Raw genomic sequence first — 288,358 nt, forward strand, 5'->3', positions numbered from 1 at the left:
TGTTTGAGTATACTATTGTCATTCGCTGAATGTCTAAGAACAGGGAATCTATCAAAAATAGTTGGGATCCTATCAAAAGAACACAGGCACTAATTTGAAGTGGCATGCATTGGTTAAAGATGTGGTAACATGAGCATTAAAAAGGTAATAATAATGATAGCAATACACTGATGCACACCAAATATATAAAAATCCATGAGTTCATAAAGATGTTCCAAAAAAGAAAGTCATTAACTACCTCTGGAGTGTGCTAGATCAATTAATTTATTCTGAAAATTATTACAGAAAAAGTGAAATATTAAACTTCATTCTTTGAAGATATTTTTAATACGTATTTGCAGCCTCTGTGTTACCAAAGTGGATTTGGCCATATTTATAAAAGGCTTCGACAGATGTGAGCTTTGCCTACTGATTCTGAAACTAACTTTGCCCAATTTTGCTTTTTCTATAATTTCCTATGAATGAGGTCATTCATTGTAATCTTTTGTAGTTGACATCTTTCATGCAGAGTTTTGTTTCTGATATTCATCCATGTAGGAAAATATATTCCTTTTTATTGCTGAGTAGTATTCCACTCTATGTGTTCATCACAATTAGCTTACCTGTTCAAGTAGCACTTTTCCTGCATGTGCTAAAATGATTGTTTCCCGCTTTATTCTATTAATTCTGCAAATTATATTGATTGATTCTCAGATATTAAAAAAGGAACTTTGCATTCCCAAGATAAGCCCCACAGGTCATGATGTATTGTCCCTTTAAATGTTGTTGAGTTTCATTTACTAAAATTTTGTTCGTGACTCTTGTGTCTGTTTTATGAGACATATTGGTCTGTGACTCTCTTTTCTTTTGAAGTCTTTGACTGGTTTTGATAGCAGAGTAAATCTGGTCTCATAAAATGAATTCAGAAGTATTTTTGCAACGCTCATTTTATGCCTTGCAGAACGTTAAGAAACATGCATAAGGTGGAACATGACAGGTGTGATTCAAATATGTTTCAAATATAAAATAATCAGTTTTTACCTTGTTCTTTCTTTTCCTAATTTACATAATAAACATGTCCTATTCCTGTTCACATCTAGTTTGAAGTTGGCTGAATTAGTGAGTGATTTATAATCACAGATTTTAGAAAATTAGAGCTAAGTTATTTTAGGGACTGTTGTCACTGCATATCTAGAGGAGGAAACGGAGACGTTTAGAGGTTGCCACGCTCTTCCAGAACAGAGTACCTTCCCACTCTTTACAGGTCCCCATCATGTAACACTCATTAAAAGTCTTTATGGGTAGGAAATGTATAAAGTACCTGCTGTGTATATACTTACATTATAAAGTTTACGTGTTCATTGTTACTCTTTTTCCTTCCTATGAAGGAACACACTGTTCTTACTCTTACAATCTCCAAGAGAGAGCAGTGAAACAATGAAACTTCAGGATTGTGTGGCCTGGGGGCTACTAGTTGAACTGGGCATGCTCAGTCGCCAGGCAGATTTTTCGGTGAAGTGGAAACTACAACAGCGCGTACCGCGCGCGGAGGTGGGCGTGCCCTCGTGGAATTTAGAACGTTGCCTCGGCCAATGGGGCCTCGCGGCCGGCTGGCGGGGCTCCTCATTGGAGCAGCAGGGAGGCGAGCAGAGGGCCCCCGGAGGGAGCCGCGGAGGTGCAGGTCGAAGAGGCCGGGCTACGCGGTGCCCTGCGTGTGAGCAGCTGCAGCAGCACAGGCAGCATCCAGCGGCGGCGCCAGCAGTTCCAGCCGGTTGCTTTACTTTTTGCTTCACCAACATAGTCATTATGCCGAAGAGAAAGGTAAGTCTTACCAAAAAAGATTTAAAAGGCCTTAAAATTGTGCTTACAGTGAATCCTGGCATTGCAATGGCTCGCGCAGAACGCGCGCGGTAGTAACCTGGGAATGGGGAATCTCTGCTCCTCCACACTTGTTTTTAGATGCCTGTTGCAGACATTCCTCTCTCCCTCTCCCCCTCCCTCTGTCCTCGTCGATCTCTGAATGTTACTTTCTCTCCAGCGACACGGTTTCCCCTCTTTTTGAACTCATTCTTGCTGGAATGGTTTCCCCCGACAACAAGAAGCAAAAGCGGCTTTCCATGCCGAAGGGGAGTTTCCTTTTTGCAAACTGCCAGGTTGCGAATTAGTGTGAAGGAAAAACAGAGCAGGGAGAGAAACACGTCCAAACATAGGGAGAGGGAAGAAAATAAATCGGGCAGATGTTGGGATTATTCCCCTGCGGCTGCGCCCGCGGCTGGCTGCGGCCGCCGTGGTGGCTCCGAGGCTAAGGGAGACAGAAAGCCATGTTTAAAATAGCGCTCACCCTCCTGCTCGCCTCCGCGCAGACCCGTATGTACCAACTCCAGTGTCAATCAGGGCTGGGGGCCGGCGAGGCGGGGCCTGGCGGCCTGGACCTACCCGCGCTTCACGGCGAGAGCGGCGGAGTTGGCGGCGTGGAAGGCGGGACAGCGCCAGGGTATCCAATATGGCTCGTCCAAGGTCAGGGGGCCAACAGGTCCTCCCCAGTGCCTGGAACCCACACTCAGTTGGGGAAGGCGGGGTCCGTGCGCCGTCCGCCCCTCTGCGTGTAAAGCGAACTGGAGTCATTTGTGTCCCATCTTCCACCCCTTGCGGACCGTCCCCTTCTGCGCAGGCCCCGGACGCCGAGTACCACGTTCGGAGACACAAATCTGCCTCGGGGTGGGGCTGCGACTTTCCCAGGGAAAGAAGGGAAGGCTTTCCTCCTCCCTGAGAAACCAGGGTGTGATGGCTGGTTCCTGAGCAAGTGCCTTGCATCCTCCCACCGCCAGCCTCAGTGTTTCCAACGGTGTCAACGAGTGTGGGTATTCAGTTTGAAGCAAAATTATACCTAATATCCTGTTTTATCAAAGACCGTGGACTAATTTGTGTGTGAGAGTGACTGCATTACTTTAAAATGCTGAAGTTTAAAAAACTCAGAAGCTTTTCCCTTATATGTTATTACTGAGAATTGGGTGGAAACTTGCTTCCTACTCCATTTTTTAAAAATAATAGTAATTGAAAGTGTTTAAAACTCTTAGTTTGTTGTGCACATACTGTGTGCCTCAGGCTATGCAGAATTTGACTTGCATTATCTCATTTAATTCTCAAAACACCTTGAGCAATGTTATCCCCATTCAACTGAGACTTAAAGAAATAAATTGTCCTGCATCTCACCAACCAATAACTACTAGTGAAGATTTGATCAGATACTGTAGATGCCAAAGTCTTATTCTCACCCATTATATACTCATTTAGGAAAAGGTGAGTCAAGAGGAGTTTAGGAAATCCAAAGGTACTCCCAGTGTAAGAAGACAGATGGCATATTAAGAAGAAATACTTGAGATTTATTATTTAAACTTACATTTTATGAAAGTATTTCCTAGCCCTGTTTTACTAGAATTAGAATATTAAATGATGTCACCGTTGTCGTTATTTTGACTGAAGGTTAATGATGGGTTGGGAATGCTAGTAGAGGCATTCCCATAAAGGAACTAATCAAGATACGGGTTACAGAGTAAGTGAGCAGGGGGCAATCTTTTTTTCCTGTGAATTATTGACAAATGTTTACATAAACAGTAGGTTAGGTGTGCACAGTTTATGTATAATGGACCCTGATGATGGAACCCTTCATAGCTGTTTATTCAAGGGCTGGAGTTGCTGAAACCATTATTATTACGGGGGAACTGTCTACCTCTCTCAAGGGGACGGAGGGAAGAAGAAAAGAACAGTAAAATAACAATTATGGTTTTATTTATTTGGAAGGCAGGGAAACCTCATGCATAAGCTAGCCAATAGTCCTGACACTAGGGGCTAAAATCTGTACAGGCACCTATGTGTCATCCTTCAGGACATCAGAGTGTTTTCCAGTGATGGAAAACTTCTCCTTGATTAATAGGAAGGCTTTCTGTTTATGCCTGAAGATCTCAGTTGACACCTGAGCAAGAACAACCTCAGATTAAACACAGTGATCATTGCCAGCCCATCTATCAGTTAAATATTAGAGCAGCCTCATGGAATCCTGAATTTCAGCGGAACTTATGCGAGAAACCACTGTCATTAGGTAAAGCCTGCTTAGATACAAAAAAGAATTGGAGGCAATCCATGCCATAGCTCTTCAACATCTTTAAAGCTGGGGTAATTGCCAAAGCATTTACATGCTACACAGTATTTTTCTTGGCTAAAGAACTGTCTGCTCTACGATATAAGAAACTTTTAAAATGTCCCCATAGTTTTTTTTTTTTTTTTTTTTTTTTTTTGCCTTTGTAGCCCGCTGGATCAACTTTTCCTAGAAATCAAGAAATGTTATTTAATGAGCATTTAAGTAAGTTGTTCTGCAGAGCAAGAAGTGGGACAGATAAAGTCAATGAAAACATCTGGAATCCTAGCCCTGTTTTAATGCTATAGGAACATAACTGGTTTTGCCTTCTTGGAGCTTGTAACAGTTGAATAACATAAGACTGTGCATATGTTCCAGAATGTGTAGTTATAGATTCCACAAGCAGTAGGAAAGATAAGGAAAGAAAGTTAACTTTAGGCTGGCCTTAAAAGTGTGGGTATAACTCAAACATACAAAGAAGAAGTCAGAGTCATTTTTGGTTACCAGGTATTCAGATGTCTCCCCTGATTGTATCTTAACATGACCAGCCCTCAGTTATGCAACTGCAGGGCTGTAATACCATCTGTATTAATATTAAAATGTTCTCATGACATTTCTTTGTAAGTTTTATGTGTGTCTTTGTGTGTGATAATCATAGCTACATTAAGTCAAATGGTTTCTTATAAATACTATAGTATTTTGTGAAGTAATACAGCACTTAGTGAAGAGTTCTTCAGTGCATATTAATCTCTTAAGTTTGTGAGATGTAAATAAAGGTGAGTTTCCTGTATCAGGTAACGGGTGGTGGGTGAGTGGAATTACAAAGGAAATGATAACATTCATGGACTCAGGTGGTAGTGAAACAATGAGTGACTGAGTTCTAGACTGTTCTGGTCACACATCCACAAATGCCCACAGTGATCATGTTGTTATGTGATGATTTGATGTTGTACAAAGACATCAGACAGTGAGGCCTAGAATCACAATCCTGGCATGATTAGCCACAGGAAATACATTTTTACATCTTTCTTTTAATTGGTAGTTTCCAGTTCCTTATCACTAGAACTATTTTAAATGCCTAATGTATCACATCAGAAACTCTTAACGAGGCAATTTTCCATGAATTTGGCATGTAAACAGTCATGTCTCTTGACACTTAAAGGTTTAAGGAAGGAAAGCCCATCTGCCTCTAGCTTTGAAATTCGAAATTAGGTTTTTATCTGTTTACTTGAAATGGAAGGCCCAGTAGCAGTGGCATTGGACTTATTAGCACAGGAGATGCTTAACTAATGGTGATCAAGGTTTGTGATAGTTAATTTTAAAAAGAATATTACTTGTCATAACACCAAAAACAGAAACTGTAAATGAAAACACAGATAAATTTGGCTACATGAAAATGAATATTTCAAGATGGCAAAAAAAAACTGTTAACAAAAATTTTAAATTTATGAAAAACTGGGAAAAAATGTTTGTACCACATATACTGAAAAAGGTTTGCTATTTTAAAAAGATAGCATCCCACATTTCCTTATGGAAAAGATGTATATCTTTATAGGAAAGTAACGAAGACCAAGTAGACACAAATGTTTAGTTTTACTAGAAATAAAAAAAATATACATTATTAAGAGTAATGAGATGTAATTTTTTAAAATAACCAATCTGGTTTAAAAAAAGATTAAAAGTAGGTACTGGCCAGTGCTGAGGGATATAGCCATTCAGCACACTAAATTACAATAAGTAAATAATACTTCAATAAATGTTTTAAAGTCCATTCATCTATTCAATTTATACAATTCAGGGATTTTTAGTAAAGTATAAAGTTGTGCAACCATTATCATAATCCAGTTCTGAAACATGTCCATCATTCCACAAAGGTCCCTCATGGAGTTTATAGCCAATCCCCACTCCCAGCCTAGCCCCAGGCACTAATCTACTTTTGCTGTCTCTAGATTAAACATTTCTGGAAATTTTATATAAAAGAAATGATAAAATGTGTAGTCTTTTATGACTGATTTTTTTTACTCAGCATAATGTCTTTGAGATCAATCACTATGTGTTGTAGCATGTATCATTACATCATTCTTTTTTTATAGTCCAGTAGTATTCCATTGTATGGATATACTACTTTTTGTTTATCCTTTCACAAGTTAATGGACATTTGGATTGTTCCAGGTTAGAATTATTATAAATAATGCTGCCGTGAATATTTGTACGTAAGTTATTGCATGAACGTGTATTTTCATTTCTCCTGAGAAGATTTCTAAGAGTAGAACTGGTGGGTGGTATGAAAGTCAATGTTTAACATTTTAAGGAACCTCCAAACTGTTTTCCAGAGTGCATGAGTTCTGGTTCCAACATACTTGTTCATACTTGGTATTGTTCATTTTTTGCTTATAGATGTCCTAATGAATTTTCATTTATAGTTCTATAATAACTACTAACAATAAACATCTTTTCATGTGTTTACTAGCGTAATGTATATCATATGTGAAATGTCTATTCAGATATTTTGCCCGTTTTTAGTTGGGTTGTCTTATTATTGATTTGTAAGTTTTTCATATGTCTGAGATAGAAGTCCCTTATTGTAAATATGATTGGTAGTTATATTCTCCCAGTTTGTGACTTAAAAATTTTTTTTTCTTAATGGTGTCTTTTGAAGAACAAGTTTTAAATTTTGATGAAATCCATTTAGTGTTACATTTAATAAATCTTTGCCTAATTCAAGGTTATGGATATTTTCTCCTAGAGGTTTTATACTTTTAACTCTTATATTTTGGTATGTGATCCATTTTGAGTTAATTTTTTGTATGGTATGAGATTAGGGTTTAAATTTATTTTTTTACTGTAGAAATCCAATTATCTCAGCACCATTTGTTGAAAAGACCATCCTTTCTCCACTGAATTGCCTAGGCACCTTTGTTGAAACTCTGTCATAAATGTAAACTTTTATTTCTGGACACTCAATTATGTTCTATGATCTGTGTATCTATTCTTATACCAGTACTGCATTACCTTGGGTAGTCACAGTGGCTCACACCTGTAATCCCAACATTTTGAGAGGCTGAGACAGGAGGATCACTTGAGGACAGGAGTTTGAGATCAGCTTGGGCAAAATAGCAAGACCTCATCTCTACAAAAAATGTAAAAATTAGCTGGGCGTGATGGGGTGCACCTGTAGTGGCAGCTGCTCAGGAAGCTGAGGCTGGAGGATCTCTTTAGCCCTGGAGGTTGAAGCCGCTGTGAGCCGAGATTGCGCCACTATACTCCAGCCTGGGCAACAGAGTGAGACCCTGTCTCAAAAGGACGGAAAAACTACACTATCTTGATATCTTGATTACTATGGTTTTATATTAAGATTTAAAAATCTGTTAATGTCAATTTTTCACTTTTTGTTACTTTTTTCTCAAAATTTTTTCTGGCTATTTGGTCTTTTATGTTTTTGTGTAAATTTTAGAATCACCTTATATATTTCTACCAAAAAAAAAAAGCCTGCCATTATTTTGATAGAGATTGAATTGAATCTAAAAATCAGTTTGGAAAGAATTGCTTTCTTAGCAATATTGAGTTTCTCTGTCTGAATATGAAAGGGCCTGACATCCGTAAATACTTGCTGCATTTAATTGAGTTAAATATTGATATGGAATCTATATTTGAGTAAAGGCTCCAAAATGGTAGGGCTGTACATTTAATTATTCATTCACTCCATGTTAAACATTCTTTGGGCATCATCTTTATGCAAGATATCATCACCTTGGGAAATTAAATGAAAAATTACTGTTTTTTTCAACTCAAATGAGTAAGTGCCCTTGTTTTTAAGAATTTTTCAGTCTAATGGGATAGGTAGAACACATACACAAGTATTTATAATTCATAGAAGAAAGTGATAATGAGCCACAAGAGAAGCTATGAGCAGTGAACGTTCAAATGATTTAGCCAGGCTGAATGTCCAAAGAAGAAACACTGTGAAAGAGTGTTGTTTGGTTAAAAGGGTCAGGGGTTATAGCTTTTAACCCCCCTGTTGTGTTTCAGAAGTTGTCTGGCACCATGTTTCTATATCAGCACAAGTTACTTGATTGATTGCCCATTTTTAAATTAATTTTGTTTTGTAATCCTAATTTAACTTTACCGTGAACTCATTCATGGCTCTGATCTTCCTTTCATGCCCCATAGCACCTAGCACAGGTAGTATAAATATTTGTAGAACAAATGGATGAATAAATTGTTTTCAGAGGAAGGAATTAATAAGTTTAATCATTTCATTGTAAGTAGGTTTAATTATTTCATATAGTGGGGACAACTCCAGTATGGTTCTGGTATTTGCTGTTTATTAGCTATATGATCTATGGTAGCTTCCTTAACCTCTCCCTAAGTTGCTAAGTTCCTAAATTCTCTAAGAGTCAGTTTTCTCATCTGTAAAATGGGAGTAATGATATGCTGTATTTCATTGCAGTGTTATGAGAAGTAATTGAGATGGTGAATGCAAAGAACTTAGCCCAGGGCCTGGTGTGTGTAAAACAATCGATGGATAGTCGATGTGATGATGAGCTTTTTAATTATTATGAGAACCACAGTGAAACAACAGACTTCTAACAGCACCAGGCCTCCACTTTGTGGGATGACAAGTGGTGTACACAATGAGTAGTAGAGGGAGCAAGTAGATCCTACCCTGATGTCGAATTCACTGCAATTATAGGAATACATGTTTAACTACCAAATAACAAATGGAGTGTTTTTGAAAGAGTGTGAGCTTTAATCTTGTGCATTTCTACATGGTTGATTTTTCTCACAGAAAAAAATATGTTTAAAAATATCTTCATATGACATTAAAATTCCCTTGGAAGATCAGTTACCAAGTGGTCCTCTTTTCCGACATTTTTCTCCTAAAATGTTGCTTTTGTTTACACCAGAGTTAAATATATTCCAATTTCCTGCAGGGCACAATTTGGAAATGGTGACTGAAATAAACATCATTTAAGCTGTCTGCTTTCACAGTACCTAGAGTTTTGAAATATGATGTTAGTCTCCTGAGTAATTTAAAAATCACTGTCAAAGTTAACAAACAAAATCAAAATGTTGAATTCCTTTTCACTGGTTACTTATTTATTGTACATTTCATTGTCTTTTTAGAAGAATTCAGTCAAGTCATGTAGCAGTTCTTGGTCAAGGTATTTATTGAATCCAGTATTATTCTACCTTGTGGGCATGTCCAGAAACAGGGCCATTTAGATATGCCCAAGGCAAATACATATTCAGTCACACATAAAGTAAATTACATACACATTCAGAAGTAGGAAGATGGAAAAGTGGTTTTAAATTTCAAAATTGGCTCCAAACTGTAATATTTTAAGAGAAATGTATGTCAGTAATAACACAAATATATTTACTACTATTAAAATTGAATTAATTTAAAAATTGAGCTATTTATTGAATGCCTGGATGTACCAGACCTAAGTGTTTTATATTCATAATGTACCTTAGTTCAAATAAAATTATGTGAAATTACTAGGTACAAATGTATGGGAAGTATTATAGTATAATTTCATTTTATTCTCACAACAGTTCAGTGAGGCAATTTCATCTCACAGCTAAGAGAGAGGTCTTTTTCTATGAGTCAGGCTGTTCTTAGCACTTTACATTAATAATGTTAATTCTTCCAACCACCCAGTAACTTGTGTCCTCTTCCCATTCTCATTTTACATATGAGAAAATTGAAGTGCCAACTGGTTAACAGACTTTCTCAAAGCACCTGTGATAAGGAATGGCTGAGTTGGGATTTCACTTCTGAAGTCTGGCTCTAGAGCCTGTGATCTTAATCAGTGAGCCCTGCAGCTTTCTCAAACACAGGGGAAAATATTGGGATTTAGTGAGATTAAGAAATTTCCTGTGGGTCACACAGCTAGGAAGTGATAGAACTAGCATTCTGACAAAGCTGTTTTACTCAGAAATTTTGCTGTTAACCATCACACCATAATATTTCATGTATATGTTTATTTCTGATAATTGCATGTATTTTTAACTGCAATACCTAATGAATGAAACGAGAGGAATCAAGAGTTATGTAAACATGAGTATTCACTTGTTTAAAATGTCTTTATTACAATATAGGCTGGTGCCATGGTTTCTAGGTGCCGGTCATAGAAAGTTACCCAACAAGGCATTATTATTTGTGATCCTGCCCTAAGGCTGGCCTCAGGGTCCAGTCCTGTTCTCGGTAAGAGAGGAGCATTATTACCATGAAGTCTTCTAGGTATTTCAGTAACTTTATTTTGTTCTTTACTTTCCTGCGTTTTATTGGTAAATGTGCTTTATTCCACCGAAGTTTATAGATCTTATTTCTGTTTTTAAAATTTTTAAATAACTTTAAATTTATTTTAACAAATTCTAAAATTACTCTCTATCTGTATCATCCTCTAGAACAAAATCAGGACCATAGTATCCTTTAACTTCTTATCTACTGACCCCACTTCAATCTTTCATGGTTGTTATTGTCTAAAGCTCTGCTGTGCAGTATGGTAGCCATTAGCTGCATGAATTTATTAAGTACTTAAGAAGAATGAGGAGCTGAATTTTTAATTTTATTTAAAAACTGATATTAGAATCTGCTTTTGGAAAATTGTAAATGTTTGGAACATCCTGGGCGAAACTACTATAAAGTTTATGAATTTTAAATGCATATTTAGGATGTTCCTGATAAAATTTAGCATTTGAGTAAAAATGTGCTCTAAGTATAAAATGAACACTGGATTTTAAAGATTTAGTATAAAAAAAGTCTGTGAAATATCTCATTAATCATTTTTTTGGCATTAGTTACCAAGTGAAATAATGAAGTTTTAGATACATTCAGTTAAATAAAATATTAAAATAAATTTCATCTGTTTTTATGCTTTTTTAATGTGGCAATTAGAAAATCTAAAATTATATGTTATATTTCTGTAGGATAGAACTTCTCTAGAATTACTATTGAAACTTAAAAACACACACAATAGATAGTTATTTACAGTTAGTAATTAGATTTATTAGTATATTTTAAACATTTTTTTCTTATATACTTTTCGTTCCTTCTAGATTCATTTTTCTTATTGCTAAATTTGATCCTTTAGTAATAGATTCTTGTTGAAAGAAAGGCTTTTTTGGAAGTGAACTCACTTTATATTTGTATTCTGAAATGGCTTTATTTTGCCATCAGTCTTGAATGATAGCTAGGTATAGAATTCTACGTTGACAGTTTTCCTCAATTCCTTGGATAGTACTCTATATTTTCATACATTTGTATTTGTTACTGGAGAAGTAATTCTTTATAGGTAATCTGCCTTAACTCTGATAACTTTAAGGATTTTTCTCATTTTCCTTTATGTTTTGTAATTTTATTGCAATATGCCTTATATTATTTTGTTTTGTTTTGTTTTCTGTTTGCTCCTTGGTGTGTATGTTCAATGTGGAGAGTCAAGATTTTACTTTGGGAAAATACTCAGTCATTATATCTTTTCCTTCCTATTGGTACCTCTTCTGCTTCTGAAATGCCTATTAAATAGTTGTGGAGCTTCTCAGTTAACCGCATCTCCTAACTCTTGTTCAGCTTTTTGTTGTTCTTTGTTGCATTATGGGTTAGTTCCTCAGCAGTCTGTGGCAATTCCTACTGTGAGTTTATCTGTGTTTTGAGTTTTTTTTATTTCAATGAGCCTGCTTTTTTTTCAGAACTTCTATTTTCTATGAATGAAAGACATTTTAATATAAAACATACAGACAGAATGTAGTATCTACATATACATGATTTACATAATAATAAAATAAACTACCATCTAGCTTAAGAAATGTAACTCTTACCATTGACTTTGTCTTTCCCAAATTACCCTCCGTTTCCTCAGCAAAGGGTAACCTCTGTCATGACTTCATGGCTATCATTTGTTATGCTCTTCTTTGTAGATTTTCCACTTATTTGCATTTTAAAACTTTATTTAGAATCATGCTATGACTTCCCTTTTTTGCCCAATGTTACGTTTGTGAGATTCATCCTATGTTGGATGTGCATACTCACGGTTCATTTGTGTTTGCTGCTACTTAATATTTTATTATATACCACCGTGTATATATCCTCGTGATGACACATTTATAGGTTGTTTCTACTTTTTAATTAAGTTTAGCTAAGTATATATTTTTTCACCATCCTTTTAATTTCATGCTTTCTATATCCTTGAGTTTTTGGTATCTCTTTTAAGTATCATATTGTTGTATAAGTGTTAGTTACCTATATTGTTTATTATTTTTAAGTCTTAAAATCTGATTGAGCAAGCATTCCTTCCCACCCAACTCCTCATTGTTTTCCTTTTTGGGATGTGCCAGAGGGGATAGGAAACAAAGCCTAGGGCTGGTACAGGGGGAGAAAGCATGCAGCAGTATCCTCAAGTTTGCAGCTTCCTTAAAAGGCATGAGGAACTAACAACAAAAAGTTAAAATATCTCTTGCAGAGAACGGGTTAAGGGATCTTGCCCATGTCAGCCTTAACACTGGGTGTGATGAAAAAAGACTCTTCCTGTTTTGACCCTGATGTGGGTTCACACTCCATACCATTTATGGGTCCCTCAAAACTGTAAGTCTGGCTTCTAATAATGAAGGAAAAAGTTGTCCTGATACGTCTTGACACATCAGCCATCAAGGATACCCCAATATTTCAGCTAAGTGAGAAAACTCTCCCATTTAGTTGAAGACACTAGACTCTACTATGACAATTATTCTTTAGACTGCTTAGGGCCTAGAACAAATCAGATAAGCCTCCATCTGAAATGGACACAAATTCTTCCAGAGTATATCAATCTACTTTGCTCTAGTACCCATTAGATTCAAGGTTAGCATTCTGCCAACACTCCAGAGACAGCACCCAAAGCCCTGGTTTATATTTGATGATTGGTTTCTGTGTTTTCAACTTATCCTCTAGAGGGTGACAGCTATTCAGCTCCATTCACACAGTATGTAGCTGCCCAAAGTTACCGCCCTTTTGAGATTACTCTGGATCAGCCTCATTCACTTAGAATATTATCATTCTGTGCTAACATTCAGGTTCTCCTGGCTGATTATCTGTCCTGACCTAGTCATCAGGTCTCAGTCATCTACCTGCCTGCTGACTTGCCCTTAGATCAGCTCTCACTGGTGCCCAGACTCCCCACTGTGGCCTCCATCTGGCCACCATGCCGTGTATCCCCCACCTCCTTGCTGGCTCTCAACTCAGTATGCAGGCCACTTGGGAACTGAAGGAACTTTGGATATGTGCATTAGATCTTTTTATTTAACCATGGTTTGGGTCTTCTTGACTATTCTTGGTTCAGACCGTATTAGTAGAAGCCTACCGTGTCCTAGGGAGTGGGGCAAGAGCCCCCTTTGCCTTGGCAGTCCCTGAATCCCATCTTACTCTCCTCATCTTTCATATCCACCTGCTGGGCAGTTCATATCCACCTGCTAGACAGTAGACAGTTGAAGTACATCTGAGATTCCCCTGTATACACCCCCAACCCTTTGTTTCCCCCTTTTCTTTGTTTTTATTCCTCACAATCCCTTGGTGCAAAAAGCTTTGGGTTTCTGTTTTAATCCCTTAAAACCATACTGTCTTCCTTCCTGTCCCCGGCCTGTGGCTTAGAGTTAATTGATGGAGAGGGTTATGTGATAAGACAGCTTATAATTGTAGGTCTTTCCAAAATAGTCTACCTGTTACTCTGTGCAGCAAAAACAGATAACCAGTTTTCTGGGAATCTGAATGTAAGGAAATGTGCTTAACTTTAAGATTCTGCTGAATATAGTTTCATACTGTATAATTCAGAAGTCATCTTAAGATCTTTATTATCGCATAACGTTGGTATATCAATTTACAGTTTATGAAATGTTTTCTGCAGTATCTCACTTGATCATAAGCTTGACCCTTTGAGTTAGCTGTCATTATAATCTATCATTCATGGATGAGGAGACTGAGCCACTGTGATCAAGTCACTGTCCCAGATCATACAGCTTCTAGGTCGAGAGCCGAGATTCAAGCCAGATGTCTTCAGCTCACATCCTGCATTCATACCATTGTATCACACTGATCCATGATAAAGATTGATTGTTCCTGACTGTAGATGTATTAAATGCTTGTTAATAGAAAGCCGTTGTGGGAGATTGCCAGAGAAACCAGCTTTGCTAGCCCTTCACATCCAGAGCCTTATGTTCATTCACCTGAAGGCATTCACATTTTTTGTGTACCTGCTTTTTTTTTATGCAGTGCCTTTACAAGTTCCTCTTTTTGAATAATTTGCATCCCATATAAACATTATTAGGTCAATGTTTAGAGATTGAACTATCATATTCCATGTCACTAACCCACTGCATAGAAAAATATGAAAATAATCTCATTAACATTAGTTTTTCTTTTAATAGCTATGTGCTGCTGCTTTAACTGCCTATCAGTTATAGGTAGAGAGTACCCTAGAATGAAATGTGCTGAGTGACCTGACAGGTCTAAATAAAAGCCCAGCACTCCTAGACAACCAAGGGTCTGTTGTGTGGCCAGAGGGTTGAGTTTGTAGCCATGGAAGTGTGCAAAACCCAATGGCCCACCTAGGAATTATATTCATATACTCAGACTAAGATTTTACCATCTCTACCACAACTGACTGACACAAGATCTATGAACCAAATATTCCTGTGCAGGAGAGTAGGGAACAAAAAAGAGAAAGCTGTTTCTTCATGATAGAGAAGTTTCCATGGACGAGGGGAGATGGTTGATTTGGAAACGAGAGAAATCCATGACATGGGGAGTTCTGGAAAGAGGACATGGGATAGGCTACGGGTAATAGGCAGCTCCAGGGAATAGACAAAGGTCACTGGATCCTTTGCCTTGAAGAAAAGCTTTTTTCTTTCCTAAAGACTTTTATATATACTTAGGACTTCTGTTTTGCATACTTTTTTATGACCTAAGTTTTTTAATTGAGCATTCTTTTATGTGGACTTTTTATGTATTCAGATTGCCTAACTTTTTAATTCTGTTCATTCATATTTACATAAATATGTAAACAATAGTTTATTTAAACATTTCTCTATTATTTACTGATACATGAGTTGCTTCCACTTATTCCATGTTAGAAATAGTACAAATCCCATTATTTACAAAGAGTTTCTTTTTCTGAGTCCAGGTTCCAAAATTGAAATTACTGGGTCATATTAGTCCTCTGTGTCTTTTTCATATTGCCAAGTTGTTCTTTGAAATTATTATATTTCGAGTGCCACCAGCCTCAAGCACTGGGTTTTATGATCTCTTGAATTTTGTTCTCCTTTTATCAGATGAGGCATTACCACATAGCTGTTTTATTTTGCTGAGCCAAACATTGTGTCAAATGTCAGTTTGCTATTTGTATTTTTTTCTAATGAGAGTTCTATTCAGATCAGCAGCTATTTGTGCCGTAGAGACTGAGTACTCACTTTCCAACCATAAAATAGTTTAAAAATATGTCAGATAGTCTAGTTTTCTAATTAGTTTGTTTAAATATTATTTATTAACTCTTAGCCAATAAAAAATACTGGGACATGTGGAGTATCCAATAAATCCAAAGTATATTTTATTTTAAAATATAAAGTATGTTTTCCCCATAGCATACACATCCTATAAAGGAGTCAGGTGTCAGCTGTCACAAGAGGAGGCAGGTGCCGCCCCAGGGGATGAATCAAAACCTGGAAATAAATCGAGGGTGGCATGTAGCCTGGCTGTCATGCCAAGGCTGGGAGTTTAGTAGAGATGCTGGAATTGATAATGGAAAAATAGTAATCTATGATAAATTTGTCAGGTCATATCGAGAAATGGGCTAGAAATCAAGGCTAGGCAAGGATGGGATGAAAATGTGCTTTCGTGGTTGGCCTGGGCTTTACCAGCAGCCTACCCTGATCTTAAAGGAACAGAGTAACTAGAAAATCAATTGGAACAAGAGGGTGGCTCTCAGGCATTCCTGCCACTGACTCCTGGCCACTGTTCTTTAACTGGAATCATCAAAGATAAATGAAAGTCACTTAGGTTGCATGCACATTGAGAACAAGGGATAGCATCCTTCTTTCACCATTTCTGTTTTAAAAGTAGAGCAGTTATGCAGCTATCTACTCTGTGTGCATGCTTGCACGTAAGTGTGTAAAAGACATACCCTGTTATAACTTATTTTTTCTCTGCAAAAAAAAAATCTGTTAGCTTATTTGCTTCTGGGAATGAAATAACTTTTTAAAAACATTTTTCTAATGTGTGTTTTCCAATTTAAATACAATTCACTGAAATATTATCTTTCTAGTCTCCAGAGAATGCGGAGGGCAAAGATGGATCCAAAGTAACTAAACAGGAGGTAAGTATATCTTTAACATTTTATATCTAATTATTTACATTGAAATGTTTAATATTGTTAAGGTTGTCTGCATCTGAATGAAATGCAGACAGTCTTATGAACAAGATTGAATATGAATGAACAAGGTTGTTAAGACTACATAAAACAGAGATAAGTGTCTGTATGTAGTCTCTCTTGGCCTAGGTATGCTTCAGTTGGGTATATTTATGAGGCATTTTTCCACTTACTGTGTTGTTCATGTTTCTACTTGTCGGTCCTGCTTTGTGGTAAAGCAAATACTGAGAATTCCTTCTGGGCAAAGAGTAAGATAATAGGCAAATTCATCAAGGAGAACAAAGTCTGCCTTTCACACCAAGAAAACGAAAGACTTGATATCATAAATTCTGTGCTCCAATGAGTGTATTATAAATCACTTTTTAGGTGCTGAATATTTTGCCTGAGAAGGATCATCTTTAAAGTCAAAAACTGTAGAAGGATACACAATGTGTCAAAATAGTAAAGCTTTTTTTAAAAATTGGGAGCAATCAGGATATTGGGATAACTCATTAGGCAATGACTCAATGATGTTTTGTATTAAAATTCAGAAACCTCCAAAAGTCTAGAAACTTGGAAGAGTTTCTGAGATTTGACCCTCCACATTTATTATTATGAACCTCTTAAAAAAGATGGGCTAAACAGTAGGAAATGAGATGTAATTTTGAAAACAGCCATTCTCTTTTCACAGAGCTTTAGAGTAGGTAGAAAACTGCAGCTGTTACCCTTGAACTTACCAACTAAAAGGGTCATGAGTGAGACAGAAACAATGTCTAGTTACAGATTCTTTGATCGAGTGATTCATATTGTGGTTAATAATTCAGAGGAGTTTATCATAATACCAAAACCCCTATACAAGATTTGTGCAAGGAAATTCATTCTGCCAAGTGGAAAATCTTAGACAGAATCTATAAAGAATAACATAAAAGCAAAACAAACAAAACAGTTTGTTTCCGCCATCTATGTAGTTAGCATTCATGGTTTGACAGAGTTTGGAATAATCATGATTTTTTAAAATCCAAAGCAGAGTCACCATACAAATGTGAGAACCGACCAAAAAATGATAAGAACCAACCAAAAAGTGACAAATGCTTGAATTTTCTTGGAAAATGGCAAAATGTGAACTTTTTTTTTTTTTTTTGAGATGGGGTCTTGCTCTGTTGCCCAGGCTAGAGTGCAGTGGCAAGATCTTGGCTCATTGCAACCTCCACCTCCTGGGTTCAAGCGATTGTCCTGTTGCAGCCTCGTGAATAGCTGGGACTACAAGCACGTCCACCATGTCCGGCTAATTTTTTGTATTTTTAGTAGAGTCGGGGTTTCACCATGTTAACCAGGATGATCTCAGTCTCCTGACCTTGTGATCCATCCACCTCGACCTCCCAAAGTGCTGGAATTACAGACGTGAGCCAATGCGCCCAGCCATGATTTTTAGAACAGTTGGCTAACCTTATTGTTTTTAAGATTTGAACACTAAAACAAAAGCATCTGGGTTTTTCTTTAGGGACTGGCATTTAAATTGATTTATCAGTCAGGAAAACTAGGAACACCATGGCACACAGTAAGCTTTGATAGTCTTTCCAGTTCTACTATACTAAAAGCAAATCAAGCTGGTGAGAATATATATAAATGATACGTGTGTGGTTTTGCTTGTACAGCTGTCTTACACATATTATTTTATTTTATTTTATTTTTGAGACATCTCACTCTGTCATCCAGGATGGTGTGGGTGAGGTGGCGAGATCATAACTCACTTCAGCCTCCATCTCCTTGGCTCAAGTGATTCTCCCACCTCAGCCTCCAAGTAAGAAGCTGGGACTCTAGGTGCATGCTACCATACCCGGCTAATTTTTTTGTTATGTTTTTATTTGTTATTTTTATAGTTTATTTTATTTTCTACATATTTTACGAAATTTTGTTGTTGTTACTAAAAGTATTTTCTAGGAAAGACTATCTGTCATTTAACAGTTACTTAAAAAATGAAAAGGTCACTTAGTCTACTGGTGGTTTCAGGTAAAAACTGTCAGTGCATTAGTTGATTTTTTTTTTTCTTTCCCACTGAATTGACTGAATTTCCCAGATATGGCATTGAGTATGGCATTATCTTAACGGTAGTGAATGGATAACAGCTACTAAGGGGGATTCTATTTGAAAATCCTCTTCCACTGTCGTATTAGAATGCATTATACAAAGGATAGTACTTCAGGGGAGTTGGATGGTAAATAACCAAAATAATATATTCGTTACAGTCAACAGTTACAAACCCTTTTACATCCATTATTTTGTCCGGTCTATATACTGTGAAAGGAAGGCAGATTATTCCTTAGCAAAAATGTATGAGCACCTATAATGTGCCAAGCACTGTTCTAGGCTCTCCAGATCCCACATTGAACAAAAGAAGCAAAAATTCCTGCTTTCATGGAGCTTCCTGTTAGTGGGAGAGAGAGTAAATAAAATGATTGAATATTAGCTATGAAGAAAAACAAAGCAAGGAAGGGGAATAGTTAATGTCAGAGAAGTGCTATTTTTGAGAACATATTGGCAGATGTTATCCCTATTTTAACTAGAGCAAAGTTCTTAGACAAACATGATTTTCCCTGGGTGTTAAAACTTGTCGACAGCAGAACCAGGAAACAGATCTGAATCTCCTGCTCCAAAATCCTCTATCCCTATGGCCCTTTTGTGGCAGTGCTAAAAATCTGGTCATCCAGTATCCATTTTTCTGTCTTGTCTATTCCCAGCCAAGGATCTGAGGTACAAACTTTCGTACTTCCCAGTTTTGAAAGGAAGACAATTTCTTTTTAAGCCTTTTTTTTTTTAAAGAATTAAAAACAACTTCACTTTTGGGTTTTGCTTGGAGATACGTGGTCAGGCTCAGGAGTAAAAAAATCTCAAAAATAAAAATACTCCCATATTTCCAATTCAGCAAAGTCCAGTGATTCCATGGAATCTAGCTATCACTGTCTAATTTGTCATTGGGAGATTAGACTTCTGCATTGCTTCTGCAACCAGGACATTAAAGTAGATTTCATGTCTTTCAGAATAGGCTGCACCAGAACTTTTCCAACCTAAAGGATGATCAGTTAATAAATGCAGATGGAATAATTCCATTGTGACCATCACCTGAATACCATAGTGACAAACCATCACATTTGTCCTATCTGTTTGTCATATTTATCAATATGGATGGCTTTTCATTCTAAAAGCCCCCCTTCCCTCCCTCTAAGAGCTAGTAAAATAATTGGATATTGGCAATGAAGAAAAAGCAAGGAAGGGTAATAGGGAATGTCAAAGAAGTGCTAACAAGTAGTCTCTGGACCACTTTTCCCGAGGATTCACAATTTTAAAAAAATCAAGAGAAATTCTTAGTATCTTTTTTTTTTCTTTAGAAGTAGTTCCACGCAGCAATCTGAGTCTCAAATGAATACTTCAGATGTTAGTGTTTTAAAAAGGAAAAAAATAGCAGTCTAATCTATTTCATATCCAATAAATGTAGTCTAATAGTTTATAGATTTTTAAGGCTGTGAAAGCTGATGGAACTTTCCAGGAAGGTGACCTTACTTGCATGCATAATCAGTACTGCTGAGTGAAAGGTTTTTCTCAGCCTCCCTTGTCTGCAGTGAAAAAGAAAAATGGTGGCTACTGGAAAAGAAAATGTAAGAAAGGTCTTTTTTCAATGGCATAGAAAGAAGAGCTGGTAAATTTTAGGTAGAAAGTCACAAAATGATTTTATAATAGAAGATAGGATTTTTAGGGACTTGCTGGTTTAGATAGCTTAGGCAATTTTTTTTTAGCATTAATTTCGTAGGCTTTTTATTTTGGAATTCCTGTACTGGACCTGAATTTTTAAAAGGTATTCAGTCCTTTGGATCAGAACAGCTGTTAGGCCCTGCAAAGCATTGCTTAGATAGGAATGTCTCTGGAAATCCCAAAGAGCTCTCTGACTTCACTTGGTCTATTCAGTATGTTCAGGTGTTTACATGGAGAGGAACAACAATGTCACAGTCGAGGAACTTTTCACATGATTTTGCCTCACTTCTTGGAGATTTTATTGAAGACTTCTAGAAGGCAGATAGGGAGGCAGTTTTGAGTAATGGCTAACATGTTTGTCCCCCTTCCAGGCCTCAAACTAAAGAGTAACTGAGTAGTGGCTCCAGGACCTCTTCCCCTCCCAAAAGCTCACTGTTGCTTTGTTTCTGATGGTTACCCCTGCTGTTCATCTCAACACCTATTGAGGGTCCCTGTTGCATATTGGAGCCATAGAAATGTGAGAGAAAGTGGTCCTGTGCAAGAGGGGATGGAGACCTGAGTAGGATAAAGTGAATATGAGGCAAGACCAACATGATGCACGTGAGTTGACATCAAGTCATGAGGGAGTCAGATAAGGTTCATTCACCTCTCTTTAGCATGGAGAATGCCACTTTCATCTTGGAAGGTATTGTTCTGCCTGCTGCAGTTTGTGAGATGTGAGTAGTTCTTGAGGCCACACTGAAGCTTCAAAGCTGAGCTCTGTTGGGTAATTGGCAGGTGCTCTTTTCTCCTCTCTGCTTAGAAGGCACATTAAAAAAACACATGATACCCTTTTATTGCCCAGTTTACTTGATAATGTTGCCTTTTCTTCAGTATACTCAATTAATACAGTTAACCATCCTGTAAAAAGTATTGTGAAAGTTGGATTCTGGTTCCCAGGGACTCAAGGATGCACTGGCAGCAATGCACCCTTGATAACCATAGCAGGCACCGTGGTTCCTGTGGAGAATCTGACATGCACTTCTCCTGTACTGATTCACAGGACTATGCGCTGAGCTGTACGTGCTTTTGCTCTGTGCAGTGAGTGTATCCCACCTAACCACTTAACCTGCACAGTCTCCCATTCTCAGCACATTCTTCTCACTGGCCTTAAGTCCAGCTCTGATCTTTCCTCAAGACCCCAGGGTTAAAAGTATTCATGGAGGCTGTGGCCCTTCATTTCCTTCTGTAGTTTAAAGAAAGATGAGTTTAGCTTCTCTGGCTATTTTCAGCAAGAAAGTTCTTAGATGTGGAGATGGCAAGAAATATTTCTTCCAGTTTGGCCTGACTGGCTGACCTTGACTGACCTTAGCCCCACTTCAAGAATTCCATGATTCCTCATAATTACAGCATGGATTCCTACTGACCATTTTTGCTGTCCCCCTTAGGAAAAATTATTTGAAACATTCAGGCTATTATAATGAGACAAAAGTCTGCATGTGGCAGTGAGAATTAGGAAAAGGATTGGATTCATTTATTCAGCAAATATTCTGAGTTTGAACTGTATGTTGGGCAGTACACTACCGTACTGGAAATAGAGCAGTGAATTAAGCAGATAAAAAGTATGGGGTATTTATTTCTGGAGCACTTTTTTAAAAAGGCAGTTATACTTTTAGAATGTGAAAGCCTTTGGGGAGCCGCGTTAGGCTGGATGGTAAGTAGAATATCAATTTTGTGTGTTATTGCTGAAGTGCCTAGGACAGTTTGCAGTGCCATTTGCTGTAAACTTGTAATATCCTTGAAGAAGAGAAGATTTTCCCCAAAAGATCAATCTCTACATAGTTTCTCTGTAAATTTTCTAAACGTTGAAGTTAAAAGAAAAAAATGTATACACTTTTAATTCTAGTTAAATCTTTGAACATATAGACAAATGTGTTTGTTTTGTTATAGGTCAAAAGAAGCCGTTCTTGTTTACTGCCAAGATTTGTAGTCATTTTAGTTTCTAACATAACAGCCTGGGGAACATGGGGAACTCCTGCTATTTTAGTTTCTACCCAATTGCATAAGTCTCTTCTTGTATTAACTTAAAAGCTTTAGTTCCACTTTTAAGGAGCTGGAGTCAGACTGAAGACTAGCTCTTAAGTAGCACCTCAATGTTCTTGCTGTTGATTTTGTCATAAAAGTAGAGGTTTTAATTAGGGATAAAGCCTAAATTCATCTTCATTTCCTTTGCTTACTCACCACACCCTTGGTTGGGAGTGGCCGTTTATTTGAACAGAGTACCTACCACTTTTTAGAAACACTTCCTCTTGAGTATCATGATGCCTAGGAGACTTGGAATATGTTTCACTGTGCTTACCTGGAGAAGGTGATGGGACTCATACATTATAGTCATTCAACAAAGTAAGGTATATTAAGAATAGATTTTTAAAAATCAACTTTGCTTTTTATAATCACCAAAAAATATGTATATTTTTCCATTCCCTTTGTAGCCCACAAGACGGTCTGCCAGATTGTCAGCGGTAAGTACCTTGGAACCAATTCGGTGTTAGTTCATGTGAGTACATGATCCCTTTGTCCAAAGTGAAGCAGCAAAAGGAAGATTAAGATGGTTTCCCATGAGTTTATTTTCTTTTTGAAAACTACCTAGGGTCCTCATGTCTAGCAAATTTGACCAGTGTTGCCAAGCAATTCATTTGCTCAAATGTGTCAAAAAAACGGTGGGTAGACCCATTACAAAGAATATAAAACAGGATGTTATTTGACATTGCTAGATCTCTGAAACAAAAGTAGTACATTAAGCAAAGTTCCAGTCTTCAGATTCTACCTATGATGTACTGAAGTGGAGAGAATTCTGATTCTCTGTTCACAACTCATACTTTAGAATGTTTGTATGAGAATGTTGTGAAAGTTGTCTGAGTCCATATACTGTAGCCTCATTTCAGACCTAAAGAATCTTTGTAACAGTAATAATTCTACTTTGCTATTTGAAGTCTCCTTCTGTGGGCCAGGAGATTCTTGGGGGGTTAGGATACAAGCTGAGATGGGCAGATATGGCTGAGCCTCTGAGGTGGACATCCTACAGCTGTTCCGTACCAGTATGTGCTCCTTACTAGCTCTTATGCTTTTCCCTTTTGCTGCCCTCCTAAGAGATTAGCTGGACTCTAGTGGAGGATTTTGCTTAAAGTTCCTGCAGCCCAGGCTTCCCACTGAGAAGGTAAAGGGAAAGGCATTGACATTTTGGCTGACACTATATTAATATATCCCCATGCTAGTTATTACAAAAGCTTCATAATTCTTTGGCCTTCAGGAAAGCATGGATTTCAGTCTCAACCCAAACCTGTGCCTGATACAATGTAGGGAATCAGAGCAAAAATGGATATTCTGAACTTCTCACAAGTTTGGAAGTACAGCTGTTTGGTTCGGCTGAGCCGGTGTTTCACAAGTCTCATAAGGCAGTTTATTAGTTCATTTTCACACTGCTGATAAATACATAACCAAGACTGGGCAATTTACAAAAGAAAGAAATTTAATTGGACTTAAAGTTCCGTGTGGAACTTAAAGTTCCACTGTCAGTGGATCTACCATTTTAGGGTCTGGAAGACAGTGGCCTTATTCTTACTGTACCTCTAGTAGGCAGTTTCCCAGCAGGGACTCTGTGTGAGGGCTCCAACCCCACATTTCCCTTCTGCACTTCTGATAATGATAATGTCTAATGATAATGTCTTCGGACATCAACACAATTATTTAAAAGTGAAAAGGTCAGTTCGTTTGCTGGTGGTTTCAGGTAAAAACTGTCACACACTGTATTAATTGATTTTTTTCTTTTCCACTTTAACTGAGTTTCTCCATGTGGGCCCCGCCCCTACAACATCTGCCTGGGCAACCAGCCGATTCCATACATCTTCTGAAATCTAGGTAGAGGTTCCCAAACCTCAGTTCTTAACTTCTGTGCTCCTATAGGCTCAACACCACACAGAAGCTCCCAAGGCTTGGGGCTTCCATCCACTGAATGATAGCCTGAGCTGTACCATAGCCACTTTTAGTGGCTGGGACACAGGGCATCAAGTCCCTAGACTGCACACAGCAGAGGGACCCAGGGTCTGGCCCACAAAACCATTTTTTCCTTCTAATCTTCTAGGCCTATGATGGGAGGGGCTACTGCAAAGGTCTCTCATATGCCCTGGAGACATTTTTCCCATTGTCTTGATGATTAACATTTGGCTCCTCATTACTTACGCAAATTTCTGCAGCCAGCTTGACTTTCTTCTCAGAAAATGGGATTTTCTTTTCTATCTCATTGTCAGGCTGCAAATTTTCCAAACGTTTATGATCTGTTTTCCAATTAAAACTGAATGCCTTTAACAGCACCCAAGTCACATCCTGAATGCGTTGCTGCTTTGAAATTTCTTCCACCAGAGACCCTAAACCATCTCTCTCAAGTTCAAAGTTCCACAAATCTGTAAAACAAAGGCAAAATGTTGCCAGTCTCTTGGCTAAAACATACCTTTACTCCACTTCCCAACAAATTCCTCGTCTCCATCTGAGACCACTTCTGCCTGGATTTCATTGTCTGTATCATTATAAGCATTTTGGTCAAAGCCGTTCAATAAGTCTCTAGGGAGTTTCAAACTTTCCCACATTTTCCACTCTTCTTCTGAGCCCTCCAAACTGTTCCAACCCAGTTCTAAAGTCACTTCCACATTTTCAGTTATCTTTCAGCAGTGACCTGCTCTTCTGGTATTAGTTTACTGTATTAGTCCATTTTCATGCTGCTGATAAAGACATAACTAAAACTGGACAATTTACAAAAGAAGTTTAATTGGACTCACAGTTCCATGTGACTGGGGAAGGCTCATAATCATGGAGAAAGGTAAAAAGGAGCAAATTATGTCCTTTTTTTTTTTTTTTGAGACGGAGTTTCGCTCTTGTTACCCAGGCTGGAGTGCAATGACACGATCTCGGCTCACCACAACCTCCGCCTCCTGGGTTCAGGCAATTCTCATGCCTCAGCCTCCTGAGCAGCTGGGATTATAGGCACACACCACCATGCCCAGCTAATTTTTTGTATTTTTAGTAGAGACGGAATTTCACCATGTTGACCAGGATGGTCTCGATCTCTCGACCTCGTGATCCACCCGCCTCGGCCTCCCAAAGTGCTGGGATTACAGGCTTGAGCCACCGCGCCCGGCGCAAGTTATGTCTTAACGTGAATGCTGGCAGACAGAGAGAGAACTTGTTTGGGGAAACTCCTGTTATTAAATTCATCAGATCTCGTGAGACTCATTCACTATCACGAGAAAAGCACAAGTAAGACCCACCCCCATAATTCAATCACTTCCCACTAGGTTCCTTGCACGGCACATCGGAATTGTAGGAGTTACAACTCAAGATGAGATTTGAGTGGGAACACAGCCAAACCACTGTCTTCCTGATATCAGGAAGAGATATCAGTCACTAGGAGGACTTAAGAGCTAGGGGTGCTGTTGTGAATCTCTAGGCAGGTAAAGGAATAGACCTTGTAAGTCAAATGAAAACCAAAATCTAAAACAAAGCTTTTCCTGAGCATCAGAAACTGGCAACATAAGCACCTTCCACTGAGATCATTCCTTGTGCTACTGAAACAGCCTCCTTAGAGGCCAGCAAGATTACAGACTACAAAACCTCATTTCCTGGTCCTATCAAAACACTTGAATGCTGGGTCAGAGGGAAAGGTCTGTCCTATAGAAAATAATATAAAAGTAAATTGTTTACTGTAAATGGAGAAAACATGTATATTAATACAATATATCAAAGGTTAGGGTGACAAAATTTTTTAAATTCTGAAAATGTAAGAGCCATGAAAGCTGCTGTATTTGGGCTACAGATTTAGGGTGATAAGAAGATTAATAAAAACATTCCTTACTTTTCAAGCTCAATTTTCTTTTTTTATTTGAAAGGTCATTTCTAACAGCCAGTCTCCTGGAATGGAACTGTCTATAATTTCACTTTATGCCCTTGATGAAAAGGGCCAGATTCTGTGCAAACCTGAATTATCTAGAGGCACTAGGGAGGAACATGTATTTTTCTCCATAGGGGGAGACCCTGGCCAGTATTTTGTATTTTAAAACCATTCTTTTATTGCCAGGAGATATGTACACTCTAGTTCTGTGAGAGAAATATTTGCCCTAAAATATCTACAGAAAACTCCTGGTTTGAACTGGTTATCTTTCCCCAGTGTCCCCATGTGCCACCTGGTTTCAGGCCCCTGGAAGCTGGCCAGGGCTGAAGCATTGTGTGGGGGAGGGACCATGGTCACACGCTGTGCACGTGCTGCTCATGGGGAGTGCAGGACCACATGAGGCAGGAGAAAAATAGTTTCCTAGGGCACTCTTTGGCTAATAATATCTGTGAAAATTTTTAAACTTTGGGAGCTAACAGTAGACATTTTAACATTATAATTATGTTCTCAATAAAAACATTTAGAGACAAATGATCCCAGCATCTGGTTAGGCAAGAGATTCTCACCTTGAGCTGGCAATGGAGAGAAAAGTAGGAAGAAGCTTGGCAACAGAACTCGAAATCTGCATCAGAAGTGGAAGGATTTGAAAGTGATTTTGAAATACTTCACAGGCAGCAGGCTTCATTACCAGTTGGACTTTGCTAGTGATTGTGCTATGATTTCTAGACCGTTAGGAAGGCCAGTGCAACTGAATTCATTGAGTCCTTTGGCCATGGGCCTGAGTCATTCCTCTTGCTGCTGCGCTGCGATAAGGGAAGAACAGACACATTGGAGATAGAAGCTTAGACCTGTCCCCAGAGAGCTCTTCTGGACTGGGGAATGAGTTGGCTTTTCGGTCTCACCTGCGGTTCCCTTGTGAACCCAGGGTGAAAATAGTTACGAAGTGCAGAGATCTTTATAAGCTGTTACCTGCTGCTGAAAATAGGAGGAAATACTGTTTAATGACCAAAGCCATGTGAAAATGGAGAGTTGTCTTTGTTGGTTTCTTTGCTTTTCTTTTGATGCTGATAGTTGTCTTTTTTAGCATTTGTGTAATTTATATTATCTTTGCAGAAACCTGCTCCACCAAAACCTGAACCCAAACCAAGAAAAACATCTGCTAAGGTAAGAAATGCTGTTTCCCACTCTTGGCTTTTTAAACAATAAATAAATTATAATTCCCTACCTCAGAATCATTCAAGGAAAGGCCATATTTAATGATCCAAGCTAAAATGTACTGACCAGAAAACCGTTATCGCTGTTACGGGCTTTCTTAAAAGGCATAAAGCAGTTTCTGTGTTAATAGGAGTATGTTTTTCATTTGGGCAGTGAGGCACAGGAAGTCAGAGATGATGCTCTGAGAAGCCTCACGTCTGAAGGGGGTTTGGCAGCAGCCTCGTGAACATGCAGTTCACATGGCATGCAGTGGGGGTGAGTTTCAGCCCTGGCAGCACTGCCCCACTGTGGGAGGAGTTCGGGAAGGGGCTTCTGACTTCATCTAACTGGATTTCGCAGGCCAGTCTGAAGTCTAATAATAATAATAAAATAATGCCAGCAAGTCATACAAGCATTTCTAAGGCCTTTATACTATGGCAGATATGGTTGATTGCTTTACTCATAGGACCTTCACATCAGCTTTATTGAAGTAGTTACAAATATCCTGTTTCGCTGATGAGGAAACTGAAGTACAGATTTATTAGGGAACTTACCCAAAATGGCTTTTCTGCACTCTGCCCTTTGGTATTGTCTCATGCGAATTGTTTAAAAGTTATTGTGTAGTGGCGTGAATAGGTGATTCCAGAAACAGAACTTATTTTTGTTGTTAGGTCTTAAAATTAGGAACTTTTCTTCATCTGGGCTTCATTTCCTGACACTTTCCCAGCTTTCTAGTCATGCAAGCCATATGAGGGGTTTCCTTGGAAAGCAGCAGCAGAGCCACCCCTTGGCTGGGTTCTTCCCACCTCTGCCTCTTCTTTCCCCAAGTCCTGCTGCCCTTCTCTCTATGGCAGAACCACTTCTCCCCTTACTGGAGGGAGATCCGAAGCTAGGAGAGGAATCACAGATTGTGTTTTCCACAGAAGAGAAAGCACAGTGGACTTTCTGTGCAACCTGTTACTACATTTTCACAGAGATTCATATCTGTGCTGTGTAACTTAGTTGAAACCCAGCAAAATTGGGTTCCCATGTCTCCATAAAGGCCACCACAGTGGTGACGGTTGTGCTTCACCATGTGTTTGGACAGAGGCTGATTGATTTTAGCCAGCATCACACTGTTTCTAACATTCTCTTTCCCTGTGTTTTGATCCTCTGTTAGAAAGAACCTGGAGCAAAGATTAGCAGAAGTGCTAAAGGGAAGAAGGAGGAAAAGCAGGAAGCTGGAAAGGAAGGTACTGCACCATCTGAAAATGGTGAAACTAAAGCTGAAGAGGTACTTTCCATAAATACCTCCCACTGATTGAATCAGTGTCTTTAAAGAAATTTCTCAATCCTTCAGCCGGTGATAGCACGTTCTTAATGTCTCTTTTTATTGCCTATAATGTTATTGCAGATCCACATCTCTCGCTCAACTGTTAATGTCTCAACCTCCAGAGGTACCCCACCCAGCACACTGTCAGTAAAGGGGCAGATTGAAACAGTGAGAGTTAAGGGTACAGTAGAAAATTCTGCATGTTTGCAGTGACTAGAATCAGATAGTAGTGATGTGGTCTTTTTTTTCCTTAATTATTATGATGAAGAGTGGGAGCTTACAGGTAAGGCTTCTGTGGTTGTTTGAAAAGCAGAAAGCAATAAATGCAATGAAGTGTTTGTGTAATATGTTCCTGCCTTGCCTCTTTTTCACCCAGAGTTGAAATAGGTTTTGCAGTAAAGCTGGGGGAAAAAAAAAGAAAACAAATTTTCAAAAGTGTATGTGTTGGTGGGTGGAATTTCCTTTTCTTGTAGTAGTTTCAGTAGTAACTATATATTTTTTTTCCTTTCTTTTTCACAGGCACAGAAAACTGAATCTGTAGATAACGAGGGAGAATGAATTGTCATGAAAAATTGGGGTTGATTTTATGTATCTCTTGGGACAACTTTTAAAAGCTATTTTTACCAAGTATTTTGTAAATGCTAATTTTTTAGGACTCTACTAGTTGGCATACAAAAATATATAAGGATGGACATTTTACCCTCTCATAGTCATGCTTTTTGGAAATTTACATCATCCTCAAGTAAAATAAATACCAGTTTAATATTGGAAGCTGTGTTTAAGATTGATTCAGCATTCCATGCACTTGCTTTAAAGTTTAGTCCTGTGCATACTGTGGTGTTTTTACTGTGCATATTTGAAATTTTCATGCAGTTTTTCTAGAGCAATAATCAGTGGTGCTTTTGTACCTAGGTTTTATGTGAGTTTAATGAAACATGGATAGTTGTGGCCACTGCTGACTATTTGTGGTTTAAAATAAAAGGTTTTCTTGTCTGCAAAATATCTGACTCTTAGTATCTTTACTGCATTTTGGGAGTGTTTCATTTTACTGTTGCAGAAGATAAAAAGAATTTTGATAGACCTAGCCATAGCGATATCTCCAATAAGTCAAATAAGATTGTTTCTTAATTTTCTGGCCTTTAACATTGTTGCTATTTTAATAAAATCATCTGTGAATGCTAATGTAGAAGAATTGCATCTAATTCACTTTATACCAGAAGTGGCTAGCAATGATTACTGTGTAATAAAACTTCATAAAGCATTAATTTTTATAAGCCCTTATAAACAGGATATAGTTCTGCTAAATCAAAGCTAGTAAAACAAACAAACAAACAAAAAAACATAAACCAGGGCTCTGCTTTGAGAATCTCCCATTTTCAAAATAATAAATATGAAGTCACATTTGTACAAAATACTTTCCCATTCAGTTGAGGACTTCACAGCTTTGAAACTGTTTTACCCAACAGGAGCATGTTTCAGCCTTGCATCAGTTTGAGAATGGAGTCGGCACAGGTATTATTAGAGCTCCTTTCTAGGATAAGAAATAAGGATGTGGAGTGTCTTTGACTTATTGGAAGGAGAAAATCCAGGCTGGAGTCTTTTGAATTTTAAATAGTGTCTTTATGTCTATGAAAGGACATAGCAGCACCAGGAACAGAGGAGTTATTTTATACATGTAATTTTTTGTTGTTTGCCACCTGAGAAGGTGGTAACTGCATGAGCACCCCAGGAAAGCTGAATTCTGGGCATTTGGCTTAAATGAAGACTTTGATCTTTTAAAATGGCGAGTAGCGCCTGTGCTGCTCAGGGACTCCTGAAAAGAAGCTGTTGTCCCTTTGGGCCATAGATGCTTTTATGCTGTGCTTATCAACAAAGACAAAGTTCCTCCTCCAGATTATATTTTGGGGCTAAGAACTTAAACTTGTCTCGTTGTCCCAAGTCTGTCATTAGTTGACTGCATATATCTACTATATAATATACAGAATAATCTTATTCATAGTTTACTTGGCTTCTGAGCATGAAACGTACCTTAATTCATGAGTTTTAGACATGCTAAAAACTATTTTACCTCAAAGAAAAGTATCTAGTATCCAGCGAATACTTTACACAAATATTTTCAGTATACAGTTAGTACTCAGTTAAAGTATATTGCTGACTGGTTTGCAGTCCAGAAGTAAACCATAAATTCAGTAGGTTTGCTTTTTAAAAAATTATGTAAGTGATACCAGTAAATTTTTTATTTTAAAAAAGACCAGATACTACAACAATACATAAAGCAAAAAGTCAAAATCTTTTTTCCTCCCATTTCTACATCCCAGAGGTAATCCCTACACACAGTTTTATCTTTCTCGTGTCTCTCTCTCTCTGTGTGTGTGTGTGTGTGTGTGTGTGTGTGTATGTGTGTGTGTCTGTGTGTGTGTATGTGTGTTATTGTTGGGATTATGTATACACCTATACATATGTATATATAATTTTTAGAAGAAGGAATCACTGTCCTACTTTGAAGTTATTCAGTAATCTGTAGTTGGAGAAATACATCATTTCTAATATTACAGTGCTGCCAATGATATTGCAATAAACATGCTTGTGTACAAAGCTTTGCCTACATATGTATTGCTTCTGTTCAACCAAATAATTTCCCAGAGGCAGAATGTCTGAGTCAAAGAGAATTTGACATTTTGACTGCCGCCCAAAAAGATACACCAATTTCCAATTCCATCAACACTATATGAATACCATCTCTTCTTACCTTGGCCAGCACTCATTTTGGTCAGTCTAATAAATGAAAATGTGCCTCACTTTTAATTTTAAATTTGTTTTATTGCTAGTAAAATTGAACTTTTTCTGTTTAATGGTCATTTGAATTTCTTCTGTGAATTCTGATTTTGTCTGTTTTGCTAATGGGGAGTCAGAGTGGTTTTTTTTGTTTGTTTGTTTTTATTGTACTTTAGGTTCTGGGGTCCATGTGCAGATCTTGCAGGATTGTTGCGTAGGTACACACATGGCAATGTGGTTTAGTGCCTCCCTTACTCTGTCACCCACATCTGGCATTTCTCCCCATGTTATCCCTCCCTGACCTCCCACCCTCCTACTATCATTCCCTTGGCCCCCTGAAACAGACTCCAGTGTGTGATGCTCCTTTCCCTGTGTCCATGTGTTCTCATTGTTCAGCACTCACCTATGAGTGAGAACACGCGGTGTTTGATTTTCTGTTCTTGTGTCAGTTTGCTGAGAGTGATGGCTTCCAGATTCATCCATGTCCCTACAAAGAACACGAACTCATCATTTTTTATGGCTGCATAGTATTTCGTGATGTATATGTGCCACATTTTCCTTGTCCAGTTTATCGTCAATGGGCATTTGGGTTGGTTCCAGGTCTTAGCTATTGTAAACAGTGCTGCTGTGAACATACATGTGGTTGTGTCTTTATGATAGAATGATTTATAATTCTTTGGGTATATAACCAGTAATAGGATTGCTGGGTCAAATGGGGTTTTTATTTCTAGGCCCTTAAGGAAGTACCACATTGTCTTCCACAATGGTTGAACTAGTTTACCCTCCCACAAACAGTGTAAAAGTGTTCCTGCCAGCATGGTGGCTCATGCCTGTAATCCCAGCACTTTGGGAGGTCAAGGTGGGTGGATCACGAGGTCAAGAGATCGAGACCGTCCCGGTCAACATGGTGACCGTCTCTACTAAAAATACAAAAATTAGCTGGGCATGGTGGCGCCTGTAGTCCCAGCTACTACTCGGGAGGCTGAGGCAGGAGAATTGCTTGAACCAGGAGGCGGAGGTTGCGGTGAGCCGAGATCGCGCCATTGCACTCCAGCCTGGGTAACAAGAGCGAAACTCTGTCTCAAAAAAAAAAAAAAAAAAAAGTGTTCCTATTTCTCCATATCCTCTCCAGCATCTGTTGTCTCCAGATTTTTTAATGATTGCCATTCTAACTGATGTGAAGTGGTATCTCAATGTGGTTTTGATTTGCATTTCTCTAATCAGCGTTGATGAGCATTTTTTCATATGTTTGTTGGCCTCTTATATGTCTTCTTTTCAAAAGTGTTGATATCCTTCACGTGCCTTTGGATGGGTTTGTTTTTTTTCTTGTAAATCTGTTTTAGTTCTTTGTATATTCTGGATATAAGCCCTTTGTCAGATGGGAAGATTGAAAAAATTTTTTACCATTCTGTTGGTTGCTGGTTCACTCTAATGATGGTTTCTTTTGTTGCACAGAAGTTCTGGAGTTTAATTAGGTCCCATTTGTCTATTTTGGCTTTTGTTGCCAATGCTTTTGGTGTTTTAGTCATGAAGTCCTTGCCTATGCCTATGTCCTGAATGGTTTTTAGGTTTTCTTCCAGTGTTTTTATGGTGTTAGGTCTTATGTTTAAGTCTTTAATCCATCTGGAGTGAATTTTAGTGTAAGGTGTCAGGAAGGGGTCCAGTTTCTGCTTTCTGCCCACTAGTTTTCCCAACACCATTTATTAAACAGGGAATCCTTTCCTCATTGCTTGTTTTTGTCAGGTTTGTCAAAAATTAGATGGTTGTAGATGTGTGGCATTGCCTCCAAAACCTCTGTTCTATTCTATTGGTCTGTATCTCTGTTTTGGTACCAGTACCATACTGTTTTGATTACTATAGCTTTGTAGTATAGTTTGAAATCAGGTACCGTGATGCCTCTGGTTTTGTTCTTTTTGCTTAGGATTGTCATGGCTATGTGGGCTTAATTTTGGTTCCATATGAAGTTTAAGGTGGTTTTTTTCCAGTTCTGTGAAGAAGGTCATTGATAGCTTGATGGGGATAGCATTGAATCTATAAATTACTTTGGACAGTATGGCCTTTTCATGATATTGATTCTTCCTAGCCATGAGCATGGAATGTTTCTCCATCTGTTTGTGTCCTCTCTTATTTTGTTGAGCAGTAGTTTGTAGTTCTCCTTGAAGAGGTCCTTTACATTCTTTGTTCGTTGTATTCCTAGATATTTTATTCTCTTTGTAGCAATTGTGAATGAGAGTTTGCTCATGATTTGGCTCTCTGTTAGTCTGTTATTGATGTATAGAAATGCCTGTGATTTCTGCACATTGATTTTGTATCCTGAGATTTTGCTGAAGTTGCTTATCAGTTTAAGAAGATTTTGGGTTGAGATCATAGGGTCTTCTAAATATACAATCATGTCATCTGCAAATAGAGACAATTTGACTTCCTCTTTTCCTAATTGAATGCCCTTTGTTTTGTTTTGTTTTGTTTTTTCCTTGCCTGAATGCTCTGGCTAGAACTTCCAATACTATATTAAATAGGAGTGGTGAGAGAGGGCATCCTTGCTAGTGGCAGATTTCAAAGGGAATGCTTCCAGTTTTTGCGCATTCAGTATAATATTGGTCGTAGTTTTGTTGTAAACAGCTTACGTTATTTTGAGATATGTTCCTTTGATACCTAGTTTATTGAGAATTTTTAGCATAAAGGGCTGCTGAATTTTGTCAAAGACCTTCTCTGCGTCTATTGAGATAATCATGTGGTTTTTGTCTTTGGTTCTGTTTATGTGGTGGATTATGTTTATAGACTTGTGTATGTTGAATCAGCCTTGCATGACCAGAATGAAGCCTACTTGATCATGATGGATAAGCTTTTTGATGTGCTATTGTAATCAGTTTGCCAGTATTTTATTGAAGATTTTTGCATCTATGTTCATCATGGATATTGGCCTGAAGTTTTCTCTTTTTATTGAGTCTCTGCCGGGTTTTGGTATCAGGATGATGTTGGTCTCATAAAATGATTTGGAAAGTATTCCCTTTTTTTGGATTGTTTGGAATACTTTGAAAAGGAATGGTACCAGCTCCTCTTTGTACATCTGATAGAATTCAGCGGTGAACCCATCTGGATCTGGGCTTTTTTTGGTTGGTAGGCTATTAATTGCTGCCTTAACTTCAGCCCTTGTTATTGGTCTGTTCAAGGTTTCAGTTTCTTCCTGGTTTAGGCTTGGAAAAGTGCAAGTGCCTAGGAATTTATCCATTTCTTCCAGGCTTACTGGTTTATGTGCATAGCATTGTTTGTAGTAATCTCTGATGGTAGTTTGTATTTCTGTGGACTCTGTGGTGATATCCCCTTTTTCATTTTTTATTGCATCTATTTGATTCTTCTCCCTTTTCTTTTTTATTAATCTGGCTCGCGGTCTGTCTAGTTTGGTGATCTTTTCAGAAAACCAGCTCCTGGATGTATTGATTTTTTTGAAGGGCTTTTTTGTGTCTCTGTCTTCTTCAGTTCTGCTCTAATCTTCGTTATTTCTTGTCTTCTGCTGGCTTTTGAGGTTTTTTTTTTTTTATCTTTCTCCTCTAGCTCTTTCAATGAGTGTTGATTTTAGATCTTTCTTTTCTTCTCATGTGGACATTTATTGCTATAAATTTCCCTCTAGACACTGCTTTAAATGTGTCCTAGGGATTCTGGTACATGTGTCTTTGTTCTCATTGCTTTCAAAGAACATTTTTATTTCTGCTTTCATTTCATTGTTTATCCAGTCGACTTTCAAGAGCCAGTTGTTCAGTTTCCATGAAGTTGTGCGATTCTGAGTTAGTTTCTGAAATCTGAGTTCTAATTTGATTGCCTTGTGGTCTGAGAGACTGTTATGATTTCGGTTCTTTTGCATTTGCTAAGGAGTGATTTACTTCCAATTATGTGGTCAATTTTAGAGTAGGTGCAATGCGGTGCTGAGAAGAATGTATATTCTGTGGATTTGGGGTGGAGTTTTTGTAGATACATATTAGGTCTGCTTGGTCCAGATCTGAGTTCAAGTCCTGGATATCCTTGTCAATTTTTTATCTCATTGATCTGTCTAATATTGACAGTGGAGTGTTAAGGTCTCTCACGATTATTGTGTGGGAGTCTAAGTCTCTTTGTAGATCATTAAGTACTTGCTTTATGTACCTGGGTATTCCTCTATTGGGTGCATGTATATTTAGGATCCTTAGTTCTTCCTGATGCATTAATACTTTTACCATTATGTAATGCCCTTCTTTGTCTCTTTTGATCTTTGTTGGTTTAAAGTCCATTTTATCAGAAAGTAGGATTGCAACTCCTACTCTTTTTGCTCTCCATTTGCTTGATAAATCTTTTTCCATCCCTTTATTTTAGCCTATGTGTATCCTTGCACGTGAGATGGGTTTCCTGAATACAGCACCCTGATGGGTCTTGACTTGTTATCCAATTTGCCAGTCTGTGTCTTTTGATTGGGGCATTTAGTCCATTTTTACATTTAAAGTTAGTACAGTTATGTGTGAATTTGATCCTGCCATTTTGATGCTATCTGGATGTTTTACCTGTTAGATGACACATTTTCTTTATTGTGTTGATGGTCTTTACCATTTGGTACATTTTTGGAGTGGCTGGTACTGGTTGTTCCTTTCCTTGTTTAGTGCTTCTTTCAGGAGCTCTTGTAAGGCAGGCCTGGTGGTGATAAAATCTCACAGAAATTGAGTGTTTGTAAAGGATTTTATTTCTCCTTCACTTAAGAAGCTTATTTTGGCTGGATATGAAATTCTAGGTTGAAAGTTCTTTTCTTTAAGGATGTTGAAAATCAGCCCCCACTCTCTTCTGGCTTGTAGGGTTTCTGCCGGGAGATCCGCTGTGAGTCTGATAGGCTTCCCTTTGTGGGTAACCTGATCTTTCTCTCTGGCTGCCCTTAGCATTTTTCCCTTCATTTTCACCCTGGCGAATCTGAAAATTATGTGCCTTGGGGTTGTTCTTCTTAAGGAATATCTTTTGTGGTGTTCTCTGTATTTCCTGGACTTGTATGGTAGTCTGCCTTGCTAGTTGGAGAAGTTCTGGATAATATCCTGCTGAGTCTTTTCCAGCTTGGATTCATTCTCTCCGTCACATTCAGGTACACCTATCAAACGTAGATGAGTTCTTTTCACATAATCCCATATTTCTTGGAGGCTTTGTTCATTTCTTTTCACTCTTTTTCTTTCTATTCTTGCCTTCTCATTTTATTTCATTGAGTTGGTCTTCAATCTCTGATATCCTTTCTTCTACTTGATTGATTCAGCTATTGAAACTTTTGTATGCTTCCTGAAGTTCTCATGCTGTGTTTTTCAGCTCCATTAAGTCCTTTATATTCTTCTCTAAGCTGTTTATTCTAGTTAGCAACTCATCTAACCTTTTTTCTAGTTTCTTAGTTTATTTGCATTGGGTTAGCACATGTTCTTTTAGCTCTGAGAAGTTTGTTATTACCCACCTTCTGAAGTCTGTTTCTGTGAATTCATCAGCTTCATTCTCCATCCATCTTTGTTCCCTTGCTGGTAAGGAGTTCTGATCCCTTGGAGGAGGAGAGGCGTTCTGGTTTTTGGTGTTTTCATCCTTTTTGCAGTGGTTTCTTCCCATCTTAGTGGCTTTATCTGCCTGTGGTCTTTGTTGGTGACTTTCGGATGGGGTCTCTGAGTGGACATCCTTTTTGTTGATGTTGAAGCTATTTCTTTTTGTTTCTTAGTTTTCCTTCTTACAGGCAGGCCCCTCTTCTGCAGGACCACTAGAGGTCCACTCCAGACCCTGGGCGCCTGGGGATCACCCATGGGGGCTGCAGAACGGCAAGGATTGCTGCCAGTTTTCTTCCTCTGCTATCCTCATCCCAGAAGGGTACCCATCAGATGTCAGTCTGAGCTCCCCTTTTTGAGGTGTCTCTTTGTGTATATGGTGGTCAGGGAGCTGCTTGAGGAGATAGTCTGTCCCTTATAGGAGCTCAAGTGCTGTGCTGGGAGCTCTGTTGCTCTGTGCCTAGCTGCTGGGCAGGTACCTTTAAGTCTGCTGCAGTTGAACTCATAACTGCCTCTTTACCCAGGTGCTATGACCTAGGAGGGTCGACTTTATAAGTTCCTGTCATGCTGCTGCCTTTTTTCATAGATGCCCTGTCCCGCACAGAGTAGTCTAGTCACAGTCTGCCAGTAGAGGTGTTGCTGAGCTGCCTAGGCTCTCCCCAGCTGCTATGTAAACTGCCTCGGTAGTGGCGGACTGCCTCATTATTCAGGGACGCCCTTCCCCCAGCTAAGCTGGACCATCCTGGGTCCAGCTGCGCTTGCTGCGAAACTCTCAATCCAGAGCATTTCAGATTGCTCGTTTCATGGGGGTGGTACCCGCCAAGCCAGATCTCCTGGCTCCCTGTCTCAGCCCCCTCCCCTTCAGTTGAATGGGTGGCTCTGTCTCCCAGGCGTTCCAGGTGCCTGTCTAAAACGGCCACCCAGGCTTGTGTGAGTTTCTGTTTGCCTACCCAGCACCAGCTGAAACTACCGTGCTGAAAACCTGTGGCACTTTTCAGCCCAGGAATCTCCTGGTCTGTGGCCAGTGAAAACTTGTTTGGAAATGTGGTGAGCACTCACCCTCTGTGCTGTTCTCACTGGGAACTGTGCTCTGGAGCTGTTCCTGTTCGGCCATCTTGGGTCCTCCCCGATGAAGCTCGAGTCAGTGTGTTTTAAATCATTGTTACTCATAATGATAATTGATGCTATTACTATTACTATTAGTAATAGCATCAAAAACACAAAGATCAGGGGTTCTGTAGACTATTGCTGTCTACTTAAGCACAATATATGGATAGTACCATTGCCACAGTGACAAAATAAAGGGATACCATAGAGCCCACAGCTACCCAAAATAACCCAGAATCCCCAAATTGGTCCCCCAGAACTTGAAGACTTGATGAATATACTGCCAAAGATAAGAATACACTCCCTTCAACTACATGGAAGTTGTGGGAATCTCTATGCCATGCCCCACTGCTACCCCTTTGGTGAATTTATAGAAAATTAGAAAAAGGTTCTCCTTCTCCAACACACTCGTCTGCTAACTTGCTGGAGAATCATAAAAGCCCTGTGAATCTACAGTCGCTTTGAGTCAAATGGTGCCCCATGTAATTGAGTTGCACTATTTGTACACTTAAAATTTACTGCACACTTAAAACTTTCTGGAGGCTACCCCATGAATTCTGGTGCAGTAAGTGTGGGCATATGGCCACTGAAGGGCATGTGGACCTAGAATATCCAATTACAAGTTCTGTAAAAAGTTAATCTGAACCAAAAGTCATGATACAATAGTCTAACAAAAGGTGAACCATCCCATAAAATCTTAAATGTATGTTTACATAATTAACAAGTTTGAAACAGGTATGAAATGAATGTTTCTATCCCGATATTTTAGGGGCATAACTGTTGGTTAGAGGTACAAATCCTTTCCCTTAGGTTGCCAAAAATAGCAGGCTGTCTCAAATCAGCTATCATGTGCTGTTAACATGTCTCTTCTTTGAATGCTTTTCCCTTAGTCATGAGTGCCAAACTTTTATTATTTCCTGTTTACATTTTATCCAGAGCATTGATTTAAAATATTTAGGATGGTTATAGTGATTAGGATAATAATAGCCTGAGTGTGTTTAACGTCCTATAATAAGCACTTTACATAAATAATTTTAATTTGGGAGAAAATTATTTAATTAATTGTAATGTTCCTATCCCCTAGTAAAAATAAGCCCAATTTTACAACACCAGATACAGACTTAGGCTCACTTAAAGCCATAAAGGGAACTTTGTGATTATGCATCTCTTCCCTCATGGCAGAAGGGAAAGTTTTTGAACTTTCTCAGTTTTAAAATGATATTTATGTGTATATTTTCATGACTTTAAATTATGCAATGCTTTCTTAGGTATGATATCAAAAGCACAAGAAGCCAAATTAAAAATAAGTAATTTAGGGGGCCGGGCGCGGTGGCTCACGCCTGTAATCCCAGCATTTTGGGAGGCCGAGGCGGGTGGATCACAAGGTCAAGAGATCGAGACCATCCTGCTCAACATGGTGAAACCCCGTCTCTATTAAAAATACAAAAAAATTAGCTGGGCATGGTGGCGCGTGCCTGTAATCCCAGCTACTCAGGAGGCTGAGGCAGGAGAATTGCCTGAACCCAGGAGGCAGAGGTTGCGGTGAACCGAGATCGTGCCATTGCACTCCAGCCTGGGTAACAAGAGTGAAACTCCGTCTCAAAGAAAAAATAGATAAATAAGTAAGTAAGTTAGGCTAGGCACAGTGGCTTACACCTGTAATCCCAGCACTGTGGGAGGCCAAGGGCAGATCACCTGAGGTCAGGAGTTTGAGATCACCCTGACCCACATAGTGAAAATCTGACTTTACTGAAAATACAAAATTAACCAGGCGTGGTAGCACATGACTGTCATTTCAGCTACTGGGAGGCTGAGTCAGGAGAATCACTTGAGCCAAGGAAGTGGACGTTGCAGTAATCTGAGATCAGGCCATTGCACTCCAGCCTTGGTGACAGGAACAAAACTCCATCTTGAAGGAAAAAAAGGCAAAATATTTCAATAGCCATCACTCCAAAATTGGTTATAAATGGCCAATAAGCACATGAAATATGAGAGGATAGTCAACATCAGTAGTAGGGAAATGGAACTGAAAATCATAATGAGGAATCACTTTATAACCACTGGGATGGCTATTATAATAATTTTAGAGGACAAATAGTACTGGAGAAGATATAGAGAGATTTGAGCCTTTGTTCACTGCTGGTGGGACCGTAAAATGGGAAGCCTCTTTAGAATACAGTTTGGCAGCTCCTCAAAAGTTAGACAGTTACCATATGATCCAGCAATTCCACTCCTAGGTAAATACCCAAGAGAACTGAAAGCATATGTTCACATAAAAACTTGCACATGAATGTTCATAGTAGCATTCATAATAACAAAAAAAGGGAACCAGTCCAGATGTTCATCAGCTGATGAGTACATAAACAAATATAGTATGTCTATGAAGTGGAATAGCCAAAAACAGGAATGAAATATTGATACATGTTGCCACACAGATAAACCTTGGAAACAAAATGCTAAGTATAAGAAGCCAGACATTAAAGGCCACATATATGAAATGTCCAGAATAGGCAAATCCATAGAGACACAAACTGGATTAGTGGTTGCCAGGGGATGGGAGAGGGAAGAAAGGAAAGTAGTTGCTAAAGTGTGCAGGGTGTCTTTTGTAATGTCCTGGAATTAAATAGTGGTGATGCTTGCACAACTTTGTAAATATACTAACAACTACTGACTTATATTAATTAAAAAAATAACTTTATAATAACTTTTAGAATCAGGAGGCCTGAGCTTAAATCCCAGCACTATTTCTCAATAATTGTGTGAACCCAGACAGGTCATTTAAGTTCTATCTCTGTTTTCGCCTTAAAATAAAGATAGTATCTGTTTGACAAAGCTATTAGGATTGAATGAGATAGTCACTGTGAAATCAGGTGCTGCAGTCTCTAAAATACAGTAGGTTTTTCCACAAATATCAGTTGAACAAGAATTGGATGAATACGGACAGGCTACGTAGCCATCCTCTGATGAGTATATAACATGTACGTTTGTCAGAGGCAGTGAGTATCCCTTGAACAATGCCAAAGTATTGTCCTTCTCTTAGAAGGCAATATATTATCATGGTTAAGCTTGTGAACCCTGAAGCCAGAATCGGTTCAATCTTGTCTTGGCTACTCACCAGCTGTATGACCACAAGAGTTTAGTCTGTTTTTTATATTTTAGAATTTTTATATATAAATGGGATTTAAAACAGCTGTTATTTTATAAGGCATTTAGAAGTGTTAAATGGCACAAATTAAGTATTCAGGAGTCATATGATTTGGCTGTGGCCCCAATCAAATCTCACCTTGAATTGTAGTTCCTGTCATTCCCAAGTGTCATGGAGGGACCAGGGGGAGATAATTGAATCATGGGGGCACTTCCTCCATTCTGTTCTCATGATGGTGAGTTAGTTCTCATGAGATCTGATGGTTTTGTAAGGGGCTTTCCCCCTCTTCACTTCTGGCTTCTCTTGCCTGACACCATGTAAAATGTGACTTTGCTCCTCTTTTGGCTTCCACTGTGATTGTGAGGCCTTCCCAGCCTTGTGAAACTGTGAGACCTTTAAACCTCTTTTATTTGTAAATTACCTAGCCTCATGCATGTCTTTATTAGCAGTGTGAGAATGGACTAATTCAGGGAGTATTAATATTTCTAGCAAAAACATGAAGCACATTAGTTCCTTGAGGAGTGATTGCATTGCCTCATACTCCCTTGTGCCTCTAGAACATAACAAGTTAAATAGACTCAGCAAATACTTGTTGAACTGAATTTGGTCTTTTATGGACAGGAAAGGACCAAGCTCAGGGTTATTACCACTGCTATTTTCATTTCTAACTGAAGCTAATTGGAAGCTATGTGTTTGGTGTAGCCCAAACATATAAACCATGATTCTGGAAAGTATTCTTTGGAATTAATACAAAAATTAAACAATCTTTATCTAATTTAAGTAATTCTTGGAATTAATGCAAAAATTAAACAATCTTTAATTTAGTTTGGATTTAAAGCCTCTTTGAAACACTAATACCATAAATTTAAGAAAATCTTTCTCTTGGTTGTGGTGCTATTCTTGTGATAATACTTGTTCAGCTTGTGTACTCACATTTATTTTTAATCTAGACTCAAGTCCAATTTTTGTAGAAAAATTATACCATGATCTGTAATCCCTTTCTTTTTAGATCATAAAATACTTAACAATTGAATACAGAATATCCCTTTAGAGATAAATACACCTGGACCTACATTAATGGGTCTTACTGGGTTGCTTGAAGCCAAGTCATAAACTCTGAAGCTGAGAAGAGCCCCTGAGGTCATCTAGTCTCTCCCTGATGTGGCTTAGATTTCTCTTTACAATAGAATCAAACAAAAAGTTACCCAGGCTGATTAAATACATCCGGTTTGAAGAAGTGTCACAGCTCTGAAAGAAAGTTCATCCTTATTGCTGAGTTAAGAACTGTCTCCTTGTAGCTTTCAAATATTTATTCCAGTTAAACTAGGATCAGGCACATAGAAACTAATTTGATCCTTCCCCCAACAATTGTTCAAATGTCTAAAGATGTCTCTCATATCCCATCTAAAATAACTCTCTCACCCTTCCAGATTATGGTCATAGGACATAGATGTCTTTTACCAGTGTGGTGCATTTAAATGAGTCTTATAAATTCAGATGACTGAGAAATGGGAACAGAAATATTCAAAACTATCATGTTAGGTTGAACCAAAAGAAATGCTCGTCTTCTCCTCTCATTTGGACCTGCAAAAAACAGCATTTTCCTATGGCTCAAACTGCACTTTCGCTAGCTGCTCTCCTCTCTGGGAATTTGATGTGTTTCTTCTGTGAGTTCTTCCTGATCTCTAACAAGCAAGTTTTACTGGGCAAAGAGTAATCTAGGCAGGATTGCGCCAAAGCCTGTCTTCCAAATTCATCAATTTATCAAAAATATATTGGACACCTAGATATCAGACATTTTGTAAGGCACTGGGGAAACAGTAGTGAAAAGGTTAGTTTCCCTATTCTTACGGTGCTTAGAGTCTAGTGGGTGGGAAAGCCAACATTAAGTACGTAGTAACACAAATACACATTTATAAGAGTCATTATGGAATCCTAACCTCTTCATGGTACACCTTTAATGTAGTTTCTCTAATGGATTTCATTTTGAGAACTATATCTCCGTGACTTTAACAGATGTTAGCCATAAACAAACCCACAAGAAATTAAATAAGTTAACTTAATGAATAACATCTTAAGAGTATTATTCATCTGGTTGCCACAGAGTGCCTGCCAAAAATGACAATTTGGGTTTGGCGTAATTAATGTTTAGTTGTACTTCCAGGAAATAATTTGTCCTGAGTATTTCTTGTGGCTCTTCCACTAATATATTTTTGTACTAGAAAACCCTATAATGTCACATAAATGACCCATGGAATTTGAATTTGAGGTTAAAATAGACTTTTGGGAGAATAAATGATATGAGGAAGGTAGCGTCAGAGTTGGGAATCGTAGACCTGGGCTTGACCTTAATAATTATCTGATGTAGTTTTATTCTTGGAGCTGAGTCTTCTTTGAATTCCGTAAGAATTGCTTTTTTCCTGAGAAATTTTTGAAATCTGAAGGTAGGATTGAATCAGAATAAGGTGATCTCAAAAATATGCTTTTGCTCTTTAATGGAATTCAGTGTGAGAAATTCATAATGAATGGTACTCCTAAAAACTGGTTTACTCAGTATGTACAAAGCACCACAAGCTGCTTTTAATAAGCAACTGTTAAGCAGTTAGTGTGTTCTGAGCCCTGTGCTGCAAGAGGAATCACAACCCCAAAATGATTTAATGTTGAACAAAGCCAAAAAGATTTAATTTTTGGCTTTGTTCTCAGAAGGCAAAACAGGCCTTTGGCCATATGCACTTCTTAACAAAGTTCAATACTAATTTGTCAAAACTAAGATGGAGTAAAACCCCTCTGTTAAGCAACAGCACTTGTCTACAGGGTACCCCATGATGGATAGAAACAAATGGAAATTTTATTGATTGTTTCTGTTACAATGAGTTGTATTTCCTCTTACATTTTCACAGCACCTTTCTTGACCTATATTTTGTACTTAACTTCATTCACAGTGTAGAACATTATTTCCTTGCCTCTTTTCACAAGTAGAATTTGAGCCTCTGGAAGCAGGGAGTTACTCATCCTTATGTTCTTCAAAGCATCTCAACTAGTGCCTGGTGCACAGTAATTATTTGCTGAATGTTTATTGAAATGTTTTGGTGGACTAAAATGTCCAAGTTGTTCTGAGACCAAAGTACCATTGACCTTGAAGGGAGACAAAACTAAAACACACACAAAAAAGAAAAAATATTTTCCAGAATGCAAAATTAAATGTTAAATGTATGCAGTTCAGACTAAAAATGCTTTACAAGATCAGAGAAAGATACCACCTTGGGCAGCTGTGGGGAGATTTGATGGTAAAGAAAGGGTAGATATTGCCAGTCCTTTAAGGAGGTAAGAGTGGATCTGAGAGGAGTTTCAGTGGCTGTTCAGACAAGGCGACAACCTTTCCAAAGGCTGAAGGGAAGCACCAGTAGTCAAATATATCTGCAGTAGGTTCTTCTCCCCAAACCCAAGTTTTGGATATCTGAGCAAATTGATTCACTATTCTTCTGTATAATGATTTGGTTGAATTAGATTAGTGGCTTGTAAAATCATTTTTTTAAGTAGTAGAATACTAAGAATTCTTTCTCAGTGGTAGCAGGGAAGCTATAGGGACTCTATGACCCACCCTCTTGTCCATTACCTCAACCTCAAGGTCACTTCTGGGGCTCATCAACTGAATCCATGGGACACAATTTGAAGATTACTAAACCAGGGGACTCTGAAGGCTGAGAAGACAGAATAACGCCTATCTATGATCACTGTGCACAGTTTTTGCAGAAAGATAGGGAGACGCCATGTCTGAGCAGAGAGGGTTGACGGTGTGAGGCAGTAGGAACTGAGACTGTGAACACCAAGTAATCAGCACCATGTCTGGAACACAGTAGGCACTCAGGAAATGTTAAGTAAATGTATGTGGGAACAGAGGCAATACACAAAAAGACCTACAAGATCATAGAAACTTTGAAAGGCAGATACCAATGTTTGGACTTGATCAGCAAGAAACATGAAGCCTAGATTCTTCTACAGGGAAGATACAAGATGAGCATGGTGTCTGGGGAAAAGGAAAAGGGAGTATGTCAACTAATTGGATCCCCCAATCAACTCATATTTTATCTTTAATTAAAATATAGTCTGGATTAGGAAACTATTGTTAGTTTTCTAAGTTATAATAGTGGTATTGTAGTTTTTCATAGGAAATACGTGCTGAAGTTTTGAGGGATAAATGGTTGTGATAGCTGCAACTTATTTTCAAATGATTTTGCAAAAATATTACCCATACATAACATGCCTATTATATATACACACATATGTATATACATATTCATCTAGATAGATAAATATGGAAAAATATTAATTGTAGGATCTAATGGTGGTTATATGGGTGTTTCTTACAATCTTCTTCATGTATATTTATACATTTTTGTAATAAAAAGAGAAGTGAAATGTTTTTCCTTGATCTTCTTAGAAAGAGGGCAATTACTATGATAATCACAAACATCAGGAGAATGCTTACTCTGCATAATAAAGAAATTGGCCCGACCCAAAGAGAGGTCTGGTCATTGTCCCTGGCTTCTGGGTGGCAACCTCTAAATTCTTGGAATTTTCCAAGTGAAAGAAACATGTTTTTTATTCATGGTGAGCTAGACAATTCCTGATAATTTATGCTAACAAGGTTATGCATGGTGGGACCCTTGAGCCATGTGGTGATAGGTTGACACTGGAGAGTGAGGGGAGAAACTAGAGTCTGAGTTTAACTACATAGGCAAACAATCAATCATGCCTACATAATGAAGCTCTAATAAATACTCTGGACACTGAAGCTCAGTTGAGCATCCCAGGCTGGCAATAATCCATGTGTATTGTTGGACATTGATACCAGGAGAGTAGAACATCCTGTGGATAATGGCAGCTTTGTGCTTGGAGCCCTCCTAGATTTGGCCCTTTGTGTCTCTTCCTGTGGCTGGTTCTAATGTGTATCCTGTAATAAACTGTAACAGTTATCAGTGTAATGGCTTTCTGTAAGTTCTGTTAGCTCTTTCAGTGAATTATCAAAACAAGGGGTGGTTTTAGAGAACCCTGCCCCCAGGCTTTCAGTTAGTGTAAGAGTGAGGACAGTCTTGGAGACTATCCCATTAGACTTTGCAGTTTGCCTAATTTCAGACACAGACATTCTCCTTAGTGCTTTAGTATGAATATTTAATACTCATAACATGAGTAGTAATGGGTTGTTGTTGTTGTTGTTGTAGGTGCTACTATTTTGCCTATTTTACGATGAGGAAACTCAGCAACAGAGAATCAACTTGCTCAACGTCATGCAATGAGTAAATGATAGAACTAGAATTTAAACCCTGGCAACCTGCTCCAGAACCTATGCATCTTGTTGATTAAAAAAAAAAAAAAACAGAAAACAAGTGAAAAGAATTCCAAAGTAGGTAAGTCCAAGAAGCAATGAAGGTTGAGTTCTGTCCCCTCTGTTCTCTTAAGTTCTGTAGAGCAATAATGAACCTTCTGAATGAGGACCCTGAGGCGTAACAATACCTTGTTCTCTAAAAGAAAGAATCAGTGATGTTTAGTACTATATACTTTGTTTTCTAAGGCCATTAGGTGGGCTAATTAGTTTTACAGAGGAGACTAAGAGTTCTAACAGAATGGGCTTTCTCATTAACTCCTTCCTTATCCAAGTAGCCAGACATCCGCATTCTCTGACCATTCCAGTTAATAGCAAGCTTCCTGTAAAATTTCAGTGGCATGGAAAAATGCTTTAAAGGGGAGGGTAGTCCCACCTCTTCCTACTAATTGATAGTTGAAAATAATCCAAATCTAAATGGCATGTGCTTCAGAATTCCAAAATAGGGGTGGTAAGAATTTCAATACCCTAAAGAATTGATAATATGGAAGATTTATCTAATAAGTGAAGCTGCCATATACTTTTCTTTTACAAAATCCAAAATGCTCCAGTAGGACAGTTTTAATTTTAACAGACCAAACGTCTCAAGACTTTGCTAACACTGTGATAGTTTTTAAAACCAACTAGCTGAATATGCGTTAAATCAAATTGTCACAAAAGCTTGCGGATAAGTGGTACTATATAGGTGCAAGCAAAAAGTGTGAATGGCTGTGGTTGGACATTTACTCTTTCAACATGTGCATTGGTGTGTGAACAATAGCCTTACTCAGGTTATAAGGATGCTATTCTTCTCTTGCCACCTCCCAAAAGCCTAGATGTTCACTAGTTGGGGAAAAATTAGGCAATGCCAAGAGCACATAAAAACATGAGAAATTCAAGAGGTAAAAACCTCTGGTGCTTGCTGTTTTATTCTGCTAAATTAGGTCTAATGGTCAAATGAATCTCTAAAAGGATTTAGTTTATGCCCTTCCATGGAATTCCTTAAGTAGCTCATATTTCACTAGAACAAAAACCTCACAACTCTAACCATCGTGTTTTGAGATTATGCTTTGCTCTAGTCATTTTAGGACTTTTTCAATCATGAAAAAAAAATTCCACAAGATAATTATGCATTGTCTTAAACCTTATGTAAAAAAAAAAAAAATACGAAAGAAGAAAATCTACCAGCAAAGGAAAATAGACAATGTGTGCATGCTTCCTAATGTGTAAAATAAGAATAATAAAAGTGCCTATTTCATAGGGTTGTGACGAGGATTACATGAATTAACATTTTTAAAGTGCTTAGGACAGTGCCTAGCAGGTACTAAGCTACATAGCTTTTTTCAATAAAACTGGTGCAACTGGAATAAAGTAAGTGAACATTAGAAAACCTGCTCTGTCCTTCTTGCCAGTAATTAAGTACCATGAAGTCTTTCTGGAGGCAGAGAGAATTAAGGTACAGTGGGAGAAATGTGTTTCTAGCAAGTCTTAGCTAAGTGTGTTATCCCTTGGTTTATTTTCATTATATGAGTTTTTGATTCCTGCATACTTTGAAGTTTGCCTCAAGGGAAAAAGTTGAATTGGGACTCTTTGTGACTAGAATATTTGGCCTGGAAGGTTGGCGCCTTCAGCTATTTCTCATGCCAAGCCTTTGAGATTCTGTTCCCGTTCCAAAAGCTGACAGGAGCTTCCTTGCAAGTTCCTCTGAAAGAAATGAATGAAACTGAACTCCAACAGATTTCTGCCTTTACAGACCCTTAACCAGCCTAATTAGCTTGGTGAATTAGCAGTGGGAATGGCAGAATGTAGAGTGTAGCAGGCCCTAGCTCTGGGGTAGAGACACATGGGGCCCCACAGATCACGAAACAGGACCAGTTCTAAAACCAGTCCTGGAAGCTCCAGAGAGGCTGCAGTGAAAGACTGCAGAAAAGCTCCTGTTATCCTGCAGCTGATTCCACACACACACACACACACACACACACACACAAAAGTGTGGATTTTGAACTGTGAACTATGTAAAATTATGTTTATAACGAGATAAGTCTTTGCTATGCCAAACCTGGTGGACAATATTACATCATTGACACCTCTGGACTTAAAAAGAGAAAGAAAAATTTAAGGTGGTTCTGAGTAGCTCTTTTCCAACTCCAAAGGGAGGAAGAAGGTGACTGAAAATTGAAAACGGCCCTAAACAGTCAGAGTAGGGATCCAGGTCAAATACGAAAAAGAACTTCCAGGTCTTCCTTAAATAACTGTATTCAAGCCCTATCAGATTCACTGCCTTATGTGATAAATAATTGTTAAAAACTCTTTTACTATCTTGAAATAAAGTTCATAGATAATATGACCTCTCTACAGGAATAATTTCAAAATCAACACATACTACTCTAGTTGTCAAATAAATACGAATTTTTAAGTAATTAATAATCAACTGTATTTTAATATGTAGGTGTTTAGGCATGACTTTACAAGAAGACATAATGGAAGAGATAGATGCATAATATAAGACAAATAAAACCTTTGCAGTGGATTATCAATATACTTCTTTTATATGTGAAACTTTGAAATAGAGAATAAATATATTTCTCTATATGCTTGAATTCACTGTGATGCAACAGCTACAGTTGCACTGGAGTCTCAAAATCTACAAATGATGTTGCTATTGGTGATGTGATTTTCTGAAATGGCACATGCAATATTTGTTAAAGTTCTAAACTAAACATGTTTAAGACGGCAAGAAAAAAATTTCAGAAAATTCAATGTGAATATATTAGAACACAGTTAAATTCTAGGCTTAGATACTTGTAAATAGGATGCGTTTTTTTTTTTTTTTTTGACTACATGGATGTACAGTGGGATATGTGAAAGTCACATGAGAGGCAGGACAATCCTGAACTGTGTGGACCCGTTCACATCTTGCAAGATATCTAGCATCCCTGGTTCCTGCCCAGGAGATGCCTGTGACCCACTCCAAACTTCCCTTCACCCAGCTCATCATCCCTTGTCACTATGACAATTAATAATGACCCCTCGCTCCTCCCACCAGGAGATCAAAACTTTCCCTGACGACACAGTACATCCCCCATTAGGAGCTACTGCTCTTGAACTTCAGTAATCTTCCATCCTGAACTCAGAGTGAGTCTGGGTATGAGGCCAGGCTTCAAGGGGCAGGATCTGTGCTCTTCTTTGGGGGTAGACAGAACAGGGGATTCCAGGTCACAAACTTCCTTCTGTATGGCTCGCCACTCTTTTTGGTTTACTTTTACTTTTTAAAAAACCAAGTATTTTAAAAGTCAAGTAATATGTAAACACCTGCCTACTACACACTTGCCCTCCAAAGCTTACTCCCCAAAGGCAAACACTTTCAGGTATTTCACTGGTGTTTTGCTTCCAATATTCTAAATAATATGCTTTTCTCTTCTGTTATTGATTTTTAATCATAATTTTAAATAATTTTATATGTGTTTATATTATAAAAATAACTTTTAACCATAAACACTGTCCATTGGCTTCCCAATAGGGAATATAAACTTTCATACCATATGTACAACATATATTGAAATTAAGCTATTTTCATATAATGTTTTAGAAGTGAGGATTCACAAGTGAATTTGCACATGTATAATTTTGTGTGACCCTCACAAAATTGCTGATACACATGTTGTCGTATCATTCCCATTTAAAATATAAGGAAATCAGAACACAGATAAATGTTGTGGCCAAGACCACGTGACTAGAAAATAGCAAAGATGGAACTATAGACCAAAATGTGTGCTCTTAATATACTGGGTTTTTTTTTTTTTGTTTTCCAATTTTACTTCAACAGCTAAAGTGTCTATGGAACCATTTTGCTTAGATTCTCTTCTACTAAAAACTCTGTCAAGGCCCTGTTCCAGTGGCACCTTCTTCCTGAAATTTTCACCCTGGGCAAGTCTTTTCTCTATTTTCACAGTCATTTGTCTCTGTCATAGCCTTATCATGATGAATAATAAGTTGCTCTTTTCACAGTGCTCAAAGTTAGAGGGTGAGCTCATCAAAGCCCTGGACAGTTTCTAATTCCTCTTTCTGTCCCCAGAGCAGCAGGGCATCAGGCACCTCCTGAAGATGCTCAGCCATCAGGGAACATGAAGAGGCATCTTTACGCAGAGTCCTGTGCTAAGTGCTGGGGGTACACAGATGACTAAAACAGCACATTTCCTGACTTCCAAACCCCCAGCTTGGTAAGTGTGTGGATGTATGAATGCTACTCTCTGAAATGGGTAGAGGAGTTACATTTCAAAAGGATAGCTGCAGAGACTAAAGTCCTCAAAGTGAGAAGATTAGCCAAGATGACAGAAAGTGGTATACATAGAGGACAAACAAGATCCACAATGTGATGGAAATCCTAAGGGGGAATGCAGTTAACAACAACAACAAAAAAAGGAGTCTGATAAAGACATGTTCTTACAAGAACAAAGATGGAAAATAATTTTTGGCAAATAAAAGTGGTTTATAAGTAAGCCAACAGTAGAAGTTTACATTAATCAAGATGAGGAATGGTAAATGTGTAGACTGATATTTTATCTAGAAGAATATTAAATAGCTTTAACAATGGAGAAAATATCTTTGGCGTTTCAAGTGGTCAAGGAGAGAAAGGGAGAACAATTTAAAAAGTTAAGCTTTTTGTGGCAATATGATAAGAGCGGAGTGGAATTTAGCAGTAAATGGATCAGGGAAATGAAGTTGAAGGGAGTTTATAAAGATATCAAAATTAAGTGCTATTGACAAATTGTGGAGAAAAAAAGGAAAATAAAGGAGACAATTTTTTTTGCAAGGAGTAATTCTTTCATTGTTCAGTTGAGTAAGAAGCAGCAGCAATGAACACCTAGTAAAAATTACAGTACATAATGTATAGGTTGCATCCATAAATACCATCAAAAAGCATTTGAATTACCAGTATTGCATTTCTTTTCTTTTTCAACCTAAGAAGGAAAACACTCTCATTAACTGTGCTAAGTAATCACAGTTATAAATATACAAAAACATGTAAGTATATGTAATTATAACCACAGTTATAAGTAAACAACTCCAAAGAAGGGTCCTGTTCCTGAAATCAAGGGATAGGTTCCTGATTCTTGCCAGCCTTGCCAGATAGACACCCTACAAGTGCTGTATGCCCAAGACCAGCGTCTCCTCCCAGTATCTCCTTCTCATAAAGTGACTAGATTTGATATCTATTAAAAATTAGGGGAGAAATAAAACTGTCTTTATTCACAGACAACAGGAATTTGTATATAGAAGATCCTAAGGAATACACACAAGAAAAAAAAAACTATAGAACTACGGTACTTTTGAATAGTCTGGCAAAATTGCAGTACACAAGATCAATATACAAAAATCAATTGTATTTCTTTTTGTCTTTTTGGTTTTTTTTGAGTCATAGTCTCGCTCTGTCCCCAGTGTGGAGTGCAATGGTGCGATCTTCTGCTCACATCAATGTCCACCTCCCGGGTTCAAGCAATTCTCCTGCCTCAGCCTCCTGAGTAGCTGGGATTATGTATGGGCACCCGCCACCAAGCCCAGCTAATTTTTGTATTTTTAGTAGAGCTGGGGTTTCATCATATTGGCCTGGCTGGTTTCTTGACCAGGCTGATCTTGAACTCCTGACCCTATGATCCACCCGCCTTGGCCTCTCAAAGTGCTGGGATTACAGGTATAAGCCACAGTGCCCAGTCAATTGTATTTCAGTATACTAGCAGTGAACAATCCAAAATGTTCTAAAACTGAATTTTGGTGATAGTGGCAAATCCGGGTAAATTTACAAAAAGTAATTGAATTGTATACTTAAAATGAGTATATTTAATGGTATGTAAACTATACTTCCATAAAATATTTTTAAAATTTGGAGATGGCTTAGGCTGTAATCCTAGCACTTTGGGAGACAGAGGCAGGAAGATCACTTGAGTCCAGGTGTTCCAGATCAGCCTGGGCAACATAATGAGACCCTATCTCTATAAAAAATAAAATTAGCTGGGCATTGTGACACATGCCTATAGTCCTAGCTTTGGGAGGCTAAGGTGTGAGGATCACTTAAGCCCAGGAGTTTGAGGCTGCAGTGAGCTACGATGGTACATGTCACTGTACTCCAAACTGGGTGACAGAACAAAACCCTGTTTCTAAAAATTTTCACAAATTAGGAGGTGTCAAAAAAGGATTAACCACAATATTTTTTTACAAAAGGAGGATTTTACTCATTATCTACACCTAAATTTTATGTTGTAATATTTGGTGTCAAATACTCTGATTTTGAGGGACAGAGCCCCAAATGTGGTATTTCCATGTCATTTTCAGGGTAGGAGTCAGATGTACCATTGTCATAAACGTCAGTGCTAACACCAGCAGGTGGAACTTTGACAATCACAATTGATCGCTATTTATCTGACAGAGCACAAAGGAGTCTGGTTACAGAACAACAGGCTAAGGTAAGTCAGATGGCCAGAGATGGTTATGGGAAATCAGGATCCTTCTTCCCTGGGTTTGTGTGGATCATGCCTTAGAGGGACAAGAGGCATTGGGTACTTAAAGGGAAACTCCCTCCTCAACTTTCAAAACTCAGTCAGTTCCTTGGACCAAGGCAGGGGTCCTGGCTTTGGTAACTCAAAACTAGTAGAAGACTCAGAACTCTCAACAACTCTCAGCATCTTTGCACATGCAGATGAAAACACACCCCTGGGGATCTACAAATGATCATTGTAGAAAATGTCAGTGGCATGATTCCCACCAATAGCCCTCTGCCTTTAGCTTTTTAAAGCCCTACATGCTTAAAATTGAAGTCACATTTGTAAACATAACGCATTTCCAATAATGACTATAAGAACATTTCATACTTTATGAACAGTGTGTATTTCCTGTCTAGAAATATCCTAAAAACCATCTGTAGAGTAAGTTTAGATTCTGAGCTCAGAAGCGAAGTTTTCAGATATATCCTCCCGTGCTCTGGTGATTGAAATAAACAGGTGCTCAATTGGAAAAAAATTTCTTTTTTTTTTCCCATGCAATAATAGAATTCATGAACTGATTCTATGGCATTTAGGCCTGTAGGCATTTATATTCAAGCTTTGTTTTATTATTTTTTAACATGTGATTTTTTAGAACTATGGAGTGACTTATGAAAAATACAGTAACCTGTTGTTATCTGTCATATTTTAGGAGTTCTCTGTTAACGAAATATTCTGGTTCAAAGAGAGTTCACTAATTGTAAAGAATAGTAATAATACTCAGAATAATACTTAAAAGCATTTACTAGGTCTTGAAACAAACTTACCTTAATATTCTGCAAAGAAATTTGAGAAAACTAAAGCAACTTGCTTGTAATAAAAAGTAGCTCTGCAGATTTCCAATGTGCCAAGCATTCTCTTAAGTATTTTATGTACATGTTTACCTTAGTAATCATAAAAAAAATCCAAGTAAAAACTATGATTATTATTGTTTTACAAATGAGATTTGGCAATAATTTTTGTCAAAAATTGCTATTAAAAGTTGTAGTCAGAGTCTTATCAGAGTCTACCATGTTCTAAAGTGTACTCTCACCTGTCTTCTTTGTGGCATTCAGCAATCCTTCTTTGATGGTAGAAGATACTTATCAAGTCATACAAGGATGTAAATAGGAAAATGAAATATTTCCCAAAAAAAGCTGAACAGTCTCTCTTTTGTCAAAAATATCATCATCATCATTGATAACAAACATCTGCCATCCCCAAAAACAGCCACCCAAATTACATCAATGATACTGAGTTGTTGAAAATTCCTCATGCCTGGCAAGTAATGGTCACTTTGGATTCAAAATATCAGCTCAATAGAAGGAACCACAAAAGGAAACAATTCTGTGGCTTTGATACAAAGCATGCATTGAAAAGGTAATTTATAAGAAAGGCAGACTGAATGGATTTCAGGATGAAATAATTAATGTTAAATTAGGCTTTTAAAATCTTGAATAAAGGAAGTTTCATAGTGACCAAATATAATTTTGTTTAAAATTTTCTTCTTTCATATTAGCATTTTTAAAGAATAGCCAGTTATCCATCTTTAGCTGGCTTCTGAAATTAAATGAATTGATTTTTAAAAAGAGTGTTTTAATAAAGTATTTCTTGGTGAGTTTTCATCTTCATCTACAGTGTCCTCATAGAGTCCAAGAGCTAAAGAGTAATTTCAGGTTGTGTCCTTTTAGGACCAGGTGAAATGGCAGTTATCAATGTAATGGGGTCAGCAGAGGGACAAACAGCTTTTCCTTAATTAGTCTGTAAAAGAAAATGTGGGCAAATTAACCATGTGTAACTAATCTCCACTTAATTTGCTGCTGGGTAGTCATATTGCTAGAGCTAGATTTATCTTTTAAAATGGAACTCTGGACAATCCTGTAACAGTTCATTTCACATTCTTGGTCATATGTGTACATAATAATAAAACTCACATGTATTTAATACTTACTACATGCCAGGTTTTAGTGTTTAACATATACTACTCCATTCTCACAATAACACTATGAGATACTGATTTTGTCAGGATGCATTATAGAAAAAATGAAACCACTTCATGCAAGCTGGGATTCAATACAAAAAATTAGATGTTTACAAAGTTGTTGGAAAGACTGAAGCAACAGGTTCTAGATTGGGCCTCCAGAAGTAATTCTCAGAAATACAGAACTCTTCCACTAGGAAAGCTACTACTTTCAAGGTCACTGAGAGCTAGTAAATTCAAGAATGCATCCCAGAGCAGGAATCCAGATTTGAGAAGCTGCTGCAGATCCCACCACTACCCCTGACGTCGACACCAAAGAAGCTAGAAAAAGGACGCTGGACTCCTGTCGCCGATGTAGCCTCACACCTCCAAGATCTAGCTTGCCAGCAGAAAATTGGCCAAGTGAGGTGAGTGAATGGCCTCCTCACGTGTGCCTTCCAAATTTCAAACAAGTCAATCTAAATGACAAGACTGACCTAACTTCCAAATCCCAACCGGCAAAGGAGTTTGAGAAATGCAGATTTTAGTTTTTCAACCTCATAGGAGAGGAAGGACCCCTGGAAGGAGGTGGAATGTAGGATAAGCAAGGCAATCCACTTTATTCCAGGTAAGTACTATTATTATCATCCTTAGGCCTCACTCTTCAGTTTGATAGATAGGGAAACAGAGGTGCAGAGGATTAAGTAAATGGCTCAGCCAGGCATGGTGGCTCATGTCTCTAATTCCAGCACTTTGGGAGGCTAAGGCGGGAGGATCACTTGAGGTCAGGAGTTCAAGACCAGCCTTGGCAATATGGTAAAGCACCATCTCTACAAAAAATACGTAACTTGGCATACCTGTAAATCCCAGCTACTCCAGAGCTGAGGCATGAGAATCACTTGAACCCAGGAGGAGAAGGTTGCCGTGAGCTAAGATCACGCCACTGCTCTCCAGCCCGAACAACACAGCAACACTCTGTCTCAAACAAACAAACAAACAAACAGATAAACAAAAAAGTAAATGACTTGAGGTCACATTAAAGCAGTCTTCAAAGAACCCACGCTCTTAACCACTGGGCATCTCTCCTAAGAATCAGGTTGTGGTCCTGTGCACACATAGGTTAAATGAAAATTCCAGTAGCTTTTTTTTTTTTTTTTTTTTTTTTTTTTTTTGCTGGAGGTGAAATCTTTTTCAGTGATAAAAAGACAAGAATGTAAATCAGGAAAGAGCCATAGCTCTAGTACACGACTGCACTCTTACTGACCTTTGCATCCCCAAATAAAATCTGCTTAGGATTCAACAAAGCTCTTGAATTTCACTTTTTCGGAATCTCCAACTGTTGATTCTGATACTATTAATTGCTATTTGAGATGTTTTGAAATGGGGAATCAGGAATATTCAACAATTCAACTCCAAGTGAACCCCTACTATTCACTATATTGAAAGGCTAATCTCAGAATTTACTATAAAATGTGACAATGAGTCCCTTCCAGAGACACCAGAATCAGGTCTTCAGAGAAGAACAGAAATATCTCTTAACCCCTAGCCCAGAGCTAGTGTGGCAGACACTGCCAAGTGTTTACCAAGCCCATTGACTTTCTTCCTGGGTCCTTTGCAGTTAGGCTAAAGCTATGGGAGTTCTGACTAATGGAAGACGGGGGGCAGTACATGACTTGCAGGCATGGCCGCTCACTCTGTGACAACTAGGATATGTGTTGACAGTGGTGGTGTCAAAAGAGAAGAAACCTGAACTCTTCCTGCATGACTGCCAACCACATTGGACTGTGATGTGAGGAAGCAATATATTTTTAACAAATTAAGCCACTGAGATCTGGGACTGTTTGTTACCAGAGTTAGCTGACCTGGACCTTCTGCTACAGATCTTCTTAGCAAATGCAAAGCTGGGTCCAGGAAGCCTAGCCCTTTGCGCAGGGGCAGACCAAGTTGGATTTGTAGAGGAGCATGCAAAAGAGTGTTACTCCCTGGATAGCCTTAATCTTATGGCATTTTACCTATCTTTTCCTCATCAACATCATCTCTTTTTTTCAAAATTAATCGAAGTCTTGCCATTTCCTTTGCTTTGCTTCTGCTTCTCAAGTCAGAGCAATAAATCTGTACACTGTTGGAGAAGAAAAAAAAGAACTAAGTTGGATCTTCCTTTAATTGCTAAATGTGTACATGCTTTAGAAGAGTTCCACCCTGGAAAAAGTAATCCCTTCCATATGCTGAAACCACACCATCAGGATCAGCTCTCTTCTACCTGAGATGGGTGCAACCTGGGTAAGAAAACACCAAGGAGAAAGAGGACTTATGCTTGCTGTTTGGTGGACCACTGGGAACCACTGGGACAGAACGCAATGCAGGTTTCTCTTTCTGTGTAGCCAAACATAGAAACAGGCTAAACCAGATTTCTCTTCCTACGAAAAAAACTCTAAAGCTCTTTAAAAGTACCATTTATGTACAATAGCAAATATGTTCCTTGTAGATCACTTTTAGCTGTTCATTAAACCAAATCCCCCAGGGACATTTTATGCCAATGCTTTGGAAATTGGTCCTTGTTACTTTATGTAATTGAAACAATAAAGCTAAGTGCCTGTCATACTCTTCTGTAATTTGAAACAGGGACTTCCAACCTCAGGTCCTATCTCCAGGCCCTTCATTGGCTTCAGAGGTAATGATGGGAAACTGTGTGTTATATTCATTGTATCAGAAAACCTTGCAGAAATGGGACATTTAACTTGAAGCTATATGAGCGCACTAAAATGCCAAGTCTCTGTTTTTTGACTGAGATGACATCAGTTTAGTACAATAATTGATTATCTAAAAAATAATGATTGATGATTGATTATCTCATGCTATCTGGGAACTTTAATAGTCATTTAATGTCTTAGGTTAATGTAAATGGGATAAATTAATCACTCAATAAGACTTTCAAAAAGAAGGATCTTTAAGAAATAGGCTTCCTGTAGAAAAAATTATTAACAGTTTAAAAATCTAGCCAAAAAGTGGAAATAGCCCAAATGTCTGCCTTTTGATGAATGGAAATATGAAATGTGGTATATCCATTGTCTTAGTCTGTTTTCCACTGCTATAACAGAGTACCACAGAGTGGGTAATTTATGAAGAAAAGAAATGGTTCATGGTTCTGGAAGCTAAGAAATCCAACGCTATGGTCCAGCAACTGGTGAGGGCAATCCTTTAGCAGAAGTCAAAAGCAAAATGCAAGACAGAGAGAGGAAATGAAGCCAAATTCATCCTTTTAATCAGTAATCCACTCCTGAGATAACTAACCTACTCCCTCCACAGCAGCATTAATCCCCTCATGAGGGTGGAACTCTCATGACCTAATCCCTTCTTAAAGTTCCCACTTCTTAATACTGTTACTATGGGCATGAAGTTTCAACATGGGTTTTGGTGGGAACGTTAAACCATAGCATCCACACAATGGAATATCATTCCATTATAAGGGATGAAGACTTGATACATATTATAACATGAATGAACCTCAAAAAAAATTATGCTTATTGAAAGAAACAAATTACAAAACACTATATATTAGGATTCCATTTATATAAAAAGTCCATCCCATGTAAATCTGTAGAAACAGAAAGTAGATTAGTAATTATCTAAAGCTGGGATGCAAGAGAATACGGAATGACTTTTTTTTTTTTTTTAATTGTACTCTAGGTTCTGCGGTACATGTGCAGATCATGCAGGACTGCTGCATAGGTACACACATGGCAATGTGTTTGCTGCCTCCATCCCCCTGTCACCCACATCTGGCATTTCTCCCAATGTTATCCACCCCTGACCTCCCCAACTCCCACTCTCCCTCCCTTGGCCCCCTCCAGCGGACCCCAGTGTGTGATGCTCTCCTCCCTGTGTCCATGTGTTCTCATTGTTCAACACCCACCTATGAGTGAGAACATGTGGCGTTTGATTTTCTGTTCTTGTGTCAGTTTGCTAAGAATGATGGTTTCAAGATTCATCCATGTCCCTACAAAGGACACAAACTCATCATTTTTTATGGCTGCGTAGTATTCCATGGTGTATATGTGCCATATTGTCCTTGTCCAGTCTATGGTCAGTGGGCATTTGCTATTGTAAACGGTGCCACTATGAACATACGTGTGCATGTGTCTTTATAGTAGACAGATTTATAATCCTTTGGGTATATACCCAGTAATGGGATTGCTGGGTCAAATGGAATTTCTATTTCTAGGTCCTTGAAGAAGCGCCACACTGTCTTCCACAATGCTTGAACAAGTTTACACTCCCACCAACAGTGTAAAAGTGTTCCTATTTCTCCACATCCTCTCCAGCATCTGTTGTCTCCAGATTTTTTAATGATTGCCATTCTAACTGGCGTGAGGTGGTATCTCAATGTGGTTTTGATTTGCATATCTCTAATAATCAGTGATGATGAGCATTTTTTCATATGTTTGTTGGCCTCATATATCTTCTTTTGAAAAGTGTCTGTTCATATCCTTTATCCACTTTTGGATGGGTTTGTTTGTTTTTTTCTTGTAAATCTCTTTTAGTTCTTTGTAGATTCTGGATATTAGCCCTTTGTCAGATTGGTAGATTGCAAAAATTTTTTCCCATTCTGTTGGTTGCCGGTTCACTCTAATGATGGTTTGTTTTTTGTTTTGTTTTGTTTTGTTTTGTTTGTTTTTGTTTTGTTTTGTTTTGTTTTGTTTTGCTGTACAGAAGCTCTGGAGTTTAATTAGGTCCCATTTGTCTATTTTGACTTTTCTTGCTAATGCTTTTGGTGTTTTAGTCATGACGTCCTTGCCTATGCCTATGTCCTGAATGGTTTTGCCTAGGTTTTCTTCTAATGTTTCTATGCTGTTAGGTCTTATGTTTAAATCTTTAATCCATCTGGAGTGAATTTTAGTATAAGGTGTCAGGAAGGAGTCCAGTTTCTGCTTTCTGCACAGTGCTAGCCAGTTTTCCCAACACCATTTATTAAAGAGGGAATCCTTTCCCCATTGCTTCTGTGAGGTTAGTCAAAGACCAGATAGTTGAAGATGTGTAGTGTTGCCTCCAACGCCTCTGTTCTGTTCCATTTGGTCTATGTCTCTGTTTTGGTACCAGTACCATGCTGTTTTGATTACTGTAGGCTTGTAGTACAGTTCGAACTCAAGTAGCATGATGCCTCCAGCTTTGTTCTTTTTGCTTAGGATTGTCTTGGCTATGCAGGCTCTCTTTTGGTTCCACATGAAGTTTAAGGTAGTTTTTTTCAGTTCTCTGAAGAGGGTCATAGGTAGCTTGATGGGGATAGTGTTGAATCTATAAATTACTTTGGGCAGTATGGCCATTTTCATGATAGTGATTCTTCCTAACCATGAGCATGAAATGTTTCTCCATCTGTTTGCGTCTTCTCTTATTTTGTTGAACAGCAGTTTGTAGTTCTCCTTGAAGAGGTCCTTCACATCCTTTGTTAGTTGTATTCCTAGGTATTTTTTTCTCTTTGTAGCAATTGTGAATGGGAGTTTGCTCATGATTTGGCTCTCTGTTAGTCTGTTACTGAGGTATAGAAATGCTTGTGATTTCTGCACGTTGATTTTGTATCCTGAGATTTTGCTGAAGTTGCTTATCAGTTTAAGGAGATTTTGGGTTGAGATGATGGGGTCTTCTAAATATACAATCATGTCATCTGCAAATAGAGACAATTTGACTTCCTCCTTTCCTAATTGAATACCATTTTTTTCTTGCCTAATTGCTCCATCTAGAACTTCCAATATTATATTGAATAGGAGGGGTAAGAAAGGGCATCCTTGTCTAGTGCCAGATTTCAAAGGGAATGCTTCCAGTTTTTGCCTATTCAGTTTGATATTGGCCGTAGGTTTGTTGCAAATAGCTTTTATTATTTTGAGATATGTTCCTTCAATACCTAGTTTATTGAGAGTTTTTAGCATAAAGGGCTGTTGAATTTTGTCAAAGGCCTTCTCTGCATCTATTGAGATAATCATGTGGTTTTTGTCTTTGGTTTTGTTTATGTGCTGAATTACATTTATAGACTTGTGTATGTTGAACCCATCTTGCATCCCCGGATGAAGCCTACTTGATTGTGATGGATAAGCTTTTTGATGTGCTGTTGCAATCTGTTTGCCAGTATTTTATTGAAGATTTTTGCATTTATGTTCATCATGGATGTTGGCCTGAAGTTTTCTCTTTTTTTGAGTCTCTGTTGGATTTTGGTATCAGGATGATGTTGGTCTCATAAAATGATTTGGGAAGGATTACCTCTTTTTGGATTGTTTAGAATACTTTCAGAAGGAATGGTACTAGCTTCTCTTTGTACATCTGGTAGAATTCAGCTGTCAACCCATCAGGACCTGGGCTTTTTTTGGTTGGTAGGCTATTAATTGTTGCCTCAGCTTCAGCCCTTGTTATTCGTCTGTTCAAGGTTTCAGCTTCTTCCTTGTTTATGCTTGGGAGGGTGCAAGTGTCCAGGAATTTATCCATTTCTTCCAGGTTTACTGGTTTATGTGCATAGCGTTGTTTGTAGTAATCTCTGATGGTAGTTTGTATTTCTGTGGAGTCAGTGGTGATATCCCCTTTTTCATTTTTTATTGCATCTGTTTGATTCTTCTCTCCTTTCTTTTTTGTTAATCTGGCTAGCAGTCTGTCTATTTTGTTAATGTTTTCAAGAAATCCAGCTTCTGGATTTATTGATTTTTTGAAGGGTTTTTTTTGTGTCTCTGTCTCCTTCAGTTCTTCTCTGATCTTAGTAATTTCTTGTCTTCTGCTAGTTTTTGAGTTTTTCTGATCTTGCTTCTCTAGCTCTTTCAATTCTGACGATAGGGTGTTGATTTTGGATCTTTCCTTGCTTCTCATGTGAGCATTTATTGATATAAATTTCCCTCCAGACACCGCTTTAAATGCGTCCCAGAGATTCTGGTATGTTGTGTCTTCGTTCTTGTTGGTTTTAAAGAACATGTTTATTTCTGCTTTCATTTCATTGTTTATCCAGTGGATATTCAGGAGCCAGTTGTTCAATTTCCATGAAGTGGTGAGGTTCTGAGTTAGTTTCTTAATTCTGAGTTCTAGTTTGATTGCACTGTGGTCTGAGAGACTGGTTATGATTTTCATTCTTTTGCATTTGCTGAGGAGTGATTTACTTCCAATTATGTGGTCAGTTTTAGCGTAGGTGCAATGCGGTGCTGAGAAGAATGTATATTCTGTGGATTTAGGGTCGAGATTTCTATAGATGTCTATTAGGTCCTCTTGGTCCAGATCTGAGTTCAAGTTCTGGATATCCCTGTTAATTTTCTGTCTCATTGATCTGTCTAATATTGACAGTGGAGTGTTAAAGTCTCCCACTATAATTGTGTGGGAGTCTAAGTTTCTTTGTAGGTCATTAAGAACTTGCTTTATGTACCTGGGTGCTCCTGTATTGGGTGCATGTATATTTAGGATTGTTAGTTCTTCTTGATGCACTGATCTTTTTACCACTATGTGATGCCCTTCTTTGTCTCTTTTGATCATTGTTGGTTTAAAGTCCATTTTATCAGAGACTGGGATTGCAACTCCTGCTTTTTTTTGCTCTCCGTTTGCTTGATGAATCTTCCTCCATCCCTTTATTTTAGCCTATGTGTGTCCTTGCATGTGAGATGGGTTTCCTGAATACAGCACCCTGATGGCTCTTGACTTGTTATCCAGTTTGCCAGTCTTTGTCTTTTGATTGGGGCATTTAGCCCATTTACATTTAAGGTTAATATTGTTATGTGTGAATCTGATCCTGCCATTTTGATGGTAGCTGGATGTTTTCCGTGTTAGTTGATGCATTTCCTTCATTATGTCAATGGTCCTTACCATTTGGTACATTTTTGGAGTGGCTGGCACTGGTTGTTCCTATCTTTGTTTAGTGCTTCTTCCAGGAGCTCTGGTAAGACAGGCCTGGTGGTGACGAAATCTCTCAGAAATTGAGTGTTTGTAAAGAATTTTATTTCTCCTTCACTTAAGAAGCTTATTTTGGCTGGATATGAAATTCTAGGTTGAAAGTTCTTTTCTTTAAGGATGTTGAAAATCAGCCCCCACTCTCTTCTGGCTTGTAGGGTTTCTGCCGGGAGATCCGCTGTGAGTCTGATAGGCTTCCCTTTGTGGGTAACCTGATCTTTCTCTCTGGCTGCCCTTAGCATTTTTCCCTTCATTTTCACCCTGGCGAATCTGAAAATTATGTGCCTTGGGGTTGTTCTTCTTAAGGAATATCTTTTGTGGTGTTCTCTGTATTTCCTGGACTTGTATGGTAGTCTGCCTTGCTAGTTGGAGAAGTTCTGGATAATATCCTGCTGAGTCTTTTCCAGCTTGGATTCATTCTCTCCGTCACATTCAGGTACACCTATCAAACGTAGATGAGTTCTTTTCACATAATCCCATATTTCTTGGAGGCTTTGTTCATATCTTTTCACTCTTTTTCTTTCTATTCTTGCCTTCTCATTTTATTTCATTGAGTTGGTCTTCAATCTCTGATATCCTTTCTTCTACTTGATTGATTCAGCTATTGAAACTTTTGTATGCTTCCTGAAGTTCTCGTGCTGTGTTTTTCAGCTCCATTAAGTCCTTCATATTCTTCTCTAAGCTGTTTATTCTAGTTAGCATCTCATCTAACCTTTTCTCTAGGTTCTTAGTTTCTTTGCATTGGGTTAGCACATGTTCTTTTAGCTCTGAGAAGTTTGTTATTACCCACTTTCTGAAGTCTGTTTCTGTCAACTCATCAGATTCATTCTCTATCCATCTTTAATCCCTTGCTGTTGAGGAGCTGTGATCCCTTGGAGGAGGATAGGCGTTCTAGTTTTTGGTGTTTTCATCCTTTTTGCAATGGTTTCTTCCCATCTTAGTGGCTTTATCTACCTCTGGTCTTTGTAGTTGTTGACTTTCAGATGGGGACTCTGACTGGACATCCTTTTTGTTGATGTTGAAGCTATTTTTTACTGTTTCTTAGTTTTCCTTCTAACAGTCAGTCCCCTCTTCTGCAGGACCACTGGAGGTCCACTCCAGACCCTGCTTGCCTGGGATCACCCACAGGGCCTGCAGAACAGTAAGGGTCACTGCTGGTTTCTTCTTCTGTTATCATCATCCCAGAAGGGTACTCGCCAAATGTCAGCCCGAGGTCTCTTTTATAAGGTGTCTCTTTGTGTATATGGTGGTCAGGGAGCTGCTTGAGGAGACAGTCTGTCCCTTATAGGAGCTCAAGTGCTGTGCTGTGAGCTCCGTTGCTCTGTGCCTAGCTGCTGGGCAGGTACCTTTAAGTCTGCTGCAGCAGAACTCGTAACTGCCTCTTTTCCCAGGTGCTATGACCTAGGAAGGTTGGCTTTATTTATAAGCTTCCTGTCATGCTGCTGCCTTTTTTCATAGATGCCCTGTCCCGCATGCAGTAGTCTAGTCACAATCTGCCAGCAGAGGTGTTGCTGAGTTGCCTCAGGCTCTGCCCAGCTGCTGTGTGAACTGCCTTGGTAGTGGCAGACGTCCTTCCCCCAACTGAACTGGACCCTCCAGGTCCAGCTGCACTTGCTGTAAAACTCTCAGTCCAGAGTGTTTCAGATTGCTTGTTTTGTAGGGGTGGTACCCGCCGAGCCAGATCTCCTGGTTCCCTGTCTCAGCCCCATCCCTTTCAGTTGAGTGAGTGAATCTGTCTCCCAGGCATTCAGTTGAAATGCCCAGCCAGATTTGTGTGAGTTTCTGTGTGCCAACCTGCGGCATCATCCCTGCTGAAAACTCGTGGCGCTTTTCAGCCTGGGAATCTCCTGGTCTGTGGCCAGTGAAAACTTGTTTGGAAATGCAGTGAGCACTCAACCTTTGCATCGTTCTTGCTGGGAACTGCACTCTGGAACTGTTCCTATTTGGCCATCTTGGATCATCTGGGAATGACTTTTAATAGGTATGAGACTTCTCTTCTGGATGATGAAAATTAGATTGTGATTATTTATATATATACACAACTCTGCAAATATATAAAAAAAAGAGTGGAATTGTACACTTAAACAGGTAAATTTCATGGTATAGGCATACCTCAGAGATATTGCATATGTAGTTCCAGACTCTACAATAAAGCAAATATTGCATTAAAGGCAGTCACACAAATTTTGGTTCCCAGTACATATAAAAGTTATGTTTATACTATATTCTAGCTTATTAAGTGGGCAGCAGCGTTTTGTCTAAAAACAACAATTAAATGCTTTAATTGAAAACTACTTTATTACTTAAAAATGCTAACAGTCATCTGAGCCTTCAGCAAGTCTTAATCTTTTTGCTAGTGCAGGGTCTTGCCTCAGTGTTGAGGGCTATTGGCTAATCATTCAGTACACTGCAATTTACTTCCAGAATTTTGTTAAATTCTCCAGCAATCTTGTGATGGAGACATTATCCTCTCTGTTTACAGGTGAAGAAATGAAAATTTGAAAAGAAGTACTTGGCCGAAGCCTCCTGTGCCTGGTTGGTCATATGCCACTGTTCCCACCAAGACAAAGTCAGCTTCAGCCTCACAGGTGACCTTGTGCACTCCACTAGCCTCGACCTAAAAGAAGTAAAAGTCTTATTTGCTAAAGAGGCATTCAGTCTAATATAAGAAATAATATAGTCCAGCAATTAAATGAGTTCTCTTTACAGTTAAATCCAAATAAAAAGCAACCTAACCTAAATTTAGATATCCATGCAATGTTCCAAAGTGTCTTTTTCCATTTTCTTATCCCCTGGAAAAAAAAAAAGCATATTTCTTAGCTTGGTCCAGTGTATTGTCTCAACATACGCTGATTAGCTACTACAATTTATAGTATGATAGCACTTGAAAGCCTTCTTCCCCTGTTTTGGACATTTTTATCTTACTGTCAGGATAAATTTGAACTCACATAAAAAAGAGGCAAAAACATATTCTGGCATTCTCCACATCCTGGATTATTTTTAAACCTAATTTATTTAATATTAACTTGTTGTTTTGCTCTCTTTCTTTGCTTAAATTTAAGTTGTTTTAAATAGCATTAAGCTTTTATATAACTGCAATCGGTTACTTCTAAAAAACTTTTTAAAATAAAGCTTTCTTTACAATTCAGATGTAGGAATATTTGAAACAGAACCAGGGGATGCACATTCAGTCAGACTCATCAAAGTCATTGTAAAATAAGAGAATATCTTGCTGTTTTTCAAGGATAGCTTGTCTTACCAAGAATGGGGTTTTCTACATATGTGTTATGATGTCTCAAGGGTAATACATCTATTACAGTCAGAAGGGTTCATAGGTTTTTGTTTTTGTTTTTTGTTTTTCTTTGAGACAGAGTTTTGCTCTTGTTGCCCAGGCTGGAGTGCAATGGAGCAATCTTGGTTCACTGTAACCTCTGCCTCCTGGGTTCAAGCCATTCTCCTGCCTCAGCCTCCCCAGTAGCTGGGACTACAGGCATGTGCCACTACGCCTGGCTAATTTTTTGCATTTTTAGTAGAAATGGGGGTTTCACCATGTTGGCCAGGCTGGCCTTTTAACTCCTAACCTCAGGTAAGTCATCCGCCTGGCCTCCCAAAGTGCTGGGATTGCAGGTGTGAGCCACGTGCCTGGCCATAAGTTGATAGTTGAGAATCACAGCACCTTTCAGGGAAGGGATAGATTTTTTGATAATCTTGTGTGTTTAAGGAAATAATATATTTAATAAACTCACATGCAAAAATAACATCTGTTATCACTGATTGGGGAAATTTAGAAGAGATGCAAAAATTGAAATGACATTAATTTGGCCACATTGGAGAGGCTCAGCAGAAGAGACTCATGTTTAGATACTTTTAAATGTAAATAGTGCTCATCAGGGGACATAGCCTCACTTCACATAACATGTTTTCAGATAAATAAGTGGGGGAAATTTCCACTAATTCTATAGGGGCATAATTAAAAATAATTAGGCAGAAAAAAATCCCCTCACTTATTTTATTTTAAAACTTCCAGAAAAAGACAGAGAGATTTTGCATTTTCAGAAAATGGTGATTGTGTAGTACAGGCTTGAGATCGAAAGTCCCCAGTGACGTAAGCTTCCTTCTTCATGTATACCTGCCAATTTACTTTTAAAAAAAATGCTTACAATGGACTGTCTCCAGGGAAGAGAAGGGTATGCGCTTAATGACTCAGTCCTTGGCAACCATTAGTAAGTATGCTAGTTAGAGGCAATCAAAGAGCATAATATGCATACTGCAAACCCAGGAAAATACTAGTTTGGATAGATAAATAATAGACAGAGAGATAGACATCTTATGGTGAAATGAAAAAGTAAGCAGAATGGCAATCACCCTGGCTTTTGCTGCAGTAACAAATAATAACCAAATCTTAGTGCAAACACATGTATTTATCGCTCACAGTATAGAAGGGCAGTAGGTTGTTTGGGTTTCTGCCAACTGTGGCTAGGCTCTATGTCTTCTTAATCTGGGAACCAGGTTAAAGCAGCAGCCACTATTTGGAGCATGTAATACTAAGAAGGGCAGAGGACTGAGGGGGCAGAGCCACTCCCCACAAGGGCATTGCAGTTTTCTGCTGGGACATAGCATACTTCTCATCCACTCACATTCCATTGGCAAAGAAATTCCAAAGTCAGTTGGCGAGAAAATTGATTGCACCACAGGAAAACGTGACAAAGGTAGAGAGGAATAAAGAACTATGAACAACTACATTTATCACGCCTGAGAGATAGAAACCATTAAAATAATATGACCAATTGTACATTTTTAAAGAAAATATTGATTGTTAAACATGTAATTCAGACAGAAAACTCCTTCCACTAGTGGTAGGTGGACCCAATTTTACAGAGCCTGAAACCTATGCAATCTTTATGATCATCTTTAGAAAAATATGGTCAAATACTGCTAATAAAAATTAGGGGGTTTGAAGCTTAAATTTAATTAGCTTCAAGGTAAATTTGATTTTGCTTTCACTTTAAGTAATGTAAGAACACCCTTACCTTATTCATTAATAAAATGTTGGTAGAATATATATACTTCACTTCAAAATGAATTAGTACTATTCTTTTAAAATAAGATGCTGTATTTTTTAAAATAAATAGAGAATCAGTTATTTGTTTGGACCTAAGAACATGATAAGATAATATTCTGGCCTCTTGAGGTCACCTAGTTCACTTAAAAACTACAAGGGAGGTAGGAATCACTGGATGTCCTTCTCTCAAGAAACTTATTTATTCAAATTTTATTTATCTAAAGAATCCAAATTGGCTGCTACTGTTAAATATATGATGACCTGCTTTGTGATAGTATTGTAATGAGTATGTTTAATTTTGGAAAAAATATTTGCCACCCACCCTTGGCTCCAGAAAATGGCTGATGTGTAGATGCAAGATTTTTCCTAAGAATTAATGCTTATTTTTTCAGCTAACATTAAAAAATAACTTATTTCACGTATTTTCCAGATTTCTAGATATTATTGTTGAGAATAATGGAGTAAATTATGGGTGATGTGGTTTTTAAAGCCAGGTGAGCTGACAGTAAACAGTAAGAGCGTTAAAATGTGGTGAGGCTCATTCCTGATAGGTCCAGATCCAGTCAGTAGGATAAGACATGAGGAAACATTGAAAGATGGAGGCCAGAAAGAGCCTGCACCCCAAGTCTGTATCATTCTCCTCTTTACTTGGTGTGGTAGGCAGGATAATGGTTCACAAAGAAATCCACACCCTAATCCCCAGAACCTGTGACTATGTTCTTTACATGGCAAAGCTACTCTCTAAATGTGATTCGGGTTATGGACTTTGAGATGGGGAAATTATCCTGCAATATCCAGGTGGGTTCAATCTAATAATGCAAATCCCTGAAAGCAGAGTCCCTATCCTGGTTGTGGCCAGAGAAAGAGATGACAGAAGAGTCAGTGAGATTGGACCTGCTGAGCTGGGCTCCAGAAAAAACAGAGCCCTGCCGACACATTGATTTTTGTCTCGTAAGATTCTTGCTGAACTTCTGACCTACAGAACTGTAAGTTAATAAATCTGTGTTGCTTCAAGCTACTACATCTATGGTAATACACTTGGTGAAGCAGGGCAATGAATCACCCACTCTGCCGTGGTCCAACAGACATTCTTTTTTCAACCCAGTTTATCTCTTTCCGTTTCCTCAACTTGTGCTTGTGAAGTGACATTTTAGGTTCTCTTAGTCTGATTATTCTGCATGAGGTAAAGTGGCACAATACTCTTTGACAACCCTATGAGTCACATTCTCCAGTATGATCAAACTGTTTGCAGCAGATCAGGGAAATTATTTTGGAAGTACATTTATTTTCTGTTAATGCAGTTTGACAATTTGGTTTGTTCATGTTGCTGAAACTGAGCATATAATGTTAAGTTCTTCTATGGTCTTTGAAATGTGGACGCATTTGAACTGTTAAACTGCATTCTGATTAAATCCACTTAAACTTTGTTATAATGCATGCCCATGTTTTTACTATTGGCTGGACAGACTGCTGTGCAAAACGAGTATCTGTCTAGCTCCAAAGGGGATACTCAGGAAGAAAACCGTAAGAGGAGCCTTTAATTAAAAACAAAGGCAAGTCATTTGGGGGAAGTTAGAAAAAGATATAGTCTCTGCAAAAGCAAGTGATGGACTGATTCCAAAACATTGTTTAAAATACTTTAGAAATAGTTATTAATGAGGTGAGAAAAACAGTCACTTAAACAATTATGAATGGGCTTTTTTGCACATAAAATAGGCTGGAAATGGATTCAAGCAGGAGTGAAAGTGTGATAAATAAATAGACTAAATCTACTGAGGAGGAACAGAAGTCCTCCTGGAGAAAGACACTGTGGAAGAATAAGGCCATTTGCCAAATAATGGACCAGAATGATGAACTTCATATTAATTGGCATTGTAAAGTTATTATGCAATATTTAGTATAATGCATATTCATTTTTTCAACATCAAAGGATTTAATAATGTTGAGAAGAATATTTAGCATTCTCACAGAGCTTAATTTCTGGATCTCAGCTGTTCATCACTGAACAAAGAGGATGTGATACTAATGGAGCATTACCTTGCCCAGAATATTGACTATTAATAATATACAGTCATTGAGAGGAAGCACCAGTTTATGGAAACGATTTAAACACTAGAGATTGGCAAAAGAGAAGGTTGTGTTCCTAAAGATGTTTATTCATGTCAACCTTCTTTCCACTTAACCCAAGTAGAAGCAGTAAGAATATATTATGAATTTCCTCCTCAGAGATAGCTAAGTGCAATGGACTTGATGCCAGAACACCTGGGTTTCAGTCTCCATTCCTAGGCTTCTGGCAATGGGAACACTAAGAGGCCTCCCAGAGCCTGGTTTCTACCTGATAAACACAGATTATATTACCTATTTTTGTCTGATTTCCAAAATGAGGTAACATGATATACTGTAACATGAAAGTGCTTTGTAACTTTTAGAGAGTTGTATACATTAAGGTCCTTATGTTAGGCTTTAAAAAATAGTATGTAAATAATTGAAATACCGCTTCAACACAGATCTATATTGTTATAACTTTTGATAGAATTTTATCAAAACTTAATCCAATTATAGTTTCATGCTTTGGTGCTTATCATCAACTTAGGTTATGTGTGTTTACAGTGATTGATGTTCATTGCACGTAAATATTTGGAAAACAAATGTTGCCTTCACAGTTTTACCTAGAGCTGGCCCTGTGACTTTTACTTTGTTTCTGAGTTCTCTTGTAGTTTTTGTTGACAGTCAAATCATGTCTTCGTTAAGGTGCCAGACAAATATTAAATTCAGTAATCTATTGACCAGCAAATATTAATCATTTATTATGTAAATGTTACCATACAAAGTACTATTCAGTAAACTCAGCAAAATGAACAGTTTGAGTCTTTTTCCCCTCTTCTAAATTGACTAGATCTTTGTCTGAATTAATCAAATCAACCAGTAGATTTTTGTCTTCCTATACATGCAGCTTAAATGTCACTTTCTATCTTCAAACTGCTATTCTGAAAATTGGTGGTGTGCAGGTAGAAAACACTTTACTATTTACAGGTAGAGTACTATACAGTAAGGTTTATTAGGTCATTATTTTCACTCTGTAGGTTTATCTTATTTAATTTTTTATTATGGAAAATTTTAAACCTGTGAATAGGCATATGGAGTAGTATCATGAATCCCCATACACCTAAACCACTTTCAACGATTAGCAACTCATAGCCAGTCTTGCTTCACCTGTGCCCCCACCCATCCCTCTTCTACCCCCTGTTATTTTGGAACAAACATCTGATATCTGTAACTTAATTCTTAAATATTTCAATATGTAGCTTTAAAAAGATAGGATTCTTCAAAAATTAGTCACAATAGCATCATCACACCCCAAATAAAATTAACAATAATTGCTTAATATCATTAAGTATTCCGTGTGTATCCAGATTTCCATCTGTTTTGTAATTTTATCATTTTTTTGCAGTTTGTTTCAATCAGCAACCAAATAAGGACCAATCAGTAACCAAACTGTGATCAGTTAACATGCCCCTTCATTCTCTTTTAATCTTCAACTTTTTCTTTTTTCCCTCTTGCAATTTATTTGTTGAAGAAAGTGAGTCATTGTCCTGTGGCCTTTTCTACAGCCTAGATTTTACTGAGTGTATCACATGGTGTAGTATAATATGTTTTCAGTCCTATATGTTTCCTGAATAGTAGTAGTTGGATCTAGAAATGTGCTATGCAATATCATATCCAAATATAATTTCTTTTTAAAAAAATGAACTTAGTATTTTAGAATAGTTTTAGATTTACAGAAAAATATGTGAAGATCATAAAGAGAATTTACATCTAGTTTTCCTTATTATTAATACCTTAAAGTAGTATGGAACATTTGTTAAAATTAACACACAAATATTGATATGTTATTATGAACTAAAATCCATGCTTTATTCAGATGTCTTTAGTTCTTACCTAATGTATTTTTTCTGGTCCAGGATCCCATCTAGGATATTCAGTTGCATTTGTAGTCGTGTCTCCTTATGCTCCTCTTTGCTGTGACAGTTTTTCAGACTTTTCTTACTTTTGATGACTTGACAGTTTTGAGGAATACTGGTGAGGTCCACTGTAGAATGGGTTATGAGTTTTAGGGAAGGAGACCACCGAAGTCAAGTGCTGTTTTCATGACGTCATATCAAAAGTACATTTTGTATACATTAATTGTCACTGTTGACGTAACCCTGATCACCAGGCTGAGGTAGTGTTTGTCAGTCTTCATTATAAAACTACTCTTTTTCCCCCTGTTTCTACACAGTGCCCTTTGGAAGGGGAGCACTACCCAAAGCCCACACTTAAGGAGTGGAGAGCTATGCTTCATCACTTTTGGGTGGAATATATTTATAATTTATTTTTGAGACAGTCTCATTCTGTTACCTGGAATGAAGTGTAGTGGTGCTATCATGGCTCACTGCAGCCTCCACTTGCTGGGCTGAGATGATTCTCCCACCTCAGCCTCCCAAGTAGCTGGGACTACAGGTGTGCACCACCATGCTCTGCTAATTTTTGTATTTTAAGTAGAGACAGGTTTTTGCCATGTTGGCCAGGCTAGTCTCAAACTCCAGGCCTCAAGTGATAAGCCATCTGGGCCTCCCAAAGTACTGGGATTACAGGCGTGAGCCACTGCACCCTGCCTATTTTCATAAATTATTTGGAATTCTTCTGTACAACAGATGTTTTTCTTCTCCTCCAATTAGTTATTTATTTATTCAATCATTTAGTCACTATGGACTCATAGATATTTATTTTACATTTGGGTTACAATTCTATACTACTTTACTTTATTGTTCAAATTGTTCCAGCTTTGGCCATTAGCTCTTTCATTTGGCTCCTATGTTCCTTTGTCATACCCTTACCATTATGAGCATGCGTGGTTTTAAGGACTTTCTTAGCTTCTGCACTACAAGATGCTTTAGGCTCATCATGTACATTCCTTGACCCAGTCCTAGAATCAGCCATTTCTTCAAGGACTCTTGGTTCCTTTAATTTGAGAATGGTATTAGAAATAAAGATCTAAGACCAGGTCCAGTGGCTCATGCCTGTAATTCCAGCATTTTGGGAGGTTAAAGTGGGCAATCACTTGAGGTCAAAAGTTCAAGACTAGCCTGGCAACATGACAAAACCCCGTCTCTACTAAAAATACAAAAATTAGCTGGGCATGGTGGCATCTGCCTGTAATCGCAGCTACTGCAGAGGCTGAGGCAGGAGAATCTCTTGAGCCCAGGAGATGGAGGTTGCAGTGAGCCAAGATTGTGTCACTGCACACCAACCTGGACGACAGAGTGAGACTCTGTCAAAAGAGAAAAAAAATCTAAGGACTAGATTTAATAAAGTTTTTTAAAGTCTCTCTTTTATTGCCATTTTATCTAGTTCAAAAATTTGAAATAACTTGTTATAGGTGGTTATTTTTAAATTTTGATTTTTCTAGTTTCAGTTTTCAAAAGTTACCTGTAATCTAAGATGTCTGCTTGTATTGAATAGTATGCCTTTTATTCCAAAGCAAGTCATTTACACACATATTTTGTTTCTAAATATCTTATTATTAAATACAGTGTCTGAAAACTCATATTTTTCTATATTTTGTCAGTCCAGTCAGTTTAGGAGGCTGTATGGTTAAGTGAAGCTGAGTGACCTTTGACTGTTTTTCTTCTAAATTTCTAGCAAATTGACTAAATATTTTGACACCTTGTAATTAAAAAGTACATAGAGAAAGTAGATTAAATGACAAATATAATAAGGAAAGATTGTATTTATTTCTGTGTAAATCATAGAGTAAAATGCATTAACGCAAATCCTTATAGGGTAAACTTCCTGAATAACTAGATAAACCAGTGGCTAAACTTTTCATTATAAAATTTATGAAGTGTTATTTTGAAAAATAAGCAATGGCAAATTTTTATATAATACTAGGTGAACAAGAAAATATCAAGAAAGATCATTTCTACATAAAATGTACTAATTATATTATCTTCATTTATTGGTTAATTATCTTCTTTTCATAGAATTTATTTTTTTAAAAGATGAATTTTATGAAAGTTATACATGGGGTCTTAGGCAAACCTAGCAAAACAACTTACCAACTTCTTGATACTGGGCAAGTTGTTAATCTTTCAGTGTTGTTTACTCTTCTGTAAAATAGGTTGTAAAGATAAATTGGCTTGTATATGTAAAGATCTTAACATATACATGTAATATAGGTGTAACATGTATGTATATCAACATATACACATAAAATATAGCAATCTACAAGACACTTAGAGCCCAGCCCTTCCAAATGCCCAATAACAGTTGTCCCTTTCTCGTCTTTTTTTTTTTAATTTTTTTTTTTTTTTTTTTTTTGAGACAGAGTCTTGCTCTGTTGCCAGGTGCCAGGCTAGAGTGCAGTGGCACAATCTCGGCTCATTGCAACCTCTGGCTTCCGGGTTCAAGCAATTCTTCTGCCTCAGCCTCCGGAGTAGCTGGGACCACAGGCACACGCAACCACGCCCAGCTAATTTTTGTATTTTTTTTAGTAGCGATGGGGTTTCACCATGGTCTCGATCTCTTGACCTCGTGATCCGCCTGCCTCAGCCTCCCAAAATGCTGGGATTACAGGCATGAGCCACCGTGCCCGGCCCCCTTTCTCATCTTTAATATTTTATTTTCTTTCCACATATTTTCATGTTATTTCCCTTTAGTAATAGTCAATAACTTAAAAATTTTGCAAATCCAGACTGACTCCACCATTCAGTGCATATTAATGAAATTTTGCTATAGTTAATGTTTTCTCCAAATTAATATTGTATTGGGAATATTTTCAATATTTTGGTATATATTAATGAGTTTTTCCTCTTTTACTTTTTTTAATGAGTAATCTTTGGTTATTCTGCCCAAGGTGTTAGGATTACAACTGGAATACAAAAATAAAGAGGGTTTCAATATTCAGCATTTAATATCCAAAGCAGATATTTTGAGTCTGCAGCAAAATAATAATAATAATTCTGAAATCCAAGCTTTGTCAAAAGACTCTAAATTTTCTAAATTCTTTTAAGCTTCATGTTGACTTTGTTATGGAAGTTACCAAATGCCAAGGATAGACAGCATTCAAGATAAGATCTGAGGGAAGACTTTGTAACTTGAGAAGAATGTGACAAAGGGGAAAAAGAGGCCAGCCTATCATCTCTTTTGGTCTAGGGAAGATTGGCAGCAAAGAGAATTGAGACAGAGACAGGAAGTAAGACTCGCTCTCAGCCATCTCTTCCAGGCAAAAGTCCTTCCAGCAAGGTGGTGCATTAGATATGTTGGGGAACCTGAAAGAAAAGGGTCTTAGCATTGCTCCTTCTGTGGAATTCTGGGAGGACATGTGGGGTGAGAAGCCCAACAGTGGCACTTGGTGGAGAGAGTTGTATAGACCAAAGACTCTGCTTTCCTGGTCTGCATGCGGTAACCAGGGTATCCAGAAATGCCTGTGTATCATGCTGGGGAAAGTAGAGCTGCAGAAGGCCCAGTGGACTAACAAGGTCCAGAAGTGAGGCAGATAGGCAAACAGTCCTCCAATGGTAGATGTTCATACAACCCACAGGGTAAATGGGACTATCACCCACCACATTTAGAAGTCCAGGCACAAGACCAGCTACTCAACTGCAGAGACCAGAGAGAGGCCACAGAGGTCACTATCTGAATTCAAAACTCCTTTTTGCTACCATCCTCTCTGCCTCCTCCACATGATGTCATAATGGTGTCTTAGAGTTGAGTAAGAGAAAGAAGAGAAAATCTTAAATAATTAGCATTTTCCCACAGAGACTGAGGTAGCTCCAAAAGACTGTTTAAACTACAAAAAAAAGTCAGTGATTGTGAATCTTTAAATATAAAATACACAGTCTAGTAGGTGAGAAAGAGTAAATCAGTTATGAGAAACAAAGTTATTAAATTTGCAACCCTGCTACAAATACAAAAGGATTTGAAAATGGCAAGCGCCTTTCTTTCCCAGCTGCTGTGAGGATCAGAGGGGCAGTTGATGGGAAGCAACATTAGGACATGAAAGTGCTCCCTGCAGCTAATGACAATGACAGCTGCATGCCCTGCCCTAAGTGTGCTAGGATTAGAATAGGGCAAGCAGCCGTCCTATTCTCAGCTCCAGGCCAGGAGGCAAGGGCACAGACAAGAAGCCAGGTCCAGGCCAATTACAAGGTGTCAGGGAGAAGACACCAGCACCCCACAGCAGCAGACTCATGAAAATTGTGGAAAGGAAGCCAAGAGGCAGAAGAGGACCGGGCACAACCTCCTCCACACAGGGAAGCACCATGGAGGCATATTCTCTAGGAATGACACCAGGCCTAGCACTATCTGATATTTCTCTTGATCAAATGTTTGATGCAAAAGGCTGAATATCCAAAAAGCATGTTCACTGAAGATATGCAATAGAGTGTGGCTATTATTCCCACAGAGGGAATGTATTTGTCCATTCTCATGCTGTTAATATATACCTAAGAATGGGTAATTTATAAGGGAAACAGTCTTAATTGACTCACAGTTCAGCATAGCTGGTGAGGCCTCAGGAAACTTACAATCATGGTGGAAGGGGAAGCAAACACACCCTTCTTCACATGGCAGCAAGAAGAAGAGGTATCCAGTGAAGAGGGGGAAAAACCCCTTATAAAACCATCAGATCTCATGAGAACTTATTCACTATCATGAGAACAGCATGAGGGTAACTGTTCCCATGATTCAATTATCTCCCACCCAGTCCCTTTCACGATATGAAGGATTATGGAAACTACAATTTAAGATGAGATTTGGGTGGGAACACAACCAAACCATATCAGGGAGTCTTGAATTAAAATTAAGAATCGTTTTGTGAGGGTAGAGAAGTAGAAAAAGTTTAAATTATAAAACTAAGTGAGATCAGGGTAGTTAATTCCTAGAAATTTTTTTCCCTAAGTTTCAGATTTAGGAAAGTGGGTCTTTGCAAACACATGGCCCAAAATGTGTGGCAAAAAAGATTTGAGGATTCTGATGAGCCATATGTTAATTCATTCATATGCCTGGCACCTATTAGGTGTCAGGTTCTTTGATAGGTAATAAAAAGGTCTTTGTTAACAATCCCGCAGGAAGACAGCCAAGTAAATGGGCATTTAAAAGAATGTACACAATAATGGAGGAGGTATGGGAGTACAGAGGAAGAACAGCTAAGTAGATGTGGGGTGCCAGACGAGGCTTCCTGAAAACAGCAATAACTGAGATAGAACTGAAGAAGGAATGGATAGTAGCTAGGTGAACGAGTGGGCGAAGGTGCTTCAGGCCAAAGAAACAGCATGAGCAAAGGCCTCAGATCAGAGATACTTGCCATTTGTCACCAGTCTCAGATAAGTGAGTAACCAGTGCACAGTGAACCTGCTTCACACAGAATAAGAACAATCATACATATATAGTAGTCCTTTATATTTCAGGCAAAGAAGGGCCAAATACATTGAAAAAAGATAATATGTCATGGAAATTCAGAAGAAGAAAATATTTCTGTGAGTTACCAAAAAAGTCTAAAAAGAAATTTGATGGAAAAAATTGGGACTTTAGACTTAAGATTTTTATTATTTAATGGAAAATAATTCTATAGGGATCAAAAAGTTATCTCTACATCATCCTTCAAACTTTGCTGTATGGCTCTATTGTGAGAATGTGTATATGCCATGCTTTTTAGTTTGTAATAGTATTAGTTCTTTAGTTCATTACCAATTAAAAAAAATCAAAACCAAAACTAGGTACAAGATTATGTATCTCTAGATAATGTATTTAAAAATGAATGCTGCTAACAGAAAAGATCCTGTAACCAAATAAAACTTTTTATGCCGGGCACGGTGGCTCAAGCCTGTAATCTCAGCACTTTGGGAGGCTGAGGCAGGTGGATCACAAGGTCAAGAGATTGAGACCATCCTGGTCAACATGGTGAAACCCCGTCTCTACTAAAAATACAAAAAATCAGCTGGGCATGGTGGTGCGTGCCTGTAATCACAGCTACTCAGGAGGCTGAGGCAGGAGAATTGCCTAAACCCAGGAGGCGGAGGTTGCGGTGAGCCGAAATCGCGCCATTGCACTCCAGTCTGGGTAACAAGAGTGAAACTCCGTCACAAAAAAAAAAAAATAAAAAAAATAAAAAAAATTTATAACTCTTAATAATGTTACACTTTAAATCTGAGGGGGAAAATGTGATTAGATTGTCCTACAATAGTACATTTATTTATTTTCCCTCAGGTGTTTTTCAAATTATAAAGAATTTGTTTCTTGAGAAACTAGGAAGTAGTGGCTTTCACCTGCCTCCACTTAGGAATTATTATGAACCAAAAAGTACTACTCTTCCTGTAAACAAAATAACCACACTTTTTCAGTTTCAAAAGAAGTTTTTCTTTTCTAACCTAAGAAACCCCAAATAGATCAGATTTTTCCCAGTTCTATCCAAGTGTTAATTTCTAGCCAAAGATTCTGTCATAAAGGCTGCTTTTGGAGAAAATGTATCCTGGGGGTGGGGTGAAGAAACTATAAAAAGGAAATGACGGTGTAATTTTAAGAAGAATATTTATAGTTGTGTGTAGTAATTTATTCTTTTAAACTGGCTCAGTATTTTGATTTGGTCTAAAATAGATCAACCCTACTAAATTTATATTGGATGATTGTTTGTTCAGCTATTGAAAATGTTCAGGGAAGTGGTATAGCTTGATGCTTAAACAACCAGACTCTGAAGCCTGCTTTGTCCGGGTTCAAATTGCAAGCCTGATGCATTCTTACCACATTACCCTGGGGAGATTGCTTAAACTGTCTCCATTTTCTCAACTGTAAAACAGAAATAGTAACAGTACCTGTCTCAAAAATAAATTGGTACCTGGAAAGCAGTTAGAATCATGCCTAGCAAAGAGCAAGCACTAGGTCATAGCTGCTAGTATTATTCTGCTTTTATGAAGCCATTACTGCAGGTGTGCTGTTTCTCAACTTTTCTGCCAAAAACATCTTTCCTTACCTATCCTCCGTCTGCTCTCACTCCATCTTCTTTACACTCTGGCTTTCATTGCCATAGCCATTCTGCATCGTCAAACAGGGTTTTCACAAAGGTGTTCAATAACTTTTTTTTTTTTGAGACGGAGTTTCGCTCTTGTTACCCAGGCTGGAGTGCAATGGCATGATCTCGGCTCACCGCAACCTCCGCCTCCTGTGTTCAGGCAATTCTCTTGTCTCAGCCTCCTGAGTAGCTGGGATTACAGGCACGCACCACCATGCCTAGCTAATTTTTTGTATTTTTAGTAGAGACGGGGTTTCACCATGTTGACCAGGATGGTCTCGATCTCTTGACCTTGTGATCCACCCGCCTCGGCCTCCCAAAGTGCTGAGATTACAGGCTTGAGCCACCGCGCCTGGCCCAGGTGTTCAATAACTATTGAATGAATAAATGCCTCAAACTCCTGTTTGTTTTTTAAGTCCTCCAGAACTATACCTGGCCCTCTGACCTCCTGGAGTGGGAAGAGTGCCCACTTCCTTGCTTCCGCAGCCTTTATACATAACCTTGCTCTACAGTTAGCACACCTGGATGAACTGATCTTTATATAACTCTTTCCTGCCTTCAGGTTTCTTCAAGTTCACAAGATCTCATTTCTTACTTAGGGATTACTATGAACCAGAATCTGTGAGCTTTTTGAGAATAGTGATTCTCACCTGTACCCCCTAATGCTTGGAACACTGTAAGCTTGGTTAATGATTTATTGACTATGTAAGTGAATGATTGAATGAACTCTTCTTAACTCCTCAGCAGGGGCGGGATATTCTCCTGCCAGTAGTCATCCTGCAGGAATTATGAACACAAAGTCAAAGGCTCCTCTGTAGAGAGACCTGACCCTGGGAAAAGGTAGCAGAAACCAATAGCAGAGAGTTCTGCCTGCCATCACCAAACCACAGGATAAATGCTACAGTTGGAACTTAATGTACTCTAATGCCTTCATTTCACAAATGAAGAAACTAAACCCTAAAAAGCATTCAGTTAATATCTCCTAGCACATTAGAGAAGCAACTGGGAATACAGTCTAGGTCTCCTGGCTTGTAGTCAATACTTATTCAAGTGCAGAGAGCTTATTTGTATAAGGCTTGCATGCTTCATTGAAAGCTTAGTGGTAATAGGTGAATGAAAGAGATAAATAGGATAAATAAAAAAGTCCTTGTTTTTCAATTTATTATTTTTAATGAAAGCCTCCCTAGTTACAATATCCTCCCATTAAAATGTGTAAACTATTAATCGAAGCCATAGGTAGAAATTACAAGTAAATACTATGCTAGTTATGGTATCCCATATTTTAGAATCTGAGAGCATATACTGTTTTCCTTGCCCAGAATCATTTCCACTTTTCAATAACCACAGTTCATTTTTCCTTTGGGAATCTATGTCCTCTCAAATGCCAACCTTCTTGGTAATTTCAGTAAAGATGTCCAGCTGTCCCAGGCAAGTCATGGGCTTAAGAACCTGGCTACACAGATCAGACTCTCTCCTCTATATCTGAATCCTGAGCAGAGTAATGTCGAAACAGAAAATACTAGTGCAGATTCATTCCAGTGAGCTTTCTGGGGGTGTTGTTCCTCCTTCCTAGACCTCCGGAACTGCCCTAGGATCTTTCCTTCATGGGGTTACTTATCAACTTTCCCTTTGATTCTGTGAGCTAATCTATATCCTTATAACAGATTTCTTTTCTGTTTACTTAGGTAAACTTTGTTTTCATTGTTTACAATCAAATTCTAGTAGCAGTTGGACTTGCAAGTTCCACTTTTGTTATGTGAGTACAATCTCAGGAGCAAAAATAAACATGGAAAAACATTTTATGTATGGGTGTGTGTGTGTGTGTGTGTGTGTGTGTGTGTGAATGTTACCTACTAAGTATATAACTGCACAAGAGAAAATACATTTTGTGTTACAATGCATACAAAGAGAAAACAGGCCAAACTTGATTTTACCATGGAAATCTATATATGTTTTAAGATAATCTGGAATCTCAATTACTTAATGAGAGCTTTCTTTGAATGTTTAAAGTTGTCATAGTGCTTATAAAAACATAATATGTATAGATATACACATTTTAAATTAGGTTCTTTGTTAACTGTCCTGACATATATTTCCCTTAAAATAATATTTAGTTTAAACGGATTTATTTATGTGGGTGACGGTAAATCAATAATACAGATCAAATTCATAAATTAGAGAAAATAACATGTAATTGAAGGTTAATTTAGTCATATTATTATATTAAGCTACAAATACATTATATTTTATAAATACATAGGTACATTAAAAAACTGTGTCAATTGTATGTTAATGATTTCACCATAAACCGCATCTGTTCTTTACTTTTAAATTGCACTTAATAAGTTAGACTAGAAAGTTCATGAATGTTGCTTGTTTAAGCAAATATTGATGGAAACTTCTTAAGAACTAACCCATGAGAATAGTAATCTGTGTTCTTTCTGAAAAATAACTACTTTTGGAAGAGTATGACACAAAGGTTCTCAATAAATATTTGAAGATTTTTTCCCCCCTTTGTACCCTTCTCTCCTTTTGATTGTATTTAACTGTTTCCTGGGTGAATGTATATTTTATAGGTAAAATGTCACATCAAGCACTAGAAAAATGTTGGATGCAGTATTTAGCATTTAATTTCTGGTGGCAGCAAAAATTTACCTAAGAATTTATTAGGAATCTTTTTACAATGACTGTAATAAACACTTTGTGCAATATTTGTACACATATTCTTTTTTTTTTTGAGACAGAGTTTCACTCTTGTTACCCAGGCTGGAGTGCAATGGCGCGATCTCGGCTCACCGCAACCTTTGCCTCCTGGGTTCAGGCAATTCTCTTGCCTCAGCCTCCTGAGTAGCTGGGATTACAGGAACACGCCACCATGCCCAGCTAATTTTTTGTATTTTTAGTAGAGACGGGGTTTCACCATGTTGATCAGGATGGTCTCGATCTCTTGACCTCGTGATCCACCCACCTTGGCCTCCCAAAGTGCTGGGATTACAGGCTTGAGCCACCGCGCCCCTTTGTACACATATTCTAAACAATTTTGTAATAGTATGTCAGCTTTCCTCTATGCTTGGTATACTCTTGAATGTAGAACAAAAATGCAGACAGAAGCTGTACTAGTTTTTATTTCTTCCTTGATACAAAAGCTACATACATAACATGTACACCTAAGCAGGAAGATAAGAGAGATATGTGGCTTCTTTTATTTGAGGTTGTTTTCCATTATCTTTCACACCCTGACCTGGGTAGAAAGGCTAAACACTGATCTTCAGCAAGTGTTGATATTAAGGTTATGTGTATATTGTTCTTTAGCAGGCACTTTCTGATAACAATAAATGATTTTTGTGAATTAAGAAAATCTTTAAGTGGACTGGTTTCTTCAAATTCTTGATTTGCAAAAATTACCGTATAACTACAAGGGTCATCAAAAAGTTCATGGAAAGTGCATATTGTAAAAAATGCAGTGTGTGGATTTCAAATTGTTTTGTACCAAAATAAACTTGTACTAACTTGTACTAACTAGTTATAATGTGTATGAATAGAATCTAGTTTTGCAGTACTCAGAAAGATAAAATTTCAGTTTGAATAGAGTCCCTATCAAGGCAACACAAATTCCTTTAAAACTGAAGTAAGAACAAGCATCCAATTTATGGTAAAGCTTGGGTGGAAGAATGGTGAAATGATTACTGCTTTATGAAACGTTTATGGGGACATGCCCCAGAGAAATCACCAGTTTACAAATTGATAACCCACTTTAAGAAGGGATGAGACCATGTTGAAAATGAAGCCCACAGCTGCAGACCATCTACATCAATTTTCAAGGAAAAAATTGATTTTGTTCGTGCCCTAATTGAAGAGGACCAATGACTAACAGCACAAACAGTAGCCAATACCATAGACATCTCAATTGGTTCAGCTTACACAATTCTGACTGAAAAATACCAAGTTGAACAAAGTTTCTACTTAACGTGTGACAAAATTGTTGTAGCCAGATCAACTACAGACAAGAGCAGACTTTTCCATGGAAATTTTGAACAAGTGGGATCAAGATCCTAAAGAATTTCTTCAGGCCGGGCGCGGTGGCTCAAGCCTGTAATCCCAACACTTTCGGAGGCCGAGGCGGGTGGATCACGAGGTCAAGAGATCGAGACCATCCTGGTCAACATGGTGAAACCCCGTCTCGAATAAAAATACAAAAAATTAGCTGGGCATGGTGGCGCGTGCCTGTAATCCCAGCTACTCAGGAGGCTGAGACAGGAGAATTGCCTGAACCCAGGAGGTGGAGGTTGCAGTGAGCCGAGATCACGCCATTGCACTCCAGCCTGGGTAACAAGAGAGAAACTCCGTCTCAAAAAAAAAAAAAAAAAAAGAATTTCTTCAAAGAATTGTATCAGGAGATGAAACATGACTTTACCAGCACTAGTCTGAAGACAAAGCATAGTCAAAGTAATGCCTGTGAAGTGGTAGAAGTGGTCCAGTCAAAGCAAAAGTGGACCAATTAAGAGCAAAGGTCATGGAGACAGTTTTTTGGGGTTGCTCAAAGCATTTTGCTTGGTAACTTTCTAGAAGGCCAAAGAACAATAATAGCTGCTTACTATGACAGTGTTTTGGGAAATTTAGCCAACACTTTAGCAGAAAACTTTACCAGAGAGTCCTTTTCCACCACAACTGTGCTCCTGCTCATTCCTCTCATTAAACAAAGGAAATTTTGCAAGAATTTTGATGGGAAATCATTAGATATCCACCTTATAGTCCTGATTTGGCTCCTTCTGATTTCTTTTTGTTTCCAAATCTTAAAGAAGGTTTAAAGGGAACTCATTTTCCTTCAGTTAATAATGTAAAAAAAAAACTGCATTGACATGATTCAATTCTCAAGATCCTCTCTTCTTTAGAGATGGATTAACCGGCTGGTATCGCTACTTAGAAAACTGTCTTGAACTCGATAAAGCTTATGTTGAGAAATAATGTTTTTATTTTTTATGTTTATTTTAAAATTTCATTTTCACAAACTTTATAAAGACCCCTCATATCTATCTGTACATACACAAACACATATGTATGTATGTATGCAAATGTGTGCATTCTAATTAGTTACCTATTTGATGTTGCTCTTCTCTGCCAATTTTCAACTGAGAGGGAACTTTAAAAAACAAAATAATTTTCTGTTGTTTTTAAGATACTTTTAAATCTAAAGTACTTTTTTTTTTTTTTTTTTTTTTTTGGAGGCAGAGTTTCGCTCTTGTTACCCAGGCTGGAGTGCTGGAGTACAATGGCGCGATCTTGGCTCACTGCAACCTCCGCCTCCTGGGTTCAGGCAATTCTCCTGCCTCAGCCTCCTGAGTAGCTGGGATTACAGGTACGTGCCACTATGCCCAGCTAATTTTTTGTATTTTTATTCGAGACGGGGTTTCACCATGTTGACCAGGATGGTCTCGATCTCTTGACCTCGTGATCCACCCGCCTCGGCCTCCCAAAGTGCTGGGATTACAGGCTTGAGCCACCACGCCCGGCCTAAAGTACATTTTTAAATTTGGTAGACTACACACCAAACTGTTAATATATGATTACCCTAGCAGGAAAAGAATATGAGAGGGAGAGTCAATAGTAAGTGAGAGGAGAAAAAGAAAAGTGACTTTAATTTTTAACTAAAGACACTTGTATATTGTTTGAATTTTTATAACAAACATGCACTACTTTTATAATTAAAAAGTGCATTTGAAAATGTTTGAAAAATGTTGTTGCTACTCCAAAATCCCAGTAAAATTGAAAAAATGTATATTTTATATTCATTTATATGCTTTTTGAAGTTTTATTTTTAAAATTTTAATTAAGCCATTTACAATCTTTTCTGTAGATAAATAATTTAGTAGTGTTAATAATGATAATGGTGACAGGACTAGCTGCCAGGTTTCATGCTAAGTGACTTACATATATTGATTATTTTATTTTCACAAAATCCTATTGGCAAATGTAGAGCCGTGTTTAGTGAGGCTTGCAGTTTATATGATTTGGGGGAGGATGGATCTTTAAGAAAATAATAAAAAATTACAGTCCCTCTTCACAGGACCTTAGAAAGGGGTCTGGGTAGATGAAGGGCCTTAAAGATTAAGCTTTGTAGGCTTCTTTAATGATTCTACCTGTACCCATTAATCACATAACAGTTGTTAATAAATATGGGAAACAGGCCTAGAGAGATAACTTACCTAAAATCATGCACCTAGCAAGTGGCTAAGCAAGCTGATATTTTGTTATTCTAAGAGAATTTTTGATATATCAGTGATCTCTGACCTGAAGTATTTTCAATGGGAATTGGAGAGAGAGCTCAATTTCTGCCCAGCTCTGATTTATGGATATCTGCTTCCCTTAGTTACTTACTCCAGTAAGAGACAGAGAGGAGAAAGCAGGGAAAACTGGGGGAGAGGAGAGAAGGGATCAGGAGGAACCAGAGATTGTGTCATTGTGAGAGGGAGAGGTTAGAGAACAAGCAGTGTTCAAATTCATGACCATATTCTTTAGAGGCTGTTTGTGGGCCACCATCGGGCTTGCTGAAAAAAGGAGGTTACGTGAGTCGAAGTGTCTGAAGCAACAAGTGTGATTCCTCGTTGATACATACTCTTGATGACTAAATATGTAGGACAAAATAAGAGATGGGCATGTTAGCCAATGCCATTATTATTATCAGGCCAAGGGACAAAAGAGAACCCCAAAATAGTGCTGTTTGGGGACCTGAAGCAGAAGGCAGAGGAAATTGACACAGTGATTGCATATACAAGAAGCAGGAAGATTGGCACTTGGAAGAAAGAAGACCTTCCAAAGATGTAAGCAGAAAGAAGGTATATTGGGCAGGTTTTCAATCCCCCTATTGCTGATAAAGGCAACAGGGCTTAGGGGTGATTCTTTAGGGCCAGTGACTTCAAGGCAGCCCTGAAGGAGCTGCCAGTGGAGTTGATGCCCTTTAATTGCTGTTCATCCTTAGGTCCTTCGAAAGGCCTTGCACGGTGTCTTTAACAGAACAGGTATTCAAGAAAAGAGTCTGAATGATTCAAACAGTAGGTGGAGCTCACAGGAAAGGATAACCATAAGCTGTCAAAAAAAAAAATTCCTTGGGGCTCAAAACTTTTTCTTCTCTCTGCCCTCTTATTTCCGTCTATCTCTAAGAAATCCCTTCCCTCTAGAAATATTACTACACATGACTGGAATCCCTAAGTAAACTCATAGAGGTAGTTATTTCTCTCCAGATCTATGAAGATGCATAAAATAATTCCATAGGCATGAGAAGGCCAAAGGCAAAAGGTCTTCAGAGATAACTTGATTTATAGTTATATATGAATACACAGATATCACGCACATTGATAATTGGTGCTGTGGTACAGTTCTTGGTCACCATCCTAGATTGGACTTTTGATATTTTCTGGCAATTGCACTAGATCTTTCCCATTTGCTACAGCTCTTTATTGTTTCTACAGCAATTAATCACCAAATCTCATCAATGCTACCTCCTAAATACCTCTCCCATCCATTTGTTTTTAAATGTTCTCAGTGTTCCTCCTAATACCTTCACGTCTTAATTTTTTGATTCCATCACCAAACTCGAATTTCCCACCTTTCCTAGCATTCCTCTTCTTTCTGTGTTCCAGTAATCATCTTGTACTTCTCTTAATTTCTAAAACACACCGTATTTTCTTCCTCTCTGCTTGCCTATGTATTCCTTTTCCCAGAAACACTTTTTCTCTTTCTTCTACCTTTACACAATATCTGCTTATGTTACAAGTTTCCAATTAAATATCTCTTTTTTTTTAGTGAGCCTTTCCCAGATTTGTCAACTAGCTTATACTCCCTTCCTGTATGTTATATCATATCAGTCCATTTACTTTATTGCATTTATTTGCTGAATGTGTTTTCCCTGCTGGTCTGTAAATTCCTTGAGTGTCCTGAGTTCATTCCTATGCTCTCAGCATAGGAATCCGCAGGCCTCTATGTGCTATTTACTTTCACTCCGCCTTTCTCCTCACTAAAGCCCAAGGAATCTTTATCTAGTCTGGGAGGGGTTGAGAAGCTTTCTCATCTTACACTTCCTGGTTTTTCCAAATATTTTGTCTTGCTGAGGCCTACATTTTTGAAACTCAAAAGTAAAGACTTGATTCCTTTGTTCTCTGGACTTAGCTGTTTCATCCTTCTGCCAATGCAACAGTGTTGCGTCTGAAATCCTGGACAGTGCAGCAATACTTCCTGTGAGTTATTTTGCTTTTGTTTAGAACACACAATTATCTTTCTAATAGTAATTTTACATTTTCTTGTTTTGAAGTTTAATGAATAATCCTTGCTACATATCAACTTAGGGCCTTATGTGCTACATCTGCAGATTAAATGGCAGAAAGTAAAGGGTGTAGGAATGTGAATATGAGAGAAGAGCCAATCAAATGTTAACTCCACTCTCAGTCCACCTCATATTAACAGCCAGCCTGTGACCAAAGGATGACATCTGTCATCAATATTCTGCGGTGGATGCTGTTCTGCATTGTCCAGATTACACTCTACCACTACAGGTCTTACTCTCCCAGGAGTCGGGCATTTTGCCTGCTGATATCTACCAGCTTTTGGCTTTCTCTGAGAATTTACCTGAGCTGTAGAGAGCTTTCTTACCCAATTTTTAGCTTCTTCCCTTAAGCGTCTCATATCCAGAATAAACGCTGGCCTAATCCCAGGAGCTAGCTGAAATCTTATAGCAACTATATCACAGCCCATCTTCTCCGTGGTTATCTCCTGCTTCCTTCCCTTCTCCCGTAAGTGTTAATCCCAGGAAGTCTCCAGTAAACTTTCTGCACACCAATCCCTATCTCAGATTCTACTTTTTGAAGGACTTATCCTGCAATAGCCCTTCTTAGACTTCTTTTGTCTACGAAGATTTTTTAAAAAATTTCCATCCATCTAGCTCCCAATTCCTAAAACCTAAAAATGGTGGGAGAATTTTAAGTTGCTTGGAGGTTTCCCTCAAGAAGTCACATGGGAAAATAATTATAGCTTATTTCTGTACATCTTAGTTTCAGAATACAGTCACGGGATACTATTGCAAAGAAAGAGAGAAGATAGTGGAGACAAAAAATCTTGTACATTAGCAAAGATTCTAGATTGCATTGAGAAGTTGTGTGTGTGTGTGTGTGTGTGTGTGTGTGTGTGTGTGTGTAGAACTGGAAGAATAAAAAATAAGATGTTTAAATTAAAGTTGCTGACAATTTTTAAGTACGAATTATGAAATTTTATAAAATTCTGTAAAATCAAAAATAACCTCAGTCATCTTGAAGAGCAGAGCTGATATTTGTTATGCAAATTATGAAATACCATATTCCAAGACTTTTAGTGTCAATTGCTTTTCACTGGGAAACCAAAGGAAAAAAATCAAGTTGAAGAAAAGGCAACATTAAAAGAGATAACATTTGTGGTGTTTTTTGATGCAAAGAAATGATAATGTTACTTTTTACTGAAAGTTAAAAGGGTTTTAGAAGTCATATAGTCTAAAATCGTGGACGGTACAGCAATACCTCCTGTGAGTTATTTTGCTTTTGCTTAGAACACACAATTGTCTTTCTAATATTAATTTTACATTTTCTTATTTTAAAGTTTAATTAGTAATCCTTGCTACATGTCAAATTGAGGCCTTATGTACTACATTACTTTTTCTTGTTCTTTGATTATATTAATACTGATGCATTTACCTATCTTCTATCTAATTTTGCCCCTGGGATCTATTACATTTAGTTAGCACAGAGTGTCTAAACGAGATAAATTGATTTACTTTTGTCTGCCCTCAAACTCATACTACACTTAACCCATGTTCATGATAGTTCAGGGGATTTCCCCTTTTACTGAATAACTGCAAAACCAAGGTGGACAGTGTCCGAGTGATGTAGTATAATAGCTCTCTTGAGCATTGCCTTGTGCATGAGTTATGCCAGCAAGAATACATCTGTAATTTATTTCCCTCTGTATGAGTGTATGTGTATGAGGAGCAAGAGCTAGAATGTCTATTTGCAATACTGTTTATTATTATTATTTTGCCTCTTTATGAACACTGGAGCAATTTTATTTAGAGCATGGAATGTAAAACAACATAATAAAAATAGCCACTTTTTATAAGTGTTTCCCATGTTCTAGGCATCATGTTGAGTATTTTCTATACATTTTACTTTTTAAGCCTCATTATAACTCTGTGAGATAGGTATTAAACACCCAAATTTTATAAATAAGAAAACTGAGGCTCAGAGAGTTGAAAGATTTTGCTTAAAATCACATGGCTAGAAAATTATCATAAGTAATTTCCAATTTTTTTTTAGCTACTCTTTCAAAATGTCAAAAGATTTTCACTTCAGGTCTTGATCAACTTATCCAGAAACAGCCTCTTTGCTCTCAACTTCCTCTCTATGTTTAAGTAGCTCAATTCCATAGCTTTTCCTCCTCTCCATGTGAAAAATGTTTCATACTCCTTCCCACTACCAACTATCTTTCTTTTTCCCAGCTGTGTCTCTCTCTACTCAGCACTTTATCTCTTTGTTATCTCTTAGACCTTCCTAACTCGATGATGAGCAGCCAAAATCACAGGAGGAAAAGATAAAGGATCTCATCTTTCTGTCTTAAGCCTTTGCTCGATTCTACTTCCTTGTCAATGAGTGTTCAAGTTCTCTAGTTTCCCCAGGCAGGCCCAATGCTAAAAATAGCCTACTATGTGTAGTAACCCTGGCAGAATTTTCTGGGCTATGAGAATCTAAATAAGAACCACAAGTAAATTGAGATGACCAAGTTCTGGAAGTGAATGTGGGGACACCCTGTACCCCTCTGCTGTTCCCACTGCTGAGATGCTCAGCCTACCGCCAAAATTTGTTCATAGTTCTTCTTGGATATGTCATGGAAAGGTACTACTGTGTTTCCTTCATTCAGAGGACAGTGACATAACTTACTGTTTCAAGGGCATAAAACAAATGTAACCCTTGTGGTACAAATGTAATTCCAGCCTGTCTGTCAATTATTTCATTATTCTGACTAAGCAGAGAAGTTTGATGGGCAGTAAGCGTTACTTGAACTGTTTGATAAATAAACGTTTAAAAAATATGTTTAAAGAAATATTATTTATATAACTTATTAAACTTTTCTTATTCACTTAATTATTTATAATTATTATAATGTTTAATAAACATTATTAAACTTGTTACAAATTTTTGCAGAATAATTTTCTTTCAAACATAATATTTTGGGGACCAAATATATAACATAAAAATAATATTAAAAAATCACCTTTTTAAAAAGGTGATTACATTTCTAAAAAGAAGGCTTCCTGCCAGGACATAGATGAAAATGAAACAATATAGCAATATATAAGTTCATACTCTCCCCAACTCACAATTATTATGAAATAACTTTTTTCCACAATAAAATAACTTTATAATTTTTCTGATTATAGTGATTTTGCATTTTATTTTTAAAAATTCAATTTGATATAAGGAAGAAAGTAAAAATTACACAAAATCTCCCACATGAAGAAAACTAAATATTTTTACAATTTGTTTATACATACATCTAGACCTAAGCCAATCAATTCATTTCCCTACCCAGGGGGATTAAGAAATACAGCCAGTTGGAGCCAATGAGATGTGAGAAGAAATCTGCTGAAAGCTGCTTTCCTCATTTTGAAGAGTGGGCCATTGGAGAAAATTGGCTCTTTTTCTCTTGGCCTTCGTCAAGTATAGATGTCACATCCAGAAAAACTACTGTAGCCTTCCTGATACAGGCTTCAGAAGGAAGCCAATCCGAAAAACTGAACGAAGGTGAGAGAATCACTGAGAAATGTATTGGATAAAGACACAGGGTTAAGCTGCTTTCAAAGGGCACCATGCCTCTGAACATAGCAATGTGAGCCCATACATTCCCTCATGGTTTTTTAAGCCTATGTAAGATGGATTTCTTGGTATTTGCAGCTGAATGCATCCTAAGAAGCACAGGTAATTTTTGCTATTAAAAATAAAACAAAACACTTAACCATTTGTACAGGGTAGTTCATGTATTTTGTTTATAATTTTTGGGATACTAACTTGCCTTAAAAAGTATCCTTACTTTGTAGGTTATATATATTATCTAAATTTTATATTTCGGAAATGTTATTATTTTATTAACTTTTAAGACAAATGCAGTATTTCTATAAATCATGTGAGATAATTGTTCAATTTTAATTTTTTTGAATAATTGTAAAAAAAATTGTGCTACTAATATGCAAATGAAATATGCTAATTTACTAAATAAACCATCCTCTTCTCTTTGAAATGAAATACCACCTTTGTCCTACATTAAGTTCCCATGTATTCTGCAATTCTTGTTCTGGTCTACTAATCAATTAGTCTATTCCTATGCTAATATCTAACCATTTTGATTATGCAGACTTTATAACATATTTTAATATCTGGCAAGGATTCTCATAATTATTTTTCATGTTCATACATTTCTTAGCTTCTCTTCAACATTTATTCTTCCATATAAAATGTAGAATAATCCAATTTTCTCAGAGCCAAGAGGTTTTAATTGGAATTTCATTAAATATGTAAAACAATGTAGGCAGAAATGACATATTTGTAGTATTAAGTCCTCCTATACAAGAACTGGATGTCTTTCCATTTGTTCAGCTCATGATGTAGCCCTTCAACAAAATTTTATGATTCTCATCCTATAGGTTGTATACCTTTCTTATTAAACGTGTTTAAAAATATTTTAATGCTTTTGTACTATTATAAGTGGATTTTTTTTTTACATTTGTAATTCTAGAGATTATTTTCAGTATAGACCCACACCATTGCTGTTTTGAGTGGGTATTACTTATACAGGCATGTTACCAAATTCCCATATAATAGTTTTAAAATGAAGCCTTAGGTTAATGACTGGAATAATGTTTGCTTTTGGTTTTGTGTGAGTGCATTTATCGTATTTAGGTGGTTCCCATCTAGTCATATTTTTCATTAGAAGTTTTTAGGAATGGCCACTGAATTTAACCAAATGCCTTTTAATTATCTATTAATATGGCTTTAATCCATAAATATACCTGTATGATAAATTACATTTTTGAAAGAGCTCTGATATGGCACCATCTTTGCAATAAACTACAATAGGTAATACAGCAAATAAAATCCAGCTGATACACTGCTGGATTTTATTTGCTAAGTTTTAATTAAGAATTTTGCATCTATATTAATAAGTGAAATTGGACTATTGCTTAATTTTTCCATTATTATTATTGTCTGGCATTAGTATTAACATGCCAGCTTTATAAAATGTATCAGCAAGCTCAATATCATTTTGTGAGATTGGTAATAGTTTAAATAACATTGGAATTATTTATTCCTCAGTAATCTTAGATGTGATAAATGTATTTATTCTTTGTTTACATAACAGTCCTACAGTAAGCAGCTCTGATTAAAACTAAGAATACACGCATTCTTAAAAAATTATTAATGGTTGATGTAGAAAAGAAAATGGCTACATGAATTTGAGGTAAACAAAAATCAAAAGCAAATTAACTCCTCATCTCTTACCCATGATGATGGCTCAAGGTGCATACTTTTTCATGCCCTTTTAGGAAATGTCTTACCTTTTTATACTTTCATCTGCCCTTACTGATTCCGATCTTATATAAATAATCTTGCCCAAAGTGCCTGTAGGACTCCTCGTTTATATGTATCTGCAGATTTTGCATAATTATATCTTTTTCATTCTTTTTGGCCTTTCTATGTTGATTAAAGCATGACTTTTTCTTGAAAAAAATTTCCTAAAAACTCTTGAAAGGAGACGCTATTCATTTTCTCATGTCCTCTGTGTCTCAGTGACAAGTTGTAAGGGTGGAAATCATGTCTAGATGACTAGATTATTGATCTTAAAGCTCATGCCATGGTTATGGCCCTCTCCTTTTCTGTCCTCATGGTCATTACTTATGATATCACTGTATCAACTGAGGCCACACTGGCTCACAATCTTCTTTTTGATTCTCCTCAGAATCTTGAGAATATGCAGGGCCCACACTGAAGATCCACTAAATCCTCATCTTATAATTTCTTAACTTCTTTCTGTCTTCATCTCAGTTAAACCTCAAAATTCATCTCCATGACTGTGTAAATCCGACCTTTAGGACAGCTTATATGAGAGCACATTGTGCCAGGCACTATTCTAACAGCCTTATGTGTTTGACTCATTTAGTCATTACAAAAACTCTTGGATGTAGGTTAAAATTTCTTGCGAGGAGTGTGAGGCACAGAAAAAAAAAAAGTGACTTACTTGCCTAATACCTCACAGCTAGTAAGGGGCAGAACTGCTATTAAAACTGAGGCAATCTGCTCAACCACTGCATTATATAAGAATTACCTCCTGTTTTTAACATTTTTACACTTATAGTCCTGCTAAATTTTTCCTTTAATTTCATTAAAACACCAGTTTCTTCTAGAATTGTTTGCTGTATCATCCTATTTAAATTGATTACACATATTTGGGTTGTTGATCACTTTAACTACATGTTCCTGAACTTGCTTAATTTTCTAGAGATTGCCTCTTCATTGTAACTTGTTTTGTAAGCCCTACTGTGAGCACAAGTATTTGTTTTTTGTACTCCTTCTCTCAGGCTAGCAATCACTGCTGTAGAAAATGACTAAATCATGTTGACTGACTCCACTCTAAATGCTACTGACTCACTGGGTGGGTACCATTGCTCTGTAGTTCTTTTCCTTCTGTCAGACTCTTTCCATTCCTTTTAGTAACTCTCCCTTTAGTGACTGCTCTGTAATTTTACTTTCTTTAGTCTTGTCATTCAACTTCTCGACAGAAGACTTAATTTCTAATTTCACAGGACTATATTGGCTATTATGAATAGACGCCTTCAACTTCTCCATTTTTGCCACCAAAATTTCCTATATTGTTGTTCTTCCCTAAACTTTCCTATGTACTTTAGAAGAAATAGTCCTATTTCTCTCTAAGCCTCTTACCTTATGACCTTGAATCCATCTTCTTTTGCTTCCTTTGACTTGTATGACCATTAAGTATTGACTTTTAAATTTTGGTTTTGGTCAGGGTCAGTGATGCTATGTTGCAGTAACAAAACAAAACAAAACAAATCAAACCTACATTTAAAGCCTTAATAAAATATTTATTTATTTCCTCCACCAAATCCACTGTGGCTTTTGCTACCTCTCCAGAGCAACTGCCTTTGATTTTATGTGTCATGAATTCAGCCAACTGTGATCTTGTGGTTCCCCACATCAACATGACACCCCGCTCCTTGGTTCCCATGGCAGGAAAAGGGAGACACTGAAAAATCACACAGGGGTTTTTCACTGCCTCAGCCCAGAAGAAACACATTAAACTTTTACTCACAATTTATTGGCTGAACTACTCATATCACCTTGCCTAACAGCAAGGGAGCCAGAAATGAAGTTTTCTTTTCTCGTGGGAAGGAGGAGTGTGAAACCGATTTGAAGACTATGTAGACTTGTTTCTTTCACCTTTCACGTCATTCATCTCTCCCTCTCTTTTTACTAAATCTTTTGTCTCTATCACAAATAATGCCAAGTCTAAGCTGTCTTGAAAATCTCCTTACCTATATAGTGCTCACTCCCACTTGCCTTTTTGCCCTTTATTTTACACAAACACTAATCAAATCACTGCAATAAAATTTCTACACTTCTCAGACCAAGTTCTAGACCCTGGAAAAATGAATTTGCTATTTCCCTCTCCTTTTCCATGATCCTATCTGCATACAATCCCCGATGTATTCCCCACATTCCAGCCACACTGCACTGTTCAATGTTACCCACATGTCCTGTGCATTCATGTGCCTCAGTGCCTCTCTTCATAAGATTCCAGCTTTCTCAAATATAGATGCTTCTTCCTTGAATGGTCTTTCTAAACCATCTTACCTCTGCAATCTCTGTTTATTCTTCAAATCCAGCCCAGATTTTATTTTCTTTCTGTAGCTTTCAATAAGTCCTGCAGACAGAAAGAAGGCTTTCAAATCTGCAATTTATAAATAACCATATTTAAGCTTTCTCATATTATATTCCAATTATTTGCATTATTGTTTAACTTACCATCTAAACTATGAGCTCACTGAAAGAATAATCATATAACGCATATAACCCATAATCACATCTTATTTATCCATGTACTCAGTATCTTGTATGGTAGTGCCTGGCACATAGAAGTCTTTCAGTCAATGTCTAGTGAATAAATGGCTGAATAAATCAATGAATAGTGAAAGTTCTGAAAACTAATAATGGAGGGTATATGTTTTAATTTTTAGGTTTTATTGAAGTTAGAGTTTTTTTTAAAGAGAAAACTATACACAATTATTTACATTTTAAAAATTATTGGTAGCAGAAGTCACATGAGGTAAGGAATAACTAATACTATCATAATGTATTATTTATGCAACATTAAATAAAAATAGCATGGCACAAAATACATACTAAACAAGCTATCCATTTCAAGGATTTAAAGTACATCTCAATATTAATGATACATTGTCTTACAATAAAGGCCATGCCTCCTGTGGCATGTCTCCTGTGATAGGTGAAAATGTTTACAGCATCAGTAATATAGAAGTGAATTTTACTTTGCATGCCTGAGATGTTACAAATAAACATGTCCCATTCAATACATAATACTAATGCTGGAAAACAGCTGACCAAATAATAATGATAAAGCTAACCAAATGTTTAAGGAAAGGTCTTTTTTAAATATTCTGAGGAAGTTTATAATTATTAGTCAGAGTTCTTTAAATTTGACTTTGAAATAAATAAGGCTTGGGCTATGAATGAAGTTGACATATTAAGACATTACTTCAGCCATTAATTTTGGATATTTCTATAATGCTTATTCACTTGATTATCACATTCTGTCATTTGGGTTGAATTACAGGACAAAAATTATTATATTCTAAATCTTTCTTTTGTTCAAAATATATACAAACAGACAAGAGAATCCTGCTGAAATACAATAGTGTTTTTTTCAATCACTTATCAAGTGTTCATAGTCATACTATTTACAATTTAGTCATTGCGGACCTTGCTTTCGCCAGAAAACACTTTTTAAAAACCAAGATTCTTTTCTGTGTTAAGCACATCACCTGTCTCCAAAATGGTTGATTATTAAGTTTGCTTCTTTTTAATGTTCTGGTCTGTACTCTGGGATTGGCTGGGAGTAGTTAGGGAAGAGCCAGGAAGCAGCTCAGCATGCAGGTACCTAGCAAGAATGTGCCCTGGAATGGGAGTCAGAAACCAAAAGGAGTCAAGGTGAACCCAAATGAACGTAAGTGCAGAGCAAATCCAGAAGCCAGAGCCAGGGATCAAAGGCAATCTGAGGTCTAATAGACAGTTATTGGGGGGTAAGGAGGGGAATAGAGCTAGCAAGAGGAGTCCAGTAGCCAAAGTTGATCAGCAAAAACGTGGTAAGGGAGAGAATCGAGGAGAGGGCAGAGCAGTTACTGTAGTAAGAGCAAAAGTGCCTGTTCAGAATTCTGCTGAACATCTCATTTGGCTTCTACTTTTGTTTATTCTTAATCTTCCCATCCTGATGTTTTTGATCCCAGGCCTTGAAGGCATGAAGAGTGGCTTCTGACATTTTAACTTATAAACATTTTCTTTCTCTCCAAGAAAAAGAGCAAAGGTCTTAACATTTCAAAATCCAAAGAGAAAAACATGGAACTAAGAATCAACTGGTAAAAAATTTGGCTGTAGTGTATTAAGAACCAATTTAGACTTTGTTTTTATAATTTAAACTAGGTCAACATGCCCAAAATAGAAATGTAAAATATAGCATGAAATATGTTTCTGATATTGCTAGTGCTGTGGACCTTCAATGTAAATCAAGTAATTATGTCAAATTACCTATGGTTCAGGATTGTATGATTGTGGAGTGAAAGTTCAGATCATGTTGTACATGCACATTTAGTTGTAGAAATTCATAGCTTTAATGAATTTTTGTAAGTGAAATATTTTACTATCTCCACCAAATGTTCAAAAGATCATGCTCCTACTCAGATTATTTATTATCATGATGATACCTTTTATAAAGATCAAATATGAGTAACCTACAAAAAATTGTAAGTTGTTCCTAAGGGCATAACATCTAGAAACACGTCTACCTAGCTTCTTTCTACCTTAGGGCTTTATACTTGTCTCTCTGTTTGGAACATTCACACACACACACACACACACACACACACACACACATACACACATGCACACACTATGCACAGCTAGCTCCTTCTTATTCTTCAGGTTTCAAATTAAATATAACCTCTTGGAGAGAACTTCCCTGAAACTAACATGTAAAATAATTTACTTCACATGCTTCCTCCTAGTTCTTATTATTTACTTCATTGTACACATAGTGATTTGTAATCATATTATTTGCTTGTTAATTTTTTAAGCTTCTTCCACTAGGTTGTACATTCCATGAGGGCAGTGACACTAGGCACTACTGTATCTTGACCTAAGATGTTCAGTAAATTTTGTTGAATTATATTAAATGAATAAAACAATAAGGAAATAATTCAAGGTAGCATTTACACAAGCACATGGCAGTTTAGTACTCATTTTTCCTTTTTTTAAGTTCAGGGGTACATGTACAGGTTTGTTTTATAGGCAAACTCGTGTCATGGAGGTTTATTGTACAGATTATTTTGAAACTCAGGTATTAAGCCTAGTACCCATTAGATATTTTTCCAGATCTTCTCCCTCCCACCCTCCACCCTCTAATAGGCCCCAGTGTCTTTTGTTTCTTTCTGTGTTTCTTTCTGTATTTGGTTTTCTGTTGCTGTGTTAGTTTGCTAAGGAGAATTGACTCCAACTCCATCTGTGTTCCTGCAGAGGACATGATCTCATTCTTTTATATGGCTGCGTAGTATTCCATGGCGTATATGTACCATATTTTCTTTATCCACTCTACCACTGATGTTTATTTAGGTTGATTTCATGTCTTCGCTATAGTGAATAGCACAGCAATGAACAATGCATGTGTCTTTATAATAGAACAATTTATATTCCTTTGGGTATATACCCAATAATGGGATTGCTGGATTGAATGGTAGTTCTGCTGTCATGTCTTTGAGGAACACCACACTGCTTTCAACAATGGTGAACTAGTTTATAATCCCACCAACAGAGTATAAGCATTCCTTTTTCTTCACAACCTCGCCAGCATCTATAATTTTTTGACTCTTTAGTAATCGCCATTTTAACTGGTGTGAGATGGTTTTGATTTGTATTTCTCTAATAATCAGTGATGTTAAGCTTTCTTTCATATGCTTGTTGGCTGCATGGATGTCTTTTTAAAATTTAATTTTAGTTTAGTGTAAGTTCTGGGATACATATGCAGGATATGCAGGTTTGTTACACAGGTAAATGTGTGCCATGGTGGTTTGTTGCACCTATCAACCCATAACATAGGTATTAAGCCCCACATGTATTATCTCTTTATCCTGATGCTATCCCTCCCGCAACCTTCCAACAGGCCCCAGTGTGTGTTGTTCCCCTCTATGTGTCCATGTGTTCTCATTGTTCCGCTCCCACTTATAAGTGAGAACACGCATGTATGTCTTCTTTTGAAAAGTGTCTGTTCATGTCCTTTGCTACTTTTTAATGTGATTTTGTTTTAATACTTTTTTTGTAATTTTTAAAATTTCCTTATAGATGCCAGATATTAGGCCTTTCTCAGATACATAGTTTGCAAAAATTTTCTCCCATTCTGCAGGCTCTCTGTTTACTCTGCTGATAGTTTCTTTAATTAGATCTCATTTGTCAATGTTTGCTTTTGTTGCAATTTCTTTTGGCATCTTCATCATGAAACCTTTACCAGTTCTATGTCCAGAATGGTCTTACTTAGGTTGTCTTCCAGGGTTTTTGTAGTTTTTGGTTGTACATTTAAGTCTTTAATCCATCTTAGGTTGATTTTTGTAAATGGTGTAAAAAAGAGGGTCCAGTTTGAATCTTCTACATATAGCCATTCATCCCAGCACTATATATTGAGTACTTTCCCCATTGCTTGTTTATGTTAGCTTGTCAAAGATTAGATGGTTGTAGGTGCACAGCCTTATTTCTGGGCTATTTTGTTCCATTATTTTATATGTCTCTTTTTGTACTAGTACCATGCTGTTTTGGTTACAATAGCCCTGTAGTATAGTTTGAACTTGGGTAGTGTGATGCCTCCAGTTTTTGTTCCATATGAATTTTCAAATAGTTTGTTTCTAGTTCTTTGAAGAACGTCATTGGTAGTTTGATAGGAACAACATTGAATCCATAAATTGCTTTGGGCAGTATGGCCATTTTAACAATATTGATTCCTATCCATGAGCATGGAATGTTTTTCCATTTGTCTGTGTCATCTCTGATTTCTTTGAGCAGTGTTTTTTAGTTCTTCTTGTAGAGATCTTTCACCTCCCTAGTTAGTTGTATTACTGGATATTTTGTGTTTTTTTCTGTGGCAAGTGTGAATGATATTGCATTCCTGATTTGGCCCTTAGCTTAACTGTCGTTGGTGTATAGGAGTGCTAAAGATTTTTGTACATTGATTTTGTATCCTGAAACTTTGCTGAAGTTGTTTATCAGCTGAAGAAGCATTTGGACCAAGACTATGGGGATTCCTAGATATAGAATATGTCATCTGCAAACAGGGGTAGTTTGACTTCCTTTCTTCTTATTTGAATGCCCTTTATCTATTTCTCTTGCCTCATTGATCTGGCCAGGACTTCAGATACTATATTGAATAGGAGTGGTGAGAGAGGGCATGCTTGTCTTGTGCTGGTTTTAAAGAGGAATGTTTCTAGGTTTTGCCTATTCCATATGTTGGCTGTGGATTCATCATAGATGGTTCTTATTATTTTAAGGTATATTTCTTCAATACCTACCTTATTTAGAGTTTTTAACATGAAGGGATGTTGAATTTTACTGAAAGCCTTTTCTGCATCTATTGAGATAATTATGTAGTTCTTGTTTTTAGTTCGGTTTCAGTGATGAATTACATTTGTTGATCTGCATATGTTGAACTAATTCTTCATCCCAGGGATACAGCCTACTCAACTGTGGTGAATAAGGTTTTTGATGTGCTGCTGGATTTGACATGCCAGCTTTTTTGTTGAAGAGTTTTGCATTGATGCTCACTAAGGATATTGACTTGAAGTTTTCTTTTTTGTTGTTGTCATGTTTCTGCTAGGTTTCCGTGTCAGGGTGATGCAGGCCTCTTGAAATGAGGAAGCAGTCCCTTCTCCTCAAATTTTTGGAATAGTTTAGTAGAAATGATACCAGCTCTTCTTTGTACATCTGGTAGAATTTGGCTGTAAATGTATCTGGTCCTGGGCTTTTTTTGGTTGATAGGCTTTTATTACTGATGCAAATTTGTAGCTCATTTTTGGTGTGTTTGGGGATTTGATTTCTACCTGGTTCAGTGTTAGGAGAGTATATGTGTCCAGGAACTTATTCATTTTCTCTAGATTCTCTAGTTGTGTGCCTAGACATGTTCATAATATTCTCTGATGGTTATTTGTATATCTGTGGGGTCAGTGGTAATATCTCCTTTGTTGTTTCTAATTGTATTAGTTGGATCTTCTCTTTATTCTTTTTCATTAGTCTAACTAACTATTAATTTTTTCAAAAAAAAAACAAAAACAACTCCTGGATTTGTTGATCTTTTGAATAGTTTTTTATGACTCAATCTCCTTCAGTTCAGCTCTCATTTTGGTTATTTTTTGTTTTCAGCTTGCTTTGGGGTTAGTTTGCTTTGGTTCTGTAGTTCTTTTACTTGTGATCTCTTTAAGTTGAGATATTTATAGCTTTTTGATGTGGGCATTTAGTGCTATAAATTTCTCTCTTATCACTGCCTTAGCTGTGTCTCAGATATTTTGGTATGTTGTATATTTTCTCTCATTAGTTTCAAAGAACTTCTAATTTCTGTCTTAATTTTATTATTTAACCAAAAGTCATAGGAGCAGGTTGTCTAATTTCCATGTAATTTTATGGTCTTAAGCAATTTTCTTAGTCTAACCTCTAATTTTATTCTGCTCTGGTCCAAGATAGTTGTTATGATTTCAGATCTTTTGCATTTGTTAAGAAGTGTTTTATGTCTGATTACATGGCCAATTTTAGAATATGTGTCATGTGGTGATGAGAAGAACGTATATTCTGTTGTTTTTGGGTGGAGAGTTCTGTAGATGTCTATCGGGTCCATTTGATTCAGTGCTGAATTGAGGTCCCGAGTATCTTTGTTAATTTCTTGCCTTGATGATATGTCTAATACTGCCAGTCGGTAGTTGAAGTCTCCCACTATTATTGTTTGGGATGCTAAATCTCTTTGTAGGTCTCGAAGAACTTGCTTTATAAATCTAGGTGTTCCTGTGTTGGGTGCATTTATATTTAGGATAATTGTTTCTTGAACTCTTTACCATTATGTAATGCTCTTCTTTGTCTTTTTTATCTTTGATGGTTTAAAGTCTGCTTTGTCTGAAATGAGGATTGCAACCCTTCCTTTTTTTCTGTTTTCCATTTACCTGGTAGATTTTTCTTCATTTCTTTATTTTGAGTCTAGGGGTGTCATTGCATGTGAGTTGGATCTCTTGAAGACAGCATACCAATCAGTCTTGGATCTTATTCAGCTTGCCACTCTGTGCTTTTTTAACAGGGGGCATTTAGCCCATTAAGATTCAAGGTTAGTATTTATGTGTGGATTTGATCCTGTCATCATGATATGAGCTAGTTATTATTCAGGTTTCTTTGTGTGGTTGCTTTATAATTTCACTGGTCTGTGTATTTCAGCATGTTTTTATAGTGGTTGGTAATGGTCTTTCCTTTTCATCTTTAATGCTTCCTTCAGAAGCATTCCTTGTAAGGCAGTTCTGGTAATAACGAATTGCCTCAGCACTTGCTTGTCTGAAAAGTTGTATTTCTCCTTCACTTTTGAAGCTTAGATTGTCTGGATATGAAATTCTTGGTTGGAATTGCTTTTCTTTAAGAATGTTGAGATTATGGAAAATGGGAGGCAGGACTAGATTGGAGCATCCACTCAAACTGACAAAAAACTGTGTGGAGGCTTGCATCATGAACTTTTATTTGCTCCAGATTGACTGCAGACCCTCTGAAGGAAGCAGATTGCTCCTGAAGGACCCAGAAGACATCCCAAATACTGTGAGTGCCCAAACTGTGAAAGTGGGAAAGGGAGATTGTCCACTCTTGAACACACCCCTGCACTGGGGAACCTGAAGGTCTAGATTACAGAAGAAGACTTTGACTTTTCCTGGAGCTGAGTCAATTTAGAGAGCTGAGCAAAATACAGGGGAAGAGGAAGCAGTGGGAAAAGCCCTGCGGGCTTGCTGGGTCCCCTAGCAAGCCATTTCTGCCTTGTCTCACAGGGGCCCTTAAGGAGGGCTGCCAGAGGCACTGGGAAAATGCCACAGGGAGAAGGTAACCTCCAACTGAATTATGTAACAATGTGAACCGATTAAGAAGTCTCCTGGCTGGAACTCAGGGCAGGGCATGAATGCTATATGCAGACTCCACAGGTGGGAGAATAATGAAAGCCCTATTTGCTTTCACATCTGGAAGGCAGGTAGCCTGGGGCAAGTTCTCAGCCCTGCTCACCTACTACCTGGAAATAGACTGTGCTGTTGTGGGGGTTCGTGAGGGAATGGTGGGAGTGAGACCAGCCCTTTGGGTTGCATGGGAAGTGGGTGAGGCCTGTGACTGCCAGCTTTCCCCCACTGCCTGGACAACCTGCATGACACAGTAGAGGCAGCCATAATCTTCCTAGGAACATAATTCTATTGACCTGGGAACCTCACCTTTATCTCCCACAGCAGCCATGCCAAGACTTGCCCAAGTAGAGTCTGAGCTCAGCCCTGGTAACTGAAGACAAAAAACATATACTCTTGAGAGTTCTAGGGCCCTGCCCACCACCTGTTTCTCCCTATACTACCATAGCTGTTGCTATCTTGAAAGTGCCACCTCCTGGCAGGAGGCCAACCAGAACAAAAATAGTGCATTGATCAACCAAATCTAAGGACAGATTCTATTTTACCCCCCTGCCACCTTCACTGACGCAGGTTCTGATATCCATGGCTAAGAGACCCACAGACGATTCACACCACAGGACTCGGTGCAGACAACCCCCAGTACCAACCTGGAGCCTTGTAGACTTTCTGGGTGGCTAGATCCAGAAGAGATAACAATCACTAAAGCTTGGCTCTCAGGAAGCCATGCCCTAAGGAAAAGGGAGGGAATGCTACATCAAGGGAAACAACCCATGGGACAAAAGACTCTGAGTAGTAGCCTTGAGCCCTAGACCTAGCCTACCCAAATGAGAAGAAGCCAGAAGACCAACTCTGGTCATATGACAAAACAAGGTTCTTTGACACCACCGAGAAAGCACACTAGCTCACCAGCAGTGGATCCAAACCAAGAAGAAATCTCTGATTTACCTGAAAAAGCATTCAGAAGGTTAATTATTAAGCTAATCATGGAGGCACTAGAGAAAGGCGAAGCCTGATGTAAGGAAATCCAAAAAATGATACAAGAAGTGAAGGGAGAAATATTTAATAAAATAGCATAAAGAAAAAACAATCAAAACTTCAGGAAACAATGGAAAAACTTACAGAAATGCAAAATGCTCTGGAAAGTCTCAGCAATACCATCAAACAAGCAGAAGAAAGAACTTCAGAGTTAGAAGACAAGGTTTTTGAATTAACCCAATCTGACAAGAAAAAAGGATAAGAAAATATGAACCAAGCCTCCAAGAAGTCTGGGATTATGCTAAACAACCAAATCTAAGAATAATCAACATTCCTGAGGAAAAGGACAAATCTAAAAGTTTGTAAAATATATTTGGGGGAATAATTGAGGAAAACTTCTCCAGCCTTGCTAGAGAACTAGACATCTAAATATAAGAAGCTTAAAGAACTCTTAGGAAATCCATTGCAAAAAGATAATCACCTAGGCATATTGTCATCAGGTTATCTAAAGTTAAGACAAAAGAAGTAATCTTAAAAACTTTGACGCAAAAACACCAGATAACTTATAAAGGAAAACCTATCAGATTAACAGCAGATTTCTCAGCAAAAACTCTACAAGCTAGAAGAAATATGGGCCCTATCTTCAGCCTCCTCAAACAAAACAATTATCAGCCAATAATTTTGTATCCAGCAAAGCTAAGCTTCATAAATGAGGGAAAGATACAGTTATTTTCAGACAAACAAATGCTGAGAGAATTCACCACTACCAAGCCAGCACTTCAAGAACTGCTAAAAGAAGGTCTAAATCTTGAAACAAACCCTGGAAATACATATAAACAGAACCGTTTTAAAGTATAAATCTAACGGGACCTATAAAACAAAAATATAATTTTAAAAAAAGGTGTACAGGCAACAAATAGCACAACGAATGGAATGGTACCTCACATCTCAATACTAATCTTGAATGTAAATGGCCTAAATGTTCCACTTAAAAGATACAGAATTGCAGAATGGATGAGAATTCGCTAACTATCTGTTGCCTTCAAGAGACACAACTAACACATAAGGACTCACATAAACTTACAGTAAAGGGATGGAAAATGTCATTCCATGCACATGGACACCAAAAGCAAGCAGGAGTAGCGATTCCTGTATCAGACAAAACAAAAAAAAAATTTTATTATACTATAAGTTCTGGGATACATGTGCAGAATGTGCAGGTTTATTACATAGGTATATACACATGCCATGTTGGTTTGCTGCACCCATCAACTTGTCATCTACATTAGGTATTTCTCCTAATGCTATCCCTTCCCTTGCTTCCCATGCCCAACAGACCCCAGTGTGTAATGTTTCCCTCCCTATGTCTATGTGTTCTCATTGCTCAACTCCCACTCATGAGTGAGAACATGCAATGTTTGGTTTTCTGCTCCAGTGTTAGCAGACAAAACATATTTTAAAGCAACAGCAGTTAAAAAAAGACAAAGAGAGACATTGCATAATGGTAAAAGGTCTTGTCCAACAGAAAAATATTACAATCCTAGATATATATGCACCTAACATTGAAGGTCCCAAATTTATAAAACAATTAGTAAGAGACAGCAACCCAATAATAGTGGGGAACCTCAACACTCTACTGACAGCATAAGACAGGTCATCAAGACAGGAAGTCAACAAAGAAACAACCGATTTAAATTATACCCTGGAATAAATGGACTTAACAGATATTTACAGAACATTCTATCCAACAAACACATAATATACATTCTGTTCAACAGTGCATAGAAGTTTCTCCAAGATGGCCACAAAACAAGTCTCAATAAATTTTTTAGTCCTTAAATTTTTACTAAACCATTATTTATGGATCTAACACACTTGTAAACCGTATCAGCAACATATTATTTGTCCTACCCGCTCATAACTTTTTTTGTCATGGTTAGATGATTCCCAGTAATCATACTTTAATTCTAATTATGAGACATAAGTAAGTAACAAAACGATAATACTTAATTGAATTAACAAAGGCACTTACTTCATACAAGATTAAATTAGGCCATATCAAAAGTTACTTTGCATAATCTCTTCCTGACTTTGCATCTAGTTATTTCTAAGCTAATGTGGCTAACCTCTAATTTTAAAAGAATTGTAGACATGACTTTATTATATTCCTTATGGAGAATTTCTTGATAACAATTGAATATCTTCACTATTGATTTGAATCTCCTTTTAGCCTTGGTTAGAAGTTCCAAAGCAGCTCTCTACAAGGATTCGAGGTTTGGCATCCATTTTAGTAGGTGTTGATTTACTTTCTGTTTTAACCAGTTTCCATGTAAAGCATTTAAGGCTCATTCTACTCACAAACCCTAATAATTATCCAGGTATAATGCTACTCTGCATATATCACATTACTGGTGTAAAAAGAAATCATTCATTTAACAAATAGTGATTAAAGATCTCTGTGTGCCAACGATTATGGCAGGTGTGGAAGAATCAGAATTAACTAAGATAAAACAGACATAGAAACATGTCAATGAGGAACTAACTAGAAGGGAAAGATACAGAAGGGTAGTGTTGGCACAAATCTCTGCTTTAGATAAATCAGGAAGTTTTCTAAAGAAGACAGTTTAGCTGAGATTAGAAGTAAAAGTAAGAATTTGGCTGTTGGAGCAGGGTTGGAGAGCAAATAAGAAATTAGGAGGGTTGAGCATTCCAAGCAAAGAAAACAGCAAAAGACTAGGGACGCGAAACAATTTACGGCACATTGCTTGGCTTGGATGTAGCTAGTAGAGTAGTTAGGTAGGCAACAAGTATTTATTGAATAACTACTAAGTGCCAAGCATCTTGCTTGGTTTTAGGAATTTCAGATGTAAAGAAGACAGACTCTCAGAAAGATTACAGGTAAGCTCAGAAGACTGATAGTAAAGAAATGATTTGAAGTGTATCATGTGCTTCAAAGAAGTGCTACTAAGTCCAGAAGAATAAGTTTGAAGTATCAATAAACATTGCTCCTCTCTCAAGCTTGCCTACTTTTGCCTGTCTTCATAAAAACTTGCTTTTCCTGACTCCATTCACGAACCCAACTCAAGTAGGTAGTCTCATTGCCTAAGAATACGCTTTGACATTATATTTAAAAGAAAGAATCTCTGAGGCTTTTCCTGGTTTTGTTATCATTGGTATAATTATTCAAAGCATGGAAGTGAATAATAGACCTGAAGAGAACAAAGGGTGTAAGTGGAAGAAAGGAGCAAGGCCCAGCATAGAGCTCTGAGGAGTGCACAAAGAAACTTGAGAAAGAGCTGAACAAGAAGTCAGAGTAAAACAGAATGAGAAAGAGGGTAGGCAAGTGAGGTGGAAACATAGGCAAGGCCCATATCATGAAGGACAGTGTAAATAATGGAAGAGTTTTGTTTAACTCACCCTCAACAGTTCCTTAGTAATTATATTAAATCTATAGATTGATTTGAGGAGAATATACAACTCAATATAACTAACGTGTAAGCATGTTATATCTCTTCAGTTATATAGGTTTTATTTATCTTCTTTCAGCAACGTCTCATAGTTTTCTATATACAGGTTGTGAACATATTTTGTTGACTTTATCCTTAAGTATTTTGTATATTGTGGCTACTTAATTGGTGCTTTAAATTTTCAATTCTTTATTGCTAACATATAGAAATTAAATATGCTTTTATGTTGGCCTTTTATCCTGCAACCTTGTTAAATTCATTTATTAGTTCTTATAACTTATTGAGTTTATTATACACATGATCATGTAATCTATAAATAACATTTTTCTTTGCCATCTATATGACTTATATTTATTGCTTTGCTGCATTTATTAAAATTTCTGATATGATAATAGGAGTGGTAAGGGTGAATATTGTTTTCTTCTCAATCTTAGGGGAAAAGCATGCAATCTTCCACCATGAAGTATTATGTTTGTTGTAGTTTTTTTGTAATTATCTCTTATCAGAGTCAGAACATTTTCTGTAGTCTCTGGTTTGGTGGGAATTTTTCTAATGGCTGGATGTTTAATTTTACCAAATGACTTTTTCTTCATCTTTTGGGAATGTCATATAATTTTTTTCTTTATTTTTTCTTAATGTGGTGAATTACATTAATTAATTTTTTTAAATGTTGAACCAACTTTTAAAATTAATTAATTTTTAAAAATATTGAACCAACTTTGCATTCCTAAGACAAACTTCTCTTGGTCTTGATGCATTGTCTTTTTAAAATATATTGCATGCAATTTGCTGATATTTTGATGAAGATTTTTGCACCTATATCCTTGAAAGATTATTAGTTGGTAGGATTTTTTTCCTTTGTAATGTTTTGTTACCAGGGCAATGCTAGCCTTATAAAATGAGTTGGGGAGTGTTCCCTTCTCTGTTATTTTCTGGACAAGTTTGTATAGAATCTGTATTATTTCATCTTTAAATGTTTGATGTAATTTGCCAGTGAAGCCATTTAGTGGAGTCTTCTTCTTTTTTTTTCTGAGATGAAGTCTCACTCTGTCACTTAGTCTGGAGTGCAGTGGTGTAACGTCAGCTTACCGCAACCTCCACCTCCCAGGTTCAAGCAATTCTCCTGCCTCAGCCTCCCAAGTAGCTGGGATTACAGGCATACGCCACCATGCCTGGCTAATTTCTTGTATTTTTAGTAGAAATGGGTTTTCACCATGTTAGCCAGGCTGGTCTCGGACTCTTGATCTCAGATGACCCACCTGCCTCAGCCTCCCAAAGTGCTGGGATTACGGGCTTCAGCCACTGTGCCCGACCACTGGAGTTTTCTTTTTGTGTAGTTTTTTTAACTATAAATTCATGTTCTTTAGTAAACACTGTGTATTCCAGTTATTTAAGTAAATTTGTTCTTGAGTATACTTTGATATTTTGTCTCTTTCAGAAATTTATCCATTTCATCTATGTTCCTAAGTGGTAGGTATAAAGCTATTCATGTCTTTACTATACTATGAAAATAGGTATCACCTTACTGATGCCTACTTTTATATTCCTGATATTATTAGTTTGTATTTTCTCTCTTCTTCTTGATCAGCCTATCTAAAGGTTATCTAATTTTATTCATTTTCTCAAAGAATCAACTTTTGATTTCATTGATTTTAAAAAATTTTTGTTTTCCATTTCATTAATTTGTACTCTTAGCTCTATTATTTTCTTACTACTGCTTGCTTTAGGTTTAATTTGCTCTTCTCTTACTGGTTTCTTAAAATGAAAGCTTATTGATTTAAGAACTTTGTTCATTTCTAATATGAACACTTACTACTATAAATTTCCCTCTAAATCATACTCTCTGTCACAGGAATGTTTATATATGTGTGTTCATTTTCATTCAATTTAAAATATTTACTAATTTCCTCCATGATTTCTTCTTTGACCCATATTTTATTTATATGTGTTTTGTTTAAGTTCCCGGTATTTGAGGGTTTTCCCAGATATCTTAGTATTTAGCTCAATTCTATTGTGGTTAGAAAATATGTTTTTTTATTACTTCGATTATTTTAAATTTCCTGAGGTTTGTTTTATGGCCTTAAGTATGGTCTGTCTTGGGGGACTATTCCATGTGTGATTAAGAAGAATGTATGTTCTGCTGTTTTGGGGTGCAATGCTACATAAATAGCAATTAGGTCAAGTGTTGTTCAGGTCTTCTGTGTTCTTACTGAATCACTCTGATTTTTCTATCAATTACCAACAAAAGAGTGTTGAAGTATCTAAATATAATTTTGGTTTTGTCTGTTTCTCCTTTCAGTTCTACCACTTTATGTTTTATGCATTTGAAGATCTGTTATTAGACACACATTATATTATGTCTTTGCTCTAAACTGACTCGTTACCATTATGTAATGGTTCCTTTTCTTGTTCTGAAGTCTCTGTCTGACATCCCTGTACCTAATTCAATTAGGATTTTCATATTTTATGTTTTTCTATCATTTTACTTTTATTTCGTTATTTACTTTCAGCCTACCTATGTCTTTATTGTTAAAATGGATTTCATGTAAACAGATTTTAGTCTGTTCTTGCTTTTTTATCTATAAATTTCTATAATTTAGCTCCTGTTGTTAGAACAGCATTGTCCAGTAAGGTAGCCTATAACTACATATAACTCTGAAGAGCTTGATGTACGTATGGCTGGTCTGAGTTGAGATGCATTGTAAGCTTAAAATACACATGGAATTTTAATGATTTTGTATAAAACAATGTAAAATCTCTCACTTATTTTTATTGATACATTAATATAGTATATTAATATAATTATGTATATAATTAATACAGTTAATATAATTTGCAGTGATATACATGATTTGTATAATTCTATTAAGCAAAATATACAATTAATTTAATCTGTTTTTATCTTTAATATGGCTGCTAGAAAATTTAAAATTATATTTCTGTTGAACAGCACAAGCTTAGTCATTTTTGTTTAATTGTTGACTGTTTATATGATTTATTTAAAATCTATCATCTTGCTGGTTGTTTTCCATTTGTTCTATTTGTTCTTTTTCCCCCTTTCTTCTCTTTCTCGGCCTGCTTTTTAAATAATTTATGAATTTATTTTTCTTCACTACTGGCTTATTATATATATACTTTAAAAACTTTTAAAATTCCTAAGGTTTACAGCACACACTTTAAATGTATCACAGGCTACCTTTGAATAATATACACTACTTTTGATATAGTATAAGTATATTTTATATCAAAATATTCTCTTTCTTTACTTCATTTATGTTATTTTTTCATACATTACACCTTTGCATGTGCCACAATCCATAATACATTGCTTCTATTTCTGTATTAAATAGTCAGATGTTTCTTAAAATAAGAGTAATGCCTTTTACATTTACTTTCATCTAAGGTACTTCTGGAGTTCCTCATTTCTTTGCATAGATCAAGGTTTCTCCATGTACCATTTTCTTTCCGCACGAAGAACCTCCTTTTACAATTTTTTTCAAAAGTAAAACTTTTGAAAGATTTTTTTTCTGGATATAACAATTCACATTGACAGTTTTATCTTTCATTACTTTAAAGATGTCACTCCATTGTCTCCTGGCTTGTATATTTTCTGATATAAGGTTGGCTTTAATTATTATCTCTATTCCTTTATATGTGATGTATGTTTTTTCTCTTGATGCATTCAAAATTGTTTACTTTTGGTTTCATGCATTTTTAATATGATGTGTACAGAGTTTTTTTAGTATGCTTTTGAGCTTTTTTGCATACTCTGAGCTTTTTGAATCAATATTTGTCTTATTTTGACTACTATAGCTTCCAGAATTTATTTGGTCTCATTTCATCTTTTTCCTTTCTTCAATTCCAATTGCATGTACATTAGACCATTTTTATATTAGATGAGTGCTCTTGGATGCTCTGTTACCATTCTTTCCACTCTTTTTTATCCCTTTGTGTTTAGTTTAAATGAGTTTTATTCAGCTGTTTTCAAGTTCACTGATTATTACCTGTATCAAGTCAACTGAAGTGCATTGAAGGCATCCGTTAGTTGTGTTGCTTTGCTTTTTGTTTTATAAGACTCTTTTTATGGTTTCTATCTTCTGCTAAAATTCTCCATGTGATCATGTATGTTACTCATCTTTTCAAATAAAACCTTTGATATTTTAATATAGTTATTTTTAAATCCCTGTCTGATTTCCAACCTCTAGGATATCTCTGAGTCTGATTCTATAAATTGTTTTGTCTTTTCACAATGTACTGGTTTTTCTTATCTTTATTTTTATTTATTTATTTTTTTACAAGTGTTATGTCTGATAATTTTTACTGAATACTGGACATTGTATATAGAACAGTCAAAATTGAAATAAATGCTATGAATACATAGAAATTAGCATTTTTTTCTTCTGCTAGACTATGAGTGTTGGGGTTGAGTCAGTCTAGCCAGAAATTTAAGTGGATTTTGGTTTTCTTGTTTTGATTACACTTCTCCACCAGTTTCAGTTTCCTCTAGTCTTACCTTGTGGTTAGAGTTGAAGATGCTTTGCTGAATGTTTTTTGTTTTTTTCCCAATGTTCTTGATCTACCCTCAGCTTTAAGCCTTCTTGTGCAACTATGCCACATTGAAGATCTTTCTCCACAATCTTGACTCTTTTCTACTGGTTAGCCTGCTATTGCCTGTTCATTGCTTGCTATCTGGTGAGGAGACAGGAAGTTTTTCTGTTGTCCTTGTCCAGCTTAGTCTTAGTCATATCCTGTGTGCCTGTATCTTTGGGGTAGGGCTTTCTATGATTTTGTCCCTCCTCCCATGTCAGCCAAACTCTGCCCTGCATACTTAGCCTTGTTCAGGGGTTTTCTGAATCTTTCCCATCAATAAAGACCTCTAATGGTATTGATAGAAATTTGTTGTCCAGAATTTTTTTATACCCCTCTTTAATGAGTAAGGGTATTTTTTTTGTTGTTGATCCACCAGCCACAGTGGTACGTTATCTGTGTCCTGAGTACCAGCATTAGCTGCTTCCATCTCTGTTGCTTCAGGCCATTATTTCGTGAGGGTTCAGAAACGCTTCTTGTCATCTCCACAGTAGTGCCCAATCTGTTTCAGTGAGCTGACACCACTGAAGGAAGGTCTTTCTGGTCTCTTGGCCTGCACCCAATCTTTTTTTTAGCAATGGAAACCAATGGAAAAGCATTTGCAAGTTAAGTACAAACTCCCTTTGCGTCTGTAACTCCCAGGGATCTGTTCTATCATGCTAGCCTACACTCCACCTTTCTATACATCTCTTAAAATTTTAGCTGGTGCATGTCATCTTTTTCCCCGTGCTTGTTTTCTTCATGTCGTAGATGAACCATTTTGTACATTATTTTGCTGCTTGGAGGGGCTGGTCTGTTTTTGAGCTTCAGGCCCCTTGATTGTCCTATAATCTTAGCTCTCTTAACCAGTTCAAGAAAATGTATGAGTTTGTAACTCATTGTTACAAACTTTCATTGTTATGGTAGAAACATCACTTTTTTTCTCCCATTTGCAATACCTTAAGAGAATGCAGAACTTTTTCTTCATTATTGAAAGATATTTTTCTGGATATGGAAATCTAGGTTAAAATTTTTTTTGTTGTTCTTTAATGAGGTTTCTCTATAATCTACTGGCCTGCATGATTTTTGATAAAAAGTCTGCTGCTGTTTCTTAATCTTTGTTCCTTTGAGCATAACGTGTCTTTTATCTCTGAGTACTTTTAAGATATTCATTTTATCACTAATTTTTAGTAATTTGATTATGATGTGTCTTGATATGTTTTGCTTTATGTTTACGTTGCTTGAGGCTCATTGAAGTTCTTGGATCTGTGGGTGTATATTGTTCATTAAATTTGGAGAAATTGCGGCTATTTTTTAAAAATATTTTTCTATTTTCCCCTCCCATTTTGATAGTCCAAGTACACATATGATACTATTTAATTTAATTAATTACTTAATAATCCTATGTTTATATTTTTCAGTGTGTTCTCTCATTCATTTAATTTTGGTTAGTTTCTATTGCTGTATCAAATGCACTAATCTTTTTTTCTGCAGTGTATGTTATGCTATTAGTCTCATTCAGTTACTTTTCATTTTACATCATGTATTTTCATCTATAGAGGTTTAGTTTGTTTATTTAAAATATCATTTTTCCAAGTATTATTTTCATGTTTTCATCTACCTTGTTAAACATATAAATATATTTGTAATACCTATCTTAACATCCTTATCAGCTAATTCTATCTCTCTTGTTCTGAATCTGTATCTGTTGGTTTATTATTCTCCTGCTTATAGGTTGCATTTTCCTGCTTCTTTGCATGATTGGAAATGTTTGATTGGATGCTGACATTATGAATTTTACATTGTTAGATGCTGGATTTTTTTGTACTCATTTAAACAGTGGATTTTGTTACTTAGAAATCAATATTTGGTCCTTTTGAGGTTTGCTTTTAAGCTTTATGAGACAGATGCAGCATAGCTTTAGTTTAGGCTAAATTGTCCCCATTACTGAGGCACTATCCTTCTGAGGACCCTAATACATGCCCATGTATTAGGAGGATATGTCTGGGTAAAGTTAAAAATTACTTAACCTATTTCTTTTTGAGAGTTCTTTCTCAGCCTCAGGCAATTCCTTCCATGCATTCACAGATCATTATGCAGCCTTAACACTTGTGGAGAACCCTAGGAAGATCTGGGGTGCTCTATTCTAGATACCTTCTTCTCTCTGAAGTCCAAGCTCTGTAACTTCAACTTAGCAAGACGCCAGACTTTGTTTCGGCAGTCTTTCACCTTTCTATGACCTAGAAACCCTTTCTTCAGGCTGTAAGATGAGACAATCAAAAGGCTTACTATGAAATTGGGTGTAGTGGTGCATATGTGTAGTTCTAGCTACTCAGGAGGCTGAGGCACTAGGACCCCTGGAGTCCAGGGGTTCGAGACTCAGCTGAGCAACTAATGCAAAACCTCGTCTATAAAAAATAAAAAGAACTCTTCGATTAGTCTCCTTTCTCTCAGAGATCAGTGCCCTATACTGCTTATTGTCTGAATGCCTAAATATTGTTTTTGACCAATTTTAATATGTTTAAAGTGGTAAGTTAAATAACACTCACTTTATCATTTCTAAAAGTCGATGTGGCCCACTTAAAGATTTTAAAGTAGAGAGAAAACTGTGAAAAATGTAGTTAAATCACTCTGATGGGTAAATAAGGTATTAATTGGATGGATGTGAGTGAGACTAGAAATGAAAATCAGGTTAAGATACTAATATTTCCAGTAACAGGCAGTATCAGCATGAATTTTTGGCAGTAGACACTAGCATAGATAATAAGTGACAGATACAATAAATATTTAGGGCAATAGAAACTAGTGACTGATTGAATCTGGGAAAATCAAATGAGATAACGAGCACAAAATATTTTTCAAACATCTATTTAAACATTCATTAAATAACTACTGCATACCCAGTCTGATGGGTTAACAGAGTACTAATATAAGCAAGACATGGTACTTCGGCTAAGAGAATTAGCAGACTTATCATTATAAAATAATGCAGAGGCTACCATAATGTAAGTATAAACAAGATGCTATATTATACAAATAGTGACACTCTAACAATTGAGGGGAGTCAAGGAAGCCCTAAAGAGACAGTCATATATGAGATAGTTCTGGAAGAATAATGGGAGCTTTTCAGACAGATAACAAGAGAAAGGATATCCAGAAAAAAAAAATAATAAAAGCATTGTGATTTCCAAGAATAAAAATAGTATTACTATAAATGAAGTCTTGAATATATTGTACACTCAATGTGTGTAAACATAAAAGTATAAAATTTTCAAAGCAAGATACTATTATTGCATCTTCAATAATTATTTCTATAGACATATAAATATATCATGGGAAATGTGGAAATAAGTTTTGGTGATGCCATGGTACTCGAAGTATACTCTGTTTCATCAGTTACACAGCACGGAAGAAATCAATATTTATGCCTACTTCTAATCCAGGATACAACAAATGCAATTACTTTAAAATGCCTGCATTCATATACAAAGATAATGTTCAAACAATCCATGCACTTTAAAAGAAATAGAAATAAATATTTGAAATAGCTCTAAGAAATAAAGAAAATGTTATATAGCATTCATTATTTTAAAATTGTTTTTATGTGGATGCATTCCATTAGCAATCATTGCTACACAGCAAAATAACGTTCTTTTTATTTGCCTCCACATCCCTTAGTAACAAATAGAAATTCTTCTCAATATTTTGATTTTAAGCATTCTGATATTAACTTTGACTTAATCTACCTGCTTTCTATATGGAATTCCCATTCTCATGCATGCCTGTTGTTCTCCAGGCAAGAACCCCTTTTAACCCTCTTCAGAAAATGTCTCCAGGCTGTTGCTTTCTGGTAGAGGTTAGCCACCTGGCAGTGCAGTGTGGTGGTGATGTCTGTGGCTGTAGCTGCTTCTCAAACAGATGCTCAGCTGTCTTTTATTGTTCGACATTAACCTTCACTAGCAGAAGTGCCAGAAACAATTTCTGAGCCTTTGCAGGGGGGATCAGGGGCATGACTGATTTTGCACTGTAAATCAGGTTGTATCTCGGCTTTTTCCCCCCCTGCAGCCTCAGCTTTCCTGAGTCTGTAAGTCAATTGTCATTTGTCTTTCTTCTTTGCAGCTTTCTATATTTTGGTGGTATTGTTTGGTTCTTGTTCTCTTTGTCCTTGTGAGTTTATACTTTATTTTGTAAAATCCCTTTACTATCACTGTAGCGGGCCTTTAGCAGGGAGCTAAAAAATGCATATGTTCAACATTTCCTCTTTAACTGGAAGTCTTTCATCTCATTCTTTCTCAATATCTATGTCTGTGTATTTTATAATGTACATAATGTATTTGGGTAAAGATACAAATAAATATCTACATATCACATTGCTTAGTTTAAATTATTTTTTCGTCTTCTTACAAGTTGTAGTGTATAATTATAAGGTTCAATGACCTCTGCTCTGTCTGATCCCTGAATGGCGTTGTCTTCCAAGGATCAGAGTTTGGCTTTTCCTCTTTTCGTGTTCATACTCCCCACAGGTGATCTTATTTAGAGCCAATGTTGATGACTCTAAAATTTATACGTTTAGCCATGACTTAGCTCCAGATTTCACTTGATATCATCACTTGGATGTCTAATGGACACCTCACATGAACATTCAAAATAGAACTCTTGGTTCCCACAACTCCACACCTCACACAAACTACACTCATCCAGGTCACCTCAGTTATTCAGTCAAAAATTTATACTGAATTTGATTGCGCTATGATTCCAAAGCTTGAGAATGCAACACCAAAACAAAACTGAAAAGATTGCTGTGACGCAGTTTATGTTCTGTAAGCAAAAAGGAAGAGACAACAAAGAAATATAAAAATAAATATGTATCTTGGGTTTCTATCTATTTACATTTATCTAGGTTAAGTGCTATTGAGAAAAATAAAGCTAGGTAAGAAGAATGGGTAGTAATGGGGTGTGTGTATGTGTGTGTGTATCTGTGTTGTGTATGTGTGTGTTTTGTTATCTCTTCTTTCCAGCTTCCGAAATTTTGTCATTAGTGTCTTCTTTGTTCTTTTTGTCTTTGTGAGTTTATAGGCTTAAAATACAACCGTTAACTGGAATTTAGTGAAGGTAGAAGAGGGTCCTAAGGGAAATGCACATGTTCACTCTTCCGTGTTTGCCTGTGAGTTAATGTTAAGGGAATGTCCTTAAGATAAGATGATATTCAAGCAGAAACCTGAAAAAAGTGAGGAACTAAGCCATGCAAAAAACTGAAATAAGAGCATTCCAGATGGAGGGAGCTGCAGGTGATAAAACCCCTAAATTAGGAGTATGCTTTCTGTGTTAACAACGATAAGTCTAGTGTTACTGAAGTGGAGTTGAGAGGTAGGATGGGAAGAGAAGCCTGTAAGAAAAGGAGGTAAGGGAGGTGGCATGGGACCAGATCATATATTGGAAGGCAAGGCAAGAATTTTACTTTTTATTGAGAGTGAAATAGGAAGCCCTTGGAAAATTTAAAGCAGATATCATTAAAATTATGTTTAGTTAAATCACCTGGGCTGCTATAAAGTATCCTGTAGAGAGACAAAAGCAGAACCAGGGACACCAATTAGGAGAGTATAGGCAAAAGATGGCTTGAACTAGAATTTGTGGCAATAGACAAGATAGATTTTACTGATGGACGAGACAATACAAGAGCCAAGCATATTCCAAGGTTTTTAATTTGAGAAAAATGGAATTATGGTGTTACTGAGATTGTGAATACTGCAGGTGGAACAGATTTGTGCGGGTGGATGGGGGGAGGAATGGAAGCTCAGTTGGACATCTTAAATTTGAAATAATTATTAACTAGATAGTGATGTTGAGTGGTTGGAAATCTAGGATGTGAAGGAGAAGTCAGGTGGCTAATCTAATTGGAGCTCATCAGTATTTGCACAGAATTTAAATACTGTTGTTAAAGAGTGGCCAGTGAAATAGGACAACCAAGAGAAGTTGGTCCCTGGAGGATAAATAAGAGAAGCATTTCTATGAGAAGGGCATAATGAACTCTTGTTAAATGCTGCTGAGAAGATGAATCAGATGAAGTCTAAGAAATGAGAATTATGTTGACAATATGGAGGTTATCGATAATCTTGAAAAAGGAAATTTCAGTAAAATGAAGGGAGTGAACACCTAACTAGAATGCTACAGATAGCGACTGATGACTCAGGAAGACAGAAGTTATCTGCTGTAGCAAGGTACACAAGTACTTGAGAAAGAGGAAATGTGGAGCTCAGATGGAGATGGTGGTCTTAGGTAGTAAACCAGACAATTTATCCATTGCAGCTGGAGGGAAGGCAAGAGGCTGTTAGTAGTAGATTGCCAAATGTGACCAGAGATGTGGAACCTCACTTTTGGTTGAAATAGCAAGCAAGGTTATTATCAGCTGAGAAAATGGATAGTGGAAAGATGTTGAAGGTCAAAGGAAAGAGAAGATGCAAAATACTTATTTAAGAGAGTAGGAAGGTGAATTAACTAGGAAATTATTATATAAAACTATAGTGGGAAATTATATTGTAACATATGGCATGATTAAAAGCCACTTGAAGATTTAGATCATAAAGAGAGATCAGTCAGCTTGGTCTGGTGATTTTTCTCCATCCATGTTTCTTTGCTCAGGTACAGGTGAAAAGTCAATAGAGATGTAGATTTGACCAGGTTTGGAGTTTGGCCAGGCAAGTCTGATGGAGAGGTGTAAGCAATCCATCTTCCATACAGCAGCCAGAGTCGGGATGCACCCGCTTCAGCCTCCCAACAAACTATCTTTAAGTATTGGGAAGCTGTCAAGCTCATAGTAGGAAATAAAAATTTTCCAAAACTTAATTTATATTTGAAAACTTAAATTTTTTATTGTGAGTTGTTTCTTTTGAAGTAACAGACTTACTTTTTTCATTTTTTGAAAAAAAGTATTTGCAAAATTCCTAAGTCTGAATAATCATAGTTGTCAGCCAGTTGTTCTTTCAAGTCATAATGATGTTTCATGAAGAAAGTGACTAATTCAGCTTTCAGATAATGAGAAAAGTGTTTTTTCTCAAAATGGCCATTGTACTTCAGCATGTATACTTTCCATTTTACCACAAAATACAAAAAGATTTAAATTCAAGGGTTGAGATTTAATAAAATTTTATTTTTTACTGCTCCAGTAAGGATGTTCTTAATAACTAAAAGCGACATTATTATTATTTTTTGTTTTTGTTTTTACTGTGAGTATATGTCAGTCAAGGACACAGTGTCCATTGATATAGTTTGGTGCTATTGCCTTGACTCATGCTAAGACACTAGCAATTTTACCCACTATTGCTTTTGCACCATCAATGCGGATATCAACACAGTAGGAAAAGAACATCTCAAAATTGTTATGGATATAGTTCTTATCTCACAGATCCCCTGAAAGGGTCTCAGGATTTTAGGCATTCACAGATCATATAAGAACACATGATAGCCTGGCACATAGTAGGAAGTCATTAAAATGTTTGTAATATAAATGAGGGGTTATATTATTTTGCTACTTAAGTCTGTTATTGATTAGGCAACTACTTGTTCTAAAAGTAATTAAATCTCATAATTTATCATTTTGTTAGAAATGTTTTGTAAAAGAAAAAATAGGGAGTCATTTACTCAAAAGTACATATCAATATCTATCTTTACGCGGAATTGTGTAGACACTGCACATATTGAGTTAGGCATACTTCCTGTCTTGAGAAGGTTATCAGCGTTGTAGACATAAAGGGCATAAACAGAGATAATATTGAACAGTATGTTAAATTAGTTAATACTGTCAACTTGTAGAAAGAAAACCACATATTAGATATCATTAATGTCTAAGTCCTTTAGGGAAAAAATTTAAAACACTACTAAATAAAATTAAATAAGACCTGAATAAATGGAGAACTGCATTTAGATGAAGTGACTTAACAATGTAAATATGTCAACTATCCTGAGATTACTCTAAAAATTCATCTGCAATCCTGATCCAAATGTCAGTTGTAATAGACAAATAGATGAATGGAATAGACATAAGAAACAGACAAAGGAATGATAACTGTACTATGGAAGAAACTCCTAGAATTAGCATGACTAAAAACCTAGAAAGATGGAAAATATATGGATAATTAGTACATTATCTCAGTAAGCAGAAAATAAATTTAACAGTGAGATACTACTTTACATCCATCATATGGGAAAAAATTGCCCATTTTGGTAATATTAATTGTTCATGGATAAATGAGAAATTCTTCATATTTGGCTACTGCCATTTTGAAGAACAATCTGGCAAAGTCATTGTACATATATCATATAATTATCTGATCTCACTCCTAAAGAGAAAGGGAGAGATGATTAAAATCTTATAAAAAGAATGTAAGATAATATGTTATTTCACAACACTGTTTATGAAGGCAGGGAATTGGAAGCAATATTGTCCATTATTAGAGGAATATACAATAATAATGCTGTAGAGGCATACTACTGAATACCATGTGATGGTTAGAAACAACATAGATTTTTAAAATGTAATGCTTTTTGAAAAACAGAAGAAACTGAGTTCTATTTAAAAATATAATACACAAAAAATGACACTACATCCTTCTAAAGATACATATAAATATGAGAACATATGTCAAACACATTAGAGCAGTTACCCCTTTGGGAGTAGAATATGATAACAAGAAAAAATCAGCTTAAAATTGCTCTTTTTTTTTCACTTTGCTCAGATCAATGATGATAATATGCCATGAACCAGAGTCTGCATCTATCTCACTCTCCTATTTTTTTAAATAAAAGAAAGAAAACTATAGATATTGTAAAATAGTAACCTATTCAGGTTGTCTGCACATTTACACAAGGTTAAATAGAAAAATTTGTTACCTACCTCTTTTTTGATTAATCAGGGAATTAGACAGACAACTATAGAGTTTTTAAAGGCTGAAAGAAGATCTCAATAATTTAGGCTCTCTAGTTCCCTAACTGCAAGTATATCTGCTCTGCAGCCATACCAAACTGATGCGTTTATTTTCCTCCAGCTTAGCAGCAAAGGAGATGCCACATCTTCCTTCTAATAGCCTGTTTTAATATTTAACTAACAACCCTATCAGTAAATTCCTTCTCATGTCTGTACTATGAGATGTATTATGAGTAATGTCCACTATTACTTTCAAGTCATTTCTCAGAGAAGGTGAATACAAGTTGGTCTACATTTTTTCTTGTAATAAGGTTTCATGCATTGGAAGGCCATTATTGTTTCCATATTAATTAATTTGAACTCCTCCTATCTTTTCCCATGGTTCTTATTTATTCAACACTTTAATCATATTATTAATCTATTCCATACTCCTCAACTTCACAGCATCCTTATCAAGGTAAAGAGACAAAAACTGGGTGCAACACTGATTCTACGGTGTGCCTAATCAAGAGAGAGAAATTATTTTCAACTATTGCTTTCATGAGTCCTCAAAGATAACAATGGCTGGGGAATCTCATCAACTATTTTCTTTATGAATTTTAATTATAACAATCCCCTTAATATGTATAACAAACCCCAATAATATGTATAAGTTTTATTATTACAAAGCATTGTCATATTTTTTTTTTCCAATAGCTCAATAACAACAGAAAAGACGCCATGATTCTCTGCACAGATGAGTAATGTAAAGTGCAAAGAGGTTACCACAACGTGCCTGTGATCACTGAGCTAGTAAGTACCGGAGGTAGAACCTCCCGTTCTAAGTATGTAGGATGCATGTAATGTGCTTGAATGGGACACAGCATAGAGCAAGAGAGAAAGCATAAATCTGTTGACAGAGGACTTGGACTTAGACCCTAGCTCTGTCACTGGCAGTCTTGTGGCCAGAAATAATAATAGAGTTGATATGGACATTGTGGTGCAATCAACTCTCTAAACTTTTATTGTCATATTTTCCTTGTTCTGATAAGTTGAATACATCTGACTTTAAAAGGTTCTTTCAAGATGATTTTTCTTCTCTTTTCTGCCCCCACATCACCAGTTTATTTTTCATGAAAATATGTTCTTTTTTGTTATTTGTAGTTGCTTGGCTTTTTTTTTCCTGTTTTACCTGAAGTAACATTTCTTAGCTCCTCCTGTTTCTTAGATTTTTAGTGACAAAATGAGGAAAATCAGGAAACATTTGCTCTGACACCCTTTTCCTTCCATGGACTGTATAATTAGTCCAGTCTTAAGATATTTATAGAAAACAGACAAAAAACTAAAAAGCATTACATATTTATACTCCCTTATATTTGTGGTTTTGAAGCTGTGGAAGATGGAGCAAATGACCCCAGAATCAAAGAAGAAAATTTTTAAAAAATCAACATAATTTTGTCATATTTAGTGACTTTTTAAACCTTCAAAAGTTAGTGTTGGAGGGCAAAATTTCAGAATGTGTCAGTGATCCACCATTGCAACACTTTTGTTTATTGAATATAATCATAGTATTTGTACCCCCAGTTTTCCTACCTGGAGTTCCAGAAAGTCCTCACAGAAGATAAGCAATATATAAACTTTATTTTTTTGGCTATGTAACATCTAGAAGTGTCTGCCTAACACTCCTCTTCTAGATGATTCTCTGTTTTCATCCACATAATTAACATTGATCCAGGGCCTCTCTCCATGTTTCCGGTTTCCTGAGATTTAGCTATATCCCTGATCTACTTATGATTTGGTTGTTCAAGACTTTCTTGGATTACATGAACCAATTTAATTTTCCTTTTGCCTGAAAGAGGTGACATTGATAAATCTCTCACTACGTAATACCTGCTACAAATGAGATTTACATGGTTAAGGTGATGTATTTTGGATGGGCTGCTGAGCTGAGCAGGTCAAGTGGGAAAGCATAAAGCAGGAACAAGTGGTCTGGCAAAAGTAACTCTAAGCTGATGTCAAAGAAAAAAATCATCCATTGGAAGATGTAGGAACTTTACATAATGAGTATTAAAGAGTTCAGGCATCAGCAACATAGCATTAAAAGAACAATCAAGTGAACTGCCTCACAGCTATCTCTGCTTTCATAGATACTATGAGATATTATACAGATATTATAAATGTATTAGAGGTATTTTAGATCAGAGATATGATAACCGTATTAACTATACAATTGCCTTGATTTGACTGTAATTATTTAGTGTAGCTTCAACTCTTCAACCCTATAACCCTTTCAATGTGCTTTCATACCTAACTTTCAAAAGTGCCACAGGATCCTAAAAGATTTGAGGACTCAAACTAACATACAAAAAAAAAAAAAAATGTTGTTGAGACACACCCTATTTTCTCAATTCTATGTCTTTTCTCTCCACATTTAATGTGTCTGTAGTTGGAATATATTTCACACTGATATTTTATTTAAAACTCACCAGCCCTCAGGGAAAATAAGACTGTCTTATTTTCAATAAGACATAGGTTTGCACACGAAAGACTGTGTCACTGTCTGTGCATGTGCAAACCTATGTATTGAAAGAATCTGTTCAACTCAGTTATTTGATGTTTGAATTTTAAGTTAAATTGGAATCTTACTTTTGTGAAGCAAAAGCCATTCACTAAAATGCTGAACATCTACCTGTTAAAAGCTTCTAGTTAACTTTTAAGAAAAGTGATTTTTTAATTTAAATAAAAAGCTGTGATTTTATCCAAATAAGATGTGCAGAAAAAACACTCATATCCCTCAATATACCTAGAAACTCTCCTATCAAGTCTAAGAATGCTAAAGAGGTCAAGGTTTAAGCATAGATTATGAAATGCCATGGGTTATCATGGTATTATCCATAATAATTTATAATAGCTTAACAGAATTCTGAAAAATTATACATAGGACACATAGAAGATTTACTCTCATACCCTAATTTGCTGCTGAAATTAAAAAGACATGTAATTGTACAGATAAAAATAATTATTGGCAGTTAAGATAAATTATCTTTATTTAATATAATTGTTTTTCCTTCTTGAAACCTACTGTAAAATGGATAAAGTATGTCAGATTGCTAGCATCTGACAATTGAGGGTTTTATGTATTTTTTTCTATCCTAGCAGGCCACTAGTTGTGATTAGAGCATCTATTTTTCAAATACATGTATCTACAAAAAATAATGTTGGATTAAATACACCTGGGTCCAATTGAATTCCTCAACAAATAATTTTATTCTCTTCATTCTCAAAAACTTCCAGGACGTAATTAGTTACTGCATTGTTAATTGAAGGTTCTGTGAATTTCTGCTATCATATTTTAAAAATTTCTTTTAGGAAAAGTTTTTAAAGTTCTTATAAGACATTTCCACCAGGTAGTCTACTGAAAGCAATTGGTGATAATTAAGTGAATTTAACTGCCACTTTAGGGACTCTTTTAAAAGTCTCATAGAGATTGGAAGTTTGTTTGGATTGAAACGAGAAGAAATCTTCAACTTTCAAACGTTTCAATGACACATTTCTATAAAAAATGTAAAGCTTGGCTGGGCATGGTGGCTCACACCTATAATCCCAGCACTTTGAGAGGCTGAGGCCAGGAATTTGAGACCAACCCGGCCAATATGGCAAAACCCCGTCTCTACCAAAAATACAAAAATTAGCTGAGTGGGCTAATTTATATTCCCAGCTACTTGGGAGACTGAGGTGGGAAGATTACTTGAACCCGGGAGGTAGAGTTTGCAGCGAGCTGAGATGGCGCCACTGCTCTCCAGCCTTGGTGACAGAGCGATACTCTCTCCGAGAAAAAAAAAAAAAAAAAAAAAAAAAGTAAGCCTTAATCTTTGAGGCTGCTGATAACTGTAATGGGAAGATCATTAGTAAGGCTAATAGTAAATTTAGCCAGTCTACATAATAGCCATTACATAACGTTGAGTTTCTTCCAGTATCAATTGACCTGAGAATAGGTGATCTCTAGTTCAGAGTTGCAACAGTATTGGAACTTTTTATTTTAGAACCTGTCATTTAATAGACCTCCATAGCCTATATAGAATATGTGTATATGTCAAAAACACATAGCTTTCTTGCGTCTTTCATATTTTTTTCATGAATAATTGTGCCTAGATATGTTAATGTCAGTATGACCTTTTGTAAAGCAAAGTTTCATTATATAAAGATATTTAATTTTTAAAGAGCAATTAAATACCTTTGCTTATCAGGATCCTGGTAAAAAGCAGTGTGGAGTAGGTAGCTTGATACTGACAGATCAGATTCAGTTCCTTTGAACTGCTTAAGTTTCCACAGGGATGGATCTTAAAATAATTGGCATATCATTTTGAGATACTGCAACTTCTTGTTTTTGCCCCATGTGCCACCAACTGCCCACCATCATTAATCAAGAGAAGCCACAGGCAAGCATAACCAGACTGTATCATCTTTGTCATTATTATCATGGTCCATAAATTAAGAGAACACATTAAAAGAATTTCCTGCGAACATATGCTACTTTTAAGATTACAATAGCTGGTATTAAATTTAGCTCCTTTCAGAATTCTGACATTTTATATTGTATAGATAAATAATTTCCTTTCTGGGTGAAAAATACTTCACTTAATACAATAAGTACATTGAACAAACTCACTTAAATAATTAAGGTAACAAGTTTATAAAGTATATATGGGATACTTCTTTTCACACAAAAGAAGACTTGATTTACAAAACTCCATCTGGAAGCTCTATTTATTGGATGGGGCAATTGACAAGTCAGATATTAATATATACCCCAATATTAGCAGTGTAATAAAGTGCTTCAATGATAAAAGAAAGTACTTCCTTATTGAAATACTTTTATTTAGGTATATTAATGACTCTTTATTGGGAAACTCCTTTTTTGATACAGACTGCTTAGTTGTTGGATTAAAAAAATCAAAATGGGGCTGGGCGCGGTGGCTCAAGCCTGTAATCCCAGCACTTTGGGAGGCTGAGACAGGTGGATCACAAGGTCAAGAGAGCGAGACTATCCTGGTCAACATGGTGAAACCCCGTCTCTACTAAAAATACAAAAATTAGCTGGGCATGGTGGTGCGTGCCTGTAATCCCAGCTACTCAGGAGGCTGAGGCAGGAGAATTGCCTGAACTCAGGAGCCGGAGGTTGCAGTGAGCTGAGACCGCGCCATTGCACTCCAGCCTGGGTATCAAGAGTGAAACTCGGTCTCAAAAAAAAAAAAAAAAAAAAAAAAAAAAAAAAAAAAGGAAACTGCCAAAGGGAGAAGTCTGTGTAATTTCACTATGAGACATGGCATGAAAAATAAAGTACATGAATGGATAATGGAACTTTGTTTAGGGATGACCTTATGGTTACTATTCTTTTCACCAAAGAAACGTTCCCCGGTATCAAAAATGAAACCAAAGGAAAATGCTGCTTACCAGAAGTAAACCCATGCAGATACGGTCAAGCTATCTTCGACAAAGGCAGCAAGGATACACAGTGAGAGAAAAAAATAGCCTCTTCAAAAAATGGTGGTGGATGCAGTTTTGTTACACGAGTAGTGAACTAAAAAATTTTTAAATGACGTTGGAAAAACTCAATAGCTACATGCAAGAAAAGTGAAATGAGATTCTTATATCATATGCAAAAATGAATTAAAGATTTAAATAGAAGACCTAAAACCATGAAAATCCTAGAAGAAGACACAGGGAAAAAGCTGCATGACAGTGACCTTGGTAATTTTTTGGATATACCATCAATAGCATAAGCAACCAAAACAAAAACAAACAAGTGAGACTACATCAAACTAGAAAGTCTCTGCACAAAAAAGGAAACAATTAACAAAATGAAAAGGCAGCCTACAGAATCGGAAAAAATATTTGCAAACTGTATCCATTAAGGAGTTAGTATTCAAAATCTAAAAGGAACTCATACAACTCAATTGCAAATAACCCAATTAGTGGGCAAAGGGCCTGAATAGAAAGTTTTCCAAAGAAGACACAAAAATGGCCAACAGATATGTGAAACGATGCTCAACATCACTAATTGTGATGGTAAATATTGATTGTCGAATTGATTGGACTGCTGGATGTAAAATATTGTTCCTGGGTGTGTCTGTGAGGGTGTTGCCAAAGGAGATTAACATTTGAGTCAGTGAACTGAGAAAGGCAGACCCACGCTCAATCTTGGTGGGCACCAACTAATCAGCTGCCAGAGCGGCTAGGATAAAAGCAGGCAGAGGAATGTGGAAGGACCAGACTGGCTTAATCTTCTGGCATACATCTTTTTGCCATGCTGGATGCTTCCTGCCCTTGAACATGGGACTCCCAGTTCTTCAGCTTTTGGACTCTATAACCTTTGACCACGAACTGAAGGCTGCACTGTTGGCTTCCCTAATTTTGGGGTTTCGGGATTCAGACTGGCTTCCTTGCTCCTCAGCTTGCAGACAGCCTATTGTGGAACTTCACCTTTTGATAGTGTGAGTCAATACTCCTTAATAAACTCCCCTTTATATACATCTATCCTATTAGTTCTGTCCTTCTAGACAACCCTGATTAATACACTAATCATCAGGGGTAGATAAAACCATAACAAGATATCATTTTACTCCTGTTAGGAAGGCTATTATCAAAACATCAAAAGATAACAAGTGTTGGTGAGAATGTGGAGAAAACCTATTCTCTGTAATTGGTAGAGACATTATAGAAAAGAGTATGAATTTTTCTTAAAAAAATTAAAATAGAACTACCATATGAGCCAGCAATCCCACTCCTAGGTATACATCCAAAAGAAATGAAATTAGTTTGTCAAAGAGATATCTGCATTTCCATGTATACTTTAGCATTATTCACTGTAGACAAGATGTGGAAATGGCCTACGTGCCTGTCAACCGATGAAAAGAAAAGAAAATGTGGTGTGTATGTATGTGGTGTGTATGTATGTATGTATATATACACATACATACACATACATACACACCACATACACACCACATACACAATGGAATAATATTCAGCCATGAAACAGAAGGAAATCCTGCCAATTGCAACAAATAGATGCACCTGGTTGACATCACTCTAAGTGAAATATGCCAGACACAGAAATACAAACACCACACGATTTGAATTATACGTGGAATCTAAGAAAGGTGAAATCATGGAAACAAAGAGTAGATGGGTGGTTACCAGAGGCGAAAGGTGAGGAAAATAGGAAGATTTTTTTCAAAGGGTAAAAACTTGCAGGTATAAGAAGAATAAGTCCTAGAGACCTAATGTACAGCATGATGACTATAGTTAATAATAATATATTATTTATTGGAAATTTGCTAAGAGAATAGATCTTAAGTATTCTTACCACAGGGAAAAAGGTAACTATATGAGGTGATGGATATGTTAGCCTGATGGTGGTAATAATTTCACGATGTATGCATATAGTAAAACATTACATTGCATACCTTGAATATATATAAATTTTATTTGTCAATTATACCTCAATAAAGCTGAAAAAAAGATCATGCTTAATAAGAACAAGTCAAAAATAATGAAGTGGACTTTATTATGAAAAGAAGCTGTTTTAGAGCTTCTGGTTTATTAGAAATAACACAGAAATAATAACATTTTCCTGACATGAATAATGATAGACTGAATTATTATAAAATGATCAAAATGATTAGTCTGCATTCTGAGATCTGGTGCTGTTTGGTTGGAAAGAAAAAAACATAGAAAAAAAATTTACTTTGAGAAAGAGTAATGTGATTTTAAAAAAATCATTCAAGTCTTGATACATACATACATTTATCTTACCAAATTGGCTGCATGATTTAGCATAGACATATGGCAAACTAGCACCTAGTTGCTTTTCCTTGAAAGATGGACCATGTAAATGAGGCATTTAGTCTCTTTTTTTTTTTATGTCAGTGTCCTAGAAATGTTTTATAACCTTAAACAAAAGTTTTGTCTAAATATGTTCTTATTTTTGTTTTTTAACATAAGAAATACAAACCAAATATAAGATAGATTTTTTTAAGCTACTGAAAGACCAGATTATCCTTTTATTAAACAATTAGCTATAATTTGGGACACAGCAAAAGACCATTGGGCCAAAAATGTCCACTCTGAGCCCTGAATGATCTAGATTCCTAATTCACCCTCAGAGGATAATTTTATGGGGAGTATTGTTCTGTAGCACTTTGATAGTGGGTCTCATTTTGCTGTTTCTCTACTCTGCGAAGGGACTACATGGAAGACTCTTAGCATTTTAGGGATTTAAAACTCCTCTTTGAGTGTCAATTAAAAGTTATGGAGTCCGGCCGGGTGCGGTGGCTCACGCCTGTAATCCCAGCACTTTGGGAGGCCGAGGCGGGTGGATCACGAGGTCAAGAGATCGAGACCATCCTGGTCAACATGGTGAAACCCCGTCTCTACTAAAAATGCAAAAAATCAGCTGGGCATGGTGGTGCGTGCCTGTAATCCCAACTACTCAGGAGGCTGAGGCAGGAGAATTTCCTGAACCCAGGAGGCAGAGGTTGCGGTGAGCCGAGATCGCACCATTGCACTCCAGCCTGGGTAACAAGAGCAAAACTCTGTCTCAAAAAAAAAAAAAAAGAAAAAGTTATGCAATCCATGTACAGAAAAAAAGAACACATACACAAACATTTACAAACAATTTCAAGATGTTCATACTGTCCAAAGCACCTGTGTACCTGGTCCCAGGTTAAGAAACTATTTCACAATGTCAAATGTGTTGTGAACTTGCTGTGAGCACACATTTTTCCCTGTCACTGAAGTCTGTATAATTTCCATAATATGATATTCTCACTACCAGTGGGTATAATGCCTACTGGAGGATAGAACAGCAGAGGAGAAGAGCTTTGTCAGCCTGTAGTAAACCCCAGAAAGGTACATACTAGCACACAAAAGGGATGCTAGTATGTAGCAAAAAGTAGCAAACTCTACATATTAGACATTCTGTCATTACGCACCCGCAGAAGTCAAACCTACAATTTGTCTAATGTTCAAATTTTAGTACTTGATTTTACAATGCTTTTATTGAACAAATATATACTTTACATAATTAATTGTAGAAGACTTTATATTTTTCCTCTATTAAATGGTTAAAAACATGTCTTCATGGCATTGCAACTTACCCTGGTGGCAAAAAAGAAAAAAAAAAAAGAAAAAAGAAAGAAAAGAAAAAGAAAACAAAAGAGAATAGGCTTGTTTCCAAGCTTTTCTGCAAAGAATAGTGCAGTGGTGAAGAATTAGGCACAGCAGTTAAATCTTTTGCTTAGATTTTTAAAAAACAATTAGGGAATGCATTCATCATACAACGTCTTACTGTCAAATTGGTCCCAATAGCTTACACTGAAGACCTTTAATGAAGCTGAGGGGTGAAAAGTATACGAGTCAAGCATCAGGCTAAATTTAACAGTGGAAAACTTCTTTCTTACCCCTCCTGAAAGATAATCAAATTTTTAAAAAGTTTCAAAGTTTTAAATTATTACTAAAAAAAATAAGGAGAAGGTAAGAGAGACAAGTTGGTCAAACTTGAGTGAGATAAATGTTTTTAAAGTTTAAGAACATTGTTTGGATATGCCATCAAAAGCACAGGTAACCAAAGCAAAAATAAACAAGTGAGACTGCATCAAACTAGAAAGTGCACAACAATGGAAACAATTAACAAAATGAAAAGGCAGCCTACAGAATAAAAAAAAAATATTTGCAAACTATATGGACTAAGGAGTTAATATCCAAAATCTACAAGGAGCTCATATAACTCAAAAATATTCTTGCTTCCAGCCAAGATGAAATAAGGATTGAATAATCTACTCTCCTTCCTGAAACAAAAACTGAATAAAACGTAGGAAGCATTGGTTTTCAAAAAATTGAATGTAAGGCAATGAATGACAGTGATTCTAAGACAATGGAAACAAATGACATGAGTACCTGATTGTCTCAGCTTATTGCCTAGAAATAGTTTCCAGACTGTAGTGTAGAATTCGAGGAATCCAGGTGGATACCTGTGGTCTTGCTGATTTCAAGATGCATAGCAAGCAGTCCAGGGAGGTCGACGTTGCTGGAGTTCACCAGGCATGAAATGATATAGAAGGAGATTTCCTACACACACCTGGTTTACTCAAGAAGAAAGAGATCATTTTAATAATCATATATAAATTAAAGATATTAAATTTTTAGCTAAAAATATTCCCACAGAAAAAATGCCAAGTTCTTATGACTTTATAGGTAAATTCTAACCAGACATGTAAGGAAGATAATAATCTTACAAAAATTGCCAAAAAAATGAAAAAGGAAAAAGCATTTCCCAGCTCCTTCTGAGGCCAGCTTTACTCAGATATGAAAATCAAAACCAATCCAAGACTTTACAGGAAGCAAACCACAGACTAACATTTTTCATAAACAAAGATTTTTTAAAATAAACATTTTAATTAAAATGTAACAAAATAATAACAATCTGAATTAAAAACTGGATTCCAACTGGGGTTTTCTCAGAAAGGCAAGGTTGGTTTAACATTCAAAAATCTACCAGTGTAATTCACCATATTATTCACCAGTTTTTTTCATAAATTCAAGGTTGGTTTAACATTCAAAATCTACCAGTGTAATTCACCATATTAATAGACCAAAAAGGAAAAGCATGTGATCAATTTAGCAGGTGTATAAAAAGTATTAAACAAAATCTGCAGCCATTCCTCATTAAAAACAAAACAAAACAAAACTCTCAGCAAATTAGAAAGAGAAGGGAATGCCCTCAATCTAATAAACAGCATGTATGAAAGCTCACATTTACTATCAGATCTAATGGTGAAAGTTTGTTTTTTCTCTAATGTCAGCAATAAGGCTAGTATGTCTGCTTTCACCATTTAACTCTACATTTTACTGGAGATTAGGGTTAAAAAAAAAAAGACATGTAGATTAAAAAAAAAAAGGCATGTAGATAAGAAAAAAAGGAAGTAAAACTGTTTTTATTAACAATCTGATTCTCCTATATGGAACATTGTGTGAAATTACATAAAAGCTATTGGAATTAGTATTGTATTTTTTTTTGCAAGTTTGATGCTTATATATGCAACCTCAGTATACAAAATTCAGTTGTTTCTCTGTATACTAGCAATGAACAATTGGAAATAAACATAAACGTGTTTTTTCTTTTACAAAGAGTCAAAGGCAATCCAGTGGTATGAGAATTGATATAATTATGGATATTATTCACCACAGGTCTTTCTGCAGTTAAGAAAAGTCCACACTAAGTAACAAAACAGATTCAGATTTCCCATAGCTCATTAAAGTTGCCCCATGTGCTGTAGAACTAATATTTCTTTCTTTGTTTTTTTTTTTTTGTCTTTCTTTAATATGAAAAGCAGTGAACATGTAGAAAGCAAAACTTACAATATCATTTACAATTTTTTTAAAATATATATTTTATTGCATTTTAGGTTCTGGGGTACATGTGAAGAACATGCAAGATTGTTGCATAGGTACATACATGGCAGTGTGGTTTGCTGCCTTCCTCCCCATCACCTATATCTGGCATTTCTCCCCATGCTATTCCTCCCCAACTCCCACTCCCCGAGGTCCCTCCCCTGTCTCCCCCCCCAGACCCCAGTGTGTGATATCTACATTTTTTATTGTAAAACTCACACTGTTGCCTCTACTATCTAACTCTTCATCCAGCTCTCTTTGCACTGCATCTGAACAGGCTTTCTTCTCACCACTCCAGCTCCTTTTATCAGTGTTAGCATTATTACCAGTGTTCACCCTGCTAAGTGGGGTCTCAGTTCCCAGTCTTCATCTACCTTAATATCTCAGTAGTGTTTGAAATCACTTTCTATATTGAGACACCATCTGACGCGAGTCAGAATGGCAATCATTAAAAAATCTGGAGACAACAGATGCTGGAGAGGATGTGGAGAAATAGGAACACTTTTACACTGTTGGTGGAAGTGTAAATTAGTTCAACCATTGTGGAAGACACTGTGGTGATTCCTCAAGGATTTAGAAATAGAAATTCCATTTGACCCAGCAATCCCACTACTGAGTATTTATCAAATAATTATAAATTGTTCTATTATAAAGACACATGCACATGTACATTTATTGCAGCACTGTTTACAATAGCAGAGACCTGAAACCAACCCAAATGCCCATCGATGATAGACTGGACAGGGAAAATGTGGCTTATATACACCATGGAATACTATGCAGCTGTAAAAAACGATGAGTTTGTGTCCTTTTTAGGGACATGTATGAATCTGGAAACCATTCTCAGCAAACTGACATAAGAACAGAAAATCAAACACCACATGTTCTCGCTCATAGGCGGGTGTTGAACAATGAGAACACATGGACACAGGGAGGGGAGCATCACACACTGGGGTCTGAGGGGTGCGGGGAGGTTGGGGAGGGATAACATGGGAAGAAATACCAGATATAGGTGACAGGGTGATGAAGGCAGCAAACCACCATGCAATGTATGTTCCTGTACAACAAGCCTGCATCATCTGCACATGTACCGCAGAACCTGAAGTGCAATTAAAAATAAAAGAAGGAAATTTCCTACGTCCAGGGCACATAAGAGAAGGTTTGCTGCTTTGCAATATCCGTGAAGGTTGGGAACTAATATTATCTGGAGGTTCCTTCTCTTATATATTTGGTGCTTGTGCTGAGATGACATGAAGACTGGGTGCAGCTTTGACTAAGCTCATGTATTCATTTGGAATACCTACATGTGGCCACTCCATTTGGACTCTCACGTCAGGGCAGGTGTGGTCTGAGAGGGGAATATCCGTAGAGTGAGCTTTTCAAGAGAACCACATGGAACTTGCATGGAATTTTATGACTTAGCCTCAAAAGTTACATATTATCACTTCAGCTATTTTCTGTTGTTTGGAGCAGTCACTGAATAACCAGATTCAAAGTGAGAGGATACAGATTTCACCTCCTGTAACTGGTACATTGCTTTTGATGAGGGAGTGGCAAAGTCACATTGCAGAAGAACATGTGGTATAGAAGATATTTTGCAGCTCTCCTTAGAAAATACAATCTGTCACTGAGAATAACAAACACACTCTTTAAGCCAAGTATAATAAATAGCACATAAGTAAACACATAATAAGTACATAATTAAATAGTAAATAAATACAGGCTAAATTAATGAAAATGATGTCTGGCTTTTGCTAATCTATAAGCAGAAAATGAGGCATTTATGTTATAAGGCTTATTTTCCCAAATGTGAGACTTCTAACTGTCCCATAGCTTCCTCTTGGGAGATACTTCACTCATCCTGACTTATCATTAACTGTAGACATAAAATGTTATTCTAATTGTTAAACAGATAATATTAATACTAATCACCATTTCTGCTGAGGGCAGAGTAAGAAGTGATTATTTTACATAAGTCCCGTGTATTATTTATAAAGTTAATTTTATTCTTTTAAAAATATAGTGGCATCAAGTTTTTTTATTCCCACTTACCTAAAATGAATTCAGTTTATTTTTCTGGCATATCTGCTGTTCAATAATGGCTTGTTATTCTTCTCAGTTTATATGAAGATCTTTTTAATCTTCCTATATTTAAAAAACACTTATTATATATTTAACTATGAATCAAGTAGTTTGCTGATGCCAGAGACATGATTCTTGCCTTCATTCCTTGTGGAGGACAGATATGAAGTAGATAGTTACAATGTGATGAGGGCTATAAGGAACTGCAAGGTGGATGCAAGGGGGTCAGGTAATGGGAGATGCAGTCTCGTCTTTGGGTTAAAATGTGGGGATGGGGATAGAACAGTGTATTTTGGGGGAGTAATCAGCTTGTATAGGAAAGATCATGACACCTTTAGGAACAGAATTATACTGAACACCTTTTAAAATTTTTATTAGATGGTCTTTTTCTTATTGATTTATAAGAGTTAAAAACATATTCTGGATATGAATCCTTTATTGGATATGTATTTTTTCAAACACATTTTTCCAGTCTGTGGCTTGCTTTATTTTTTTTTAAACCTTCTTAATGATGTCTTTTGATGACCACAAGTTCTTAAGTTTGATATTGTTTAACTATCTTTTTTATGATTAATGCTCTCTGTGTCCTGTTTTTTCATATATGCCATGTTCAAGAAAGATATCTCTTACGTTCTTTTTAAGAAGCTTTATGGTTTTAGTTTTCAGTTAGGTCTAATAACCTTTTTATGTTTATTTAGAGACAGGATCTCACTATGTTGCTCAGGCTGAACTTGAACTCTTGGCCTTAAGTGATCCTCCTACCTTAGCCTCCTGAGTAGCTGGGGTTACAGCATGCACCACCACACCTATCTTTAATAACTCATTTAAAATTAATTTTTTGGTATAGAGGATCAGTTGCACCAGCGCCATTTATTGTGGAAAATTCCCATTGCATTGATTAGTTGGCACCATTATTGAAAATCAAGTAACCAAATATGTGTAGGTTTACTTTCTGAATTATCTGTTCTACACTGTCTCCCTGAGGATAGCTTTATGTTCAGTCTTCAAATCTGGTAGCATAAGTCTTCGACTTTCATGTTATTCTTCAACATCTTCTTGACTATTCTAGGTCTTTGTACTTTCACACAAATTTAGAATTGGCTCATCAGTTTCTCACCTAGAGAAATGCAAATTGGATCCAGAATAAAACCCACTACCCATCCACCAGAATTGCTAAAATTAAAGACCGAAAATATTAAATGTTGACCAGACTGTAGAACAATTGGAACTCTTATAAAATGCTGGCAGCAGGGTAAAATGTACAATCACTTTGAAAATATTTGGGTTATCTACTAAAACTGAAAAATCCCTAGTCTCTAATTCATAAGTTCCATTGTTATGCCTAGACCCAAGAGGAAAGGGGAAAGAGTGCATATGTTTCACAAAGATGCTTATATGGAATACCATTTGTATAATTATGACTAATCATAATAGCCATCTTATTCATAGTAGCCACAAACTGGAAACAAACCAAATGTGTCTCTACAGACAAATTCATAAACAAATTATGGTTTATTCACATAATAAAATACTGCATAGCACTAAAAAACTATGGATACATGCAATAACACAGATGAATCTAAGAACGGTATGTTTGGGAAAAGAAGTCAGGCACAAAAGGATACCATATTGTGTGATTGATTTACATAAAAATCAAGAATAGGCAAAACTAATCTATGATGATGAAATTCAGAATAGTGCTTACCTTCGGAAGAGTACTGATGAAACTCTATAGGAGATGTAAATTTGCTGTATTTTGATCTGGGTGGTGATTGGTTACATGGAAGTATACATTGATAAAGATTCAGCTAATCATACCCTTAAAATGTGTGTATTTACTTTATGTCTATTATACCTTAATTTAAAATTAAAATAGAGAAAATTCTAGTATAACTAGAACAGATAAATCAAAGTGGAAGAGTGATTTGAAAAGCTTGAAAACTATATCAGATCATAAAGCCCCAAGAGTACCTGATATGGTCTGGCTCTGGGTCCACACCCAAATCTCATCTTGGAGATTATAATTGTAATCTGAATTATAATCCCCATGTGTTTAGGAGGGACCTCGTGGGAGGTGACTAGATTATGAGGGTGGTTCTTCCATTCTGTTCTTGTGATAGTGAGTTCTCATGAGATCTGATGGTTTCATGAGGGGCTTTTCCCCTCTTCTCCAGGCACTTCTCTCTCCTGCCACCATGTGAAGACAAATGTGTTTGCTTCTTCTTCCACCATGACCGTAAGTTTCTTGAGGCCTCCCCAGCCCTGCAGAACTATGAGTCAATTAACCCCCTTTTAAAAAAAAAAAAATTACCCGGTCTTGGGTATGTCCTTATAGCAGTGTGAGAATGAATTGATACACCCACCTTCCGTTGTGACAATTGTAATGAAAAATGAAGCTGATTGTTGAAAGAATTGTTAGCCACTTAATAATAACAAAAATTATTTAAAACTGACACTTTATAAGAATTTATATAACAACACAGAAAGGTGGATGTTATCACTTCCATTTTACAGATATTGAAAGCAAAACTTAAAGAATTAAATGATTTGGTTACAGGCAAGTAGCTGAGAAGTAGCAGTGTTAAGAGTTCAAATTCTTTCTGCATCCAAAATCCATGTCAATTTTATCATACCATAATTTCATGAAACACTAACATGAGTAAATTTCAGTTTGGAAATTCTGGAAATACTAATGATTCTCTGTATATATCTTCCCCCAGTGCTGGGGACTTTGAATTGTTAAGTGAAAGAACTATACATTCAGCATCACTGAGGATATCAGTAACTTATAGCAATAGACGGTATTAATATACAAATATTTTTCTCTCAAAGATTTTTAAATCTCTTCAAATGCATTTTGAAAGAGCATTTAGAATCTGTGTTGCAAATGTCTAACTGACTGGGATTTGCTTTTGTGATGAGAGAAAGAGAGGGACGTTAGAAGATGCCATTTTTAGTCAAGTTACTACAACAAAGTCAGTATTCTCTTCCTGAGAGTAATGTCAAGACATATCTGTGGAAAGGTATAGTAGGCCCATAATGTCACCTGCAAAAAGCTAAAGAGATATTCTAAAACACTTATTAATTAATTTCTTAACAGATTTAGTTCCTGTTCTGCAGGGACTAATCTAAATGACTCAAAAATATCTTGTCTAGCAACTCATCTTGGATCCTGCCATTGGACATCATTGGCTTGGTTCTTTTCTCCTGAGAAAAATATATTGTCAACTGAAAATCAATAAATGTTTTAGATTAAGATAAATGTTATAGATTAAGTCCTTTTACTTTAAATCTTTTGAACCAATGATATTACTTTCTTTGCTCTTGGAAATAAGATATACTCTAGGAATACAGCTGTACTTTAACAGTTCTAAATCTCTTCTCTTGGTCTTTAAGAACTGTTTACAGGATACATTAACTGTATAGTATTAATTCTTGCAAAATTCTTTAAATTTAATGTAATCATAAAGAAACAATTAGCCAAATTCAAACTGAGAAATGTCTGCAAAAGACTTTTCCTGGACTCTGAATAACTAAGGATGCCACGAAAGATGAAAAATTATGGACAACTGTTCCAGATGAAGTGAAAATAGAGCATTATATTAAATAAATGCAATTTGAGATATTTGATTGGACCCTGTATCAAAAAAAAGAATGGAAGGAAGCAGGGGAGGGAGGAAGGGAGGGAGGAAGGAAGGAAGGAAGGAAGGAAGGGAGGGAGAGAGGGAGGGAGGAAGGGAATTGAAGGGAGGATGGAAGGATAGAGGGAGGGAAGAAGGGAGGAAGGAAAGAAGAAAGGAAAGATGGAGAAATAAAGGAATGAGAGAGGGAGGAGGAAGGGAGGATGGAAAGAAGAAAGCAAGGATGGAAGAAAGAAAAGAAGGAAGGAGAGAGGGATGGAGGAAGGGAAGAAGGAAAGGAGGAGAAAGGAAGAGAGGGAGGAAGGAAGGAAGGAAGCAGGGAGGGAGAAAGGGAAGAAGAGAAAGAGGAAAGAAGAAAGAAAAGGAGGGAAACAGGGAAGAGAGGGGAAAAAGGGAAAGAAGGAGGGAGAAAAAAGGAAAGAAGGAGGGAGGGAAAAGGGCAGAAAGAAGGAGGGAGGGAGAGAAGAGGAAGGAAGGAAAGAAGGAAGGAAGGGAGGAAAGAGGGCAATAAGACATTATTGGGACAATCGAGAAACTTGGATGTGGATTACCTGTTAGGTAATATTTTAGGTAATAGTATTAATGTAAAATTTCCTAAGCGTGATAATGCATGGCAATCCTGTAGAAGATACCCTTCCTCCCAGGAGATACATTATGAACTATTCAGAGGTTAACAAAAACAGCAACAAGGTACTTGCTGGTTCTAGAATTCTAGATTTCAATGAATAACTTTGTGTTTATCCTATCAGTTTTCATCCTGACTTTATTACATCCCTTCTCAGTTTTCAATGATGTGAATATATTTAGTCTATTTTCCAGCAGTCAACTTTCCATATCTTTACATCATTTAAATTATCTTTCTCTAGATGATTTCTACCCTTATGTATTCCTTGAAGTGTAGTGACTAGAACTTCAAAATATATCTAATGTTGATGTACAGTACCATGTCATAATACTTTATGTTTCCATTACTCTTCATTTTGACACTCTGCGTTAGGTTTTGACATAGAAACTTTTTAGGACAATGTTTTGCATGGACTAATCTAAATGACTCAAAAATACCTTATCTAGCAACTCATCTTGGATCCTGCCATTTGACATCATTGGCTTGGTTTTTTCCTCCTGAGAAAAACATATTGTCAACTGAAAATCAATTAATGTTTGCTTGCCTGCCTGCCTGTCTGCTCGCTTTTTGATGGAGTCTTACTCTGTCACCCAGGGTGGAGTGCAATGGCGGCATCTCAGGTCACTGCAAACTCTGCTTCCCTGGTTCAATCTCCGCCTCCCTGGTTCAAGTGATTCTCCTGCCTCAGCCTTCCGAGTAGCTGGGAGTACAGGCACATGCCACCATGCTTGGTTAAGTTTTTTTTTTTTTTTTTTTTTTTTTAGTACAGATGGGGTTTCACCATGTTAGCCAGGATGGTCTCCATCTTCTGACCTCATGATCCGCCCGCCTTGGTCTCCCAAAGTGTTGGGGTTACAGGCGTGAACCACAGCGCCTGGCCTAATAAATGTTAACGTGTATTTGTATACGCCATCATCTTCTAAGACATGAAAATTGACTGGGTCCAGTGTAGACTCGGGACATTAGCTATCCATTTATTTTTCAAAAACTGGCTAAATTCTTTATTTGTTATTCTTATTTTCTCTTACTAAATTTTGCTCACCTGTAGGTCAAATAAAACATTGATAATGAGCATATATGTGCCTTATATCTCATATAGATACATACTAATACATCTAAGCACCTTTTTGGTAGAAGAGGAAGAACAAATAAAAGTGTTGATCCAAATAAGAGTTTAAGTTGGAATGTAGTAATACAACCAGGGCTTTGGACCAAGACCAATGTCTTCTGAATCCTGGTTCTGCCCTTACTGGCTTCTGACTATGGGCGAGTCATGAAATCTCCATGGGCACCTGTGTGCCTTCCAGGTTAGTTGTAAATAGAATACCTTATGCTTAGAGTAGGCCTTTAGTCAATATTAGGCATACCTTTCTTTGTCGACATAAGAAAGTATAAAAATAGTAATATCAGCCGGGCGTGGTGGCTCAAGCCTGTAATCCCAGCACTTTGGGAGGCCGAGGCGGGTGGATCATGAGGTCAAGACATCAAGACCATCCTGGTCAACATGGTGAAACCCCGTCTCTACTAAAAATACAAAAAAATTAGCTGGGCATGGTGGCACGTGCCTGTAATCCCAGCTACTCAGGAGGCTGAGGCAGGAGAATTGCCTGAACCCAGGAGGCGGAGGTTGTGGTGAGCCGAGATCGCTCCATTGCACTCCAGCCTGGGTAACAAGAGCGAAACTCCGTCTCAAAAAAAAAAAAAAAAAAAAAAAAAAAGTAATATCAAGCATTTATTAAGCCCTTATTATGTACCTAGTTCTGTGCATTGAAAAGAGTTTATGCATATTAATAGCACAGGAGTTGGGAGATTGACTGGCTAAAAGTGAAGGCTCTGGAGCCAACCTTCCTAGGTTTTATTCCTGACTTTATTATTCACTAATTCATGACTTAGGACAAGCTATTTTATCATTCTTTACCTCAGTTCTTTCATCTTTGAAGTGTGTGTGTGTGTGTGTTGGGGGGGGGACATTGCTTTCCTTATAGGTAAAGATTAAATAAGGTAATATTTATTAAGTAGTTAGAACAATGTGTAGCATATCTTGTAGTACTGTGTATCATACTAAATACTCAATGTGTGTTAGCTTTTATTATAGACATTATTATTTATCTCATTCAATCCTCACAGCAGTCCTGTGAGTTAAGTAAAATTTCTATTCTTATATTATTTGTGGAAAAATGATGTTAAGCAAGGTGAAATAATTTCCACAAGGCCACTTAGTAAGAGACAGAATTAAAACTTGATTCTTCTCTGTCTATATTGTTAACTACTAAAATTTCTCCCTATTTCTCTCCAAGTCAGTGTCTTATGGGGATTGTCTAAATAGTCTCTGATATAGGAACTTTCATAAAGCTTTTTGAAAGTTTAAATATAAACTTTCTCTCCAAATCTCCTTAGTCATGCTTATTTATCCCCTGAAACAACTCTAGTGAAACCTATAAACATTATTTCTCATGCAGAAATCATGTTGATTCCTCCATGCTAAAGTATTCTCTTTTGGATATTCAGCTATCCTTCCCTTTCACCAATAATCTCAGAAAGATTTCAGGCCTGACTGAAATTTGAAAAGACAGTGTGAGTTTGGACAAATCATTTAACTTCTTTGAAAGGGAATTTGGACTAGATAATCTATAGGGTATGTTCCAGCTCTAAAATTCTGTGATCCTATGTATGGAATTGCCACAATTAAGGGAGTAATGGCCCAGACCCTCTTTTCCACTTGCTGGTGGAGCCTTGCTGATGCACCATTCTGTTTATTTGATACCCTGTTTACATGCGTGTTTGTTTTTCCTCTGATTCTTGAGAGCACAAGATGTTAGAGATAAAAGATATGCAAGAAATATGTACTAAAAAAGACATACTAAAGTTAAGTGGTATATTAGTCTGTTCTCACACAGCTAATAAAGACATACATAAGACTGGGTAATTTATAAAGAAAATAGGTTTAATTGACTCCCAGTTCCACATGGCCAGGGAGGCCTCACAGTCATGGTGGAAGGCAAAGGGGAAGCAAGACACCTCTTACATGGCAGCAGTCAAGAGAGCTTCTGTAGGGGAACTTCCATTTATAAAACCATCAGATCTTGTGAGACTTATTCACTATCATGAGAACAATGCAGGCAAGACCTGCCGTTATGATTCAGTTATCTCCCACATTTTCCCTCCCATGGCATGTGAGAATTGTGGGAGCTACCATTCAAATGAGATTTGGATGGGGAAACAGCCAAACCATATCAAGTGGCAAGAGGAAATCTGAAGGGGTAAAAGAGGAATTGCTGTTCATTAGGTTAGGCCTTCTTATTTTGACTATTATTTTGTATTCTGTGACCTTATTTTAGTGATCAAATTATCTCTTCATTTTATATTCAAATAATACTGTCATGAAGACTGAGAAGAGAGAGCTGATATTGAAATGTCACATGGAAGTCTGGTGTTTCTTCTAAATACAACAAATACTTTGTTTCTTTCCCTTCAAAGGGAATCCAATGGTTCCATTGGATTTTGTTACTCTTGTGATTTATGGGAAACTGGAATTATCGTTAGGAACCACCCTAAAATACCTGCAGAAATGACCATAGTTTATTTATTTAACAAACACATAAAAAGCCCACTGAATTTATTAAATACCTGTTGTGTATTCTGAAATGCTGCACATAATGGGCATACAGAAATCTAAAATTCAGAAACTATTCTAAAAATCCCTCTTAGTTTAGTTAGTAAGAACACTATAAAACAATAAACTATCTGAATGCGATATCACTGTAGAGATATACAGAAGATTCTCTGGAAGTACAAAAGATCAACACCTACTTGTTTGTTTGCTGGGAGGAAAGACACAGGGTACGGTTTAGGGGCAAAGAATGGGCTGTTTCTTGAAAACCATATGGAATTGGTCTGGTTTGGAGATAAAGGTTATAGAGAGACCAGTATGTGCAAAAAAATAAAGGAGGCATATCTGGAAAACTAAACATTTCCATACAGAAAGAATTTAGAGTGATTATGGTCTGGTGGATAAAATTGAGTGTGGCGAGTTCGAGGTGGATAGATCATGAAGTATCTCACATAACATACTAAGAACTGCCCAGGACTCATGAAGCATCATGGTTGAGGTTTAAGTAGTTGAATGATATTTGTTAGCAGTTTACATTTCCAATAATCAGAGAACTTCTTGTTAAGGATCCTAATGACATGGCCCAGCTAATCAATTCCTAGGGCTTAATATAGTGTCTGGAATATAGCAGCTCAACAAATGTTTAATATATAAGACAGTAAATAAATGAGTCAATCAATCAATACAGTAGCTTAGTCAAGAATTTGCTTCTGGATTGCATACTGAATTATTTACAAGAATAATGATGAGATTTACTTCAAAATATTCAAGCAAGAAAGGTTGGGGAGGATAGAAAAAAGCCAGAATGTTGAAATGTGGATAATTGTGAACACTGGGAATTCAAAACCTGGGGGTTATCTTGATATTCTCTTTGCTTTTTTGAATGTCTGACCTTTTTTTCCATAATAAAAAGGTTTGAAACATTGCTCCGAAGTGAGTGACTTGATTTCTAGACTCCAGATATTACTGTGTTGAAGCATAAATACGTTAGTAAAAAAAAAAAACCAACTAAACTTTTAATGAATGACAATGTTTGTAACCTAAAAAAACTAAAAGAAAAAAATTTGCACACTAAGATTTTTTTGGAGTCAATGCAGCTTGTGACTCTAGTTTGTAAGTTTCAGTCTACTTGTGGCTAGAGGACTTGACTCAAACCTCTATATGGTTAATAATATTGTATAAATAAAAGTAACTTGTTAAAAATTAATTGTTAATTTTAAAATTTGAGAGTCATAACCTCACTGAAAAAGTGTTTTGAAAAAAAAATGCATGAGCCTATATCACACTGAAGCAATTATTTCACAAAGTTTTAGGATGTTGTTTCCAAGTTGTTAAAAATAACTTGGCAGACTTTATTCCTGCTAGCATTGTAAAATATATGTATTTTGTACTCAAAACAATTAGGTTAAGATACAGAAACAGAGTCTATATGTAATAAGTATTCATTGTTTCTATTTTAAAAATGTGAATTCTTTGTAGTTAAATCTGAATGGTATAGATAGTGATTGGTTCATATCTCTTGCAATCCATTCAATAAATTGAGTTACTGCTGTTAAACAGTCAGATTTTAATAACTGATAATTTCTGAAGGCTGGCCAGATTATGAAACCTTTGCTTTCCAGATGTTGCAGTTAGAGGGGTCATTGCTGCCTCAGATTATCAGTCTTTGGTAAGCTGGGCATCTCCATGTGTTGGAACAAAGTACATAATGAGGGTCAAATTGCAAGTATTTAAATGATCGTTCTTCAGCTGACACACAGAGAGAAAGGAAGAATGCTGCAATGAGGATACTATAGTAGTAGGAATGACATATAAGAGCAAGGGACAGATGTTAGAGGTTGACTTTTGGTTTCTATGTCAACTCAAATAATTTTGCTCAGGAGAAAAGAAACACAGCTTCACAGCAATGTAGAACACCAGAACTTCTGACAGAAGTTCTTATTTTTTTCATCTTTTTTAACATTAAAAAAAAATTCTATTAAAATATTATGAGTAGTAAAAAGGGAAAAGATGATAATAACAGGAAAAAAGTTGGCGATTAAAACAGGAAATTACCTTTCTAATTATTATTCTAATAGAATGCCTGCTAATAGGCTTTAGGGGAAAATATCTTCACTATTGTGCCATGGAAATTTGCCATTGTATGTTCAACACAAACTTTGTTTTGTTTTTAGATAGGATTTGGATCTAAAAATGAAAATGAAACAAGATACCTAAATATCTCGAAGAAGTGAAGTTAGGCAATATTAATGATAGAGAGGTTTATATTTATGTAAGTCCTGAAAACTTTATAAATTAGAGTGTGAAAGATGAAAAAAATCTTTAAAAAAAATTAATAATTCCTCTAACTCAGTAATATCTAATATCTGAAGAGGCCACATTTACCTGGACTTTGGCAAAAATGTTGAAATAAGAAAAATATGGTAACATAAAAATGCAAATACATACTGCATAAACAGCAAATATTTGCTACTTAGCACCTCATTTCTTTCCTTATGGAAAAACAGAGGAAAGAAAGCAGGAAGGAGGGAAAAAGGGAAGCAAGGTAGGAAGAAAGGAAGAGAGGCAGGGAGGCAGGCTACATATTTTTTTCTCCTTTTGACACCAATTATTTAAATTGTTTTAGTCTTTTGTATAATAACCATGGCAGCTGAAAATAAGAGATGTTGAAGATTTTAATGTGTGACAGTCCCAACTATATAGGGAAATAATAGATTCATTTTTATATTTTTAGAGTTCTTAGAATATATCCAGACTGAAAATATAACATGGGAATTGTTTCTCCAAATAATTACATATCTTATCTTCCATATCTGGTTTACCATTGGAAACTAACATTTCACTGATAGAAAAGAAGGAAACTTTTATAAAGACACTTGGAAAAAAGCTGAAAATGCAGGAATATCAGGGAAATATGGAATTCTCATACAGGTACTTGCCAAAAAACCCAAAACACTGAATGATGAAAACAAGTGTAAAGTGTAACATGTACAAACTGTGATAAGACAAAAAGATAATATATTTCTTCCTTCTCGTATGATGCCACTTACTCAACGTTTTTAAGAAAGATTTTCCCTAATGATGGCTAGTGGCATTACTTTTGATACCTTGTTAAGGGGCAACAGCACATATATTATTACCACAATATTCCATTTAAAGGCTATTGTAGTTTGTCTATAAATCATTGTCAGTTGGTAAATTTTGAGGAGCATTTAAAAATCCACTATAGGCATTTCATCTGCACCTATATTTTTAGGCACTCAAGTGTAAGCATGAAAATTGTTAGTGCAACAAGAATTGTAGGTGTAATCTCAAAATCAAATTATAAGCTTTTTTTACATTTTAACATACATATCGTGGTTGAAAGATCTACTTGGTATTGATATTTTAAATTTTATAAGTATGACAGAACTAATTTTTTTGTAATAGCTAGTCACTGTTTCAACAAACATACATGACAATACCTGTGAAAGGGAATAAAGCAAAAGGGACATAATTCAGGGACCTTTGCCAAGTATACACACACACACCTATATATGAAGTAAAACAAATACAATATACAAATTAGACTGTATAATTAGGTTTCATAGGAATTCAGAAAATAAGAGTATTTTTGGTTACAAAGTAAGTTAAATCTAAGTTGGCTTTATTCTCAATTTTGAATTAGAACTTATGTATGAGTCTCAAGTCAGACTTGTGGCTGCCCTGACTGTTCAGTCCTTATTCTTTCAAACACCTGTTCTTCTTTGTCATCAGTAGTGTCTACTTTGGTGTCCTTGATATTCATTATTTTTATTATGCAGAGATTTCTGTTTGTAAGATCAAATTTCCCCTTCCTTTTCTATAACGATAATGCTTTTTCTTTGGTGTGCTTGAAGTTTATGGATTTAGGCACATATAAAGGCAAGTGACTATGTAACTGTTTTTCTCAAATGTCATCTTAACATCACATAGATAATAGTGTACTACCAGAGCCTCTGCACCCAGTCTCCGCTCCTCTCCCCACTTTACCTTATCCTTTCACTGTTCTCTGTTCAACCCAGCCCACTCCCAGTCCATCAGACATCTTCCTATGATAGAACATGCCTACAGACTTCTCCTTTATGTTTCCTGCCATCTGGAACAGCTTTTTCTGCTTCATCCACTGTGTTGCTCCAAATCTTAGGGGAATATGTTCTAAAATTGTTTTTCTCCTTTAATCTTTGTAATTGTACTGTTAAACTCATGAAATGATCATTTAAAAAAAACTATGTAAATAAACCCATGAAGATGTGCATTTCTTGTGCAAATTAAGACTTATAAAAATATAAACTAGAATTATCTAACTTGGAGAAAAAAAGACTGAGTGAATTACTAACATTTAAATACATAAGGGATAATATGATTGTTGAGGACCAGATAAAATTTGTTACACATTAAAGGGAAACATGCTCTAATGTATGTAAAAAGTTCCTCAGAGAGATATAAGGGACAATTGTTAACTTTAAATAACAAAAAATTGTTAAATAATGGGGTATGGCTCACTTAGATTGGTTATCCCTATTCTTTTTGTAGTAGCCAAATAGTATATCTGCTCATGTGCTTCAAACCTGATAAATATTCATGCTTTATGAAGGAAGAAGGATGTGTGTGTGTGTGTAAGAGAGACAGAAAGTCAGATAAGCATGAATAGAAACATGCAGTATTGGGGAGCACGCCACAGGGAGGAGTGTGACTTGTTAAATAAGATCCTTGACAGTTGTTTTCTGTTCTTGGGGCAGATGAGTATTTTTTTTTAAAAGGTATTTTTGAGAGAAGAGTGTTTTCTACTTTTACATTTCTGCATTTCATAGGATAAAGCTTTTACTATAGAAGAAATGTAAACATCAAAACAAAAACAAGATTTAACATGAAATTTTCAAATTGTATTTGTAGAAATTTTTTGAGTTATGTGTTATTTACCATACAAGTGGAGACTAACCAAATTTCATAAATGTATAATTTTTGTACTTATAAATACCATCCCATCTTGTTCCAGAAATAATTGAAATGACAGCATTTGATTATTTTATTGAAATAATAGCTTACAAGATCAATACAAAATTTTGTTAAATGTTTCATGTGATGCCAAGTGTAAAGTGATTAATTTCACATAAACTTTTGTTTTAAGAAAAGTTTCTATGTGTCCTAGAGAGACTATATTATATAAAAACATTAGCTCTTGGCTTTCCAAACTTTTACTATTATTTGTTAACCTTGTTATTTAAACTGCGTGGAGATCTTTTTAAAGGGACATTTTATGTTTGGAGCTCATAGACATGTTAAAATAAACAGGAAAGGATATAGATGGAATCTGAACTATCCTTATACGCAAAAGAGCTGAAAAAAAAAAACTGCAAGAGTCATTGCTTTGGGAACTAAAATCTAGAACTTCTAAATAAGACTTTCTATTTGACATGTACAGACTTTGTGGGAACGTAAGGACAATAAACAACTTAATAAATCTTATAATTAACTGTCAATGCTAGAATTCAGAATTTTTTTATGATTAAGGAAATTAAAAAGGCTATTTGGAGTATTTGTTACATTTAAAGGACTTACTAAACTTCAATTTAATATCTATTGTTAAATACAAATAGTTTATTTGGTTGAAAAGAAGTTTTAATTTTTGGCAGGTAATGTATATATTCTTAGACAATAGTTCAAAGGGATGGTTACAACTATCTTCAAATTGGGTATTTGAAAAAGAAACTGTAACACTGTCAAAAGTTAATCAAAATGATAGGAGCATCATGTTTAGAAAACTAAGAGGGGGATTTTCCAAAAATTTTTTAAGGAGCTAAGTACTAGTAGCATACTTAGGTGAAAGCTTTTGTGGCTTCTAAATGAACAGAATATATGAGATAATCATGCTAGTTTTCTATGTTTACATAACACACACAAGATATATATGGCATACTTTACCCAGAGTAATATGATATTCCATGTCATAATTTGGTTTATTTTGGTTTATTTTCAATCACAAGGATAAAACATCTATTAGTAAGAATCATACATTTCAAGCTTGTTTCAAAACCAGAAAATCCTACTACAATTTTTAGTTTCTAAAATCTATTTATTTGAAGAAGTTCATGATCATGTAAAATATTACAATTATTTGAAGAATACTTTTTAAAAAGTTAAGTTAAAATAGCATCGGTCTTAGAAATAAATACAATTGCAAAAAGGCATACAAAATGTCCTATCTTTTCAGCCTATGTTTTCAAGGCTAACCACCTAGAAGCAGGCTACTTTACCTATAATATAATAGAATTAAGTGTCTTTAAAGATGCCTATTTTCAGTATTTGAGAATAGCCATATTTTTAAAAAAATAACAGTTATTCTGATAACCAGGTTGCAATAGGACAAGTCATGGTAACCTTCCATTTTTATTTTAAGATTGAGTTACAAAAGGCAATTTTATGTCCTATTATTCCAAAGGGTTTGAGGCTTTATTTCTTCTTCCTTACATGTATGATGATTTCTGGATGTTTTAGTATAGGGTATCACACCGGTGCAGCACACTTGGGCTTACAGTGCAGCCCAAGGCATTTGCAGCAAGTATTTCCCACTAGGAATGTAAGGAGCTAGGAGGTTACAAGGCTTGAGGAAACAATCTAGAAAGCCACAATACAGCTTGTTGGTCCTTTCCCCACAAATAACCTTTTTAAACCAGACACATAAAATGCAGTATATTATCTAAAAAATTTAAGAAGAATCTTTTGTTAAAGGTTAACAAAAGAACGACTATCCAAATTCCGTTTAAAATGCAATCCTTAAAAAAAATTGAACTCTCAAGTCTTTTTGGAAAGTGCTTAAATCATCTGGAGATAAATATCATTTGGTCTCCTTGTTTTCTAACAAATGGCTTTTTCCATTGTTTCCATTAATTTCACCCGTATTCGTTTTTTTAAAAAGCAAGGCCCTTATCCTCATCAGCAAAGCACAGATGTATGATTTAGCATATAAAACCGGTAATTACATACTAATTTACGAAAGATTATTTTTTTCTCTTTTTGTCAGTTTTCAAGAAGTCTTCCCGTGATTAACTGTAAACAGGAATGGTTTACACCTCAAATTAGAAGCCATTAATTAGCATGACGAAGTCAACTGCAAGACACACAGATTATTTAAATTATTTAATCACTATTCACCTTGGCTAAACTATAGTATACTCTTTCAATATCCTTCGGTAGGTTATCGATCTGTTACTAAATTACCTCCAGACAGTAAGAGATAAATATTAGCGTCCTTTCCTTTCCCTCAGGTTTACATTCTCCCTTCTCGTAAACACCTAAAAAAGCTTTAAGGTTCTCTAATTCCAAATCCCTAATTAGCCATCAGTAGCCTTTTTGAAATAAGGAAAAAGAGTATCTGAAGTACAAATTAAGAGTTCGCTTTGCCCGTTTAACAACAAAAAACATTTAAAAAAACGTACGCCAAAAGCAATGGCAGTAATAAAAGAAATATGCAAAGGTGGCTTCAGCAAATAACGGGTTTGCAAAACGCAAGTGCTTAACAAAAAGCAGCCCAAACCTCTATTGCAATATACAGCACTCCAATAAATTACACAACACTTGCATAGGCTGCAGAAATAACGCAGGACAAGACTTACACAGATGCCAATCCGCAGCATTTATACACATGCACATGGCAAGAGACAGAAACCAAACACTATCATTCAACTCGGGCAGGGTAGCGCGATCCCGAGTTTGCCCAGCCTGAGAGTGCTCTCTGCGTGTGTGTCTGTGTACGCGGGTGAGTGAGACCCATCCTCGGGGCATTTCCCCTCTTTGGGCAGTTCTGCTTCATTTGTTTCCTATTTCTGCTACACAGAAACTAACTTCCATCTCAGCTCCAGCCAGCGCCGCTGAATAGAGCCTGTGCTGCGGCGCCGTGTGCGTCAGATCCCTCCGCGGACCCGTCCCCGGCCCCCTCCCTGCCACTATCGGCCTCCACAGAGAAAGCGCCTTCCAGCCAACCGGCGGCTCGGGCTCCGACATCTTCTCCGACTGGAAATAAATAAATAAATCGCACGCCCTGCGGCGAGGAGCGCGTGGGGGTCGCGCCGTGCCCGGTGTAGAGCGCTGGGGGCGAGGGGTCGGAGGCACTCCTTTTTTAGAGCCGGGGGGCGGGGGCGCGGGACGCAGCCGAGGCCGAGCCCGGGGCCGCGAAGGCGGCGGACTCCTTTCTGTGGCGGAGGGATCCGCGGCGGAGGCGGACACGGCCGTAGCCGCTGCCTGAGAGTTGTTGTTTCCTCCTCCTCCTCCTCCGCCTCCGCCGCCGTTGCTTGAATGGTGGAGCCTAGGCTCGGCTCGTGAACACACACTGACAGCTATAGGGCAGGCGGCGGCACCGTCCCCGCTTCCCCTCGGCGGCGGGGTGTCCCGTCGGCGGCCCTGAAGTGACCCATAAACATGTCTTGTGAGAGGAAAGGCCTCTCGGAGCTGCGATCCGGTAAGTCGGGGGGCTGCCGGGGCCGCTGGCACCGGGCGATTCCGCCCGCGGTCCCCCGCCCCCCGCCGCCCGGCCGCTCAGCTAGCGTGTCTCCCTGCCCCTCTCTCCCGCGCAGAGCTCTACTTCCTCATCGCCCGGTTCCTGGAAGATGGACCCTGTCAGCAGGCGGCTCAGGTACGGCGGCGCGCGGCGCGGGCCGGGCCGGCGCTTGCCGCTCGCGGGCGTGGGGGAGGGAGGCGGCGGCGGCGGGGCCGCGGCCCGGGGCGCGGGGCTCAGTTCTCCCCGCTTTGTTGTTGCAGGTGCTGATCCGCGAGGTGGCCGAGAAGGAGGTAAGGGCGGCGGCGGCCCGGCGCGTCCCGCCGCCGCGCGGCCGCCCCTGGGCCGCTGCGCCGCCGCCGCCGCCGCCGCCAGGGCGCGGGGCGCGGGGCTCGGGGTCCCCGCCGGGGCGCGGGGCGGGCGGGGGAGGGGAGCGGGCGGGCAGGGGCCGGGGGCCGGGCTCACGGGGCGTCCTCTTCCCGCAGCTGCTGCCCCGGCGCACCGACTGGACCGGGAAGGAGCATCCCAGGACCTACCAGAATCTGGTGAGACATTCACGTCGCAGAGCAAAGAAACTTTTCCCTGAGTCGAATAAAAATTGAATTTCCCGCAATTTTTTACAGAGACAAAAACTTGGCCCTAGAACGTGAAAGCTCCAAAGGCCACGGGGAGGGTTGGGAGGCCGGCGCGGGGGCTGCGGGGCCAGCGGCCGGGGGTACTAGTACCCCGGGGCCGCAGGGGCTGCGGACAATTTATTTGTGATATTTTGTTAATGTGCTAGAAATAAAGATACGTCATGAGTGTTGTGCAGTGCAAGGCCGGAGGAGGAGGGGCCGGCGCGCGCGTCCGTGCCGCCTCGGGGGCGCGCGCGAGTCGGCGGCGGCGGGAGCGGCGCGAAGAGGGAGAGCGCGCTCGCTCGTTCGCTCGCCTGCTCTGCACGCGCGGCCGGCTCTGCTTTCTCCTGCCCTACACAATGGCTGGTGACTAACTGCTCCGAAGTGGCATTAGCATTTCACAAGCAGGCTATCCAGCCGCTGCGGAACCATGGCAAGAAATTTTTTCCCCCTCTGTCGTTTATTTTGTTTTCCTTAAATTCAGTCCTAGGTTTTTTTGTTGGAAGGGTTCTGATGTGTGATTATAGTTGGGTCAGTGGTTCGTCTTGCATTTGCTAAAACACATCTTTGCAGAAGTGTAAAGCCTGTAATTCCCTAGAACCAGAAGTTCAGTAGGCGTTTTCTAATTCTTACGGTATGCCTCTCGTTTAATTAAAAACTATTATTGGAGTACACTGAAGAGTTTTGATTTTTGTCCACATATTTACTATGAGATGGAACTTGGCCAATAAAAGTTGTTCTGTTTGTATTGGGACATATTTTGTTTAATAGCTTAAAAAGACCTTTTCCTTGATTTTGTGGGTTGTCACAGTGAGTATCTCAGGAATTTTTAAAAATTGCTTTTCAGAAGTAGACCTATCACTTCAGTATTGTGATTGGAAGTTACTTTAAAGGAGCTGTATTTTCTGTAACATTTTCTCCTAAACTGATGTAGGTTCCTTGTGTGAATATGTGTGTTGGGCAGTTAAAGCAGTCACACCAGGCACACCAAGGTTCGGAAATTTATGCAGTGCATTGATTTTGAGAGGCTTGTTTAACTATTTTGAGATAGGTACAATTACTAATATTTCTTCATGAGAACAACCCTAATGACTAGGAAGTTTCAGCCAGCTAAGAATGAATGTCTTTTGTGAGGTGAAGGCAGGACAATTAAAATGGCTTTTGTTTCTTTTTGTATGTAGTATGTTTCCTAACTTGTGTATAAATCTCTTGTGATTTAATATTAAGGTGTTAAAGCCGTTCATAGCTGTTGAAATAAGCAAGGATACTGAGGTTGAATACATCGAGCGGAGGTTTAGCAGTGTATTCATTTTCACCCTGAAAGCGTGTTAGTTTTCAAGTGGTGATTTGGGTTACTTAACATTCATTTCTTGGCCGAAGTGACTGGAGCCGGAAGTAAACTTCAAGATTTACTAATGATAATGTTTGAAATGAATTTTTAGGTTTATAAATATTTGATAGAAGTCTTCAATGAATTTACATGTCTTCTTTGGCTATTTGAAAAAAATATCACAAAGATTATAATGCTCCATTTTTAAGATGGGGCAGGTTTTACAAAACTCGTCTTTGCATCTGCTTTTACATCTGTGCATCTGTTTAAAACCCACAAAACTAAGTCACTGAGGATTGCGTTTTCTTGAAATCTTTTGGTAATGTTATTTTTTTTTTTTTTAATGAAGCAACTTAAAGGTATTTGGCCAAATTATGGTAATGTCTAATCCTTGCAGGAATATCATTTTGTTTTCTTCGGTATAAATGAGCTACTAATTTTGATTTTTGAGTTAATTTAATTTTTAGGGATAGGAGGGGGAGGAAATATTAGTAAAGTGAATTTCTATCCCTAGTCTGCATCTCAGATTTAAGATAGAATAAGCATTGTGTGTTATTCTTAAAATCCACCTATTTCGAATGGAAGTGTTTTTTCTTGCTTGAAGTTTTCTCCTTTCTAGAACAGTGATGTTGGCATACTGGTGAGACAGTTTAAAATTCTTATTAGAACTTTGAGTTCTTTGACTCATTGTTTCTTTTCATTTAACATATTGCTTACTCTGTGTCTTCTACTGGATGCAAGATAACATTTGAGGTGGTTTCTTATCCGTCAAACTGTATATCTAGGTGTGTGAGTTAACTTTATTTCACCTTTTAGTTGAGATTTAGTCAGGTCTAAAAACATTTGTAACACTGGGTTTCTGAGTGGATTATTTTTTGTTCAGTAGTAGATCTTGCTGTTATATATCTGAGTCAGCATGTGCAAGGTCTCTTGTACAGTATTTTCTGTTATGTAATTCTTACAACTTCAAGTTTTACATTGTATTTCAAGTTGAATTTATTTAAAATTGCTTTAAAAAACAGTGTAGTTCCATTAGTTTCAACTCTACGTGGAAATGATAGGTTACATTAACTGATAAATTGAACTGTATTTTAAATGGGAGAACTCATATTTCACATCACATTGAAATATCTAGAAAACTTCAAATTATAGCTATTTGAAATGGGGTGTAATATTTGTACATGTACATTTAAAAATAGACACTGATCGTCTGTAGTCAGTCTAGTTCTAATCGCAGTGGTTGAATTTTGGGCAAGAGGAAAGTCAAAGTTTAAGAGCAGTTTTAAAAGTTTACAGGTTAAAATTGATGCATTCAAGTGTGATTGAAAAAGAACATGCGCATATCTTATGGTTGTTTTTGTCTTTTGTATAAAACATGACTGTGATTATCACATCTACCTTATAACATTTTTAACAAAATGAATGGAATTGGATAGGGAGCTAAAAATTTTTTTGTGCTGTGGTATATGTTTAATTAGATTTTACATTTTTAAAAATATGCGATTTATTTTAAAGAAAAGGGATACTTTCAAGTATCAAAGTTCTTAAACTGTAGAATTAGAAAAGCTTTTTTTTTTTGACAAAAGGAAAGCTTTATTTGTTAGGTTGAATATTGAATCTAGTTGGTTTATTAAGTCTGCTTTCTAGTTGTTACTTAATGATGCTTGCTTATTTATGAGATCTTGAAGCAGACTTTTCAGTTATTTTGCCGGATTTGGGACTCTTGTTGATTAAATTTTTGCTTATAAGACTTCTTCCCCCCGCCACCTAGTTCATGTTTTGCTAAAATGATGTAATTTTTGTCTTTAAAAATAGTGATACTTGCCTTTCTTAAAATTATTCCACTTTATTAGACATCTTTTTGTTGTTGTTGTTGTTTTTAAGTGAAACCATTGGGAGTCGAGATGTGGATTGTGGTTTTAAGCCATGTTGACAGTTAACCTGTTGGTAACCTTGGGCAAGTCATGGAATTTCTCTTGGTCCCAGTTATTTCATTTAAAAAATAAGTGCATTGAAATTTTTTCTATCTGAAAATCTGTGATTTTGAACTACAAATAGCATTGCATTGTGTTTCAGAACTAAACTTTATTTCATTCTTAGAGCTTAATTTTCCAAAACAGAAGAGTAGAAATCACATAGGTTACAAAATTATATAAATGCTTTCCGTAGTGCCCTTCATTGGTGGTGATATCATTTCTTGTTGAAAAGATGATTTGAGACACTAACTACATTGTAAAATGCCCCCAAATTACTATGTTTTTCATCATAGTTTAAGTACTAGTTTTCATAAATTGATGGTCTCAAATTAAGAGATGAATAGGAACCGTGGATAGGATTTATTTAAGTATGTATCTTAGATACACAGTTATTTAGTGTGTGCTGATTCATGTGAAAATTAAAGTATAAAACCTAGAGACAACTTTCAGGGAAAAAAAAAAAAAGAGATACCATATTGAATCTTTTAGAATTAGGGATTCCCATTCTACATTGAAGGTAACAGTACTTTCAAGACTTTATTATTATTATTTTTGGGGCTTGGAGGAGCATGTAATGAAGTAAATGGGCTTAGTAGAGTTACTATTGCCTTTTTTTTTTTTTTTTGAGACGGAGTTTCGCTCTTGTTACCTAGGCTGGAGTGCAATGGCGCGATCTCGGCTCACCACAACCTCCGCCTCCTGGGCTCAGGCAATTCTCCTGCCTCAGCCTCCTAAGTAGCTGGAATTACAGGAACGCGCCACCATGCCCAGCTAGTTTTTTGTATTTTTAGTAGAGACGGGGTTTCACTATGTTGACCAGGATGGTCTCGATCTCTCGACCTTGTGATCCACCCGCCTCGGCCTCCCAGAGTGCTGGGATTACAGGCGTGAGCCACCGCGCCCGGCACTATTGCCTTTTTTTAATAGAGTATCAATGAAATATAAACGTGTGGTAATCTCTAAAATAGCTTTACTCTCTCATGGTCATTATAATGATGAATAAAATATGTTAGGTGTGAAGGATTATATGATGAATAAAGTGTTAGGTGTGATTATGTTGCTGAGAGGCTGAAGGAGCATTCTTCATTGTTTCTTACATATAGATTTATTCTCTTGGTACTTATACCATTTTTTAAAATTTGAGACATTTAAAAACTTTTTAAAATGCAATATTTAACTAGATTCTTAATATTCTTAATGGTAAAGTGGCATGAACATAAAGTAGGAGTTGAGTTTCCCTTCCCAATCACCTAAAAACCTGTGATGGTTTTTATATGATTGTTGTGAGGCAGAGTATTATTGAGGGAGTCTGTTTTCCATTCTGTAAAATGGGCTAATAATAGCTTCTACTTTGGTCTGTGAGTAATAACTGGCATGAATCAAGTACTATGTAAAGGTTTGGGTTTGCTATTATCAGAACTTTAGTAGTGGTAGTAAAGGTTGTTCCAGTTAGAGCTTTATAATCTATTAAAGCTTTCTTTAAGACAAACATTTACAGCCACAGGTGGTGGCTCATGCCTGTAATCCCAGCACTTTGGGAGGCCGAGGTGGGTGAATCATGAGGTCAAGAGATTGAAACCATCCTGGCCAGCATGGTGAAACCCCATCTCTACTAAAATGAAATTAGCTGGGTGTGGTGGCGCACGCTGCAGTGAGTCCTAGCTACTCGGGAGGCTGAGGCAGGAGAATTGCTTTAACCCAGGAGGCAGAGGTTGCAGTGAGGGAGATGGTGCCACTGCCCTCCGGCCTCATGCCTGCCAACAGAGTGAGACTCTGTCTCACACACACAAAAAAAGAACATTTACATTTTTATTTCAGACACAAGTATGTATGTATCACTTTCTGAACATAGAATCTGCAGTATAAAAAGGCCACAGTAACATCTTAAAAAGAAGAGTCCGAGTGCAGTGGCTCACGCCTGTAATCTCAGTACTTTGGGAGGCAAAGGTGGGTGGATCGCTTGAGGCCATGAGTTGCAGACCAGCCTGGACAACATGGAAAACCCCATCTCTACAAAAACTACAAAAAAAATATTAGCGAGGTGTACTGGTGCATACCTTTAGTCCCAGTTACCCAGGAGGCTGAGGTGAGAGGATTGTCTGAGCTAAGGGAGGTCGAAGCTGCTGTGAGCTGTGATCATGCCATTGCCCTCCAGCCTGAAACACACTGAGACCCTGTCTAAAAAAAAAAAAAAAAAAAAAGAATGTAAAACAAAAAACTTCAGAAGAAAGAAGAAAGATACTATTATTATTATTATTATTTATTTATTTATTTATTTTTTTGAGATGGAGTTTCGCTCTTGTTACCCAGGCTGGAGTGCAATAGTGCGATCTCGGCTCACCGCCACCTCCGCCTCCTGGGTTCAGGCAGTTCTCCTGCCTCAGCCTCCTGAGTAGCTGGGATTACAGGCACGTGCCACCATGCGCAGCTGATGTTTTGTATTTTTAGTAGAGACGGGGTTTCACCATGTTGACCAGGATGGTCTCGATCTCTCGACTTCGTGATCCACCCGCCTCGGCCTCCCAAAGTGCTGGGATTACAGGCTTGAGCTACCGCGCCCGGCCAATACTATTATTATAATTACTTTTTTTTTTTAAGACTCAAGGATGAAATAGGCCTAAGTAATAAAGGCAAAACGTTCAGTTAATACCAAAAATAAATCATAGTTAAGGTATTGTGGATAGATTGCTGGAAAAATTTTGCTACTGATTCCAACTGTGACTTGTTTTTATGAATACTGAACATTAAGAAATAATTTGGGTGGTTGACATATCCTGAATTGTTAGAGAATATGTGAAGCTCTATTCTTTGGGTAATGATCAAATGATTTAGGAATATATGAAGGGAGCTTGGGTATTGCATCTGCCTCCTTTTCTACAGTTGTTTGTGAGATTTGAAACCACCACAGTAGTTTGTATTCTTTTTGGAAATTCTCAGAGAAGACATGTCTTGACTTCTATTTTTTCAATTGGTTTATATTTGTTTGGAATATGTGAACAGAGCTTGGTTATTGCCTGCTTCCTTCTATACAGTTATTTGTGAGATTTAAAACCACCACATTAGTTTATATTCTTTTTGGAAATTGTCAGAGAAGAACTGTCTTGACTTCTGTTTTGTCAGTCTGTTTATATATGTCTTAAACAGAGTTTAATAAAGACTTTTTTGAATTAATCCTTGTTAGCTTTAGGTTAAATAAATCGTAATCATTTTCAGTTTTTTAGTCCATTCAGGATTTCTTTGTAAGTTAAACCCCAAGTTTTTGGTTTTATTTTTTTTATGATTTTTTTCATAATCTGGAAACTTGTGGATGAATGATAAGAAAATAGTAATATTTAGTCTCATGCAGCTTCTGCTTAAGTTAAAACCAATTGACAGTCATTCTTCCCTTCCTCAAATTTTGTGGATATTTACCATGTCGCTACATAATTGTAACAAAATCGTATCTTGTGCAACTTACTCTGGACAAGTAATACTAAACAGGCTAGTTTCATTCTTACTAGCAGTTTCCTTGTGTAAATTTCAGAATTCATAGAAAAATATCTGTAATACTAAGCTAACTTGCCTTTAGTTGGCAGAGAATACTAAGCATATTTATTTAAAATAAATTCCTATTTTAATGCACTTTTACTTAGAAAAAAATTTTTAACAGCTAATGTTAGGATATTTAAGTTGCTTTTGTGGTTATATCTAAAAGTGATAAAGGCTGTTATAGGAATCTAAAGTTTTAAATAGACATTTTAAATATGAACATAGGCAGTTTCTATCATTTTGTGAGAAGCTATGTTGATGAATTATGAGTAAATTGGGTTAATTACTTTGCAATGTATAATATTGAACCTATGGAATACAGAGGAGTATAACTATTTTATAACAGATTTGTGAAAATGTTACAAGAAAGCAGGATACTTTTCACTGTTTGTGAAAAATCACAAATAATTATCGTATTGAACAGTGATGAAAGTAAGTTGAGAATCTTTGGTCACTACAGAGAAGGCAACCATCAGTTGTGAAATAGGTCCTCCATTAGTTATTTACCTTACTCAACAGAGCCATATTTGAGCTTAGGCATCACAGATAAGGAAAAGGATGGTTGGATGAGAAGTTTTTGATAGAAAATTTAGGTGGCAACAGAGTTGAATGTAATTTCTGCTTAAGTTAAAACTAAATTGTAAGGAAAATGAGATGCATGGTATAGGTAAACCCTAGGTTATCCATGGCAGTATAGATGGCTATGGCAGCTTTTTATGCAGAAGATACACAGGAAGAATTCATGTACAGTAGGCCTTCCTTCTCTGCAGGTGTCACATTTGTGAATTCAACTGAAGATCAAAATAGTTTAGAAAAAAAGAAAAATAATATAAAAAAAATGGTGTAACAATTATTTATATAACATTTACATTGTGTTAGGTATTATAAGTAATCTAGAGATAATTTAAAGTGTGCAGGAGGACTGTATAGGTTATATGAAAATACTGTCCCATTTTATATTAGGAATTAGAGCATCCTGGATTTTGATTTTGGTATGGGAGTTTCCTGGAACCTTTCCCCCATGGATGTTGAGGGTTGACTGTGTTCTGGACTCCAGCTGGCCTGTGGTCATGTGTCATGGTCTATTTAGTCTCTGTCATGAATAGGAAAAGGCAGGTAACTTGTCTTGTCAAAGGTTATAGAATAAGGCAGGAAATGTATATCTTATTTTGGTTTCGGTTAAGTTTTTGAGTGTAGAGACACTAAATTCTTTTATTTTTATTTATTTTTTTTTTTTTGAGACGGAGTTTCGCTCTTGTTACCCAGGCTGGAGTGCAATGGCGCGATCTCGGCTCACCGCAACCTCCGCCTCCTGGGTTCAGGCAATTCTCCTGCCTCAGCCTCCTGAGTAGCTGGGATTATAGGCACGCACCACCATGCCCAGCTAATTTTTTTGTATTTTTAGTAGAGACGGGGTTTCACCATGTTGACCAGGTTGGTCTCGATCTCTCGACCTCATGATCCACCCGCCTCGGCCTCCCAAAGTGCTGGGATTACAGGCTTGAGCCACCGCGCCCGGCCGAGACACTAAATTCTAGGCAACTTAGTGAAACATCCATTGTCTGAAACAACTTTGCTGTCATTGTATAAGAATTACGTTATTTTGGGTACTGTGCTTGAAACTGAAACATTAAAAATGAAACTGGTTGTTAAGGTTTTTACATTGGCCTTAGTATAAGCAGTTAAAGGATTTTCCATCTTTAAATTAATACACAGTAACTTTTCGACAGATTCCTAGGTTTCAGTTTTAAATTTTACTAATAATATTTTAAAGAGGATTTTAAAATTAGACAAATTTTCTTAGCACATATGACTTAAAAAATCAAAACTTGAAAATGTGTTATTTTAAGCAGTTAAATGACATTTCGTTGTGTTTTAAATTATTTTTATGGAGCATCCCTACTAGTTTATGAAAAATTCAATTCTGAATAGTTTTTTATTTAATTTTAGCAAGATATAATTAATGATGAATAAAATGTGAAAAAGTAGTATTGCATTTTCTTTTTTTGTTTTATTTGTTTTTTCTTTCTTTCCTTCTTTTTTTGAGACAGAGTCTGGCTCTGTCACTTAGGCAGGAGTGCAGGGGCACGCTCTCGGCTTACTGCAACCTCCTTCTCCCAGGTTCAGGCAATTCTTCTGCCTCAGCCTCCCGAGTAGATGAGACTACAGGCGTGTGCTACCACACCCGGCTAATTTTTTTGTATTTTTAGTAGAGATGGGGTTTCACCATGTTGGCCAGGCCGGTCTCTAACTCCTGACCTTGTGCTCTGCCTGCCTCTGCCTCCCAAAGTGCTGGGATTACAGGCATGAGCCACCACGCCCAGCCTGTTTTATTTTTCTTTTAGTGTTGCATTTTCTTTAAATGACAAATTTGTATTGCTAATTGTATTGCTAATGTAAGCTGAATTATTATCTAAATGAATACTTAACAGTTGACAAAAATCTGAATACGACACTTTTTTTGAAGCTTGTTTATTCACAATAAGAGCAAGACTAATTTTGACACTTAATAAGGTTCTATATTAATTTTATTATAATTAGAAATAATAGGCAATATCTCATTCTGAGAATAGTTACCCACCTTGGACTTGACTTGAGCTGACTTATATGGATTCTATTAATTTTTTAATCATCAAATCTATGTGTCAATGGCGAGAAAACTAAAGTTCTGAGAAGGAAACTGTAACATAATAAAAATAACAGTAAATTAAGAATCAGGAGACCTGAGTTTGATTACTGTTTCTCCTATTTCCAAATGTATGCCCTCAGGCAGACTGCTGCCTTTGAATGTCAGTTTTTTCTCTGTGTGAAATAGGGAGAATACTTAAGCTTATGTGCTTATAAAGGTAAATAAATTTTGAGAACACTTACCACAGAGTATTGTTTTTCTGTGGAGAAGCTGTTATAATAAAAAAAAAATCAGAAAATGCATTCTTGCTTTAAAGACTATAGATACATTTTTTTTTTTTTTTTTTTTCTGGAGACAGCCTCACACTGTCACCTGGGCTAGAGTGCAGTGGTAGGATCTTGGCTCACTGCAACATCTGCCTCTTGGGTTCAAGTGATTCCCCTGCTTCAGCCTCTCAAGTAGCTGGGATTACAGACGCCCCCTACCACACCCAGCTAATTTTTTGTATTTTTGGTAGAGATGGGATTTCACCATATTGGCCAGGGTGCTCTCGAACTCCTGACCTTATGATTCACCTGCCTTGGCCTCCCAAAGTGCTGGGATTACAGGTGTTGAGTCACTGTGCCCAGCCTATAATTTAATCCACACTGTTAGTAACAGATTTATAAGCTTAGATGTTTTTAGAATTTTAGGTGCTGGGATTTTAATAGCTGGGATTTTAATAATAGACTTAAAAAATAATTATATAGTGTTTCTATAAATTTGTATTAACATTGTATATTATATATGTTATAAAAATAAAATATGCAATATATAATTATACAATATATTGTATTTCTGTAATTTTGTTTACATGCTAGAATAACGTAAAAATAAGTATGTTCCATTAAACTGGCCTTGTAGAACTCAAAAACATAATAGCAGAAGTGTAACTAAGCCTTTTAGAGCTGACAGAATTGTGAGAGAATAGATAGAAGATCTGAAAAAGTGACTTTTATAGAAACAATTAGGTGTTCAGAACATAGGGATGAAGTGAAAGCCTAGTTAGACAGATGATACTGGTGCCAAACAGCAGATCTTATTTTCATAATAATTATATGCTAGAGGAAAGAAGGGCATTTCTAGGTCTTCACAGCTGAATCAAATAATTGGAATGAATATATTGCTCTAACATCACTTTGAAAAGGTTGTCAAAAAGATACTCAAATTTTTTTCCTATTTAGGTTCACAAAGATTTTGTTCAATATGAAAGGTCAATATGTAGATGTAGTATGTAATACAGAGTGTAATTAAAGGAACAGCCAACTTTTAGGTACAGTACTAACAACTTCATATGGTTTAAGTAATTTAATAATTTTTGACTATCCAAGGTGGTGTGATACCAGTCATACAGTTGACAACACTGAGGCTTAGAAAGGGTCAATGTTTTTCCCACCCTTAGCCTTAGCAACTTTAGACACAGGCTGTGTGACTTGAGATGTTTTTGTTTTTTGATTTTGTTTGTTTTGAGTCAGAGTCTTAACTCTGTCACCCAGGCTGGAGTGCAGTAGTGAGATCTTGGCTCACTGCAACCCCTGTCTCCTGGGTTCAAGCAAATCTGCCTCAGCCTTCCGAGTAGCTGGGACTACAGGCGTGCGCCACCATGTCTGGCTTATTTTTTTATTTTCAGTAGAGACAGGATGTCACCATAGGAGGGCTGGTCTTAAATTCCTGACCTCAAGTGATCCACCTGCCCCAGCCTTCCAAAGTGCTGGGATTACAGGCATGAGCCACCATGCCCGGCGAGACTTTGTGTTTTAAACTATTGACCATTTCTTTAAAAACTGAGTAGAGTTCTTAGTGATGGTGTGTCTGATAGAGTACTTTGGTCGCTTCCAGATGGTTTATATGTATTTTTTCCCACTGATAACACTTAGTAACAATACCTTCCACTGAGATAATGGCAACATTTTCTTGGCTGGAAAGGATGGCTGTTTATATGAAGTAGCATACTAACAGAAAATGTTGGTTTAGCCAAAAATGCAGGATAATAAACCTCTCAAAGAGCTCAGTTTCTTTTCTTGTCCCTTTCATACTATAATTTACGTTCTCAAAAGATGATCCTTTTGTTCAAATTGCAGTGGATAATTTTATATATATTTTATATATGTGATCTGAAAAAGGGATGATACAGATGTATGACTTGGGCCAAGATGGACAAGGAATGAGCAGGGTTGCTGCTGTTTCACAGAATTCTGTTCTTGCTGATGGAAATGTTGCTAGAACCATGAATCATTCTTTCGATCAGAAGTTGGTAAACTAATGGCTGCTGTGGGTAAAATAGTGCAGGAGATCTGTTTTTGGAAGGCCTCCAAGCTAAGCATGGTTATTACATTTTTAAAGAACTGTTAAAAAAATGACATGCAATGGAGATAGTATGTTACTCTTAAAGCCTCCAATATTTACCGTATGATGGTTACAAATGTTTGCTGAGTTCTACTCTTAATAATGTAACGTGACATTTTCCAAAAAGGATATCTTTGTCTAACTCAAATTTTAACCATTAAAAAGGATTAAAATGGATGGACAATTAACCAAAGATTGTTGTTGCCATAGCAAGCAATTCTCAATTGAGAATGGAGGTGGAAGGGCTGTAAGTTTGAAAAAGCTCTGACTAGCCCCCTGGTTTAGCCAGTAGAAGTGTGAATCTCAATGGGATGACATCAGGATTTGCATCCGTAATTCCCATTCTTGTATCTTAGTGGAGAAGATAAAATGTTTTGTTCATCAAAAAGGGATGAGAACTAGGTGTGGTGGTTCATACTTGTAATCTTAGCTACTTGAGAGGCTGAGGCAGGAGGATCACTTGAGGCCAGGAGTTCCAGACCAGCTTGGGCAACATAGACGCTGTCTCTAAAAAAATACAATAAAAATTAGGCTTGATGAAATGTATCAGTAGTCTCTGGAGGCTGAGGTGGGAGGATCCTTTGAGCCAGGAAGTTGAGACTGCAGTGAGCTGTGACTGTGCCACTGCCCCCTAGCCTTGATGACAGAGTGAGATCCCTGTCTTAAAAACAAAAACAAAAACAAACTGGGAGTGGGTGAGTTTTTAAAAGTTGAGCACTACTGATAAATTGGCATTCTTGGGGGACTTTTAAAATTAGTAATAATAAATATGGTATTAACTCTTCAATCTGTTTCTACTTTCTAATTTTAAATTAAGGGTTTAGCAGTATAATCTTATAAATATTGTAGTTTTATTTTCTATTTTTACCCTTAGAATTTTTTAAAGTGCTCCCTTTTACCTGTGGGAATTTATGCTTTTATGCTAGTTTCCCTAGTAGTGAAAGTGAACTGAAATGTTTCTCTTTTTCTGGCTGAGTTTGATGTCTATATTGAAAACTATTCAAAATGTGTATAGTATAACTTGCTTATATCTTGCACATTTACATATATGTATTTGAGACAATAGGTCATCTGTGTGATACTATGAATTGTAGGGTCTAGGGTTAGATTGTTTTGGTTTGACTCTCATCTGCTTACTGTGTGTGAACTTGGGAAAGTTGCAATATCTATTTAAAGAAATTCTGTAATTTTTTTATGGAATGGGAATAACGATAGTATATACCTCTGGGAGTTGTTAAAATAATTGAGTAGTTCCATGTAAAACTTGTCACACTTAACATAAGGCCTGGCATTCAGTGTACAGCCAGTATGTATGTGTTAGCTATATTAGTATTATTTATCACACTGAGCTTTATAATCTGGTTATACTTTTTATGTATTGAATGTAAGAGTTTGAAAGCGGCTAGGGTCACAGAAAGTAACACATATATCAAATTGAGGATCTTGAGGAGTTATTTTTCCTCTGAAATAATACTGTATGACAGATTACTGAGAAACCAAATATATACAATATAGATGAGATTTTATTATGATATTATTTAAAATATTTCTTTTAATTATTTACCAGCTAATTAAATTAAAAAGCATAATAAGTTTATATTAAAGATACTAACTTGAAAATTGGAAATCACATATGTATATCCATAAATGATGGAATGTTTATGAAGAATATGAATATGATTAAAGAGTGTTTAGAAAAGGCAGTAGTAAAGATTGTTTTATTTTAAAAAATAGTGTGTGTGTGTGTGTGTGTGTGTGTGTGTGTGTGTCGGTTCATGAGAGAGGTACAGTTGAGAGCAAAAAGATTCATGGGCCCCTGTTTTGTAGTCAGTGGTGAAATAGGAAAACATTAAATTATACTTTTAAATGTATAATCACAAGCTGATACATGAGTTAATAAAGAAAAATTCACAGAAAGTGTGCAACGAACAAAACAGAATGTGTAGCGTATAGAAAAACAAGGAAGTTACATTAGAGGGATGATCTGAGACACAGAAGAGTTGTCTGGGTAAGGGAGTATGGCGAAATGCAGAGTATATACTATATGGTGAAGTCTGACAGGAGAGAGATTATGTGTAAATAACCTAAAAGATAGCCATGTGTTTGAAATGTGAAAAGTGAGAGTTGGGGAAAGGGACTAGGAATGTGCCAGGTGAAGCTAGAAAAATAAGAAGTGACCATAGATGCATTTCTGGGTTTGTAGACTATATTAAGGATTTGGTTCTTTATCCAAAGAGTGAGGAAAGCCTCTGAAGTGTTTCAAGTAGGGGTGACTTGATCAGATACGTGTTTTGGAAAGAGCGTTCTAACTGCAGTAAAGAGAACAGATTTGAAGGGGGCATGAGTGCATTTGAGAAAGGTAGATGTTTATTGCAAAGATGATTTGAACCTGGACTGTTATTTTGGAGATACAGGTAGATGGATTTAAAATTAGGAAGAAAAGTTAAGGTGAAGTTGGTGACTGCTTGGATACTGGAAATATGATAGGAAGGAGGAAGGAACGGGCTCTAAAAATGCAACTCCTTGATTTCTGGCTTTTAAGCTTGAATAAATGAGGTTGACATTCACCAAGGTGTAAGGAACACTTTAGTGGGGAATATTTTCATGAGGATCCATCAATTCAGTTTTGCATATGTTGAGTTTCAGATGCTTTGGGGATCTAGAGAGATGTTTTAAGAGTTTGATATGCAAGTCTATGCTATAAATAGAAATTTGGCAGTCATTTGTTTTAACAGTTATCCAAGGAGAGAGTATATGGTGAGATGGAAAAGGATCTGGAAGTGAACTCTGGGACCCAAGATCTTAAGGAACTTTACCTTTAGTGGCTATGTGAAGGAGGGTTAACCTGAAAGAAAAATGAGAAGGAATGCTTAGGAAGAAACTAAGCCAAGGAGTGTCACAAAAGTTAAGACACGACAGTTTGCAAATGAGGATGTTTTCAACAGGTGAAATACTATGGGACATTAAATAAGGTGTAGATTTAAAAATGCTTATTGGAGTTCCTGATAATTAAGGTGAACTTTTGGTATGAGCTATTTTTTGTAAAGTCATGAGTGTGGGAGCTAGTATGTAGTAGATTGAGGAGAGCATGGGATATGAAACGAGATGGAGTATGGATCATTTTTTTAAAAAACATGTTTCTGGAGATAAAGAGAATGGGAAAGTGGTAGCCAGGACATTTGGGTGGGGAGGTGTTGAATACTAGCAGTTAGGGAGGATTTTTGTTTTTTCCTAAAGTGAATACAAAATGAGCATATTTAAATGTAAGTCTAGATGAGAAGGAATTGGTTGAGAGGAAGTTAGTATACATACTAGAACGTGGAGGTCTGATTTATAGCGTAGGATTTCTGTGTAGTCAGAGAAGTTAGGATTCAAAGCATAGGTAGAGGGATTGGATCTTAAATATTAAGAGTGATAGTAGTGTTACTAAGATCTTGACACAGTTGGTACAGGTGTTGGTAGGTTTACAGCTTTGATAGGGAAGAAACAAAGTTTCAGCTTTAAAAAAGGTTTTCCTATAAAGTAGGTTAGATCATCTGTTGACAAAATGAGGGGTGGGGAAGAGGACTCTTGGGAAAGAGAGGCTAATAGCATTGTTTGTTAGTCTGTTTCCACTGTTCTTTCCAGAGACCCTTTCATGGTGGTACTTCAGGGACTGCTAAGAGGAAGCCAGTAGAGAGTCAAGCATTGAGATATGTGTTCCCTCATGCTACTTACGTAAGAATACTTTGAGTACCTTTAATCTGTTTTGTCTAAAATTTTGTTTGAAGACATGTTCTGTGGCTTTCTTTAAAAAGTATTTTAAAACTGTTAGAATCAACTGGACGCTGTGGCTCATGCATGTAATCCCAGCACTTGGGATGCCTGGAGAGGAGGGCAGATTACTTGAGGTCAGAAGTTCGAGACCAACCTGCCCAACATGGTAAAACTCCATCTCTCCTACAAATATAAAAATTAGCTGGGTGTGGTGGCAGGCCCCTGTAATTCTAGCGACTCAGGGGCTGAGGCAGGACAATCATTTGAACCTGGGAGGTGGAGGTTGCAGTGAGCTGAAATCCCGCCATTGCACAGCATCGTGGGCAACAGAGCCAGACTCCATCTCAAAACAAAGAAAGAAACAACAACAAAAAACCCCAAAATTATTAGAATAAAGAATTATATCATGTAAAGAAGTTTTACTGCATCTATTTTTATATGCTGGGATAGGTGCTAACAAAATGTTTTGAGTTTTTTGGGAGTGGGGAAGTCAGTACTATCTCCATATTTTTAAATCTTCATTTATCCAATTAGAACTTTATTAAGCACTTAACTGTAAGTACTGCATTAGGTATTTGGTAGACAGAGGTAAACATGGCCTAATCTCTTCTCATGCAGGACACAGACAAGTAAACTGACAATTTTATTATAGTGCACGAGTCTTATGAACCCCCAGAACAGGGCAGATAATGGTAGGGCTTTTATATTTTTTGGGGAGGAAGATCATAGCTATCATTAGATTCCCCTAAGTCTAGGTATCAATTAATTGTTCTTATATTAAGAACAATTAATATGGTAAGTACTACACAGTGCTGGAGGGATGAAGGGTCATTGAGGATTATAATGTGCTGTGAGAAAACAAAGATAGAGTTTCCAGAAAGGAGCACAGGTGGTGTAAATAGGTCATGGAAGGCAGTGAGTGAGACACAGACTGAGACATACATGAAGAAGAAAGATGTACTGGTGAGCAGTAAGACAAGATTGCCAGCAGAGGGATCAACTTGTATGGAGTCTCCAAAGCCAGAGAAAGCACAAGGAGTTTAAGAACTGAAAGTATCACTTCTGACTTTAAAATGAAAGCTGAAAAACAAGTAAACAAACACAAAAAACTCAGCTCTTTGCCACTGGTTAACATTGCTAGAGGACATAATCAAACTGAGCTGATACGGCCCTTTCCAAATTTGTGCTGTTAAATCCAGCTGTGCCTTCATTGATATTGGGGAAAAAAAAATTAAAGTTGATTTGGAAAAATTCAAACATTCCAAATCACCAAAGAAAGCGCTTGAGTCCAAGTGGATTCGTAATATTTTATTGAGAGAGAGAATTACAGTAAGGATTTTCAGTTTAACTATCTGAAAATATATTTTGTCAGAGGATGCTAAAACAGGATCATCACACATCTGAAGTTAATAGTCAGTGAACTTCCATCTTTTTTAAAGTAAAATTTTTGAAAGGAATTTTGATCGATTAAGTCACATTAAAATAATCATTTGCATCCTTAGAATAGGAAGCGGCCTTACAAGTATTCTAGACTTTTTCTTTGGAGTTTTATTTTTAAGTAAATTATTTTGGAGAAGATTAAAGAAAATTATAAATACAATTTTATAAACTCATTTTGGTAAGTTTTCTTCTAAATGCTTTTTAAATGAGATAATCATACTAGTGTTTCCTAAAGTATATTCTGAGCAAATATGGTATATATTATTAGGGAAAAAGGGTTTCTGTAGCAAAATGAGTTTGGGAAATTATCTCAGGATTTCTCAGAGACTTCAATGTCAGTGTGCTTTTTGACTATAAAACAGGTAGGTAGTATGTATGATTTATATTATTTATACTCTATTAGGACCCTTTTTTCCAGAAATACTCATTGTACTGACCTGTCACCTACTGTATACCAAACTCTGCTGTTTTAAATGATCTTACTAAAGTGTGACGGTATGGCTCCTTGTTATCTTTGTGAAAGAAGGAATTTATTTTGATAAAGAGTAAGGTAGGTTTCTCCTATTGGCTTCAGCTTAGAGGGATGACTATTAGCTATCTTTAAAAACATATCATCTATGGACTTCTGCAGCTAGAGTATGGCAGATATTGCAAGATGAAATGAAATGATTTAAATCCTTTCCTCTCCCCAAATCAGTCTTATCAAAAGGAGGAGTTCATGTTAAAGTTGCCGTTACTGGGTAAACAGGAGAAATTTTCAAATTTCTTGGTCTCAGGACCCCTTTACCCTTATATAATGTATTGAAGTTCCTTTATTTGTGTGGGTTATAATCTATTGGCATTTACCATATTAGAAACTTAGCATTTAATGTATTAGACACCTATTAAATAATACTAATAAACTAATTTCATGTTAATATAAGTAACATTTTAATAATAATTTCCAAACCAAAAAAAGAGTATGAGAAGAAACTGCTTTACATTTCTGTGAATCTTTAATATCTGGCTTAATAGAAGAGACATTTTCCTATTTGCTTCTGCATTCAGTCTGTTATGACATCATATGTTATATATCCTGTGGAAACCTCCACCGTGCATTCAGGAGAAAAGCTAGAAAACAACTAATATAGTATTTTTTTTTTTTTTTTTTTTTTTGAGACGGAGTTTTGCTCTTGTTACCCAGGCTGGAGTGCAATGGCACGATCTCGGCTCACCGCAACCTCCGCCTCCTGGGTTCAGGCAATTCTCCTGCCTCAGCCTCCTGAGTAGCTGGGATTATAGGCACGCGCCACCATGCCCAGCTAATTTTTTGTATTTTTAGTAGAGACGGGGTTTCACCATGTTGACCAGGTTGGTCTCGATCTCTCGACCTTGTGATCCACCCGCCTCGGCCTCCCAAAGTGCTGGGATTACAGGCTTGAGCCACCGCGCCTGGCCACAACTAATATAGTATTATTCATAAGTTTTATATGATGGACCTCCAGGGGTTTCCAAAACGTATTTTGAGAACAGCTGAACTAGAGTAGTTAGGTACTACTCTGGAAATTTTTTTGTAACTTGATAGCTAATTGTAAAGTAATACAATAGTATTTTTTCCAATTTAATTTGATTTAGATTGTGAATATTAATTTACTGAACAACTAATAATGTGAGCATTATAGATTGTGCACATTGCACCTTATATAGGCTAATTAGCTCATTGGTATTTTATTTTTACAAAAGTTCCTTACTGAAGTATATAATATTAGGTTGAGTTAGTGGGATTAGTATATAATTCAGATTAGTTATAAAGGTAGGAGACAAAAATAATTACTTTTTAAAATGGTTTCAAATGCTAGATAAGCAGTATTTTGAAGTTCCACAAGTGCTCAAAGTTTTTGGAGTTGGTAGCTAGCTTTATTTTATGGTTGAAATGTATTTAAAGTAGTAGTTGGAATTCTGCCTTTCTCTCTAAGGTTTTGGTAAGTTATGAAATTCAGCATAGATGTTAAGTTTTCTTAAATTTTTTAATAAGAACATAAACTTGCAGTTGTCTTTAATTCTTAATTATTTTAGAGATTTACTTTACCGTCAAAGATGCAAAACAAACTCTTTTATAGTTAGATGGATTTTTTAATTGTTGCCAAAAGATTTTGAAAATTAAAATGATAAACTGAAACATACTATATTTGTCTTTTACATAATAGGTGAAGTATTACAGACACTTAGCACCTGATCACTTGCTGCAAATATGTCATCGACTAGGACCTCTTCTTGAACAAGAAATTCCTCAAAGTGTTCCTGGAGTACAAACTTTATTAGGAGCTGGAAGACAGTCCTTACTACGCACAAATAAAAGTATGAACATTTTTTCTTAGAATTTAGACATTCTTTATCTCACTTTTTGTTTTTGGGTTCTTCGTATGCATAAAAATACATGTGTTTAATAGGCTGCAAGCATGTTGTGTGGAAAGGATCTGCTCTGGCTGCATTGCACTGTGGAAGACCACCTGAGTCACCAATTAACTATGGTAGCCCACCCAGCATTGGTGAGTTATTTGAGTTCACTACTAGTTAATAGCCTCTTGATAAAGAGCTTTTGAAAATAAAAAGGTTTTTCAGTTACTGTGGTATTAGAGAACTTCATAGTATGTACATCTGCGTTCAAAAAGAAAAAAATATATTTTTTTCTTAGTAGTGTGTTAATAGTGAAAAAGTCATGTATAATTATGGATTGTGCACATTGCACCTTATGTAGGTTAATTCGCTCATTGGTATTGTATTTTTACAAAAGTTCCTTACTAAAGTATACATTATTAGGTCGAGTTAGTGGGATCAGTATATAATTGAGATTAGTTATAAAGGTAGGAGACAAAAATAGTTATCTTTTTAAAAGCACATTCTTTGTTTTTTTGCCTTTAAAGTTTCAAAGAAGGAGTACAGATACAAATAGGTTTTGAGATGCCTTCTAGATCCATCCCTTTGATGTCTCTTACTACCAGGTCCTTGCCTTACCTGGGTTAATACAGACAGCATCATCCAAACTAATCTTCTTGCCTATGGTGTCTTCTATCTCTCTCCCTTTCAGTATAGTAACACTGTAATAGTAACCTTATTCGATTCTGCCTTTGTTGTGTCACTCTTCTGCTCAAGATATTAAAAGAGGTTAAGATATTTTAATAGTGTTGTGCTTTGTCTATCACTAAGGGTACTCCTACTTTTCAGAGATCTTCATAGTTTAATCTAAGCAACTTCTTTTCTACTCCCATGTTCCTCTCTCGCCAGGAATGTTATTCTTCTTTCTTCCATCTGCTCAAATCTTACTTAATTCTTTCTTTTCTGGTTACTTATTATACAGATAGTAAGTTTTGTATGACTTCTATTTGGTAACTTGACCAAGTTTTTATATGACTTTTGTTTTTATAGATACATATCTTTTTCTATCATTTCACTTTCACCTTTTATTTTTATTTTTGTCTTTTAAAAATATGAAAGTGGGTTTTAAAAATAGAATATGACAATCTTTGTGTTTTATCTGAAACGTTTCGTCATTTACGTATAAACATTGGTGTATTTGGGTTTAAATCTGCTATCTAACTTGCTACTTTGAAGACAATCCCTTTTTCTCTAATTGCTTTTAAGATTTTATTTTGTCTTTTTGGTTTTCTGCAGTTTGTGTATGATACGTCTTGATGTTAATTTTTTTTAATACTTGTTTAGATTCTGAAATGTCTTTTACTGACATTGAAAAATTCTCAGTCATTGTCTTTTAAAATAACCTTTGTGTTCCATTCTTTCTCTTCTGCCATGGGAAAGTGTATTAAACACTTTATCTGCTTCGTTATCCTTTATTCTATGTTTTACATGTTTTTTACTCTTTGTGATGTATTCTGGATCATTTCCTCCGACTTGCTTTACAGAGATAACCTGTATGGTATCTGCATGGTGGGTAATCATGTATGATTGTTTTAAAACATCATTGTCCTGTTTAAATGATTTCAATATACAGTCTTACTATAATGAACAGCCATTAAAACAACAAAAGAATTTGAGAGACTAGGATATATTTGTACTTAGAAAATTATACTAAGGTGATATAATAGGTTTCCTAAAAGAAGGGAAAGATAAAATATTATAGGATTTTTCCTATTTAGAAAAAGTTTATCTTGTCTTTGAAAAACTGTATGTTTTTCATATAATACAGAGAACATATTACGCTTGTTCTTTGAGTACCTTGTCAGGCAGACCTGCAGTAGGCAATGAAGGTGTAAGAATGATTGATGGTAAATAACTTAACATTTGCTCTGTGAGTAATTCGCATATGCCAGACAACGTTCTAAGCATTTTCCATTTATTTTCCTTTTAAAATCTTAAATATTGTTTAGGTAGAACCTATTACGCTTTTTTTTTTACAGAGGAGACTGAGGCATGGAAAGGTTTTGGTAACTTGACCAAGTTCACACATACAGTGAGAAGTGAAGCTGGGATTCAACCCAGACTATTTGAATCCATTATGCTATGCTTTATTCCCAACAAACTAAATTTATTAATAATAACACTTGCCTACTAAAGAAAGTTGATGTTAAGTCATTTTTTGGAAAAGAATACCAAATATTTATAAAATCAAATATTTTAAGCCTTGTCATTGATGGTCAGATTAAATACTGCTGACAGGAAGAGAGGAACATAAATAATACTAGTCTTCCCTTATTCACAGGAGATACATTCTGAGACCTATAGTGGATGCTGGGAACGACAGATGGTACAGAACCCTGTATATACATATGGCAAAAATACCTCGAGTTTTGCATCCAAGCATAGATATTTAATTGATTGATTTAGATAACAGAATTAATTACTAAGCGGGTCATTGATGTGTTTTCTGAAAGACTTTTACTTTTTGGGTTCACTATAAATTTTTTAATCTCTCTTCTTTTCTGATTTTGAGGAAAATATTTGTTCTTTATGTTACGAAACACGTGTAATGGATTGTTCATTTTGCCTGGTTTTAAAAATTGTATTTACATACAGTTTTTGAAAGCACTATGGAGAAGCTGGACTGATCAAAATGACTTTACTTGCATAGTCAGAGTTTAGTTTCATGTTTTATTAGAGTTCACCATGGTATACAGTGTGTTTTGTTACTGCTCTAAAGTTATGAATAGGACGGTGATGGGAAGAATTAATTCATCAGTCTTTTTGCCAGAATAGTTGCCCGCATAGTGGTACAATGTATTGTTTCAAGCTGTTAAAGTATGGTTCAGAAGATTTTAAAAAAAATCCATGAATGTTTCTAGTACTCACTTATTTCTTCTTTTGTTGGGTGTTTGCCATTTTCTGTCTGGCTACCTTTAAAAGTTTTATTTGCTTTTTCCTTGGTCAGTGTGGTACTACCAAGTATCATTGGAGGTAAGAAAAAACTATTGACATTTTAGCTTTACTTAAGATACATATATCAATTTAAATGTTTAATATAAATCCCAAATATTGAAGTTTTAACACATTTGGGGTAGTAGTTGTTTTTCTTTAAATAAACTTTTAATTTTGGAGTAAAAAATTATTTGCTTAAAAGTTACACAGATGTTTTAAAGAGTTCCTATATACCCCTCATGCAGTTTTCCCAAATGTCACAATTTTGCATTACCTGGTCTATTTCTCAGAACTACTAAAACGACATTGGTGCATTACTGTTAAGTAAATAGTAGACCATAATCATATCTTACTAAGATTTCCCACTATTACATTTTCTTATTCCAGGATCCAGTCCAAGGTAGCATACTGGACATAGGGTTTGTTAATTTTTTTTATTGAACTTCTTACTGTAGTTCAAAGGATAATTTTAGGTTAAGCTGGTGGCAAAATTGAATTTTCTTAGATATTTCAAACCATATGTAAACCATTGGACCTCTTGAATATCTCACATTTATCTCAAACTTAAAAATACCTAAAATGTAACTTTTGACCCTCTATGAACCTTGTTATTCCAAGCCAGAAGCCTGAAAGTCATTTTATTTTAGATTTACTATTCATTTCTTAGGTCTATTTAATAAATAATAACTGTTTATTCTACTTTCTTGAATCTCTTCTCCATTATCATTGCCATTGCTATGTTTCAGGCCTTGGTACTTCTTGCCTGGAGTCCTACATCATTCATTCACTCACCAAGTAGATACTGTATGTCTCTACCTTATATCTGGTACTGGGCTAGGTTCTAGAGTTGCTGGATAAGCAAGAACAAGGCTTCCGCTTTCCCGGAACTTAAGTGCTACTTGAGTCCCTACCCCTAGTCTATTCCTATATCCTAGGAGTCATGTCTAACCAGGGTTTCTTAGCACTGTTGACATTTTGGGCCAGATAATTCTTGGTTGTAGGCAGGTTTCCTATGCATTGTTGGATATTTATTAGCATCCCTGGCCTCTACTTGGTAATTGCTAGTAGCCCCCGACTACCCTCTTGTAACAATTTAAAAAGTCTCCAGATGCTGCCTTATACCTCCAGGGCAAAATTACCACTGCTCTGAACTATATGAAATGCACATGTTATCATGTCATGACTCCTCTTTTCTGCCATTGAAAGTGACTGAACAGCAGTCTCAATTATTTTAATGTGGCACATGAGATTGACCTTTTCCCACCTTTCCTGCTATGTCCTCACCTGCACTTTGTGCTCTAGCTTAGTACAACCCTTTGACAGTTCTTAGAATCAGCCATGTTCATTTTCATCCTTTTGTCTCTGCACATGTTTTATTTCTCCCTAGAATGCCCTTCTGTTATCTGTAAATTCTACAAATATCTGTCTGTTTATCCTTTAAAACTTTTATGTCACTGGGCAGAATTAAGTGGTTCTACTTATCTCTGCTATTGCTTTTATCACATGGTTACGGCTGTTTATTTACCTTTGTTTCCTCTCCTATACTGTTAGGTCCTGGAGGACAGACATTAGGTTTTATTGCTATTTAGAGGCCCAATTCTTCAGCACTAGTAAATATTAAATGAAAAGTAGGTAGTTGATACAATTGATATACTGGGATGGTACAAGTAAAGTGCAAAAGTGAGTAAGGGGTTAAAAAAACTTGAATAGTTGGTAGGAAGAAGAAGAGAAACTTGATCCAAGAATACCTTTGTGATAAGAAAAGATAAAATCACCAAACCAAAAACAGATTTTTAAGAAATTAAGGTTTATGAGTGGACTGGGTTATCCGTTCATTACACTTGGGATATAAAATACATACCTATACAATTTGAGAATCCACTTGAGCTTGTCTCAGTGTTTTCTTATCCTGTTTTATTTTATTATGTGCTTATAGATCCCAACTACTTTGAACCTCTTGTCTTTGATGTAAGCTGTGAAAAATGAACTAGAACCCAAAGTGGTCTGCTGCCTTCCAGTGCCCTAGAATCTCTTTTAATACTGTTTTCCAAAGCAAAGACAAAACATCTCACTGATGTATTATTACTAGCTTGTAACTCTTTTACTGTGGAAGAGAGGTGTGAATGTGTACTTGGCAGAGCAACATTTACTTCCAAAGGAATTAACAAATCTTTGGTATTGTCCTTTATCTTACCTTCATACCCACATTATACCTGTTTTCAGATCTAGTTTATTCTATATTTGCTTATACTTCAGTAATAAAAGCACGTGGGTAAGGGGAAAAGGAAAGAAGAGATATAAATAGATTAAAGGAGTTTTTAAGGTTAAATTTGGAAGTTGGTTGAATGATGTTTATCTTGTGAAAAAGATTGTAATACATTAAAGTAATTTTTGCTGATTGCTTTGTTTGCATTTTTCTTACGTTTGACATGTTAGCAAAGTAAATATTTTATCTCTAGGTCTTTCATTTGTCATCTTTTTTTGTGTGTTTTGCCTCGGTATTTCCATAACTTTATTTTACTTGTCTGCGGAGGGTTGCTTTTAAGCTCTGCTGTCTTGGGTGAGGATAAGGAGTTTTGAAGATTCCCGATTCTTAAAAATGTTTGAGTGAGTGTAAAGAAACAACTTTGTCTTGAAAAATAGCTTTACTACCCAAACATCCAATTAATAAAGAAGCCTTTGTATTTTTTTAAATGTCTTAAATCTTGTCTACATTTGTAATTTTGTATTCTCAGAAAATTAGTTTGAGTGAAGACACCCAACAGTCACTTACAGCTAGATTCAAATCTTTGTAGAGAAGTCTCTTCTTTCTCACTTTATTTTGCCATATTTCCAATATTGTGTTTGAATTATTCTGTAGTTGGTAATTTCTTAAATTTATTCAATCAGTTTTTTTTTTTCTTAGACTCTTAGGGTTATATTTTTTCTTACATATTTCTTTCATAATTATTAGAACAATTGTTTTATAATTGTATGAGATTACGTAATTTCAGTACATAAGTTAACAGTTTACATATAAATCAGTAAATTACAGGATATGATATGGCTTTATTTCTGTTCATTTATCTTTTTCTAATATGCTGTATTATCTCCATTTTCCTACTCAATCCATACGTTATTCCTAATTAGATAATCTGCTCACCACTTATTTAAATATATTTATTTTAACTTGTTTACAGTAACCATTTTACTTTTAGAGCCTATTTTTGTTTTCTAGTCATAATTTTAGTCTGTTAAAGATTTTATGCTTCGTGTTTTTGTTTAATGATTGTTGACTCCGTTATGTTTTTTTTTATTTTTGTCTTGGTCTTTGTTTTTCGGTCTTTTCCCTGAATGATCTTCGTATTTCTATTTGACACAGTTTTGTTGTTTTAACATTAACTATTTTGTCCCTCCCGTCCCCACCCCCCCTTCCTATTTCCTCCTTTTTTTGCCTCTTAAAAACAGATTAGCTGTGAGAAACTTTCAGGGTGTATTAGCTTTATATATACATACACACACACACACACACACACACACACACACACACACACACATATGGAAAATAATGTTCATTATGCCAAAGTATCAAATGTATGAAATAGATACTTGTTTTTATTTTTTTCTTTTGCTTAAATTTCTTTTCAAATTAATGGTTGACCCAAAAAAAGGGGCGAAACTTTGAAGAAATGAAACTCCCTTAGGTGAGTTTAAATTGTTGCTTTTATAGCTAGCTGTGTTTTAATTTCTTTTGTAACTAATAGGAAAACATTTGCTTTTTAGGTTATAGATGTGATGAGGGATATCTTCTCCACTTTGTATATGTCTGGCAAGCAATTCCAGTAGTAATTAGGAATCACTAACCATTTTCCCTTTTAGTTTGCATCACGTGTTTTTCCAGAGTGATTATTGGGTTTGATGGTGAATATTTATATCTGTGTAGATGAAGCAAATTATGATACTATTTTCTCATAAAGTCAAGACTTTTTATTTTGAATTTTTTCAGGGATCCCCAAAGTTACATATTTGAATGTTTTCCTAGACATCTTTTCAACCTGAGAAGTCTATGGTAAGATGAGGCTGAGTAGATATTTTTATAAACAAGGGAATAATTAGTTTAGTTCCATAAGGAGGGCACAGGGGAAAAATTCGTCTCCAGCAAAAGTCTTTTAAAAAGTAAAAGAAAACCGTGTTCATCAGATTAACATTTATGACACATGAAGATTTGTTTGTTTAGGGACAGTCCATATCAATGTTAGTATAAAATACCTTTGAATTTGCAAAACATTTTGTCTTGTTTTTCCATAGCAGCTTTTAAGATACCCCTACATTTTCAATTTAATTTAATTTTTTTTTGAGACAGAGTCTCGCCTTGTTGCCCAGGCTGAAGTTGTACAATCTCAGCTCACTGCAACCTCCCCTTCCTAGGTTCAAAGGTTCAAGCCTTTCTCCTGCCTCAGCCTCTCAAGTAGCTGGGACTAGAGGCATGTGCCACCATGCCTGGCTAATTTTTGTACTTTTAGTAGAGATGGAGTTTCATCTTGTGGGCCAGGCTGGTCTCGAACTCCTGACCTCATGATTGGCCCGCCTCCACCTCCCAAAGTAATGGGATTACAGCTGTGAGCCCCCACCCTTGGCCAACCCTACTTTATTAATGAGGAAACTGATGCTTATAACCGATGACATTATATCTCTGTTTTTGTGTGTGTATGTGTGCATGTACTCAGATGTTATGCATTTAACTTCACGTCACATTTATATAGCACCTTTTTGCCTTCTCTGTGAAATTGAGAAGGCAAATTTCTCTGTCAGCTTTGTCCATTTATTGTTTTGGGGATAGCAGTTGTTTGAATTTTGCCTCAGTATTTCAACTCTAGAAACAATGAAACTTGTTCTTTCAAGCTTTTATATATTGCCAGATAGATACTTATGAGATGAGGTATTTAATTTCTTGAGAAAGTGTTGATAGTTTTCGTGTGAAGCTGATAAAATTTTTTTCTAAACTGAAATTTTGTTTTTAGAGTCCTTTGATTTCTTTTGCAAAATTAGCTTTTGCTTTTAGTTATATCCTTTCCAATCCATTCTCATTGTGGTCAAGAGAAAACTGCAATAAATTATCCCAGAGTAAATCTTACTGTGTATGTTACTCCACTCTTTTCTCCCCCAAAACTTCAACCCATTATTACTGGAATTTAGTCCAAAATACCTAAAATAGATTAGAAAGGACTCTATGTAGTCTGCCACCCTGCCTTCTCAGTTTATTCTCTTGACGCTTGCCCTTCTGTGCTCTGTGTGCAAGTCAATCCTGACTTCTTTATGTTGCTTGAATGCTATGCTTTTTCCAGCCTCAGGCTATTACACATGCTGTTTCCTCTACCTGGAATATGCTCCCCTCCCATCTGCATTCTGTGGCTTTTCATTTTTCAGATCTTAGTTTAAATGTCAGTTTTTCAGAGAAGTTTTCCCAGACTCCCAGATATCTATCTTCCCCAATGTGTTTATAACCCTTTGCTATATATTTAAAGATTTCCCTATAACCTTCTATTTGATAACACTTAACTTATTGTAAGTCCTTGTTTCATGTCTTTCTTCCCTGCTAGACTGCAATCTCCATGAGGGTAAGTACTATGTCTTTTCTTTTTCCCTCTTATATCCTCTAGCCCATATTTGGCTCATATAGGTGCTCTATAAATGTTTGTTGACTTAAAATTGAGTGATTAAAATGTTTGACATTAAAAAAACCCACCTAACTTTAAATTTTTTTATTTAAAAGATAGTTATTAAAATAACAATAAACATTTACAAATATTTAAAACTGAAAATACGACATTGTGTGTTTTCTGCTTGAAGTAGCATCAGACTAGTTTCCAGGAAATAGGAGGATTGAATACTAGTCCCAATAATTCTGTCTGCCCTTTTTTTAAATGTACTTGGTTCATGAAATTTTTTGCTTGACTTTTGGAATATTTTTATTTTCTGTATTTTATTTTAGTTTAGATTTGGATTCTCCTTTTTAGACATTATTCTTCTTTATGGTATCTGCTAAATTTAAAAAATATAATATGTTTCAAACAGGAGGTATAGCTAAACACCAAAATTGAATATGTAAAGATTTGGAAAGTAGCTGCTGTGCATGCTAATTATTTTAGTTGTAGTAAAACAAAGACAGAAGCTCTCATGTGTGCTATGTTGCTCGGGTGACTAGTTCCCCTTACTCTTTTAGACCCAATTACCTGCCCTCCTGTTTTTAATCCTGTAATCAGACAAAAAGCTGATTACAGGATTGATTATCTTTTTGTGTTGCAACTCAGTTCTTCATACTTTAACTGAAGTTGGGACTATGGTTCATTATAGTTACTATTAGGCGACTTATTTGTCCTGTTTCTATGTTGGTTGGTTGCTGCTTGATGGTACAATATGATGTAGAGACCAGATGGTACTGTAGAAATAAACCAACCTGTGTTGAATTATTTCCCAGAGTATCTCTGGCCCTTGAATTATGAGTATTTTGTTGTCATTTCTTCCTTATACCTGTATTAGTAACAGGTCTTTACATTGTGGTTCTATAGTGAATTAAACATTCCTCCTCCTACGATTCCCTCCTCAATAGAATTGAACCTAAACTATGTTTGACATGTTTCTCTTTCAGTTTTAAAATTCAGTGAGAAAGATTACATAAACTAAACTTATAAACAAAATTGATGGCCTGGTTTGTAGTATTATCTTACAGCTTTCAAATGAAAACTGATGAGAATTCTTTCTTTGTAGCATATCATTTTTCAGTTCATTTTCAAATACACAATTGTCATTCTCTGTAGCATAATAAACATTCATATACTGTAATATGCTTAGGCATTAGTGTTTCTTTTTTATGATTAAATAAATTTAAATTCCTTGCATCTTTATCTCTGGGTTTGTTTTTGTTAGTCTTTGAATTTAAGCTAATCTGTTTAGACATTTTAGATTTTTCATACTGCTTTTTTGAATTCCTTGAGATAGATTGAGTTATGCTTTATTTAATTAAAAAAATTAAAATGAACATATGATCAATGGAGAAAGTTTAGAAAACAGAACAGCTCAAAGATTAATCAGTCTCACTCCTTCTGCTATACATGCTTTGGTGGGTTTCCTTTCAGTTTTTCTTTTCTTTTTTTTGAGACGGAGTTTCGCTCTTGTTATCCAGGCTGGAGTGCAATGGCGCGATCTCGGCTCACCGCAACCTCCGCCTCCTGGGTTCAAGCAATTCTCCTGCCTCAGCCTCCTGAGTAGCTGGGATTACAGGCATGTGCCACCATGCCCAGCTAATTTTTTGTATTTTTAGTTGAGTCAGGGTTTCACCATGTTGACCAGGATGGTCTCGATCTCTCAACCTCATGATCCACCCGCCTCGGCCTCCTAAAGTGCTGGGATTACAGGCTTGAGCTACTGCGCCTGGCAGTTTTTCTTTTCTAACATTAATCTGCATAGGTAGAATTTAATATTTAAGGGTATGGTCTTTGGCAGCGGACTGCGTGAGTTTAAACCTGAGTTTCACCTCTGGTAAAATTACATTTTATCCTTTGGCTTCTTTATTGGTGAGGAATATCTGCTTATTGGGAATAATGGAAGTACCCAGTTCAGAGTACTGGTGAGGATTAAATGAGAATATATGTAAAGTACTTTGAATAGTGCCTGGCATGTAGTAAAACACTCAGTAAATATTAGCTGTTACTCTCTTGCTACACATCATAAGAGTGTTCGGAGGCTTTTTTTCTCTCCTCATTGTGTATTGTATTGTGACACTTATATCCACATTATTAATTGCAGCAGATGAGACTTTTTCTGTCATCAGATTCTTGAAGTCCTAGTAAAACCTCCAAATAGTGGTTCCATTCCTCTTCCTTTATAGCCATTTTCTCTTAAGAGTTTGATACCTGGCTTTAGCATAACTTCTGTTAGAAAATTATAATTAACAGTTTTTGTGATCCTCATATTTCCTTTTCATTAAAGCACTTTTGTGAATCTCTCAAATGAATAACATTTCAAGTAATTTTATGCTTTATTAAATACTTTATGCCACACAATACATTTATCTGATAGAAATTCTGAAATCACCAACACCATATATAGACAACTATTTGGACTTGTAATGAACTAATGAACTTGAAGGTCATTTTTATAGATACTGCGCTCTGATGTCTAGCAATGAATATAGGATTATTCTCCTGAAAAATCTATTGTTTAAAATTGGAGATGGCATTTATGAGGGGTAAATCAGTTTGGAATTTGTTTTCATGTATTCTTAAGTTTTTAATCAACATTTTTATAGTTCATTCAAGTTTAGTGTCATAGAATTCCAAACTCTTGTTTTACAGTGTTAGTTATTAGTCGTATATGTAGAAAGCCAAAGCCTTTATTATGGATTGTGGAGATTAAAATTTAGCCTAGGTACTGATTATTTAGAATTTACTCCCTTATATTTTTAATTTAGGAATCATTTCTGTGATTATTAATTAGAAATTATAATTACTTTTGCATTTTATTTACAGAAAACCTGGGAGCTTTCCTTCCAAGTATTATCTTTAATTAGAATCACAGAATAAAACTAGTCAAGGCTGGCCACAGTGGCTCACAACTGTAATCCCAGCCCTTTAGGGTCAAGGCAGGCAGATAGCTTGAGGCTGGGAGTTTCAATACCAACCTGACCAATGTCGAGAAACCCCATCTCCACTAAAATTACAAAAGAAATTACGCGTGGTGGTGCACACCTGTAATCCCAGCTACTCAGGAGGCTGAGGCATGAGAATCACCTGAACCCAGGAGGCGGACATTGCCCGATATTGTGCCACTGTACTCCAGCCAGCGTGACAGAGTAAGACTCTGTCTCAAAAAAATAAAAAAGAAGTAAAACTAGTCAAAAGAGGGTAAAAAATGAATTAAGTAAAATTAATGAAAACTTCTTATAAAATACTGATGTTATTTTTTGTCTGAGTACCCTCTGTTCAGCATCAGAAAAGGCCCACATTTTACTGAGATACCTTCTTAGTTACTTATTCTTGTGCTTCATCACTTAGTTCTTCTCTTGTCACACAAATTGGTTCTGCAGATTTTAGAATCTATAGCTACATGCTTTTCTTTGCATTTCCTTAGGCTGCCAGCTGGGCTCTGCTTTCATGAGTTGGCAGAAGTTGTAAGCGCTGTTTTTATGGTCCTCTAGTTCTGATTCTTAAGAGTGAACAACTTTCCTACATTGGAGTAGGTATCATATAGCATGTTATATTGCTATTAACAGAAAACAATAATAGCAAAAAACACTAGCTTCTGTATTTTGATAATTCATAGCCATTTTCATTTTTTTCCAAGTCATCTTTTTAAACCATGATTAATTTTGATCTTGGCAATTTAGCTTTATCATATGTGGTTGTTCATTTTACGAAGATATTTGCAAAAGGAGAAAAAAGCCTAAACATTTTGTAGGGAGTTTATGGTATTTCTGCTATAGTACGTATTTGCAGGGATTTTTTTTTTAATCGTGTATTTTTCTAGTGCCCTCAAAAATGTAGTTACCAAGCTTATTGCAGATGCTCTTTTATGGCAGCTGCCTTTTTGTTTTTATGATCTTGGTTCAAATGATGTAGTGAGAGACGAAGTAACTTTATTATGTTTATCTTTTTTGAAGATTATCTGCATTGAAAACTTGAGCCAAACAACAGGAAGAAAGCACCGTGTTCTAAATCGAAAGCTGTCAGTTTGGGAGTAAAGCTAAATTTACATTTCCAACAGAAAATTTTTAACTTTCTCTTTATTTTCAGAAGGGACAAATAATCTAGATACAACATTTTTAAGTGGACTCACTAGAGGAATATCCAAATAAATATTAAAATATCATTGATTGTAAGAGTAAAATTTTGGTATGGGCATATAAATAGACTGTGAGTCATGGCACTGGCTGAGCACAGAAGAAAATGTGTGTGAGTATGCGTGTGTGTGTGTGTATACCATATGTATGATAATGTAATCAGAATTTAATGGAAAAGAATTATTTAGTAAATGGAAAGACTGGAACAAATGATCAGTTACTTGAGGGAGAAAAAATAATCTTTAGAGGCTTTATACTGAGTATCATAATGGTAGATGGATTAAAGAGTTAAATGAGAAATCTGAAGTACAAAAAAGAAAGAAAATGTAAGTAGATGTTTATTGTACTGTTGACTGAGTAGGAGGACTTGTTATTAAAGCAGTAGAAAATGTTAATAGAATTGAGTATGTAAAATTTGTGACATTGTGAGATGTCAGGCAACAGCATAATATGAAAGCCAGGTATATTGTGGTAAATGGAAATGTTTCTTTAATAATGTAACTGGAGAAGTTGAAGTTTAGAAATTGTAACTTGCTTAAAGTCTCCATAGTGTCAAATTTGGACACAGGTCTGTCAGACCTAAAACCTCTTATTTCATTAAGGAATGCAACATAGCTGTTAAAATGCTGTTTATGAAGTAAACCTTTGCAAAAGTTTAAAAGTGATTGCTATGACAATAAAATTATGGGTTTTTTCTTTCATTTGTGTTCTTTTCTAAATTGAGTATGCATTAGTATTATGATTGGATAAGTAAATCAATTCTTGAAAAATAACTAGGTGTGAGCTAAGAAGTGACTCGTGGGGGAATTTGATGTATTATCCTACCACCTAAAGAAGTAATGGATGAGAACCCAAGGGCTGAATATGCACATAGTTAAATCTAATGTTTAAGAAGTCGTGGGCCTTTTGTTTATCTCTAGTAATTAGTTTAGTAGACTTAAACACACATACTTTATTTCAAAGACTGTTCTGAATGATTTGCTGCAAATGACACTTTTCAGTATTTTGCTCCTTTTTTACTTCAAACTTTATTCAAATGGATAACCATGATTTCTGGACTTTTTATTTCATTTATGATCTATATTCAGAAAATTGAGTACATTCCTCTTTATCCCCCAATTAAATTCATTTAGCAGGACAGTTAAAAAGAAGCACTATTTAGAGGTGTTTTGACTCTTTTAATCTGTGAGATAAAGAAATCTTCCATTTTTAAAAATTCTTAAACCTAGTTTGTTATTGTTGTTGTTGTTTGAGACAGAGTCTTGCTCTGTTGCCCAGGCTGGAGTGCAGTGGCACGATTTCAGCTCACTGCAACCTCTGCCTCCCAGGTTCAAGCTATTCTCCTACATCAGCCTCCCAAAGTAGCTGGGATTACAGGAGTCCACCACCATGCTGGCCCATTTTTCTATTTTTAGTAGAGATGGGGTTTCACAGTGTTGTCCAGGCTGGTCTTGAACTCCTGATGTTAAATTATTTGCCTGGCTTAGTCTCCCAAAGTGCAAGTATTACATATGTGAGCCACTGCTCCCCATCAAACCTAGTTATTTTTATTGTGTAATGTATTTGTTAATTCACCAACCCCTGTTTCAGTCATCTAGTTATTGCCAGCCTTTATTGTCAGCTCTTAGGCTAATCAAAGAACAAAATAAAATCCTACTCATGTGAAGTTTGTTATGTTGTAGTGCAAAGAGGTAGGAAATAAGCAATGAATGTAATAAATAATTAAGTATGTCTGGTAATGTGATAAATGAATAACAAATATAAAGCTGCATAAAAGGGGATCACTGGTTATGGGTGACGGCAGGGTCTGGGTTGCAATTTTCAGTGGGCTGGTTAGGTTAGTCTTTATTCAGAAGGTGACAGTCATCTGAGAAAAGACTTCAAAGGGATAAGGGAATTAGCCATATGTGGAGAAAGACTTCATGAGAGGGAACAGGCAGTGCAAAGACCCTAAGTTTGGATCATGTCCGGTGTGTTGGAAGAATAGGAGATTGCAGTAGCTGGAGCTGGTGAAGGAGAGAAGTAGCAGGGAGGGTCAGAGAGAACGGAAGACAAGTTTATGCAGGGCCATCTTAGGCTGATGTATCAAAAGTTGGTGTTTGTTCTGAATGAAATGAAGAGCATTGCAGTTTTGAATGGAGGAGTGATGTAGTGCAAACAGTTAGGATGCTTTTGAAATCTTCCTAGAAGAGGTTGCATTTGGACTGATGCTGGAGGATAAAAAATAATTTGCTTAGTGAAAAAATAAGAGATTCGCTTTGGTAAGCTTTAAGAATATTTTCTGTTACTATACTTAGGAAAATAAATGCACTTTTAAACTAAATGCACTTTTAAACGAAAATCATATGCCTCTTGATTTAAGGTTAGATTATAATGCCATATAAAGAATTTATTCCTTTGTGTGCCGTTATCTGTTTAACCATGCTCTTTTTAAAAATTGATGTTCTAGTTAATAAAATGTAAGGAATTCCAGTAATCCAGGAGACATTTCCTTTTTACTCAAAAATTCAATATTAATTTCTTTAGTCTGCCATGAAACTGTAAGTTAAATTGAGCCATCTTGTATATATTAAGATTTATTTATATACTTTTTTAATTTAAAAGGCTCTATACTCAGGTTTGAGAAAAAGAAGAAAATTTTTGTCCTAAGGTACTTAAGATCTGGTAAGAGAGATAGACGTTTTGCAAATGATATTATTATAAAAGAGAATGTGAGTTCATCGAATGTGAGTCCTAGCTCATCCTTCTATCTTTATACAAATTATCTACCTGTTTGATATGGTCAAGCCTTCCTCAAATTCAGCTTCTTCGTTTGTACAACTACTGAACTATACTTATATTTTCTTCTTTAAATCCGATGGTTAGAAAGTTTGAACAACCACCTTATTATCTGGAAATCTACATACGTTCTTTCTGTATGTGATATCTGTTAGTGCTGTTACACAAGTTTGTAAATTGTTTGAGACCCAGGACTCTTTATAAGTACCTTCTTCTGTAGAATATAGTCATACTATAGATAGCCAATAGTTAATAGGTAACTAAGCATTGCAAAGGGTAGCTTGGAATATAGTTTTAATTATAAATATGTTTCACCTAATATGATTCTGGAAAATTTTGCTTGAAAATTTCTCTGTAAAGTGTTTTTGAAAAGGTTATTCTTTTTTTTTTTCAGTTGACTTCCAAAATGAAATAAGTTTAATCCCATTTTAGGTCTAAGGTTCAGTAAAACCTGTGTTGAAGAAGCAGTAACATTTTCTTGGAAGTAGTTTTTGTTTATAAAATACTTTATCATCTTAGATGTGTAGACGGTCTTTATAACAAATTTATCTTAAAAATTCTGACCTATATAGTAATGCTTAATCATTGAGAAATGAGTCTTGATGTATTATTTCCAACAATCATATTTTCACACCTGAACAATGTTAAATCGTTTCCTAAAATTTGACATTTTGGAAATTTTGGTTAGAGAGAATTAAAGTATGTAATAGGTCAATGTTTATGTGACATGTCGTCTCTTATTTTCTTAAAACAGGTGAGTCTGAGATGTGAGTGATCCTTGGTGTTTGGATAAAATAATTTTAGTTTTCATTTGGCAGGACAATTGATGTCTGCTTTTTGTGTCATTCTTGCATTAAATACATTTAGAGCCAAAGCATTGTAGGATGTCTTTTACCAGGCCATTCCTGGGCATGAAGAAAATGTTTCAGGGGCTGAGCTGTAATGGAAACTGTTTGAGTCTCTGTTAAATTGTTATACAACCAACTTAAGCCTAAAAATGCTGATTCACAACCGTCAAACCTTGTCTTAGACATTCCCAAGTGTTGGTATAGATTGTTGCATAGAACTTACATGCTAACAGCAAGAAAAATACTGTATTGGAATATGAAATTATTGCTGTAATAAAAAAAATCTTTGTAATAAAGAAATTGCTGTAATAAAGAAATCTTTGGGCCTGGTGAGGAGATATGTAGCCTTTATATGTTCCTAGCATGACATATAAGCGTAATGTAATTCTCTGAAATATTATTGCTTAGGAACATATAAAGGCTACATATCTCCTTACCAGGCCCAAAGATTTCTTTTGATGGGGGGTTGCAGAGTGGCTGTCAAATACAGTGTGAGCCAAACATTGGATGTGAATAATAAAGCAATACTGATATTCTTTATAATTCACCCAAGATATTTGTGTTTTATCAACTTTAGGGCATAAATACTGGGCTCTGTGCCTGGGTTAAGTAGTATTTTGTATATATATTTAATTTTCTTCAGAGCTAAATTCAAGTGAGAAACTCTAGTGCTAATTACCTATTGTAGATGGCAGTCACTGTTAGGGAAAATAAAAGCCTGTATTAGAAGATCATCTATAGGTTAATAAAGTACCTGCAAATCAGTCAACATATATTTATTGAGCACCTTCTTTGTCCATGAGTTATCAGTATAGCGAATAAGTACAGTAGTAATTTAGATGGAAGAGGACGTTTTGGGCTGGAGTCAATGTATCAAGCTTTTGGACAGAAGATAAACTTCAGTCAAATCTTGAATGATGATTAGAATGAGCAAGTTGAAAGGGAGAGCTAATGGATTCCAGAGAAGGAATCATTATACAGGTGTTTTGCGAAGTTCCCAGTTTAATTATTATTTTTTAGTAATGCAAATGACGTATTCCTTTGTCTTCTCTTGTTACAAAGATATTTTTAACTATTATTCTGCATGTCAGATTTAGAGCATTCAAGTGTTACTCGTTGATGAAAAGCACACCAGGTTCCAATACAGTTTTTAAGGAAATGACATATAAAATGCTTTAGGATTTTAAAGAGCACTAGCCAGAGAGTACAGAAATCTATGAGTTTTAATCCTAGCTTCATGTCTTACTTTGTGATTTTGGACAGGTCATTTAATTACATTTGCTCACTTACAAAGTAAGAATGATAGTGCCTGACATATTTCAGGTGAAACAACGTTTTTATTCAGTACTTTTGCCTAGAAGCCATTTGTATCAGAAAGCATCTTTATTTTTGCCAACACATGATGAATTGGAATATGTGAATTCTCAAAAGGCAATAATTTAAGAAAATTAATATCTGGGTTACATTTACTTTTTTTTTTTTTGTTAGCGGATACTTTGTTTTCAAGGAAGCTGAATGGGAAATACAGACTTGAGCGACTTGTTCCAACTGCCGTGTATCAGCACATGAAAATGCATAAACGAATTCTTGGACACTTGTCATCTGTATACTGTGTAACTTTTGATCGAACTGGCAGACGGATATTTACTGTAAGTAATTTTAAAACTATTATTTATATTCATATGTGAAATTGAGTAAACTGTTTATAGGTTAACTTGAAATAAAACCTTGGTTTTTTCTTTTAATAGGAAACTGGAAATTCAGGTGGTTTGACTTACTGTAACAGGAGAGTTTAGTTAAATTTGGATTTTATCCAAATTCAGGAAGTTTCTAAACAACATGTTGCAGCACAGTCACTATTATAATATGGTTGAACATCATGAATAAGTATAGTTCTCAACATACATCAAATACACAGTTTGACATTTTGCAAAATGTCATACAACAATTTTAACTTTAAACCAAGGACACTTCCCAAGTATGTTGAGAGATTATTAAATGTGCCTTTTAAAATAATTGTATGAGATTATTAAATATTTTATGTTATCTGTAGAAAACCACTTATGTATGAGAAATTTCCCTTGAAATAATGATTTGAAAAAAGACAAAAATTCTGAGCGTATTTATACTCTTATTACTTGTTATTCCTAACACGTTGTTCTTCAGAATATCTGACGTTGTATTTAAAGAGCCTCTTTGGTTTTATTTATTTGTTGTTGTTTCTTGTAACCTGTTGAATGGAGAAAAGCAAAGCTTTTGAACTTTAAGTGAGAAAATTCCTTTTGGAAATATTTTCAGGTACCTTAACAGCTACATTTATTAAGTGTAATACAACATTATTATGATGATATTTATTATTAATAAATATCAGCCCACTACCCTGTGGGCTGAAGGCGTGCATTCATTCACAAGGTTTTTAGTTTGTTTTGAAATAAGAAAATGGGACGTGGAAATTTTCCTATCTGTCTTTGAAGAGAGCAGCTGTGAATTTTACGTAGTTACGACAATTATAGATTCCTCTTTTTAGTAATTTTGCTTGTAAACTGAGACCTATTTATACCTACTACTTCTCCTCTACCCATATACCCAGTCATCTATAAAACAGCTAAATAGCAGCATGTGGGAATGCGTTTTTATACTTTTCTTTTCCCTTGGCTGTAATCCACCTCAGACATTTGCAGATACTTCTAATATCTACCCCTTTACCTTCTCTTGTATCAAGTATTATTTTCAGAGTGGAAAATAGGCATCTGTATATTCGCTGAAGTGCTTGATACACCTACAGTAGTAATTTGCTCTTAAATAGTAATTGAAAATGGTTGTAGCCATTCAAGTTTAATATGGTTATATTCAAAATCACCTCTCAAAACCTAAAGTAAATTTGTTTTTTCTAATGTTGGAAAGAATTCTTTGAAAAACAGTAATAAACAAGTAATGGAAAAGGAGCATTACATTGTGTTTCTTTTACATTTTGGTTGGTATAAAGTTATGCCATTGTAAAGAACCTTGTAGGAATTCGTTCTTTAAAAATGATAGGGATTGTAATCATTTTTTTATCATATTTTATGAAGCATTTTACAAGTTTTGACATTAATTATACATATAATCTCTTGGATTTTTTTTTTAGGGAGAATGTAGTGAAATAGTGTGCTTTTTGCTATCTCATGAGTCTGGTACAATGGTAGGTACAGACTTGGAAGAGCGTTTTGAACCAGGGTTCAGCATGCTACTGCCTGTGCGTCAAATCCAGTTTGTTACTTGTTCTTATAAATGCAATTTTATTAAAACACAGACGTTTTCAGTTGTTTGTATATTGTCTGTGGTTGCCCGTGCACTACAACAACACAGTTGAGTAGTTTTGACTGAGACCATATAGCCTGCAAAACCTAAAATAATTATCCAGACCTGTTCAGAAAAGAATTGCTATCATTTTTTAAGATATTTGATTCTTTCTTTTAAGGGCATTTGATTTAGAGAACAGGAATAATATGTGAAGAGGAAGCTGCTTTTTGATTATTTTCTTTAGTTGAAAACACATCAGTTGAGGGAAGAAAAATAACACTGTACTACTTTATATGATCTTACCAAAAGTCTGAAGATGTTTATGTTTTAAGAATATGATAGAAGTTGTTAATTGTGCCAAATTCAGTTTCATTTGTAATTTTTTACTGCTGATTTGCAGTTACAGATTTCAGAATGTTGTCTTATAATAAGAAATGCTAATATATGAGAGCACCATTTTTCAAAAAACTACTTGTATTTTTATTATTTTCACTTCAAGTGGTGGTAGGGTACACATAGGTTCACTCTTCATGTTACTCTTTAATAAAGTGGGTGCTGAGTGTGTTTTTGCATTTCACTAGGCACATGCTAGACACTAGTCCTTTGGAAATCAGTCTTGAAAATAGAATCAGCCTTTAAGATAGTAGATCATGATTAACCAGTGAAAGACTCCTGTGAGAGAGCACACTGTTACTATTTTTGGAGGTAACAGTTTGTTAATGGACCAACCAGTATTTCCTTTTTATGTAATTGGTATTTTAAAACCTTGCAGATTTATTTCTAAGATATTTGTGTATATATATTTGAAAGCTTTTTCCCAGGGATTAATTCTCTTGGGTCCTTTCCGAACAGGCACAGCAGGAGGCATAGAGTACTGTGGTTAAAAGCATCAGCTTTGACATCAGAGGGCTTTTAGTCACAGCTTTACCACTTTGACTAGTGAAACTCTGGGAGATTGCCTCACCTCTTTAATCTCTAGTTTTCTCATCTCCTAGAGAGAGAGGAGTAGATAATAATAGTACCAACCGCATAGGATTTTTGTGGGATTACATGAAATAATGCATATAATTAGTACTGAACAAAATATAGAGCAAGCAATCATTAAGTTTTCCCTGCTGCTACTTACAGATTTAAGTAAATTTTATCTTTTATTTTTTATAGAAATAAAATCTTATTTATAAATGGTATATATTGAAAAGGAAATCATTATAATTGATAACTGAAATTCTGTATTAGGAAAATGTATCATTATTTTGTACTATAGTATTTTAACAATGGGTGCTTTCCCAATTATTCTAATGAGAAAAACCCAAGAAGGAAGATAGCATAATTGCCAAGTCAGATTTTGCTCCCTAATTTTCTCTTAGCCTTTTAATGTTTTTTACTTGGTTTTAAAATCATTGCCTTAAACAACATTTACCAAAGAAAAGCCGAGTTAATGAATTTTCACAACTAAGGCACTCAAAAGTACATCGAACACCATATAAAAAGCAGAGTTTTCCCTTTTTCAGAAACAAAATGTCTCTGATTCTGATTAATATGGTATAATAAGGAAAATGAGTTTATGAGTTGATTTGGTTAGCAGAGTGAGAATTTCTCTTTTCATTGAACCCTTTGGCATTATTGTAGAAGATGGATTGAGACTAACTGTATACAGAGAACTTGGCCAAAAGGTTCTGGCAGTGATCTATAAAAGAAATCAGGGATTAAACAGTCTAGGTGGTATGGAATTAACAGATTAAAAATAGGAATTGTAGGACTCGAGAGACTAATTTGTATGTAGGGAGTGAGTGAGATGCGAGTATAGGATGACTTTTTTTTTTTTTTTTTTTTTTAAAGGATGGCATATTTTTAACTTCTGTGATTTAGAAAGCCCTGTCATTTACTGTGGTAGAAATTTAAGGGGAGAAGTTTGTGAAGATAAAGCATGTTGATTTTGAGATATCTATGTGGAAGCCAAATAGAAATGCCCAGTAGGCAGTGGGAACTCAGATATTTAGTTTAGAAGATTTAGGAGTCATTCAGCATGGAAAATGGAATACATTATCTCGTATGTATCTAACATAAGAGGGCTGAAACGTCAGCTTTTAAAGCAGATGGGAGAAGAGTCAATGATTGAGACTGAGAAACTGCCTGAGAGGCTAGAGAGAAAAAGAAAAAAAAAGTGTGGTGTCTTAGAAGCCACGAGATGAGGATTTCATTAAAGGCAGACACCTAAAGTAAGATTAGTACTGAAAAACATCCTTTGGGTTTGTCAAGGTCATTGATGACTACTATGGTCTGAATGTTTCTGTCCGTTCAAAATTCATATGTTGAAACCTAATCCCCAATGTGGTAGTATTAAGAGGCAAGGGCTTTAGGAAATTAGGTCTCAAGAATGGTACTCTTGTGGATGGGATTTGTACCCTTACAAAAGAGGCTCAAGGGAACTGTGTGAAGACACAGCTAGAAGGCACTATCTGTGAAACACAAAGAGAGCTTTTAACAGGCACCACATCTGCTGGCACTTTGACCTTGGCCTTCTGAGCCTCCAGAACTGTGAGTAATAAATTTCTGTTGTTTACAAATTAATCAGTCTAAGATATTTTGTTACAGTGGCTCCAACAGACAAAGACCAAAAAATGTTCTATTTTAGCATTAGTAATAGGAATGAGATTGCAGTACACTGAAGAGGGCATAGGAATAGAAAAACTGAATACACTTAATGTAAATTAAACTTTCAAAAACGTGACAGTTAAAAGGTATGACAATCTGTTTTCTGAATGTGGAGTACTCCACTTAACTTTGTACTGCTGTTACATTGTATTTTCCTATTACATTGCAGTGACAGATGTCTGTTTTCCTATTAAGTTGTGAGCTTTGTCTTTGTTACTGTTACTTTTTACATCTGTAGTGCCTTGTAGAGTATCTGATGCATATTGTGAATGATGAATGAATCAAACAATTTGGGATATAAAAATGACTAATGTCCATGCTTTCAGAAAACTTAGCATTTGTTAGGGGAGATACATATAAATATCTGTAAGATAAGTTCCTCTTTTTTTATTAAAAAAAATTTTTTTTTTAAAATTGTACTTTAGGTTCTGGGGTACATGCGCAGATCATGCAGGATTGTTACATAGGTACACACATGGCAAGGTGGTTTGCTGCCTCCATCTACCCCGTCACCTACATCTGGCATTTTCCCCCATGTTATGCTCCCCAACCTCCCTACCCCGCCACTGTTCCTCCCTTAGCCACCCCCTCCCCCAACAGACCCCAGTATGTGATGTTCCCCTCCCTGGGTCCATGTGTTCTCATTGTTCATCACCCATCTGTGAGTGAGAACATGCAGTGTTTGATTTTCTATTCATGTGTCAGTTTGCTGAGAATTACGGTTTCCAGATTCATCTATGTTCCTACAAAAGACATAAACGAATCATTTTTTATTGCTGCATAGTATTCCATGGTGTATATGTGCCACATTTTCCTTATCCAGTCTATCGTCCATGGACATTTGGATTGGTTCCAGGTCATTGCTGTTGTAAACAGTGCTGCAGTGAACATACGTATGCATGTGTCTTTATAATAGAAGGATTTATAATTCTATGGATATATACCCAGTAATGGGATTGCTGAGTCAAATGGTGTTTCTATTTCTGGGTTCTTGAGGAAGTGCCACACTGTCTTCCACAATGGTTGAACTAGTTTACGCTCCCACCAACAGTGTAAAGTGTTCCTATTTCTCCACATCCTTTCCAGCATCTGTTGTCTGCAGATGTTTTAATAATGATCACCATTCTGTGTGGCGTGAGGTGGTATCTCATTGTGGTTTTTATTTGCATTTCTCTAATAATCAGAGATGATGAGCATTTTTTTCATATGCTTGTTGGCCTCATATATGTCTTCTTTTGAAAACTATCTGTTCATCTCTTTTGCCCACTTTTAGATGGGCTTGTTTGTTTTTTTCTTGTAAATCTGTTTTAGCTCTTTGTAGATTCTGGTTATTAGCCCTTTTTGTCAGATGAATAGATTGCAAATTTTTTTTCCCATTCTGTTGGTTGCCGGTTCATGCTAATGATTGTTTCTTTGGCTATACAGAGGCTCTGGAGTTTAATTAGGTCCCATTTGTTTTATTTTGGCTTTTGTTGCCATTGCTTTTGGTGTTTTGGTCATGAAGTCTTTGCCTAGGCCTGTGTCCTGAATGGTTTTACCTAGGTTTTCTTCTATGGTTTTTATGGTGTTAAGTCTTATGTTTAAGTCTTTAATCCATCTTGAGTTAATTTTAGTATAAGGTGTCAGGAAGGAGTCCAGTTTCTGCTTTCTGCCCACTGCTAGCCTGTTTTCCCAACACCATGTACAGGTATTGATCAACTTATGACCTATGCAACTTAGGACCATTCGACTTTACGACCACAATCGCTAGCCACGACTGCTCCATGTCTGGCAGCGCAAACGTTGCCCAGCTGGGCGTACGACAGTGCAGACCAGCTTCTGGCAGCACTACCATCTCCGCGTGCACCATTTCAACTGTGCATATAGCCTGCTCAACTTAAGACCAAATCGTGTTACGACCGTTCTGCGGCCCTAACCGTGGTCGTAAGTCGAGCACTAGCTGTATTAAACCGTCTGTATGATCAGATGGTTTTAGATGTGTGGTGTTGCCTCCAGAGCCTCTGTTCTGTTTCATTGGTCTATATCTCTGTTTTGGTACCAGTACCATGCTGTTTTGATTACTGTGTAGTCTTGTAGTGTAGTTTGAACTCAAGTAGCGTGATGCCTCCAGGTTTGTTCTTTTTGCTTAGGATTGTCTTGGCTATGCGGACTCTCTTTTGGTTCCATATGAGAGGTGGTGTTTTCCAGTTCTGTGAAGAGGGTCATAGGTAGCTTGATGGGGTAGTGTTGAAACTATAAATTACTTTGGGTAGTATGGCCATTTTCACGATACTGATTCTTCCTAACCATTAGCATGGAATGTTTCTCCATCTGTTAGTGTCCTCTCTTATTTTGCTGAGTAGTGGTTTGTAGTTCTCCTTGAAGAGGTCCTTTACATCCTTTGTTAGTTGTATTCCTAGGTGTTTTTTTCTCTTTGTAGCAATTGTGAATGGGAGTTTGCTCATGATTTGGCTCTCTGTTAGTCTGTTACTGGTATATAGAAATGCTTGTGATTTCTGCACATTGATTTTGTATCCTGAGGCTTTGCTGAATTTGCTTATCAGTTTAAGGAGATACTGGGCTGAGATGATAGGGTCTTCCAAATATGCAGTCATGTCATCTGCAAATAGAGACAGTTTGACTTCCTCCTTTCCTAAATGAATATCCTTTATTTCTTTTTCTTGCTTGATTTCTCTGGCTAGAGCTTCTAATACTGTATTGAATAGGAGAGGTGAGAGAGGGCATCCTTGTCTAGTGCCGGATTTCAAAGGGAATGCTTCCAGTTTTTTGCCCATTCAGTATGAAATCGGCTATAGATTTGTCATAAATAGCTTTTGAGATATGTTCCTTCGATACCTAGTTTATTGAGAGTTTTTAGCATAAAGGGCTGTTGAGTTTTGTTGAAGGCCTTCTCTGCATTTATTGAGATAATCATGTGGTTTTTGTCTTTGATTCTATTTATGTGGTGGATTACATTTATAAACTTGTGTATGTTGAACCAGCCTTGTATCCCTGGAATAAAGCCTACTTGATCGTGATGGATAAGCTTTTTGATGTGCTGTTGTAATCGGTTTGCCAGTATTTTATTGAAGATTTTTACATCTGTGTTTGTCATGGATATTGGCCTGAAGGTTTCTTTTTTTTTGAGTCTCTTCTGGGATTTGATACCGTGATGATGTTGGTCTCATAAAATGATTTGGGAAAGATTCTCTCTCTTTTGTATTGTTTGTAATAGTTTCAGAATGAATGGTACCAGCTCTTCTTTGTACATCTGGTAGAATCAGCTGTGAACCCTTCTGGACCTGGACTTTTTTTGGTTGTTAGGCTATTAATTGCTTCCTCAACTTCAGCCCTAGTTATTGTTCTGTTAATGTTTTCAACTTCTTCTTGATTTAGGCTTGGGAGAGTGCAAGTGTCTAGGAATTTATCCTTTTCTTCCAGGTTTACTGGTTTATGTGCATAGAGTTGTTTATAGTAATCTCGGATTGTAGTTTGTATTTCTGTGGAATCAGTGGCGATATCTCCTTTATCATTTTTTATTGCGTCTATTTGATTCTTCTCCCTTTTCTTTTTTATTAATCTGGCTAGCGGTCTTTCCATTTTGTTGATCTTTTCAAAAAACCAGCTCCTGGATTTACTGATTTTTTTGAAGGACCTTTTTTTGTCTCTGTCTCCTTCAGTTCTGTTCTGATCATAGTATTTTCTTGTCTTCTATCTTTTGAATGTTTTTGATTTTGTTCCTCTAGCTCTTTCAATTTTGACGATAGGGTGTCAATTTTAGATCTTTCCTTGCTTCTCTGGTGGGTATTTATTGCTATAAATTCCCTTTAGACACTGCTTTAAATGTGTCTCAGAAATTCTGGTACGTTGTGTCTTTGTTCTCATTGGTTTCAAAGAATATCTTTATTTCTGCCTTCATTTCATGTTTATCCAGTCGACATTCAGGAGCCAGTTGTTCAGTTTCCAGTGGTTCTGAGTTAGTTTCTGAAATCTGAGTTCTAATTTGATTGCCCTGTGGTCTGAGAGACTTACGATTTCCGTTCTTTTGTATTTGCTGAGGAATGATTTACTTCCAATTATGTATTCACTTTTACAGTAGGTGCAGTGTGGTGCTGAGAAGAATGTATATTCTGTGATTTTGTGGTGGAGATTTCTGTAGATGTCTGTTTGGTCGCTTGGTCCAGATCTGAGTTCAAGTCCTGGATATCCTTGTTAATTTTTTGTCTCATTGATTTGTCTGATACTGATAGTGGAATGTTAAAAGTCTCCCACTATTATTCTGTGGGTGTAAGTCTCTTTGTAGATCATTAAGAACTTGCTTTATGTACCTGGGTGCTCCTGTATTGAGTGCGTATATATTTAATGTCATTAGTTCTTCTTGATGCATTGACCCTTTTACCATTTTGTAATGCCGCCCTTTGTCTCTTTTGATCTTTGTTGGTTTAAAGTCTATTTTATCAGATACTAGGATGGCAACTCCTGCTTTTTTTTGCTCTCCATTTGCTTGATAAATCTTTCATCCCTTTAATTTTAGCCTATGTGTGTCCTTGCGTGTGAGATGCGTTTCCTGAATACAGCACCCTGATGGGTCTTGACTTTTTATCCAGTTTGCCAGTCTGTGTCTTTTGATTGGGGCATTTACCCCATTTTCATTTAAGTTTAATATTATTATGTGTGAATTTGATCCTGTCATTTTGGTGGTAGTTGGAGATAAGTTCTTCTCTTCTATAGCATTTCTGTTAAACTGATCTCTTGTACTTCAGACTGGCGAAGTCCGTTTATGGCTTAAAGTCTTTGTAGTAGGACTTTGCTTGGAATTCCTTTCTCCAAAGTATTCATGTGGCTGATTTTTTTTTTTAATTAACAGAGACCAGTAGAAGATCTTAGTTTGAAGGTCTTGCAGTATGTCCCCACAAGATACTAATCAATTAAAGAGCAAACAATGCAGATTTACAGGGGAAAACCTAGGAAATTATAATGTGACCATGATTAGCTTCACTAGCTCTGCGATGAGTTGACATTGTGTGCTTTCTGAAGTGGTACACTGAGAAAAACACAGCTTCTTGTCTGTGGGATTACTGCAGAAGATAGTATGACCTGGATCTGGTCATGAAGAAACATTTACAGACCTAGATTCTGGGTCATCCTGCAGATTGTAAGATCTTTATTCTTTATAACCTGCTGAGGACATGAAAGAGAAAACCTGAGAAAGTATTCCAAATTGAAGGAACCTGATGACATATGTCAATTAGATATAATGAATATGGGTTTGTGGGCCAAAAAGGACAAGAGAACATTGTTGACAAAATAGTTGACAAAATTTGAATGGGGCCTGTAGATTTGGATGTTATTGGTAGTGTTATAAGTATTGATTTCCCAACTTACATAGGGAATTATCCTTGTTTTGGGAAAATACATACTGGGATATTTGGAGGTAATGGGGTATCAAGTCAGCAGCCTTGCTTTTAAATGGTTCAAAGAAAAGATTAATGGTAATAGAGGTAAGTGTGTATGTTATATGGAAAGAGAGGGAGGGAAGAAAGGTAGTGATGGAGATATGGGAGATATTTGTACTGTTCTTGAAACTTTTGTAAGTTTGAAATTCAAAGTTATTTTAAGTGTATAGGAGGTTGTATAGAAGCAATAGTGAGCATTCAGTGTGTTTGGGAGTAATGGAAAAGAAAGGCAGCGTATGGTAATTTAGAGGACGATAAATAAGTGTGGATTGAGAGGAAGGAACTACTAAGATAGCAAATTGAAGATACGAGAAGAGATTATTGATATGTAATGATTTTTTTTTTTTTTAGGATGGAGTTTCGCTCTGTTACCCAGGCTGGAGTGCAGTGGCACGATCTCGGCTCCCCGCAGCCTCTGCCTCCTGGGTTCAAGCAATTCTCCTGCCTCAGCCTCCCGAGTAGCTGGCACTACAGGCACACACCACCATGCCCAGCTAATTTTTGTATTTTTTTTTTTTTTTTTTTTTTAGTAGAGACGGGGTTTCACCATGTTGACCAGGATGGTCTCCATCTCTTTACCTCGTGATCCACCCGCCTCGGCCTCCCAAAGTGCTGGGATTATAGGCTTGAGCCATTGCGCCTGGTCGATGTAATGATTTTTAAAGAGGTGGAATGTGTAAAAATAGCAGTGTGAACTTTTTAGAAAGGTAGTTATTAGGTCCACAATTAATAGATTCTACTTTTCAATATGACATACTTTATCTAGTGAGAGTCTGGATTATGAAATGGGACTGGATTCTAGAAATTAGTGATAAAGCTTGATAGTAGAAGAGTATTGAATAGGGACAGTTAGAAAACATGATTGCTTAGCCTACCAAGTAAATAGAAAATTCATGAATTCATAATGTTGTGGAATTAGTTTGCTTATATTCCTTATCATAATGTTTCTTGGGATCCTGGTAGCAGTATCAGAGCAAGTGATGGTTAGATTGATACGGGGTTGGTCATTTGTGGTATAGATAAGCAAGGAGCAAGAATGAAATCAGGCATGTGTTGAAATGTTTGACCTTGAAGTTTAGGCTGATTTGTAAGGGAAATGAAACATCTGATAGATTGGTAAGAAAGAAAATAAATGACCTTGAAAAACATTGAACTAAATTTAAATTGTAAGCAATTCTTAGTTTTGCTAGAAAAGCAGGTTACTTTTTAGCTTGAATAGGAAAATGAAATTGTAGTTAATATGACAATATAGACAACATTTTTGGCATTCATTTCTACTGCTTTTTCTAATGGCAATAAGATATGAGATCTCGGACTTATAAAGCTGTAAAGTAGCTTCAAGACAAACTAGAATTCTTTATTGACTCTGCCGGATAACAGTAGGTTTTCAAGGAACGCCAAATTCTCTTAAGATATTTTAGCTAAAAAAAAAATCACATAATTTATTTTGTTTCCATGTCACAGTAGTAATCTTTGTATAACTCAGGCATCCCCAAACTGCGGCCCCGCGGGCCCCATGCGGCCCCCTGAGGCCATTTATCCCGCCCCCGCCGCACTTCAGGAAGGGGCACCTCTTTCATTGGTGGTCAGTGAGAGGAGCACAGTATGTGGTGGCTCTCCAACGGTCTGAGGGACAGTGAACTGGCCCCCTGTGTAAAAAGTTTGGGGACGCCTAGTATAACTGATGCCTCTCTTTTAGGTAGATAGATATTTTTAACTTTCAGGTTTTTCAGGTTTCTCAAGTTATCTGAACCAAAAGTAAACTGTTTCCAAGTGTCTACAGTTTTCGGCTTGTGTTATTGAGCAGAGGGTGCTTGCTGCCCACTGTGCTAGAAGCCACTACTGTGACAGTGGGATTTGGAGAAAACAAAAGCTTTATATTGAAAGTCAGCTTCCAAGAAGACGGATCAAGCTCCAATCTGTCTCCTCACGCTGGTTTCAAGGCAGTATTTTTATTAGCGGTTCAGTGGGGGTGAATTCTGAGATTAGTTGGTGTTTGGTGGAAGGAATGGGGAGATCTGGAATGTCCTTGGGCATGCACAGTTATCTCATTATTGCATCTCATGGGTCACGTGTGCAAATTGTAGGGTAGTTAGTATGAAATGTGGTAGATAGGCTGTGATGTCAGCAAGCTCATTTTGTGTTGAGTCCAGTTGGCCATCTTGGTTCCAACTGATTTCAGTCAGTTCTTCTATCTCATAGAGGGAATTTCAGTGTTTGGACAAATTTTTTTTTTCTTTTTTTTTTTTTAATTTGCCATCCTGCACACTCAAGAAACCAGTGTTAGTCATTGGTTTCTTTAGCTCTTTGAAGCATGATTTTACTTAGAAAAAATTCAGCCGTTCCTTGTCATTTATGCACTTCCTGTAAATTTATTACTGAACAGAATTGGCCTCTTCAATTGTCTGCCTCATAGTTTTGCAACAGCTGGGCCTAGATTGACTACTTGGCCTTGTATAGAAAGGCCTGTATTTCATTTATAGAGTCAGAATATCTGAATATTAATACCAAAGTGCATAACAAGTAGAAAATCATGTTGCAAGATCTGTGGAACTTTTCTTCACAAGAATATTAAAGTCAAATGTGTTACTAGACATTGCCTAGGCTTTATTTGTGCAAAATGCTAATACAGGCATACCCTGTTTCATTGTGCCTCATTTTATTGCATTTTGTAAATACTGTAATTTTTACAAATTGTAGTTTTGTGACAACCCTGAGTAAAGCAGGTCTGTCAGCATCATTTTTCTAACAACATATGCTCACATCTTGTCTCTTTCATATTTCGGTAATTCTCACAATATTTCAAGTTTTGTCACTATTATTATATTTGTTCTGGTGATCTGTGATCTTGATGTTCCCATTGTAATTCTTTTGGGGTGCCATGAACTGCGCCTGTATAAGATGGCGAACTTAATGAATGTTGCATGTGTCTGATTGCTCCACCAACTGGCTGTTCTCCATTTTTCTCTCTTCTGGTCTGCCTATTGAAATTAATCCCGTTAATAACCCTTAAGTGGCCTTTTAGTGTTCAAGCCAGAGGAAGAGTCTTAGGTCTCTCACTTTAATTCAAAAGCTAAAAAAGATTAAGATGAGTGAGGAATGCGTGTTGAAATAGCCAAGTTGTGAATGTAAAGGAAAAGTTCTTGAAAGAAATTAAACGTGCTCTTCCAGTGAGCACACAAATGGTTAGAAAGTTAAAGATCTCATTGTAGATACAGAGAAAGTTTAAGTGATGTGTATAGGAGATAAAAACTTAGCCACAATATTCTTTTAAGCCAAAGGCTAATCCAGACCAAGGCCCCAACTCTAGTTCTGTGAAGGCCGAGAGATGAAAAAGCTACAGAAGAAAAGCTGGAGCTGGCAGAGGTTGGCTCATTAGGCTTAAGGAAAGAAGCCATTTCCATAACATAAAAGTACAAGGTGAAGGAGCAAGTGCTGATGAAGTAGTTGCTGCAAATTTTTTTAAAGATCTATCTAAGATCACTGAAGAAAGTTGCTACACTAAACAATAGATTCTCAATAAAAGGCAAAACAGCTGTGTATTGGGAAAATATGCCATCTAGGACTTCTGTAATTTAAGCAAGGTCAGTGCCTGGCTTCAGAGCTTCAAAAAGCAGGCTTTTTTTTTCAGGGCTCATGCAACTAGTGACTTGAAGTTGAAACCAGTGTCCATTTTAAAAATTGTAGGGCCTTAAGAATAATACTAAATCTGCTTTGCTTGTGCTTTATAAAAAGTAAATAACAAAGCTTGGTGACAGCTTATCTTTTTATGGCATGGTTTACTGAATAATTTAAGCCCACTGTTGATACCTACTGCTCAGAAAAAAAAAAAAAGATTCCTTTCAAGATATTACTATTCTGCAGCCTGTAGATCAAGGAGTAATTCTGATTTTCAAGTCTTATATTTAAGAAATACATTTTGGCTGGGCACGGTGGCTCAAGCCTGTAATCCCAGCACTTTGGGAGGCCGAGGCGGGTGGATCACAAGGTCAAGAGATCGAGACCATCCTGTTCAACGAGGTGAAACCCCGTCTCTACTAAAAATACAAAAAATTAGCTGGGCATGGTGGCGCGTGCCTGTGATCCCAGCGACTCAGGAGGCTGAGGCAGGAGAATTGCCTGAACCCAGGAGGCGGAGGTTGCGGTGAGCCGAGATCGCGCCATTGCACTCCAGCCTGGGTAACGAGCGAAACTCCGCCTCAAAAAAAAAAAATATGCATTTCATATGGCTATAGCTGTTATGGATAGTAACTCGTGATGGATCTGGGCAAAGTACATTGAAAACCTCCTGGAAAGGATTCACCATTCTAGATGCCGTTAATAACGTGATTCTTGGGAGGAGGTCAGAATATCAACATTTAACAGGAGTTTGGAAGAAGTTGATTTCAACCCTCGTACTTGACTTTGAGGGGTTCAAGATGTCAGTGGGCGAAGTAACTGCAATAGCCAGAGAACTAAAATTAGTAGTGGAACCTGAACGTGTGACTGAATTGCTGCCATCTCATGATTAAACTTAAATGGAGGAGTTGCTTCTTATGGATTAAAGTAGTTTCTTAAGATGGAATTTACTTCTGGTCAAGATGCCATGAACATTATTGAAATGAAAACAAAGGATGTGGAATATTACATGAATTCAGTTGGTAAAGCAGTGGCTTGATTTGAGAGGATTGACTTAATTTGAAATAAGTTCTACTGTGGATAAAATACTATCAGGTAGCATTGCATGCTGCAGAGAAATCTCTCAGGAAAAGAAGAGACCAGTGGATACAGCAGACTTCATTGTTGTTCATTGTTGTCTTGTTTTTTTTTTTTTTTTGAGACAAGAGTTTCACTCTTGTTACCCAGGCTGGAGTGCAATGGCGCGATCTCGGCTCACCGCAACCTCCGCCTCCTGGGTTCAGGCAATTCTCCTGCCTCAGCCTCCTGAGTAGCTGGGATCACAGGCACGCGCCACCATGCCCAGCTAATTTTTTGTATTTTTAGTAGAGGCGGGGTTTCACCATGTTGACTAGGATGGTCTCGATCTCTTGACCTTATGATCCACCCGCCTCGGCCTCCCAAAGTGTTGTCTTGTTTTAAGAAGTTGTCACAGCCACTCCAACCTTCAGCACCTCCACCATGATCAGTCAACAGCTGTCAGCATCAGCGCAAAGCCGTCCGCCAGCAAAAGTGTTACTACTTGCTGAAGTGTCAGATAATTAGCATTTTTAGCAATAAAGTATTTTTAGATTAATGTATGCCCATAGTTTTTTAGACATAATGCTGTTGCACACTTAATACACTGCAGCATAATGTTAACCCAAGTCTTACATGCACTTGGAAACCAAAAACTGTGTGTGATTGCTTTGTTGGAATACTTGCTTAATTGCAGTGGTCTTGAACTGAGTCTGCAGTATCTAGGAGGTATGACTATATTTGTTTTTATTTGAATCTTGCCTCTCAAGCTGCTTATTTTGAAGAAGTGTTTAAGTTTTTAAAGGGATTTATAAAATCAGAACTTTCTTTGGATATACAGAAAAAAATACTAATTGCTTATATTAATCCAGCTTCATGCTGAAAGGAAACGTAATTGGTACTGTTACCTCCATACTCTGAAAGTATTAGAAGAAATAACAGTGATTACAGAGTAAATGTCTAATGTTGTCTTTTTTTTTTTGTCCTGAAGTGCAGAAGCGTGTTGACTGTTTTTAAGGCACATTTCTTTATCATAGTATTTGTGTTTTTTTCAGGTGTGGTAGTAGACCAAGCTAATTTATAGAGTTCTTGATGCCAAATTCTTAGGATTGGGAAAATGTAAATTTTATTTAATTCCCACACTTTTTCAACACACTTTCTCATAAATAATGTCTGTGCTGTTGTGTTTTCAGTTATAGAGATGTACTCTTTTAGGTTCCTTGGCTTCATCCTTTGATGACAAGATTATCTTGACTTAAAAAAAAACTTGTAAATTTGGTGTCTCATTTTGTTTCGGGATTTAAATAAGCTAAAGGCTATACAGATTTTCTTGAGATTTTTCCAGCTTATGCAAAGTTTGATATAAGCAAATGATAATATTAGTGAGCACTCTTTCACAGTGATTATGACAATTTTACGTTACTGAAAAATGAGGCTGGGCGTGGTGGCTCATGCCTATAATGCCAGCACTTTGGAATGCTGAGACAGATGGATCATTTGAGGTTGGGAGTTTGAGACCAGCCTGGCCAACATCAAAACCCTGTCTCTACTAAAAATGTAAAAATTAGTGGGTGCCTGTAATTCTGGGTATTCAGCAGGCTGAGGTGGGAAAATCTCTTGAACCTGGGAGACGGAGGTTGCAGTAAGCCAATTCTGTGCTACAGTACTTCAGCCTTGGTGACAGAGCAGTACTTCATCTAAGAAAGAAAGAAAGAAAGGGAAAGAAAGAGTGAAAGAAAGAAGGGAAGGAGGAAGGTGGGGAAGGAAGAGAGGGAAGGAATGTAGAGATTTACTGCTCTCTTATCCTTATCTTTGTGATTAAGTAAGCTAATCAATTATTAAGTAAGCTTAATAAGTTGATTTTTAAATGAATTATAAAAAAGCATTTTCAATTTTGTACCCACCTCATGGATTTCTTAAAACCTGTTCATAGTTTTCTCAGTAAAAATCTACACTAAGGGTTCTCTCTTGGCAATCTTGTCTGCTATCATTGTTTTGACTACTATGGTATAACCCATAATACCCAGATCTCTTATCTCTAACATAAACCTCTTCCTGTAGCTTCAGATCTATTATTCACATAGACACTAGCAGGATCTGACTAAAATACTGTAGTGACCATGTCTTGTCTGCTTACAAATTGTCTAGTGACCCCCTGAGCAGGTTAAATACAAACTCTTAACAGACATTTAAAACTGTTAATTACCCTTCTTAGGTAAAACCTTTCCAGCTTAATCTTTTGTTATTTTCACTTATACTTTGTACTTTCAAGTTTACTTACTTTGCCAATTCCCAGCTAGAGTAGCAGTCCCCAGCATCGTTGAGATGTTACTGAAAAGAAATGATTAATCTGTTTTCTTCTGGGTATTGGAGCTTTGCTGGAAAAAAAAAAAAAAAAAAACCTCTGTCAGTTGAGGTATTTCTAACATCATGTTATTTAAATTTAGCAGGTCTTTAATTGTTGCTTGCAGAGTTTTCCCATCTTTCTTACCACTTTTATTCCACTGCATTTTCAAACTTCCTTCAGTTTTTTAGTTCATTCTGTTGTTATACTCTCCCTGTCTTTTAATCCTCTGATTTTTAAAAGTTTGTTTTTGCTGAGTTTACATGATCTTCACCCTACTTTTTCCTTCATACACCTTGGAAGAGGTTAATCTTATGTTACTGTCCCTTTTCACCATTTACATAACATTGCTTTTAATATCCATAACTTGGTTTTAATATTTTTCTTTGGCGGAAAGACTAATTAATATCTTACTCTTTGGCTTATTGATCTTGGTAATGTTTGTGGAACTCGAGGTAGGCTTATGGAAAAGAGAGTATATCTGTTCAATTTCTGTAAAACGTTTTAGTCTTTTTTAAAAGAATAATTTTTACCGATTTTTAATTCATCCTTCCACATTTATTTAAAACAGATTTATAGCCTGTAATTCCAGCACTTTGGGAGGCCGAGGTGGGTGGATTACTTGAGACTAGGAGTTCGAGACCAGCCTGACCAACCAGGGAGAAACCCCATCTCTAGTAAAGACACAGAAATTAACTGGGTGTAGTGGTGCACATCTGTAATCACAGCTATTAAGGAGGCTGAGGTATGGGAACCACTGGAACCTGGGAAGTGGAGGTTATAGTGAGCCATGATCATGCCACTGTACTCCAGCCTGGGTGACAGAGCAAGACTGTCTCAAATAAATAAATGTATAAATAATAAAATACTTAAAGTGCTTTAAACATTTTTTCCCAATACATTTACTTTTTCCTCCGCAGTTCTTTTTAGTCAATTATTTTTGAGTACTTGTATATCGTATAGTCATCTTAAAAGAATTTTAATGAATTTATGCTGAGATTATCTATTGTTTCAAATTTCCATAAAGGTAAATTTATCGCAAGTGATACGTGAGATAGAAGTTGGGTAAGAATGCTTAGAATTCTGTTGGAAAGTCTTCCAGGAGTCCAGAGGGGGTAGAATTGGGGGTAGGGGCAGTAAACTACTGTGGGTCATGGAAGAGGATGATGGAGAGAGATTTTTGTGAAAGGGTGGTCAAGTATTTCTCTCTCTGGCAATTTGATGGAAGAAAAGAAAGGTTAATTGAGATAATACATACACTCAAGGGGAAGAATATGCATTTTTTGTGTGTTTTCAGCACTTGTCTAAATAGGGAAAATTAAGCAATGCTAAACTGGTAAGATTACTAAATGATAAACCCAGTAGGAATATAGTGGGACTTCTTGTTACATTTTAATTGGTGAAAAGTCAGTGGAGGTTAATTTTAGGTAACAGATTGCCATTACTCCTTTCATTAAAACTGACATTTTGGTCTAAAGACTGGTGTTTTTCTTAACATGAAAAATATGTGAAGCACCTTTAATAGTAGAATGTAAAACACACTGATTCATATGAATGATAGGAATTGTGAAACATACCGTGATTTTACTTTTGTTACATAGTCTACCTACTGTAGTGTACTTAAAATTCTTTTTGTACTGAATGCTGGTCAGAACCAAATACTCCTTCAATTTTGGGAAGATAATCAAATGTAGGGAATACATTGATTCAATTTGTGAAATTTAGAGAAATTAATTTGAACAAATGCTCTAAAGCATTTTTTAACGTAACAAATCCCTAATGTTTCCAATGTGCCAGGTGGTGGTATAGACCAGCTTTCTAGGAGTCATAGTCTGCTACAGCTCTTCCTTCACTTCCCACAGATATTCAGTGGTGTGTGCTCCTTATTCCTTTCTTTCCCCAAACAGTTGTTACAATCATGTCTTTGATTATTCCTTTTTCCTACAATAATTTGTGTTACCACTCATTCTCTCCTGACCATACTGTTTTAACAACTTTCAACTGGTCTCCTACTTTCTAGCCTGATTCACAATGATGCCGGGATAATCTCTGGAAAACACAAATATGATCCTGATACTCACCTGCATAATAATCTTTAGTGACCCTCATTACATACCACTTTGCTTAGTAAACCGTAAAAGGCCTTTTACAATTTCCTTAACGCTTTCACCTCACACTCAGAATTACCTTGCAGTTTGCTTGCAGTTCTGTGAACTACTCACATTGTTTCACATTTTCATGCCTTTGAACATACTTTACTCTACAGTTGCAATATGGAATGCCCTTTTAAAAATATTAGTATTAAAATAAGAATGTGAATACTATCGCCAGCAAAAATAATGTTAGTAGCTAAATCCCTAACCATGTGTCAGATACTGTTTTATCTCTTCACCCTCATTTAGTTTTGTAACAATATTATGAGGTAGGCATAGATGAGAAATCTGAGACACAGGAAGTTTTATAGCATATCCAAAGTCATATATTTGACCTTGGAGGCTGTCTTCTAAGCTGCTACATTACATTGCCTCTTCTTGCATGAGACTCTGTTCAAGTATCACTGCTTCTGGGTTCCTTTCAACATCCTTCTCTCCATCTCTCAGGAAAAGTAGACTGTTTCCTTGTTGGAATCTCTGCTGATTAACAATGGCTAAACACTTAGGACACGTTAGGGTATATTACTACATTTACATTCTTTGTCTTTCTTCACAAGGACAGCAATACTGTGTCTTTATATCTCATTCTTACGTCTTTAGTGGTTGTTACATACTTAATTACAAGGCAAAGGGATAAATGAATGAATGAATCACTTAATTTTAAAGGTATAGGGAACTTTAAGGCCATCCAATTTAACCTCCTTATTTTATTGATGAAAAGCCTAAGGTCAGGTTAAGGGTATGTGATAAGAATACGAGATATTAGTATGGATAGTTGACCAAAGTTAAGTTTTACTGGTATTTATAGTAGTTAGTAACCCATATAATTTACTCCAAAGCTCAATCAAAGGAACTGACTATATAGTTAATTGAGGGTGTGTTTTAGGTAGCCTTGGCAGAGTCTGATTTAAGTTACAGCATTTAACATATTCTGTTAATACAGTGTTTTTGGAATCATGTATATTTTATATTTATTGTCAGTATAATGCGGAAACTTGTCTGAATTATATGCCTCTGTAGGTCCTCTGAATTCTTTCTAATGTCAGATATAAAGGTGTTTCTTTAAGAATTAGATTGGAAGATCCTCAAGCATTCTAGCATGAACCCTTAGTAAAACTATATCCTGAAAAATATTCAGTAGTTTTGCAAGAGTGTGTGTTTTCTGTCTGTTAAAGACCAGAAAATGTGGCAGAAATCTGGGAAGTAGATATATGGATTAATGACACTGTTCTTTCTACTTTCTTATATATTTAAAATTTTTATAATAAAATAAAGCCTGAAAGTTCTGATCTTTAGCTTGGCTTTTTAAAAACAGAAATGTTCATTTGTAAATACAGGTATTCATAGGAAACTCCATATCCTTTACAGTTTCTTTCTAGACTTAGACTACTATAGTAAACAAGTAATTTATGTATTTTTATTGACTTTCATATGTGTAGGATTAATTTTTTTCTGACAACTGGTTTTACATGATGCCATGTTTTTAGCTGCAGATCAGTGATAGGAAACTCATAGCTTCCTGAGAGAAAAAGCCTCAAACAAACCTACGTTTAGTTTTGTATTACAAAACAAAATAGATAGTATTAGTCACCATTGTATCTTAAATTTGTTTTGCAAGTATAATTTTTTTTTTTAATCTCAGAAGTTTAAATTCTTCTTCTTCTTCTTTTTTTTTTTTTTATTGACACGACGTCTTACTCTGTCACCAGGCTGGAGTGCAGTGGCGCGATCTCGGCTAACTGCAACCTCCACCCCCAGGTTCAAGTGATTCTGCCTCAGCCTCCCAAGTAGGGTGGGACTACAGGTGTGCACCACCATGCCCGGCTAATTTTTGTATTTTTAGTAGAGATGGGGTTTCACCATGTTTGCCGGGGTGGTCTCGATCTCTTGACTTCGTGATTTACCTGCCCCAGCTTCCCAAAGTGCTGGGATTACAGGCATGAGCCACCATGCCTGGCCCAAATTCTTTTACAGAAATCCACATTGAGGGTACTTTGTTAGTAGATAGGGAAACAAAGGTAAATGTTAATTATCATCAGTATCCCATTTCTCTTACTTGCTGATGAGTACACAAGTGCTTTTAAGTGATTTAATTCAATAAAGAGCTTTGTGTAGAGGAAGATTCCTAACACAAATATTTAACATTTTTTGGTATTTAAAAATATACTTGTTCCGAAGTGGACATAACAGATAGGATTTCCTTATCAGTGTTAAGATTTTGAATTAAAATTTATAGGGTTAATTCTATTAATATTTATTCTTGCTTTAAGGGTTCTGATGATTGTCTTGTGAAAATCTGGGCAACAGATGATGGGAGGTTATTAGCTACCTTAAGAGGACATGCTGCTGAAATATCAGACATGGCTGTAAACTATGAGAATACCATGATAGCAGCTGGAAGTTGTGATAAAATGATTCGAGTCTGGTGTCTTCGAACCTGTGCACCTTTGGCTGTTCTTCAGGGCCACAGTGCGTCTATTACATCACTACAGGTAATCGTCTCAATCCCTATACATTTTTATTGTTGTTATAATGTAAAGTAAATTTAATGAAGTCACTTTTGGTTATTTAAAGTAAAATTTAAGAAGTTACTTTTATAATCCAGTATATAAGGCCAACTAAAATGAAGAAAGGAGTATTTCTGCATTCTTTATAAATATATGGACTTTAAATAACATAGTAGTCATAATCTTGGTAAATTCTGACCATTTTCTAACTGTTATTGTTAGTTGCTATTTGTATAGTAAAGGTAGATTTTATTTGGACTGTGTCACCCTTGTAAAGATTTTTTTTCTGTGATTGTCTTTTCAGTTCTCACCATTGTGCAGTGGCTCAAAGAGATACCTATCTTCTACTGGGGCAGATGGCACTATTTGTTTTTGGCTCTGGGATGCTGGAACCCTTAAAATAAAGTCAGTTTCTATTTTATTTCATAGAATAAATGTGTTTAATTTAATGAGTGAAATTGTAAAAGTATAAAGTAGTAGACAATAGGAATACATTTCCTTTTTCTCCTTGAGTAAATAATAGAAATCCTTTTTTGGCTCTTTACTAACCTCTTTTATTTTTATACCTCTCCCTTTTTTTATGTTTCAAAGAAAGTTTTCTCACGTTCACATGTTTTTTTTTTTCTCTTTATACTAATCCTAGCTCTTTCCTATAGAATTTACTTTTTATTACCATTCCTTTCTGTATGCTGCATAGTTTTAATAGCTGCTTTTGATGCTGAGAACATAATCTTAAGAATTTCTAACGCTGTTTTTTAGAATAATTACAATTATTGATGCTACTGAATCTATAAACTTTAGATTTTGTTTTAGATCTAGAAAAACTTACGGAGATAAAATAATTGAAGTTTCAGTAAACTGCATCAAGGTAGATAGATGTATTCCTGTCCCTCTTCATAATAGCATTTTGTTTTTGTGCCGTCATCTATATTAATACTTTGGTTTATCAAAACAAGTTGGCTAGATAGTATTATCTTTTGATTATGGTCACTGAAAAGGTTAAATGACTTTCCCATAGTTAAAGCAATGTTTAGAAATTAGCGAGGCCAGGACTAGAGCACTTCTCTGCCCTTTGATGCTTTCTATACCATGGTTTTTAAGTGGATATAGAGGGTAAAGTAAATACTGTGTTTGCTCCATGGGTAGTTTCTGAGCAAGAAAGTAGTGTAGTCAGTTGATTCTGCAGTGTGGAAATGGCCACTTCTGCCACTCGAGTAGAAAGTAATTCAGATTAGAAGGTGTTTATCAATAATTATCTCTGACTTCTATGTATAAATTACCAACCTAAGTTGAGTTATTCAATAAAATAATATATTTGTGCCTTTGTTATTTTAAAATCAGTAGTGTTTAGATAATTATCTGTACTGCAAGGCAAGCTTTTTTTAACTTAATGTGTATATACATTCTTATAGAGTAATTCTTATGGCAGCTTAGGGGCCATGATAACTTGAGTAACATAATAAAACTACATTTGAAAAAAGATTGTGATTTAAAACATGGTTCTTTGGACAAAAGAAAGTTGACTTCACTTTATTTGCATCCCTCATATTTAAAGTCTTTCTATAGATACTTAGATAAAAGTCCAAATATTTTACTGATGTGTATGGACAATAACAATAGTTAATTGTTAATTGTTGTTTCCTTATATATATTTTTACCTCCTTGTGGACCTGATTGGGATACCTTTCCCTTTTCCTACTTACTTTTTTAGAGAAGAAAAAGTGATAATGTTCAAATTGGGATAGAAACAGAGTAAGTTTTACGGAATTAAACTCTCATCTTACTTGTGCTTATTGAGGATTATATTGCTAAGTACAATAACATTTCATGTTTCTGGACACTTGAGAAGTGAGTTTTTCCATATAAATGATTTTTTTCAGAATCTTTATGTAGAATCACATCTAAACCACTACCCTAATACAGCATTTTTTTTCTCCATGAATGTTTTTACATAGATATAATTAGGAAAATACATGAAAGTGTTTTTATTTTAGCATAGGTACTTGTATTAATTTTAATAGCTTAGATTATATTCTAAAGAGTTTTTATATACAACTTAGTAATTTTTTTTATTTTTGGACTTTAAAGTTTTTTCTGGTTATTTATAAGTAATTTTCTTTTCTGTTTGGTATTAAAATTGTCCCTTAAAATTTTTAAATTCAGAGTTGAGGCATAAAATGAGTAATCTGGCTGGGCATGATGGCTCATGCCTGAAATCTCAAAACTTTGGGAGGCCAAGGGAGGAAGATCACTTGGGTTCAGAACTTTGAGACCAGCCTAAGTAAAATAGCAAAACCCTGTCTCTGCAAAAATTAAACAAGCAAACAAACAAAACGCCAGGCATGGTGGTGCATACTTATACTCCCAGCTACTTAGGAGTCTGAGGTGAGCTGCTTGCTTGAGCCTAGGAGTTGGAGGCTGAAGTGAGCTGTGATCCTAGCACTATACCCTAGTCTCGGCGACAAAGCCAAGATCCTGTCTCATAAAAATAAGAATAATCTGTTACTCTTTAGATACAAGTTTTGGGACACCTGTTTTCTTTATGTATTTTCACATAGTGGAAAACTGCCAAAAATTAGGCAGGATATAGATTGCTTCTGTGTTTATGTCACATAGGATTCAATTAATAATCAAAGGCAAAAATTGTATTGAGCTATAATACTTTTGTATAATCTGCTGGGGGAAATGACTTTAGAAACCCAGCATCTGCATTAGTTTAATGAATCTTCAACTTTGGGAACTCAAATATCTTTATAAATTCACTTGTATGTGTATATTATCAACTCTTACCTGTAAAGATGCTGTTTCTTAAATGGGTAATCTAAGTGGCCAAGTGAACCATAAGCTAGCCCCAGAGGTCACTGAGTAGAAGGAAGCTGTCCAAGTTTATTTAAACTTAGGTGTAAAGAGACTAGGAATCCTAAAATATGCATATAGTATGATTACAAATTTTTATTTGTAATAAATAAACAAATAGTACTAGCCTGGCAGACTACTGCTAGACTAAGTAGTCTGCCAGGCTAGTACTAAGCATTTCACATTTGTTATCTCAATTCCTATAAGAACCCTTTGAGAAAGGTACAGTTACTATTTCTGGAGCAGATAGGGGAACATACTGGGGCACAGCAGGTTACATTGTTAGCAGGTAGTACTGGAGCCAGGATTTAAATACTACTAGAAGTATACTGTCAGAAACCTCATTTAACCACTATGCCAGACTAAACCACAGTCAGTCATTGAAGGATTGGCTGGAACTTATTGAACCTAATAAAAATACTAATATTTATTGAGCATATTGGACACTGTACTAAGCACTTTACATGAATCACAGTGGTTTAAATCTCGCAGCAACTCTGAGATAGGTTCTATTATTATCCTGTTTCACAGATGAGGAGAGTGAGGTACAGAAATGTTAACTTGCCTAAGGTCACACACTTGATAAGTGATAGAACTAAAAACTGAACTCCGCCCAAGGCCCTTTTAAAAAATGTTTCCTCAAATAATGCATCTGAAAACAAATTGCGGCTACTCACTTACTTGTTTTTTCCCTTTAAGAATATGAAATCTTTTTGCTTTTAGTTTTTGTGGGTACATGAGATCTTTTGATACAGACATGCAGTGCTTAATAATCACATGGTGTTAAAGGAGGTATCCATCCCTTCAAGAATTTATCCTTTGTGTTACAAACTATCCAATTATACTCTTAATTATTTACAAATGTATAACTATTACTGACTATAGTCATGCTGTTGTGCTGTCAAATACTAGGCCCTGTTTATTCTTTGTATTATTTTTGTACCCATTAACCATTCCCACCTCTCTCCTCTTCCTCCCATTACCTTTCTAGCCTGTGATAACCATCCTATCTCATGAATTCAACTATTTTGATTTTTAGAACCCCAAAATAAGTGAGAACATGTGATGTTTGTCTTTTTATTTCACTTCGCATAATTACCTTCAGTTCCATCTGTGTCGTTACAAATGACAGGATCTCATTCTTTTTTATGGCTGACTAGTACTCCATTGTGTATAAGTACCACATTTTTATCCATTTATCTGTTACGGACACTGCTTGTTTCCAAATCTTTGCTATTGTGGCCAGGTGCATTGTCTCACCCTGTTATCTCAGCACTTTGGGAGGCCGAGGAGGGCGGATTGACTGAGGTCAGGGGTTTGAGACTGGGTTGGCCAACATGGTAAAACCCCGTCTCCACTGAAAACACAAAAATTAGCTGGGCATGGTGGCGTGCACCTGTCATCTCAGCTCCGTTGGAGGCTGAGGCATGAGAATCACTTGAACCTGGGAGGTGGAGGTTGCAGTGAGCCAAGATAGTGTCACTGCACTCCAGCCTGGGTGACAGAATGAGACTCTGTCTCCAAAAAAAATGGTAACTTGTAGTGCTTTATTAAGTTTCTTGGACAATCAAAATAATTCACCAGTGTGTAAAGAGAATTGTCTAAAAATACGTAACATTAACAATGACAAAGTCTTACATGGTTGTCCATCAGGTTCTAAAGCATCTGTGTTTATGTGTTTTCCTTTAAATTAACTTAACTGATTTGCTTTAAACTTAAACAAATAAAACACATAATTTACTTACATTGTCGCACTAATCTTCTATTTTAAGATATAATTTCATTGCCTTTGTCATTCGGCTGTAATTTAACTTAATAAGTTGAGGCAGGAGAATCACTTGAACCCAGGAGACAGAGGTTGTAGTGAGCCGAGATTGTTCCACTGCACTCCACCCTGGGCCACAGAGCAAGACTTAGTCTCAAAAAACAAAACAAAACAAAAAAACACAAATCTTTGGTATTGTGAACAGTGCTGCAGCAAACATGGGAGTGCAGATATCTTTCTAAAATAAAAGTATTTTTAAAAACGGTAGTTTATAGAACTGTTTGCATATTTTATAATGCGTCTCATCTTGGTTCAAATGTTTGCTTCAAACTTACATGAGCAGATGTACCAAAAATTAATAAAAATCTAGAACTACAATCCATAAGATACTTAATGAAAGCAGTGCATTTAGTTGCTTTCATAATTCAGTTTAATTTGCTGAAATTACAATTAGTTTTGCTCTGAATAAATGTTTAGGTTTTAAGAATGTTTTAATATCTATCTCTTTAAATGGTATTTGTTCTGCTCAGTTGTTATATCAGAGCCCGTGAATGTTAATAGAATTTGTTGAAAATAATAATTTAAAACTATGTACAAACTTATTTTTAAAATTAACATTTCATTGCATTCTATATCAGTATAAAGGATAATTAATTCTTATTGCTCAGAATGTATATAATATTAGGTTGGTGAAAAATGAGGTTTTGCCATTATTTTATTAGCGAAAAGTAAAAAAAAAAAAAAAAAAAAAAAAAAGACAGAAACTGCAATTATTTTTGCACCAACCTATAGCTCAGAAATATTTTAACTATACACCTTTTTCTAGTAAATAATCAAAAAACTAAAACTCTAAATTTGTTAAGATTGTGAAAGTTATATAGGCTTAAGGCTTTAATTATTTTTGCATTTCCTCAAATAGTGTAGAAGAACTGTGCAGTAAGTAGGGCTTCAAATATAGTCAGTATATTGGAACATTACATATACACTCTTAAATGTATATAGCTGGTATCATGATAAAAATCTTCTTTTTCTCATTTGGTTGACTGTAACATTAAACATTTAATACCGTTAGTATTAATATAAAACCTGTAATCTATAATACAGTTGTGCAATTAATGTAAATGTAGCCGAGTGTAACCCATTTTCTATAGCCTACTACTTTGAATGAGCATTATAGTTGACATAAGAGCCAGATTATTTTCAGATTTTCATGAGGATAAGTGTAATATTCCTACTTTTGGGGGTCTTAAAGGACATGTTTTATCACATTAGTAGGTTAAAGAAGGAGAAGCTTAATTAACAATGTAAAATACTGAAAAAGTTCAGTTATTGGTGGTATATATAAGGCACAGACACAGCACCTATTTTACTAGTGTGTTTGTATTTGTGAATAGCTTAGTTCCTTATTATGTACATTGCTATTCTGTATGAAAAACTGAGAACATTTTAAATTTGATTAGAAGTGAGTGTAACTAGTAACTGTATGTCTGGAGGACAGGATTGTTCCATTTATATAATTGTGTAATCAGGAGTGCCTACAAAATCCATATCTAGCTAGAAGTTCTGTAAGGACTGCTGATTTATGACACACAATGATTTCTAAGTTGTTTTTAGGAAGGGAGCCATCTGTTGCTTCTCACTTAATTTTGTTCTTCCGTGGATTATTTTTTGAAACAGATTATTTCTGGTGCTATTGGTTCCTTCAGGGTATTTTTAATTGTTTATTTTTTGTATTATAGCCCAAGACCTGCAAAATTTACAGAACGCCCTCGGCCTGGAGTTCAAATGATCTGTTCTTCTTTTAGTGCTGGTAAGGTCCCCGCATTCTTATTTTCCATTCAAAGTTACTCATTTAGAAACATTCTAGTGCAGCACATAATATTTTGGAAAATATTAACCATTGTATTATAAATGATGTTCTTATACATATGTCACTGCTAATAAGCAATCGAGAATTATTGTAAACTTTTAGAAATATTTCAATTATGCAAGAGTTTAGTTTATAGAATCACTATATGTTTACAGAATCACTAGATATGTTCTAGTAGGAGAACAGTTTCAAAATTGACTCTGTTAAAGAGTGAATGTTTAAATAGTTGTTTCATTGTAAGAATAGCATTTTAAATCTGGTTTATGTTTTCATGGATTTTGGAGGTATTCTATAGTTAAGTAAAATTAATTTGATTGATATTTGTGTATCTTTATTAGTTAATTTGCTATATATTGTTATTTGCACTTTAAAAAGTGTTTGTGTAATTGTGCCAAGATTCCAATTCAGATTTGTGTTTATGCAGCAGCATTTTGAATAGATGCTAGGGTGTTTTTAAACAAGTTATTAAAGAAATCTGGATATTTGTAGTAAATTGACAAGAAACTTAAACATGAATAGATATAAACAGTGTCTAATACCTGTTCCTCCTACTTTAGTTTTAGTTTTACTTTTTCTGTTTATTTTATGATTGTGGGTAGGAGTATTACCTGAGATAAGGGATAGCAAACTGATGAAGTGATTCTGTTTTTGCCATACTAATATCCAAACATCTTCATTCTCTGACTTACAGATTTCCAGTGTCACTGCTATGGATTCAGTGTTCCTTGTAGTAATCACACAAATAAAGGCCCCATACATGCATCCAGAGTACTCTGAATTTTTACTCATTTTTCAAAGACAGTTTGATTTTTTTTTTAAGGGGTTAGTGGGTAGATCGTTTAGCAAAAGTAGTTAAGTATTTCATTATATACAGGCATTGCTTTCAATACTGTGGAAGAGTATTACTCTTGAATGCACTGCATATAGAAATAACTGTAATGCAAGGTAGAATGAATGTGCTACAAAACAAAATCTTAAGGGAGTTCTGAAGAGGACAGCCTCATTTGATTTCAAAGTTTGTAAAGAAAAGTCACTGAGGGAGTTGGGCCTTAAAAGTTTGATAAGATTTTGACAGATGGGAAATGAGGCAAGAGAAAAATTTCACCAGAGTTGAGAGAGAAGTATTTTCTAGTGAAGATGAATGATAATTTTAATATGGTATAGTTACATAATTTAGTAAAATTATTTTTAAGTAAAGCTTTACTTCTGTACACATTGAAAAATTCATTCTAGTCAAAGATATATTCCTAAACTTCTTTCTTAAATTTCAGTTAGATGTGTTATATATTTAGGATAAATGTGAATGGTTTTGGAGTAAAATATTAATGCAGTATATATTGTAATTTTGCTTACATTTTATTATCTAATTTTCAGAGATTTTGAAGTTATGTTTTAGTAGAAAGTAATTGCTTTTATTCTTCATAGGTGGAATGTTTCTGGCGACAGGAAGCACAGATCATATTATTCGGGTTTATTTTTTTGGATCAGGTCAGCCAGAGAAAATATCAGAATTGGAGTTTCATACTGTAAGTATTGGTGAAAAGAATTAGATGAGTATAATTTATGTGAGTCTAACAGTTTACATTCAGCACCCACTTTTTTATTTGTTTATATGTAGGACAAAGTTGACAGTATCCAGTTTTCCAACACTAGTAACAGGTAAAATATTTGTCTAATTTAATTCTAACTTTAAAATTATGAAATAAAGACTAAATTATGAAATTTTAGTATTCAGGTTTTATTTAGAGTTGTGTAGGAAATAATCATCTACCTAAAATAAAGATCTTGACCAGTTATACTTAAAAGTGATTATAGCCTTCACATTCATAGACACGTCTTTATTTTATTTTTAATAATGTTAGTATACTTGGACTATTTTAGTAAGAACTGCTTTTTTTAATTGGGAGGCAGAGTCTTAGTCTGTCACCAGGCTGGAGTGCAATGGTGCGATCTCAGCTCACTGCAACCTTTGCCTCCTGGGTTCAAGCGATTCTCCTGCCTCAGCCTCTCAGGTAGCTGGGACTACAGGTGCTCACCACCAGGCTCAGCTAATTTTTTATATTTTATTAGAGACGGGATTTCGCCGTGTTGTCCAGGATGGTCTCGATCTCTGACCTTGTAATCTGCCCGCGTTGGCCTCCCAAAGTGCTGGAATTACCAGCATGAGCCACTGTGCCTGGCCAATAACTGCTTTTTAAACTACCCTATATGTTCCAGATATGTATAAAAATGTAGAGAAGCTTTTGGTATAGATTGGAAATGTTTCACAGTATAATGCTTGAGGCAGACCTGTTTATTGATGATATTATGTAAATTTTCCCATGTTCTTGTTATAAAAGGAAATAAAATTACTTTTAATACCTTGAGTAGAGTAAGTCAGATTTTTTACTATTGAGAGGAAAATTATTGTTTTTCCTTGGAAAATACTGATTTTATTTCTGGAATAGTATATAGTGACCTGAAACCATTTTTGAAAATGTTATTTTTGAGACCTAGTCATGAAAATTGGAACATCTGTATATAAAATTCTAACAAGGTCCATAAAGTTTCAGAAGTTATTAGAATGCTGTATAAATAAAGATGAATGCTGTCTTTTTAAACGAGATCTCTGGAAAAAGTGCATTTTGATGAAGCATATGTGATTTTTCTTTGGGGGATTGAATTCCTTTTAATACAGGTTTGTAAGTGGGAGCCGTGATGGGACAGCACGCATTTGGCAATTTAAACGGAGAGAATGGAAGAGCATTTTGTTGGATATGGCTACTCGTCCAGCAGGGTAAGAGGTCAAATTGGAAATATTATGTAGATATTGATTATTTAAAGTATGTTATAGCGCAGGTTGGAGTGACTCTCAGCCTATAAAATTATATGTCATGTTAAAATTACTACTTTTCTGCAATAACTGTAGGTGCATTTGGAGATGAGCAGTGTTGATTTTTATGAAATGATTCATTGGCATATTTGAGGAGATCTGCATTAATTTTTTTTAAGGGGATGATAAAAGCACTGTAAGAATAATTTTTAAATATTTTTTTCAGAAGCCAGAACTTACTATGTTTCATTTATTACAGAGGGACAATATTTTATATCCATTGGTTTCCTCAGCCAAGATAAATTATACTCTGTGTTGTAACTGTATTTTGGTTTTAATATTTTATCATTTTTTCCATTTGTATTTATGTTTAGTCATCTCAGATGGATGGGAAAGCAGAACAGTCAGCAGGGGATGACAGCAACAGTAAAAGGTGGAGAGTGAGCAGCATGGCACAGAATTCGTAGATCTAGATAGATTTATAGCAGTGATATTCATGCAAGAGCATCTGTTACTAATGATTTAGAAGTGCTGGAATTGTGGAAATACTGTATTTCCTGACTCAGTGCAGGGATTTTTATCATCATTCCATGTTGATTGAAACTTCTCAGTTACTGTTAAGTGACAGTTACTAGGTTAATGAATATAAATACAAATTATAGATTGTATGTTTTGGTTTTTGTTGTGTCAGTATTTAAATAGTATAAACAAATAATTCCTCATTTTCAGCCAAAACCTTCAAGGAATAGAAGATAAAATCACAAAAATGAAAGTTACTATGGTAGCTTGGGATCGACATGACAATACAGTTATAACTGCAGTTAATAACATGACTCTGAAAGTTTGGAATTCTTACACTGGTCAACTAATTCATGTCCTGATGGTGAGAAAAGAATTCTAATTTTATTTGATATAATTGAAGCTCACTATAGAATGAAATATTCTCATTGAGGAATAAAGTCTTTCATGTTAGCTAAAAACTCTTGCTTGCTGGTGTAACAGGGCTTTGCAAGTGATTGGGAATAATTTAACAATGCATTTAAACAGGTTTGGCTTGGAAACATATAGTAGATATTTGCTGTTTTTTCGTAATGAAAAGATCCACTAACAGTAGTCTCATGTCTACTAGGTGATAGCAAAGGCCTGGACAATGATATTAGCTCAGTTTCATTGTTATTTATACAAGACAAATTTAAAGATTTTTGCCAATTTAATAATACATAAAACTCTGTTTCTAGAAATAGTGCCATATTGATGTATCATTGTGTTTTTTTTTCTTTTTTTAATATCTGTGATTCTTTGACACTTCAAAACTATTCTAGGGTCATGAAGATGAGGTGTTTGTTCTCGAACCACACCCATTCGACCCTAGAGTTCTCTTTTCTGCTGGTCATGATGGAAACGTGATAGTGTGGGATCTGGCAAGAGGAGTCAAAATACGATCTTATTTCAATATGGTAATTATCAGTCTCTTCATTTTATACCTGCTAAAGATTTGGGAGCTTTTTGACAAAGGTACTCTACCTGTCACAAAGGAAATCCATTTAAAAATTGGTTTATTATTTTGACTTTAAATTTCCATCAATAAAGAATGATTTATTTCACACCTTTATTGACATGCTGAATGTAAAAGAAAATGAATTGTGCATATTACAATATCTGTACATTGTGATAACTGTTTTAGTTTTATTAGTTTTAGCAGTGAAACTTTGGAAATTTACAAGTATGAAGATACAATATAAAGAAGAAAAAATATTTGAAAAACCATGTGAAGAAATTATAAATAAATACTTAGATTGTATTGTACTTATTTTAGTGTTCTAGCACAACAGAATTTGATTCCAGTACATTGATTTTAAAATTAAAGCCAAAGAATCAGGCATTTCCTGCTTTTAATCAAATGGTAGTATATTATTATTTGAATTTATAGCCCTTTGTTTCCACATTTTCGTTCTTAGATTTTAACATAATTTGCTGAGCATTTGAATTACAATGTTTTAATGTATCACATACAGCTTATGGAGCAATGTTTCTACTTCTTTCCAACAACTGTATGAAGTCTAAAGGTCTCCTCAACGACTGCAGCTTATGCAGTCATATTTTTAAAAATTCTACTTTCTGTATATTAGAAATACCGTTCAACAGAGAACAAAAGAAAAAAATACATTTCCAGTATTTCAGCATGTTTAAATTAAAAAAAAAAAAACAATTATAGAAACCTTTAGTAATGAACCATAAAACAATACAGTTAGTACATATGGTCAATTATTTTGCCAAATAAATTATTTCACACAGCAGTTGTTTGTGAAATAATGGTTTGTGAAAAAATTACATGTATGTGATGCTATGCTTGATTGATAATAATCAGAATAAAGTTATTTCTATGTTGTGAGAATGCAGATATAACAGCTAATTTTTTAGTCAGGGAAATAAGCTATCTTTAAGGCTGTGCCTTCGTATACATTCAGTAAGAAATAAGGTTCGTAAAACCTCTGTTTCTAGAAAACAGTGTTAATTATTTGGTGTGCACTTGTTAGTGATGGATGGATGGATGGATTTCCTTTGTGATTGTATGGAGATGTTTTAAAAAGCAAATCTGTAAATATGCTAGTAAAAATGTTTTCTTCTTTTCTATACTTTTGTTTCTAATTTGCTTCGTTTTGGAATATCTGTTGAATAAGGAAATTAGTCATTTCTCAGTTTGTCTTTGTAGCTTCAAAAAAAGAAAAAATGTGTGGGCTCTAGATATACTAGTGCCTTTATTTAGTAGTTTTGTGTTTCCAAAGGGCATTACTGTATTGGTAGAGGGCTTGGAGGGAAACTTTTATTTCATAATTGAATACTGCCTTAACTTTTCAGTTACAAAGGTGAATTTTCCTTTATCAGGTAAGGTGGTCACACTAATATTCTACCTTTCCAGTATGTACAAAAACTACAGCACCTTGAGAGTTAAGTGATTTGCTCTTAGACCATTAAAAATTACTAATGGAACCAGAAGTCAGCCATAATACATACTTTTAAAAATTAGCTAATTATATTACTGCCTTAAAAATTGTTTATTGTTAAATAAGAGTTTTAGATGAGGATATTTTTCTGGTTCTTTTTATGGATAAGAGATGGAAAAACCTCTAAAAGGCAGAAGAAACAAATTGATATATAATAAGTTGAATTGGGTAGTATCCATAGAATTGCACACTATGAGTGAAACATAAATCAGAAAGGCTAAAAAATATATCCTGCATTAAAAAAACAGAAAGTGCGCCACCCTTATTCTCAGTAAAATAAAGATACTACCTTTAATTTTGTATGTGATGTTGAATGGTTCCCACATATTTTACCTCCTTTGGGTCTCATGAAAACCTTGTAAGATAATCAAGATAGATTTTATTGTTCTTGGTCTTCAGAATGAAGAAACTATACATTACAGAGATGAAGTGCTTTGCCCAAATTTACTGAGTTCACACAGCTATTATGTGGGCATTTGGGCATAAATCCATGATTCTGGCTATTGCTAATATATGCAAATCTAATCATGGTTGGCTTTTTGAGCTTTTGTCACTGTTACTGCATAGCTAACTTCTAACTATACCCAATTAGTGATACTTCCTTAAAGAAATGTTGTCATGATGGTAATAACTCTGAGTGGATCTTTTGACATCTTACTCTTTACCTTAATTTTATTTCCTGTCTGTCTCTTATGAGTTATCTAATTGCCCTACTTCTTTTTGCTCTTCACTCTTTTGTTCTTTTCATTGCTTGTTTTATTTATGGGAAAATGGAAGATGAAAACATTCAGCATTGCTATTAAGAAAATAAAGAGAAACAATTCAAGGGAGGGCCTGTGTTCTCACTGCTTGCTCTCATGAATGTTGAGTTTTGGCTATAATTACAGCTATTTGGCTCTGTGTAGCTAATCAATTAAGTTTTTCAGTTAGTAAAATACCACGATATTTGATCGCATACAGATTTAATCCCTAATGTTAAGTTGCAGGTAGTAATCACAAGTTTAGTAAATATTTTTTGAGTCCCTTTTGAAGGTTCTAGTCATATGTAGTGCTTTGATATATTAGAGGATGAATAATTTTGTTGGAATACTCCTGTTTTGACTAGAAATGGTGAAAATCATATGAAATATTTTAAAGATGAAATGTTATTTCATGTGACTGTTAAAACTGAAGTTTATAAAACTGATAAGTAAATTCACCATTCTGCCTACAGCTAGAAAATAAGGAATATAGACTATACCTTTGAAATAACAATTTTATGCACAAATTTCTTAAATACAAGTTTTTATCAAGTGTATTTTGAGAATAATATTGTCCCTGCTTTTTGAATAACAATTGAATTGGAAATTTATACTACTTTTGCAAAAAATAATGGAAATCATGTAACATAAAATTTAGCATTTTGTATTTGTCAGCATTTTACTACAATTTTGTGCAATTATGAAAATGTAAATTCTTTTTTTGAAATTTTATAAATAGTCAAAAATCCTGTAATGTTAAAAAGGCTTTCATGTGAAAAGGTAAACTTTGAAATGCCTGTTTGATACGTAGTAATTACATTTTAATAATTTTTAAATAGTTGATTATAAGACATAATATTTTAATATTGCTCTGATAGTCATTCTAATAAATGTTCTAATTTTTTTCTGTATCAAGCCATGGTTTAAAAACTTATGCTTTATTTTGGGACCATCTAAAATTGTCAAGAAGCTAGAGTATGAGATTGGGAATTGAGATAAAGATATTTACTTCTTATATGCTTAAATAATTTACTTCATTCCGAAATCTTATAAATGGATTCTCAACTTTCAAGGGGTATTCTCCAGAAAGACTGATGGGTTTGTTTTTCTTATTTTTACTGCTGAGTTTCCTCCTAATAGAGGATCTCAATGATAAAAGCAGTTGGGGAGTGGGTGTTGGGTTTGTTTTTGTACTTTTATAAGAAGAATATGACATGTGAGATGATGTTTTGAAAGAGGCTAACATGGGGCATGAAATGGAATAGATAGAACATGTAGCTTGTATTCCCCCTACCCCTTCTGCTGTCTCAACTTCAGCTAAAAATAAAATAATATTTTTAAAAACACTTATTGCAAAAACCAACAACAAAAAGTGATTCTTTTTGTTGTTTTTCTTTTTTAAATGAACCAGGGGAAGAAGCCAAAGAGAGTTTTGTAGAGGAAATTATGAGACAACTTAAAACAAACAAAAAAACCTGAATTCTAGGTCTTCAATACTTTTATCAGTTACTTCTTTACATTTCAACTGGACAGTCCTTACATAACTTGAGTATTCAGAGGAAAAGTAGCATATATCTGAATATTTTATTGAAGCAAGTAGTGTATATTAACAATATTCCAAACCATAATAGTTGGGCATAACTTAGTAAGCCCACATTTGTTTGGCATTGGCAGGAGGTAAACATCAGAATAGCTTTGTTTTGATGAAAGTTGTTCTAAACTCTGAAGGCTTTATACTCCCATTAAATGCTAAAAGGCAGGTAAATCATTCCCAGAAATAGCTTGAAAATGTTTGCTGACTCTGAGGGCTAAAGTTGAGGGCCTTGTGTGAAAGAGGTTGCCAGGAGTGTAAGTTAACTATAACCTTAAAAGTTCCTAAATATAAATTGTTTTATGGCCTTTTTTCCCCTCATTAAATTATCACAGTACATCTAAGTTTTAACCGAGTTTAACTAAATGAATATTAAATTAATTGGAAAAGATACAGTGACTTCACATTTCTTAGTACTAGGCCATTTGAATATTAAATAGTAAATAAAAGTTGTTTGGAGTTGAATTTGTGGACTTGGTGTTTTTAGTAGCTTTCCTCATGTTTCTGGTGGTTTCGCTTTATTTATCTTACTCTTTCTTTTCTCTGTAGCCCTAGCTATGTCTTTCTCTCTCTCCCTATCTATTTCTGTCATGTTATTCAAAGCTGTAGTTTGTTACCTCCTGTCTGGTTTTGATTTTAATCAAAGAATACAGTATGTCTCTTGATAGAAAGCAGTTTTACGGAATTTGGTTTTTGCTTTACTTCATTGTTTCATGGGTAAATTCCAAATAAGTTTTTATTTGATTAAAGTTATCCTTATTTTTGTAATTGTTCTCTTAACCTTTCTTTTACTTAAGAGATTGTTTTTAAAAAAAGTTCCAGTGTCCACTAATCCAGAACAATATATTTCTCCTTGCAACGTTCCAAACGAGCAGAGGCTGCCAATCTACCACCCAGAATTTTTGTACATGCATACTTCTTCTGATGTTAACATGTTCTCAGTGTGACCTGTACTTTAGTTGTAAATGATTGTAGCTGTACAGATCTAGGAAAGGGAGAAAGAGAAGCTCAAAAAATATATATCTCAATTGTGTTATCTCTTGTGAGTCAGGGTAAGAGTCTGTTTCTGTTTCTCTTTCTTGCTTTTCCTTTCTCCCTCTCCTGTCTCTCCCTCTTTCCCTCCCTTCTCTCCTGCCTTCCTTCCTTTCCTTCCTTCTTTCCTCCTATCATCATATAACAAGATAATGTTCTATATTTATACTCTCTGTGTTAAAAGGACTCTCTGATGCTTCCAGTCTATGTTTCAGCTTCTTTGGGTAAGGAAGTACCTTCGGTCTTCTCATACCCTTTGGTTATCATCACTTTCTTTCAGGTTTTAGATACATATATATATATCTTGATACCAAAGGCATGTTAATCTGTTGCCATGAATATGAGTTTGTCTCTTCAGCTTCTCATACTGCATTATATTTGGTGAATTACTTTTAGTAGTAATTCTTGGACATAGTCCATGACCTGCTATCACAAGGGTATTTGAGATTTGATAATTACAAGAGAAAGTTTATGAAATGATACAAAATACAAACATGCAGATGAAGACATTTTGATTAACAAATATTTGATTGTTTTAATTTGAGTCTTTTATTTTGTGTTAAGCACAAAATATAAGGACCACAAGAGAGAATTAGACATGGTCTGTATTTTTAGTCAGTCTATAGTTAAGGTGGGGAGATACAGTATACAAAATGTATGTTAAGAGATAAATATTGATAATTTCAAATGGTAACATGACAAATGAGGAAAGACAATTGCTGTATCTTAAGATGTAGGGATCACATCAGGGTAGATGATTGGAGTTGCGTTGAGGAGGAGGAATTTGAACTATGCCTTGAAAGATAAATAGGAATTGAGTCAATAAGAGAGTGAATTTTATAAATAAGAGGAACATTATAAATAACAACGTAAATGTCAAGACATGTTCATAGAGTTATTTAGAAAGTTGCTTGCAACAGATTTTGGAATTAATGACAAAAAATAGAAACTGAGATGAACTGTCAATGACTTCAAATGATCTCATAGGCATAAGTACCTATGAACATTGTGGGGGCTTTCGTAAATTATTTTATAGGCTGATCGAGAAGCTAAGAGAAAAATAGTTTGGTTGCCAGTAATACTATTTCAGGTATAAAACTGAATAAGTGTCAGGAGAACTACATTAATTAGTCATGAAAAACTATAGGAATAGTTGGTAGGAAATTTGTAAAGAAAAAAATACATGTATGACTTGGTATTTTGTGACTGATATGGGAATTTTGGCCATAGGGTGATGGGGAGGAAAGATTTAATAAATGTGTTCATAGAGTGTTAAGCCAGGGTGACCTTGAGAATAATGGTTTTGTTAATGGAAATTTGAAAGACATAAGGGAGAACTGACTTCTTTTTTTAGTTCATTTGTAATAATATTTATTGTGTTCGACTACCTATGTGGAAATGGCCAGCTAGCACTTGGAGATAGAATGCTTAGAGGGGATAGAAGTAAAAAGAAGAAAATGTTGAAGTGTTTCCTATAGAGTATAGTTTACTTCCTCATGGAGACAGGAGAAGGCAGTGCAGAAGGCTTAGAAGTAAACTTTGGAAAATACTCATATATTTAGCAGAATGGAAAAGAGGTCATAATCTCTAGAGGGTGTATCCAGGAAGACACGCTATGCTAATATGCCAGAAAGACCAAAAGAGAATAAGCCACAAGGGAGGTTTAATCAATAGTATTGCTTTCCCCGTAGAAATCAGAATATGGGTACAAAATGCTCTTAAATTTGAAGATACTTATTTTGGTAATATTTTTCTTTTGATGAACATTTAGAGCTGATTTTTCAGAATCACTTTTATGTAATAATTTTTTCCCTTTTATGTAATAATTTGATCCACTGATTTTATCAAGTCAAGTCCAGCAGTTTCCTTTCTTATGCTGGCATTAGTTAAAGCATTTTCAATATTAACACAGCCATGCAGTAACAATATTTTAAAGTAATTTGATAACATCTGATCTGTTGGAATTTAGATAGTTTATTTTAAAATCGTCTTTTTTACATAATGAGAAGATAGCCAACACATTCTCCCCCTACCCCACTGAGACAGAGTCTCGCTCTGTCCCTTGGCTGGAGTGCAGTGTTGTGATCTCGGCTCACTGCAACCTCCACCTCCTGGGTTCAGGCGATTCTCCTGCCTCAGCCTTTTGAGTAGCTGGGACTACAGGCACACCAGGCTCAGCTGATTTTTGTATTTTTAGTAGGGACGGGGTTTCACCATGTTGGCCAGGATCCACCATTTATTTTAAACATACATCTGAGTCTCTTTTGTATCTAGTGTACATATTTTTCCATATGTCGGCAAGCTCTAACCTAAAAGTGTTTTTGATAGATAAGGAAGGACTTCTAAAGGGTTATTCTTAGCATAAATTCCATTTCTCAGCTCTTTTCATTCTTGGTATAAGAGTGTATTTCATAAAATTATTTTAGGGTATTTTAAAGGTTGCATAATTTTAAATTTTGGAATATTTCCTAGGTAAGATGCTGTCTTCTAATCAATGACATGTTTTAAAAAATGAGCAAGACAAACTGACCCTGCTAATAGAATTGAAATAACTAGGAGAGGATGGTTCTGCGTAAGATAGCCCATATTTTTTTAACTTTCCTACTTTGTGTTGAGGTTTTCCAGAAGCATGTACTTCTCATATTCACTATATGTATGTTCTTCATGATTGATACAATTTATACACTAGAATTTTAGTCTGCATTCTGCTTTTAGTATACTTCAACTCCAGATTTGTCCAGTTTTTTTCAGTGTACTTTCCTGAAACTCAGATGATAGGATTTTAGGAGTGGACTTTACAGGTAGTTTATCTTCATCATTCCACCCATATTAGGTGATTTACCTATAACTGGTGGAGAGATATCTTAGGTCTTCGACCTCATTCCTCTGTGTAATCTTTCATCTTTCTATTTCACAAAAATTATGTTAGAAGTTGTGTATACTACCCTTCCTCAGAAAAAGTATCAGTATTCTTTATGAGTCTGTCCTTATCAGAGCTCTTAGCTCATAAGTTTTTATATCATTTAATTTTTTTATAAAGTTCAGTATAAGTCTCTAAATGTCTAACAAGTTTATACTACTCATTTATTGGTAGTATTCATAGAATTCTTTAGTATGAGAATTTTCTAATAAGGGAGTCATTATTTTAACACATCTGATCCTCTTATTTCCTCCTTTTAAAAACAAAATACTTAAAATAATTACTGAATACACTTCTATTTCTTTTTCTTCCTATTACTCTTTTTGAAGTTTTTTCAGTTACTGGTAAATACTGTCTCATAGATTATCTTAGCTAAACCTTATTGGTATTTAATGTTTATGAGTTCTATTTGGTCTTTATTTATATGCTTCCAAAATAATGCATAACAAGCATACTTGATTTTATTAGAGGAATAGTTCATCTAAATGCACTTACTCTGATAATTTGTCATTACTTAGTAATTTCACTCTATTTTGTAATTATTTTATTACAACTGCAGTAAGCGCTAGCTGGCATAAGCTATATGTAGTATTAAATTTTATGTTTACTCATTTTCTTGCTATGTAGTATATTTAATTTTATGATAGGCTCATATACCTTTCATGTGGTTAGAGAGGATATTTTCTTTCTTTTCATTTTTGACGATACGCCTCATTGCTTTCTAGTAAATGTGGATATTCAAATAGTGCCTTCATTTAAAATTTTGTCTTTGAGAATTCTTAATCATAAATACTTTGACCCTTGTTTAAAAAGATGACACTCTTTTCTTTTGGTTGGCTTAATCATATCTTATATTTTAAAACCAGCTAGGATATTTTTGGTTATATAGAGAAGTAAAATGTTTTCCTATTTTGCATCATCAACTGTTTGGAAACCTGGTCTTGGAAAACTTAGTCTGCAGTTTATAGGTATGGATGTTTATTGCCCGAGAAGCCATTAATAAACAGAGAGTTGGTCTTTTAATTGATGAAGTTAGAGGCACCTTTTCTAATTGGTTCATGAGTAAAGCAGGTATTTTAAAGCCTTCTTTAATAAACCGTTAATCAAAATAATACTTTTCTTATGTGATTGAAATGTACTTTCATTTTCTCCATATAAAAGTCACTTTGGAGTTAAACAGATGCCTTATACCAAGAAAATTACTACTGTCTTGCCATATTCACAATAAAATATGTTATGTAGGACACACAGGCATCTTTAATATGATTGCTATTTTTTCTTTGCTTTTTTAGAACTTTATGAGTTTCAGTTGTCCCCAAATATTCTTTTAGAGATCTGTTAACTGTAAATGTGGCAACACTGGTAAATAACATGGGTCTAGGGTTGATCAGTCCTACTTGCCCCCTAACCCTTACCCCCAAAATGAAAAAGTACAGCAAGATTGTTTAAACAACACATGAAGGATACCATGCATAGGAACATTGATCAATTTCCTTTGAAATTGCTAAATTGGACCACTTTCAAGACTGCTGTACTACTATCTACTTAAAATTGTAATCTTAGACTTGTATTACACTTGTAATCTTAGACTTGTATTACACTTCTGGAAACATTTATTAGAGTAGATTTACAAAGTAGTTGCTTTTTTTTGTTCTCTTTCTTGCCTTCTCTAAAATTTTCAGTGAACTGAGTTAAAAAAAATCATTTAACAACACATGGCTAAGGCAGTTTCAGTATCTTAATTTTTAGCTTTGGATACGAAAGTCATTTAGAGGTGTACTTTGTTCATGTGGTTGCTTATTTATAACAGTTCACATAACTTTTATTTGCCTAGGAAAACACTGAAAAATAAAGACTTGAATCCTGAATATCTATCTACTTATAGTCTTTCATTTTTGGCAAATGCCTGGCTGTATGGCTACTGGTGCTCTTTTGGTAATCTGGAGAAATAGTTACATTCTTTTTTGTTTTTGAATTGTTAAAGTAGACTTGCAGTCAGTCACCTTCCTCTCCTATCTTATCATCCTCCAACTTTCTTCACACTTGAAATATAATCCTGTTTCACTTGTGATTCATTGTCTTTCTTTTATGATAAGTTTTTGTGTGTATTAAACATTAGATAATTTTACTAATTTTATCCAATATGGTTACATTTTTTAAGAAGTTATTTTCTATTATTGTAACCATCCAAAACAGCATTAATAAGCACTGTTGCACACATTTCTTCTTTTTAGCAAGCCAAAGGATAAAGCTAGTTTTCTTTCTGAGGCAATCCCATTTGTGGTATTGTATTAACTTCTTAGGTCAAGTCCTTTCTTTCATAGAAGTATTTTCTCTTTTTACTAAAGTGCAAACCTTCCTTGAGATCAGTTACTCTTCTTCTGAATTTTACTTCTGTATTTGGTGAACTGTACATCCATCCTTATGCCAGATTTTTAATACTAAAGAAAGAAAGTTAGCACCTTTCTCTTTTCCAAGCATTTCCTGGGATATTACTAATAAAATCAATTCGTTCTAGATCAGTGGATACCGGAACAGAAAGGAGGTATTTCTTACCTGATAATGTGTGTGTGTTCCGATTCTGCTAATCCAGAAATCCAATAGCATTTGTTGAAAATCATCCTTAGTTGTTATTTGTTAGGGAGTCAACTCCCTATTTTAGTTGTTTCTAAAATTCAGACCCTAGATGTGCTTTAGATAGGGTAGAATTTTTACCTCTTTCAGAACACTGCTAAAGAAGTTTTCAACTGGAACGTAGTCTGAAGAAGCACTGAGAGCAAAAAATTCAGAGTGGTGATTGGCCACCTCTGTTTGATTGACAGGTTGCAGGGAGGAAACCCATTCGTTCTGGATTAATGGAACTGGAAAACAGAAAACAATTATCAGGTAAAAAAAACCTTTTCTTTAACCTTTGAAATTCACCATTTAAAAGATGAGTCAGACTACCAGGGAATTTATTACCAAAAAGAATAAAATCTAGTGTCATTTGAGCAGTGATCTCTGCCTCCTACTTCCAAGAGTTACCAAAAAATCTGTACAGTTGCTACATGCCAGCTTTTGCAGAAAGGGCATGATTGAATGGAGATAGATGGAGTGTAAGACGTAATTATGTGTTAAATCTGAGTTTAAAACATGAAGCAGAATTCTATGGGTGGGGGAGATTGGTATTCTTTTGTTTCCTGAGTTGTGTTTGGTCTGTGGATAGAGTATTTTTCAAGGCTATTAATCTGGCACTTTTCACGAATATTCGTAAATTTTATTATTGTACTATGCTTGTTTTACTTAATCTTCACTTCATTAGGATATATACTACTTTTATCATAAAATTATTGTAATAATAGTGACCAGTTCTTTACATTTTAATGGCATTTTTCTTATTGTTGATTAAATATATTTCAGATTGAAGGCCAAGGACATGGTGCAGTATTTGACTGCAAATGTTCTCCTGACGGTCAGCATTTTGCATGCACAGACTCTCATGGACATCTTTTAATTTTTGGCTTTGGGTCCAGTAGCAAGTATGACAAGGTAGAGTATGTTGACTATACATTATGTCCTTATTTTTTAAATGCATGTTTAGGGGTTGTATTTTTTTGGAGTGGGTGAGAATCATCATTTTTACATTCAGGATAAAATTTGAAGAATTTTATGTTAATTAGTCTGGAGACCTTAGTTTTGGAAAGGAAGGTGAAGACAGCAGTTAAATCTTACTTTATTAGGGCTTATTATTTAAAAATCTGCATATTTTAGAAAAAAAAAACTTAGCCTGTTGGGAGCAATCTAGATTGGAATTTTTAACATGGGGTATTATGTAAACTGGAGTTGGAAGATGTTATCCATAGTGGGACTTTGAAATGTAAAATGTTTTATTTATATGGGTAATATGTACTTATCTAGGATACCAATCTGTGGCTTTCATATGTTTCTTAAAAATGTTTTATTACCTAATTGTACCTAATGTTTTTTGTTAAAGATCCTGTCCAGTTTTTTTTGTTTTTTTTTTTTTGCAGGGTTGGGGTGAAACGTCTCACTATGTTGCCTAGACTGGCTTTGAATTCTTGGTCTCAATCCTCTCATTTCAGCCTACTAAATAACTGTACCTGGCATTACAGGCCTTTGCCACTGTGCTCAGCAGTTAAAAACCCTGACTTTAAGATTATTGACTAAAAGAATTAAATTGCGTATTTGTGTTGGAATGGTATAAAAGTTTATGATAGTGAATACTGAGTGGTTTATCATTTAGTTTAAGAAATTATAAATTAACCAGTGAAATTTTACATAATAAAATTTGTGTCCAGGTTGAGTTTATATTAATAATTTTATATCATCTCAAAACATTTAGAGAAAACACTTATTAACTCTTAGAAAATTTTACATTGATTTTTATATTAATATTGCATAAATCATACTAAGGATTTAAGATAAAGCATGGTAGCTCTGTGGAAGTAAAAATACTGTTGAATGATTTATGACTAGATTTGATTTTGCTATTTAATTTAAAAGTGAATATTGAATAACTTATTTTTAGTGGTAGCTTTTTTTTTTTTGAGGCAGTCTTGCTCTTTCACCAGGCTGGAATGCCATGGTGTGACCTTGGCGCTGTCTTGACTCACTGCAACCTCCACCTCCCGGGTTCAAGCAATTATCCTGCCTCAGCTTCCCGAGTAGCTAGGACTACAGGCATGCACCACCACGCTCATCTAATTTTTGTATTTTAGTAGAGATGCGGTTTCACCATGTTGGCCAAGATGGTCGTCATCTCTTGACCTCGTGATCTGTCAATGTCAGCCTCCCAAAGTACTGGAATTACAGGTGTGAGCCACCACGCCCAGCTAGTGGTAGCTTTTTTATGTAGTAGTCTCCCGTTATCCACAGAAAATATGTTCCAAAGCTCCCAGTGGATGCCTAAAACCTTGAATAGTACCAAACCTTATGCATACTATGTTTTTCCTATATGGTAGTAGGTGGGTAGCATATCTAGACAGTATGGATATACTGGACAAAGGGATGATTCATGTCCCAAGTGAGATGTCATATGATTTCATTATGCTTTTTGGAACAGTGCACGGTTTAAAACTTAAGAGTTGTTTATTTCTGGTATTTTTGGTTCAGTATTTTTGGACTCGGGTTGACCACAGGTAACTGAAACCATGGATTAAAAATAAGAGGGGACTCCTGTATGTAATCTCTTCCTTGTTTCAGGGAAAATTTAAAGCAGCTACTTTTCTGATCATAATACTTAAGGTAGAAAATAAAAAGACCTGTTTACAATTAATTTAGGAAAATAATATTTTAAAAATTGTTGCTGAATACCATGATTTGTATTCAAATGTTTGCTTTCTATTAGAAATGTTGTAGATTTTCTTCTACATTGATAAATTTGGATTTTTTTAGTCTTTTATGGACTTTTCCTTTTACAGATAGCAGATCAGATGTTCTTTCACAGTGATTATCGGCCACTTATCCGTGATGCAAACAATTTTGTATTAGATGAACAGACTCAGCAAGCACCTCATCTTATGCCTCCCCCTTTTTTGGTTGATGTTGATGGTAACCCTCATCCATCAAGATATCAAAGATTAGTTCCTGGTCGTGAAAATTGCAGGGAGGAACAACTCATCCCTCAGATGGGAGTAACTTCTTCAGGTAGGTGCTCATTTTCTTAAGACAGTCAAATTTTCTTCTTCCTACTCAACTGTTAAAATTCCTAATGGAGTAAAACTTTGTTTTCAGTTGTTAAGTGCGTGAGAAGTAAAAGTATTGTTTTATAGCTCTCTACAGATCTTTGATCATACTTAAGGATTACAAGTTAATTAAGGAACGTTGGAGATTTATGGCAATAATTTTGATTTATTATCCATTTGTAACCCCTAGGGATTAATAAGGTAGTTCCTGTATTGGTGTGAAACAAGTCAGTTTGTTCATTTATTCAGCAACATTTGTTGATAATCTCTTTTGTCTCTGACACTGCTGAGCCATGACTATTCAGCAGTGAATTAAACAAACATGATTCTTGCTTTTCATGGAAATGGGTTCGTAGATTGATAAACACAGTTTATTAGAATAAACAAATACCTAGTTCAAATTGTAATGAATGTTATTAAAGGGAATAATAGTACGATGTGAGAGAGATTGTAGATGGCCTGTTCACATTGAAGATGTTTTAAAAACTGATCAACTTTTAAAGATTTATAGGAAGTAAGATTAAGAAGAAAAGTGTTTAGAGCTGTTTTTGTAAAATATAATGGACTGTTGAAGAATTAAATGAGAGTCAGAATGGAGTTAACGTCTTCAAACTGATCTCCCTCCTTTGATAAGAAATGTAGCAGTAGTATATTAAGTAAAAATAATTGAAAGGTTCTGTAAATAAACCAGTTGTGTCATTATGAATACTTCCATATTTTTAGACTAGAAAAGTATTGATGAAAATACTTTTAAGTTCTAGACTTTAATTGACAAAAGCTTCTAAGTAGTTTTTGTTTTGAGTGACTTTTAAATAATGAAATTACATTCTGTAAGCAGCACAGAAAAAATCGATCTCAAACCTGCATCTTATTTTTCTTAAAGGATTTAGCAAGAAATTGTAATGAAGATGGACGTATTGGATAGAAAGGACTGCTCTTTTAGACATGTCCACTTAGAATGGAGGGTGAGAAGAAGCATTAGAGGAATCATTCCTGTGGTTAGTCATAGAGTAGTCCAGTCCAGTGGACTTGAGTATCTGGAGTTTGTGAGATTAATATGTCTCAGTACATGGACACAGCATGAACTCAAAGAATAAGTAGTATTTGAGAAGTATGGGCAGGTACTCAGATAAGTTTCAGTATTAGAGAAGTTTTGGTCACAGGACTGAAATTAAGAGAAATGTCTTCATTCTCTTGGAAAGGAATTGGCAAAAGTCAGATTGTGCCCAGACCTCAAAATAGGTAGCTACTTTAAGGTTTTAGACACAGGGAAATAAGGAAAAAGCTCATTTATTGAAGTATCAGTGCTATTTAATTATTATTATTACTTTTAAAATCCATTTACTAGTTTATAAAGGGCTTTCATAAACAGTATCTTACTTAATCCTTGTATTTATGATATTCCAATCCTGCAAGTTGAGAGAATTCAAAACCTAATGGTATTGTGTCTTGGAATTACAGGGACTCTAACCTCAGCTCTGATTCTTAGTCTTGTTCTTTCTTCCATATAGAGTAGGCATAATCTTAAAAATGAAGTAAATGCCAGTTACTGGTATCCATAAGAGAACCCATAGCCATAATAATAATGGCTTTGTAATGAGTCACAAATTTATCAGTGTTCAGTTCACACAATTCAGAGTAAAAATGTTTTTGTCATATTTTAGAATTATTGAGTATAAAAATGGACAGTACAAAAATAGAACAAAGCAAAGTGCTTTTCAAAAAACGTTAGCTATCTAGATAATAAAATGAATTTTGGGAAATCTCTAAGAGATAGGGAAAAATAGATTTGAGCTATTCTAATAAATTGGCATGTTAATATTGACACTGTACAACATACTTTAAATGTGTGTGTTGTTTTAGTTGTACACTGAGCTATACCAGATTATTCATCAGTATTCCAACATGTTTTTTTTTAAACAGCAAACCAGGAAAGAAGTATGAGACATTTGAACTTTTACCTCTGTCTGCTTTTACCACTTCTAGCTTGATAGTCAATTTTTTTGAATAAGTTATTTTATCCTGTTGAATTTTAGTTTTCTCTTATAAATGAGATAATGTTATGCACTTAATACATGCAAATTCCTTTTCCTTTTACCTGTCTTACTACTACTTTATTACAGAATATCTTTGCTATCTTTTCTTACTATTTAAGCCCACCCTAAAATTCTGACCTGATCAGATCTTCTCATATACTTAAATGGCTGATACTAATTGCTACCTTCTTTATATTCATGCAGTATTTTTCATATATTTCATAACACATATTTAAAAAATTTATTCAGCAAGAGTGAATATTTTTTAATGCCTACCATTGTATTAGATTTAGATAATATTAAATGAAACAGTTCATGCTTTTGAGGAACTAACTAGTTTGGGCTGCATTTATGTTTTATATTGGTCTGAGTACTTAGATATGTTTAGGCTGTTTAAGGAACTGAAAAGGTAACAGCTGATTCTTTCAGAAGTAGTTTGGAAAGATTTCACAGAAAATATCATGGAGGTACAGTTATAGTTGGTGATTGAATGGTAAGTTAGAGATTATGTTTATTCTTTTAGTGGGGAATATTGTGTTCAGAAGTTTTGGTTCATGAAGGTGTTTTTGTGTTAGAAGGTCAGAAGTCAAGTGGTCCTGTATGAATGGTACAAGGAAGAATTAATGCTGGAAAAGTTGGGTGGGTTAAAATACAAATTTCTCCTTGCTTCACAGCCTTCATACCTCTTGCCTGCTTTCTGAAGTGTTCCTTATCTAGCTCTTTACGTGACTAGCTAATTTAAATCTCAGTTCAAATGCTACCTTCTCCGAGAGGGCTTCTCTGATTTCTCTGACCCACCATCACCTTCTTTATTTCAGTATCATTCTTTCATACTCTGTATTAACTACTGAGTTTTTGTTTACTTTCTCCATCAGAATGTTAACTCCCTAAAGGGCAGGGATTTTCATGTCCCTTATTTACCACTAGATCTCCAGTACCTAGCGTAATTCCTAACATATAGTAGACAGGCAATTTATTGAATAAATGAGGCAGTAATTTTTTTTTTTTAAGGAAAGTGAGTAATCAGATTTGTAATTTTAAAAGAAACTATGATCTAAGTAGAAAACCTTACTTTTGCCACTTACTAGATGCATGACTTCAGTTATTTTGGTTTTCTCATCTATAAAGTGGAGTTGTTTAAACATACCTGATGGAGTTACCATAAGGATTATGAGTATCTGAATCATGATAAACACTTAGTAAAAGTTAGCAGTGATATTCATTATTATTTTTGATAAACTAAGATGAACAGATTTTTTTCTTTTTTTTTTTTCTATAACTCCCGTCATTTACAGTTGATCATTTTATGTCTTTTACTCAAGCAAAATTTATGTTTAATTCTGAACTAATAAGTGAGGTTGGTGAATAAAGTGGTTTGGATAGTAACTAAAGTATTCCTAATATTTTGTGTGGTATTGCATAGGACTGAATCAGGTTCTAAGTCAGCAAGCAAACCAAGAGATCAGCCCACTGGACAGCATGATTCAAAGACTGCAACAGGAGCAGGACCTAAGACGTTCTGGTGAAGCAGGTATCAGTAATACCAGCCGTTTAAGTAGAGGTAAGCAGGTATTCTATTTTAAGCGAAACATTTAGAATTTGAAACAGCCTAAACTTCCCACAGTGTTAAGTGAATAAACAAATTAAGGTACATCTATAAATTAGGCTGCCAAAATGATCAGGGTTTTGAAGATTATTTAATGATCTAAGAAAATGCTTCAAAGTGAGTTTCAAGTTAGAGATAATAAGTTTTTCAATATGTGTATTATTCCACATTTTCAATAGTAGATATATAGAGTATTCAAAGCCACATTCTTGAACATCTCATCACCCTTATTGTTGTACATTATTAAACTTTAAGAGTCAAAACAAATTTATGAACCATAAATATTCTTGGGTTTGTGTGTTTTGATTCTTATGATGTTTTCCCAAAGATACCTAGTTGGTTTTTTTTTTTTTTAAAGTAATGATTTTGTATCCTTGGGGCTTAATAGTCCATAGTTATGATTCATTGACTTATCTAATCAACTGAATAACCATGTTTTGTTTTCATTGCCTGTGATTTAGTTCCTGATACGGTAATTTAATTATTTGCCACGATGTGAAGTTTCATGTGGAAGATAGTGTTTTGCCTCTTTTTTGTGCTATAAACTAATGGAGAAATATCTCTAAGTAGAACTTAGTATACTAACTTTTTCACTTAGGTTCCATAAGTTCTACCTCAGAGGTTCATTCACCACCAAACATAGGACTAAGACGTAGTGGACAAATTGAAGGTGTACGGCAAATGCACAGCAACGCTCCAAGAAGTGAAATAGCCACAGAGCGGGATCTTGTAGCTTGGAGTCGAAGGGTGGTAGTACCTGAGCTATCAGCTGGTGTAGCCAGGTAAGGGAAGTTGTGAAATTTTATGTGCCATAGTTCATTGTGTTCATTTTGAGTTTATTCAATACATAATGCCTTTTCAGCTCTGTAATTCCTCTGAAATTTATCTGAAAAGGTAGTATGAAGTATTCATGACTCTAGAAAAATTAAGTTTCTAAAATACGCTTATTTCTTGAATGATTTGTGTAAATAATAAGAATGATATGTGTTAGCAGCAGGAAAATGATAAATTTGGATTGATGAAATAGAAGGTTTTATTGAGTAGCATATTTCAATCTTGATTTGTCTGGTTTATATCTTAAAATACATTTTATAAAGTTTGTTATAATTTTTTAATTTTTTAAATGGATTTAGCCAGCTATTCACATGATATTCAAATGCAAAAAAATTCATTAATTCGAAAATACAAAAAATATTTTATATATTAAAATATTTATATTTAAAAGTATACATTTATGAATTTAAAAGTATTGATTTAATAAAGTTCTATTCTCTCTCTTTTTTTTTTTTTTTTTTTTTTTTTTTTTGAGACGGAGTTTCGCTCTTGTTACCCAGCCTGGAGTGCAATGGCGTGATCTCGGCTCACCGCAACCTCCGCCTCCTGGGTTCAGGCAATTCTCCTGCCTCAGCCTCCTGAGTAGCTGGGATTACAGGCACGTGCCACCATGCCCAGCTAATGTTTTGTATTTTTAGTCGAGACGGGGTTTCACCATGTTGACCAGGATGGTCTCGATCTCTCGACCTCGTGATCCACCCGCCTCGGCCTCCCAAGGTGCTGGGATTACAGGCTTGAGCCACTGTGCCCGGCCAAGTTCTATTCTCTTATACCATGCCATGAGGGAACTTTATATCCAATTCCTTTTGATTCTTTGATCATGAAATACTCATGAATGAGACCTGTATGAACCTAATTAATGCTGACTTCTGTGTATGAAGTGTGTTCTAAGTATGAAAGTAAAAATGTGAATTTGGATTTAAGATTTTCTAGTTCTTAAATTCAGAAGATAATAGTTATTACATAATTAAAATTTTTGTCTTAATTATGCTTATATAGATTATGCTTTTTGATTGGACATACTTTGAATTTATATTAGGATTTAGAATTAAATATACACGAAAGGTATAAATTTACACTTTCTTATGACAGATATGCCCTGTTATCCTTTATAAGTCAATTAACTCACATGGTATATTTTTAGTTGAATTATTCTTTGCTTTTTAATTCTAATGTTAAGGTTTGAAAGAGGTCAAGTAAATAGTGCCCGTTTTTCAACACTAATTCTGAAATAATTGAAAAATGGCATGGAGAATAAGACACATAGTAAATCAGTAAATACTACTTTTGTTACAAAAAGTAATATTCCACAAAACTGTATCAGTAACAAAAAGTAATATTCCCCAGAGGCAGATAGCAGTGGGTCACAGTTTCTCCCCTTATGGAACATGCGATTTGCTTCTTGAAGATGCAGGGCAAAATTTATACATTGCACACAATGGCATAAGGCTGGACCATGCTAAGCTGGGTTTTTCTTCCAGAGCATATCAATTGACTAATTTATTCCTCCCCTAGAGAGTAATGGATCAGGAAGTATTATTGCTAGTGGGTGGTTGGACTCCTGCACATTGAAGGGAACCTCAGGAGTGAGGAAGATTTGTTTCTCTTAAATATTCTTCATCCTTTTATTGCTTTATCAGTGGGCTTAACTATTCATTGACCTATGATCAAGGAAGGTGGTGGCCATAATTTTAACAGATATTCTTTCTTTGGACTTCCTAGAGTGTTGTCTCTCAAACTTAGTACTCATACTGTGGAGTCTTCTGAGAATCTCTCCAGTGGGTAGTCTAAAGTTTGCCTCTAAAAGGCTCTGAAATGGGTCATTATAGTCCATTAATTAAAATGAAATCCAGTGACATATCCAGCAGGGGGCTAAGTAACATAGAAATAATTCTCAAAACTCAATAGTAAACAACAGAATTCAACCAGAGAATGGGCAGAAGACATGAACAGGCATTCACCAAAAGGATCGATAGATGGCAGATAAGCACATGAGATCACCCATGTCATTAACCATTGGGGAAATAGAAGTTTAAACCACAATGAAATATCGCTCCATTCTTCTCAGAATGGTTAAAATATAAAATAAGTAACAGCACTAAATACTAGAGAGGTTGTGGAGAAAACTGAGTTACTCGTGCATTGCTAGTGGGAATGCAAAAATGATAGAGCCATTTTGGAAAACAGTTCCGCACTTTTCTGAAGTCCTCAACATGCAACTGCCTTGTCATATGACCCAGCAATTGCACTATTGGGGATTTATATTTATCCTAAACAAATAAAAACTCATGTTCATACAGAAACCTGAACATAAATGTATAGCAGCTTTATTTGTAATGACCAGAAGCCAGAAAGATAATAGGATGTATTTCAGTGGGTAGATGGTTAAACAATGGTATATTCATATGATGGACTACTATGCAATAAAAAGGAACAACATATTGATGCAATGTGTATGAATCTTGGGGGAATTACGCTGAGTGGGAAAAAATAATTTCAAAGTACATTCTGTATGATTTCATTTATGAAATAGTGTTGAACTGGCAAGGGTATAGGAAAGGAGAAGAGATTGAGGTTGCTAAGATACAGGCATACTTTGGGGATGTTGGAGTTTTGATTCCAGACTAGTTCAATAAAAGCAGCTCATGTGATGTTTTTTGGTTTTCCAGTGCATATAGAAGTTACGGTTATACTATTTTATAATCTGTTAATTGTACAATATCATTAGTTCTGAAAAAAACTACATACCTAACTTAAAAAATTATTTACTGCTGAAAAATGCTAACAACCATCTGAGCTTTCAGTGATTATACTCTTCTTGCTGCTGAAGGGTCTTGCTTCGATGTTGATGGCTGCTGGCTGATCAGAGTGGAGGTTGCTGAAGGTTGGAGTGGCTGTGGAAATTTCTTAAAAGAAGAAAATAATGAAGTTTCCGATATTGATTTGACTCTTTTCATGAAAGATTTCTGTATAGAACTTATTTCAAAGCTGGAGTACCTCCTCTCAAACCCTGCCATGGCTTTATTAAGTTCATGTAATTTTCCATGTCCTTTGTTATCATTTCAACAGTGTTCAAAGCATATTCACTAGAGTAGACTCTGTCAAGAAACCTCTTTGTTCATCCATGAGCAGTTCCTCATTTGTTTGAAGTTTTATTATGAGACTTCATTTCATTCACATCTTTAGGTGTCACTTCTAATTCTAGTTCTCTTGCTGTTTCCATTACATCTACAGTAACTTCTTCCACTGATGTCTTCAGCCTTTAGAATTATCCTTGAGGATTGGAATCAGCTTCTTTCAAATTCCTGTTAATACTAATATTTTGACCTCTTCACATGAATCATGAATGTTCTTATTGGCATCTAGAATGGTGAATCCTTTCCAGAAGGTTTTCAATGTACTTTGCCCAGATCTATTAGCAGAATAACGAACTAGCGCAGCTATTGCCTTATGAAATGTAATTTCTTAAAATAATAAGACTTGAAAATCAAAATTACTCCCTTGACCCATAGGCTGCAGAATGAATGTTGGGTTAGCAGGCATGAAAATGACACTAATCACCTTGTATATCTCCATCAGAGCTTGTGGGTTATGAGGTGCATTGTCAGTGAACAGTAATATTTTGAAAGGAATCATGTTCTCTGAGTACTAGATCTCAACAGTGGGCTAAAAATATTCAGTAAACCGTGCTATAAACAGATGTGCTGTCATTTAGAATTTGTTGTTTTATTTATGGAGCACAAGATGAATATATTTATCATAATTCTTAAGTGCCGTAGGATTTTTGGAATGATAAATGATCATTAGCTTCAACTTGAAGTCACTAACTGCATTAGCCTCTAACAAGAGATTTAGACTGCCCTTTGAAGCTTTGAAGGCAAGCACTGACTTCTCTCTAGTTGTGAAAGTCCAAACGATCTCTTCTTCCGTAAGATAGCTGTTTCATCTGTTAAAACATTGATCTGTTGTTTAGTGTAGCTACTTTTTGCAGTGATCTTAGCTAGATCTTCTGAATAAATTGCTGCAGCTACTTCATCAGCACTTGGTGCTTCACCCTGTACTTCTGTGTTAAACAGGTAGCTCCTCCTGTAAACCTCATGAACCAGCCTCTGCTAGCTTCCAGCTTTTCTTCTGCAGTTTTTCCCACCTTCTAACCTTCATAGAATGGAAGAGAGTTAAGGCCTTACTCTGAATTAGGTTTTGGCTTAAGGGAATGTTGTAGCTGGTTTGATCTTGTATCCAGACCACAAAAAATATTTCCGTATCAGCAGCAAGTCTGGTTCACTTTCGTATCATTCTTACGTTCACTGGAGTAGCACATTTAACTTCTTCAAGAACTTTTCCTTTGCATTCAAAACATGGTTGGTTGGCACAAGAGACATACTGTCAGCTTACAGCTTCTCTTGACTTTTGACATGCCTTTATCACAGTATAATCATTTCTACCTTTGATTTAAAGTGAGAAGTGTTTTTACTGAATCAGTTAGAGGCCATTGTAGGATTTTTAATTGGCCTAACTTTAATGTAGCTCTGTCTCAGGGAATAGTGAGGCCTGAGGAGAGGGAGAAGATGGGGCAATGACTAGTTGATAGAGCAGTCAGAACACATGTGTCAGTTAAGTTCATTATCCTATATAGGGGAGGTTCAGGCCCTTCCAAACAACTACAATAAAAGCATAAAAAATTACTGACACCAGATCTCCATAATTAATTAATGGTAGTGAAAAAGCTTGAAATATTTTGAGAATTCCCAAAATGTGACACAGACATGAAGTTAGCACAGACAGGCAGTTGGAAAATGGCACTTGGTCAATGCAGGGTTGCCACAGACCACACACATAGAAACTAACAGAAGTAAAACTGGGGAAGTCTGAATAAGATCAATGGTTTGTATAAATTTCAACATCCTCCTTATGATGTACCATGCTTTGTAAAATGTTACCATTTGGGAAACTGGATAAAGGATACAAATAATCACTCTGTTATTTCTTACAACTGTATGTCAGTCTATAAGTATTTCAGTAAAAAATTTAATTTTTAAACTAAGAACAAAAAATTAAATCCAAGCCTGTTTTTTTCACAAGATTTGCTCATTTTATTTTCCATTCAGAATTATGACCATCCGCAGTGGAGATTGTGCACTTAAGTAACATGATAAACATTAATATCATCCAGTAAAGAAATATCAACAGTGTATAGTTGCACTGTGTTTTAGTACTAACTCCTTTATTATGAAATCTTAAGGGAGAATTAAAGTTCAAATAGCCTTGCATTTCAAAAACTTTAAAGTTGTAAGATATAAAGTAAAAGATAAATTACTTGTTCTCATGAGTTCGTTTTATGAAATTTAAGTTTAAAATTGGTGTTCCTCACTTCTGCTGTTCAATTTCACCGTGATGTTTGAATTTGTAAGGTGAAACCTGACCTCCCTGTTACTGGAAAGAGTGTAGTTCTTTCAGGGCTTTCTGTTTAACCTCAGGCTCTGTTGTATTGAATTTTTAAGAAGATTCCAGCTATCTATATGGCACAGAAGATTATCAAAGCATAGGTCCTATCCTAAAAAAAATCCAATTTCTCACTCTTGGAAAAGTTTCCCTAGGAATCATCGTGTTGCCAGAATCTAATACTTGGTTTGCCAAAGACAATAGCAGGAACCAGTAGTGTCACATAGATAGAGTTTTAAATCATTTAATGCCAGATGTCCTGAGCCCACAACTTAGGAAATTAAACTCAGAAATCTTTATCAGGTGCTTCCATCTAAAAGTAAAACATCAGGAATAGCATTCCTTTCTTGATACCTAACATTCCTTTTGGAGGAATGTTACGTGTAAAATTCTAGATTAACACATAATGGCTTTTGTCTTTCAGTAGGCAAGAAGAATGGAGAACTGCAAAGGGAGAAGAAGAAATAAAGACTTACAGGTCAGAAGAGAAAAGAAAACACTTAACTGTTCCAAAAGAGAATAAAATACCCACTGTCTCAAAGGTACATATTAATTCCTTTGATGTTTAATAATTGCTTCATAGATATAATGACCATTTTGTAATTTAAAATGTTAATTTTATAAACAGGATAATTAATGATATAAAATTAACATAGTTCTTGATTATCTCTGGATTGTCTATTGTTTACCATTTAAAATTTTTAATTCCACTCCTGCTTTCTAGTGTACCCTTTCCCAAAGTGCCAATTCTTATATACTTATTACATCTAAGTTATACTAATGCCTTATCAAGAACTTTCTTTAGCTCTTCACAATCTTGTGGGCCATCTTTGTACAGTCTAAAATAGCATTTTGTTAATGTTTTTATAGGTGGTTTTTTAGTGTCTTGCATCTATTTGTTATTCTAGATAATCAAGTCAGGTAATGCTGCTACAGCTAATAGTTATCATTTCCTCCATTAAGAGAGACAGGTTTTCCCTACTAGTTTTGCCTTACTGGGTTCTCTGTCATCCTACTGTGGAAAAACTTTTGCACCAAGTATATATCAATTGGAGAGAGATTTATACTTACAAGTGTGAAGGAATGACAAGTGTTCCTTTTTCCTTTCCTTTTTTTTTTTTTTTTTTTTTTTTTTTTTTTTTTGGGAAAAAGAATCTTCACTTGAAAGCTTCAGAGCCTTAGAGTCTGAAATAGAGGAAGCCTATGTGAAACTTCTTTTTCGGTCCAAGTCACTAAAGCAATCATTGAAACAAAGGAAAAAAAAAACTGGGCTTCTTCACCAGCTTCCTGCTCCTTTCTTTTTTTCATTCGAGTCCCTTTTTAAAACCTCCTAAATCAGTCTTCTTTTCTAGAATTCACTTTTCTGTTTTATTACTCTTCTCTTCAAAATACTCAAGTAGTCCTTTTTTTTTTTACTAAGGGTATCACACATTAGGATCAATAGGACCTCACAGTGCTAGAATTCCTGTTAGTATAATAAAGGAAAATTGCTTTCTGAAATAATCTTGTTTTTTGGTTGGTGGATTGGCTGGCTTATTCATGGTGAGTAGAAAGCATACCTTTTTTCCATCCTTTGTTGAGATAAACTTATATAATGATGATGAGAGTTTGTATTACTTGCTACTACCTTTATGGATGGAATATGTTAATGTATTAAGATGTGCTTATCTTTTAATTCATTAGTACTTTGAAAACTTTTTAAGAAATAAAAGGACTGATACTTAGTGTATACATTATGAATATGTGTGTGCATGCACACTTACTTATTTTTAGTGTCTTGTTAAAACAACCGTAATAGCTTCAGTTATTATTTATGTGGTCAGCTGGCTAGCATTTATTTTTCTTAAATTTAATGATTAGTTTCAATTCAAGGATGTCTAATTAATTCTTTATTTTTTCTATGAGAAGTCCCTGAATTTATTTTATGGATGTGATTCTCTTTTTTGTTTGGTTGGTGGGAAGACAAAGTCTCATGGTGTTAACCCAGGCTGGAGTGTAGTGGGATGGTCCTAGCTGACTGCAGCATTGGACTTGCTCAAGTGATTTTCTTGCCTTGTCATCCCAGATAGCTGGGACTATAGGTTTGTACCACCATGCCTGGCTAACTTAAAATTTAAAAATTTTTTGACTTCGTAGAGACAGGGTCTTGCCATTGCCCTGGCTAGTCTTTAATTCCTGACATCAAAGTGCAGTTCTCCCACCTTGGCCTCCCAAAGTGCTGGGATTACAGGCATGAGCTCCAATAGCTGGTCCTTGTATTCACTTTTGAGCTAGCTTTGTTCAGTTTCTTTGTGTGTTTTAGGTATAGATTTGAAGTTTATTGAGTTTGTCTTCATCACTCTTTTGGACTTTGTCAGTTTTTTAGTGCTTAGTGGTTGTATTCTCATCTGCTGCAGAAGACTTCTCACATTTATTCCAGCAGAAGAAAAATAGCCCATCCATATGGCATCTTATCCTTATAGTGGCAGGGTAGCTTTATGATCCCCATTTTAGTTTCCAGTTTGCCTGTGTCTCTTACATATACCTCACAGCCCATTGTCCTTTTTCTTACTTCTGTAGGTTTGAGGTAGAATTCAGAAGAGTTCAGTGTTTGGTCTCGTCTTTTATCATGAATCGTTATGTTTGTCACTAATAAGAAAAATCAGTGTTTTTATAACTAATCAATCAGCATGTGAATATCAGCATACTACAATAAGCCTTGATTTAACTTGATATAATGTTAAAATATTTGAGTTGGTACTGTAACCTCAACCATTTAAGTTACATCTTAAATACGAACAAATGTTTTTATTGTTCTTGTATGTTAGGATAAATTATCTCACTTTGTCACCCAGGCTGGAGTGCAGTGGTGCAATCATCCTTCACTGCAGCCTTGAACTCCAAAGCTCATGCAATTTTCCTGAGTAGCTGGGACTACAGGCATGTGCCACCATGCCCAGCTTGATTTTTTTTTATTTAAAAAACAAACGAACTTTTAAACAAAAATCCTGCTTTTTAAACATACTGTGAATAAATGTAATTTACTTTTTTTCTAGAATCACACTCATGAGCATTTCCTGGATCTTGGAGAATCCAAAAAGCAGCAGACAAATCAACACAATTATCGTACAAGATCTGCATTGGAAGAGACTCCTAGACCTTCAGAAGAGATAGAAAATGGCACTAGTTCTTCAGATGTAAGATATCAGCACATTCATAAATTTCATTTTTACTTATTTTTAAAATATGAGTTTCATTCGTTGCATTTATTGATATGTTTATAGTAGCTTAAATACGGCATTTTGGGGTCTTATACAGACAGCTTTTATTTTCTAAAAATCTATTTCTAGGCATGGCACACATACACATAATTTCAAATCCACAAAATCCTTGTGAATTAATTATTCTCGTTTTATAAATAAGGATTCTCAGGCTTAAAGATACTTAGATTATATAATCATCTATTAAGAGATAGAGCAGAGATTAAATGCAAGTTTGTTTCACTTTAAAACCAAGCATTTTAAGTGTTACCATGAAGCTGTGGTATAGTGTAAGTATAACAACAAATCAATAGGCATTGACAGTCTTTGTTAGTTTTTAATCTCTGTGCAAGTTTATAGCTTTCTCAGTGTAATTTTTAAATATTCCTCATGCATCTTTATTTCAATACATATTACTGTCCTTACTAAATTGTATATTATTTCAGTGAAAACAATCAATTTGCAATCACAAACCAATTTTATTAAGCAGTTAAACCATCTCCGTTCCTCTTTTCTTCTCAATCCTCCCCATCACCTTCCTTCCTCGCGATGTAATTGTTTTAGATATTGACTACTATACTATACTACTATACTTTTGAAGCCATGTTGTGCTTTGAAATGCTAGGTATATATGAGAATTCTCTAAGTATATTCTCTTTGGCCAGGGCAACATTAACTCAATCTGAGAGTATTCTAACCATTCTTCAAGTTAGTTTCCAATGGCTTTCGGTCCTCATATGGCCAAATCAAAATGATCCATTCATTCTGGCAAAAACTTATAACACATTTGTTATAATAAGTCCTTCAAGTGTCTTCAAAACTAATTTGTTTATGCTTTAATATCCTTTTAGAAATTTAGAATAAATTTTAGAGGAGTCCACTGAGAACAAAATACCACTTTGGGCAGAATAAATAATTTGAAAGAATTCTGATTTGTTGGTTCAAATGTTTTGTACTTTAGTACTTCATATTTGGAATGTAGAAATAATTCTGTTTCTTTTTTCTCCCCTTTAAGGAAGTAACATATGAAATGTGGGAAAAATCATATCAGTTGCTTAGATTTATTTGTATATTGAACAGCGATTAAATTTGTTAATAAAATTTGCTTTTAGATTTTGATTTTTTCATTTTTGCTTAGTTTTTTAACTCTGGAATACATTCATTAAATATGGTATGTCTTGTAACTGTGAAATAAGTCTTTATTAAAATACCAAAATGGGAAAACTTTTCCCCAAGTATTTTATTTAATATTAAAAGAATACACCCCGTCATCTCCTTTAAAAGTTATCTGAATGTGCCCAGCAAGTAAGTAAAACCATTCTTACAGAATGTTGTCCAGCATTTGGACTAAAGTGACCTGGGCTCAATTCAAGTTTTGTTGCTTACTGGTTGTGCTTCCTTGGGCAAAGTTCTCAACTTTTTAAAGCTTTAGTTTGTTTTATTTAAATAACTTCCCTATCACCAATAGTACATTCTCAACCTCAAATGGGGTGATACATATAAAGTGCTTAGAATAGTTTGTAACATATAGTAAAAGCTTAATAAATATGAGGTGTTATTGGAGCATAAAGTTTATTTCACTGAGGAAGACATGTAAGATTTTTGCGATCAAAAACCCCAAATTTATGAATAAAATGCTTTCACAGATAATATTCTTTGTTCACTCATGAATATTTACTAAGGAGAAACAGAGTATTTGACTATTTTTTAGTCTTCTACCATTTGGATAAAATAAGACCAGAAGTGGAACATCCTTTTTTATATGGCAAGGCTATTTTAATAAGTAAAACATAAATGTGCCTTATTTAAAACTTCTCAAAGCACCTATAGAAAAGAAAGCTTAGTGTTTTACAAAGGCTTAAGAAGTAAAAATTTCGAATGTAAAGTTTAATATCATTTCATCTGGAAGATACGTTGTGAGGCTTTTAAAATGGTAATCATCTGCAGGATTGCTCTGAATCCAAAATTAATAAGTATTGTGTCTTTATGTACATTTAAGTATTCTCATTTATTTATAAAAAGGTAAAAGCTGTATTTTGCAACTCATTGTTTTAAAGAGAAGCAGCTGACTCTTTTATTACTTTATTAATAATACTATTATTTTTTGAGACAGTCTCTTTCTGGAATATAGTGGTATGATCTCAGCTCACTGCAGCCTCTGCCTCTTGGGTTCAAACGATTCTGTGCCTCAGCCTCCTGAGTAGCTGGGATTACAGGCATCTGGCACCATGCCCAGCTAATTTTTTTCGTATTTTAGTAGAGATGGGGTGTTACCATCTTGGCCAGGCTGGTGTCAAACTCCTGACTTCAAGTGATCTGCCTGCCTTGGCCTCTCAAAGTGCTGGGATTATAGGTGTGAGCCACTGCACCCTTTGCAACTAATTTAAGTCAAGTTTAAAATATTTCAATATGACTGATACTATAAGATATCGTTGATGTTTTCTATAATCATAAAATGTTGTTTTATAAAATCATGCAATAAGACATTAAGACATGTATTCACCATATCTTAGGAAGGTGAAGTAGTTGCTGTCAGTGGTGGAACATCCGAAGAAGAAGAGAGAGCATGGCACAGTGATGGGAGTTCTAGGTAAATGAATGATTTTTATTTTTCCAAATGTTATATAAAATCTTTAGAAAGCTTATGTTTTTTTAAACCAGCAACACATTTCAAAGTCTCTATGAGTTCAAAGTTAGTTCTTCAAAGAGTTTTTGAAGTTGTACAAAATGTGGAAATTTTCTTTCTGCTATATGTTCTCCATAGAAAATAATTTTTTGGTGATTACAACTAGATCTGCAAAATAATGCTTTTAATTTTATCTTCTGGTATTATTTCTTCTGAATGCTTTTAGAATGTTGAATCACAAACCAATTTCATTACTGGTTTTGAAAATTATTTTAAGTGTAAAGTTATAAAAGTAATGCAGTCTTACTGACTATCTCATATAGTGGAATTTATGGAATACTAATGATAAGAGGAATAAACATTCCTTTTTCTTATTATCCCTACCTTTTTTGACCATGCAAGTGAGGATCCCTTCAACTCCTTACACTGACGATTCACATTTTTGCAGGGCTTATGACCTTGGCTGACCTTGCAAGGTTAGCAAGAACAGAGCATAGCCTTTGGGGATCGCAGTTATGATTAGCTGCTACATTTGTCTGCCACCTTAGTGACTCTTAAAATAGAAGAGACAAAGTATGAAGTAGAGGCTATAAGAGTTCCTCATGTCAGTTCAAATCAAGGGCTCTCCTATTCTCACAGTAGTGATGTCTGGTAATGATACACAAATGTCTTTGATTATATCTAGTAGTTTTCTGTATTCAAAACAGGTCAGTGAAGGAAAAATTCACTTTCTTTTGGCTCAACAATGGAATCAGAGTATTTCAAACCCTGAAATGACATAGGGGTTCCTGTACTAAAAGAGTAGTGGTGGTTTTAGCAGTTGAGGACAGGTGTAAAGAATGTTGGGCTCTGGATTTTGTAATTTTGTTTATGCTGACAGCAGAAGATCTACTGTAAGAGCCAAGTACTCCATAGAATGATAACTGTGAGATTTGTCAGGTGCCATTTACAGTGGCCATGGCTGGGGTTAGTATAAATAAAATGCTCCTAAGTTGAAGACAACCTATTTTAGAACAGCATATCTTAAAATAGTTTTTAAGTTCTTAAAAATCATTTTAAATTTCATAGTAAAATCACTAAATCATACTTGAAAACATCTTATTTGATTCTTACCTGGGATCATTAGAATAATCAGAGATTTAGGTACATGCTTATAAAGAACATTTGGACATTGGGAAGGAGTAGTGACAATGGAATAAAACTCCAGAAAAACCTGCCTTTTCTCTGTTAATGTTAATAGCAGTATTTTTTAGAGGCATGAAGTCATACATTATTAAATCTAGGCAAGCTAATTATTACTTTTAACATAGTATAACTTAGATTCCTTTGAACATTTATGTTCATAAAATTGTACAAAATACGTAAATATGCTCACATCCTAAAATTAATGTAGAAGATAATAAAACTGTTTTACAGCATGATCAGGTCAGCAAAGTATATGTCAGTGAAGGCAAACTAAAAATAAATAAAAAACATGATTGGAAGCAGTATACAAAATACAGTAAAGCCTGTATTTTTCTGAATCATGGCATGCTTTGAAGCATAAGATACACTTAAGGTATAGGTAGGTAGAATAATTTTATCTAAATGAAATTTCTTTACATACTCAGCAAAGTTTGCAAACACAGTTTTTCCACTGGGTAGGAACACTTCTGACTCTGCCAGTTCAATATTTAGCTACCTTGAGAGTGCTAGTTCTGGACCAGAAGAGATTCCCCTGTCTAGAACTCCCGCTTCCCCTCAGAAAAGGAATTGCCTTATCTCCTCAGTGCTGATACCTTCTGTGCTCTCTGGGGCTATCTTTCTGCTCTCAGTAGAACTGAGAAAAGTAAACCTCCTCTTCCTTATTTTTACATGCCCACAGAATTTGTAACATATGCAGCATGCAGAAGTCAATATTTTTCTTAATATCATGAAAGGTACTTAAGTTTGTTTTTTCACTTAAAGTTGTGACCTTATTTATCTTCAGGGTTTTTTTTTTTTTTCAATAATTAAGTAAAGCCTATAGGATTTTAAGAAACTTAAAGATGAGTTGAAAATTAGGGAAGTATTTTTTAAAGTATTTGTTCTTCTGTCATTTCTCCTTATTATAATCTTTTCATTTTTATAAAACAAGTCTTAAAGTTTTATCTTGTGTGTGATCTAAAAATTCCTTCTCTCCATCTAGTGACTACTCCAGTGATTACTCTGACTGGACAGCAGATGCAGGAATTAATCTGCAGCCACCAAAGAAAGTTCCTAAGAATAAAACCAAGAAAGCAGAAAGCAGTTCAGATGAAGAAGAAGAATCTGAAAAACAGAAACAAAAACAGATTAAAAAGGAAAGGAAAAAAGTAAATGAAGAAAAAGATGGACCAATATCACCAAAGAAAAAGAAGCCCAAAGAAAGAAAACAAAAGGTTTGGTTTTTAAAATAATAAATTTAGTGTTCTCTAGGAGAAGAGTTAAAGCACAGATTTTGAAGTACAGTTGATCACAGACATTGTTGAAGTGTATCAGCAAATAATAGAAAAGACTCAAGTACACAGTAATAAAAAAAATATACCTAAATATATTTAGTTTATTTGGGTTTTTAGATATTTAGCATGTAGAAATATCTACTTACAAAATTGCCATATTCTAAATATTGACCATTTAATCTTAAAAAGATCAGATTTTTCTTGACAGTTCGGTAGGATTTATGTGAAATACATAATGATACAACACATAAAGTATATTGGTCTATAAATTGCCTTTAAGTTTAACCATATTTGCTATTGAAAATAAACAGAAAGTCTGCTTGTTACAGTTGACTCCAAGGCAAATATGAAGCTAAAGTGGGATAAGATGAGCTTGTAACATTTCTTCATTAATCTATAGAGTGTGAGCCATGAGTTTTCAGTTTTTTGGTCAGTAGCAATACTGATTTGATTACTACAATTAAGTTTTAGAGAAAGCAAAGAATGTAAGAAATATTATCGGAAGAATATGTGTCACCTCTTATGGAGTTGAAATTCGTTACATACGCGTGAAAATGGGAAATGTTTAATTTTTGTTCCAAAGTAAATACAACAAAAGGGGCACGCTTTCTGCTTCCCAAAAGACTGTAAATGGGAAGCATGTTTGGTTAAAAGGAAGATTTTTTTGTAACCTCTGCCATTTAGGTATAAGTTGTCGTTTGTAGAACTAAATAGTAGGAGTCTGTAGGGTCTTTATCCCCACTGAGTTTTCAAAAAATATGAGAAAATAATATATCTATTTTGTTTTAAGTGTTTAGTTTTTCTACATTTGTTATTATTTCAGCATTATGAGTTACTTTAATTTGTATTCCTCAGCTGTTATTCTTGTTGCCTCTTTTACTTTTGTTTGGGGAAGCTTTACCAAAGAGAATCCCACACATTTGCCCACAGTTTTCTTTTCTACCTTGTCACTGATGATAAATGTAGTCTGATTTGTTATTTTGTGTATGTAGTAAACAGATTGGTTAAAGAAAACTGGGTTTAACCATGGATCTGGCTAATAAGGTAAATACTGTTTTTCATTTCAGGACAGTTTTGATGAACTTTAGAGGTGTGGAATGATAAGTCACTGTGAGAACAGTGTTTTCATTCCAAGAGTATAGTTTGCTTCATCTGGTCCCTCTTAATTTGATAATTTTTCTCAAATTAATATGGGCACCTTCACTGGCACATAGAGATCTATTGTTAACATTTGGCATATTTTAATTTCACTGTTGTTGTCACAAAGTATTGGATTAAGATGATTCTGCCAGTAGATTTCTGTGGGTCACTTTAAATATGATAAGGTTAGGATACTGGAGAGTATTCCCTTTAGTTTAAATTTTGTTCACATGCCTAGCAAGTGATTTAACAGATAGTAGATAGACTTGTTCTTATTCCTTAGTCCTCTAGTTATCTCAAATAAACATAGAAGTATTTCCCTTCTTAAACAGGACATCTTATGTTGGGATTTCAGATGAAGCTGCATAGAGGAAATAGGATTTGAGTGGGCCTAGAAGCGTTCCCATATTTAGAAAGGAAAGAAATCAATTATTTATACTTTCCACATTAAAAGAAAACTCAAATCATGGAGCTGGAAATGTTGAAGAATACTCAATGCATTCTTAACTTCTTAATGGTTATAATTAATAAGTGACAAGAAATCTGCCTCAACCAAACATTCTAAGTTCCTCAGGAATTACTGGGGAATAAGTTTTGTCCTCGTAATGATTTTTGGTGGTGCCAGTCTTTCAATCATACATATGATTATTCTTATTTAATATACAACTTACCTGTCCTGATATAAAAGTTGCCAGCTTTCCCATTGAATGTAGATAATTTCCTTATGGGGAGAAATACTTGTCTAGCAATTAACAGTTCATATTGAGGCAGTATTATGATTTTCAGACTTTTATGTCTTTTGCTTTTTATTAGTCAAAGGAAACTTTTTTCAAACAAACTTTTAGCTCATCTCCTCAATATATAAAACTTATAAAATCAAGACTGCTCTGAATAAAACATAGTGGAAATTCCTGGGTTGTGGGATCTCTGTGATATACTCAGGTTACTTGATTTGATAACGGTGTATATATCAAATTAGTGTTTGGATATCATTTTACTCCTCACATTTAACACCTGCAAAACTTATTTACCAAGCTTTTTCCTCAAACCTGCTGTACCACAGCCCTCTTTATTTCAGTAGTATGATGACTCTCTTAGTTGTTTATACCAGAAACCCTGGACATATCCTCGATTCCACTTTTTTTCTCATATTCTACATCCAGTCCATCAGGGAATTAATTATCTGATGGATTATAAATATATTCAGCACTTTACTGTTTTTCACCACTACTCTCCTATCACGTTGGTGTGAATCAGCCTTAATTCTCATTTATATTACTGTGGTAGCATTCCATTTGTCTTAACTGTTTCTCCCTTTTTCTCCCTAGGGTCTACTGTTTAAAGCTTAGGTAACAGATTTTTTTCTACAGAAGGCCAGCTACTCTGCCATAGTAGCATTTATAGACAATACATAAATATAGAGCATACATATGGCTGTGTTCTATTAAAACAATTTATAAAAATTGTGACAGGCCGGACTTGCCCTGGGTGGGGGGAGGTCATGATTTGCCAATCCTTGTTCTGATGCATCCAGAGTGAGGCTTTTAAAATATAAGTGACATCATACTACACTTCTGCCTAAAATTCTGTAATGAACCCATCTCACGTATAGTAAATACCAAAGGCCTTTACCTTAACTGTCCAGGGTAATGCTCCTGATGTGTTTGACTGAGAAACAGTATGGTGTGGCTAATAAGAAAAAGAGGAAAATGACAACTACTACAATTGGGAAACAACTGTAGTAGTACCTGTTGCAAGTAGCCTTCTTTGATACCATATTATGGCATTGCTTCTTTTAGTAAATGGGTATTATTTTATAGTACCTTGTTTTTAAAAAAGCGAATAAAATGTAGAAGTCTTAGTGTACAGTCATTTTTAATGTTTTACATGTGATTCACAAAAGACCTTAATCAGTTGCATAAAGTTTTTTTTACTTATAAAAATATAGAAAGTTCATTTATTTCTAAGTCTAAAGTAACGTCAAGACCATTGTGATCACTTGTGGGTGATCAGCAAAGTTAAGGACCTTTCTCAGAGGTATTGTTTTATTTTTATCCATGAGAGTTAAAAAAGTAAAGAACCTGGCTTGACAACATTTTGTTTGAACAAAATGTGAAGTTTTTAAAGATGCTTAATGTGAGCCAAGAATGTGGAAAGGGTTACTTTAAGAAAGAGAGAACATTCTCATTCTGTGTAGAAGTATAATGTCCAGCTCATAGAAATAATTAGCCTTCTACATCTTGCCCTACTCAGCTCCTATGAGAATATCTTTAGTTCTGATGTACTATAACTAAGATTAAAAATAAGACAACTCTAGGATATCTTGGTTTGTTACATGGAATGTTTGTAAAATGGAGAGGATTTTGAAAGGAAAGGAGAATACACAGAGCTTGTACTTTGGGGTTTGTGGAAATATTTTTTTTACCTTGTTGTGAGTGTTGGCTATGGATTTTTGGGTTTTGCTTCTAGTTGGTTCTCTTTACAGGCAGTGATTTGGAGAGATTGATTAACTCTTGCCACTGCTGCCATTTTTTTCCAGAAAAAGTGTTTTGATGCTTAAAAGATAGTCATCTCTCAGTAGCCATGGAGGATTGGTCCCAGGACCCCGTAGATAACAAAATCCATGGATATTCAAGTTGCTTATTAAAAAAAGTCATAGTATTTGCATGTAACCTACACACAGTCTCCTATATACTTTAAATCAGCTCTAGATTATTAAAATACCTAATACAGTGCCTACACGTGGATTCAACATAGTATTCAGAATTTAGCAAATTCAAGTTTCACCTTTTGGAACTTTGTGGAATTTGGTTTCCAAATATTTTCAGTCACGGTTGGTTGAAACCATGAATGCAGAACCCGTGGATACACAGGGCTAACTGTGTATAGTACAATGATTGTTTTATTTAATTATCTCTATAGTTATTTTAAAGAGTAGTTGGTGGATTAATGCTTTTATTATTATTACTTAACAATATTTTAAATTTTGTTAGAGGTTGGCTGTGGGAGAACTAACTGAAAACGGGTTGACATTAGAAGAATGGTTGCCGTCAACATGGATTACAGATACTATTCCCCGAAGATGTCCGTTTGTGCCACAGATGGGTGATGAGGTACTTTTAGTTCAATATTATCTTTTTTTCTTACATAATTTTAAACATTTTTAATAGTTCTTGAAATAGAATTCTAGAAAATTGAAGCAATTTCATAAAGTATCTCATTCTAGATGTTTGTATCTATGTATAGAGAAAGTACCATTAGGAGGGAAAATCTAATGATAATTCTCTTTGAAGCTTCTGTAAATCTAAATAAGATTGAAAATTTTGTTAGTGTTTTAAAAAGTGGAGTGTTGTTTTAAGAAGAGGGTTTTATTGCCAGCTTTCTTTGCCTTTTCAAATTAAAATGTACTCATTTATCTTAATATAACATGTTAAAAGAGAAATGAACTTTAGAATTTTATTTTCATGTAATTTTATTTCAAAAAAGTGTTAGTGTTTTGTTTACCTGCAGTGTTCATAGTTTATTAGCTCTTTAAAAACATCTGTAATCTTGGAATAAAAAAATGCTATTTCATTTTTAATAAACTGATGAGGTCATTGTTTTAAAATATGTAATTGTAAATTTAGAATGAAAATGTAAGAACTAGTCTCAAAATTTTTTACTCACAGTTAATGTCTCCTTATTTTGTACACAGATTTTAAGAGGCAGTATTAATCTGGTATCCAACAGATTAACCATAAATAAACTGGGGATTAAAATAGAGGATTAGCAAAGGATACTAATTAAAGTATAAAATGGTAATTGACACTTAAGAAAAAAAGGAAAACAGATATTTCTTAATGCTAGAATGTTTGTAAAGAACAGTCTGAAAGAATTCATTTAGAATCCTGCATGCCTCTTAAGACTTGAAGAGCACAGAGCATTACCACATTATAGTATACTACAGTGATAAATCTTAACAGATCCTATAACATCGAGAAGATGTAAAATTACATGTAATACATTATTTCAAGATGGCCAGAAAAGTTTGTAATTTCTTGTTGAATGATTTGCTTTCAAAATGCTTAGGTTGACTTTTTAGTTGCTGGTGCTTGAACCGGTATGTCTTCATTATTTAGCACTATTAATCATTTAAAGTTCCAGACAACTAGAATAATAATGATAATAATGAATAGAATGAAAGTATGGGATAGTGGCTATCCCAAAATGTTACAAAAAGCTTAACATTTTTAGGCCAGGCTCGGCGGCTCATGTTTATAATCCCAGCACTTTGGGAGGCCGAGGCGGGCAGGTCACGAGGTCAGGAGATCAAGACCATCCTGACCAACATGGTAAAACACTATCTCTACTAAAATAAAACAAATTAGCCAGGTGTGGTGGCTCGTGTCTGTAGTCCCAGTTGTTCGGCAGGCTGTGGCAGGGGAATTGCGCTGCACTCGAAGCCTGGCAACAGAGTGAGACTGTCTCAAAAAAGAAAAAAAAAAAACCATCATTTTTAATCACACTCTTCTAGTAGTAGGTGTTAGACTACTGTGTTCAATTGCTAGTTCTCAAAGACAGTAGTCAGCAATCACAATTTGATCTTCGTGAAATGTGTGGTCTGCTGTCTTACCAGGATTTGTGTAAGGATTAAAATATATGTGAAAATACATTTTTCATTTTAATGTTTTCTGCGTATGTACAAACCACTTTCTAAAAAGTTAAGGACAAAAGTGAATGATAAAGTTACTAGTCAACTTTATTATGCAACGTCAACTTATTTAAAATTTACATATATAAATATAAATTCAAATAAATAAGAATACAAATTCTTATTATATATAAATTCTTAATAAGTTGACATTGCATAATAAAGTTGTGTTCTTATCTAGAAAGTAACTTTTCATCTTAACTTTTAAGTGTATATTCAAAGAATATTACTTAGAACACTTTGGTTATGATGTAGTGATGTTAAGACAACTTGAGAGAAGGAAGAGGGGAGAAAATAGTAGAATTTCTGTTAGCTCAAAAGGCAGTAGATTTTCTCTTTGCAAATTCAGTTGTGCCCTATATATTGGGTTAAAGGAAACAAATCCAGGTTTTAAGATTATTACTTTATTTTTTAGGTTTATTATTTCCGACAAGGACATGAAGCCTATGTCGAAATGGCCCGGAAAAATAAAATATATAGTATCAATCCCAAAAAGCAACCATGGCATAAAATGGAACTACGGGTATGACATAAACATAGATTTATTATTTAATAGCCCCAAAAATACAGTTAGGAATTTAAGAGAAAATTGTATCAAAGGTTACTATGAACACTTTAAGAAACTGCATCATGAAGATAACTTGTTTAATTAAAGCAGTTATAGAGAGTAACAGGTGTTTAATTTTCAGCCAGAGAAACACAAGATTTGGCTGAATTTATATACTCCAATGCAGTTTATGGGTTGGGCACAACATTTACTTCTAGTGAAAATTAGGTAAAAAGTCTAAGGTAAGCTTTGTATTTGTAAATTTGATGCATATTTCTAGATTTGTCAGCAGTAGTTCAAAGTTACCTATAGATCTTTGGCATGGTGATAGAAAACTTACTTTAGTAAAGTTTTCCTTATTTCTCTTTTCTTTTTTTTACTTTTTAAAAATTTTAATGTAACTCGCATACTATAGAGTGCACAAATCTTAAGTACATAGCTCAAGGAATTTTTACGTGTAGGCGGTCATCACCATCCGCATCAAGATTTAAATCAAAAATTTTTTTCTCAACAATGTTTAACTCTCTGTTTTGTGGTTTGTTTTGTAAAGATGGTTTCTTATTTTGTCTGTCTCTCTCAGGAGCAAGAACTTATGAAAATAGTTGGCATAAAGTATGAAGTGGGATTACCTACCCTTTGCTGCCTTAAACTTGCTTTTCTAGATCCTGATACTGGTAAACTAACTGGCGGATCATTTACCATGAAGTAAGGACTGTTAAAAGGGTCAATGGTTTTCTTAGTACTGTACATTGGTTTTCAAGATTCAGATACATTTGAGCATCTTTGAGATAATTTTAGGTATGTGACCTAATCAGTTTCTTTCTGTTTGTAATTAGATACCATGATATGCCCGACGTTATAGATTTCCTAGTCTTGAGACAACAATTTGATGATGCAAAATATAGGCGATGGAATATAGGTGGGTAATTTATTTAGAAGCTGTACATGTTTGATGTGTTTTTTTTAAATAAGTGATTTACTAGTTTTCATAATTGAAAAGATTATCAGAGAAATCTTTTTGCTATTACAGCAAAGTAAGGTACTGTGTCACAGGTATTGTTAAGTTTTGTTAAGGAATGAAAATAACTTTAGTCGATGCTGAAATTCCAAACATTTTTTATTACATTTGACTTTGTCTTTTCATTGTTTTACATGTTAAGTTTTTATATTAAAATATTAACAGAATTTAAATTTGAACTCAAAAGAAGCTTAACAAGAAGTGTATACTGGGACTAAAGCTGAACTCCCATTTTTCTTTTATTGGTTAGTCCTATTATAATCTTTAAAATTAGTATTGTAAACAAGTCTCAAAGAAACTAAAATTCTTAAATGTTTTTAGTCATTTAAGGGGCATTAATTTACGTATAGATGATGTGCCATTTATTAGAGTAGTTTTCTTAAAAATTTCATACAGGACCAGTGTGTGTCATGGTGTGATGTGTATATGGCATACATGTTTTGAAAAAGCATATCAATTGTTAGACCAGTTTATCCTTCAGTGACATTGGAATGCATTGTCTTGGTGGTTTGTCCTTTATATAAACTTGTATATGCTCTGTAAAGAGAAATTAGGAAAATGCAAGTTACCAAAACTGTGGACATGGAAGTTAGCAAGAAAATTTACATCTCATGTAGCATTTTCCTAGAAGTTTTGAAAGATGTGTTTCATCAGATAAGGGAGTAAACCAAGAAAGGGAGAAGTGGGCCGGGCGCGGTGGCTCAAGCCTGTAATCCCAGCACTTTGGGAGGCCGAGGCGGGTGGATCACGAGGTCAAGAGATCGAGACCATCCTGGTCAACATGGTGAAACCCCGTCTCTACTAAAAATACAAAAATTAGCTGGGCGTGGTGGCGCGTGCCTGTAATCCCAGCTACTCAGGAGGCTGAGGCAGGAGAATTGCCTGAACCCAGGAGGCGGAGGTTGCGGTGAGCCAAGATCGTGCCATTGCACTCCAGCCTGGGTAACAAGAGCAAAACTCCGTCTCAAAAAAAAAAAAAAAAAAGAAAGGGAGAAGTATGGAATCCCCTCAGAAAACAGGAAGTCTAGAACAGGAAAAGTCAAAAGGAATCCCAAGTAATATTTAGTAGAAGCCTCAGGATAGCAGCTACCTAGCATATCTAGTTGTCCTTCAAGAGGAAAGTCTTCAGGGAGAAAAACTTGGAACACATACGTTATCTAACAAGTTGGTCTCTGTGGAAAATTACACTTAAGAATGATTTTTACAGCTTGAGCTGTTAGAGAATGTGGAAACATTTAATTGTCAATTCACTGAAAACCAAACATTAAAAAAATGAAACAATTATTAATTTTAGGGAAAACAAAATTGTATAAGAAAGGAATTATATGCTGTTTTGCTTAGTAACAAGTAGTATTGACATAGCCATGATTATAAATTGAACCTGGATTAAATATAATAAACATACTTTTCACGTACAGTTGTATTGAGATTATAGATGTCCTTTAGTATCCACAGGGAATTGCTTCCAGGACCCCCATGGATACCAAAATCTGTACATACTTAAGTGCCAGAGTTGATACTACAGAATCCCCCTGATTTCAAAAGTTGGCCCTCCATATTCATGAGTTTCACATCCCACTAATAATTGTATTTTCATTCTACATTTGATTGCTGATGCAGAATCTGCCAATACAGAGGGCCAAATATTTTTATTGGAAAAATCTGGGTATAAGTGGACCTTGTCAGTTAAAACTCAGTATTCAAGAATAAGCTCTGATACTTAATGTCAAAAACTGGTGAATGAAGTAATCTCTAAATCAAGAAGTAGTAGTTAAAATAGATGGAAACATTTTTCTTGGTTTTGGGTATCAGCCTTTGGTACATTTGATCTTTTAAATTATTCACATAAGTTACTTGATATGATGAATCTTATTTTTTAAGGACATGAATTTGCCAATAAATTGCAGAACAGATAATATGGCTCAAAGTGCGGGAATATGCCAGAAGTGAGCTTATAATCTCAGCAAAGTAATATGGCTAGCATTGGACAAATCAGAGAGATTTCAAGTGGTTGAGCATCCTAATTTTCTCATTTAGATCTTACAGTTTTATTCTAATTTATAGGTTAATATTTATCTAAAGTTGGTATCTAATTAGTCTTTCATGTCTCAGAATAGATGCATTTACCCACAGACTGCCATTTAAAATCACATTAGTAATTTTTACTTTAGCCCTCCCTAGAAATGTTTTAAGGCTTACTTTGAGTGGTGTACTTCAGACTGGTAGTAGTCCAGGTTCTTTGCTTAACTTTATTGTTATTCTACCTACTGTTCATTGTGGTTAAGCACACATTGCTCAGTTCTTCCTCTTTAGCATAATGATCAGTCTGTGTAGGGTCATAAGACACAACTCTTTGAAACTCTTTATGTGCTGATGTCAATAATGCTTCTTATTAAATTATATAGTAGCTTCTTGTTAAGTTTAGTGTCACTAGTGTGCATCTGAGGAACAACTGTCAACAACATGCAGTTGTGTTCTATTAACTTAACTCCTGGCTCTACTTTTCTTTTTTTACCTTGTTTTTCTGATTTTTAATTCATTTTATGCTCTATATTTTTTAAACTTCTAAATTGTTTTTGGTAAGAAAACGAGAACATAAATACTTTTCTCTTTGAGTTTAAAAATAAAACTGATTCAGATAATTGCTAACTTCATTTTTACTTAACAGTATGTCAACGATGTAGAGGACAGTGTTACTCAAATACTGCTGGGAGGTAGACATCACTATTTCTATTTTATAGACAAGGAAAAGAAAGTCAAAAAATAATATATTCAAACTTACACAGATACATTATTTGAACCCAAGTGTTTCAGACTCTATCCTATGCTAGCCAGGAGAAAACTCAAGTACTGTGAGAGCTAAGGAACAGGAAGGCACTGCATAAAGGAAGTAAGTGACTTACAGTTTACTTATGACACAGAAGGAACTCCAGAAGATTTAGATAAGAAAAGGCCATAGCATTTATAGCTTACTCAGGTCTTTGGGAAAAAGCAGGTTAAGACAGCAATTAGATAAGGAAACAGAAACAAGGAGTGTCCTCTGTTTTAAAAAGATTAGTTGTTTTGTTTTTGTTTCCTTTTACAGGAAAGGGAGAGTGAGTGAGTATTAAGGGTGTTTGAGATGAAGGAAGACAAGTTGTATTTCATGTTGTTCCTTGTTTTTAGGATGAAGTCTTGATTCATAGTTGGTTGGGAAACTTGCCTACAGTTACTAAGAAATTAAAAATAGACGAAGTAATTGTTGAGTAGAACTTACCTAAATTATAATTTTATTTGAGTGAAAAGTTTGGGTATAGTGTTGATGAAGTTAAAATGCTAGGTTGATAAAAATTCCTAAAACAAGTGAATTTCTCTATACCTTGATGAAATCTAAGAAATAGAATTGAAAACCGTTAAGTCACACTTCAAGTAAGCTTACTAAATACCTTTTTTCTCTTGCTGTTGCTGATTGTACTTACTTATTTTTGGAGTGTGTGGGTCACTGTTTGTCTTCTGAAATCATACAGGCAGTTTAGGTACCTAAAGGTTTACATTAGGAAAAAGTAGTCACAGCAGCCATGCATTTCAAAGTAATGAGATAGTTTTTGTTCTTTGCCAGGTGACCGCTTCAGGTCTGTCATAGATGATGCCTGGTGGTTTGGTACAATTGAAAGCCAGGAACCTCTTCAACTTGAGTACCCTGATAGTCTGTTTCAATGCTACAATGTTTGGTAAGGAAATATTTGTTGTGTTTTAGTTCACCTAGGCTTGCTTTGAATTTTTTTCCCATCTATCACAAGATAAAGAGACTTGTTTTAAACACAGAAGCAATTATTTTGATAATTGATTTCATTAAAATTATGATACAATAATTTAGATTTTTTAATATAATGATTTTTCTTTCTTTAAGCTGGGACAATGGAGATACAGAAAAGATGAGTCCTTGGGATATGGAGCTTATACCTAATAATGGTAAGTGTATGTTGGGCTTTTTGTCTCTGCATTATGGAGTTAATTTCTTAAGAAATTGTTTAAGATTTGCTCACATGCTACCACTTAGGGTTGTTGTGAGTATCAAACAGAAAACATTGGTTCAGCAAATATTTATTGTACACATTGAATTAGGGGAGATTCAGCAGTGAACAAGATAGACATAACCGTATTTGGAATTTATAGTCTAACAGGAAAGAATGAAATTAATTTATTGCAACAGAACATGAAATTGTTTTATTAATTGTTACTCACCCAAGAAACTGTGTATTTGGGAGGCAGAGATTTTTTTTAACTTTAGCGCGGTGCTTGGAGTGTAATGTAATAGTTATGAGTTCAGGCTTTTGAGTGAGACATCAGTTCGTATCCTGACTTGTCATTTTTTATGTGATCTTGGCAAGTTCCATAAAGCCTCACACCCCAGCTTTTTAGGACCTGGCCTTTGAAATTGTTTAAGCTAATACCTTTCTTATAGGGGCTTTGAGGATTAAATAGCATCATGTGTGTGAAGTGCTTATTATAGAGCCTGACACACATAACAGCTCAATGAAGATATAGTTAAAATTAATGAAGATAATAATAACTCTCATTGTGCATATGGACTGACATTCAGGATTTAATAATTAGCCCTAGATAGTGAGTGTGACATCTTCCTTGTACTGAGAAAAGGTCAGTGGAACCAAAGCCTGGAGATTACAGTTTTTTTCCACTTCATTGCCCATTTTTGTTTGTTTTTTAAAAATGCAACACACATACACAGTTGTATAAACCAAAAAAGGGTTACAAGTATATATTCAGATTTTAATTATGTTTATAAAGTGAATTATAAAGACTTCATAAATTCCTTTACGTTATTCTATATTGTTTGATTTTAAAAAAATACATCTGCCAGCAGATAAAAATAAAATGTTTAAAAAACAAAAAGGAAAACATCTAATTTCTAACATAATAGAAATAATCTTTTATAAACTGAGTTGCTCAGTAGTTATTGTAATCCAAAGTCAGAGAAAAAATAACTGTTGGAGAAAACCCAGTCTTATAGACCTCAGAAATGGGATAACAGTCATACTGATAAGCTTAGTTCTTTGCAGTAATTATCACTTTGAAAATTTAATGGCAAAAATATATTTTTTATCTCATGCTAAATTAGAACCATTTAAAATTACTAAATATCTTAATCAATTTGTAACCAGGTTACATGGCTTATCTTTTTGTTGTCTTTCTCTATTAAAAAAAAAAAAGGTTTGAATTTGAACTCACATTGAACTGTTGTAAATATGATAGCAGTGAGGCCAATTGGGATTATAATGCCTTGGATGTTTTTTAAATGAATAAGTGATACTGATTTACTATTTTGTTTCCTACCTAAATATATTGAAGGGTGGTTATTGTCGTTGTTCTATTTAGATACACAGTCATATGAACCTATAGAGTTTAATTGTAGTTTGTGATGAGAATTTTGATTGTACACAAACAGTGGCATATTTTCTAGTGTGTATCTGCTGAAGCCTAAAGAAAAAAGTACCTAGCACGTTTGGAGACTTTGGGTTACCACAACCCTCTAGTGATTCCTTCTGCTAAAACTGAAAGATTCAAGCATGCAGAAAGCATAATTTCATAATTCAGAACAACAAACATAAGCATCATTTGTCAATTTTCATAATTCTTTTCCTACATTCAAAAATTGAAGCTTTGATTGAAGTATTTCTAGATAATGTCACTTTAGTTCAGTTTTACCTTGTGTATACTTTATCGAAGTAAACATGGCAATTAGATTATGAAGTGATTCAGAAAACTTTGATTTTGCATATTTTATAGAAATGATTTCTGCACTTGTAACTTGATTATAGAACAGATTTTCAGGTATGATTTTGGAGAAGTAATTCTTATTTACAGAATTACTTAGAAATATAGTATCATTTAAAAATTAATTTAAATTTTAGTAATCCTTGAAACATACTTTCCTTTATTAAAATAAAGAGTATATTTACGGTATCTCTACAAAATATATTTAAATTTTGTGACTATTATTTTTATATTCTAAAGCTAACCTAAATACTAATAAGTTACTATGTATTTGCAATGATCTACTTTTCTATTTCAGCTGTATTTCCTGAAGAACTAGGTACCAGTGTTCCTTTAACTGATGTTGAATGCAGATCACTTATCTATAAACCTCTTGATGGAGAATGGGGTACCAATCCCAGGGATGAAGAATGTGAAAGAATTGTAGCAGGAATAAACCAGCTGATGACGCTAGGTAAGTAAAACAACACAGGAATATAGAAAAAAACTGGCAGACAGCAAAGTAATGGGAAAAAATGTTATTCCCCCTCAAATTTTTTTTTCACTGTATCATAAGTCAGTAGTTACAAACATTTTAAGCGATAATCTCTTTTTGAATGACGTCTTAACACAGGACTTAACTAAAACAGGTGTAAATTAGGTTACGTTAGCTGAATTTTAGAATAAGGGCCTCCTAGAAGTACCAGAAGCATCTCTGAAAAATCTGGGTTCTCCACAACCCAATTTAAAACACTGACATACGAATTGGAGAAGGAGGGTTGAAAGCTGAATTACAATTATATGGATAGCTGTACTGGTTTCTCCGAACTTTATATACACACACAAAAGAGGATCTTTTTAAGGGGAGAGAATAGGGCATATGAATTGCTTTGCCTCATTAAAAGAAAAGAAAACAATGATCACAGAACTTGATTATCTGAATTCAGGGACTGCGAAGTAACTCTAGACTTGTGGTGTTTTATAGCAACCCATTCTCTCAGTAAGTAAACAGCTTCAAAGTCTAGAGAGAAATCAACGTGAGTACGAAGAGCTGAAGACACTGGATAGAGACAGAGATTGAGGAATACTCAAATCAGAAGTATTTATAAAATGCCAACACTTTATAAGAATAGCCTTATAAATACTACCTTAAATAATTTTAGCAATATTTTAATATTTTATAAAGTAGTTTTGTAGGTGAATGAGCACAAAAATTGGGAGTGATCTTAAGTTACAGTTTTGCTGTACAACTTTACAGTGTGTCATTGGGTCAGTAGTGTCACTGAATCAAAACTTCTGGTTCTGTTTCCTTTTTTCTACTTGTCTGATATTTCACAGAATAATGTAAAGTTGAGACAAGGGGATAAGTTCTGAGAAAGTCAAAGGTTAGATTTGAATGCAGTATGTTACAGTGTTTGGCTTTGTCAAATACAGATTTCAGGAATGACCAACTGTCAACCTGTGAATAAAAAAATAGCTCCAGAATTTGGCAGTGTAAATGTAGACATTATAAAAAGTGAGACTGTTTTTTTATGTCTGCTGAGTTATATTTGTTATGAAAAGACAATGGCAGACTAATAATTATGTAGGTTAGGACTTTTTAAGTCTTATTTCAAGCAGAATTTTTCTTGAATTATTTTAAGCATACAAAAATAAATTCACAAACTTATCTGTTTTAGATATTGCTTCAGCATTTGTGGCCCCTGTGGATCTGCAAGCCTATCCCATGTATTGCACAGTAGTGGCGTATCCAACGGATCTAAGTACAATTAAACAAAGACTGGAAAACAGGTTTTACAGGTTAGAACCATTTAATTAAAGCTGATAGTCTTTCCGTTTACTGATCTTACTTAGCAGTGTTTCTCAACTTTTTATGTATACAAATGTACATAATAATCACCTGGAGATTATGCTAAAATGTAGAGTTTTATTCAGTACATTTAGAGTAGGACCTGAGAGTCTGCATTTCTTTTTTTCATTTGAGACAGAGTCTCGATCTGTCACCCAGGCTGGAGTGCAGGGTGCAGTCTTGGTTCCCTGCAGCCTCCGCCTCCCAGGCTCTAGCGATTTTTCTGCCTTAGCTTCCCATGTAGCTGGGACTACAGGTGCACACCACCACGCCTGGCTGATTTTTGTATTTTCAGTAGAGATGGAGTTTTGCCACATTGCCCAGGTTGGTCTCAATCTCCTGACCTTGTGATCGGCATGCCTCAGCCTCCCAAAGTGCTGGGATTACAAGCATGAGCCACCACACTTGGCCGAGATTCTGCATTTCTAACAAGTTCCCAGTAATGCCCATGCTGCTGGTCTTTAGACACTTAAAATACAGTTCCTAGATACTGTTTTTCCTAGAGGATGAAATGATTTGATGCTCACTGTCTTTATGTTGTGTTTTATAAAGCATGGCACAGTATTTCATTTTCTTCTAAATAACATTAAAATATGTATTTGTTCATTGATTTTTAATAGAGTATATAATAAAAATTATATATTTCTATTAAGTGTTTTGTTCTTATTTTGCCTATATTCACCTTTCATATTGCTTAAAACAGTGATATTTGAAAATACTCAATTTTTCATAGTTGCAGTTTATCATGAAACAGAATTGAACAGCCCAAGCATAATTTTGATTAATTTGCATTATCTTGATAATTTTGATAAATATCTTTAATCTTCTATTACCTAAAATGTTTTGTAAAAAAAAATGTTTTCAGTTTTTACATCGTGGAATCCTGTTTTTAGTTTTAATTTTTCTTTTATGACTTTTGCTTTGCAGTCCAACAATTTAATTTGTATAATATTGCATTAAAAGTTTCTTTTTGTGACCAGTTATTACTGAAGTTCTTTCCATTATTGTTCTTTTTAACTTAGAGAAGTTTTACTCATATTTTGTAGTAATGTTTTTCTATGTAAAATGTGCCTTTGGTTATTTTTATTACTTAAATTGTATTTCTGTATCTCATTGTGAGGGGCTATCCTTTTCCTGTACCCACTAGATGCTAGTAGCAGCCTCCCTAGTTTTGAAAACCAAAAATGTATTCAGACATTGTTCCATGTCTTCTGGGAAGTGTAATTATCCTTGATTGAGAACCACTGGAATAAAGAAAACTAAGATATTAGACTTTAGGTTCTAAAGATTTTCCTGATCTTGTTAGGTGTGCTTGCTGTTGCTTCCTTGATATTTCTCCAAAAGCATAGAGATAAAAAGAAAATCCCCTGTGCTATGTGCTTCCCAACCATCCTACCCTCAAAGCAGTCTTCAAGTCTTTTTCACTATCAGGTGTTGGAAGTTTAAATGAATTCTTAACTATATTCCTCTTTCTCCCTTGCCCCCTAAATTTCTAAAGATTGGAAGTTAAACCTAGTGCTTCAGAGACAAAACAAAACATGGGTGGATGAGAAGGAAAGAATTGTTGGTATACATAAACTAGTTGTTGGACTGCAACTAGAAAGATAAGCTGCTGTTATCTTCCAATATTGTTCTAAACATCTCATACATTGCTCAACATGATAATTGCTGACATACACTATACATAAGGTTCCTGACTTAAAATGATTTGACTTAGATTTTTCAGCTTTACAGTGATGTGAAAGGAATATGCATTCGATAGAAACCTTACTTGATTTTGAATTTTGATCTTTTTCTGGACTTGTGATGTATTCTTTCATGATACCGAGCAATAGCAGTGAGCTACAGCTCCCAGTAGCTCACAGTCAGCTTTGTGATAATGAGGTTAAACCCATACTGTACAGCATACTGTGTTGCCATGTGATTTTTGCCCAACCGTAGGCTGACGTTAAGTGTTCTGAGCATGTTTGAGGTAGGCTTGGCAGAGCTATAATGTTTGCTAGGTTAAGTATATTGCATGCATTTTCGACTTAATGGTATTTTGAATTCACAATAGGTTTATTAGGATGTAACCCAATCGTTAGTTGAGGAACATCTGTATTTTAAGATACATTATATTTTAATAGGCTTTGGCATTACCCTAGTTTTTTAGCCAATTTAGGGGGGAAAAAAAACTTTTGGAACACAATACTTACATGAATTAGAAATTGCCTGTTTTCCAACCTGATAATAAACTCGGTTATAAACCTGAGTGTTGTTCTTACTCAATACAGTGATGCTTTCCAGTGCCATTTCACTGTTTAAAGGTTTTTGCTTCCTCCTTCGCTCATTGGCGTAAGACTTCTTACAGTTTGTCCTTTCCTCTCTGATTCTAGTTCAGTCTCTTGTTAAACTACTACTGTCAGGTTGCACTGCTGGTACTAATGTTTTATTTTACACACAGTTTTCTGTATGATACACTGAAGATACCTGTGATTCTATTTTTAGAGTCAGTCTTGTGAATCTATTTGAAATGCACAGAAATTTTTCTTTATGTTTCTGTGTCCACAATTAGATAGTGTTTTTTTATTCCATGTAATTGTATTCCTGTTCACAATCAATAAGATTTTCTGTTTTCTTTATTATTTTAAGTTAGGACACAGATAATATTCTAAAAAGTTGTCCTTGGTTTTTTTATTTACTTACAGAAATAAAATTATAAAACTGCAGAATTTATTTTGGCATTGTCAATTAAGTATTCAGAAAATAATTCTCTTTTAGTTAGGTTTCTTGGTAAACTAACATACTATATATATATTTATGGTTTTGTATCTCATAAGTTGGCTGTCAGTTAACTTTTCATTTTTACACGTCATTTGATTACCAGTAATATAATTAAATTTAAATTACTTGTGTCCTTTTTTTGTTCAGAATTCAGGCGTCTTTATTACCAAAAAATGACAGTATTCATGATAAAAATATATAAAGCCAAAACTTAAAACTCTCCTGTTTCTCCTCTCCTGCCACTGCCCTTTAAGACATTGTCCCTTCCAAAAATAGGGCATTGTTAATTGGTGTGTTCCAGACATCTGACATGCAAATACATAATTATGATTGCCTCTCTTTTTTTCCCCAAACACAAATTTAGGTACGTTTCTTTGAAAATTACTTTATAGACCAGTGGTTTTTATGATTGGCTTAGACTGAAATTGAATAGTTGGAATATGTTGGTTTTAAATCATGTACACATATTTCTAAATATAAGGAAGTTGAGACATATATTTTGTTTTTTTAAGGCGGGTTTCTTCCCTAATGTGGGAAGTTCGATACATAGAGCATAATACACGAACATTTAATGAGCCTGGAAGCCCTATTGTGAAATCTGCTAAATTCGTGACTGATCTTCTTCTGCATTTTATAAAGTAAGTTATTTTTTCATACTTAATTATGATAGTTGTAGTAATCAATGGCACTATAGTTCCTCTTAAAATAGAAAACATACTGTTGGTAAAGAAGCAGCATTTAAGAGTAGCTGAAATAGCTCAGTTGGAAGAGCATTAGACTGAAGATCTAAAGGTCCTTGGTTCAATCCCAGGTTTCAGAAGAAACATTTAGTTCATTAGCTAATATTAAGAATGAAATCAAGCCAGGCACGGTGGCTTACACCTGTAATCCCAGCACTTTGGGAGGCTGAAGGGAGTGGATCATGGCGTTAGAAATTCGAGACCAGCGTGACCAACGTGCTGAAACCCCATCTCTACTTAAAAATACAAAAATTAGCTGGGTATGATGGCACACACCTGTAATCCCAGCTACTTGGGAGGCTGAGGCAGGAGAATTGCTTGAACCCAGGAGGTGGCGATTGCAGTGAGCTGAGAGTGCAACCGTTGCACTCCAGCCTGGGTGACAGAGTGAGACTCTGTCTCAAAAAAATTAAAAAAAAGAACGAAATAAAAAAAAAACTGCATTACCATTGTGTTTACAGTTAAAAAACAGATTTCTTTCCTCAACCTAATTGTTAGACAATTGTAATAGTAAAAATTTACTTAACATGTAATGTTTTACCTACGTTAACTCTTCTAACCAAAATAATCTTATGGGTGGAAGTGGTCAGTTCTGTAATTTTGAATTGAGGAAACTATAGCTTTTAGTAGTTAACATGTATAAGGTTGCACGGTAAATGAGTGTCTGCCATCTGATTTGAGAAGTTTTCATCCTAACAGTATATTGCCCCTGTCAAGCATATTAACAAGTGTTTAAGTAGTCCAGCAAGAGACTAAATTTAACTTTCATGATTCTTCTTCAAAGTCAAGTTTACTTCCTCATGATCTGATAACAAGTGTGATAACTACTATTTAGTAAGGCAGAATTACTTTCCCTTCCTTATCTTAAGGATTTTATGTAGTCATAGAATGGATTGAGTCTCCTAGGTTGAAGGCAGAGAAATGAATTACGTGTTTTGTACAAAGACTGCTCTGATTCCATGTTATTTATATTGAAATTTTTTTTTTCTTTTCTAGTTGGGAAGTAGTAACAGTGCGTTTTAAAAGCTTACTTACATAGCTATTATCAACTTTCATTTTTAGATAATAAAAAATTCAGGATTATTCAGTTTTTTGTTTTTGTTTTTGTTTTTGTTTTAAATAAACATCCCTGCTTCATTCTCACTAATGAACATAATCTTTGGGTTCCTTTTTGATTAATGGTTTTAAACCAAGGAATGCAGGTCATTTAAGTATAAGAAAATACCAAATATAATTAGTAAGGTAAATTTTGTACCCTTTCTCTACCTAAGAAATCTTTTGCTTGCCAAATGGTTTAGGGGCTACTATTGCCAGGCTTTTGTTTTTCTTAGTGAAATTAGTAACTGTTATCCTCTGAAGACTCTTAATGTCTGTAATTTTTGATAAGAGATATAACTATGTGTATGTATGTCTTTTTTTTTTTTTAGAAGAAAATCGATAGAATTACATGACATGGTATATTCATATTTCAGTGAAATAATTCAGATGAAAATTGTTAATACATTTGGAATAGTCTGTGAAATGTATTTCTTTCAAACAGCTACTTTGAAATGTCTTTGAAGTCAGGTTCATGTAATGTTTAAAGTATTTGGATTGTACATGCCTAAAAATAAATTGGTGGCATTTTTTTTTTTAGATGTGTATAGTTTGTTTAAAAATATACTTTATAGTGGATAGTTTTCAAGGTATCAAGTATTTGAAATTTTGATTATTCTACTTTTTAATTGAGTTATTTGACAACATTTCAAGAAGTTGATACATTCAAAGTAATGTAATGGATTCTTGGAGGCAGTATTTTTATCCTCTTAATACAGTTTCATGGGATAGATAAGGCTGTAAGAAACTGTAAGGAAAACTGACAAGTGATAAGAGAATTGTATAAAAGTTTAGATGAGAATAGGGTCACTTTTAGCTATGATGATGGGGATTCAGATACAGGGGAGGAGAAATATGTTAAGAAGACATTATATACAAGGTAGATATTGTTAGGTTAAGGAAACATTAGATGAAAAGAAAACCATTCCAGGGATAAGGAGTAGCATGAGGTAGGAAGGTTTAATTAGGGCAATATAAATTGGGTGAAGTAGACAGTATATGAGCAGAAGTCATAGTAGAGATACAGTGCTGTAAATGTGAGCGGGGGCCAAATCTTGGGTGGCCTTGAGTGCCTGCCAATCTAAGGTACACTTTTAAAATATGAGCTCTGAGAGCAAGGGGCTGTTGAAAGTATTTTAACATGAGAATAAAATGTTTTATACTGTTACTTAAAAGTATTAATTTGACTACAGTGTCTAATATTAATTGATAGATAAGAGACAAAAAGCATAAATAGCAGATTGACTGCTACAGTTGACCAAGTAAAAGGTGATCAGGGCTTAATTTATGGAAGTGAGAATGGAACAGATTCCCAGACACACTTAGGGATAGAGTTCACAGCCATTGACCACTGATTGGGTTTATAAGGAGTTGGAAATGGAAGAAATAGTGAAAAACCAAGATTCCCATTACTGTAAGAATGATATGTTGTTTAAAAAAATAGAAAAAGGAACAAGGATATCTGGGGAGTCACTGTTAAGTTTAGATGTGGAATTTTAGGTGATGGTAGTATGCTTAGGAGAAAGGTTAGGACAAATTGTAGGAAGTTTGCATTTACACAGATAAACCACAAATATATAAAGTTATCACAGCAAAAGGAACGGTGTCAACAGAAGATGCCTAAGAACAAAGTTGTGGGAAATACTTATTATAAAAGAAAGAGTTGGAAGTCAAGAAGTATATTAGCTGTTTGAAGACTGAGGAATGGAAGAAGCACAGCAGATAACTAAGCAAAGCCTGGGATATGAGAATTGGGTTTGGTATAGTGATATAGCCAGGTCACACTGAGAGCTCTATATAGAGTGGAGGGGTCAGGGTCAAATGCGTGTGCACAAGTTAGTTGAGTAAGCCTATGGAGAATGCAAGGCTTCAGTTCTTACGTTATTTTAAAATACGGCTTTAGTTGGCCAGGTGCAATGGCTCACCTGTGGTGGCTGCTGTAATCACAGCACTTTGGGAGGCCAAGGGGGGTGTGATCACCTGAGGTCGTGAGTTTAAGACCAGCCTGACCAACATGGAGAAACCCCATCTCTACTAAAAATGCAAATTTGCTGTGCTTGGTGGTGCATGCCTGTAATCCCAGCTACTCTGGAGGTTGAGACAGGAGAATCACTTGAACCCGGGAGGCGGAGGTAGCAGTAAGCTGAGATGTGGCATTGCACTCCAGCCTGAGCAAGAAGAGTGAAACTCCATCTCTCTCTCTCTCTCTCTCTCTCTCTCTCTCTCTCTCTCTGTGTGTGTGTGTGTGTGTGTGTGTGTGTGTATGGTTTTAGGAACATATATGGTTTTAGGAAAAAATTTATCATGGCTCTAATCTTACATGTTAACATTTCCTTGTTATGTAGGGATCAAACTTGTTATAACATAATTCCACTTTATAATTCAATGAAGAAGAAAGTTTTGTCTGATTCTGAGGTATGTAATGTTTCATTATTATTACTATATTGATATTCACTATATAAAAAATTTATGGTAGTTTTTGGGTAAAAGCTATTGTGAAAATTATTTTTTGTCTAGTGTAGTTAACTTAAAAAAAAAAAACTGGCATTAGAATATTCTTGTTATAGTTACAAATAATTTATTTAATGGGGGGAGGCTTTTTAATGAGTTAGTAAAGTGCCCCAGCATATACATTACAGGTGTTCCAGTGTATAAAGGAAATAATTGCTAATTAGTCAACTATAAGTATAATGACATCTAAAACATTCTATGAATCTGATAAATTCTTGCCTCAAAGGAAGAAGAGAAAGACACTGATATGCCAGGAACTTCTACTCGAAAAAGAAAGGTAATATAGTTTCAGTTTTAGCAGAAGTACTTCATATGAATAAAATGTGTTAAGAGCTTTTCGCTTTTTTTTTTATTCTTAGCATTTTAAAAGACATTAAGTATTTCAAATTAGTTTAGTTACAAAATGCATGTTTTTCAGAACTTGGTTAATATTTTCTTTTATTTGAATTATTATATATTACCCAGTTATCTAAGGCTGCATTAAAAATACAAATTTTATTGGTTAAGTTCTCTTTTACTAGTATATTTGAACCCTTTTATCGCAGGACCATCAGCCTAGAAGAAGATTACGTAATAGAGCCCAGTCTTACGATATTCAAGCATGGAAGAAACAGTGTGAAGAATTGTTAAATCTCATATTTCAATGTGAAGATTCAGAGCCTTTCCGTCAGCCAGTAGATCTCCTTGAATATCCAGTAAGAATTTTTGAAATATTTTCTTCACCTGTCAGTTTGCTATGTATCTTTTACATGACAATTGGCTATTTTAGGTATTTTTTATGATTATAGTTTATTTCTTTATTATACATGTTATCATCCATTTGGTTATGTAGAGAATTCAAATTTTGAATAGTGGAGTAAAATGGAAGGAGCCCTGAACTAAGACATTGTAAAAATTGGGTTATTCTGTTCCTACCAGTTGTGCAGCTTTGAATAAGTCCCTTGGTTTTCTCATTTGAATTTTTTTTTTTTTTTACTTTTTTTATTGTCTTCCTTACATGGATTCCATGAATTTATTAGGCAGTTATCAAGGGAAAAAAATAATACCTACCTCTTTATAGGATTATGGAGATATAAAGAGAATACATAAAAATAGTTTTAAAATGTGACACACTGTATACGAATGTAAGGTGATATTATTGCATATATTTAGGTTAGGCCAATGTATAATCTTTATGGAATGCATGGTAAAAAGAGCTAAGGAAACATGATCTAAGTATTTATTTTGGCATGTAATCATAGCAATCTGAATTTAGTGTAGAGTGATTTCTCATCCCTTTAAAGAGTAATTAAATGTTACACATTTCAGATAGCATTCATAGTTTGAAATGAATATAAAAAATGTTTTATAAGACATAATGACCTACATGTGGTATCATCAGATATCATTATCTGTTTTGTATAAGTGTTATAAATTTCATCAACAGATAAATATTAGAAAATGAATTTTTTCTTGTCATTTAAAATATCAGAAACATAGAATGTGAAATGTGGAAGAGAAGTTTTTAATTCCACTAATGTGATAAATTGAGCTAATTTGAACCTCACCTTTCAAAAAAAACCTAAGACCGAGCTGATGCTATGATATTCTGGCTTTCAGTTCTCTCTTTGTTTTCACAACTTACAAATTTTGCTTTGGTTCTTCCAAGCTCAACTGTGTATGCTTTTAAAAAATAAGTTGCAGTTTATTCATTGTTTTAGGTCTTTGTATTCTGGGCTTTACACTGAAAAGAAGGGATAGAAATGAGACAGTCTTTATCTTCTAGAGGCACAAGTATTAATACTATGTAGAGATAATTAAGGCCTTGGGCAGTGGGGAAAAAGGAATTTGGAGCTGAAACCCAACCCTCAACCAGAAGTATTGAAGAACTGCACCCTGAATGAAAAGGGGAATTGAATAATTCCTTTCACAACAAAGAATGTTTCTCCCAGTGACTCTAGTGTCAGAGAAGAGAAATTTTCCTAAACTTATGCTATACATGGACTTAGAATCCAAATTTGTACTACCGTTATGTAGAAATCCATTATGGAAAAAAATGTTAATCCTTACTGAATGAACTAATGATTTAAAAAAAAAATACACCTATATAAGGGAGTGATCCACCATGTATAAGACAAAAGAAATGGAAATATTAGTGCCTTCTTGCCAAAAATTTGAGTAATTAGATTATTCTCAAATACTATACTTCATTAAAAAAAAAGAGAGATGACATTCATAATAAGATGACTGTTTTATGTACCACCAAGAAAAAAGAAATATTGTGAGTTAAACTTTGATACATAATTTTGGTTAAAGGAAGAAATGGAAGAATAAGAAACAAGGGAAAAATATGTTATTTGAGAGGAAAAGAGAGAATACATATTAAAATCAACTAAATAGAATTCTGGAAATGAAATGTAAAATTACTGAAATTAAACTTACCGCGACAGTTCTAAAAACAGATTAAAGATGTAGTAAGTATAAAGATCTAAGCAAATTCTACAGAATGGCACACAGAATGATAAAGAGATGAAGTGTCTGAAGGAGAGTCTTGGTCTGTTGCCTGGCTGGAGTGCAGTGGTGCAATCTTGGCTCACTGCAGTCTCCACCTCCTGGGTTCAAGCGATTCTCCTGCCTCAGCCTCCTGAGTAGCTGGTATTACAAGCACATGCCACCACACCCAGCTAATTTTTGTATTTTTGGTAGAGATGGGATTTCACCATATTGGCCCGGATGGTCTCCATCTCTCCACCTCATGGTCCACCCACCTCAGCCTCCCAAAGCGCTGGGATTACAGGCATGAGCCACCACACCCGATGGCCAAGGATTTTCTAGGATTGGTAAACATTTGACTAACTATGATTCCTGATCAGGATATCCAAGAATAAAATCTTTACCTAGAAAAAGAGTGGAAAAAAAAAAACCAACAGTTGGAAGTCAAAAAGAAAATATTAAAACAGTCATACAGAAAAAATGGAGGAGACCTGAGACTGCTCCAAGCCACTCACTTACTGATGTTGAACCTGAGACTCAGCTCTCCACGATGTATAGACAAAGCTGTTAGCTGTTTATTTGTAGCAATTTATAGACAAAGCCACAATGGGAACCTGTATTCCTTATATCCAGTGCACCACAGTTACAGGTGATGTTTTTAGACAATAGGCAAATGGATTTTTATATAAAGTCGTTCACTTTTCATACTGAAAATATGTAAAATTATTTAAGATTATGGTTATCTTTTACATATTCAAAGTAGTGAGAACAGTATTTAGCAAATATTTAGAATCTGTCCCAGCAGCTAAACGTGTTAGCAGACAAGTAGTCAAGAAAAATGTGTTCTCTTGCCTATGGGATACTCCATGATGAAGGTGTGTTGTTTTGTTAATTACTGTCACAGAAGAGAAAAAGAAAACGGGATAGCCTACTTTTTAAAATTCAGAATGAACTATATCATCCTTACCTGAGTGGAATATTTAAGGTAGATCATGCACTTCATATTTCACCTTTTATATAAAAATATTAGTTCACATTTTGAGTTTAATCAAATATTCAAAGCAAGATGTTAATAATTAAACTTTTTGATGGAAATGAATGGGCTAAATATTCTACAACGTTCATTTATTCAACAGAATTGTATTGAGCAGCTATCATGTACTATACTTCATGGTGGAAGCCCAAGATGTGAGCGAAGAAAAATTAAGTATTCCACATAAATAAATTTTACATTTAACCAAAATATTACAGAATGTTTTAAAAAAATCATTTTTATATTTTGACCAAATCTGCAGTTTGTAAAGCCAATAATGTAAAATCTCCAAGAACTTGTTAACAAAAGAGCCCAACTCTAAATAATTTATGGATCAAACAAATCTCATGGGAATTTAAAAAATGCATTCACCTCCATTAAAATAAATTCAGTATGTCAAAATTTGTAGGACACAGTTAAAGCAATGCAGGAAAATTTCTAGTAGTAAAGTATAGTATGAGTACAGCAGAAAAGGAGAAGTTTCAAATCAGTAATTGAAGCTCACTCCTCAAGAACCTAAAGAATATTAAAATCAACCAAAAGCAGGCCAACAAAAGGAAATAATAAAGGGCTGAAATCAGTGAAACTCAAAAAAGACAAACAATAAAGAAAATCTATGAAATTGGAAGCTGGTTCTTTGAAAAGATCAACAAAAATCAAGCCTCTGTTAAGATTTAGAAAGCTAAAAAGAGAAGACAGATTGCTAATATCAGGGATGATATAGAATATATCACTGTAGACCCTACAAATACTAGAAGGATAATAAAGTAAAAATAAAAAGTACTCCAAAAAATTCTACACACATAAATTTGATAACTTACATGAAATAGACCAATATGCAAAGTATAAACTACCACAGCTCACCCAGTATGAAACAGATAACTGAGTTACTATTAAGGAAATTTAATTTGTGATTATAAGTTTTCAGAAAGAAATGTCTAGTTCCAGATGGCTTCACTGGAGAATTCAACCAAACATTTCAAGAAGAATTAACACAAGTTCTACATAATCTCTTCCAGAAATAGAAAAACTCAAATTCCTAACTCATTCCATGAAGGCCAGTGTTCCCTTGATCTCAAAACCGGACAAAAACAGTAGAAAAGAAGAAAAAACTTTAACCAAATAACAGCAAATAGAATTCAGGAATATATTAAAAAATGATCGTATGCCATGACCAAGTGGTATTTATTCCAGAGATACAAAGATGGTCCACTATTCAAAAATTAGTCAGTGTAATCCATCATATTAATAGGTTAATGAAGAAAAATCCCATGATCATGTCAAGTAATACAGAAAGAGCATTTGACAAAATTTCATACCCATTTGTTCTGTGAATATGCATTTTGGTTATGGTAAAGTCAGCGTGGTCACAGGAGGAAATTAAAAATAAACCTTGGAAGTAAGATGTTTATTATACTGAAGAGTCCCAGGCCGGGCATGGTGGCTCACACCTATAATCTCAGCACTTTGGGAGGCCAAGGCAGGTGGATCACTTGAGCTCATGAGTTTGAGACCAGCCTGGGCAACATGGCGAAACCTCATCTTTACAAAAAAATTGGCCAGCTGCTGTGGCATGCACCTGTAGTCCCAGCTATTCATGAGACTGAGGTGGGAGGATTGGTTGAGCCTGGGAAGTGAACATTGCAGTGAGCCAAGATCACACGACTGCACTATAGCCTGGCAATAGAGTGAGACCCTATCTCATAAGAAAAAAAAAGTTAAAAAGTGTCCCAGAAAAGTAAGAGGTCACCACTTGCCACACAGGGCCACTGGGGAAGTGCCAGATTTTGGTTGGGTAGGAGAGACCAAAGCTAGAGAATAGCTTAGAAATCCTTTATTGGGGTTTCTGCAGGAAATGTAAGGTAGGTCACAGTAAACAGCTTATTATTAGCTAGTTTGAATAATTCCAGTGGTCTCTAGTTGTCTGGTCCTGGCCCTGGGATGATTTAAAACAGGGAAATACTGGCTTAGTGTGTGAGAGTGAGAAAAGGAGCTGATTGGGGCTTTATACTTGGGATTCATTGGTATGTATATGAAAGACATGTTCTCAGTGGAGCTCCTTGCTAAGAATTGGATGCCCTAGGTGTGTAAGTCCCCTAGGTACCAGATCATCATTGGCCCTGTGAATAGGTGGCAAATAGACAAATACAGAATCTGAAGAAACAAGATGTTATTCATTATAAAAACCCTAAGAAAACTAGGAATAAAGGAAAACATGCATAACTTGATAAAGAACATCTATTAAAAAAGCCTATAGCGCCAGGCGCAGTGGCTCAAGCCTGTAATCCCAGCACTTTGGGAGGCTGAGGCGGGTGGATCATGAGGTTAAGAGATTGAGACCATCCCGGTAAACATGGTGAAACCCCGTCTCTACTAAAAATACAAAAAATTAGCTGGGTATGGTGGCGCGTGCCTGTAATCTGAGCTATTCAGGAGGCTGAGGCAGGAGAATTGCCTGAACCCAGGAGGCGGAGGTTGCGGTGAGCCGAGATCGTGCCATTGCACTCCAGCCTGGGTAACAGGAGCGAAACTCCGTCTCAAAAAAAAAAAAAAAAAAAAAAAAAGCCTATAGCTAACATCATGTTTACTAGTGACAGACTGAGTGCTTTTCCCCTAAGAATTAGGGATGACTGAAAAATGTTCAGCTTCATGACTGCTGTTCAATGTAGTACTGGAAATTTTAGCCAATGCAGTAAGGCAAGAAAAGTAAATAAAAAGCATACCTATTAGGAAGAAATAAATAAAAATTTATAAAGGCAATAATCCCACTTTATATGGCACCTTCTTCATGGTCAGACATATTTAATCATAATTTAACTTGATGGTGCAAAGTTAAGTTGTTACACTTCAAAAAAATGCAGTTGCATATTGAAGGAGTATTGAAAAGGTGCAGGCCAGGTGTGGTGGCTCATGCCTGTAATCCCAGTGCTTTGGGAGGCCAAGGCAGGCAGGTCATTTAAGACCAGGAGTTTGAGACCAGTCTGAGCAACATAGTAAGACCCCATCTCTATAAAAAATATTTGGGCGTGGTAGCACCTGCTTGTAGTCCCTGTTACTTGGGAGGCCAAGGTGGGACGATTGCGAGTCTGTGACGTCAAGGATGCAGTGAGCTGTGACTGTACTCTAACCTGGAGAACAGCAAGACTGTGTCTCCCAAAAAAATGTGGTAGGGATGGGGGTGGTGCACAATACTCTTTGTCCCTTGTTAAAACAAACAAACAAACAAAAAACCATTATTCTGATAATTTTAGAACTATATACCATATTATGATGATTTTCTGTTGCTCTTCCTATTCCATTGTGTATTTTTATTGGTTCCAGTCTGTTACCTTATTTTATGCTCAGTTGCCTAGGTAGACACCTCAGGTGATTCTCTCTGTCCTCGAAATGACATGCATAGACTTGGTGACAACTATTTACATTCACAATTTTTGATTACTACAAAGCAAAGCTCCCAGTTGTAATACTGAAGCTGAGATTACTAGAACTTAGGTGTCCACATAAATGGGATGTTGGTAGACTTCCATTGTTTTTATTTCCAAGTTACAGTTGTGTTTCAATGAGTCAGACCTTTAGAATTTATAAATAGTATAAAGTTTTGAGTTTTTCCTTCAGACTTTTGGTTGTAGAGCTGGAGTTTTTCCTTACTCTTTTTTATTTTGAGGCGGAGTTTCTCTCTCGTTACCCAGGCTGGAGTGCAATGGCGCGATCTCGGCTCACCGCAACCTCCGCCTCCTGGGTTCAGTCAATTCTCCTGCCTCAGCCTCCTGAGTAGCTGGGATTACAGGCACGTGCCACCATGCCCAGCTAATTTTTTTGTATTTTTAGTAGAGACAGGGTTTCACTATGTTGACCAGGATGGTCTCGATCTCCTGACCTCGTGATCCACCCGCCTCGGCCTCCCAAAGTGCTGGGATTACAGGCGTGAGACACCGCGCCCGGCCCTTTCCTTACTCTTTTACTTTCCCTTTTCTTATACAACCATCCCCCAGGTCTCCAGTGAAAAATTAATAACTTCTATATTCTTGAATAACAAAATTTTACTGATTTTAATATAAGGGAGAGAATATGAAATAAAAAAGAATTACTAGAAAAAAGGGACTCTTGATAAGGGGAACAGGAGTGATTATTAACAGTTCTAGGACTTGTACTCATCGTAAAAATTCAATGTGAATCCCTGTGCTGAGAAGTGATGCTTTGTGGTAGTAATAATCATGATAACACCACCTATTTTCTCTCTCCTAGGACTACAGAGACATCATTGACACGCCCATGGATTTTGCTACTGTTAGAGAAACTTTAGAGGCTGGGAATTATGAGTCACCAATGGAGTTATGTAAAGATGTCAGACTTATTTTTACTAATTCCAAAGCATATACACCAAGCAAAAGATCAAGGGTATATAATTAAATTATTTTCTTTTATGACTAGATTAAGTTAGAGGAGTAGGTTAGGTGACTAAATGTTGCTTTCACTTAAAATTTAGATCAAAGTTAACTTTCTGTTATGTTCTTAATGGTGTCCTACTAGAAAAAGAATTTATAACTTTCTACTCAGCTTCTTGTATGAAATAAGAATGATGTTATCTTTGATGTCTGGGAATGGTTACTTATCTGGAAATAGTGTGATTGAATAGATAGATGCAAATTGTCCTGGTACGCACCAGAGCCATCTGGGCTTACCTTTTCTAGCTATTATCTGCCTTTATGGAGCATTTTTTGTGAATTATTTGTACAAATAAGTAAAAATACAATTTAACACTCTTTGACCAGACATGACATCACAAAGGAGTTCTATAAATAGCAATGAAATGAGAAAGAATAGAAGCTAGCGCTAGGTAGAAAACAGGTTCGAACCTTTGGGGTAGTTACAGTGTAATAGAGTTGAAAATAAGGAGTTCTGTCTGTGTGAGCCATTTCAGTTTAGAGTAGGGATCTCAAAACTTGGAAGATCCTATTCTAAACACAAAAATACTTAATTGTTAAAATGGTTCACTTTACTTTTTCATCAAAAGATTAGGAAAAACGGATGTAAAAAGCAATATTGAAATTCTAAAGAGTTTTTACTAGAAAAATGCTTATAATATTTACTGAACAAAGGTATTTTCCTTTGAGGAATGTTTGAACACTATTTTTGTCCTCACAGATTTACAGCATGAGTTTGCGCTTGTCTGCCTTCTTTGAAGAACATATTAGTTCAGTTTTATCAGATTATAAATCTGCTCTTCGTTTTCATAAAAGAAATACCATAACCAAAAGGAGGAAGAAAAGAAACAGAAGCAGCTCTGTTTCCAGTAGTGCTGCATCAAGGTATTTAATTTCTTTTAGATACCACTAACTGATCTATAACTTTCATCTAAATGATAGAACTTGGTGTTTTTTAATACTTCCTTTACTATTCCCTATATTGCAGAATGATATATTTGACATGCAAGTTCCTATGATGTGGAGGATTTTTAATCTTTTAACTAAAGCTATACTAGTGTAAGTGCTTAAATTCAAACTGCTAAATCTATACAGTAAAACAGCATTTTTAGGGTAGTGATGGCATCATGCTTTCCGTCATATAACTTTAGCATTTACAGCGATCCTTCACTAAATATTCACTTTCAAAGGCTCACAATCATATGAAATCCACTACAAATCTCATATTTTAACATATTTCATAATAGTACAAATATTGAATCCAACAATATTGTAAAACTGTTTCATTTATTCACATAGAGCTATAAGAGTGACTGACAATACTATTTTATTTACAGCCCTGAAAGGAAAAAAAGGATCTTAAAACCCCAGCTAAAGTCAGAAATTTCTACCTCTGCATTCTCTACACCTACACGATCAATACCACCAAGACACAATGCTGCTCAGATAAACGGTAAAACAGAATCTAGCTCTGTGGTTCGAACCAGAAGCAACCGAGTGGTTGTAGATCCGATTATCACTGAGCAACCATCTACTTCTTCGGCCACAAAAACTTTTATTACAAAAGCAAATGCATCTGCAATACCAGGGAAAACAAGTAAGACTCACTTTCTAAATTGAAATGTGTATGATGATTGTCTTAATTTAAACTTTTACTTTGCCAAATGTAATATGCTGGGTTTTAGTAATTTTAGAGACAGTTGTTTTTGCCGTTGTTTTCCTGTTAAAAATATTTTTTTAATAAGAAAAATTAAATTGAGGTTTAGATCATTATAAACTAATGCTTAAAAATGGCAACTCTGATCTAAACTACCTGAATTTAAATCATAGTACCCATAGTAGCTAGCAATTTGGCAAGACTTGCCTTTGTAATTTTGAAATGATGGGACAGCTTCTAAAAAGGCTGAAACTCTTAAGAGTTTCTAGTCGGATATGCCTTTTTCCTATTAGAAAGTGTATTTCCTAAGAAAGCTTTAAGCATCCTTCAGGTTTTGTCATCTTGACTGATTCAGATCATTCAGATTAACCTTTCTTCTTGTCTTTAGGTTCAATAACTCTTAATCTTTAACTTTTTGTATGTGTGTTTCAGTACTAGAGAATTCCATGAAACATTCCAAAGTTTTAAATACTATTTCCAGTCCTGGTCAATCCAGTTTTAGTCATGGCACTAGGAATAATTCTGCAAAAGAAAACATGGAAAAGGAAAAGCCAGTCAAACGTAAAATGAAGTCATCCGTACTCCCAAAGGCATCCACTCTTTCAAAGTCATCAGCTGTCATTGAGCAAGGTAAGGTGGTATTTTCAAGATACAGTAGATCCTTCTTAAAAATGATGCTTTTGTTGGAATTAGCATTTATATCCACTTTTCAGGTTGCCCACTTAAAAGTCACACATCTGTATTAGTTGATAAATTTACTGCAGTGAGCTATGATTATGCCATTGCACTCCATCCTTGTCAGTAGAATGATACCCTGTCTCAAAAGAAAAAAAAAAAAGAAATATATCAAAGTTTAAATTAAATAGGATATAGTTGACCAATTGTGGCATTCTTCACTTCTTTAGAAAAATGTTTAAGTATGCTGGACACGGTAGCTCACGCCTGTAATCCCAGCACTTTGGGAGGCCAAAGTGCGGATCATGAGATCAGGTATTTGAGACCAGCCTGGCCAACATAGTAAAACCCCGTCTCTCTTTTTAAAAAAATATAAAAATTTAGCTGGGCATGGTTGTGGGTGCTTGTAATCCCAGCTCAAGGCTGAGGCAGGAGAATCCCTTACCCTGGGAGGCCGAGGTTGCAGTGAGCTGAGATCACGCCCCACTGTACTCCAGCCTGGGCAACAGTGTTAGACGCCGTCACACACAAAAAAAGTTGAAATAATTATTGGATCACTAAACAACTTATTTTTCTAGATGGACTTTTACTAAATAATGCATTACGGTTGTCTGCAGCTGTAGAATACAACTTTTGACTCCTTGCTGTTATACTTCAAGTTCTTTGAACTTAAGGTTTTTTCTTGTAAAGTCTTTATATTTGAAAGATGGAGAAAGTAAATAATAAAATATAGCATATGACATGTTTAAATAATAGGGCTTCTTGGCAGCAGACAGCCCAATAAGCATTTTGCATCATGACTTTCAAAGTATGTCTGAGACATTTCTTCTTCATTGCTGTCTTCAGAAACCTCTCTCAAAATTTAATTTCCCTACTGAAATGTCCTCATTTTGGTTAATGGCATTGGGATCTACCCATGTAAATTTAAAATCAAGGAGTCATCCTTTGCCTTCTCTTGATCAACTGAATCTGTTCAACTGTTTGTTTTTGTTGTTTTAGTAACAGTTCTTAAATCTATTCTTGTCTCTCCAGTCTCACCTCCATGATCTTATTTCAAAGCTTATATAAGGTCTTACCCGGACTAGTTTCCTAAGTGGTCTTCCTGCCTCAGTTTCCAACCCTCTCTTACCCAGTCCCTCTCCCACATTGCAGCCAAGAGTGATCTTTGTGATTATTTCTCTCTAGCACATGTGCATGTGTGCACAGACACAGAGAAAATCCTTCCTTGCCTTCAAATGATATATGGAAACAGATTTTAAATTTTTTGCCTGTTACACAGTACTCTGTTACTTGGCTCTTGCCTAACACTGCAGGTTCTTTTACCTTCTTTCTCTCTTTGTATCCTGCCATACTAAACACTTGGAAGTTCCAGAGTCTTTGCTCTTTTCTTCTTTTGCTGGGATGTCTTTTTTCCCCCCTAGTTTAATGGTTTGTTGCCTCTCGTGTCTCACATAAAATATCATCTTATTTAGGAAGTCTTCTTCTAGCTTGAAGCACTTCCATCTTTTTTTTTTTTAAGACAGGATCTCACTTTGTCACCCAAGCTGGAGTGCAGTGGCCTGATCTCCATTCACTGCAACCTCTGACTCACAGGTTCTAGTGATTCTCCTGCATCAGCCTCCCAAGTAGCTGGAATTATAGGTGTGTGCCACCACACCTGGCTAATTTTGTATTTTTAGTCGAGAAAGGATTTTGCCATGTTGACCAGGCTAAGTCTCAAACTTCTGGCCTCTAGTGATCTATCTGCCTTGGCCTCCCATCGTATTGGGATTTCAAATGTGACTCACCACGCCCAGCCAAGCACTTCCATTTTTATGTGCCAGAAAACCCTGTTCATTACCTTTGGTGGTACTTAACAATGTTGATCAAATTATTATTTTTCACATGTCTATATCTCCAGAAGATTCTGAGCTTTCATGTTGACTCATTTTTAATGACCATTATATAGAAGATACAAGTTTTTGAATAAATAAGAAAAGTACTTTGCATATGAATGTTTCACATTTGTAATGTCTGCTCTTTCTGAACTGAATTTAGGGTTTGAATAGTATATTGGCCTTGCTTCTATTCATTCATGAATCCTAGAGAAATCAATTATATATGGTAAATTGATCCTAGCATTGTGATAGGGGAGGTCTGGTCTCATAGCCAATTTGATTTATAATTTTTGAGTATTACAAATACTCAAATACTGCTACTGTGTAGAAATACCATTATTATTATCTATTAGGTAACATTAACAGGAATGTAAAAAATGATACCTAAATTAACTATTTAGAATCAAGCAGTGTTGTCTAGTGGAATACAATCCAAATATGTAATTTAATACATACATATAATATGTAATTTAATACAGTAATACAATCCAAATACATAATTTAAAATTTTGTAGCCACCGTATTTAGTAAAAACAAACAGATCATGACTAAAACACCAAAAGCATTGGCAACAAAAGCCAAAATAGGCAAATGGTACTTAACTAAACTCCAGAGCTTCTGTACAGCAAAAGAAGCAATCATTAGAGTGAACCAGCAACCAACAGAATGGGAAAAAAATTTTGCAATCTACCAATCTGACAAAGGGCTAATGTCCAGAATCTACAAAGAACTAAAACAGATTTACAAGAAAAAAAAACAGACCCATCCAAAAGTGGGTGAAGGATATGAACAGATACTTTTCAAAAGAAGATATATATGAGGCCAGCAAACATAGGAAAAATTCTCATCATCACTGATTATTAGATAAATGCAAATCAAAACCACATTGAGATACCACCTCTTGCCAGTTAGAATGGCGATCATTAAAAAATCTGGAGACAACAGATGCTGGAGATTATGTGGAGAAATAGGAACAGTTTTATACTGTTGGTGGGAGTGTAAACTAGTTCAACCATTGTGGAAGACAGTGGCGATTCCTCAAGGACCTAGACATAGAAATACCATTTGACCCAGCAATCCCATTACTGGGTATATACCCAAAGGATTAGAAATCATTCTGTTATAAAGACACATGCACACGTATGTTCATAGTGGCACTGTTTACAATAGCAAAGACCTGGAACCAACCCAAATGCCCATCGACGATAGACTGAACAAGGAAAATGTGGCACATATACATCATGGAATACTATGCAGCCATAAAAAAGGATGAGTTCATGTCCTTTGCAGGAACATGGATGAATCTGGAAGCCATCATTCTCTGCAAACTGACACAAGAACAGAAAATCAAACTCTGCTTGTTCTCACTCATAGGTGTTGAACTGTGATCCCCACAGGGAGGGGAGCATCATACACTGGGGTCTGTTGGGTGGTGGGGGCAAGGGAGGGATAGCTGGAGGGGGTGGGGAGGTTGGGGAAGGTTAACATGGGGAGGAATGCCAGATATGGGTGACAGGGGAATGGAGGCAGCAAAACACATTGCTACGTGTGTACCTATGCAACAATCCTGCATGATCTGCACATGTAACCCAGAACGTAAAGTCCAATAAAAAAATAAAATCTGGGAAACAAAAAAAAAAAATAAAAACAAACATGTAAAATTAG

The 288,358-nt window shown here is 35.7% G+C and overlaps 2 protein-coding genes, 2 long non-coding RNA genes and 1 other non-coding gene across 16 annotated transcripts in view; 4 read left to right on the forward strand and 1 right to left on the reverse strand.

Moving 5' to 3' along the window:
* Positions 1-1,591: 1,591 nt before the first annotated feature.
* Positions 1,592-29,664, forward strand: HMGN3 (high mobility group nucleosomal binding domain 3). Of its 5 annotated transcripts, none has more exons than XM_010334146.3 (7): positions 1,595-1,800; positions 16,408-16,458; positions 22,710-22,739; positions 27,272-27,322; positions 28,512-28,625; positions 28,746-28,845; positions 29,184-29,664. In XM_010334146.3, exons 1-7 carry the CDS (start codon positions 1,786-1,788, stop codon positions 29,195-29,197), a joined length of 375 nt encoding a protein of 124 aa, XP_010332448.1. In that variant the 5' UTR covers positions 1,595-1,785; the 3' UTR covers positions 29,198-29,664. The 5 variants fall into 5 exon arrangements, with proteins under 5 accessions (XP_010332447.1, XP_010332448.1, XP_010332449.1 ...); XM_010334147.3 differs by having other exon boundaries at positions 1,599-1,800; positions 28,746-28,788; XM_010334145.3 differs by having other exon boundaries at positions 1,592-1,800; positions 28,746-29,664.
* Positions 29,665-39,466: 9,802 nt separating this feature from the next.
* Positions 39,467-137,758, forward strand: LOC141584316 (uncharacterized). Of its 4 annotated transcripts, none has more exons than XR_012517299.1 (8): positions 39,467-46,621; positions 50,651-50,795; positions 52,906-53,036; positions 58,738-58,779; positions 65,438-65,543; positions 90,669-90,880; positions 121,225-121,320; positions 125,914-137,758. It is a non-coding gene; the product is annotated as an uncharacterized LOC141584316 (long non-coding RNA). The 4 variants fall into 4 exon arrangements; XR_012517300.1 differs by having other exon boundaries at positions 136,218-137,758; XR_012517297.1 differs by having other exon boundaries at positions 121,225-137,758.
* Positions 137,759-150,112: 12,354 nt separating this feature from the next.
* Positions 150,113-288,358, forward strand: part of PHIP (PHIP subunit of CUL4-Ring ligase complex) — a 185,400-nt gene continuing 47,154 nt past the window's right edge. For 2 of the 5 annotated variants that reach the window (XR_012517301.1, XM_074398033.1), the window contains exons 1-40: positions 150,114-150,395; positions 150,511-150,569; positions 150,695-150,724; positions 150,917-150,976; positions 166,521-166,610; positions 170,276-170,426; positions 170,519-170,617; positions 188,370-188,530; positions 209,695-209,916; positions 210,236-210,336; positions 216,292-216,362; positions 217,848-217,948; positions 218,041-218,081; positions 219,100-219,198; positions 219,964-220,117; positions 220,557-220,691; positions 231,922-232,050; positions 233,943-234,168; positions 237,666-237,803; positions 238,447-238,630; positions 244,549-244,666; positions 247,160-247,300; positions 249,877-249,953; positions 252,157-252,388; positions 256,582-256,701; positions 258,694-258,801; positions 259,406-259,530; positions 259,662-259,744; positions 263,442-263,553; positions 263,733-263,794; positions 265,917-266,072; positions 267,277-267,397; positions 270,722-270,847; positions 274,390-274,459; positions 274,782-274,832; positions 275,101-275,250; positions 282,306-282,458; positions 283,206-283,369; positions 283,822-284,081; positions 284,574-284,771. Coding sequence is in view for 4 of the 5 variants with exons in the window: in XM_074398033.1 (XP_074254134.1) it covers positions 150,356-150,395; positions 150,511-150,569; positions 150,695-150,724; positions 150,917-150,976; positions 166,521-166,610; positions 170,276-170,426; positions 170,519-170,617; positions 188,370-188,530; positions 209,695-209,916; positions 210,236-210,336; positions 216,292-216,362; positions 217,848-217,948; positions 218,041-218,081; positions 219,100-219,198; positions 219,964-220,117; positions 220,557-220,691; positions 231,922-232,050; positions 233,943-234,168; positions 237,666-237,803; positions 238,447-238,630; positions 244,549-244,666; positions 247,160-247,300; positions 249,877-249,953; positions 252,157-252,388; positions 256,582-256,701; positions 258,694-258,801; positions 259,406-259,530; positions 259,662-259,744; positions 263,442-263,553; positions 263,733-263,794; positions 265,917-266,072; positions 267,277-267,397; positions 270,722-270,847; positions 274,390-274,459; positions 274,782-274,832; positions 275,101-275,250; positions 282,306-282,458; positions 283,206-283,369; positions 283,822-284,081; positions 284,574-284,771 (4,918 nt within the window). In the remaining variant the exon portion in view is untranslated. Of the gene's footprint in view, positions 150,396-150,510; positions 150,570-150,694; positions 150,725-150,916; positions 150,977-166,520; positions 166,611-170,275; positions 170,427-170,518; positions 170,618-188,369; positions 188,531-209,694; positions 209,917-210,235; positions 210,337-216,291; positions 216,363-217,847; positions 217,949-218,040; positions 218,082-219,099; positions 219,199-219,963; positions 220,118-220,556; positions 220,692-231,921; positions 232,051-233,942; positions 234,169-237,665; positions 237,804-238,446; positions 238,631-244,548; positions 244,667-247,159; positions 247,301-249,876; positions 249,954-252,156; positions 252,389-256,581; positions 256,702-258,693; positions 258,802-259,405; positions 259,531-259,661; positions 259,745-263,441; positions 263,554-263,732; positions 263,795-265,916; positions 266,073-267,276; positions 267,398-270,721; positions 270,848-274,389; positions 274,460-274,781; positions 274,833-275,100; positions 275,251-282,305; positions 282,459-283,205; positions 283,370-283,821; positions 284,082-284,573; positions 284,772-288,358 lie in introns of all 5 variants that reach the window. The other 3 variants (XM_074398034.1, XM_074398036.1, XM_074398035.1) reach the window with 3 other exon arrangements.
* Positions 203,301-231,621, reverse strand: LOC141584317 (uncharacterized). The gene is made up of 3 exons (XR_012517302.1): positions 231,079-231,621; positions 205,209-205,305; positions 203,301-204,624 (listed from the first exon to the last, which is right to left on the reverse strand). It is a non-coding gene; the product is annotated as an uncharacterized LOC141584317 (long non-coding RNA).
* TRNAF-GAA (transfer RNA phenylalanine (anticodon GAA)) lies at positions 270,957-271,029 on the forward strand. The gene has a single exon. It is a non-coding gene; the product is annotated as a tRNA-Phe (tRNA).

This window comes from Saimiri boliviensis, chromosome 4 (assembly GCF_048565385.1).
Source record: "Saimiri boliviensis isolate mSaiBol1 chromosome 4, mSaiBol1.pri, whole genome shotgun sequence".
Taxonomy (NCBI): Eukaryota; Metazoa; Chordata; class Mammalia; order Primates; family Cebidae; genus Saimiri; species Saimiri boliviensis.

What these genes read in the sequence shown, in the direction of transcription:
- HMGN3 (XM_010334145.3), top strand. An exon ending in CAAGAAAAACATCTGCTAAG is followed by an intron (nt 27,323 to 28,511) that starts GTAAGAAATGCT and finishes ATCCTCTGTTAG; the next exon opens with AAAGAACCTGGAGCAAAGAT. An exon ending in GTGAAACTAAAGCTGAAGAG is followed by an intron (nt 28,626 to 28,745) that starts GTACTTTCCATA and finishes ATGTTATTGCAG; the next exon opens with ATCCACATCTCTCGCTCAAC.